General features: G+C 42.2%; 7 protein-coding genes and 1 long non-coding RNA gene across 16 annotated transcripts in view; 4 read left to right on the forward strand and 4 right to left on the reverse strand.

Moving 5' to 3' along the window:
- Positions 1–546: 546 nt before the first annotated feature.
- Positions 547–42,621, forward strand: CFAP44 (cilia and flagella associated protein 44). Of its 2 annotated transcripts, XM_028726567.2 has the most exons (35): positions 547–671; positions 1,577–1,654; positions 4,282–4,362; positions 5,201–5,378; positions 6,398–6,560; positions 7,224–7,326; positions 8,170–8,386; positions 10,238–10,352; positions 11,131–11,295; positions 13,265–13,420; positions 14,077–14,124; positions 15,360–15,459; positions 15,685–15,779; positions 16,714–16,923; positions 18,015–18,125; positions 18,610–18,762; positions 19,212–19,439; positions 20,120–20,265; positions 22,380–22,650; positions 22,932–22,987; positions 23,604–23,766; positions 25,679–25,809; positions 27,698–27,900; positions 29,441–29,633; positions 30,634–30,811; positions 32,000–32,518; positions 33,267–33,470; positions 33,953–34,148; positions 34,536–34,646; positions 35,851–35,981; positions 36,293–36,409; positions 37,554–37,755; positions 39,329–39,489; positions 41,283–41,417; positions 41,800–42,621. In XM_028726567.2, exons 1-35 carry the CDS (start codon positions 632–634, stop codon positions 41,983–41,985), a joined length of 5,544 nt encoding a protein of 1,847 aa, XP_028582400.2. In that variant the 5' UTR covers positions 547–631; the 3' UTR covers positions 41,986–42,621. The 2 variants fall into 2 exon arrangements, with proteins under 2 accessions (XP_028582400.2, XP_028582402.2); XM_028726569.2 differs by lacking the exons at positions 39,329–39,489; positions 41,800–42,621 and having other exon boundaries at positions 41,283–41,392.
- A 518-nt stretch (positions 42,622–43,139) lies between these two features.
- On the reverse strand, positions 43,140–110,835 carry BOC (BOC cell adhesion associated, oncogene regulated). 4 transcript variants are annotated; one of them, XM_028726574.2, is made up of 19 exons: positions 110,717–110,835; positions 76,063–76,243; positions 74,845–75,123; positions 62,190–62,336; positions 61,461–61,604; positions 60,746–61,039; positions 59,332–59,604; positions 57,449–57,747; positions 53,981–54,140; positions 53,614–53,724; positions 52,527–52,733; positions 51,513–51,694; positions 49,498–49,603; positions 48,356–48,478; positions 47,425–47,646; positions 46,788–47,014; positions 45,620–45,690; positions 44,667–44,857; positions 43,140–43,812 (listed from the first exon to the last, which is right to left on the reverse strand). In XM_028726574.2, the coding sequence occupies exons 2-19, from the start codon at positions 76,145–76,147 to the stop codon at positions 43,631–43,633; spliced, it is 3,303 nt and encodes a 1,100-aa protein (XP_028582407.2). In that variant the 5' UTR covers positions 76,148–76,243; positions 110,717–110,835; the 3' UTR covers positions 43,140–43,630. The 4 variants fall into 4 exon arrangements, with proteins under 4 accessions (XP_028582407.2, XP_028582406.2, XP_028582405.2 ...); XM_028726573.2 differs by lacking the exon at positions 110,717–110,835 and adding an exon at positions 103,179–103,316; XM_028726572.2 differs by lacking the exon at positions 110,717–110,835 and adding an exon at positions 102,794–103,123.
- A 58,919-nt stretch (positions 110,836–169,754) lies between these two features.
- Positions 169,755–179,989, forward strand: RMP64 (ribonuclease MRP subunit p64). The gene is made up of 9 exons (XM_028726576.2): positions 169,755–170,255; positions 172,245–172,399; positions 172,814–172,890; positions 173,368–173,499; positions 174,244–174,321; positions 175,598–175,950; positions 177,178–177,245; positions 178,169–178,425; positions 179,540–179,989. The coding sequence occupies exons 1-9, from the start codon at positions 169,871–169,873 to the stop codon at positions 179,955–179,957; spliced, it is 1,923 nt and encodes a 640-aa protein (XP_028582409.2). The 5' UTR covers positions 169,755–169,870; the 3' UTR covers positions 179,958–179,989.
- Positions 175,117–185,044, reverse strand: TAF13 (TATA-box binding protein associated factor 13). Of its 3 annotated transcripts, none has more exons than XM_028726583.2 (5): positions 184,892–185,044; positions 184,418–184,496; positions 182,503–182,600; positions 181,939–182,147; positions 175,117–175,298 (listed from the first exon to the last, which is right to left on the reverse strand). In XM_028726583.2, the coding sequence occupies exons 1-4, from the start codon at positions 184,916–184,918 to the stop codon at positions 181,977–181,979; spliced, it is 375 nt and encodes a 124-aa protein (XP_028582416.1). In that variant the 5' UTR covers positions 184,919–185,044; the 3' UTR covers positions 175,117–175,298; positions 181,939–181,976. The 3 variants fall into 3 exon arrangements, with proteins under 3 accessions (XP_028582416.1, XP_028582415.1, XP_028582414.1); XM_028726582.2 differs by lacking the exon at positions 175,117–175,298 and adding an exon at positions 181,167–181,471; XM_028726581.2 differs by lacking the exon at positions 175,117–175,298 and having other exon boundaries at positions 181,167–182,147.
- A 1,839-nt stretch (positions 185,045–186,883) lies between these two features.
- Positions 186,884–193,727, reverse strand: GTPBP8 (GTP binding protein 8). Of its 2 annotated transcripts, none has more exons than XM_028726587.2 (7): positions 193,597–193,727; positions 192,115–192,543; positions 190,490–190,588; positions 189,300–189,430; positions 188,526–188,625; positions 187,202–187,320; positions 186,884–187,099 (listed from the first exon to the last, which is right to left on the reverse strand). In XM_028726587.2, the coding sequence occupies exons 2-7, from the start codon at positions 192,448–192,450 to the stop codon at positions 187,021–187,023; spliced, it is 864 nt and encodes a 287-aa protein (XP_028582420.1). In that variant the 5' UTR covers positions 192,451–192,543; positions 193,597–193,727; the 3' UTR covers positions 186,884–187,020. The 2 variants fall into 2 exon arrangements, with proteins under 2 accessions (XP_028582420.1, XP_028582418.1); XM_028726585.2 differs by having other exon boundaries at positions 193,559–193,711.
- A 5,732-nt stretch (positions 193,728–199,459) lies between these two features.
- CD200R1 (CD200 receptor 1) lies at positions 199,460–220,314 on the forward strand. Of its 2 annotated transcripts, none has more exons than XM_077927166.1 (7): positions 199,460–202,043; positions 205,908–206,015; positions 206,800–207,108; positions 210,780–211,025; positions 214,300–214,359; positions 215,234–215,291; positions 216,320–220,314. In XM_077927166.1, exons 1-7 carry the CDS (start codon positions 201,881–201,883, stop codon positions 216,366–216,368), a joined length of 993 nt encoding a protein of 330 aa, XP_077783292.1. In that variant the 5' UTR covers positions 199,460–201,880; the 3' UTR covers positions 216,369–220,314. The 2 variants fall into 2 exon arrangements, with proteins under 2 accessions (XP_077783292.1, XP_028582422.2); XM_028726589.2 differs by having other exon boundaries at positions 199,461–202,043; positions 214,251–214,359.
- A 45,531-nt stretch (positions 220,315–265,845) lies between these two features.
- Positions 265,846–269,350, reverse strand: LOC144327377 (uncharacterized). Its single transcript, XR_013392462.1, has 2 exons — positions 268,808–269,350; positions 265,846–266,658 (listed from the first exon to the last, which is right to left on the reverse strand). It is a non-coding gene; the product is annotated as an uncharacterized LOC144327377 (long non-coding RNA).
- Positions 269,351–281,334: 11,984 nt separating this feature from the next.
- Positions 281,335–288,358, forward strand: part of CCDC80 (coiled-coil domain containing 80) — a 19,626-nt gene continuing 12,602 nt past the window's right edge. The window contains exons 1-2 of the mRNA XM_028726590.2: positions 281,335–282,107; positions 282,611–284,478. Of these exons, the coding sequence (XP_028582423.2) occupies positions 282,622–284,478 (1,857 nt within the window). The 5' untranslated portion in view covers positions 281,335–282,107; positions 282,611–282,621. The remainder of the gene's footprint in view (positions 282,108–282,610; positions 284,479–288,358) is intronic.

The following is a 288,358-nucleotide window of genomic DNA, read 5'->3' on the forward strand; positions in this document are numbered from 1 at the left end:
TAACAGGGATATTTCTCTGCTCCTCCTGGAAGATCCCCGCAGAGGAAATTCAGCAGGTGCCGTCTTTTTCCCTCGCTGTAGCCACACCGGCAGAATTTCTGCTCGGCAGACAGAAAACCTGCCAGAAAAATGTTGGCAGGCATTGTAACAATTAAAAGTTAGCAAGGAAGGCTCTCCCCCCCCCCCTTCCAGGAAGAAAAACCCCATTGCCCTGTTAATGCAGTTATTAAAGGCGCGATCCTCATTATTTTAAATGAAGCGGGCACACTTGGGAGGCAGCCCATTGAACTCAATAGGACTCCCCGATTTCACACGCACGGAGAGAAACCGATGTTACCCGTTATATACATTTGCAAATGGCAGCGACTAAAGTAAATAAATATTTCCTTCCCCCTGGAATTCCTTAAATATTTGTAGCTTTGTCTCCATTGTGCACAGCAGCGTATATTATTATATTAGAGTAATCGGACGGGGGAGGGGAGAAAAAGAGCAAGCTGCTCATCGATGTTACTTCTTACTATGCTGCTGCTGCTGCGCAGGCGCTCTGAGCCGAAGCAGGTTTTGAACTCAACTTCCCAGGGATCTTGGCGCGCCTTTCCTTCGGTTGCTTAGCAACCGGCGTACACCTGCCATGGAGCCGAAGGGGGAGCAGGAGGCGAAAGACGCAAAAGGTACCCCCATTCCCGCCCCTCTCCATTTCCCGCCATTACCCAGACTTGCCAGCATGGGGTGTTCCCCTCGAAACTACCCCTTGCTCTCAGTAACGTTGGCAACACTCCACTAGTATGGCACACTTTAAAGAAACAGCCGGGAAAATACCTTTATAGGGCGAAACTGAAGCGCCACGAAGTCGTGCGCGAGCTTTCGGGGTCACCAGGGTTCTTCAAGCTGGACACCGAAGGGTGTGGGGTGCGCGCGCGCGGGGGGGGGGGTTTAACAGACTGCAATTTCAATATGCCCCTTCATCCCCCCTCGTCTTTGCAAAGCATCATCCAGGTTGCAGAAGTGTTCTGGTGAATTTACAGGAAAGCTTGCTCACGCCGCTTTCTGGTTTCAATCCATTATTGCCAGCAGCTGTTAGCTTTCGAGTTTCCTCTCATGCAGAAACGCTGCTGCTTGAAGCAGTTCTGTTCTCGTTTTAGAGAACTTTCAAATATTCTTCCCCTCTACAGGCTGTAAGGTAAGAAAATGCAGAAGTCCAGGACAGAAGAAGAAACTGGGATAGGAGTCTCCAATAAAATACCTTTTATTTTATTTTAAATTTTATTTATGCTTTTCAAGTTTACACATTTCACTAATTTTACAATCATTTAACTTGACTTCCTTCCCCCTCTTTCTGTTGTTCCTGATATATTTTTGATATCTTCTGCATATTCAAATTAACTTAATTTGCTTATTTATTCATCTACTTTAAATATATACTCTTATAAAACTGCAATAACATAAAAACTGCTGCGACAGATGAAGCAAGCATGGCATGATTCTGCCAACTTGCATGAGAAATTTACATTTCAGTTTGCCCCAATCACTACTTCCAATTGGAAGATCCACCATACTTTATGATTTTGCTTTGCAGGCCAGAATGAACATTCAGAAGAAGGAAAGGGGTCACCTTCAGAGGAACAGAAGGAAAAAGCAAAGAAGGTAGCTGATGGTAAGTATTGCTTGCACATTCAAATTATGCTAGATAAGAATGTGTAGTGATTTCTGTGTTTGGGAGAGAAACATTTCCAGGGGGTCGTTCTGTAATTTTACTGTTCAATGTTTAGGTGTCAAAGGACAAAAATCAATAGTTTAAATCTGTCCTTATATTGTATACTTATTTAGAATCAGCCCTCAAGCCCCTGAGGGCCCCAAAATTTAACCAATAAACAAATAAAAAGTATATTACAAAACACATTGTATCATACAACATATATCTTTTTACAGTGAGAAATAAAGTTACAGTGGTACCTCGGGTTAAGTACTTAATTTGTTCCGGAGGTCCGTTCTTAACCTGAAACTGTTCTTAACCTGAAGCACCACTTCAGCTAATGGGGCCTCCCGCTGCCGCCGCGCCGCCGGAGCACGATTTCTGTTCTCATCCTGAAGCAAAGTTCTTAACCTGAGGTAATATTTCTGGGTTAGCGGAGTCTGTAACCTGAGGTACCACTGTATGCTATAACCTGTTTTACGTCTCTTCCCTCTCCCATGCTTTTTAATATATGGTGCTTTTACAGTTTATATGGATCTGGATTTTCCTGTGTTTTATTGCACCAGTATAATAAAGGGACTACATCTTTCAATAAATTGGTTATCTGATTGTCTTTCTTCTCTTATACTGATGTTTGCCGATACAGTGGTACCTCGGGTTACATACGCTTCAGGTTACATACACTTCAGGTTACAGACTCCGCTAACCCAGAAATAGTTATTTGGGTTAAGTACTTTGCTTCAGGATGAGAACAGAAATCGCGCGGCAGCAGTGGGAGGCCCCATTAGCTAAAGTGGTGCTTCAGGATAAGAACAGTTTCAGGTTAAGAAGGGACCTCCGGAAAGAATTAAGTACTTAACCAGAGGTACCACTGTATCACCATTTTGACCACTTCCCATACTCTTCTAATCCAGCCATCATGAACATCATAAGAACATTAGAATAGCCTGCTGGACTGGGCCAATGGCCCATCTGGTTCAGCATCCTGTTTTCACAGTGGCCAACCAGATGCCTGTGGGGAACCAGGGAGCAGAACATCAGCACACCAGCACTGTCCTCTCTTGTGGTTTCCAGCAACTAGTACTCAGAAGCATTGCTGCCTCCAATTGTGGAGGCAGAGCATTATCATGGCTTGTAGCCCTTAATAGCTCTCTCTTCCATGAATTCGTCCAGTCCTCTTTTAAAGCCACCCAAGTTGGTAGCCTTCACTGCCTCCTGGGGGAGTGATTTGACAATGCGCTGCTTGAAGTACTTTCTTTTATCTGTCCTAAATCTTCCAATATCCAGCTTCTCTGGATGTCCCTGAGTTCTAGTGTTATGAGAGAGGGAGAAAAGCTTTTCTCTCTTCACTTTCTCCATGCCATGCATACTTTTCTAAACCCTTTCCAGCTCTTCAATATCCTTTTTGACATGAGGCAACCAGAACTGTACATGGTACTCATTGTGTACAGATGTGGTTGCACCATCAATATCAGGCTTCCTCAACCTTGGCTCTCCAGATGTTTTGAGACTACTATTCCCATCATCCCTGACCACTGGTCCTGCTAGCTAGGGATTATGGGAGTTGTAGGCCAAAAACATCTGGAGGGCCAAGTTTGAGGAAGCCTGATCAATATGTATAGCAGCATTCATGATATTGGCAGTTTCATTTTCAATTCCTTTCCTAATGACCCCTAGCATGGAATTTGCCTTCTTTATGGCCACTGCACACTGGGTTGACATCTTCATTGAGCTATCTAATATGACCTTAAGGTCTTGGTCCTGGTCCTTTCCCTCCAATTCAGACCCTATGAGGTTGTATGTGAAATTAAGATCTTTTGTTCCAACATGCATCTAGTGTAGGAGCATCAGTTTCCCTCCAGTTGTAACTAAGGCTCTGCATACACCATACATTTAAAACCACGACTTTCCCCAAAGAATCCTGGGAACTGTAGTTTTATCCTGCCCTGCGCTACAATTCCTAGCACCCTTAACAAACTACCATTGCCTTGATTATTTGGTGGAGCTCATGTGCCTTAAACATATGGTGTGTATGCAACCTAAACTTCAGTTAATAGGTACTTTATCATTTTTCCATCTTCTGAAAGGACAGTATCTTTTATGTATCTTAAAAGTGGGTTTACTGCTAAGGCATAACCTGTTATACTCTCAGTTTCCATTAATACTGCTATCCAGAAATATCTTATTGGGCATGACCAGAATATATGCAGTATGTTAATTATCTATTCATTTATCTAATTTGAAATTATACTTTTCTTCTTTTAGGAATTTCCTCCCCAAAAAAGTTTATATTCTCCAGGTCCTAAACCTAGCAGCTGCTTGAGTAAAGCAGCTCAGCTGGTAGAGCATTTGGTTTCACAGTGTGGCACATTTTATGGGCAGCCCCTGTTGGGAGTTTGTTTTGTCACTGCTTTAGCACTTACCTGCGTTAGCATTCATTGCATCTTGTAATTTAACCTTCTGCTCCATGATACAGATGGCTCTTCTGATATCAGTTAATTATTTGATTTTAGGGAAACAGGGAAAACATTATAGCATATGTATTTAAATAAAGTAGAATGGAAAGTAACATAATTTTCTGTGTGCAGGAAAGACCCCGTCTCATGTAATTCAGGAAGAAGAAAAGCTATTTGAAGATGAAGAAGGTAGTGAAGGCTATGGCGATGAAGGCAAGTATTGTTAGCAATCTTTGGGTTTGACAGAGCATTCCTACTGCCTCCATGTTGATGGATGGGGTAGGATTAGGATGGCGCCTAGTTGCCTTCTCACCAGCCTCCATTGGCAAAGAGAAGTGTTGATGGTGATGATGATAGGTTTTTCCATGGAGTCCCAAGCTTTTCCCTAGCAAGTGGAAGGCTGCTGGTGCCAGTTCTCCCACTGGTGGGAGCCAGTGGTGAGTCTGAAATTGGGCATTTTGGTTTTTGGGCAGGAGGCTGAAGGCCTTAGATTCACTGAGTCCACAGCTCTGAGGTCCCTGATCCATGAGCTTCTCAGTTGTGTCAGCCCGCAGCTAGCACAGCTAAAAGAGAGAGAGAGAGAGAGAGAGAGAGAGAGAGAGAGAGAGAGAGAAAGAAAGAACGAAAGAAAGAAAGAGAGAGAGAGAGAGAGAGAGAGAGAAAGAAAGAAAGAAAGAAAGATTGACACACTCCCCATGCCTTCTACTCTGGCCAGTGTGAGTGATCAGATGCAGTGGTGATCAGATTAAATATAGAACTAACTTTTGGGATTTGGGCAGGATGAAATTCTTGGTTGCAAGACAGGACAGCTCAACCTCTGTGTTTAAAAACTGACCACAATGGCCATGCTAGCTCTGAGTTTGTTTGTTTATTTAATGTCCTGTCCTTCAGCCCAAAGATGTCAATCGTCACTTTATAATTGGCCACAAATGCTACTATCTTGCCTGTCTGAAAATTATACGCCTTTCTTGTTATTTTCAGGCTTTGTGGACTGAAATGTAGTGTGTGTGTGTGCATGTATAAAATTATTGTTGATGTTTTTGAAATCCAGAAGAGGAAGAGGAAGTGGAGCCAATACAACTTGAAAAGCCTCCAGAACCGGTGAAGAAGAAGAAAGTAAAGGTAGAGAAGAAAATCTCTGAAAGCTTCTACTATAACTATGAGGAGTTGTGTGCACTCCCATTTGTGACTCCAGATTCTGGCATTCCGCTTGACATGCTCAGTCTCATGTATCCACTTTTGCTAATAAAATAATAAATGGTAGGATTTTGATTATTTAGGAAATGAAGGGAGAAATACAATCTGCAGAGGAATTTGTGTACTAGCCAATGCAAAAAAACAACAATGACCTGGCCATTGTTAAGAAACAATTGAGAGTCATTGGCAATGCAAGAGAACAGTCCTTTCCTCCTGCCCTGAGGTGTGAACAGAGACTGGAGATTTGAAAGGTTGCCAGGTTAACTGGGTGTGAGGTGACAGGAAAAGACTGTTTTTAGCAAGATGTGCTAGGAAGAGAGAGAGAGAGAAAAGACAGATCCATCTTGACTGACTGAAGGCAGGCAGATAGAGAGGCCTCTGTCTCCATCATTGCACTGCTGGGGGGGGAGTGGGGGGGAACAAGACCCTCTTTAGACTGCCATGCTGTAAGATCTGGGCTACCTCCCTTTAAACTCAGGTGTAAATATGAGAATAAATCATATTTCTTAAAGCTACGACAGCCTCCACTACCTCTTCAGTTTTCCAAAGGAGCACAGACCCTGGTTGAGGGCCAAGACCTCTGGAATCCCGTGCATGGCTTGGCAGGGATTGGAGTGGCCTGTAACAATATAACAAGGCCATATTAGTGAGAAATTTTACATCCTCCTCAGTATTTCCCAACAGATTGGCAAAATAACAAAGCCTGCACTATTGCTGTGGTTTGTTCTCTCAGTTATGTAAGGGATCTTTTGCCTTTTCTTTAATAGAAAACATTTAGAAATTGCACAGTACTTGAGGGCCGCAGGGACCTACATTGGCAATATGGTTAAGCCTGAAATTTTTAAAAGGATGGGTGGGCTACATTTTTTCCTAGAGCTTCAGCTCTTTTCTCTCATTTATATAAAAAGCCCCTATTGTGTTCCCAATACAATTACAATACAGTGCATTGCACTTTTCAGGAGACCTCTGGATTTTTATTGGTGGTAGTGTTATTACATGGTCAAAATAAACCCCGTGATGGCATCACTTTTCCTTAGTGAGTGTTCTTCAGTCACTCTTTTGGCTATGACTGCACTAGACGGGCAAACATTCAGATGTTGGATAGTTACACTCTCCTCTACATAGCTGGCAACCAACTCGTACTGCTGAATTTGCTAATGAAATCTCAGAAATATCTCCGAAGCACATGCGGTGGAGGGATTGGAGTAATCACGGTATGGCATTTTTGTTTTATCTTGTAAAGTATTTTGCTTGAGATTTTCCTTGGTAGCAAAATAAACAGGGCTCTTGGATCTCTCAATCTGAGAAATATTTTGGCCGGTTCTTCACACATTAGGTAGTGCGTTTAGCTATTGCCCTTAACTCAAGACTTGAGTTAATTTAGTACTGTGTGAGATAAATATATATTTTATAATAGCAGCATGCCTACTAGGCTGTCCTATTGATATTCATTCATTTTAGGCTTCTGCTGGTTTCAAATGTTATGCAGGTAGTAACAAGGTATCTTGGATTAAAGAAAAGCTCTAACAAAGTGGACACTGTTTTCCCAAGCTCTCTCTGTCCTTAGACTTTGAAAGACTTGCAGTCTTGGTGGAACACAGTATGGGGGTTGAGGATATGCTGCCATTTCCCAGAGGGGTAGCTGCAACCATATTTGTTTCAGGCAGTGCCTCCAGATGATGGTCAACTACAACTGCCATCAGCCTCAGCTAACATGGCCAGTGGTGAAAGATGGAAGTTGTAGTCAAACAGTATCTGGAGGCCACTGCATTGGCTGTCCTGGACTGAGATGTAGGATAGAAGTCAAATGAACTAAACTAGCAAATCATTACTTTACTGGATAAATGCAGAGTGAAAAAGGTCTTTACTTCTACTAGGTACATCCTAATAAAACCTACTTTGCAGTAGGAGAAAAAGGATGGAAGCCAAACATGATTATCTATGAATACCCTTCCTTAAGGCCATACAGAGTATTACGAGGTAGGTTAAAACATAAGCCATCTCGCAATTTCAGATTCATGCAGAAGAATTAATGGTCACAGAAATAGAAGCAATTTTCTGTTTGATATTTCTTGTATGAATACATGGAGATTTGTAAGTAGTCACCCTCTTTCTTTTAAATATCTGCAAGTGATTAAGATGAATTGGCATTATTATTTGCAGAGTCATATGCTATGTTCCCTTTTTCTGTGTTCATGTTTGAGAAAAAGCAATGGATGCATGGCTAAATGGCCAAGTACTGAATGATAAAGGAATTCTATTCTTCATTACTGGTTTATTTTTTATTAGGTGGCTATCACTCTGAAACCTAAATGCAGTTCAATAGCTTTTGAGTTGAGTTTTTTTATAAAAAAAATAAAGCTGACAAATCAGTTCAGTGGTATCTCTTACATTTGATGTGATTTCAGTATCCTGGCAATGTGAAGTTACACATTGTGGGGGAAAGGAGAGGCTTATGATGCACACACACACACACACACACACACAAACAACCACAGATACTAGTACACACACACACACATAGACGTATATACTAGTATCTGGGACTCAGAGACAGAATTTCTACAAGAGCTGAAGGCTCTAGGGTAGATTATCACCTAAGCCTTTGTTTTTTCTCTCTTCATACAGACTGTCTTCATTGTTCTCTATTTTATGGTTGCTTTGTACTGTTTAAACGTACTTAAAATAGAAGCAATCTGTTTCATACTTACTTCAAAAAAATAATAATTTACAATATGTGCTAGTTGATTGGCTAGCACATTGGTATGTTCCCTTGAACATTTATATTGCATTAAGAAACCTGTGATATCACCTTATTTCCAGGTGGAACTGAAGAAGCATATGCATTTGCTGACTTTAATCGTTCGGGTACTTTGATCGCCACAGTTGGGAGCAGCCCTGACTATATGTTAACAGTTTGGGATTGGAAGCAGGAAAAGATTGTATTGAGATCGAAAGCATTTTCCCAAGATGTTTTTAGAGTGACCTTTTCTCCAGAAAATGAAGAGCAACTCACCACATCTGGTTCAGGTCACATAAAGTAAGCCAGCAAGTAGCATAGTTTTATCTCGAGGAACTAGAATGCCACAGAGGCATACATGCATGCTGACTAAAAGGAATATTTCATCAGTAAATGGATCACACTAGAAAGCTGTACCTACCTTAACTATACATGAAATTTTAATTATCTGTATTAAAACATTCCTGTTACTCAGTGAAGACCACGTTTTATTTAGCTGCCCCAAAACATTGCAAGTATGATGTGCATTTCATTTATTTATTTTAAAATCAAGCTAGCCTTCTGTATTGGCAGTGTCCTAATTTTTGTTTCATGTTGTAATATAGTTATTTATAATCTTCAGACGATTGAAATGCCATGAATATCTTCTGAAAGCAGGAAAAGAAGCAGCCATGTTGACGGGCTCCTTGTGTAATTGGCTGCCCTTGAGCGCAGCACCCTTTTCCTGGTAATCGATGGTGCTGTCGCAGTGAGCTAGGAGCACTGGAAAGTGTAGTTTTGTCAGTACTCTTACATGGTGCTCCTCACGTCTGGCTTCCTGCTGTGGAAGCACTAGGTGGAGAGAAAGAGAAGCCTTACTCTTATCCTCTTTCCCACTGCCAGAATTGAAGCAGCGGAACAGGAGACAAGCACGCAGCAGATGACCACAAAATAAACTGAGCTGTTTCCTGATGTTAGAGGGAATAACTCACCTAATTCTGTGTCATTAGAGGCAAAATGGGGTGGCTGGGCAATGGATGGCAATATCACAAATAAAATGAGCTCTGGACAATGTCAGAATTATCCTTCTTCCAACTAAAATAAACCAAAGTGTATAAAGATACATGTTGGGATTAAAAACCGCTTAAATGCCCAGATCCACTTATGTGAATAAATTACATATGTCAGAGTCCACCTGTACTATAGTTATAAGGCACAGTCTATCACACAGTTGAGACTTCTTAATTCCCACCTATTTAAACGGAAGCTGCATAAATTTGCAATAGATTGTGCCTATAATTCCCACAGGCAAATTGGTTTGGTTCACATATAACTCCAAACTGTGGTTCAGGGTTTACATGCATGATCCTTGGTGTTTGTGTTCTCCCCTTTACCCTGCTCTCTGGCATAAGAGCAAGGAGGAGATTGCAAGCTTTCATGTTCATTTTCAACTAACCAGTCGCTCATTCCATCTGAATGAAGATCAGTAGTTAGGCTTACCTGTGGTTTAGAAACAGTCCACCTTCAGACCATTCATTGCTTATAATCCTGGGTTGCATCCCTGAATTGTAATTAGCACTAACCTCATTTCAGTCGAAACAAGTAACAGCAGTGGTTAGTTGGAAACAGAAATGAGAGCTCCTCCTTGCATTTGTGCTGGAGGAGAAGAGGAAAGTGGGAGAGTATGCAGTCCCAAGGACCTCCCAGACCATGGGTAGGCAAACTAAGGCCTGGGGGCCAGATCTGGCCCAATCGCCTTCTAAATCCGGCCCGTGGACAGTCTGGGAATCAACGTGTTTTTACATGGCTAGAATGTGCCATTTTATTTAAAATGCATCTCTGGGTTATTTTGGGGCCTGCCTGGTGTTTTTACATGAGTAGAATGTGTGCTTTTATTTAAAATGCACCTCTGGTTATTTGTGGGGCATAGGAATTCATTCATTTCCACCCACAAATATAGTCCACCTCCCCACAAGGTCTGAGGGACAGTGGACCGGCCCCCTGCTGGAAAAGTTTGCTGACCCCTGTCCCAGACTCATCCTTATAGCACTAAATGGTGGTTTGCATCAAAATGCAGCCAATTAGTGCATGTGAAAGGTTGATAACAGTCTGTTTAAAGGCCAAAAGAACCCTTCAAAAACACTAATAGAGCTTTGATTTTTATGTGACCAGGTTTTGGAAGATGGCACTTACTTTCACTGGTCTGAAACTACAAGGAGCACTGGGTAGGTTTGGAAAAACAGCATTGACAGACATTGAAGGCTATGTGGAACTACCAGATGGGAAGGTGAGAAACATTTCTATCTACTCAAACTTTTCTTTTTGGTAAAATGGGCTCCTTTGTTCTCTATTCACATTTGCCCTGACCCAAATTTACAGGACATTGCTGTGCAGAAAGGCATAGCCTATCCAGTGTCTGCTGCTTCTAAAAATGATCAGGAGCTTATTCTGTTTTTAATGAAGTTTTTTAAAAAAGCAGCTGGTAAACAGTGGATACGTTTTAAGAATTGGTGGGATTTGTTCCCATAGACTGATATCGATCAATAGTTGCAGTAATTGAGATTTCTGAATTGTTTTTAAAGGCACATCCTTGTATAATGCAGTGCCCAGCCCTCTTATGGTTTGTGGCAAACCACTTAGCTGTAAACAAAATAAATAAAAGATAAAGATCATAAAGAAATACTATTGCAGCACTTAGAAAGCAGCATATGGTTGGACATTATCATTGAACTTATTGTTCCAAAACATTGCAAAAAAAAAAAAAAAAAAAACCTTAAAAAAATAAACAAACCTGGGATCTGTAGTTTACCCTTCACATAGCTACAATTCCCAGTATAGTTCCCGGGGTTCTTTGAGAGGGAAGCATGTTTCACATGTATGGTGTGCCTGCAGCCTTGGTCTTACAAACATGCCTCATTTGCCGTTTTCCTAGCAAATGTATCTGTTCTCTGTGAAAACTTGGGATGTAACTTATTTCAAATGTAATGTGTCCTTCCCTGTATCCCTTTTCAGATATACATCAATATGACTGAATACTAATGCATTTTGTTTTGTCTGCATGAAAGGTACTTTCAGGGTCAGAATGGGGCAACTTGTTGCTCTGGGAAGGGGGCCTCATAAAAGTGGAACTTTGTCGGCCTGGCCGTAAAAATTGCCACAACGGCCCAATTAATCAGTTAGTTCTGGATGAGGGAGAGGTGGTCACTGTTGGATCAGATGGATATATTAGGGTGAGTATTTTCCTAAGTCTTTCTTTGGGGGGGGGGTATGTGTTTTCTTAATATGTTTCTTCTTTATACACTTAATATTCGAATGTACCCAGGATTATTCATGGGGTGATGGTACTGTTTACTCTTCTGCACTTTGTATCAAACTATTAACAGTGGGATACGGATGGCACTGTGATCTAAACCACTGAGCCTGTTGGGCTTGCCGATCAGAAGGTCAGTGGTTCGAATCCCCACGATGGAGTGAGCTCCCATTGCTCTGTCCCAGCTCCTGCCAACCTAGTAGTTTGAAAGCACACCAGTGCAAGTAGATAAATAGGTACCACTGTGGCAGGAAGGTACACAGCATTTCCATGCGCTCTGGCTTTCGTCACAGTGTTCCGTTGTGCCAGAAGCGGTTTAGTCATGCTGGCCACGTGACCCAGAAAGCTGTCTGTGAATAAACACTGGCTTCCTTGGCCTGAAAGTGAGATGAGCGCTGCAATCCCATAGTCTCCTTTGACTGGACGTAACCATCCAGGAGTCCTTTATTTTTTTATTAACAGTAACCACTGGTTTTCACTAATGAGATTCCTGCTGGAATATTTCATTAACCTGGTGCTGAGACTGAATGAGATTTATTATAAGTGTGCTTGGGGTGGTTATTTCACAATCAGAATACCTACACAAACAGGTAGTGAGTTAAGCTTGCCCTCCTGTGCCCAAAGACAGGAAGTGCAGACAGGTCTTTGCCCTTTAGTCACCTCTCTCCTTCTTAACCTATTTCCTGTCTTGGCCTGGAGCAGACTTGTGTACTGACAAAGACCTGTTTGCATTTCCTGTCTTTGGGAAAAGAGGGCAACATAACCCATCATGTAATGTGTTCAACACCTTTGAGCATGGGTAGGCAAACTAAGGCCCAGGGGCCGGATCTGGCCCACTCTTCTTCTAAATCCAGCCCACGGACAGTCCGGGAATCAGCGTGTTTTTACATGAGTAGAAGGTGTCCTTTTATTTAAAATGCATCTCTGGGTTATTTGTGGGGCATAGGAATTGGTTCATTTCCCCCCCTTCAAAATATAGTCCAGCCCCCCACAAGATCTGAGGGACAGTGGACCGGCCCCCTGCTGAAAAAGTTTGCTGACCCCTGCCTTTGAGAAATGCCATTCATATGAGAACATTGATTCCTTCTTCATTTGCTAAGGCTTTCTTTCGAACTTAAACATATCTTATTTGATTGATGGTGCATTCTGTAACATGTTCTTGACACAATAGTAGCACATTAATGATGGTTTTACCCTTCTTGATCAATTCTGTGATGCTTCCCAAGTTGGACCACATGATGGCTGTCAGAGAGGCAGTAGCACAACAAAAGTGAGACAAGAAACCCACCAGGGCAGTTGTGAAATAGGAAGTTGCAGAAAGTGCATAGCTTGGAATTAAAGCGGTTATGGCCACCCTAAAACTTTTGCAGGCACTAGTAGCTTTGAATGCGGGATGACCTATGACTACCCCAATAGTGACATGAGCACGCATAATAAAGAATGCACAGTGAAAAGAACCCAAATAGATGTGTTGGTTAATGTGCCTGTTGTTTCTTGTGTAAATGGCAACTGTAGAGCCTGCACAGCCTCAGAAATATGGGGGAGGGAGGGGAAATTTAACTTTCTCCCTGTCACAGTCCTGACAAAAGTTGCCTCTCTGAAACTGCTTTCTGCATTTGAAGGGAAACATCAATTGACACCAGTGACATCAACTGAGGCTTCCCTTGAAATCCAGATAGCATCTTCAAGAGGCCCTTTTTTCGTAAGAAGCACGTCAGGGAGAGACAGGTTTAAACTATCCCTTCCCATCAGTTACATGTGAATGAAAAATCCTTTTGAACTGCTCCTTCCCTTAGGTTTGCTCATATTAGCCAAATTTTCACATTTAATGCATTGGTCCTGGCATTTGGCAACCATAGATAATATTTTCTTTTCCAAACTCCATGAAGGTTTGGGATTTTGAAACAATAGATACAGCTGATATTGTGGATGACACTGGACTGCTGGAGGTGGAACACATTAACGAACTTTTAGTTGGCAAAAATGTAAATCTGAACTATATGGTGAAAATTCATGAACGTGGAGAACCATTTTGGTATGCTCAGGTAAGCATTGTTTTAGTCCTCCCCTGTGGTATATAGGATTGTGTTGTTGTTGTCTTTTAGGATGCGCATTAGTCAGTAGAGAATGTGTGCCCTGATTCAGTGGTGCACACAACCCTTTTTCATGTGTAGGATGTAATGATGTCATGGTAACATTTGAAGCTAAAGCAAAAAACCAGCCACCAAACTAGGAAAGTACCACTGTCAGGCAAAACAAAAAATAAAAATGGAAGGAAGGAATAAAACTCCAGGGGCTTGAATGAATCTTATTCCAGACCTTGCAGTTTGGAGGAAGGGCAAGGCTGAGCATTCAGTTCTCACTTCCTTTCATACAGTTCCTGTTAACCCTAAGGAGGAACCTCTCATTGGCACCACTAGGATGTAAGAATAGTCACTACAGGGATGTGAATCTTGATGGTTGTTGGCAGGGAGAAAAGGCTAAGCCCCTCGCGCACCATTGTCCTAGTCGGGCCTCCTTGTGCCTGCTGTGTATGATTTCAAAGAAATTAAAAACAGTGACGTGGGACAAATTAGTTGTTGATTTGCTTGGGAAAGTGCAGTTAAATTTCTCTGAATCTAAGCCAATGTCTTTCGGAGAGGGATGTAAATACTGTTTGAAGTAATAGCCAAAAGCTAAGTGTGTTTTTCTTCTTCTCTAGGATGCCAATGGAGCCATCTGGAAGCTTGATTTGAGTTTCACAAATGTTGTAAGTTTTCCTTTCTGTTTTGTTCTCCTGCTTTCGCCCCTCAATCATTCCTCCGCTGTACTTGAGTTATAAAAAGGTAAAGGTACCCCTGCCCGTACGGGCCAGTCTTGCCAGACTCTAGGGTTGTGCGCCCATCTCACTCAAGAGGCCGGGGGCCAGCGCTGTCCGGAGACACTTCCGGGTCACGTGGCCAGTGTGACATTGCTGCTCTGGCGAGCCAGAGCCGCACACGGAAACGCCGTTTACCTTCCCGCTAGTAAGCGGTCCCTATTTATCTACTTGCACCTGGAGGTGCTTTCGAACTGCTAGGTTGGCAGGCGCTGGGACCGAGCAACGGGAGCACACCCCGCCGCGGGGATTCGAACCGCCGACCTTTCAATCGGCAAACCCTAGGCGCTGAGGCTTTTACCCACAGCGCCACCCGCGTCCCTACTTGAGTTATACCTGATAGTTAAATAGAAGCTAATATTTTATCTTTAAAAGATGTGCAGCTTCTGTAGTTTATTACTTTGAGAAAGATGGTCTCAAAAATGTCAGTACTAGTTGTTTGTGGTTCCAATGGTGCTGCTGCCTCAGTGGAAAGTATTCATGCAAGGTGAGGCACCCACTTTCCCCTCTTTTGTATTTAAAGCCCCACTCCCAGACTTTACGCTGTTTCTGTGGATGTAATTTGGCTCCAATCCAATCTGGGCTTCCCATTGGCTATTTTCAGGAACAGAAAAACATAGCGGGAGTTCCGCTCAGATCTTTCATGTCTTGTTAGCTTGGCCCTAAGCATTCAACAAACAAGGTCTACAAAAGAACAGATATAAGGCACCACTGATGCTTCCTTCTTGAAAATACAAAGTATACTGATTTTAAACCCGTGCTTTTTTCTGGGGGTACTCAAGGGTGTGTAGTACCAGCACCTCCCCCCCAAATGTTAAAAGTGTGGCACTTGCTGTAACAACTTCATGGTGAGCACCAGCAACTTTTTTTTCTAAAAAGAAAAAGAGCACTGTTTAAAACCATTAACAAATATCAGTGTTTTTTGTCGTTGTTTATCTGATCTTCAATTTGTGCCCTAGGTTGAAAACTAGGAACCCCAGTTTGAATGTCCAATGCATTTTAGAGATCAAATTTTCAGAGGGGCTTTAATGATATGTCCCTAGGTGACCCTGTTACACAAAACCTTTAAAATACTTTTACAAACAGGCCTCTGAAAAAAACCCCATTTTATTTCTTTCCCCCTGTAGACTCATGATCCAGAATGCCTCTTTACTTTTCATTCAGGAAAGATAGAAGCCATGTGTGTATCTCCAGTCACCTATATCATGGCCACCACTGGTCTTGACCGTAAGTACACAACTTTTTCCTTCTGACTCCTCCCACACTCAGTTTTCAAGGTTAAAATTAGTTACGTTAAGTAGACACGTTTGGGGAATAATCCACAGATCACTTGTAATGGTGTAGTTTCTTTGTTTTTTCAGCACCCCCATGTAAAATGTGTGGCTTAAATTTTAGAAAGCAACGGAGACCTAGCCTCCTTCTTATCCTGATCCCGTTAACCATCTAACGCAGGTTCAGTTCGTGTCTTTGATTTCATTGACAATGTGCAGTTGACTGAGATGAAGTTTAAACAGGGAGGAACAGCAATGGTCTGGGCACCAACCGTGGTAAGTAGTGCAAGATAGAAAGAGGAAGTATGTGGATGATAGTGCAAGACGGAATGGGGACATCCATGGCTGGAGCCTAGCTGTTTTAATGTACAAATGGCTTATGGTTTATATTGCCCATCTCTTAAGATGGAGCATAATGAGATTGAGGAGCAGGTTGTCTGGATTGTGTTGGCTATTTGCAGTATGGTAGCGCTGCAGAGAGCTTGCTGGGGAGATCATGCATTAAAAAGAAAAGGACTCAAAAATAACTTAAACAAGGTTTTAATAAGAAAAACAAAAACTCCATTTACACTAATACATCAACAAACCAGACCCAACCACCAACCCATCCCCCAGGGTAATGGGAGAGCTAGGTGCTGCTCCTTATATACTACACCCAAATGCTGACACACCTTAATCAAATACAACTCAGCAGCACCTGCTATGTTTCACAGCTGTAAAGCTGGGTCTCGTTAGTTTGCTCTGGCCCTTGCTCTGGCCCCTTAAAGACATACACATTGAGTGGAACAATGATGAACCTTTACATTTAAAGAAACCATTCAACAGATTGTTCTTCATTCCTGTTCCTCTAGCTTCCCAGACTGATGTCCTCCAGATGTTTTGAGCTGCAGAGGTCTGCTGGCTGGGGTGAATGCAAGTTGTAGTCCATAACATCTGAGATTTTCAGTTTTGTTTTGATGGGTTTTCATATTTATTATTTGGCAAACATTTAACTTTTACGGATTTTGTTTTTTGCGCCCCCTCCCGAGTTTTCCGGTGACAGTGAAAGAAAATAGTTTAGTATTGGTATTTGAGAAGGAAATGCTACTCGCAACATGGTTTATTTTCCCTCTGTACAAACAATAACATACTTTACATAGATTTATGAGATGATGTATAGGGCAGGGTTTAAATTAGCTCTTAATCGCAATGTTATTCTGTTTTCTTGAAGGTAAATCCCAAGAAAGGCATAATGGTTGTAGGTTTTCAAGATGGCGTTGTACGCGTTATTGAACTTTTCGATCCAAAGGGACTTCCTGTTGTATCTGGGCGGGACAAAGGAGCACCTGCAGCCTTGCGTCTGAAACAGGCGTTCAAACCTCATACAACTATAGTAACAGCTTTGGCCTATGAGCGTAATGGCGAATTGCTTGCCACAGGGGTATGTTTCAACCAAACCTAAAAACTGTTTTGTTTTGAATGTTAGTGGAAATTTACTGCTGCAAATGCTGAGATGTAGATGATCAAACTGAACTTCAGATTGTTCATTACCTAAGAATTAAGGACCAAGACCTTTTTGAAATGAGAGATTTTTGCTGATCCATACAAGTTTCAGCGTATAATGAGTCAGTTCAGAGAATTATTCAGGAGATTTTTTGACACCTCTGCTTCTCACATCATCTTAGCTTCTTCTCTGCCCCTTTGAGGCCCAGCTCAGCGAGAACATTTGGCTGAGACTTTAAAAGAAAGGCTCGTTCCTTAAGGATTCATGGAAAGGTTTTAGATTTGATTTTGCGTGTTAAAATCACCAGTGTTGTGTTTTTGTATATGTTCTGTGCTTTAAACCATGTCTTCTTCTTATGTAAGAACTGTTTGATTTTTAAAAGTTTTTAAAAGCCCTTTCTCTTAATTACAGTCATTACTGACTTTATTGTGGGTATTGGCTATAGATCGCCAAGCCAGACTGAATACTTGGATGATGATTTACTAGAGCAGATAAGAATGCTATGATTACTAAGACCCAGCATGGGTTTCTCAAAAGTCATCCCAGACCAGTCTGATTTCTTTTCTTTTCTTTTCTTTTCTTTTCTTTTCTTTTCTTTTCTTTTCTTTTCTTTTCTTTTCTTTTCTTTTCTTGAATGACACACTTGGTAGATCAGGGCAATGCTGTGGACATAGTTTATCTTGATTTCAGTAAGGCTTCTGACAAAGTCTCCCATGATATTCTCGCGAGGAAGTTGGTAAAATGTGGGCTGAACGAGGTAACTCTTAGGTGGATTTGTAGCTGGCTGACTGACCGAACCCACAGAGTACTCATTAATTGTTCCTTGACATCCTTGTAACACTAGGTGCAGCTTTTGTATATCAGGGTATATACAAGTGATACACAAAAGTAGGCTTTTGTATATCAAGGTTGATGCTAAAACAGAGGATTATGTAGTGGTGGGACTCTGTTCTTTGTAGCAGCAGACTAGCATGGCTACTCTTGTGGAATGCATGGCTTTATTCATTCTTCCGTCTTTTCCTTCCCAGAGTAATGATAAAACTGTGTTCTTCTTTAACGTTGAAGAGAAATATGAGCCAATTGGCTTCCTCTCTGTCCCAGGGCCTGTTCAGGCATTGCAGTGGTCTCCTCTTTCTCATGTGAGTAGCCGTGTTTTTCATAGTATTTGCATCTCATGATTTGTGTTGTAACACATTGCAATGCTGTGTTTATCCATTGGTGGTTATGTTGTCATCAGTAACTGGCATTTAACACCCCCCTCCCATGAAGCATTTCTGGGGCAGGGCAGGGACTGGGTCCAAGGTCCCTCTGTTCTTTGGGAATGCCCCAGTGATTCAACTCCCTTTCTATGCCAGCCTGGAGCTGGGGTAACTAATCCCCACCTCCACCCACCCCACTTTGGCAGCAATGGGTGAAATTTAGAGTATCTCAAAATCTGCATGAGAAATATATAATGCCCACTTTCTGCACCGCTCACTTTGGCCAACATGAGCCATCAGGGAAGTGGTGGGTGATTTGCCGTTTCCATTCCCTCTTGTTTACAACTAAGTTTGTGTTTCATTTTGGCAACAGTTGTCTCTGAGCTCCTGCCTGACACTTGTGTTTCATGTCCTTCTTCTGTAGCCTGAGAGCACGCTACTTATTTTCTGCAAGAACGGCATTGTTGTCCAGGTTCCTGCTCCAGACCCTGGGAATTACAACGCAGCAACCACCTATAGGATAAAAGACTTGCCTACACAATATTTTCGTTTCTGCAGCATAAAATCTCGGATTCTGGTAAAGCACCACATGCAAATAAGGAAATGCAATCCTAAGGAAAGATAGAATACTGAAGTAAGAAATGCTGAGCTCGTTAGTTATTGTGGTCCTGGATGTAAGACTGCAGCTAAGGACTTTGTAGCCCAGCAGAAACGATTTCCTAAAATATTAGGATCTGCACGTGTTGATTATGAATGTGTCTGCCTCCAGGATCAGAGAGGCCTTGCCTCTGAATGCCAACCGCTAAAGAACAATGGCAGATGTGGGCTGCTGCTCTCAATTCCCAAACAGATAAAACTAAGCAATACACACACACACACACACACACACAGTTAGTGAATGAAGTCCTATCTGTGGGCTTTGCAGACGTTGCCAGTGGGAGAAGGATGCTGGACTAGAAGGGATTTTGGTGTGATCAACACAGTAGTTTTTTAATGCTCTTTTTTTAAACTGGCTCTTTTAAAAAGCTTGAAGAGGAACTTGAACGCAGAGAAAAAGTGAGAATAGAGAAGGAGAAAGCAAAGCAGCAGTGGATAAAGCAGCAACTGGATGAGGGGAAAACAATGGAAGAAATTGAATTTCCACAGGAAGAAGCTGTGGAAGAGGAACCACTGCCTGAAATCTACATCCCAGAGACTCCAAGCCCCATCCTGTGTGGGTTTTACTCTCGGCCAGGGAAGTTTTGGTTGTCGTTGGTAAGCCAATCTTTCTTTCTTTTTCGCAGATAACAAAATGAGGAGAGTAGTTTCTCCCTTCTTTTATAGTATAATGAGAATACAGCTTAAATGGCTGAAGGAGCTGGCTTTTCACATTGTACGCTTTCACCTTGGTCTTAGTTCTATTTGAAAGCGGTTTGAGTTTTTTTGTTTCACATAGAGGGCTGCATAGCAATCTCTCAGGACTTCAATAGTGGCATCACTACCATTGTCAATTTTGATTGGCAACCTCAGTTTTGCTGCCAACCTCAGATGCAAAGTGAGATTAAAATCTAAACGGTGGAATGCAAAAGGTAAAAACCACAAGATGCAAGAATGTCATGCAGAATCTGGATGTGTCTTAAACATGCAAGTATTGTTTTCACTCTTGTTTCTTTTCATTCTAGTGCTGTTCCCCATCTTTTGTTTAATTTTTTAAGCAGAATTGCAGGCTTATTTTTCAAAGAAAGCCCTTTACCTGGAGGTAGAAATGAAGTGTGTTTGCCTATAATATGGTATGAAATACAACTGGTGATGAAACCATTTTTGGGAAAGGAGGAAGTTTTAGTCTGGAATTTTCCAAACTGTAACAGATTAATGGGGGGGGGGGGGAGAGAGAGGAGAAGGAAGGAATCAAGAAATAAAGTTAACAACTCTTCATAACTCACTGTTTCCTTTAGGGAGAGTATGATACTGGATTCCTGTTCCACTGTGCATTTTCTCATCAGCAAGGCGACAAAGAACCTGAGACTCGGAAAGATGAACCTTTTGCCTATATTCATTTAGAAGATACAGAAGACACTGCCATTAGACGGATTGTGTTTTGGTAATGCAGCTTTTACAGTATGTTGGTTGGTTTCATGGGTTGAGTTGGGTTTTTAATATAAGTGTGAAACACTTGGTATTTGTTTGTTTTTCTTTTATAGACTATATACCTGTGTATATATTTGCAGGAGCTGATCTCTTGATATAATGGCAGGCTGGTTAACACTCCATGACTGTCAACCCCTGAAAGTAGTATTTTGAGGAAATATTATGGAATACTATTAGACATACTGAGACATACTGAATTAGTTTAAGCTGTTACTTTTGCATCCTGGTCACGGCATATAGCAGGACAAGAAATAAATTTCCCCTTTTTATACCCTTCTTTATAAAAGCCCAAACATTTGGATTTTAAAAGACTGAAATGATTTCCATACATCCAGCATCAAATGTGGCTGCAGACTAGCTCGGGGGGCCCTTCCCAATGACCCAATGGTTCTCTTTTCACCCTCATAACGTATATGCTATGTATATGTATACTACATGCATGGAGATATAGAGGTGGGTTGCTGCAGCACTGGGTTAGCTGGTCCCCCACTAAATGTGTATCCTCAAGGAGGAGCTGCCTCTTCTCTGCAGAGATCAGGGTAGAGCAGGCCCCAGGTGCAAGATCCAAGATGCAAGGGTGAATGAAGTGATGGTTGGGATGACTTCAGATACCCTTTTGTAGGTATCTGTATGGAAGAGAGAGAGACAAGGGATTGAGAGGAGGGTGGGATGGTATTGCCATTGCGGTGCATTGGCCTTTGTCAGCGGTAGCCGCCCTGTTGGAAATAATGAATCCCTTGTCCATCTGTGCCAACGCCAGGGGTGAAGGAAGAGAGAGGCGGTAGCAGCGGTCCGCCCCGGGTGCCACCAGTGAGGGGGGTGATAAAATGCTGGGTGGCACTCACTGCGGGGCCTGCAGCGTGCCCAAGTCACATGTCTCTCCTGGGAGTGACATGTCGTGTCACATGTCTCTCCCAAATGGTCCGCCCGCCACCTCCCCCTCATCTGTAGGGCGGCTGAGTGGGAGGAGGCAAACAGACTCCTTGGAGGCCCCACGGTGCCAGGAGGAGCCACAAGTCAAAGTGGTGAAGATAGCAGTGAGTTTGTATGCAAGGAGTTCATAAGCATCAGTTTATGTGTAACTCGAATTGGATTTAAGAGATGTTAAAGGCTCCAGAAACCTCCAATCCACCTGTTCTGCTCAAATACCCTTTTAAGGTAAAATCCTAAAATGTGACGCAGGTCACAGTCACACCATGCATTCAAAGCACATAGATCTACCCTCCGAGAATCCTGGGAACTGTACTTTATGATGGGTGATTGGAATTGTAGCTCTGTGATGGGTGATTACAGTTCCTAGGATTATTTGGAGAAAGCCATACGCTTTTAAGTGTATAGTGTGGATGCAACCACAAATGGTTAGAATGGTTCCCTTAGTATTGAGGAAACACTGTGATTTTTTTCCAATCCATTAGTCAAAAGCTGCAGAAAAGACCTCTGCCACCATTACCTTTTTCCTCCTAGAACTTTGGATGTCTCACATTAGCCGGGCCTTCTTAGGGTTCATAGAACAATACTAAATATTGGAGCCAAGTGGAACTTACACTGCCTTCAATTGAGCTGTTCCAAACTCTCTTCGAGAGCAGAACTACTGCTGGCTCAGCTGGTGTAAGCCTGGCAGTGGAAAAACAGATCTTTGAAATAGAGCTTGACATATACTGCTCTTCATAACAGCATGAGTCCTGCCAAGTTGGCAGGTTATGTGGCTGAGCTGAATAGAAGTTAGGATTCAGGACAAGTCCCTCTGCCTGGTCCCATCCCACTACTTCCCCAGAATGCCCATTTTTCAGGGCTTACAGCCATGTAAAATTTGTCCATCTTTGCTCAGCTGACTAAATCCTGGCTGAGCTTGGATGTGAGAGTTATGCTGGCCTATCTTTGGTTGAACCAGGATTCAACCTTGCCTGGCTGTGCTAGGAATTGGTTGTCTGAGCCTGAATTTCTGGATCCTAACTTGCACATACCAGTAGATCTTGGGTTTGGATTGCTCCCTTAGATATCCATTTTGCAGGGCATTGTGGAGAAAGTAATAACCCTCAGCTGTTTATGTTTTGATTACTTCCACAGCTCCACTGGCTTGCTAATGATCTGTGGCATGCAGGATGGAGCAGTACGGATCTACGCTCTCCACGAGAAATGGCTCTCAAAAGACAATATAGCTGGATATTGGTCATACAGCATGCATGATAATAACTATGGGCAAATTCAAGGCATCTGTCCAAGTTTTGATGATCGGTTTCTTGTGACCTGTGGAGCTGATGGCAATATCTTTACTTATAACATCCTTTCAGCTGAGGAGGTTAAGAAAGTGCTAAAGGCTAAGGTGCCCTCTCCAAGGGTAAGTGACAGCCAGGAAGATAGGCCTTACTTCATATTTTAAGTGCACAATTATTGGGAAACTTCCAGCTGTTTCTCCTTGATAAACATTTTTTTTCAGTCTCCTTAGGGTTGGGCAGCGGGGAGGTTGATTACTAGAAAGACACCATTGTGTCTTTTATGTCCTGTATGAATTATAGTACTGTGCTTGTGAGGAGCTGCATGCATTTCCAACCTAACTTCAGGAACAGCCATGCCAACTGTTGACAGTGCCATCAATTGTTTGATTACATTCTTCCACAGAGAGGCCTTGAAAGAGAGAGACCACCAGAAGATATTGAGGATCCTACTGCCTACAGGTAAAGCTGCCGAAAGATAGACTTTGTTTCTGAATCCCTCATGAGGAACGGGTTTCACTAATGGCCTCTTTGAAATGGCAGTGCACCCTCATCCGGTGTGGGATATTGACAAGTCATGTTGCTAAAGCTATCTCCTCAAATATCTCTCTAACTTCTGGATTGGTGCCTGGGATGCCAGTATGAATTAAGAGGTCAGATCTAGATGACTTCTAGATAAGCACTCTCTACTCTGTTGAAACAGTTCTTTAATGCATAAAGGTTTCAAACCCACCCAGCCCACCTCCAAAGCCACTGTTGGCTTTGTCAGGATAATTGTGGTGCAGCTTCTGTCAGTTTTTTAATCATTCATTTGGTTCCGTCTAATAGTTCAGTTCTATACAAATGTATTTGTTTATACAACACTGTCTCAAAGAGCTTATTATCAAAATATAGCAAAACTGAATATTTTGGAGATTGAATCGTAGAATTGTAGAGTTGGATGGGACCCCAAGCTGTATAATTTTTGCTGTAAAAAACCTTTATTACATAATGAAATGTTATGCTTTTCTGTAGGCCCACTTCCAGAGTTTAGGTTTAAACTGCTCCATCTTCTTTCTTTATTTTCTCACATTTGTAGTATTGAAAATGCCAAGCAAAAAAAGGAACACGATTACATAATGAGGATAGCAGAACAAAAGAAATCTATTAAGAGACAAGAACTAAGCACTCTAAGGGAGGAGTTTCAGAATTTGCTCCAAATGAACCGTCAGCTGCCATCTCACATGCAACTTCACAGAGCAGTATGTATGGTTTTTCTTTCTTTAGAGGTACAAATTAATGCCTTAGTGTGGCTTGTATTTTTGTAATGGGTCAATGTTTATTTTGTTTTATTAGGATTTTTATGCTAAGGGCTCAGGTCAGTTTGCAATTTAAATAAAACAACCAGCCAAAAGTGAGTCCACTGCTTCCGTGTTCACTCCCAATAGTTGAAACAACGAAGCCTGCTATTTTCTTAAAAAGAAAAATGCCTGTTTTGCTCTTTACAGTTGTGCTTTTCATGCATTTCTTAGTTTAGCCTTGATAGTTTTCAGATTCCCAGTGTGTTTGAATTGCTTTGTCCTATAAAGGTGGTTCCAACCTTTTTTCCATGGTTAAAGTATTTAGCCCAGTACTTCCAAAGGAACAGCTTGTTGGAACACCACATACCAGTAAATTAGGAGGGTATTCATGTCATTTTACCATGCATGTAAAGTGTAAAGCAGATTAAGAACTACAAGATTTAGCTTTGGTTCCATGTATATGTAGAGATTGGGACGTGGGTGGTGCTGTGGGTAAAAGCCTCAGCGCCTAGGGCTTGCCGATCGAAAGGTTGCGGTTTGAATCCCCGCGGCGGGGTGCGCTACCGTTGCTCGGTCCCAGCGCCTGCCAACCTAGCAGTTCGAAAGCACCCCCGGGTGCAAGTAGATAAATAGGGACCGCTTACTGGCGGGAAGGTAAACGGCGTTTCCGTGTGCTGTGCTGGCTCGCCAGATGCAGCTTTGTCACGCTGGCCACATGACCCGGAAGTGTCTCCGGACAGCGCTGGCCCTCGGCCTCTTGAGTGTGATGGGCGCACAACCCTAGAGTCTGTCAAGACTGGCCCGTACGGGCAGGGGTACCTTTACCCTTTACCTTATATGTAGAGATTGACTAATACATTCAGGTGATTGCTTTGAACAGTGAATCTTACAAGTGGACATCGTTGGGAACAGTTTGGAAGTAGAGAAATGAATTACCGTATTTTTCGCTCTATAAGACACACTTTCCCCCTCCTAAAAAGTAAGGGGAAATGTGTGTGCATCTTACGGAGTGAATGCAGGCTGCGCAGCTATCGCTGAAGCCAGAGGAACGAGAGGGATCGGTGTGCACTGATCCCTCCTGCTCTCCTGGCTTCAGGGATAGCCGCGCAAAGCCACTTGAGCGCAGCTGGAGCGCTCCTGCCTCTTTGCTCAAGAGGCTTTGCGTTGCTTTCTTGTTTCTTGTGCTCCTCCTCTAAAAACTAGGTGCGTCTTATGGTCTGGTGCGTCTTATAGAGCGAAAAATACAGTAGCTGTGGTGCGACTATGACTGCTTTAAAATATTGTTAAAGTTGCTGACTGGTTGTTTCTAAATTAGGCAAATTGCTGATGTCAGTTAGGATTTCACCAGTATTTTTATTTCTTCATTCATTTTATTTAGAATACGTTTATCTCACTCTATAGCTCCAAAAGGCTCTAAAAACCAGCTTGCAAAAAGATCAAAATAACATCACAATCTATGTAGCACAGGAGCAGAAATTACATCTTGCCCTTGGTAGAACTATTCAGAAGAAGAGGTGCATTCTGGTGATGGCGAAAGAGGGGGTGGGCAACATGGTCATGGAGCAGCAGAGTCCTTTTTTGCCTCAGGTGATGAAACGGGGTGGGCCACCCCTTGTTTGTAAACAGATGATTCTGGATGCGTTTGGACTTCAGCTCCCATTATCCCATGCCATTGGCCATTCTCGATGGGGCTGACGAGAACTGGAGTCCAACAACATCTGGAGGGCCACAGTTTCCCCATCTCTGCCTTGGACCATCATGATCCATCACATCCCAGCATCCGGGAGCCCTGCTGAGAAGCAGAATAGACATCCAGCAAACAAACCGTCACTGTAACCACCATCAAATGAAATGCTCCTTTTTCAATACGCAGCAATTTGAGTTGGACCGCAGAATCCGTGCGGAGATGGACAGAAAGACCGCGCATAAGATCCGGCTCGTCCTAAAGGAATTGGCCTGGGAACAGGAGAAACATCGCATTGGGCTGCAGAAAGTAGAGAATCGGCAAGTGCCATTTCCCCTTGTCCTCAAATTTTGGGAGAGATTCTTCATTTGCTAAGATGTTATATTTAAGCAAAGTTTTTGTTTTATTCTTAAAAAGCTGGAAACTTTTCCTTGAAAACTGAAGTCTTTCTGGTATTACTCATTTTGCTTGAGAACATAAGAGAAGAACGGGGTAGGATTAGACCAGATGCCTCTTTCCCAGTGTTCTGTTCTCACAGCAGCCAAACAGATGCCCATGGGAGGCAGACCAGCAGGACCTGGGGACTCTCCTGCTCCTGTTCCCCAGCAGCTGGTATTCAGAGGTATACCGACCTTCATCCTAAAGAATAATAATAAGAATAAGAATTTATTTATACCCTGCTCATCTGGCTGGGTTTCCCCAGCCACTCTGGGCGGCTTCCAACAAAACACTAAAATACAATAACCCATTAAACATTAAAAGCTTCCCTAAACAGGGCTGCCTTCAGATGTCTTCTAAAAGTTTGGTAGTTATTTTTCTCTTTGACATCTGGTGGGAGGGCATTCCACAGGGCGGGTGCCACTACTGAGAAGGCCCTCTACCTGGTTCCCTGTAACTTGGCTTCTCGCAGCGAGGGAACCGCCAGAAGGCCCTCGGTGCTGGACCTCAGAGGCAATATATAGCCATCAAGACAGGTAGCCATTGGTAGCTTTATTCTCCATGAATTTGCCTAATCCCCTTTTAAAGACACCCAGTTTGTGCCTTTGCTACAACTTGTGGTAGCAAATTCCATTGTTTAGCTATGTTCTCTGTGAAGAAGTGCTTCCTTTTGTCTGTCCCGAATCTCCCACCATTCTGTTGGATGACCCTCACTCGGTTTTAGTGTTATGGAAGAGAAAGAAAAACTTCTCTCTGTCAACTTTCTTCACACCAGGCATAATTTTACGTGCCTCTATCAAAGGCTTCCTCAACCTCGGCCCTCCAGATGTTTTTGGCCTACAACTCCCATGATCCCTAGCTAGCAGGACCAGTGGTCAGGGATGATGGGAATTGTAGTCTCAAAACATCTGGAGGACTGAGGTTGAGGAAGCCTGCTCTATCATGTCTTCCCTTAGTTTCCTTTTTTTTCTAAACTAAGCGTCGCAACCATTTCTCATAGGACAGGTGCTGCATCCCCTTCATCATTTTGGTTGCCCTTTTTCTGACCCTCTTCCAGCTGTGCAACATCAAGAACTGTACATGGTGTTCCTAGTGCAAGGACACCCATAGATTTGTATGAAGGTAGATAGGTACCACTCCGGTGGGAAGGTAAACGGCGTTTCCCTGCGCTGCTATGGTTTCAGTGTTCTGTTGCGCCAGAAGCAGCTTAGTCATGCTGGCCACATGACCCGGAAAAACTGTCTGCAGACAAACACCGGCTCCCTTAGTCTGTAAAGTGAGATGAGCGCCACAACCCCAGAGTCGCCTGCGACTGTACTTAACTCTCAGGGATCCTTTATCTTTACCTTTATTATACAAATACCTTTTGCTTTTTATTTTCAGCCCCTTTCCTAAAGTTCCTAAAATTCACAGCTGCTTCACACCAGGTTGATACACTTGTAAGCAAGTGTAAAGTGATGGTGCACATTGGGGCAAAAATCCCTAACTTCGCATATAAACACTAAAGGGAAGGGAGTTCTTTGGGTGGCACAGAGAAAGAGAGAACTACACAATGCTGCAAACTCCATCTAATTTTAGCTTTAGCCCTTCCCAGCGGCTGCCATGTAGTCTTTGACTGATTAACCTGGAGGGAATGCTGCTTTTGACAGAAAAATGGTTTCTAGACCCTGGCATAGAGGCTGTCGCTGCTTGGCTGATCCCTGCCGAGACAACTTTATGGAGCAGGAAATGTGGCATTTAAAAAATTAGATCTTTTCTTTGATTCCTCAGGTTTCGGGCCAGTTTGGAATATGACACCATTGTGGTCTGCGCCATGAGAAGCAACCACCGAATCTCCACGTACAGGCTGTTGTCGATCTCAGAAAAATTGTACAATGTCAGTAAACAAAGTCAAGCAGCGAAAAGAAGGCAGAGCAAGTACGACCATAAAGGAAAAGACACAGACCAGAGGACAGAGACCCAAAAGGATGCCAGTAAGGGTTTGAAAACATTGTGGCAGAACTATCACAACCATAAGATAATATATTTCCCCCAGCCTTCATCTTATATGACTTGTTATGGTTCTATACCAGAGGGTTTGTCAGATGGTATCCTCGCGCTATATTTCAAAAAGCAATTCCCTAGCGCTGCTCAAAAACAGAGTTTCCCACATTGCATTGAATGTCAACAGTTTCCTCCACAAGCACAATACTTTCTTTTTCTTCTTGGTGAAATACTGTGATTTTTTAAAAAATATAGTGGAGTAGCACGTGCCTAAGCAAGTAGATCACTGGTTCTTCAGAAATATACTGGGTTTGCAGTTTATCAGAGCAGATGGTAGAGCTGCCTTTGGCTTGTCAGCTTTTAGCACTCTGATGTATAAGAAAGTGCTGTCCGGTCAAAATTGTACTGTATGTGTTTATTGAGGGCAGACTCCATGCCAATATGTGACTCTTTGTCAGCTGTGCGATCGTACCCATATTTTTTATTTAGTTTTTCTATATAGTGCTAACACATGTGGAACACTGTCATGGGATTGTATATCACAGGCTGGTAGATAATTATTATTATTAACAGGGCCTAGGAAACCTTGTTTTTATTTTTTAAGGGAAATGGCTTTTAAGTGGTCTGGAATGGCTAATGGATAGTTCCTCCATGGGAACTAGGAAATTGTTGGAGTGTTTGAATTCTGTCAGAGTTTAGAAAGTGACACACACACACCAGCTAAGATGAGGGTGCTAATGTATGTATGTTTGTCTGTGTATAGAAAAAGAAGGGCAGAGAGAAGCACAAAGTTAGCAGAAGGCTAAAAGAATATTCAGATAAAGGTTGCCTCTCTCTGGCGATGTGATGTGGGCTAGCTGATCTGCTATTTGATATGCCCAATGGCTTTGCTGCTTGCCTCCATTTAGGTGCTTTTTGTCTATTTGTTAATAAACCAAATCTATGTTGTGAGCCTCCAGTGCTCTCTCCTTCAAAGGAAGCCAGCTTATAAAGTGTTGCCCCTGGAACTCTCACCCACCAGAAAAGTGGAGAACTTGTTCCTTGTCTTGGTTGAAGGCAACCAGTAAAGGTGGTGGTGTTTTTATATAGAAGGCTTCTCTTAACATTTAAAGTAATGCTGAAATAATGTTTTAGGCATTATTTATTAGATTTATATATCGCTTTTCATCAAAAGATCTCAGGGTGGTTCACAAGATAAAATCTGGGACAAAGTCCCTCCTGTACACAGAAGCTTAAGTGGCTTTGCATTTTACAACATTGAGAGGCCATGGTGAGAATTCCTCAGATGCTAACACACTAGCCTCCGCAAAGAGCAGGAAATATCAGAAGATGTCATTTAAAACCTACTTTCATGAGGAAATCCCTTGGGGCCAGCTCCAGTTTGGTATTCAGCAAGCTGAATTTGGAAACTGTTCCCATGAAACAACATTTTTGTCAAAGTGGATGTAAATGCAGCAGTCTACTATGACAATCCTGTGAGGATGATAGGGACAGAAGCATGTTACTTTATTTTCCTTTGCATTTGTGCAGAGCCAAAATTTCCAACCCAGGCTTCTATTAGTGAAGAAGAAGTGGATTCAGAAAAGCTGCAAAAAAAGGCGCACCCGCACACGGTGGCAAGCCGCATTGTTGAAAATCGAATGGAAAAACTTAGAAAAATTATTGAAAAAGCAGACAGAGCCAAAGCTAAGATCCAACAAAGAAGGAATGAATGGGATGAACTGTGAGTCAGAGTAAAAAAAAAGAAAAGAAAATACTTTTTAAATGTTCATTGTTGATGGATGTTGTTGATAAACAAATAGTAATCATACCTGGCCCATATTACTTCAGAATGATGTGGTATAACAGTAGGATCATGTGGAGTGGTATATGGCCTCATACCTCCTCAAAGAGGAGACCCAAAGGAGTGACCTCATTGCTAGTGGTGAAGCCTGTCCTTATTATAAGGCAGGCTCTTGACCACACCCACAGCCCAGCTGTATCCACTCAGCCAGCAACCCCCCCCCCCTCCGGCAATCAGCTAGACAAACTTCTTACTTGCAGGCAGGTGGCAATTACCGTATTTTTCGCTCTATAGGACACACTTTTCCCCTTCCAAAAATGAAGGGGAAATGTGTGTGCGTCCTATGGAGCGAATGCAGGCTTTCGCTGAAGCCTGGAGAGCGAGAGGGGTCAGTGCGCACTGACCCCTCTCGCTCTCCAGGCTTCAGGAAGCTATCTGCAAGCCTTGGGAGCCGGGCGGGAGTTCCCGCCGGGCTCCCAAGGCTTGCAGATAGCAGCCTGCATTCCGAAGCCTGGGGCGCTCTGCGCAGCATGCCCCAGGCTTCGGACAGATATCCGCAAGCCTTGGGAGAGCAGACCTGGCAAGGGTCAGGCTGGTGCCAACCATCCCCTCTGGGCTTAGTCCTCTTCTAGGTCTGTTCTCCAGTAATGCCTCCATGTGAATTAGTAGGAAGGGGAGTTAGAGCATCTTACAGTCCAGCCAGATGCCTATGGAGAGCCCAGAAGCAGGAGCTCAGTACAACAGCACTCTTCCCTGTTGCCATTTGTGTTTCCTCCCTTCAGTATAAAAAGGTTTCAGTCTGTTTCCTGCTGCCTCCGCGTGAGATGAGAGCTGGGCAGTCACAGTGCCGCAGCTTCTTTGATGAATGAAACGCTATAAAGTGAGTGAGTTGATGCTGCCTGTTGGACTGATAGCTTTTATCTTCACCGACGCTTGTCAGATTCAAGAGCAAACCAAGCGACGACTATGAGGACCCCCAAGATGTAGAAAATATCAAAGAGGCCCAACAGAATATGGGGGACTTCAAATTGAAAACGGCTACTAACTACAAAATTCCTGAACACATGAGAATGAATGCTGACAAGAAAACTCATCAGTTGGCATCTTTAGAAGTGGCTGTAAGTAGATTCTGCTTCTCTCCCTCCCCCCCTCCTTTGGATTGTGTAATTCCCTCTGTGCGCTCCTAAGCATTTGCACTGGAAGGCAGAGAAACTTTTTCCCTTCATAATTTCATAAAATGTATATACCACTTGATTGTAAGAAAGAACTCAAAAGTAGTTTAAAAAACAAATAAAACCATAACATAATTAATTTTAAAAAGCTATTTAAATCATCCCATTCCTGATTTAATTTTCTGAGTGCTATTGCTTCTTTACTTCAAATTGTATCACCCATGCACAAGACAGAAGTATTAGCAGACTTGGGGCAAGCCTGAGTTCTGCAGAAGTGCAAAAAATATTTAGGGAAAAAGACTCCCCACTAAATGCTGCCTGATCATGGAGAGCATAGAAAATAGAAAACTGGATGAAGGGAGCCACAACTGGCAGGCCAAAGTCCAGGTGTGAAGTTGAGGCCTGGTTTGTTATGTAGTACTTACTTTTATTAATACTTCTAGGACTGAGCTAAAGGAGGCAGGTGAATGAGATAACAGGGCGCCCATATGAATGAATACAGGATTCCCTCCCCAGAAAAAAAAAATTCCTATATAATCCTGCCTCTGTACTATAAATAGTCATCTTTAATGCAATATCTGGAGTGGTAGCTGTATTAGTCTGCTACAGCAAAAAAACCCAACAGTCTTCCAGCACTTTATAGACTTAACAAATTTAATTATGGGATAAGCTTACATGGACTAGAGTCCACTTACTTATTCAGATCCTCTTTTGTAGCAATATATATACACATGGGGAAATAGGGAGGGGGGTGTAAGCGGTGAGATCAGATATAAATGGAATGCAAAATGTACAGATAGTGACAATTCAATTTTAGTTAGAATGTATATAAAATAAATATGGTGACATTATACAACAGCAGTTATAGATGATAAAATAATCACTCTGGCATACTGAGCAAATGAACATCTGTAGTTGGAAAGCAAACTTTTGTTTCTATTCAGATCCAAATGGCTTGAGTTGAGTGTTTTGATGAATTGCAATTCAGCAGTTTCACACTGGAGTCTCCTTTTGAAATTATTTTGCTTAGGTAGTGCTAAGAGCGGAAGCAGAGTGTCTTGGTGGACGGGTTCTCGAATATTGACGTAATGCGAGTTCCTTAATGCAAGCCTGTTCCAACCCTTCTCCTTTCAGATACACGATAAGAAGCTGGAAATGAACAAATGGATCGTGTCCCTCCGAGACCTCAAGGTGGCTATTATTGAAGAGATCCAGTGTGTGGTGCAAGAACTGAAAAAAATCCAATCATCCCTCCACCCATCCAAACATGTCCCTGTTCCTCCAATTCCCCAACTCCTTCCTGAAGAGACTCCAGAGAAACAGTTCCAGTATGACACTGAAATGCTCATGAAGTTCAAACATGACCTAGAAGAGCGGGCCAGGCTCAAGGAAATGGTGCCAGTAGCTCCTTCAGGAGAGGGTGGAGGTCTAGGGGGTTTCGGAGGAGGCTTTTATCGTGCCCCTTCAGTAAAGGACTTAGAAGCTGCCATGCGGTCAACAAGTTTGAAATCGATGAAAATAGCATCTGGAACTGCTGCGCAGGCAGTCAAATCTTTTGAGTTTGAGGCAGTGGAGCCTACAGACTTGGAACTGGAAATCGCAAAGAGGGCGGAGATTCGGAACATTTATATGCAAGAGGTTTTGGTCAAGAGGGTAAGAGAAAATATTTCAAAGCCGACTGGGCATACTCTGCTCCCAAGTGAAGTCTTTTAAATTTGTTCCTTCGTGGATCCCTTTTCCTATTGGTCTCAAGTTAATTTGCACAAACTAACTAAAAATAGCTTTTAAAATGGTACCAAAACTACATGCAATTAAATGTAGGTTTAAAAACACTACAGAATCAATGCCTTTTCACCAAGCTGGAAAAGCTTCTCAAAATAAAAATGTCCCAAATTTTTGCACACTTTGATACATCAGACAACTGGTCCACTTCTGCTAATGATAATATGAAAGCAAGGAGAATTTTGTATTTAGCCTTTATTTAGCGTATCATGATTGTAACATTCCTATCCAGTTTCTAAAGTAAAGTTGAACTATGTCAGCAATTGTGAAAAATTCTGTGGATTTTCATGTTCAAATCTCTGATTAATCCCACATCAGTGAACTGTGTGATCCTGGGAGAATTTATACTATTGACCCAGCCACCAGTCAGAATGCATGCTTCAGAAGTAGGCGAAAAACTGTATACCTAGGTTGAATACTTGCCTTTTTTTGGACAAATGTCAATTTGGAAGGAAATAGCTTCAGATTGTTGTCATTTTAGAATGACAACAATATTGCAGGAAACTCTTAATTTAGTAATGAGACACAGTTAAAACTGTTCATTTAATACAGTAGTATTGTTGACACGATCCTTCTACTCCTTTTTTGAGTGCTACTTCTGACTTAACACTCTCTCCAGGTTCATGAGCTCATGATTACCTTTGATGCTGAGCTTCGCCTTCTTCGTCACCAAAAACTGAAACTGGACATAATGATGAAAACTGCAGACCTACGCCACATCACTTGGTTTCAAGAGCTGCTTCTCCTGAAGAACTTTGAGAAACATGAGAACATTCTCCAGGAACGTGTCAACAGCCTTTCCAGTGAGGAGGAGGAAATGCAAGTATGCATGGCATATGAAAGGCTTTGTACAGTTTTGAAGTTCCTGATAAGAGACCCACCTCCGCTGGTTTTAGAGGGCCATTCTAGATGTGATAGGGACAGCCCTCATCAGTGGAGGCTTCTGCTCCCCCAAAAGTGCACAGGTGGAAGGAGTTGTAGGCAGGATAGCTTAGTTGGTAGAGCATAAGACTCTTAATCTCAGGATCATGGGTTCAAGCCCACATTGGGTGAAAGATTCCTGCACTGCAGGGGGTTTAGACTAGATGTCCTTTGTGGTCCCTTCCAACTCTACAATTCTATGATTTCCCCAGATGGCTGCCCTATAGGGAGCTGGCCGAGGAGCCTCTTCCAACAGGGAAGAAAAGTGCTTCTGTCCTCTCTTACAGATAAGTCCTCCTTGCATCCCAGTAGCTAAGCAGACTGTAATAGTTGTGTCCAGTGCTGCTCACGTGGAGTTTAAATGCTATTTTTCTTTTTTTGAAGCACAAATTAAATAGCTATCTTGCGCAAATTGAGGAAAAGAAAGCAGAGATTGCAAAGCTCCAGGAACGAGAGAAGATCCTTTATGCCACTTTCCAAGCGTCTTTGGGGGAAAACAACAAATTTGCTAATTTCCTCACTAAAGTCCTAAAGAAGAGGATCAAGCGTGTTAAGAAGAAAGAAGTGGAAGGCGAAGGAGGTTGGAAATACTGTTTCATGTCGATGTTGCCCCATATACCTTTTGACCAAATTCTAAATTGCTGTGGAGGCAGAACTAAACTATGCGTGTCCCACCTTGTGACCTCTGCTCAGTGTATTCACCCCATAATCTCAGCCTTAGCCTCAATCTAGTCCTCTCTAACAGAAGCCTATGAGTTGGCTTGGCTTTGTCGGTTCTGCAAATTGCTTTGTGCTGCCTGATCAGTGATTATCAGCGGGTATTGGACACTTCCTTCTGCCATTTTAATGGCTGCATTGTGTTCTCTGAATATTACCTTGGTGACCCCCGTGATGAAGGAGCTTGCTCTCTGGGCTGTGTTACTTCAACAGGAGTTGCCTGTGTGACAATGGCGCTTTCTTATTCCAGATGAAGATGAGGAGAGTGAGGAAGAGAGCGATGAAGAGTCTAGTTTGGAGAGTGATGAGGAAGAGTCGGGATCTGAGGATGAAGTCTTTGATGACTCTGTTTGTCCAAAAAGTAAGTCGTGTTCACCTCCTCCTGCTAAAACCAAGTTTCATTTAATCTTTGGAGATGGCTGTGTATCAGCCTTTGAAAAGAGATTATTTGCTTGAGATTTAAGGAGATGCTGCGACTGTCTGGGCCATCTCCTTCTATCTGCTTTGCTTGTATGTAAACTTTAGAATATCAAGAACAGGCCACATTCCAGAAGCTCAGCCTCCTTCATATTTATGATATATATAGTAGCTCTGGATTTTTAGGGTGGCTTTGCTAATATAGTAGCTGGTATGTTAGCAATATGAAGGAGTTAACACTAGGCAAATGCCAATTTATGTATGATATGAAGCCTTGATGTCTTTTCCCGAGAGGACAGGGAAGCCCCAGGGAAGAATTTCACACGCTTACTGAATTTTAATTTTCTAAGTGTTACTTATCTGTATAGGAATCCCTAGTGGCTCAAACTTTCGTCTAAGCCCTTTGCTGCCATCTAATGGTATGAAGCAATAATGTCCCGTTACCAGACTTTGATTTCTCAAAAATAGGTTTGTAAATCTTCACAAAAACTGCAAGTGACCTATTTTTGTTTATGCAGATTTAGGTAATTCATTATCACAAGTCCCCTATAAACAGGCCTGTTACACTGGGGCTGATGCATTCCTATTTGTCAAGAGTTGTGTTTTGTTTATCAGTTTCTGAATCAACATATTTACACATAGATATTGCTGAGCAACCTGTCTCCATGAACCTTGGAGGAGAACTTGCACTCAGAAAGCCCACCTTCTGACATTACACTGCTAATCAAATCAGCTGTTGTCAGGGAGAATTACCCTGCTCTGGTGAACTGGCACAACTGCTGATGTGTGCATCTCTCTGTGTGTGCTCTGCTTCCATTCCTGGAAAATACAGGTGGAATTGGGAATTCCCCAAGTCTATAACCCTGGAGAGCTTTTGCCAGTCAGAGCTGGTCATACTGAGCTAGGTGGACCAATGCTCTGTCTTTGTATAAGGCAGATTCTTATGTTTCCTGGGGTGGTGGTGGTTGTCCGTGCTGTACATGGGGTGTGCGTAGAATCACAGAATTGTAGAGTTGGAGGGGAGCATGAGGTCATCCACTCCAACCCCTTGCAATGCAGGAATCATTTGCCCAACCTGGAGCTTCAAACCCAAAGCGTACAAAAAATAGTCAAAGCAGTTGCTTAATCCGGACTCTTCCTCTTCTCAGATTGTGACGAGGCACTCTTTGAAAACACACTCCAGCTCCGAGAGAAGCGGCTGGACATTGAGGAGGCCTTGGTGGAGGAAAAGAAAACTGTTGAAAATGTCAGAAAAGACTATGATTTCTTGGCCAAGAAGGTACAGTGACTTCTTTCCAGTTCAACCCAATAGGAATTCTGCCATTTCTAGGTGCCTGGTTTTGCTGAGGGATGTGGCCGCAGTGGGTAACCCGTCACATGAGTCCTTTTCCAAGGGCAGAACTGCAACACTTTCTGATTCAGCCCATGGTTCTCTATCCCAAAAGGATCATGTGAAGCAACTCTTGATGAAACCATGGACGGATTGGACCCTGCAACTCTCATTCATCACACTTTCATTCTGATTTAGGACTTCATGGCAAGGTCTTGCTGCTTGAATTTGGATTTTTTATTTTTTTTATTTTTTTTAAGGTGAAAGTAGTAGCAGCCAGCCTAGATGCAGCAGACTGGGAACTGGAGGCCTATCAGCGGGAGAAACAGCAGAGACTGAATGAGCTCTATGTAGTTGTGCCTCTAAAACTTCACCAGGTAACAAATCAATCGCGGCTCCTGTTTCCGACTTTGACTTCTTGATAACCAAAATATTCTGCAATGAGTTGCAGTAGGCATTGAATTGTTTTCTATGGTCGGCAGGGAAGACCAGCAGGAAAGACTAAAAAGCAAGCCCAGAGTCTAGCTCAGGGATAGCCAACGTGGTCACCTCCAGATGCTGGACTACAACTCCCATCAGCCTCAACCAGTATAAGCCAAGGGTCTTCAGGGAAATGTAATCCAGCAGCATCTGGAAGGCACCACATTGGCTACTCCTGGTCTGTATAAAGCGTGTCTCACTCTACCCTTCTCTTTGTCTCATTGACTAGGCTCTCTCCTCAGTGTCCATCATTGCTATGGCTTCATTCATTGGATAAACACTGAAAGGTGGAAGCTGGTTTGTTGTTGTTGTTTAGTCGTTTAGTCATGTCCGACTCTTCATGACCCCATGGACCAGAGCACGCCAGGCACTCCTGTCTTCCACTGCCTCCTGCAGTTTGGTCAAACTCATTCTGGTAGCTTCGAGAACACTGTCCAACCACCTCGTCCTCTTCTCCTTGTGCCCTCAATCATTTTCAACATCAGGGCCTTTTCCAGGGAGTCTTCTCTTCTCATGAGGTGGCCAAAGTATTGGAGCCTTGGCTTCAGGATCTGTCCTTCCAGTGAGCACTCAGGGCTGATTTCCTTAAGAATGGATAGGTTTGATCTTCTTGCAGTCCATGGGACTCTCAAGAGTCTCCTCCAGCACCACAGTTCAAAAGCATCAATTCTTTGGCAATCAGCCTTCTTTATGGTCCAGCTCTCACTTCCATACATCACTACTGGTTAGTTTATCACAAAACAATTAGAATGGTGCCTGTGCATCTTGTCTCGTGTGTCAGGCTCCACAAAGGCCAGAAACTTACCCTTTCTTTTAAAAGGAAACCTGGGACTCTGGGGATTACGTTTTATCCAGTGAGGAGTTGCTGTCTGCCTATTGCTCCCCCTGCCACCATGGGCCCCTATTGCTCATAAGTAGCCTTGGAGGGTTACAGCTCATGGGCAAAGAGTGCCATGTGTACTTCTGAGGAATTTCATAGATGCAACAATGCCACACACTCTGCTCCAGAGACGTTTATAAGTCTGTGGTTATTTCTGGCAGGTGGAATATATCTCAAATGGAGAAATCCCTCCTGACCTCTCGCAGTCGTTGGTGTTTACCAACCAGTCTTTGGTGAACTTGCAGCAGAGGATCATGGTCCTGCAGGAGGAGAAACTAGAGCAGAGAGAACTCTATAAGAAGGCCCGGCAGCAGCACAAACAGCTCATTCGAGACAGGAGGGACATGATGCTTAAGATTGACCGTGAGTGTATGCTGGGTTTCCAGTTTCTTTTTATATGGTGTGTGAAGGCTTTTCCTCTCTGCATATCACACATGACTGACAATTATTGCTTGGAAGGTATACTCTAAGTGCCTTAGCTTCTTTCTACAAATGAAAGGACTGGCACAAAGCCTCAGTTTCAGAAGAAATGTGTATCTATTCCTACTTCTGAAAATGAGAGCTGAATGTTGCACAGAGACATTTGCTGTGTATCCATATTATACATGGTGAAATAGTAGCATTCTAATGTAAAACACATGTGCAATATGAATGCGTGCTACTGAGAACTCCCAGTTGACCATGCCTCCCCGTGGTGTGTGCCCATGTGAGAAAATATTTATTTTCCCCAACTTAATGTGTGAAGCAACCTAAAGGATTGCTGTGAACCTGAAATGAATCTAGGGAAGTAAAACACTTGAGAACCTTGTGGACCTCACCCTCTGTACTGTTCAACTTGCTTTGTTTCTTCCTTTATTTAAAACATTTCTAGCCTACTTTTCATTTTTTTAAAAAATGGCCTTCCAAGGCATCTTACAAATCAAGGTGGTTTTTTTTTCTTTTTGCAAAAATAAAAAAATAGTACAGCAGGTAGGATGAGCAGCTTAAAACAGAAAAATGACAGTACAGTGGTACTTAATTCATTCTGGAGGTCCGTACTTAACCTGAAACTGTTCTTAACCTGAAGCACCACTTTAGCTAATGGGGCCTCCTGCTGCCGCCGCGCTGCTAGAGCATGATTTCTGTTCTCATCCTGAAGCAAAGTTCTTAACCCAAGGTACTATTTCTGGGTTAGCGGAGTCTGTAACCTGAAGTGTATGTAACCTGATGTACCACTGTATTGCCATTTAAAATGGCCTGAGCTGATAAAAAAGTCTTTGCCCAGTGTCTTTAAAGCCAGAAAGTTTTGTGCCAGGTGATTTTCTCTGCAGAGAGCATTCTATAAGCTGGGCACCACACTTAATTTCTGGTGGGGTGTGGATACCTAAAGAAGGGCATCAGGCAGTTATATGCAAGAGAACATGACCCTTCCAAACAGTGCTTAGCTTGCTTGGCAGTGCATAGGAATAGACCCTTTCCTCAGTATGATTGTACATTATGCTGTGCCAACATTGGGACCATATGTCAGAGCCACTTCAGAGGCTATTGTCACCGCTGCTGTGCCAGTGATGGCTTATTGCTGCACAGGGTTGGGTATACAGACTTCTTGAGAGTGCAGCAGACGACCTGTGGATGGCTCTTGCGGCAAAGATCGCAACAGCTAACATTCTGGTAGGATTGAAGTATCTTATAAATCTGGTACAAAAAAGAATAACCACACCCACCTTTTCTGGTGGTATTCTGGAGATGGAAAGAAATTCTCCAAAGCCATGTCATCCATCATTTTGTTGCAATGCAAATTAATTTACCTGCACACTCCCACAGATTGTGCTACTGCGAGCTGCACTGTTTAGAATTGGATTTTTGAATATGCACAGTAGTATTCTCTGTGTGTAGGTATACATATCTTAAAAAAGGAAAATAGGGAGAACACAAAGGCCTTAAACTCATCTTGCAGGATTGGAAGAGAAATGCAATGAGCTGATGATGCTGAAATTTGGCCGATTAGTGAACTTGGAAGCCCTGCAGACTCTTTCAGTTAACACAAATCTGGAAGAACTCAAAATGAAGATGATGGAAAAAGAGCAAACTCATGCAGCAGAATTAAGAAAATGGGAGGTAAGACTTGTTCTAAATCACATTGTGATGCGGCCAGGTGGCCTGCAAGTGTGATCAGGGGGTAGGGCTGGATAATAGACATATAACATGAGGATTTCCTGTACGAAAATTGCCTTTTAGTCAGGAAAGAGCAAACGCTGGTTAGGAGGCAGGAGGCAATGTGGTAATTGCATCATCATTATTTAGAAGATACACTTGTCAAGCAAGGAGCAAGATATCCTGGACAAGTATCACACAAAGGAAGGGTATATTAGTTATCCAAATGCTCAGTCTGGAAAATCATGTATGCAGTGCTATGAAAATGTTTCCTGGCACGTCAGAACCATATAACTGCTATAATCTAATAAATCCATTATATATATATATATGCAAGGTATTACATCTCATACCCCCCCTTTTTTTACTATGTATTCCACCCATCCTAGAATTTAGGAGAACAAGAATGTGCAGTGAATTATTCTTGCTTGCTGTCCCAAAACTGTAGAACACCCTTACCCTGAAGTCTTATCAGATCATCCGTCAGAAGCTCAATTCAGGACACTCTTTCAAAAAATGGGATAGCTTTAAAGGGAGGGATCGTTTCTCTTATATTTTGGTACTGTGCCCTTTCTGTTAGGAAGCCTGTAGAATTTACTTCGGTGCGTCTGTGCAAAGACTGAGACAAAACTACCCTCTCCACACCAAACCACTTGCAATATATAATTTAGCCCACCATCTTTGGCCCCTGATAGGGGATCACAAGGGCCATAGGAAGCACTGGATCTCCTGCCCTGAAGTCGGAGAGAGCTATCCAATGTTTAATTCCCCTTTCTGCAGTCCTGGCCCCACCAGTGTCAGCTCCAAGATCAGTAGGGGTTATGTCAGGGGTGGATTGGCAGCATGCCCCGAAAAGACATGGCGAAGGCTGTGATGTGAGGTCCCCCCAAGATACCCTCATACAGAATATTGAACTAAGCCAGCTCAAGTGGATGTAGCTCAGTCCCAGTTATTTCACTCCCCTTGTTTCTGGTGAGTGGGGAGGTATTTTTTTTAAAGAACACCCAGAAAAATGAAGGACCTTTACTTCCAACCTGCTGGCAAGAGCCCAGCACAGTATTTTATTATGTATAAAAAGATTTTGGTCCTGCCTTCTGCTGCCTGTGCAACACTCAGGAGGGTAGCTGACAACAGTTTAAAATTGCAAGGTCTGTAACATGTTCATGGTGTTTGCAGAAACACATTTCCTTCTCTTTATCATATGCCAACAGGTTTTTTGTGGCATTGAATGAGGTTTGTTGGAACTAATCAGAAACCTGGTGAGTTGCTAACCCAGAACTCCTCTACTGCAGAGATTAAGAGAGACGGAGTTTATATGCAAAACTCCAAGCCCTCAAATCTAGGATTTGTAATTCGAGTGTAATCACAAGCACTTGCAAGGTTCCTTACTTATTGCTGTTATTTTCTATGCACAAGTAGAGTGTGGTAGCCCAACTAATGTCTGGAGGGCTAATAATTTATCCAGGGCAGTGAGATCCAGAGGACAGTGGGAGCCAGTTTTGCTAAGGCAATGCTTCTGTTAACTCAAAACTGCTAATGGGGATGATTTTTGTTTTCAGTTAGTAGGCAAAAAAACTGATGACAGCCAAGGTTAAACAGCTCTTCAAGCCATGTGTCCCTCTTCTCCCCATCCTCCCCCAGCTGTTCTTTGACCTGTTGGCTGCTACTACTCTGGCTCTATAGCTCCCAGACCATGGCATTCTCATAGTTCTGCTTTCATATTTTTATCACTCCAGCAAATCTTTGCTCTGTTGCAGGATAAAATTGTTGACCTGCGTCAAGAGTTGATGATGGTGACGCAAGAAAATACTGGCAAACTGAAGCAAATGAACACATTTTGTATGGAGAAGATGACACTTGAAACTAAGCTGGACGCACTACAGAATAACCTGGTATGTGCTGCTTTGATCACTTGTTCCTGACTAGCAAGCCAAATAAACTTTTTTCTCGGGCTGCTTTAGAGGTTATAACTGTAAACTGACCCTACTAGCTGCTGTCCTACCTAGGGAGGGTGTTGTTCGTGTTCAATAACCTGATCCACATTTTCTCTGTGGTTTATTCCTTGTATTGAATATGTGCCTGCATTTAAATCACATTGGGTGAGAGGAATGACACAAGCCAATCACCAGAGAAAGTAATTTGCCCAACATCCAGAAAGGAGTGAGCTCCTTGGTAGCATTACGGTCAAACGTGTTGTAAGTGTTCTGTACCTGGAGTCTATAAGTAATTGTTTCGTCTGTGATTGAGGGCAGTTTTTGGCTTCTGTTTCTTCAGGGAGCAGAATTCCAAGGGCCTCGCAAATCAGATATTGAGGAGAAGGAGAAGCTGATTGCATTGGTCCAGTTACAAGCCCAAGAAGCTGAGGTCCTGAAAGAAGAAATCACTCTCCTAAGCAGGAAGGATGGCCGCATCTTTCCACCATCTCAGCCTGGATATCCTCAAGGTGGGATGCTGGATTAAATCCTTTTCATGTCGTTCCCTTGTTCTCATTTTTTATGCATATCAGTCTTACTGCATGAGAATAATTAGCAAGCTAGCCCTTGAGATTTAAGTTTCATATAATGTGTCCTGGTCTTAAAGCGCTTCCCCTTTTGGCGGAAATTCTGGACCTTTTAATAGCATAGGCCAGGCAGAATGTTAAAACGTTTCCTTGCCTTCAGTGATTTGATACATTGATGGGAGGAAGTTGCAGCTCTTGAATTTGTCTTTCATATGGCTGTTAAAGGCACAAGAGGCACTATTAAGAAAACAGTAGCAACCCCATCTATCTCACATTTACTTAGTGTACACCATTGGCTTTGGGCACATGGGGACATGGTGTTGGTCAACCCAGGCAGCCTGGCCAAATGGTCAGGGTTGATGAAGGCCGACATCTGGAAGGCACAATTAACTATGCTGTCTTAAAGTCTTCAAATAGATGTTTTACTCCCGGATCCAAATATATGCAAGATCAGGCACAATGGATATACAGCCTTGTCCTCCTAATCGGGCAATTAGTATCTTGATGCAGATGTGTCTCCATATCTGTACTTTCAACCTGGAATTGTGTTGTTGATAAATACTTACGAGATTGACAATAAAATCTCAGTCAATATAGCAATTGTTCTGATGTCCTCATTCAGCCCTGGAGCTGTTCACCTAATACTTTGTACTGAACTCAGCATTGCTTCAAATGATGTGCTTGCTATCTGGAGAATTCTCAGCTTTTTATATATACTGGTATATATATTAAAAAACTAGCACTGATTTATTTACTTTTAAAAACATTTCTGTACCAGACTCTGACTTCAAAGGGAAGCTGTTACTTTAAAGAAACAAAAGGTCTCTGTCTGCTCCAGTAGATATTCATGATGCTTAATGAAATGGTTATAGGTAAAAACCATTTCCTAGATGACTCATTTTCCTATAGACTAGAAGCTGATCACATTAATACCCCTAAATTTGCACTGAAACCAGAAGCTTAAAATGTTTAATTTTGAGTGCTAAACTTTCTTCCTTAGTGTTATCCATTATCTTAATGAGGTGTGTGTTTGGTGAAAAATGAATGCTAAGGGGACTGTAACATGAGGAAAGAAGGCTTTACCTAAGTATAAGGAACCTAAATAAAAGTTCAGTCAAAGGGAAGAAACAGTCTTTATTTACTTGATGAAGCATGGCATTGGTTTCATTATATAGGCACACTATCACAGAATCTGTGCTTGTATATATTGCTTGTTAATGCAGATAAATATGGTACCTACTTTATATCTGTTTTCCTTTGGCATTCTGCAATGAGATTCCTCCTGCTGGGAGGCAAGTAAAGACCCTTTCCCATAATCTCACCATTTAGAGACACCTTCTTGCAGCTGGAGAATGCAGCTCTTGCCCTTGTGCTTATTCTGTCGCTGAGAGCAGGATGCTGCCCTTTCCAAGTCGTGATCTGATGGAAGCACATGCTGTTGCCTCAGTTTATCACCTCTTGCGCATGATGCCATTTCTTTCAGCGTAATTATAGAAGGCAGATACACATCTATTTACAAGTGCATAAATATATAAATAGAGATGTAATACAAAAATAAATAACCCTTTTTCTGTTTAGAATAGTCTTTGTAAGGCAATTAGTTCCCTAACTGGTGCCAGGAAGTGTCTCTAAGGGAACATGCAGTGGCAGGCTGTTCAGATGCTTCTCTGTGCTTCCGGCCAAGCAAGTGTCCACTGTGTTTGGGGGCCACACTTGTCGGTCATCTTGGCAGAAATCTGTCCTCTCTACGTCTTCAACTGGTACTAGACCAAGGCAGCAGGCAGAATCTGGGAAGACAAGGAAGGAGAATGAAAGTGCGTCCTTGGTCAGATACCACTATTCTTCAAAACACTTTGAAAGGAATTCACTATGAAAGTCCACCAAAAGAGCTTAAGTCCCTGCTCTGGAGATCTTCCAGAAGGGTTACTACAATTTGTCAGCTAGCAAGCTATGATTGTATTACTGAAAATATAAAAAAATGAAGTGACATATACTGAAATGCTAAGAGTTTCTAGTAAAAGTGATGCCAGTGGAAAATATCTGCAAATTCTGCCAATTATTGATAAATTCTCAAAAATCACCAATTAATGACAAGTTTCTACTCTGATTTATTCCATTTGCCAGCAAAAGGCATATTAGTAAATGCCAAGTAAGCCTTTGGTAATTGTTTTTGACATTTCAGACCTGAGCTACACTGTTATTTCATGCAGTCATTTCTGTGACACTAACACAAAAATGATTGTGTGAAAGAAGCCTGCATTAGTATAAAATACTTGACATTTTCCAAATCAAAATTCACTCTCTGACATTTACTGAAATTGATATAGATGCGTGCAGTTTTGGGTTGGAGGCACAGCAATGTCATTGGAAGGATGAATATGCTCCAGTTGGATCTATTGGATCTATCTTTCTAGGCCGTATATTTCAAATGCTTGAACATTAGTTTCTGTATATGCCACCATATATAACTTGCAAATAATGCAGAACCTTAACTGAATAGAAAGCCCATGCCTACCATTCTCTCTGCTTTTCACATCAAGGTCCTGCCCTAGATTTAGAAAGCAGCAACTTTCCTCCAAAGGTTAATGCATAGCAAGCAACAGCAGCAAAAATCTCCTTTTATGGTTTATGTCCCACTGACCTGTATGGAAGACAGGATCCTTCATGATTTCCTTAGTGGAGTTGCCCATTTTGCCTTGCGGCACAGAGTGACACAGGTCAAGGTATTGTTCACGATGATGGCAATTGTCATGTTGCTGAAGCAGCTGATGTGTGGAGTCATCTGGAAGCCCATAGAGAAAGGAATTCTGATCTGGTCCAGGACTAGGTGACCTAAGTTGCAGAGAAAAAGCAATTTGAGGACATCATCTTCAATTATCCTCTGATTAACTTCCTCATATACAAGTTAATTGAAGAAACAAAAAGGACACAGTTTGGCAGAGATCATACGTTCATTTCCATGCTCTTTGTTCTAGGTTCCAGTAGGATAGAATCTTACACAACAATATAGTATGCAATTTCAATTGCATTGTGATTACCGAGCATTACATTTCACAGAGGTTATCAAGAGGATGAGGTTGCCATGTATTTAGGAGCAGACAGTGACTAGGTATGATAGGTGATTATTTCGGTGGGTTAAGGTAGGGTTAACTGGGTTGGGTTAACGATCCTGAGCTATGACGAATGCAGGAGAGCAAAATTGTGGGGCTATATCTCACTAAATTGCTGAGACATGTTTGGATAATTACCTATTAGGTCATTAATCTGATTCTGAGATGTTCTTTGCAGTGAACCTATACACACACAGGCCTGCTACCGTAAGATACATTTGTTTTGTCTGCCTCAGTTTAAAACCAATTAGTGAATCAGTCCTATTGTGCCATCAGTAGTATGAAATTAAAGGACTTCCAATTTCACTTCTATAAAACTTTAAGGGAACAGATTGCTGAACAAAACGTGGTATGAGCTTTGATTTTTTTACAGCCCTAATGAAGACAATCTTGCATGACAGAAATGCTGACATAAGAGGCGTTTCCATCATTTCTGTGACATTATATTGCCATTACACATGAAGCCTGATGGCTAGAGTCATACCTCTGGTGTTCAGCTGGAATATTTCCATTTTGCAGCACCCTCCCCTGCAGAAACGCATTGGTTCCATTCTGCTGAGAATAAAAAAATAAGTTAGAAAAAGAAAAATCTAGAAGATAATTAAAGAGTCTAGATTCCAAAGTCAATGCATGGGATTATGCCAAAGGAGTTCAGCTTTAGATATTCAGAACCATTACTGCTTCTAGGATTATAAAAATTGAGCTGCTTTAGGGAACTGGACTCTACATTGACCCAAAACCATAGGATTACAGTGCTACCTCCGTTCCGGAGCCCCGTTCGCATCCTGAAGAGAACGCAACCTGTGACTGCGCGTGCTGCATTTGCACGTGCTGCATTTTGAGCGTCTGCGCATGTGCGAGCAGCAAAACCTGGAAGTAATGCGATCTGTTACTTCCGGGTCGCTGCAGAACACAACCCGAAAACGCTCAACCCGAAGCTACCTTAACCCGAGGTATGACTGTACTGCTTTCTCTGGGTCTTTCCATACAAATGGCTTCTGAAACCTGTTTCTATGGCCATGGGGAATTTATGTACTGCATTTTAAAGGATATGATGCTTTAAAATGTTCATTAATAACCAGTTAGATGCTTAAATGCTATTTATTCTGTCATATTCAGAATCTATAGGTTCAAATTTTCCGCTTGTCCAAAAGACCTAAAAACAAGACTGACCTCTCCAGGTTTACATTCTGGGAGGAAGGCTTACAACACCTTTGCATCTGCCCCCAGAGGCTGTGGTTGTAAGGAACACTGGCAACAGTGCAATGAAGAAACCGTGGCATATGAGGAACTTAACATCTGGCTGATTCAGCCGCCATTTCCAAATGTGAAGATTCAGCTGCAGAGTGGCAACTGGAACAGTGGTCGCTAGGGGAAAGCTTATATAAATAGTATAGCTGCCCTGCCATAATTTATTGCATTTTAAATATATTGCAAGTCAAGCTGAAAACTTTGGTTAGTCAGCAGGGTATATAATCGCTAAATAAATTTTAGTCTGGGAACTGAAGTTTCTGGCAAAGCATTTTCCTTCCTCTTCTGCCTCCTGAGGCAGAAACAGAACGCTAGGCATTGGGCATTGCAATGAGCCATTATTCAGGGCAAGGAGATAAAGAAGTCACTCCACACCCCCAGCTGTTGCTAAATAAATTTACCTGTTGAACCTCATCTGGGCTGTAATCCTGTGACTTTGCGTTGGGATATCCAATTGTAGCTGAGGGGTAATGGCCATTGGCTCCCTGGTGTGCTGGCAGATGCACGCCATTTGCATAACGCAGCCCATTAGCTCGAGGAGTGGAGACCCCTTGCAGGGGCACCATGGTGTACTGGCAAGAGGACACCAGCAGCCCTGCACCAGGAAAACCCAGATCTATGCTCTGCTCTGAAATGACAAAATAATATACATGTTAAAGACTGAACACAGACATAACATGAGCTGCTGCTATAACTGGAAACACCGCAGACATAGCCATTGGGGAAGAAAGAGAAAACAGGAAAAAACATTCTGAGAACAGTATAGAATATCTTTGGGCCCTGGTTATGAGTGGGCTTTTTAAGGCCACAGAGCCAATTCAGACAGTTATGTTCACGAAATGACTTTGGGAAGTCAGAATTTAATCACATGCACATGTGAAGTTATTTGAGGACGAGTTATTCATGCAACATTTCCTGTGAATAGGAATATCATGAAATTGGGTTGGTTTCCCTTATTATAGCCCATAACCTCCAGTCAAAGTTGTGTGTGTGCCCTTTGTTTCGGAGTTACAGGTACCTTTTGTTCAAGTCACTTACTCTGCTTGGACCAAGCCCTCCAAAGGCAAAATGGAATGAATGCCACAATGATGAGAACGATGGAGCCCAGCACCACCCCTACAATCAAGTATGGCAGATCACTGGAGCGAGCCACCATGGCCCCTGCCCCTAAGAAATTATGGCCACTGTTGGGTGGGGGGTGATGTATCGTAGATACTGTAGATGGTGGGAGGTGACCAGGCACTCCTGCAGATTTGCGAGCTTCAAGAGAGAGAAAATCATAGTTAAGATCTTTACACAGCCTCCATGCCCACCCCAATCTTTCAGTCTCAACATGGTTCTCTCAATGTATTATTAATTAATTAATTAATTAAATTTCTATACCATCCTTCATCCAAGGATCACATAAAAATGCATAACGTAGTAATAAACAAAATACCCCCCCCCCCAATTTAAAAAGCCATAGCCTGTTTAAGCAGTCAAAGGCCTGCGAAAAGAGAAATGTTTTTCCTAGCATCTAAAGATATGTAGTGAAGGTGCAAGGCAGCCTCCACATATTGCAGCTTCTTCATAGTTTATGAACCTAGTTTGGATTCATTGCTCAGCCCATTTTTGCCTCTTGCTCTGCCCAGTGCGGGCACTTGGCCGCCATAAGGTGGCTCAGAAGGGAATGGGAGGAAAAAGGTTCCCCACTCCTGACTTACTGCATAATATCCATTTGGGTCACTTTTTTCACCAGTGGGGGGACTTATACCTAGCCTTCAAATTCTGCAGTTAATGCATGAATTTTTATCACCAGAACTCCTTCCTTTCCTTAGTTTCATATTATTTGCTCTCCTAATCAGTTTCTCACACGTATCACCCATGGATAATATATTTCTAAACTTCCTGATCTCTTCACAAGCTTTTTCATATTGCTAAGTGGAGGAGGAGCAACTGAGACACCTGAATATAGCGTTGGACTAGTTACCTTTGGTTTCACACATCATCACATTACTGAATTCACTCTCCCCACCCTCGTTGAAGCACTGCATCTTAATGTCATATGAAGTCTCTGGCTGGAGGTGGCTGATAGAATGCCAGTACCGGTCACCTGAATAGGAAGCAACATACACACAAGTGTCACTTTCCTTTTATTCACACCTCTATCCCAATGCCATAAACGGATCACTGTATTATCACACAGCAATATAGACATGGGACAGTTAACAGCAAACACAAATTTCCCCCCACACTTGCTGGGAAATGCCTATTATTTCAATTTATACACCACCCTTTATCAAAAGATCCCAGGGTGGTGTACGACTTTAACAACACATTTCAGAGCACCAATAATAATAAAAATCATAAAAATCATAACAATAGACAGCATGATAAAGCAATCATAATAACAAGTCATAGATTATTTAATAGTCAAAGGCCTGGTTGAAGAGGAATGCTTTTGCCTGGCGCCTAAAGACATGTAATGAAGGTGCCAGGCGAGCCTCTCTGGGGAGAGCATTCCACAGTTGGGGAGCTACCACAGGAAAGGCCCGTCCTTGTGTTGCCACCCTCTGAACCTCTCGGGGAGGGGGACATAGTACTGAAAGGGCTTCTGTATCGCTGTGACTAGTCAGTAGCTGAATCTTCACACCACCCAGCCAAGAGGCCTTTCCTCTCAATGCAAATGATTTGTTTATTATAGTTACATCCTTCTGTTGTTCCAAGGAGCTCAATGGCTCCCCATCTCCATTTTATCCTCACAGCAACCCAATGAGTCACCCACACAGCTTCAACTGAGAAGCCCTTTTCATATAAACACTTTGCAGTGGGGTGCTCAGAACACTCTTTTTTTTTGTCCCAGAGGTTTCCTTGCATAAAGTTGCTCTTTAAAGTTGGAGCGCAACAAATGGCAATTTGGGTTTTACGCAGATTGGCATTTGCTCTGAATTCAGCTTTAAAGAGGGAGTTTTCATGAGGAAAGCTCCAGGGCAAAAAAGGGCACTTGGATATGGAGCTTTAAAGTGCAGACTGTGCCTGGGAAAGGGGCAGAAAAGGTAAGTGTGGATAAGCCCTCAGTAGACTATTTGGGGCAATTAACATTTGGGATCCAACCAGCTGGTGTATCCTTACCTTCTACCGTATCCCTCTTGTAATCACTGTCATTGTCACTGTCAGTTGGTCGATAATAGATGTAAAAACCATGAATTGGAGTATTGTTATTGCTGGCTGAAATGTACTATAGAAAGGAGCAAAAGGCAGAAATTAACAAAAGAAGAAGAAGAGTTTGGATTTGATATCCCGCTTTATCACTACCCGAAGGAGTCTCAAAGCGGCTAACATTCTCCTTTCCCTTTCTCCCCCACAACAAACACTCTGTGAGGTGAGTGGGGCTAAGAGACTTCAGAGAAGTGTGACTAGCCCAAGGTCACCCAGCAGCTGCATGTGGAGGAGCGGGGAATAAAACCCAGTTCACCAGATTGTGAGTCCACTGCTCTTAACCACTACACCACAAAAGTGTTGGTGTTCATCGCAGAGGCAGAGAATAAGGCAGGACTGGGCAGATTTCTGGATTGTGGGATTTATTTCAGTGTGTATTGGAACACCAAGATCTGATAACGGCAAAATAATGGTAATATGTGGAGCCAGGTGCAAAATGTATTTGTGAAGGCTTTTTAAGGAATAGGGCATTACGCAGCTTCAGTATTGCGATCCTCAGTAAAGCTGCACCCAAGGTTTAAATATTTTGCACAAGTTACACTTTGATGTTCTCTCTCATCATATGATGAATTGAACTATATATCTTGTTCTTTCAGTCCTGAACACTGTTATTTGGCAGGTGAGGAAAAGGGATTAAAAAATCCATTATGATAGCATAGGATATGATAGCACTATAATTATCACTGTGATAGAACTCCTACTTTCACCAAAAAGAGAGTTATGGCCCTAGGGACAAGTTGCTGGGTATGTCGTCTCTCTAGTGGAAGATATGGGGGGGGGGGATATCCAGCAATTTGTGCCTACAACCAATTGCTGTCTTGTTTGGTTAAAGCAGGAGTTCTCAAAACTGTAGGGCAGATACATGGTCTTAAAGCAGGCCACTACTTCTCACTGTCAATCTTCAGCTCACTACTGCATATGACCAGAGATACATCAAGCCCAGTACAGTCAATACTAATCAGCAGTATATCACTAGCAGTTTTATTTCCCAGCTCTGCGACTTGAAATCATTAGTGGATGATGTCAGGGATTTACCAAGAGACTGTCATATATGCATGCAAACTACCAGGCAAGTGTTCTACCATTAAGCTACATAGAAAAGGGGACCTCTTTCTACTCTTTCCCTTTTCTATGTATCCATCATTTGCCTACTCATTCCTTCTTCCTGCTGTTGTGTTCATATTAACCACTCAGAATCCATTGTTTGCAATGGATTTTCCCACAGGCAGGAAAATAGAGATGATTTGGGGCTGATGCATGAGACTTTACTAGCAATAAGCAGTTTGATAACTTTTTAAAGCATTTTTAACACTGACTATTCCCAGGCATAGGATATTGCAGTAGGAGAACAGGAGAAATAATGGGAAACTTTCCCACAATCACTACAAACTGGGGGGAAATGTACAAGCTATAAAGAAAGGCACATATTTGTGTTTCAGATAGTGCATTGTCTATTTTTCTTTAACTAAAGGAGACTACTCTGTAGAAGTTTGAGAACCTCTGTTTCAAAATGAATGTCAATATTAAAGCTATATGTGGACTTTGCAGAGGCTGGAAAGTGCTACATGTGATGGGTGGGTATATATGAGAGCAATAATACTCCTCATTTATGGAACTTTTAACTGAAATGCAATGAACACAAATGATCTAAGCCACAAAGTCAATAAAATCAAATGTGTGCTTGAGTGTTGAAACACAGAACAGTGACACTCTAAGTGTCCAGCACAATAGAGTAGAAGAAGGGAAGCAACAGAGAAACTTAAGGTAGTGATAATTAAAATTTGGCACTAGTTAGTATCAGCAGTGTTAACAGGAATAATGTTGTAAGAAATCCTGTGCAATTTTACTGAGCACATTTTGCTACAGATGGGAAAAAATCCTGTCCTATCTTTTGAATTCTAGTCCCAGCTCCTGCCTCCCCTGCTTACCATCCACTTCAGCATGATGGTGGTCTCATTGATGGCATCCGTGAAGGTGATGTATGGCCCTGTGACAGGGCGCTCATATACACGGTTGCTGTAGCCCGATACCACATGTGGTTTAGATGGAGCACTTGGCTCGCTCTCCCCCAGTATGTTCAATGCTCGCACTCGAAATTTGTAGGATGTGCCTAGAATATGGAATGGAGAAATGGATACAAGGACACACACAATTAACCATTTTTCTTCCTGCCATTTCTTCAAAATTGTATTTGTGAGGGTAAACAAAGGCTTGAAATCTTTCAGTGAGGAAAGATACTAGGGACGTGGGTGACTTTGTAGAGCCATAAAACTGTAGACTTGGGCATGGGCGTAGCCAGGCTTTATGTTAGGGGGGAAGAACCTCAGTTAGTTATTTCGTATTGATTTACTTGGTTTGGGGGGGGGCAGCTGCTCCTCCCTGCCCTCCTTTGGCTACACCCATGGACTAGGGATGGATCCTCTGCTTAATCTAGGACTCTTGCAACTACAGCATCTCTGTGGACACCGCCCCCACCCCCGGCAGCTTCAACTTAAATACCTCCAGCAGTGAGCCCACCATCTGCTGAGGCAATCTGTTCCACTTGAAGTGGGGAAACAGCAAGCAGGGAAAGGGTTAAGCTTCCGCTCACATGCACACACATGTTTCTGTTCCTAACTGACCCATCTGCGGTAGCTTTCCGTGTGAAAAAAGAGAATTGTTGGGCTGCCATTAGATACATTTGCAGGTAATATGTAGTTTGGCATGGATACAGTGATTCAAAGCTTTTGGTCTCCGCAGAATAATTTCAGGATTAAAGAAAGCATCTGCAGAATTTCACATTTCTCTGGAAGAGGACCATGAATTTCTAACCAACTCTGAAATGACCTTTTCTCCTTGGCATGGGTAATGGTTTCTGTGGCAGCAGGCAAGATATGAAGTCACTATTAAGTCTTTCCAAGGACCATAGGAAGCCTATATGCTGGGAACAGAAGATCTCCTACCTTTCTCTAGTCCTGCAATTTCCACAGAGAGACGAGAAGGGTGGATGTCACTTGTGGCCAGCACCCAGTCCCCCATCTTCTTCAGTTTCTTATATTCTACTCGGAATGACTGAATGGGGAAGCCTCCATTTCCACGGGGGATCCAAGTCACATAGACAGATGTCTCGGATGCCATCGAGATGGTGGGGCGATCTGGAGCCTCGGGAGCTGTAAGGAAAAGAAGAATAACCAGTTTTAGATTGGGAAAGCTGGGCTGTAGGGAACTTTCCTTGCAAGATGAAATAGTGTGCTAGAGAGAGGGAGAAAACAATTGGAGACGGGGAGAGAAAAGGTGCTCTTGCTACCATAGTATATATTTTTATATTGTAAACCACCCTATGATCCTTGGATGAAGGGCAGTATAGAAATTTAATTAATAATAATAATAAAGGTGCGCACACGGACAAGTTGGACTCGGTAAAAAGTGTCCTCTTGAAATTGCATATTTTTTCAAGGCTCCTCCCACCGCAACAATCATAATCAAATCACTATTTGTTGAAGTGTTGCATGGAGTGTGGAGCGGGCTTGTTTTCTCCTGCTCTGGCAGGAAGGACCTGAACCAATGGCTTCAAGTTACAAGGAAGGAGATTCTGACTAAACATCAGGAAGAACTTTCTGACAGAGGAACAGACTCCACCGGAAGGTGGTGGACTCTCCTTCCTTAGAGGCTTCTAAGCAGAGGCTGGATGACCATCTGTCATCAATGCTTTAGTTCAGATTCCTGCATTACAGGGGATTGTACTAGGTGACCCTCAGGATCCCTTCCAACTCTACAATTCCACGATTCTATGATTCGCTCACTATCATATTACTAGACCGTTTGCCTGATAGGTGCTTGTTGCCAGTAAAACAGACTTTGAAGAGCAACATGGCCTAATAAGGACTGGACAGAAGCAGCAGAGATAAGCAAACTCCCTTCCTGCTGCTTGTGCCAGGCTTCTCTTTTTCTCATTCACACCACCATATTTCCCAGCTCTTCTCCCCCAAGAATAATCAGACTTCTAGAGCCAGAAAACCCTTTCTGCTGCAAGTCTGAAAATGGCCTTACGGGACAGGCGAGTGTTGTCGGATTGGTTGCTGCTCCGAGAGCTGCTGCCAGGGTCATCCTTCTGAATCTGCTGCTCTTTGCTGGCTATGATATCTGGTTTGGGCCGACGTCCTAAGCAAGACAAAAACAGCAAAGATGGCATGAGATAAACATTTAGTGTCTTATTGCTCTGAATGATAAACTTCACCAACATTCTGTGGCAGCATACATTCCATGGACGTAACTGCGTCTTATTAACATTATTATTATTATTATTATTATTATTATTATTATTATTATTATTAAAAGCAAATTTCTAAATGACAAAGCCTTCAGCATCAGGACAAGGAGAGAATTTACAACTCATAGGAAAGTACTGCATCTTTACCGGTCCTGAAGGTCACCATTGCTGTCTGCCCCTCTCCAGCACAGTTGTAGGCAGACATCTCCACCTCATACAAACTTCCTGGGTCCAGTTTTATTAGAGTCAGATGATGCTGGTTGGCAGGGACATCCCTGACTGTCCAGCTGTCTGAAGAATTCATTACCTGTTGAAGGACAAGGAACAAGCACACCTATGAGTGGATTCAATTACCTTCACCTTATTATGGATAAAAGGGTTATTGAGCATTTTTAGCCAAAGCAAGATCTAAATAAACTTGTTGCTGACATCTGTCTGTCTTGAGAGACAATAGAGTGCAGGGATGAAGTCAAACTGCTGTGCTAGCAGCACCAAAGTGAACTCCCCAGGGCACAAGCAAGTACGGAGGTCCTGGGCTGTCCGGATGACAAGACCCCTGCTCTCTCAGCCTTGCTGATGTGGTCCAAAGGAAAGCAGAGCAATATGCTTGGCACCAGCTTGGCACCAGGGGTTGTCGGAAGGAGGCGTACTCCTTAACCGTTTTCTCCCAAAGATATCCCGCAAGGCAGCAGAGGTTTATGATCAGAGTTTTCCTTCTCTTAGATGGGCTACTTTTCCAGGCTGGTAAGCCCTATCTGCTCCTCACTACAGCACAAGCAGAAATGAAGCCTAAGGAAATGCAACTGAAACAAGTGCATTATTGCTTCATTTTTTTAACCCACCTCTCCTTTCCTCCCCTTCCTTTATGTTTTCCCCAGTGTAAATTTTAGATTGGCTTGTATTCTGCAAAGTGTCATGCATACTGACAAGAGCAGTTTGGATTTGAGTAGTAATGACAACAGCAAGAATGCTATGACAAGTAAATTCTCAGAAGCATTAAGCTACTTTGCAGCATGATCTTATTAAATTGATGCCACTCAGAGGAACCCCTTTACAATTCCATGTTGTAGCAGAAAGTCCTGCTAATAGCAATTGAGAATTATAAAATAAAATTGTCTAAACATGTGTGCTGCATATATAAAATAATCACTGGCAAACTGGTATGAGATAACATAGGAATAAAGTAACACAGGAAGCTGCCTGTTATCTAGCTCATAACGGTTTACACTGGTTGGCAATGGCTCTCTCCTACCAGGAGATTCTGGGAACTACAGAACCTGGAACCTTTTGCATGCAATACAAGTACTTGATTACTGAACTACAGCCCTTCTATCTGAGTAGAAGAAGATGAAGATTATTAGCTATTTCCCAGTCCAAAAATATCCATATGACAATGAAAGAAAAGTCAGCTGCAGAGCTGTATCATCAAAAATTGGGGGGGGGGGGGAATCAACACCCTTAAGGGAGAGAACTCCAATCTCTATTTAGCAGCTGCAAGCTACACAGGTTGTGCATCTGTGCATTTACCAAACAGTTACAGGTTGTATCCAACTGTGTCCCTCCACTCACTGCAGGCGTTTAGCTCCAGTGAAAGTTTCCGTGAATGTGACAAAGAGGGAGGCATTTTTTTACAAATACTATATTTTTCACCCTATAGGACGCATTTTTTCCCTCCAAAAATGAAGGGGAAATGTGTGTGCGTCCTATGGGGCGAATGCAGGCTTTCGCTGAAGCCTGGAGAGCGAGAGGGGTCAGTGCGCACCGACCCCTCTCGCTTTCCAGGCTTCAGGAGAGCCCCACCACCAGCCCCACAAGCTCGGGGGACAGCGGGGAGGCAGAACGCCGCCATCCCGCTGTCCCCCGACTTTGTTAGAAGGCTGGCGGGGGGGAGAAGCCTGCTCCTTCCCATCGCCAGCCCCGCAAACTCGGGGGACAACGGGGAGGCGCAGCACGCCATCCCGCTGTCTCCCAACCTGGCATCGCTTCGGCATCGCTCTGGGTCACGTTCTGGGGGCTGGGGGAGGGGGAAGCTCGGGCTTTCCTCTTCCCCCAGCCCCGCGCCTGGGGGGAAAATAATTTTTTCCCCCTTTATTCCCCCCCCCCCAAAATCTAGGTGCATCCTATGGGCCGGTGCGTCCTGTAGGGTGAAAAATATGGTACCCCCTTTGTCTGGAGCAGATTGGGGGGGGCACAGGGGACTGGAAAAGGATGAGGAATCGCTGAAAACTATCATCCTCACATTCCACTGGTGAAAGGCACTTATAGGCTACAGTGGCTTCTTTGAATTGGAAACAACCCTACAATTTTGTCCTAAAAAAGAAAACGGAACATCCTATTTTGCCTCCAATAGGAAAAGGAGACCATGCCATATTTATCACAGATAGTTGCAGACAAACCTGCAATCTGAAATGAGCAGAACTACTTGTCTACTGGCAAATGACTGAATTCTGGTATTTTATATCCACTGCTACTAATTGCCTCAATCAATTGACATATGAGGTAGGTACCACTTCTCCATTCACCACTATTCCCATCTCCCAAGGGCTATGTAATCACAGTGTTATAATTTGTGCTGTGGATGTACTGAACAAAGCTGCACAGGGTTATCGAGTTTTCAGTGCTATCTTTAGTTAAAAGATTTCTAAGCAGTCCAGGTTATTTAGTTAGCACATGTAGTACACACGGGCACTCCATAAACTGGATGGTATCCAATGCAGAATACATCCACTAAAATAAATTAACATTACTTAGTCTTCTCCATTGTTTTCCATAAGTCATATGTGAGTATGACTTAGCTGGATAAAACTCTCTGAAATGCACTTACACCTCAAGTAAACACATGTCGGAATAGATTTATTGAAATGAGCTACGATATAATCATGTTAATTCAGAATTTGGCTAAACCCAGCTTCTCCTTTACATAAAGCCCATTTCAGGGTGTCTGTCTGGTTACCAGCCAGGCAAATGAAAGTGATAGCAGGGTTAACAAGAACAGTTTCCTTCTGTAAAGACCTTTAAGATACAAGAAAGAATCTCCCGCTGAGAATTTGCTCTGTGCTGGAAACATATTAGTCCTAAGTGCAGTGACCCATGGTGACTCCCTCTGACCCAAGAGCCTTCCAGGTGAAGCAACTGAAAAACGAGAGACCACAACCAACGAACAAAGCAAGGAAGGTACATGCAGCAAGCTAAGATACCATGAGGGTCTGGAATCATTACTTGACTGGAATCTGTCTTATGGTAAGGATAAGTTCATCAAAAGAGGAGGGATGGTAGTGGGAGAGGGAAGAAATGCCCCAGACTAAGTAAAGCATATTCATAATCCCAGGGTTATGTACATCCTGGGTTTGCTCCTGTTCACTGATACATACATCTCTGCAGTTCTCTCTCCCATGCTGATCTCAAACTTGCACCAAAGCACCCACTTCCTTATGCCTGTTCCTTATGCTGCTATCACTCACTGAAATTCAGAGACCACACACAGGACAAATATCCTGCTCATCCAAAAGATGGGCTGCTGCTACCTAAACTGGCAAGAAAAGCTATACAGAGCTTTCCAGAGAAACTGTAATTCAGCATCATTATCAGAAATCAGTTAAAAAGGAATGTGCTAACCTTGCGATGTTTTACAACATAGTAGAGGACTGGGGCTTTGCCATCATGCCGTGGTTTCCACAACAGCTCATATGAATCCGTTTTAGTAGTCCGGGGAGAGCTAAGGATGACTGGCGCCTCAGCTGGAGACACCAACTCTTTGGTAGTACATTGAACAGGCACGGATGGTGTCGTGGGCCTGGGTCTTAGGACGTTTGCTTTGTCTTTCAGCATTTTTTCACTGTTGCTAAGCAGGGTAGGTGACAAGGCAGACTGAGGTGAATCGGCAACAGAACCTTGCTGTGGCTTCAGAGTTGTTCCTAGAAGGCAAGAGAGATGTTTTGAACAAATGCTGGAGCACTGAACACATGTCTTAAAACTGATACCCACTTACTCCCAACTATCAGGAAAAGGTGAATGTGTGTGTGTGTGTGTCTATCTAGCTTATTAGGGTTTTCTTAGCAATGCAATAGAATAACACCCATCAAGTCGGGTAAGTTTCCATTCCTGCATTGTGTCTCCCATGGCTATAAACTACTATGTGAGTCTTCAGTTGGCTTTAGGCTTCTTCCTTTTAACTTAACAAGCCTAATTTTTCCATAGGCTTTTGGCTTCTTTAGAAGATAGAAAGTCTGCTTTAGGTAGCCAGAGGGGAAGTTCTAAGCACCTGGGATCTTGGTGCACTAGGCATCAGCCTACTCTTGTCTACACAAAATCCAAATGCTGTCTCAGTGACACCAATGAGAGCATCTTGGCTGTGAGTGCTGGAAGACCTGCTCCCTGCCTTGCAGGCCTTTTCCCACTTGGCCTGGGAGGGTGAGGCCCAAACTGACTCCAGCTACAAAAGCTCTTGAGCTGGGGCACTGTTTAGGGGGGTTTATTTTGGGAGGAATTGTTGCTGTTGTTTTTTTGTATTTTTATTTTAGATCTTGTTGCAATTTCTGTGGAAACTGTTCAGTTTGGTTCTGTCTGTTTAATTTTTTTATTGTTTATGTTGTAGTTTTATATTTTGTTCATGTTGTAACCCGCCTTGAACTGTGGAAGAGTGGCATACAAATAAAGTTGTGGATGTATGTATGTATGTATGTATGTATGTATGTATGTATGTTAAATTCATTAAATTCTAGGTACATCTGACTCAGTCCCTTTACAAATTATGTTCTAGTTGGAGAATTTTAATTTGTGCAGCTTTATTTTGGCAGAGAATGGGGTTTCTAATGAACAAACAATAGAGAAAGAGTGGTGTCAGAAAAGAGACATCTGTCATGTTTGTCACAATCACCTATTTTATCACTCCAGCACTGAATTTTTACAAATATTTTGATTTTTGTAAGCTGCTTTTAGTGTTGCTATTGCAGCTGAAGTGTGGAGGGTAATTCAGACACTTAATACATATGTACATGGACAGATAAAGAATTTAAGAAGCTCAGTCCATGAAACAGAGCTATGCAGGGAAAGCAACTTTCCCCCTAAGTACTGAGGGACCCACTCAAGATACAACCTGCATGTGTTCAGGTTCATTTCTCCAATACTCTGAAAGCCACACATCTGAGAAGTAGGAATCTCAGGAAGTTCCTTTCCAGATCAGAAACTAACTTGAGCTGCATGACTTAGCATAGAGAATGAGCAGCCCCATGTATAGACAGATATACACCCCTAATACTAATAAAAATGAGATACTATTTAGGTAAGTTTTTAATGTTTAATGCTGTATTGTATTTTTAATATTCAGTTGGGAGCTGCCCAGAGTGGCTGGGGAAACCCAACCAGATGGGTGGGGTATAAATAACAACAACAACAAATTATTATTATTATTATTATACTTACTTTTGCTGTTCAAAGTGCTTTACAATTCTTCTTTCATTATCCCTATATGAACCTTTTGAACTTCACTTTGGACTTACCAGGCCCAGTAGTCCTCAGCTGAACCATAGCCTGTGCACTCCCAACTTCATTCTCTGCCATGCACTGATATATCCCTTCATCCTCAGGCCCCACACTGGAGACACGTAGGGCCTTGCGAGAGAGTTGCATTCGGTGGCTGGAGAAGAGAGGAACTGCATTACGCAGCCACACAACTGATGGCTGGGGGTTCCCCCGAACCTTGCAGGTGAACTTTGCACTTTGTCCCCATGAGATGATCTGCTGAGATAGTTCCATGACAACCTCTGGGGGTTCTGAAAAGGAAATAGAGTTACAATTCAGGTGTGAGAATGACCATTCACCTCTGAAACGGGCAGAATTGAAATATTTGTAGCTATCCTCCTACCTTGCTGTGTTATAAACAGGGTTATGAAGACAGCAATGCCCAAACCCATTTGTTCTTGTGCACAGCCATTTAGTGTCCTATACGTAGATCCTTCATGTATTTCAAAAGTTATCTTTTGGAGATCATAGAATAATAGAATCTTACGAGTTGGAAGGGACCCAAGGGTCATCTAATCCAACCCCCTGCAATGCATGAATCTCAGCTAAAGCATCCATGACAGATGGGCAATCACTATGCTCTTCTACGACCACAGGCTCTAGACCGGAAAACTAATGGACCTCTCCATTAATTAAATCTCTTCCAAGAGCTCCCTGATACAGGTTCTTGAGCAAAGGACCTAGGTAAAACCTTCATGTGTTGAATTCTGTAAATCAACTCCTTCAAGAACAATTGCCTTTGTGTATTTCTTTTATATGCATGTACACCAGGTAATCCTATCAAATTGGGCTTATTATGCAGGTAGATGAAGCAGCCTTCTTGATTGGCCAGGGATTACTTAGCCTGCATTACCTTATAGGCCAGACATTTATTTCCTTTAAAAAGGAAATGCCTCTGTCTTTTTGCTTGATCATTAAGCTTGGCGTACTATATGTTGATATCTCTTTAATTTCTTTGTGAGAGACTCAAAGGACCAAATTCACCCAAGGATCTTTAAATTACAGTTCAGCTAAAAGCACATGACTGCTTTTCACAGCACATTCCATCTAGCTTAGAACATTTTTAGTTACTGAATACAATTTTCTGTCTTTTGATTATATTTATGTGTGTGCGCCTAGAATTACTGTGCCTCAATAAATAACTCAGTTTTAATCATCTGGCTCTTTTTTGGAAACTCAAAGCTTTGGCTCTGCCCTCAAAGCTTACTTAGGCAGTTATTAGGAGTTAGGCCCCTGAGTGAAATCTAAGCTGGAGGAATTTTGCTTGTGAGCATTAAATTTCACCTCAAAAACAGTTCTGAAATATATGACCATGTGAGCAGTCTCCAGACCATGGTTATAGCTGCTGGGTCTAACAGGAGAGAAGAGGGCGGAAAATGAAGTTGTACTCACCAAACACTTGAACATTGTAGAGAATGAATGCTGCTGCAGCCTCACCCATGCCATTGTCAGCCATACAACTGTAGGTCCCTGAGTCTTCCTCACTGATTGCATCAATTAGGAGATTGCTGAGAAGGAATCGAGTCTTGTTGTAGCCAGAGACATTGGAGCCATCCTTAGCCCACGTGACACGTGGAGGTGGAATCCCACTAGCCACACATTCAAGGATTAGAGTTTGGCCCTTAGTGACAATGATGGTCTGAGCCTCTGGGGGATAAATTATGCGAGCTGCCTCAGCTGTGGAGCCTAGTGCCAAGAGAGAAATCAGTGAAACAAAAGTAAGACAGTCGTGTAGAACAGGACAAGATGCACTATGTAGGCAGAAAAGCCTATTGGGGCGAAAAAGCCACTAAACAGGCAGTTTCACCAACTGGAATTTCACCAACTCTGCCATCAACAACTTTATCACTCCATATATAATACCCAAAGCAACAGAAAATGTACAATGAAGCCTTATGCTTGTGAGATAAGCTTCTGCTACCTGCACTGCAAGAGGATACTTTGAATTTAACACTCCTGAATAGAAAGCAAGCTCTCAAATATGAAGGGCTTGTGTAAAACATGCAGCTTAAAAAAGGACTGCATTTGGTGGCACCTGCAAAATGGGACCACCACCTTAAGACAGCCTGAAGCCAGTGAACCCAAATATTTGGAAGAAGTGACTTACGTCTCACACGGAGTTTCTCGCTAGACACAGATGTTTTTACTTCCTGGGTGATAGGGTTGTAGGCTGCACATTTGTAAGTTCCCTCATCGTCTTGGCTTGCATTGACTATCTGAAGATTCCCAGATGGCATGATCAGATAGTTATCTGTTAAGATAAAGGAGCAAGAGATTCCTAAGGCAGGGAACATCTGTATTATACAATTTCTAGCATACTGTAAACACAAAAGGAACATTATTGAGTAATAATAAGAGGAGCAGAAGAAGTTTCCAGCTAAGATTGAGAGAAAGAAAATGGTGAGTGGTTGGAAAAATGGAATAAAAAGATTGAGTAAAAAAAAAAAATCAGCTTTAATTCTCATGGCAAACCTGGTATGATAATTAGGACATCATTTGGTTTTATTATTAAAATAAGGGATTCACTCATCCTCCCAGCACTTCCCAGCTTTCAGATATTTCTTTCACAGGTATATTTTTAGTGAATCAAGAAAGTTACAGGACAGTCAAGAAACTGCTCTTGGGTGAGGACCGAAATGTGGAGTCATGAAAGACTATGTCTACTATACAGAAAGCCATAGCCCTTAAGAGAACTCAGAAAAATGATTGTACAGATCAGCCCCAAAGGCACAGTCAGAAGGTGTAGGGAGGGGTAAAAACGGACTAGAAGGTAAGTGAGATATAAAGCAGACACCAACTCCAGTTTCTCTTCCTTCGTAAGTCAGTCACAACTCACCTCTGGAGACCTCCAGCCATTCATGTTTCACACTGTAGCGAACCTGGGCCTTTGGGTGGCTTTCAGGAAGATCACAGACTATTACAGCTGTATTTCCCTCATCAACTTCTATCACATGCTGGCCATCGTATTTGAAGTCTTTGAGATCTGTTTAAGAGGATAGCAACAGGATCTGTTAAAAGCTGAACTGCTGGGCTTTACACATGGGAGAAAAGTAAAAGTGGTGGACAATGTAAGTAGATTAAAAAGAATCACAAGGGAGGGGGGTGCTCAAGGATTTGCATTTATTACAAACTGAGGAAGCTTATATCCTTTCCATGAGATTATATCACAATCTCATGTACTGTTGAAAAACTCCAAGAACCATAGCATATGCAGGTGTCTGAAATATCACCATTTCTTATGCCCCAAGTGCTCATTCTTTCCTAACCTCCTGATTCTAAACCTAGAAATAAAGGACAAACTGCATGCTGGAAGGTAATATGGGGTTCTAAGCTCTCCATTTCCTTTGCAATACTGTACTATTGTGGAGTGCTCACTTGTAAGAAGTGCAGGCGGACAAGAGGAGGGTACTTAATCTTCCCTCTCTCCACTCCTACCCTCCACATTCAGTCCAGCAAATTCCCCTACAAAATGTCAAGTTTTAAATATTTTTCTTTAGCTGGGCTCCACAACAAGCCTAGGCAGGAGAAACATGGCCTGGGTGGGATGTTTTCAGGAGAGAAATTGGATGCACAGGAGGAGTTACGCCACACTGCCATCTGTCTTCCAATCTCCCCTTTGCAAATAGCTCCAATATTCTCAACACCTTGACAATATGTGGGTAGGACGACGCTTTTGCCAATGTGACACCTAGTTCACTGATATCAATAGGATTTACATGCAAGTATGCTTGAGAGTGCAGCCTTTGTGTCTCCAGGAGTCATTTGGGGAGTTTCCTGTAGGCATGGTCCTGTTTTCATGGTGTACAATGGATGTACGTATGCAGTTGCTGGGCAAAGGCAGTATGCCACTAAGCAAATCATAATGCCTCTGGATTGATTGATTGATTGATTTACTTTTAATTGAAACAGATTGAACAGCCCAACTGATTTTTTACTTGTCATCTTCTGTTTTCTTTATTCTTATAACTATCTAATTTCTCTGCCACATCAAACAGGAGTGTAGACTAGAGCTGATCTCTATTTTAAAAAGGTCAGCATAATTCTTGAAATTATCCATTATGACCATATGATTTCCAAATACACTGCTTTGCAATATATTATCTAGTGAAGCCCTTTTAGCACCCAAACACACATACACAAACAATCGATTTGGAATGGGGAGCTATGTGCTGGCAGAGTGATGCTAGTGTCACTCTATAGGTGGAGGCTGACACAGCTGTTCTGGCCTGGGCAGTGAGAGACCTCCATTCCTTACAACCTACCCCGCAACAAGGCAAATCAGGCGGTTCAATTCTGCCCTAAACTGCTAGTGTGGGAAGCAATCTAGGATATTCCAAAAAAACTTAGCCCACTACGGCAAACCCCCCGGAACAGATAATTAGTTATCAAAACAAACTGAGACTTTTATGAAGGAGGAGTCAGTTTCAAAGTGTATTACCATAACCATAATAAACAAGCTTAAAACTTCATTGTTGTTCAAAACAGAAACCCGTATCAACAGGGAACAGTTATTCAGCTTTGTATGTTTGTAATCAAATTGTAATTGTTGAGAATACTTGTCCTAATGTTCTACTGTTATGGACCATGAGAAAAAGAGAAATATAATGGGTTTTCAGATATATTTGCAAAATTAACATTAGAGAGCAAGAGAGAGAGAGAAAGGTTTCTTATTGAGGTCTACTTTGTCTGCTAAACTGGTTGGCTGCGCTATGCTCTGGGCTCTTAGGAGCAAAACAACCAACAAAGAGGTCCTTTAAAAGTGAGAATGAGTATACCAGATCAAGAGGGATGGATCAAGTTTCATCGGAGAAGGTATTTGACGTGACACCTGCCTTTGCTTGCCTGCCTGCCAGTACATTTGAGAAATCCATTAGGAGGGAATGTTTGCACAAGTTCTCACCACAACCAGCCAAAAAACCCCCAACAACCTCAGCCTTCCTTCTTCCTCTCTTCCCTGCTGTTTTCTCTATTACTGCGTCTGAACACTTCTTAACCATCTGCACAGGATTTCAAGAATCAGGTGCCCAAAACTGAAACCTCTCATGAAGTTGTCATATAATAACAACTTTCTATCTCACTGGTTCTTGCTCTAGTAAACCCCTTTCCTTATCTAGCAAAACAGAATAGTATCTCAGAGATACAATGCCATCTTTACCAAGGACTTACAATGCAAAGTTCCGTGGGGCAATGCAATGAGGGCCTGAGTGACCTACATATAATGGTTGGTGAATTACCGTATATACTCAAGTATAAGCCGACCCAAATATAAGCTGAGGCACCTAATTTTAGCACAAAAAAATTGGGAAAACTTATTGACTCGAGTATAAGCCGGTTCACCACACCACAAACCTGGTGGTGGTGGCAGCAGCAGCGGAGGAAGGACAAGAAGCCCGAAAGGTCCCTCCGCCGCCACCTCTGCTGCTCACAAGAGCAGGCATAGGAGCCACGATTGGGAGAGGCACAGCACAGTGCAATGCCTCTCCCAACCATGGCTCCTGTGCCTGCCCTTGAAAGAGGCGGGCGGCAGCAGTGGGACCAGCGGCAAGAAAGGGCTCCTTTGGGGCCACTCGTCTCTCTGCCGCTGCTGCCCACCTCACTCAAGTATAAGCCGAGGGGGCTTTTTCAGCGTAAAAAATGTGCTGAAAAAGTCAGCTTATAAGTCAAGTATATACGGTACTACCCCAGTGCAGCAGCAGGGTGTATGCACACAACTGTGGGCAAGGACCTCTCTGCACATTCATTTGAGGAATAAAGGACTGATTCTGATCTAGAGGCTGTAAGTTTGGAAGGCGATACGAATTCAAGAATTTTGAGAAACAATGTAGTAAGTAGAAAGAAACAGCTCTGTGCTGCATCATGCCCTGCTCTAAAAACACGTTTGCTAGGTCCAAAGGCTAAAAGGACTCCTTAACATCAAGAAATTAGTTAAACTGAAGCAAAAATATCACAAGATATAGATATCAAGTATTCCTTCACTGAAGCGCTGCAATAAGAAAAGCTGCACCAGTACCCCTTACTGCACCAGTTCTTAATTTAAACCTTCACCTGAAAACTACAAATAAGCCCTTCATTTTCATAAGACTGGAGTCTGGGATTTTTGCCTGCAAAGTTTGTGATTTGGTAGCCTAGGATTCCTGACTTCTTTTCATATGACCCGTGCTAGTGAGAGGGTGTGCTGTCTACAGTTGGACTGGATCAATGCAAGTATTCAGGCAGCCGGGACAGCAAAAACTAGAACAGCCTGTGAACTGAAAACTATGGCCAAGTCTCTATTGGCAGACTGGAAGAGTGGAAAAATATGTTTTCTTTCTCTGGGATTTATACCAGCTCTCCAACAGCAAAAGACAGCTCTGGCTCCAAGGTTCTCCCACCCACGCTTATGGAAAAGTGACATGAAATTTCTCAAACAGGCTAATTAAAGCAAGATTGCTTCAAAAACATTTTTAAATAAAAAACAGCTCCCTTGGCAGCACGGCAAAAAGCCTCCCCAAATGAAAAACGTATTAGCTGTCAGGAGAATATTTCCGTGCTAGTGCCTGGATTCAAGAAGGGAAGGAGGGGAGAGACTTAACAAAGACATAAAAATGATTTGCAGCAAACATGTTTAATGCTTCAGGAATGTCTTGGCATCATGCAACTAAAATAATAATAATAAAAGTAAAAAGAAGGTGTAAAGGAGTGAACTTCAGAAAAGTGATTAATTCTTTAAAGGCAGGCTGGGGAGGGAGAGCCATGTTTCCACTGGGTATTGCAGACAGATGGGAGGTTAATTCTTCACTCCCAAGATATCGATGGGACAAAAATTAAGGAGAGAGTGGTGCTGACTTTATTTTCCCATTTCTCTTTCTCATGGGACAAAATGTTAGGAGACACAGAAAACGGTGGTGGGAGAAAAGAGATTTGAAAGCTTGGCTGCTGACATCACACATTTCTCTGATCAACAAAATACAAATAGAATCATGAAAAATTAATGTGCATCCTGGTGGTCCAAATTCATCACAGCCATTTTTGAATCCCAGAGCCAAGGCAAAGGCTCCAAAATTACTGGCAAAGAATATGTATGCACAAAAGCAGATCCAGAGCTTTAAACAAAAAACAGCCAAAGTCGTCTCAGCCAATGAGCAGAGAAAGAACAGCCCAACACTTCTGCAAGCCAAGCCATTGGGGAACAACTTTCTTTGCAGATGGAATATAAAACATTGTCTGCTATTACAAGGTTTGCTTGTAGAAGAAAGAAGCAACCCAAGCTCAGTTTCACAAGGGTAAGAATGGCTTTTTCATAATAAAAAAGAACCATGACTTATCTTCTGAAATTAATTTTCATCTCTGATACCTTTTTTACTTGTCACTTTATTTTCCCCATGCCCTCAAATTCCCCAACAGGAAAACAGAGAAAATTAATCTCTGATCTATAGGAATATCCTATATCCACATCAATATTCTGTCACTTTTATTATACAGTGGTACCTCGGGTTACAGACACTTCAGGTTACAGACTCCGCTAACCCAGAAATAGTACCTCGGGTTAAGAACTTTGCTTCAGGATGAGAACAGAAATCGTGCGGCGGTGGTGCGGCGGCAGCGGGAGGCCCCATTAGCTAAAGTGGTACCTCAGATTAAGAACAGTTTCAGGTTAAGAACGGACATCTGGAACGAATTAAGTTCTTAACCTGAGGTACCACTGTATTGGTCCAACTTGGTAGAGTATGCCTGCATCTTTAAACAGTAATATGGTGTAACAGGGATATTCACACATTCAAGATTTGCCAGCTACATCATGTGCAGTTTGTAATGCACAGAAAGCTTATTTCACTTGTGGCTCTCCATACATGTGGGGGGAAATGTAGCCACCTCACTTGTCATGGGATATGTTGCTAATATTAAGTATACCGTCTAACTGCTCATCTGAAACACACGAAACAAGCACAGGTCTATGTCCTCTTGGCCTTCAACTGTCTCTTGAGAAAGCAAGTTGTAATTGTATAGGCCTGGTTCACACTTAAAACCATAGTTGAGAGAAAATTATGGCTTAATGTGTACACACAGCAACATGAATGCTGCAAGTGGACTCTGCTCTGCACACTGCAGCACAAGAGGGAAAACAAGCCACTGTCTGGCTTGTCGAAGTGGCCAAACCCAGTATCATGGTTTATATCTCCTAAACAGACTACAAGCAGTAAGTCAAGAACAAAGCTTGGTTACTATTCATAGTTTGTTTGGAGAAAAACAAAACACAAGCATGGGTTTGGACGTCACAACAAGCCAGACTCTGGCTTATTTACATACAGCACAGTAGCAGGGGAGCAGAGCAAGAACCTTCCAGCAGCGTGCACTAGCCCACTCTGCATTCATATTAAACTATACACAAAAAACAAACTATGATCTAATGTGCCGTGCAAACAGGGTCATAGTAAATTATAGCAACAGCTCCACTTTTTTTTGGAAGAGTTGTATGACAGAGTCTAGCCTTCACTGCACCTGTAATTTTAAGATAGAAAACCCCCCAAAACCCTGAGCCTTTCCCCAATACAATTCCAAACTATATAGGCTGAAGAAAAACATTTTACCTTGCATCATGGGATGTTAGGTGCTGGATAGGTGGTCTACCTATCAAAATAGTTTGTGGGGATTGGGGGAGTAGATCAATATCTTGCCCACCTGCCATATCCAGTTTCCCACACTTTAGCTAGATGATAAAACTGCCTGTAATTACTACTGCATATTGGCAAGAGACTTTATAACTCAGCTTCAGGATTTTTGTTTGGTTGTTGGAAGAAGAAGAAGAAGAAGAAGAAGAAGAAGAAGAAGAAGAAGAAGGGGGGGGGGGAGAAGCCAAAGTGAAGAAAACAGATATACAACAAAAAGGAGTAGTGTGTTATTACGAGCTTTGGAGTAAAACAGAGCAATCGTAAAGAAAAACTGCCAGCCACTACACTGATGTTGCTTGGAACTTGAAATCTGTGTTCTATATATAAGAAGCCAAGGAGCTCTTAAACTGAACTGAAATGTAAAATTAAGAACATCTGCTGTCAGTTTGCCTTCGGTCCCAGATAACATATTGCTTTAAACTGGCACTGTTCTTTACTTAGTTAGTTGCCATCCATCTTGCCCAAATTTGGTGATTTTTGCAAAGTTTGTCCCCAGTTTCTGAAGGACTCAAATCCCACGATGGATAACATTAGGCAGAAGAAAATGTACTAGACAGAAAGAAGTGCTCCTGGGGGGAAATAAATTAAAAATAATTAAAATGACCAAATCTCCAAATATATTATTACATCAAATTCAGCAAAGGATTACTGTGGAAAGATGCAAGTTCAGGAAAAGAAAATGACTAAAAGCCTCTTTTAATGCAAAGCAGAATATGATATGTTTCACTGGTAATCCACATTTAAGCTACAGGAATACAGAATGGTGGAGCACTTTGCCTGGCTTCCATTAAACTCTGGTTGCATTGCTAACTCACTTCATATACAACGTAAGCAAACCTCTTCGAGTTGAAATGGCTATAATAGCGTAGAACAAAGAATATCTGAGAGAAGAGCCACATCCTACTGCAGATGTTTAAACTGTGCAATCATGCTGGTCCTACAAGTCCATGTAGCCCAGCAGCAACCAGCACAGAGATTGGTGCCTTGAACATTAGGCGACTGAGACTCTTGATACACCCACAAAACATCATGGGCCAGATTCTGCTAAGTCATTATGCAATGGAAGTGATCACAGAGACCCTCTAGTGCAGGGCTGTCCAACAGGTTGATGGTGATCTACTGGTCGATTGTGGGATGCCCCTGGTCAATTGTGGGATCCTCCCCCGCCCCCAAAAAAGCTGAACAACCTTGGCTTCCCTAAGTTTTTTTATAGTGGTTGTAGATCGCAGTCTCTTGGAAGTTGGACAGCCCTGCTCTACTGCAACAAGACTTCCACCCCTTCTCTGAGCCCTCCTCAAATCTGTAAGAAAACTCCCAGCATGTCAGCATGTCATGAAGGAGAGGGGAGATCCTCCCATCTGGCAAACAGAAATGCTTGCACTGACGGGATGATCACCTTAGCAAGATGTTGAATTCCACCCCATGTAAGTTCACAGTTCCATTATCTCCACCTTTCTTACATACCTAAAACATATCCTCCTTCTGTTCTCAGCTTCTGTGTTCCTGTGCCACTGTCACAAATGTACTTTACGTGTACTTGTATACGTGCAGCCTCTCCCCCGCTGTCTATTGTAAACCCACATCCCCATATGCAAAGATGTGCATAGCCGCCACATCTTTCAGACATCCTTCCCTACCTTGCATATATACATATTCTATCCAGCCTTCCAAACTTGTGTATCACATATTCCATTTATCTCCTCACACATCTACTATCACCATTATATAAATCCAGGAACAGTCCTATGTTTTCATTTCCTTCTCTCCCTCGCTGTAATTCTACCCTGGAAATTCTTAGAGGGTGAAAATGGCTTTTCAACATGGAGCCAACAGCTGTATCAAGGGACTTATCAGATTAGAGGCCCTGACAGAAGCAAAATGAAAAATGAGGTTTTTTGTTGTTGAAAAGACAGCTGCCAATGCCCCCAGGTCCCCACAGGTGCCTCTGTGCAAGGGTCACTGCCCACTGCCACTTGGCAAAAAGCGAACACCCAGGTGTCCAGCTCCAGCTGAAGGCTGCTTTGATAGCTTAATATTCAGCATGGAGCACACAAATGAAAACGAAGGATGCTTCACAAAACTGTAGATTTTTTTAGGTAATACTCAAGAGAATTTTGTTTACAAAGCAGACAGCCTCTTCTTCTTCTTTGAATTCTTCATATACAATGCTAAGTTCACCTGGTGTTAATTAGAACAGCCAGCTGTTCTTGCTTGTGCTGAAACTGCCCCTCTTTCATTATATTAGCAAATATGCTAGTTACGTATTTACTGAATTCCACATTTTTTATCATCGTTTTTCTTGCCTCATCTTGCCACAATTTCAGTTTTGAGAGGTGTCTGCTGATAAGAATTATATGCTGAAATTCAATATTGTGCTGTGTTGAACGTTCCATTCACACAAACATTGCAGCTTGCCGGACCCCCCTCCCTCCCGCCATAGGCTGTTCTGGGGGTTCTCACAACTTGCCACCAGAGCCCATTCTAGAGAGCACATAGAGGAAGAGAGGGAAGCCCTACTGTGCAAGTGGAAGGCCTTGCACAGGGCTTCTGCTGACAGGGTTTGTTACGTGAATATGGCCAGTTTTAAACAGGGTTCTTCCCAATCTAGCTAGCTGGAGGCAGCAAAAGATCCATTTCAGAAGGAGGGACATTGCATTGAAAATACTGTTGGAGAGAATCCTTCTGTACTTTGGCTACAATGAACCCTTCTAGCGTTCCATTTGTGTGTTTAGTTTGGGGGTCTTTTATTCCAATTTTTGCTCAGAGGCAAAAAACAACTAGGATTCAAGCAACACTGAATACAACAAATGTAGAGTGTTGCATTAGTCAGGAGGGTACAGATTAGGTCAGTTCACTTTGGAATATGAAGCGAATGATTTCTCAAGCATCCCTAACCTTGTGCACAGGATTTCCTATGCAACCATCAGAGTCAGAAACAGGTAGTATTTATCAGAGAATGCCAGTTCACGTGCAACATTTTCCCTTCATGAATAATATAACTGCAACAAATAAAAGATGTACACTGCCATGTGTGAAGATTATTTTCCTGTATTTATCTTTGCTTGGGAGCGGCTGCATACATTCACTAGCTAATATGAGCAACTGCAACTCTATTGTTGCTTTAACAAGTCTACCATTTCCATATTTCCTTCCCTCTGTCAAGGACTATATAACAATAGTCAATTTATCTCTACGTTTAAAAAAATCTGCTAAAGGAATTAACTGCTAGTCTCAACTAGTTCTCCAAAGTAGCCTGAGCAGGGACCAGCTCAAGGGTGTCAATCAACATCTCTGCACTAAAGGCAGGCATATCCCAAGGCTAAAGTTCAGCTGCCAACATGTCAAAAATATTGGCAGGGATAATCCCATTCAGACATGGTGCCTTTGGGAAACAGGAAGGGCGATGTGTAAACCTCATAAGAAACCTTAACTGTCACCAAAGAGACAGAGATATAGTCTCTAACATACCTTCCAAGACCCAAAGGAGGAATTTTTTTTTTAAAAAAAAGGAGGGGAGGAATCCTGAATAAGGATTCTTTTGGATCCATCTTTGTTTGACAATCAGGGATGTCTGCCCACATCCCTTTTCTCTTTTTATGTGTCCCTCTGCTTCTCTCTTTCCACAATGGGCCCAGATACCTACTCTGAATACCTCTGAACAACCTCCATTGGGCTTGAATTGCAACTTCTTTCTCAGCTAAGCCCCAACAGACTCCTCAATTTTTTTGAAACTTCTCCACCACATACTGCTCTAGGGCATCCTCAGGGTTCCTACAGCGTACTGCTCTCCTTGCCTATCTTCTGCATCCAGAAGTATACTTCACCTTTCAAACTAACAGTTTCCAAGGCAGCTTGCATCAAAACCAAGCCCTTGTTGCTCTGGCCAGTGGCAGAGATAAGGGTGACTTTTCCCTCACTTGTGCAATCCCAAGGGAAATGGCAGGCTTCATTCTCCTGGTGCAGGAGAGCAGGTTCTTGCAGCTACTCATTCTCTGGTTGATGGCTGGGGCTAGGCTAGTCTTGCCCTTTCCAAGGTGTCACTTTCCTTGGAGCGCTGGGGCCAGAGGCCAGTGCTCTTTCCCTTTACACCTTTAGTCTCAATGACTCCAGCATCCTTCCCCGAAAGAACAAACACAAGAAGTTGTCTTATACCAAGTCAGATTGTTGGTCCACCTATCTCAGAATTGTCTACAGTGAAAGTGGCTCTCCAGGATTTTGACTGGATTCTTTCCAAGATACCAGGGACTGAATATGCAACCTTTTGCATGCAAAGCATGTACTTTGCCACTAAACCTTGCGTCACATAAGCCCACCTTTCTGCTGCCTACCTGTCCAGCTCTCTCAGTATCTAAGAGGCATTTTGCCTATTTGTGTTCATGGCCTTCTCTCAACAGCACGTGGAGCAAATGTTCAGCATCTAGCATACAACAGAAATTGGATGGGCATCTTTTGAACAGAGATCTTTTGAATATCTCTGTGTTTACAAATGATAAGACATAATAGATCTTCTTGCATATTATGTAGCTTATCATATTCAGTCTGTCAGTGTTCACTTCATACATGTAGGGAATAAAGTTAGCAGTTGTGCCTCTTCCTTTCATACACAAAAGAGAAAATATTGTGATTATCTTTCATTTAAGCAAATTTCGTTTTATGCAAAACAACAAATGAACAAACACTCAGGATAACAACCTGTAACATACAGAATCTTCACTAACAATTCAACATAAGCATACTGGCTATATGGTTACACAGTGAATCAACTCTTTCCTGTCAACCTGGTTTGAAATGGCACATGATCTAACAATGTGCAAATTTAAGCAGGCTGAAGGGAAGGGGGAAATCCAGTTGGCCCTACAAGTCCTCCAGCAAGTTAATGTGACTCTGTCCTTAGTGTTATTTCAGTCAGTTATCAAAGCCTCTAGCCTAATTTTAGTAGGGGTTCCTTCGGTGCCCATGTTATGATGGTGCACACTGCTGAAAAATTCTCACTCCACTCCTCTCCGGGTAGTATTGCTGCCCAACACTGGGAAACAACTAGAATATGGCTTGTGGTGATGTCTGAACCCAGGTTGTGGTTTGTTTCCCATAAGCAAACCACAAGCACCAAACCAAGAGCAAACCTTGGTTACTCCTCATGGTCTGGATTCAAATGTCATGACAAGCCAGACTCTTGAGTTGTTTCTTAGTGGTATGGTGGCAGCAAGGGAGGACTGGGGCATGAACCATTTAGCTGCATGCCTAAGCACACTGCACATTCAATCACAGCTTGTTTTTAACTATGGCTTAATGTAGCATGCAAGCAGGATTGGCGAGTCTTGGAGTTTTCCAGTAAATATGTATGGAAGTTTAGCCCGTATCAATGGGCTCAAATTCAAAGTGACTTGGTGGAAAATTTTATGTGCCTCCAATTCACATAAGCTCTAGAAAAACAGGTGCTACTTCCTCGTCTGTGTACACTGGAAACTTTGAATCTGGACATCTGACATCACGTTTTTGGTTGTTACTTTTCTCCACTTTTCTCTAATAACATACATTCCTAATTTAACTATTTCACGTGGAATCTAGGAAAATATGCGTTCTGGGTCTTTTTCCACACTATTTTCACAGTCTACATTTATTATTAGCAAAGAGCATACATTGTGCTGAAATATACCAGCCTCATTTAGTTTTTGCACACAGATTATTTAATAATCACATATTATTCCCAACTATAGCTACTTCTGAAAGTGAATATTGTAAATGGCCTTTTTGTGATGTAACATCACTACTTTGCTGTCTTCTTAATTTTAATTAAAAATGTTTTATTTCAACAGCAACAGTTTACAAAAGCAAGCTGGATCTGTGGACCAGATTTTATGGACATTCAAGGAGATTTACTAGAAGCTCTGCTGTGGAAGCCTGACTCCCCTCATTCACTGAGGCTGGAATGGATAGCCCTCAGCCAGGTAGGCTGAACAATGACCGCTTTGTCCAAATAAAAAACATTTGAGGGAACACTAGAAAGGCCCATAAGCAAAACAACTGTGCTAAGAGGCTGAGCAAGCAGCACTTTCCCAGTCCCTATTAAATGCAAACCATGCTCTGAGTAATCTCATCCACCTTTTCACTCCCCTCCTCTATGAGCCCACAAGCAAAACACAGCCCCCATTCTGCTCTGGAATGCACTCTCCGAAACTTAATCTAACTGCAGAGCTCACTCCAAATCCCCAAAAGGCTTCAACCCAATGGCAGACCCCTCCCATGGAGCCTTGGAGCTGCTGTTCCATTCTCCTTTTCTAACCCGGCCCAACCTAAACATTTCACTTCTGATTAATATCTTGATGACAAGCCAATAATTCTTGGCTTTGAAACAAAACCAGCCCCTGTTTTGCACAAATGTATCTCCTTCAATCTTTTAGAGGCATATCTCCTTTCTCTATTTCCCTCCACGCCCTGTGGTGCCCTGAAGAGGGAACCCTCCTGATACTAGTCAAGACAGGTTACTAGGCAGTTCTGTCCTATGACTCATACACATAATAGCATTTACTTTGTGGGCTTGCCATGTTAGAACTCTTGACTCTTAAACAATGCCAGCATCCCAATCTGAGTATCCTACTTAGTCCTATTTGTGGGAGTGCCTGTGTGAGGTCAGACAAGTACAAGGCGCTCTTCTTCACTCCAAAATGAGGCTTGTTGTGAAGCATATGTGTAACAGTGTTAACCCAGCATGAGGCCAGCATTCACATCCAAAATATATCCTATGTCTGAGAATGAAGGATGCTTAGATCATCTGATTAACACTGAATCAGGCAACTAAAGACAATGCGTTGTACATTGAGGAAAAGAAGCAAAGCTACTCACTAGCTAATGTTACCATGGCTGGAACACTGGCAACAACACCTTCAGGCACACGGGCTATGCACTGGTACCGGCCCACTGTGTCGTTGTTTAAGGAAGCCACGGTAAGCAATCTCTGATCAATATGGATCCCCAGGATGTCATCTGAGTGAAGCAGCTCCTTTCCGTTTAGTCTCCAGGACACATTTACAGTCAAGGGCTCGACCCCACACCTCAAGCTGACCAAGCCACCATACTTCTGGACCACAGAAGCAGGCTGCACGGTGACCTGACGAGATTGACCTGAAAAAGGAGGACAGTTGAGAAATCCTCATGAACACTGGTTTACAAAAGGGAGGTAGATCTACTAACACTGTAGGTACCAGCTATCTACATTCTAATCACATTCACATTGTTTAGGCTTGTCATGCATTAACCATTCTGAACAGAATTCAATAAAAATAGAACAAGATGATACCACAGGTTGAAGGCTATTGGCATTTGGTGGTTGGTTACTTATTAGTAAGATCATAAGAATACATCACATTCAACTGTTGAGAATTCACCTTAGGGATATAGATCTTCATTCTCAACAAGGGCACCATGCTGAGTTAATGTGGCTTTATATGTAGGTAAAGGCATGTTCCATCACACACTACTCTAGCTGCCTTCTCTCTCTCTGTCCGGCCCTCTACTTCAGGAGAGACAGTACACATAGAGAACATTTGTAATACTCTGCTTCCATAGTGAGAGAAGCAAAGTACTGTCCTATGGTGACTAAGTAAAAAAGCAGTACAAAGTGGAATGTAAGAACTGTCTTGCTGAATCAGATCAAAGGACAACATTCTGTTTTTAACAGGGATATACCGTAGCCCTGGAAATCTCATAAAGCAAGAAAGGCCTCTTCTGTTATTTTGTCCCCATCACTTCATGGTTAGAGGTATACCACTTCTGGAATTAGGTGAGTTTGCCATTTGGCTGCTCACCCACAGGCAATTGCTACTCACTCCAGGTGAGCAGCACATTTCATGACTCAGCAATGATTCTCAAATGTTGACTTGGGATTTGAAAGCAGTCGTAAGTGGCTGAAAATAACGCTACAGAAAAATATTAAAGGGAAGGCAGCATTTGAAAGTTGAGAAGTAGGACCAATCCCATAAGCAAAATGGAAATAAAGTTGAGTCCTTGAAAATGCAGCAGCTTTATTAGGGGGAAATGGGGTGTGTGGGGGGGAACACTCACCCAAATTTGCAATGCAACCAGCAGATGCCAAGAGCAAACAGATGATAGCAGTCATTGGTCTTTCCCCCTCTGATATCATGGCCATCCCATGCAGAGGAGTCTGGAGCAAAATATGCCAAGTGAAGGTCCCATAAGCTGCCCCAGAGGACTTAAGGGTGGAAATTCAGCTTCGTGAGGTGCCCTGGATGACAGGGAGATAAGAGATAAAATAGTAGGTTAGTCAAGAGTCAAGAGAATAGTTTTTTTGACACACATCAACACCCAGAGTCAACATTTAGTCCTCAGAGGATGGAATCACAAATTTAAAGGCAAACATGGATAGTTGTGCCTCTTAACCCTAATAAGTGAAGGCGGCATTCCATCTTGCCATGAAGGCAGCTTGAGGTGAAGAAACTAGGTTGTTCAGATCTTATCGCCTCTTTTGCAAGTTTACAAGAGGAAGTCATAAACATGAATGCAGCGCAATGCACATTTATCTTCTCTGATGTCGGCAAATCAATAAATGGTTCAGTACAAGATCCAGAAGGTCTCATAGCCAGAGGGTCAAGAAAACTGCCACAATTATACTGCAAATAGCAGTGTATGATAAAAATGATGAGTATTTAAACAAGTGGACTATTGGTTACTTGAAGTTAGCAGCAGTAATTGCCTCTTGGAACAGCAAATTCATGTAAACTAAGCACATAGAAGCCTATGGATTGTCAATGTGCCAAGCTGCAACTGTACTTAAGCATTCAGTGGAAGAACATAAGCACTGTTCACATTGCACTCATGGTAGTGATCAATATGACTGTTTTTCACCACCACCACACACTCTCTTGCAGTGGATCTTTCATTTGTAGTAAAATTAATATGTGAACAACACAGTCCTGCTTAGCTCCCATTGTATAAACTCTATCCACCACAAATGAAACATCGCAGTGAACTAATGTGCTATTAGGGATATTTTTAGGACATAAAATAAGAACACGTCCAATCAAGTGCAGCTTAAATAGTTTGTTTGCCAAGTTCTGTTACCTCTTTACTTGGCTGTGGTTATAAAAAATATTTTGGTTTAAACAGAAAGACAAATGAATAGATTTCCTCAGCCCCTGGGCTCTTCTTAATACAAACAGATAAAATACAGAGGGGAAAAACAGGAAAAGAAAAGCTTTTTGGGGAGAAATTATGGTAAAAAAAAAGGAGACACAGAAAATTGTCACACAAGGATACACCAGATACTATATAGACACAGTGCTCACATACCACAGTAAGGAATTTAAAAATAAAATAAAACCAGACCAATATAAATGCATCCAGACTCAGGCTAGAATCCTCACCCCACTGACTTCAAAGGCAGTGTCAAATTAGATTTAGACTTTACTTTGAGCATGGTACTGTCAAAGTAAAGCATTTTAAAGTCATTTTAACTCCAAGGGAAGAGATATAAGCCCATGCTTCACTCTTCCATTCAATCAATGGAATTCAATCAATTTAAAATTCTCAACTTTGACTGGACTGCATCCTTCATTATCCCACCAGTAAAGGTGCAACAGGGACAATGGATTAGAGGAAATGAAAAGTAAGAACTTTGTTTTTATAAATTATTTCCCTTCAGGTTAAAAACAATTTCCTGTCCGTGGACTGGGGGCATGGAAGTCACTTTCATTAAATCAACGACTACACTATTGGCAGAGATTAAGGAGGGGGAGAATCAGTTGCATGAGGTGTAAAAGCTAATATCATCAGCGTTACCTATCCCCATGCTGCTCAAAAGTGTGTATATGTGCAAAAATCTGTATACACTGCTGAGAACAAGAAGAGGGATGGAGGAAGAGACAAAGGAAGATTGAGGGAGTCCTATAATGGTAACATTGGCAGCTATAGAGGTGTTTGTTGATTAGAATCTGAAGGTTTTATTGAGGAAATGCTGCCTGCAGCTCCAGACCCCCTGCTGCTTAAATAAGGGCCAGCCAAGCAATTCTTGTTACTACCACACCATCTGAAATTTATGAGGAGGGTCCTAAATGAAAAACAGCCCGTGTTTCAGCTGCTGGGCATGAGCAAGCCTTTTGCTGCAACTTGAGGAATGGATGAAGGACAATGGGGGAAGGGAGAAGGTGTTTGGGGAAAGGAGAAATGAAAAGGGAACTCAGACAGGCAGGCAGAATTGTCAAAGCCTGTAAGGTGGTTTCCTGTCTAAGGGCAACTGCAATTCTGCCAGGTCTTCAGTCAAAGGGATTGACGTATCAAAGTTCTACAAGCTGAGTGAACTGGCCTGTGATGCTATGAGAAGTGATTTGGTAGTAATTCCCACTGAACTTATGAGTAAATAAGGATAGGATCCCACTGCATAAAACACAACCAAGAGTCTGTACTTTTCAGTTTTTGCCCCTGCTTAGTCACAGGTACAATTTAGACAGAAACAAATAGACACTTCAAGGCTACGGCATGGGGGAAGAAGAATGACTACTCCTTTTAACTGTTAATATCTTGCTCGCCTTTGCACTACTTAAGCTGAGAAAAGATGTAAGGGAAGAGTGCACGAGTTATGTATTTTATCGTGCAGGAAAATAAGCAGACATTGCAACACTTCCATTAGGAAAGTCTATGTTTTAAATGGGCTGCCAAACAAGACAGTCTTGACTCTGCCACTTTTGCTCCTGTTGTCAGGTGCCAAAGAGAATCTATTTACGAAGTTGAACTATGTTCCATACTGACCATGTATTGGGCTGGACTGATAAAAAACCCAACCAGAAATGATGTCCCATTCTTGTCATAGAGGCCAGCCAGCAGCAGGATGCTGCAGAGAAGGCATGCCCACAATTAGTCATGTGCTCTCAGCCCATTTCTGAGGGCTGAAAAACGATAGAAAAGAAAGCTTTAAAAAAAAAGTGCAGGCCAAGGATGTAAACCAATCCATTAATCTTCTCCACTTTGGTGACATTTACAGGGAATCTGAGGTGGCAGACCAGTTTATAACATCAGCCCTAGATACGCCACTCTTGAAGACTGATTTTAGAAAAAGGAAAGCCAAGCTAAATACACAATTTAAATGTTGTGAACATCAGACCTCATAAAATGGACATTTTAGGCTTCCCTCTTGATCTGAATATGGTAATCTCTAATTATTTTTTGTTTGCATGAATTAGTTTTGTCTACAGGTATACAAAACAATTAGTCTGCATCATTGCTCATGGTAATTAAGATAAGTGATTATCTGCAAGTCAAGATTTACAGTAGGTCACTTGCAAGTCAACTAAGATTACAGGCTTAATTTCATTTTTTGTTTTAATGGTTGGATCACTATTACTTTTATGCTTTCTTCTATGCTGCTTTGAGCAACTCATTTGTGAAGGGCTGGACTGGGCAATTTTTTAGAAGAACAAAATAATGTACAGTATTTGAAAAAAAAATTTAGCTCATCGATCTCAGTAACACATACATTTCCATATATGTTAAGAACAATAGGTCATGACCATAGGTCAAGTAAGCCCACACAGAATAGTGACACAAATACTTATGGAATAGCTCATTAACTGACCACATTAAGACCAGCTGTTGAATTGCTACTTATGGTTTCTCCTATAGAGGTGAGACTGTGGCTGCATACACACCATACCTTTGAAGCACATTTGCCCCCCCCCAATGAGAATCCTGAGAATTGTAGTCTTACACTACATAGAGTTATAGTTTCCAGCACCCTTAACAAATTATAGTTCCCATGATTCTTTGGGGGAGGGGAAACACGCCTTAAATGTGCTTTAAAGGCATGGTGTGTGCACAGCTTGTGAGTAGTACAATGTGAATCCTTCTTATTGAAAGCTCAAGGTTTATGACATTTAGAGAATTCCCTGAAACTTAAGCCCTATTCAGGTGTTCTCCCTTCTGCAATTACGGTACTCCTGAGTGAAAGGAAAAGTGGGACAACACTTGCTGGCCCTGCCCCTCCATCATGATCCCCTCACCACCTTCCACACTGAAGAGGGAAGGTCTGGTGTAGGGCATCTGCCCAAGCAGAGTTCTGAGTCATGGAGTGAGCCTAAACACATAGAGCAGCCTTCCCAATTCAGTTTCCCCCACCCTCCAATGTGTGGAAGGTGATGAAGGGGACACAACAGTAGGGTCAGAGCCATCTAGCATGGCCCGCTGACACTCCTCATGGAACTATAATTGCATGACGAAGAACACCCAAATAGGGCTTTTGACAACAGCTGTTTCTCAGTAAGAGATCAATGAATAGGTATTGCTGTATTCTTTCACATAACTGCCTTTGAATAAAAATATAATTTTGGGGTTTTCTATGCTTTACAGTTAAGACCACGAATGCATGCTGCTATTGTTAACAATTCTTGAATTTGGTGGGTATTGTAGGACAAAATGTAAAAAGTAACGATGAAGGAGGGGAAGAATGAGATGTGAAAGCTCAGGTGTTTAAAAAAAAAACAGGTGGAAATTCTTATTTTTCCCAGGTCTTCACACCTACTGTATTGCACAATCACAAATCAAAGACATACATTTCTATGAGAATAAACAGCCAAGAGTTTTGTAGCACTTTAAAGGCTTAACACATTTTATTAAGGCATTAGCTTTCATGATGAAGCCCACAAATGCTTATGCAATGATGACATTTGTTAGTCTTTAACATGTCACAAGGGTCTTTGTTGATTTTGCTGCAACAGATTAATGTGGCTACCCACAGCCCTGGAAATTTACAGATTAGGTTGCCCATTTGACCAAGTGATAAAAAGCAGAAAAATTCTGTTTCAATGTTAGTCAGTGGATCAGTATTAACACACATACATTCATATCATCAAATCTTCCCTAGCTCTTTTGGTAGTCTATAAGAAAATTAGACAGTTATCAATCCACTGCCACTGAAAGCATTTAGAACCATCATGCAACTCTACCACTGAGACCCTTGCTTATAGACTAAGGACTGAAGGAATTATGGCACGTGAACTCTCTCTTGCAACCCAGGAACCAATGCCACCAGCTAAAGTGACAATTGCCTATCACAATTGTGTATGATAGGGGACTTCCACTGATAATCTAATATACTTAATATCCCAGTCCCAAATTCATAGCGTTCTCAGGTACAAAGCGGCCTTAATCAAAAGCAATGCTGGCGTTCTTGCATCATGCTTCATTTCTGTTACTTCTTTCTACCCTCTTATCCAAATTGAGAACATCACAGTAAAATGGAATAGTCAGTTTACCCCTTGCGTTGCCCGCCTTCCACACACTGTGGAAACTGCCTTAGCCCTATAAAGGATAAAATCTCCTTACTAGAGTGGGAAGGGGGGGGGGAGAGATGCACTTCCTTTCTTCTATATATTTCTCCCCCCACCCAACCCCACACACTTAATTTTCACTCCTCTCCCCCCCCCCTCAATTCTGTATAAATTCAATTTGACAACCCTGCTAATTGGATAAACGTCGTTCCCTATGCTCCTTTAAAGCAGTTCTCTTTTCTTTTCTTGTTTTTGGAGGGTGATTGTGGCTGTTCTTTAACATGAATTCCATCTGCTTTATTTCTCCCCTCCCTATTCAGCATCCTTCCTGAATATTTATGAAGTGTTTTGCCATCCCCCTCCCAACCTTCCCTCCTTCCTATCTCCTTTTGCTCCCTTTTCACCTCCCTCTTTCCCTCTTTTGGCCAGCCAGCCCCACTCCCTCCCATGTTCCTTCTTCCTTCCCAGCTTGGCTCAGTTATTCCCTCTCCTATCTCTCATTGCCCCGGACAATAACCTTCCAAATGCACCCCCCCCACCCCGCTTTAGATAAACACAGGCAGTGTCAAGTGTGAGGAGAAGGGGGGAGGGAGTTCAACTGCCAGTCAAGCCTCAGGTCTTCAATGAGGCCTAGAGGCCTACGCTAATCTGCTGCATGCTTGCCATATGGGAGCTGTGTTGCCCTGGGAAACGCTAACAGGCAGAACGGAGCTTAATAGAGTCCATATTCATTGTAATGCAGTGAGATGGCTCGAGGGACTATTGCCCCTTGGGTCTGTTTTCATTCTTCTGTTCCCTCTCTTTCTTTCTTTTTCCCTCCCTTTTTTCCCTTTCTTTCCTCTTTTCAAAAGACAAGGTCCCTGGAGAGCTCTAATCTGGAGAGGCTGGGGCTCAGTGAAGGGACAGGGTTTGGCGCTTGCAGAAGGGAAGAAAGGTGGCTGGGAAGATGAGGAAGTGGAGTGGACAGTAAAGGAGCAACTAATAAGCATGCCGTGGGCCAGCTGTCAAGATGTCCACAATGTCTCCTCTTCGTGCAAATACCTGTGCGCAAAGGCGGCGGGAGTCCCTTTTCACCATAGGAATCTTTGCCCTTTGCAGGAATGTTGCAAACTTGGATGACTTGGGTGGAAGGTGAATAAAAGGTAAAGGTACCCCTGCCCGTACGGGCCAGTCTTGACAGACTCTAGGGTTGTGCGCCCATCTCACTCAAGAGGCCGGGGGCCAGCGCTGTCCGGAGACACTTCCGGGTCACGTGGCCAGCGTGACATTGCTGCTCTGGCAAGCCAGAGCCGCACACGGAAACACCGTTTACCTTCCCGCTGGAAGGTGAATACAGATTACCATTTAGCGAGTGGTAGTTTACCAAAATTAGGTACGAATCCACAGGAAATACCACAGTATCCAGTCAAATGGTGAGCAGGATTTTATCAGTTCTCTGAAGCCCTTGCTTTCTGGTGAAGCCCAAGAATGTGGTAAAACTCTCCTTGCCACATGGAAGTATGTTATAATGAGCTTGCAAATTAAGACTGTGGTATATATCCACGATAAAGGTAAACTACGCCGGGAACTAGAATGGTCAAGGAAATTACTCCAGAAGATAAAAGCTATCAGAAGCAGGCACTGCAAACCAATTCAGAGCTGAAGAAGATGGCTAACCTTTTCTCTCTCAGCTCAAAGGGGCTGGATTTGCAATAAAATGCCAAATATGTTTCTTTTTATTAATAATGCTTTCTGCAACCCAAGCACTTCCTGCCACAGCTCCATACCGCAAATGAAATCTTAACTACAATTCTTCTCTAATGGCTCTCTCACTCTTTCCACCTCTAACTAATGAACATGTTAATGACACAAGTGAGAATACATAACCCGCAAGCACTTACATAAGGGATGATAAACTAAAAATAATTACATAATGCTGTCATATCTCGTAATTCTTAGCTCTTTAACTCTTACCAGATTTCTAGCAGCAGCTTAACAAAAACTGGCCTTCTATGTCCACAATAACTTTCAACAAAACTGAGAACACTAATCCCCTAAAACAGTAAATCACTGCTTTTTTCCTATTTGCAAACTCAAGATTTTTGTTCTATTATTGTAAAGAGAGTGTTTAAATAACCAGAATATTGTAAATAAGGTAAGACAATATTCACCCTGTGTTCCAAGCATGGAATGTGTGGTATCAAGCACTAAGGGAACGCTGCGTAATATCAGTACTAATAAATTAGAAGGCCAATTCACACATCCCTTTTACCATGGTAAAATGTCAGTTCTTTCAAGCTACAATGAAGTCATTCCATAGCAACAATAACAAAAATCACGTCATTGTGCCTCCAGTGCAACATTTAGTGATCTAAAGTATACAAACAGAAGTGGATTATCAGTTTTCATAATACAATAGCATGAAAACACCTTCATTACTAGTCTTCTGTATGTTATCTTGTCCAACAAAGAAGTTTAAGTCTCATTTCTGCATATCTAGCCTGAAAGGATTTTTGTTAGCCATAAATCTAAGATGAAGGTAAAAATTTTGAGGAAAGGTGGGATTAAAATTAAATACGAGTAAGTAAATGTAGGACTTTGTAAAAAAAAAAAAAAGGTAGCATCATCTAGAAAGGAAGGAATTTAAAAGGACTTTAAACCTTTCTACATGTAAACAAACCATTCCAGCCAGGAGGACCCCTGGTGGAAAATTAAACATCTGCATCCTTCCTCTCTTTTGCTGTGTCTTCATTTCATCCCTCCAACATCCACAGATTATAGAACAACCTGGGATAGTCTAGAAATTACTTTAGCTCCCAAGACAACTAGTTTTACTATCACCAGACCTGTATCGAAGGTGGCTCAGAAAACCAAATGGGTTGTCAGATCACCATCCAAATCCCAGCATGTGTTGACTAAATATTATAAAGAGAGATACTGTATTTGTTGTAGTTTGGATGTGATTCCTGACTGCATGAAAAACTTGACCTGAAGACAGAGGTCCACAAATTTGTCCTGGCTTACTTGATGGCAATTATTTGTAGTTGCACTGAACCCTCCTGCCCCCAACCCTCTGTGCATGCCAGAGGAAGGACCAGGTCTCTCTCACTATTGTTAAGTGCAACATTAATGTTTCCATGTCTCAATGTATTTTTGGTTACAAATGCCAGCAAGTACAGTACAGTATATCTAGAAAACTTTTGTGATTGGATAGGAATCTAGGAAGTCGCCTAACACCATCAGACTGTTTGCCCATCTAGCCCAGTATGGTCTGCTCTACTAGCAGTGTCTCTTGGAGTTTAGCCTTTCCTAACACAAGGGATTGAAATAAGGGATTCTAAATACAAAGCATGTGCTCTGTCATTGAGCCATAGTCTCTCTTAGCAGGTATGACATACATATGTGTATAGTTGTGTTTGTGTGTAGATTTAGGAAAATGTTGTATGTATTAATTTAAAAATCTAATTAATTCCAAAATTTAGTACTATTCAGCATGAAAGCTGCAATCCTAAGTAAACTTACTGTGTAGTAAGTAACACTAAGTAGTAATAAGTACTACAAACTTACTAAGTAGTAAGTAGTACTAAGAAGTAAGCACCACTTATCATCATCATCACCATCACAATTTGTATACCACCCTATACCCACAGATCTCAGTGCAGTTCACAGCATAAAATTGCAATAAAAAACAAAACAAAATAAGTAATAAAAATAAAAACAGGGCTTACTTCTGATTCAGCATGCTTACGTTTTCACTGCACAATGCAAACATTATGGCCCTCAATTCACACAGCTTCAGCGCTGGAGGAACCATCGAAGCCAAATTGCAATTCTTCTGTTTCAATTTCTTCTATTGCATACTACGGTGTTTATGAGGTGATTAGAATAGCAGACAGTTCATCAAACCATGCAGATAATCAAACCATGCAGCCTAGCCTTCCCCCTTACATGCATTTTTCTAGGTACAGTGAGCTTTTACAAAGATCCCATATACATGCCACACTTGGAAGCCTGACGTGATAATGTCCAGCAAAGCTTTGCTGCTGCTGATTACATAAACTGGTAATAAAGCCTACTTGTCAACCAGGTCACTGTGTGTGGGTGTACTGGTTACTTGTTCATAAATAGCCTGCCTATATATCAGCGAGTACCAAGCTCAAGTTTATTCCTCCTTTGGCCAGTGAAGTACATGAATTCCAACACCTTAAGATTGCCATTTATGGTGCTTTTGCATTTCATGAGTTTAGCAACATATGATAGCACACCTCCTATGCTGTCCAGTCCCTACCATTGCAATCGTGTCAGCAACACGGTAGGACTTCTCTACGACGGGAATCAATCTGTTTCCTCCTTTGGGATTGTTTTGATAAGTTCAATTTTTCTTATATAATACCACCTGTCAGGAATGTTTATGTTGCTGAGACAAATACAATGCAGACAGTAGTTCTAGTTACCTTCTGTGTTTCAGCAATTAGTATCTCCTCATTTCTACAGACAATGAATATCTGTCATATTTGTAATTGCTATCTATTCTTGTTTCCTCAGTCTAGTATGTCCACCAAGGCTTTTTCACTTTCAGAAATCAACTTCTCTCCAACGTTGACCTCCTCTATCAGCTAGGAGTGGCTTACTAATAGTAACCTCTATGCGTCAGATACAAAACAAAATGGATTGTGGAAATGCAGCAAAGATGGCATTTCACAAGACAAATAGAGGTGTCATGTCCCCTTAACCTCCACTGGGGTACATGGTGCCCAAGAAACTTTCACCTGGGCAAGAGGAAGGGCTGAAAGAGATATGGGAAACACGGCCTGTCTGTTCCCAATACAGGAAGGAAGAATATTCTTTGCTCACATGGTTTGGTGGTTTTCCACAGGCATCTGGTTGGCCACTGTGAGAACAGGATATTGGACTTGACAAGCCTTTTTCTGATCCACCAGGCTCTTCTTGTGTTTGAAATGCTTCAGATAAGCCTATGCACGTTCAGAGAACAAACACTGCCAATCTTTCCATGTATAGTTGGCTGCAAGTGGGTAGATCGTGTCCATAGTTTGTTTATGCTGACATTTTCATTATTCAGTTTAGTTTTTCGTATCATGGACTTGGCACAATAGTAGCATCACTTAGCTTGGGTTATATACCGATACCCTGTATGTACTTACGGAGAACTCAATCTCTTGAGTGTGGATCTTTATGAATCCAAAATGGCATCTTCCATGTACAAGAGCGGTATCAATAGTAGTTGGAGGAAAACCTGAGGTCTGCAGAAGTATAAGGGGAAACAACCCCACAACTGCCCAATGATGGCCGAGTATGCTCAGTGGTGAGGAAATACTGAACGACTGCTGGAAACGGGATGGAAAACCAGACGGAAGGGAATGGAGTATCAGTATGACTGGAACAATGAACAGGAGTACTCCGCACTACAACAAGTTGCGGCAGATCCCACTTATGGGCAACCAAATTGTCAAAGTGATCCTTTGAATACTGAGCCATAACTTGCTAGCTAATATGGAATTATGTTGCTGTAACAAAGGATATTTTAAAAAAAATCACACGATAAATGGATCTTAAGTAATAGCCTATTCTATTTTCTCTTCATTAAATTAAAATTCCTATAACATTTGGATGAAATATTGCAGAAATTACTTCCAGCTATCTCAAGTTCCATGACTTCATTAATCCTTGGCAAAACCTCCATAACTTTAGCACACATAATGACTGCCTGGGAATTCGAACGGGCAACTGTAATTGCTATTTTTAGCATCACTAGTTTTGTGGCATTGTGAGACATCACAATATGCTCCTAAAACAAAATGTCTTTATATAAAGCAGGGGTTTTTTCATGGTTATTACATCAGGAGGAACTTTACTCTTGACATACAGTTTAAGTTATTCTTTCAAGTTATTGTAATTTCAATAGACTTTGGTGTAAGCTTTGACCATCTTGGCTGTGAGTTCTGAATGACTTGCTCCCTGCCTTGCTAGCCTTTTCCCACCTGGCCTGGGAAGGCTGGGCCCTGACTAAATCCAGCTTCGAAAACTGGGCTTGGGCATTGCTCAACAGAGGATGTTGCTGTTATTAAGCTCTTAGGATTTATGTGGAAGTTGTTCAATTTTGTGTACTTTTTGATGTGTTTTACTTATTGTCTATGGCTATTCTTTAATTATGTACCTTTTTCATATTGTAAGCCACTTTGTGCATGGTTTTAACTATGGAAAGGCCGCATACAAATAAAATGGTGATGATGAAATTAAGCACTCCCTAAAATAAAAAAAATTAAGGCACAATTACCTTCATTTTAATTATGTTAGATACTCTATAGGATTCTTCCTGCAAAGCCAATCTCAAATGCAATCTTGAGCTATAAGGCAAGTGTATTGCTTAATTATGTGCAATTGCAAGAAAGAACATGTGGGAATATCAAATTAATTGAGACTATAATTTGCAAATTAATTAAGACTGTAATCACACTAAGTGCACATTCATTTTAATGTGGGGCTTAGTTCATTGGAGTGGACAAATGTTGCTATTTATAGAAGCAGTACAACATCAGATGTTGTAGGCTTCAAACCCTGGTCTTTGGGGAACAAGCATGAGCTCTCTATTTCCTGTGCTGCCATGAAAGCTGGTTAGAGTAGGAACATACACATACTCCAATCAAACCAAAAACTGCACTTGGAGACAGAGATGCGAACATCCAGTGATCCATTGAGTTCAACAATATGCCTCTCCTCACCATTTAGCAAGTTGGATCTTCTCAGCTTTCAGTCTTGCGTGAACTTTAAACTTTGCTGAACTGAGATTCAGGCCCTCTCTGAATCCCTAACTTTTCCTGCCTGGCCTGGAAGTCTTATTGTTAATCTCCACTTAAGCATCTCTTCAATTATTGCCTTGCTTTTTGACCTGACCACCCTATGCTCCAGGATGAAATCATCTGCTTTGCTCAAATCTGTCTGAGAGCAGCCTTTCAGCCTACAAATTATGAACCTCTATGGGCCCTGGTCAGATTCAAATTTATTACTTAGCCATTGGCCATTATAATACCTAGTAATTAGATCACAGGGGATCATAGAATCATGGAACTGTAGAGTTGGAAGGGACCCCAAGGGGCATCTAATTCAACCCCCTGCAATGAAGGAATCTTTTGCCCAATGTGAGGCTCAAACCCATGACCCTGAGATTAAGAGTCTCATGCTCTACTGACTAAGCTATGTCAAGCACAACTAAACATTTTCATATACCAATGGGAAATCTTGGCTCCCTCAACATAGGACAAATAATGTTGATGTTCTATATCTACCAGCCAATCTAACTGTAATGTGAACTCCAGCTGAGGCCATAATGAATAAGAGTAAGAAAACCCCACCCTATTGAATGTGCTCCTCTGTCACAGATCTCAAGGATTTATGCGCTGGTTCCTAATTGGCTATCCCCTAAAACATAAATGTGCTACATTAGAAATATTCATTCTGGTGAGCCTAAGCCAATAATTAAGAAGCAGCCTCTGGATTTTACATTCCAAGGAACTTAAACCTGTTTTCTAGCCTCAGAAATGACACTGGGAGAGAAAGCAGCACAAACGTGATCTTAAATATTTATTCTGGATACTGTCTATTGAAGAAGTACAGCCAGTTCCCAAACCTGAGCACCATAAACAAGCTGAGTAGTTGTTTTAGCTCAGAAAACCTTAAGAGCAAGTTGGAACAGGTTGGCTCTTCTGATTCCCTGAAATCTCATAATAGCCCATAATCTCTTGGCCACTGAGCAGTGGAGACAGTTAATTTAACATTTCACCTTCTGGTGAAAGAAAACTAAATCCCCATATATTTATAGAGCATCTAGAACAAGTTAGAGCTTCTTAAGGTGACACTGTTTGTGCAATCAAAGGAGCAACTCCCCATATAACTGTGTACTTCATTAAAATAGTTTCATACAGAACAGTTTCAGAGCATGATGCTCTCTCCTTGCCATCTCCACCTATCTGTACTTCCCCACTTCCGGTTTCTCCTTCAGACTCCTCCCTCTGCTATTGCTAGCTTTACTTCCGAACTCTATACATGTATTTACATCTTTGTTAAAGCAGACAATTAACTTAATCAGTTGGTTTGGCCAACAGGTTGCTGCTAGCAAATACACCACAGTGGAAGGAGCCTTCACCATAGTCATCCAGGTGGGCTGGTTGTTGTACCAGCTTCCTGCTTCATGCCTGTGCAATTGTTCCAGGTGATACATTGTCTTTGTTTTGTGCATTGTACTTTGCTTGTTTAGCTCTTTCCTTTTGTGGAATCCAAGTGTACTGTCTCACCATTTCCCCTGGAGTTGTAGCAAATAGTCCCCCAAAGGCAGCAATGTCTCCATCCTCCTTCCCATCAGTCTTTGAACTGGGCTACTGTTCATTCCTTGCAAGGGCGTGTTTCTGTGATTCCAATCAAGCCAGGTGAGGATCCCCTGCGGTCTTGTTTGCTTTGGCTGTCTTTACTGCTGATTCTGCTTTCCCATTGTTCTGTGAGTATCCATGGAATAGTGCCTTGCGCTGGAATTCCTATTCAATGCATAACTCTGAATTCTCCTGAGGCGTATTGTGGCCCATTGTCCAAGAACAGAGTGCCGGGTATCCCATGCCTTGCAAAATGAGACTTAAGCTTTCTGATCATGTTAACATTTCTGAGCATGCACAGAAACCACTGAATGCCGAGTATCAGTTGGAAAAGAAAAACAGGAAATCGGTGTGGGTGGGTGTGCATATATGGGGAGGGGCAGGAGATGCCCTGCTTAGGCAAAATAGTTGGCTAGTACCTTAAAAAGCTGTATTGTAGGCAAGGACATCCCCACTTGTGCTATACAGTGGTACCTCAGGTTAAGTACTTAATTCGTTCCGGAGGTCTGTTCTTAACCTGAAACTGTTCTTAACCTGAAGCACCACTTAAGCTAATGCTGCCGCACCGCCGGAGCACAATTTCTGTTCTCATCCTGAAGCAAAGTTCTTAACCTGAAGCACTATTTCTGGGTTAGCGGAGTCTGTAACCTGAAGCGTATGTAACCTGAAGCGTATGTAACCTGAGGTACCACTGTATCTGAAATTTAAGATCTTTAAAAGTACTTGTCTTCATGCAGGCAACAGGAGCAGGCCCCAGCTGGAAAGTTTGCTACTGCTGACACAGTTTACATTCTCCTCTTCCCCATTCCCACCCTTCTACTTTCTCCTCACTCCAAAAGTTCTCTCAAGCAGCCTTTAAGCTTTAAACAAATATGAATTTGTAAAGCAGCAGTCTGCTCTCATGTCACTCTGCCACCCCTCCATCCTGCCTTCCTCCTCTCAACAGCCAAAGCCCAACAGAGTTGGCAAGAGCAGCACGTGTACAGAAAACAAACACGTGGAGCATAGCCAGCAATGAAGCTGGATTTGGTATGCTCTGTTTACAAAAGGAATAAGGAATAGGAAGAAAAGAGCAAGGAAGACAGTTGGAATTATACACCAGTCAGAAAAAAACATATGCATAAAATAGAAAGAACAATGCATTCAGCTCCCAATGAACTCAAATCCTTTGTCCTGCTTCCAAGTCATTTTACTGTTTCAGTTGATGCCCACATCTTAATTTAAAAACACAATTATCTACTTTTTATCTTCAAGGCCAAAATCAAGTTTTCCCAAGCAGTCAAAAGCTATTCCTCACCACAAAGGCCATTGTTGACTGCAATATTGCCTGCCTTTCCTATATGTCTGAAACATTATATATGCAGCTTTCAGAAAGAAGCACAGGAAGAAGAGTCAGAGAAGTGGTAATTCTGATCCAGAAGGGTCTCCCACCGTTAAAAAAAAAAATCTGTGTGTCAACTTGCACTCCCTCTGAACTCCACCTTCCCCCATTCCAATGTATTTTGCAAGGTTCAGGGTAGAAACATTGTGGGGTGGCTTGGTTCCATGTGGTTTCCACCCCTAACCATAATTCTGACCAATCTTCCTCAAAAGATTTGCAGATGTGTTTTCGGATAGCTGCAAAACCAGATTAGTTCTACCTAATCTTAGGCTTAGTGTAAAAAATTCTTCTCTGCTAGAACATCTACCCAAGTATTATTTTCGGGGAAATCGCCAGCATATACACCAAAACCCCTTCATGAATAGCTTCATACCTCTATGGGTTCAAAACTAGAAGTGATGTTTTAGATGAAAATAGCTGCACTGTGGATCAAGAGTGATCCAAGTCCTGGTATGATTCTGGAACCCTAAGAGTTATACTTAGTTTACAAAATAAGATTACGGTTAAGAAAGAAGAGAGTCATAATGGAAAAAAATCAACCTGGTACATTATTTCTCAGAACAGAGGAGAAGACAACCTGAGTTTCACACATAGTCTTGTTGAATTGGTGACATTAATCAGTGACAATAATTCCTACCATATCTATATCCATATCTATATCTATATTATAGTGGATGCTAACAAGCAGACTAAAGAATTAACTACTTCCGAGACAGGATGCAATCCTGTATCCCTACTTACCTGGGAGTAAGCCCCATTAAACTCAATGGGCCTTGCTTCTGAGCAGATATGTACAGGATTGTGCTGTTACAGATTTACTATTTGTAAAACACTTAATTATATTTACTCTCTCTCTCTCTCAAAAATAAAAAAAATAAAAAATAAAAAATCAACTGGCTAATCTCCAGAATTCAAAGTGTTAGCACTCTGAAGGTCCAATAGCACCAAAGAGATGGAGGACAGATCAGTTTACTTTTTACAATAGAAACAAAGCAATTTACAGTGTACACAAAATATTGTGGTTAAGGGAAGGAGCAACCATACCAAAGCAGTGTGGTAAGAGGCTGGTATAGACAAAAACAGCAGGATAATTTTACAGGGATATATCAAATAAACCACCTCAAAATCACAGACCTAAGACAAAATGTTTGTCAAACGAACAAGAGGCCTAGTTTAAATTTAAACACCATCCCTATGCACATTCACTCCATGATCATGTCCTGTTGATTTCAGTGGAATATGCTATCGAATTTGAGGATTGAGGTCTTGGCATTTATTGTGGCAGCAGGGAATCTAGTTATAGCAGTGCAACTGAACTACATATATTGTAATGAAGACCAACTGTGACATAATACTGGCATAAAATGAGCCCTCAGGCATCAGTGTTGTCTACCTACTGCAAAATAGTACAGTAATGGCAAAAAACTGGAAAAAAACAAATGGAGACAAACAAGATATCTGGTGGCCAACAAAATACAGAGCATTGTTTGTGTGATTAACTCCCATTACCTAGAAATCCTGCTGATGCGGGTGCTATAACAGTACTTAGGAGAAGCTCATGTGTCACTATGCTTGTCAAATTTGCCTTAAGCCAATGACCCAACTCAGGAGGTGGGGCTCAAAGCAAAAGCCTATCACCCAACTGCTACCACCTAGTCAATATGCATGAATTAAAACAACAATCCAGTGCTGTACTTATGCGCTTTGCCACGTTATTCCCTCAACACAATGGCCTGGGTCACATGTCACATTAAATCACTGTTAAAATAAACTATGGTTTAACATGAATGAGTTGAAATTGTAGGCACTTTGCTCCACTTTGGCTCCTGCTGCGGAAAGAAGCTATGGTCTGTCTTGTCATGTTATCTGAACCTGGGTTTGTGGTTTGTTTCTCTACAAACAAACCACTCACAGAAGCCAAGGTTTGTTTTTGGCTTACTGCTCATAGTGTGGAGAGACACAAACAAGGAGCCTGGGTTTGGACAACACAGCAAGCCAGACCATGCAGCAAGATCAGGGTGGGGAATTTCAGAAGGCCCCTAATTTCAAAAGCATGCACCAGCATACCTTTTGTTCACATTAAACCTTGGTTTATTTTAACTATGGCTTAATGTGATGTGCACACCAGGTTAATGTGAATGACTAATAAGAAATAGGCTGGCTTTGGGTAGCTCTACTAGGCCTAGAATCCAGATATGAGGCTGTCTTCCTATAGACTTTTTCCCTGAGAAAATGGATGTCCTCACCACCATCTCTTTCACCACATTCATTTTCCTCTCATCTGGAGAAAATTTATCAAGCCCTTGTGATGACTCAAAGTATACAAATTGCAAGCCATAATCCAATGCCAGCTGCTGTGATTATTCAGTTGCTGCAAGCAACAACATTTCTGTGTTAATCATCTTTCTTCCTCTTTCCTCTCACCTCACCCCCGCAGTCCCCTTTTTTCAATTAAAACAGCTACTTGGCAGTGAAAAAGCAAGGCTCTTGTCAATCCCGTTCATGTCACGGTATGAAAATATCTGTCTAAACAGCAATAGTCAGCTCAAACTTCCTACATTCTGTGAAGCAAGGCATAACATTTTCCTCATGGTACAAATGAGGAGGGTTAGAGGTATTGCAGTGAAAAGGAACTGATTTAAAAGGCGATCATAATAACATGGTGCCTGTGGTAAAGAAGGGAACATAGAGCAGATATTCCATCTCTAATTGAAGAACTCTGACTTTTTAAAGATGGTGACAATCATAACTGTTTCTCTGAAAAAGAAATGCACATTTCTCTTCAGTTGAGGGATGCCACTTGCTGTCAGTATCCTTGATGATGGCTGCTAGTTGCTAAGTACTCCTAAAGGTTTTGGCCTATCAAAATAAGTATGGCAATCTTAACTAATGTGGTACAACAGTTAAGTCAGGGTTTATTATAGGGCCCTTAGGAGGGCAGTAAGATGTCTGCTGCTCTGTCAAATGGTCCTTGTATTATGGGTGGCGAAAGAGTTAACTCCAGGATAACGTCAAAACTTTCTTTTTCCAAGTAAAACACATTTTTGGCACTGTGCCCAATCTGGGGAGGGTCATCTCTCTCTCCTCCTTTTCCTTCACCCGCCTTCTCTCCTCAAGGTTCAGAACAAATGAATCTCATTGCCCAACACACTCCACAACTAGTTTCATCTTGGTCCAAGCTCATTGTGTGTTTCAACTTCTGCCAAGAAGATTTAAAGGGAGGGAGGGGAGAAGAAGCTTGTATGAGGAGAGAAGAGAGGGGAGGGGAAACAAAGGAAGGAGAAGAGGTTACTGTATGCTGAATATCCTACAGAAAGAAGTTGGAAATAACAGAGAGGAGAGATTTTGCTCAGAAGATCTCAGATTGTCTTGAAGCCAGGATCAAAGAGGCCGCAAGAGGCCAGCCGTTGCCCATATGATCCTTCCTTCCCCTACAGCTAGAACTCAGCAGCTTACAATTCTCACTCCACCACCATCCCGCCTCTGTTCTGCTTCTCCTTATTTGCATCCTACTTCTAGCCACTGTCATCCAAGAACAGAGCAGAACTGGCACACATCCTGCCCCACACCCAAGAGCCAGGAACACAGACAACTGTCTCAGAGGATCATTCCTGTGGCTGAAAACAAGAGGGTTGAGTTTCCCACAAACCCAGGATGAATCAGGAGTCATCAGAAGAAGCCAACTCTCCGGGTACTCTTCCTCCCCTCTCCAAGCAGCAGAATTAGAGGCACTTCACAGGCAAAACATGCTGCTCGCAGGCAGAACTGTCTCTTGGCTGTCTCTTAGCGCAGGCCCAGGTCATCGAGCCTGAGCCTGAGCCTCCACAGCCGGTGGCTGCCATGAACCACCATTGGCAGGATTGGCAGTAACAGCAGCAGATATGTCCTCTGCTTAAGATAATACTCTTGCTGATAATGCTGTTTCAAATGTGCATTTTACATTTGACTTCCTTGAGTAATGTTTTATCTCGAAATGTTAAGATAATTTATTCTTGCTGCCTTAAATGCACATCCTGTGCTTGATCTTCTTTGTAATGTTTTGTTTTGAAATCTTTCAAGATAAAAGTTTAATTTCCTGTTAATTATGTTTCCTTGAATGCATTCTTTATATCTGACTTTCTTCTGCCAAGTTTTATTCTGCGTTGTTTCATTTGATGCTTTAAACCGCTTTGAGTTTTTTTCTTTAAAATATAAAGCGGTATAATAATGAAATAAATAATAATAACAAGAACAACTAAATTGAGGCAAGCCATCTACAGCCTCCATTTGCCATGTACTTTTCTTATCAATATCAGTCAAGGCTGTCCAGGTCTTTGAGAATTAGTGACGTGTGGTTGTGCATTCTCATTCCTTGAATATTCTGTACATTAGTCTTCAACTGGTTGGCATTAAGGTAAGTTGTAACAGCAGTACCACAACCTCCTTTGGATGAATCAGTGAGTGTAAGAAAGCAAGCAGCACACATGTAAACAGTCAGATAGAATAAAAGGAAGAGTAACAAACAAGATAAAACGTTAAAAGTGGACTTCATGTTACAGATTGCTGTTAGCGATGGATCCCAGGGCTAGAAAGAGTGAAAATAATCACACTAACTACAGCCTAAGGTACCACCTAGGACCTTTTCCTATATTAATAGGATGAGTGATCCATGTTCTCCATGTTGAAATTGAGAGCATTTGAACATCAAAAAAATAATTCCTACAGATTTTAAGTGAGTAAAATGCTGCATGGTTATCACCTTGTTTCTCTAATGTCAACCCTGGAGAAACAGAACGGTGAAACAGCAATTGTTTGTGATCCAGACAGCTGTTATGCACATCACACCGGGGAAAAAGGAAGTATCCAAGGAGGAGTCACTGCAAGGGGAAACACTTTGGGAGCAGCAAAGATCCCACCCAAAAAGACTGGGGAAGAAGGTCAATGGGGTCTTCTCACCATCAGTTCTGCAGAGGAGGAATCTAACTCAAATATGAAAGGTGAAACTATTCCTTTGATCGCTACAGTTCTTGCACTGGGGATTTGGTCAAGAAATTCTATCCTCCTTGAAAGATGGTTTTCATTTTTGATGTCTGCCCAAACTCCACCTTCTCTTTCCTCAAGTTTTGTTTTTTAAATCCCCCCCTTTTTTACCAAGAATTATTTACATGGGTACTTCAGTTACCTTTTCTACCCTTCTAAACTTTCGCAGCCTAAACCTGAGGTGCTTTTCATGGCCGTTAGTACCCCAAAACATAAAGCAGGGTTGACCAGCTAGGTTTTTTTTCCAATGTAACATCATTATTTGTTTTTCATTTGTAACACCCTATCTAAGCCTGCTTGCATGAGCTCCAGAACTTGGCAAGAAATAGCACTGACTTTATTATGGAATCTGACTATCCATTAAGGCGGTTGTTTGTGCACCAAACTATATATTTTTGTGCTCCACCATGGTTGCCACTCATGATGAATGGGAAAAGAGAAATTCACAACATGACACCCTCAAGTCAAACAATGAGTCTGACTTCACAATACAGTTGGGCTGTATGGACAATTTGCCACAGGTCTACTGGTCTGTGGTGCAAGTTAACATATAGACCAGTTCAAAGTGTTTTATTGTCGAGAGAGTAGGTTAAATCTATGCATTATTCATTTTGGGGTAGACACAAAGACTGCATAAATGTACAATAATTATTAATAACCCAGAGGCTTCCAACTTAGCGGGAATTGGAAAGAATCTTTGTTGCATAATTCTGCCAGAATATTCCCACTCTGATTACTCTGTAAATGAATGGCCTACATTTATTTCATCTACAGTTGGATCCTTCACACAATTTCCCCCAAAGTATGTTAAAAAACATTTTCTTTGGCAACTGTACTAAAAATTGACTAATGGATTTGATGTCATTGCTCTTTCCTGCTCCCACCCTCAAATGTTGGCATCCAAAAGCTTCTCTAAAGATAAGGCCAACTTTGCTTTTTGGAGTGGGGAATTTGAAGGAATGGTTTAACAGAGAGAAGATGTAGGAGTCAGTCTTCCGGGGTAGGGGGAAGGGGGTGATTGAAGATTACAACGGTCTCTCTGTACAGCTATTGGCTAAAAGTCTAGGTCAGTTGCCTACCTGCTCAAGATCATCAGCTGACCATCTTCAGGGCTAATTCAGCTATGCATAATCCTCTCATGCTTTAGTACAATCTCAGTTTTCAGGTGGGAAGTCACTTGTTTTATACCCACACTTGTGAAAATCACACCCCGCACACCATAATGTACCACATCTGAAAGAAGACATGAAAGCAAGTCTTCTCTTTGAAGTGATACATTTTGGCTTGTTTCAAACAAGTGGTTTCCTACATGAAAACTGAGTCCTCTGAGAAGACTATACAAACTCAGGCATTAATAGTTTGAATCTCCATTTGTCAAAGTACACGACAGAGCTGACATGCTGCCAACCCACAAAGCACAAGGACACCTTCCCAGAACACCTACAATGGCACCATCTCTCTTTCGATCATTGCCCATGAACCTAAGGCTCACACACTATTCATTCCCTCTCCTCCTCTCCACATGGGAATTACTTTTAAACAAGCAAAGAGATCCCCATTATGTTCACACTTGTGCATCTCTAGTTAGTTCAAACAAGCCAGGATTAAACTGTTGTTTAGGATCCTGGCTAGTTCACTAACCATAGTTCAAAATAACCAGAGATCCCAAAGTTCAGACATTAACAAGGAATTCTGGTAAGTTTTGAAGAAACAGGTACTTCCAATCTTCCCCTCAGAATTGCATCAGAGGAGAAGAAGGGATCATGTGAGCCCGATCATCATGCATGTAGCATGACCATACATAACACAGGGGTACCTGCTACAGGTGTTAGACTACAGTTCTCATCAGCTGCAGCCCACATGGCCAGTGGTCAGAAGGGATGATAGTTATAGTTTAAAAGCATATGGTAGCGTGCTGTTGCACTCATGCCCTGCTTGTTGGCTTGCCATAGACATCTGGTTGGTCACTGAGAGAACAACATGCTGGATTAGATTGGCTTTTGGTCTAGCCAATGGTTAGGGATAATGGGAATTGTAGTCCAGCAACATCTGCAGAATCACAGGCACTTCATCCCTGCACTAAAGACAGCTCTCTCTCTCTCTCTCTCTACACACACACACACACACACACACACACACACACACACACACAGCACAGCAACCATAGTACATTCCAATGTCACTAGGGAATGTATGCAAATAATCTAACCATATCTGTCTTCTCCATCTGACTGGCATCGCAGAAGGGGACTAAAAATGGGTTCTTAACATTAATTTACAAGCAGACTATGTTCATTTTAACCAAGATTGGGAATAATTGCATTACAGCAGGAAGGTCTGCATGGTTTTTGTGGCCTACTCTTGAATGCTTAACCATGGTTCCACTGTTATGATGGAACTGGACCTCTGCAATGTGATGCTGTGATAGAAAATAAACTCCTAATATTATTGTAAGCTGTAGATTTAAAATGTTAACTCTATACACCTTAAAACATGACTCAGTAAAATCTGCAGAAACAAACTCTATTGCCAGACTACTCTTTGCAGAAAGATGCAAGGCAACACAAAGATCTGTTCCTTTCACAGAATACAAAATTATTAAGCAAGATGAAGCTTTATTTGCTTCACGAAATTTCCCCAGTTTGCTGAATCATCACTTGCAATACCACATCATCACAGTATATGGTCATATGAATGCTATCTACTTTGGGAATTTTGGTGTTTGTAGATGGAAGCTCAATGAGTTAAAAGTTATCATTAAAGTTCTGCACCAATCTGCAGCAAAACTGGTTTTCAACATTAAGAAATCAAACAATAAGTAAAATCTATCAAAATATACACAGGCATCATCATCAGTTTTTCAACTGGAAAAGTTCAGACTAAAGCTCTTTGAAATAAAGTCTTCCTAAAAGTCAGCAAGGAAACTGAAAGATGAAATGTCATAAGCAGGAAGTTCCAACTTAGGTACCACGACTAAAAAGTTCATGGTGGGGAACCAGTGGCCCTCCAGATGTTGATGGACTTCAACTCCCATCAGCCTTAGTTAGCATGGCCAATGGTCAGAGATGATGTGAGCTGTAGGCCAGCAACATCTGTTGGGCCACAAGCTCCCCACCCATGCACCATACTGTCGTCAGAAGGTAACGTGACCAAAGCCAACACCCATACCAAGAACACAGCTAGAACACATTTAGCAATGTCTGTCACAGTGATCTCATTCAGACCTAACATTAAACATGTATTTGTATTTATACTATGAATGTATTGAATACTGGATTTTTGTCTGACCCCTTGAAAGTGTAGATAAGTTAAGCAGTCTCAGAGCTTTTCATCAGAAACAGCCAACACCTGTTGCTAAGATACGATTATTGTGCATTTAACTTTTAATGTGCTTAATTGTTTTTGTCTAGAAAGTTCCATTCCGCAACATTGCAAAGTTCAATTTACCGCCATGCAAAAGATTGATAAAGCAATCCTCCAAGATCAGATTAGCCTGTAAAATGAATATCAAGGAAGGCTATTCAGTATGAAGAACCAATCATTAAAAAGTTAGCTGAACTCATCAACACCCTCACTAACAGGGAGACTTCCAGATTCATACCAACTTACTATGACTCCTACTGAAGTCAATGGCACAAGTCTCTCATCACCTTTGGGAGCCAAAACAGGCCAAGATAATGAACTTCCCCAAGTCTACCTCCCTATATCAACAGTAGTTCTTGTGTCTTGCCTATCCATATGGCTGTTATAGGCATGGCCTTAAGCTACTCACCACAAACCAGCCCTTAAGCTATAAAGGTAGAGGGTGTTTTAAATATATATATGGGCTGTGCTTGTTTCCTTTGCCAGCCTATATAAAGAAAGTGTTTTGGTTACTCCTCCTTTCTAGGAATTAAAGATGGGTGTAAATCAATCAGAAAACTGACTCACTCTTTTGCTGTAGCTAAAATTTCAGCATCTCAATACTACTAACCTTTCTTTACCAACAGAAGCGACTGGTTTAACAACTTCTCTTTCACATGATTGTGGCTGCAGTTATTTATTATTGCAAGTTGTGATGAATGCTATAATGATTTGCATTCATGAGTTAGATATATGTTATCACAGGTTTGTGGGTTAGAAAAGAACCATAGAAGTCAGCTTGAGCAAGGAATAGACTTTCCAGATCTTGTGCTTTGTACGCAGGAATGTATACCACTCCTACCTCAAACTCCCAACTGTCTATGCCTTCCCTATACAATCTCTGGAAGAAAGAGCTAGGGTCTGTTTGAAACTGCCACATTCTCACATTGTGGACCTTCATTAGTCACTGCAGTGGAACCGCTGGACTGGAAACAAACTACAAACTGAAGACTTAAATGCAAATAGTAAAAGCTGGAACCTGCACTCTGCAGCTAGTGGAGAATTAATAGGAGCAGAATCTACATTTCTAAGTGGCAAACTTTACAGAAGACATTACAGAAAGGGTCTGGGAAGGTTTATTATTAACAGGGCGCAACATATTTTGTGTGTGTGAGAGAGGGGATTAGGATGAAAGGGAAGACATATATATATATATATATATATATATATATATCCTTCATTGGTTAAAAGTAGGTTGGGTGGTATTCTGGTATTCTTTATGGGTCAACTCTACCTTAAAAAGGGTTGTGCCTCTGAGGTTTATTCAGCTAGTATGTGCCAGTTCAACAACAGATGCAGGACCAATAAAAACTCTCTATTTTGTGACTCCCATTCTTTCAGACTAAGCCAGTAATGTTCTAAAAATCAGTTATCAACAAAGACACAGACACAGACATCAATAAAAATAGCTGGGGAAACATTTGATTATTAAAACAATGACCGAATTTTGCACAATGAACCCCAACAGAACATGTGGTGCATTGATATAGGACAGTTCAGTTCCATTACACAGCCCACAGTGAGGTAAATCCACATCTAAATAGACACAAATCTCCTAGATAGCTGTCATAATATCTGAATCCTTGTTAGAAACAGCCACATGCAATTTACACTTTACTCTTTAGCTACAAGCAAGGACGTTGTGCCTGGACATAAGCATCTTCCACAGGTTTCATTAAGAAAGTAGTTGGGAAGCCTGAAGAGCTAAACAGAGAGTGGTGAACAGCTCTTGGCTTCCAGCTATGCATCTTTCACATAAATGTTATCTTATTTTTCCTTTGCTTAAACAAACTATAATATATATATATATTTAATTTCCAAAAACTCATCGGGAGTTTTACATACATATAGGATGAGCTGCAGGTTTGTAGTCTTAAAAGTAATGGGGATGGGATTATAAAAAAACACAAGGAAGTTTTTCAAAATTAGATTTGTCATACCATAATTCACAGGAAAATCCCAGTTTACCTAGAACTTTTACAAGTTTAACATAAGCACAATATCAATATAGTTTTGCTATATACAATTACAATATATGGACATCCAATTTTTAAAAAACTAAAATGTTAGTAAGAGTTTTTAATTAACGGAAGTATTTCAGAAATGAGGGCTCTTGGAAATATTTCTCAAGAACACCCAGCCAACAGTAAGCACCTTTTTGACCTACTGAAACCAACTGGAGAATTAAGCAGGTGCAGAACTCTCTTCCAATGAAATCCCTAAATCTTAAAAGGGCTTAACGGCAGCTGGATTATGCCCAAGGTGTTTACATAAGTTTTGCTACTTGAGGATTCTCCCCACTTTATTAGCAAGTGTTAAATATCCTTTTGAAAAGCTGAACTGGGAGGTTCCTGCAAATAACTTTTACCTCTCAATCACAAGTCTCTGACAAAATCTTACAACCAAAACAAGGCATCTAAGATATAAAATCCTCTAAAATACTTTTCTACCTACTACCCCCAATTTATTTTTCATTTAAAGATGGAAACAAAAAGTTTACAAAAATAAGCAGTTGAACAGGCAAATGCAGACAACAAACTTGTTTACTCTGAGCAAATTCATTCATGCATTCTCTATGTTGCAGCAGCCTGCATTGTCACAAGCAAAAGATGCTGCAGCATTGCTCCCCCCCTCCAATCTTTTCAAGTTTCTAAAAAACTTTTAAATAAATCTACCTTACTGATGCAGGCTTGCTACAAGGCATTTCCTAGATTGCCTTACAAGCCTGAACTAAGATGATAAAGAAAGTTTAATTCTCCCCCTTTCTTTCCTTTTTTAAAAAAACAACAAACACATTGCAATCTCTGGTGAACTTTGGCAAGAGCTGGAGCTGAATTGTACAGAGCAATTGCCAGGTCCTCCATTACTGCCAAGATGATGGCAAAAAAGTGAAACAGCCCGACTGCAAATCTCACCTGCCCAGTGAAAAACAAACCTGCACAAACCAGAGAAAGTTAAAAGAACCATGCGAAAATCTTGACTTCTTATAAACTCTCAAACTCATCCTACATCTCCCCGCAAAAAAGGGGAAAAACCAAACATCCCGGTTCTGTCCTCCCAAATTCCCAACACCACAAGTTACTGTTACACGGGGAAGCCTATGACTTTATTTTGCTCCTCGGTTTTGTTTGGTTTTGTTTAAAATCAAACTTTGGGGTTGTTTTGTTGTTGTTGTTGCTGCTGCTGCTGCTTCCCCCACCCAAGATGATGCTGAAGGGAGAGCGGTTACCGAAAAAGAAAAGGGGAAAAAAGGAAAAGAAGGGAGTTTTTAAAGATAAGGAAAGAAACAGCAACAAAGAACTCCAAACCCCAAGACTGGGGAGCTCCCAGCCCGGGCAGTTCAACTAGGCACTCACCCAAATAAAGCTGATGTTGAGAATCTGGATGGAGGAGGTTTAAGGGAGAAAGGGAGGCTGTTGTACTTGGGAGCTGGCTGCTTTTAGGAAGAGTCCGCAGCTTCCCTACAAAGCTGAGCGGAAGAGGAAGAAGAAACTGCAGAGAGCCGAGAAAGCCACTGGGATCGAGGCAGCCGGAGCCTCCATATGGAAGAAGGTTTTTTGGATGACTGAACTCTCAAACAATTCCCTTCTTTTTGCTAACCCGGCTCCGAAGCCTCCCGGTCCTGCCCCGCCTCCCCGGGCGGAGGAGGAGGGGAAAAGGGAGGAGCCGCAGAAGGGGAAAGGGGGAAATGGAACTGCCAGGGGGGAAAGAAAAAGGAAAGTATACTCAAAAAAAAATCACCTTCTCTCCCCCCAGAAGAAGTCCGGAGCGGGATGAGAGCAGATCGCCTTCTTGCACCTGAGGTTTAAAGAAGGGAAGGCGATGTTTCAGGGGATCGCATAGGAAAACCGGCACCCCCCCCACCCCCGTCACGGCCTCGCCAATCCTAGAGAAGCGGAAGCTGGGAAAGTTGGGCTGAAAGTTTTGCAAAGAAAGGAGGAGGGTCTCTCCCTCCCTCCCTCCCTCTCCCTCCATACCACTCCTTTGCTTTCTGCAGTTGGTATGTGGCAGTCCTCCGTCAAAGCTCCCGATCGCCATTCATCAGTGATGGGCTGGGAGGGGGTGTAACGAGGCGAGCGGGGGAGTCAGGAGCAGCGTCTTTAACTATAGCGGAGGCTCATTTTTTAGAGCACACTAGACTGATCACAGCAGGCTGTTTAGGCAGGGATGTGGAGAGAGGGCAGATCACTCGGAACAATCTGCCGCGCTGTTGGGGGGTGGGGGGGAGAGACCCACGAGGTTGCCTAGATGCGGCTCCTACTAAACAAGTTCCCTCCCCTTGTCCTGGAAAGTTAGCACCGCTAACAGAAGCCCCCTTGGATCGCTTCCCTCGATTGCCCATAAGAAAGTTTGTAGAATGCTGGGTTGGCGGGTGTGAATTGCGTATACGAGATTGCAGAACTGAGGGCCATCGCGTCTTCCCCCAGGGCATCTTAAGTTATTTGTTTATAAATTTAAACAACGTGGTTATGGCATATTACAAGCTATGGACAGGAACAGGCAGGGTGCAGCCCGCCAACAAGAAGGGACAGGTTGCACAGGGAATTCGATAGTGTAGGCAGGTCCAAAGGACATGTGCACTGAATGAGCAGTCGACCAGTTTTGCTTGCACAAAGTTTACGCAAAGGTTAGATTACAGTGGTACCTCTGGTTGCGAACGGAATCCATTCCAGAGGCCCGTTCGCAACCTGAAAGGAACACAACCCGCGTCTGTGCATGTGCGTGTCACGATTCGCCACTTCTGCACATGTACGTGATGTCATTTTGCGCGCATGCGCGAGCGGCGAAATCCAGAAGTAACCCTTTCCGGTACTTCCGGGTCGCCTCAGGACCTGAAAACGCTCAACCTGAAGGTTGATGTATGACTGCATATTCAAACTTTCTAGCATTCACTGATTTGCTCACAGGGCCATAATGCAAGAGGAAGTTCAGCTAAGGTGAAAACATGATGGAGGGTTAGAAGTAATAATAATATTTTTATTATTTATACCCCACCCATCTAGCTGGGTTGTAAAGGGTTGATAGAGAGAATTTCTTCTTCTCCCATAAGAACTCAGGCCACTTCCACAGGACCCACTTATTATGCATTCATCCTGATTTGTTTGCACAAAGTTCACAGGGTGGTTAGACAGTGCTGACTATTCCATTCATTCTGATGTGTTTCTGGGAGGGTTATACAGCATTGTGCCAAGCAACTGTCATCCCACACTTTCCAGTGTGTTTCTCCATAATTTTTCTTCTTACAAAATATGCAATGGCAGGGGAAATGATTGTTATGCAAGAGCACCAAATGCTCTTTAATTGCCCAAGCTGCCCTTGGAGGTATGTGACTGAATCCCACTGGAAAACAGCAACTGTCCAGAAGCACTCTCAGGGTCACCCAGTGAAACTGATTGGTAGATTCAGAAGTGACAAAAGAAAGTATTTCTTAATCAGATTTCTACATCTGATATGGCAACTCATCCTGGACTTATGGAATTCATGGTCATGATGGCAATGGTCATTGGTTTAGAATGACTTTAAAAGGATACTGGACAAATTTATGGAGGTTAGTCTTATCAATGGCTATTAGGTATAAGAACCCTGCTGGATCAGGCCAAAGGCCCATCTAGGCCAACAACTTGTTCTCATAGTCACCTACCAGAAAGCCCGCAAGCAGCCTGGGTGTACAATTCCCAACAACTGGTATTCAGAGGTATACTGCTCTGAACAGAAGCTGAACATAGCCATCCTGGCTGTATGCTTCATGAATTTGTCTTACCCTCTTTTTAAGCCATCCTAGTTGGTGGCTATCACCATCTCTTGTGGGAGCAAATTCCATTGTTTACCAATGCGCTGTATGAAGTAGTATTTCCTTTTTTCTATTCTGAATCTTCCAACATTCAGCTTCATTGGATGTCCCCAAGTTCTAGAGCTATGAGAGAGAGAGAACGTCTCTTTGTCCACTTTCTGCACACAATGTATAATTGTATACACCACCATCCTGTCCCCCTTTACTCACCTTTTCTTTTAACTAAAAAGCTAAATTTGTAACCTCTCCTCATTGGGAGGTTGCTCCAACCCTTTGATCATTGGTTGCTCTTTTCTGAAACTCTTCCATCTCTACAATATCTCTTTTGAGGTGGGACAACCAGAACAATATACAATATTTCAAGTGCAGTCATACCATAGATTTGTGTAAAGCCATTATGATATTGCCACTTTTACTTCCAATCCCTTTCCTAATGTACCCTAGCATGGCATTTGTCTTCTTCATAGCTGCTGCACACTGGGTCAGCAACTTCATTGAGCTAAGACTCCAAGGTTTCGTCTGTCACTGCCAGTTCAGACTCATGCGCCTATGTGTGAAATTTGAAGTTTCCCCCCCAATGTGTATCACTTGACACTTTGATCTGAGCCAATAGAACTCTTCTTGCATTCTTACCCACTTTTGTCTTCAGATCATGAGACCTGGCCACAAAAAAATTAAATCTTGCAATTAGAAACGGGATGGGGGAACAACCTACCAAACTGCTCTGAGCTGTATGTCCATCCACCCATGCCTCCACTTCTAGTGAAGCCTCACAGGAGGTTGAAAACATGGCTAAATCTTAGGAGGGGGATTCCTTTGAGATTCTAGTAGGCTGATACTGATAGTGAAGCGCAAGACTAAAACTCATTATTCCACTATCCTGCTTAATTTATTCCAACTCACATAAAGGTTTCTAAACCCAGAATAAAATCACCAGACTTTTATGAAACTGTTTCAGACCTCAACTGGTGACATCTGGTTAAGTATGTAATTCCCTTGGTCTACAACCAAAGTCTAAGTAGTCTCAGAACTTCCAAGTATAGCTTGGTCCATGAGCTGGCCATGAGTAGAGTCAGTCACAAAACAAGGATAAGAGCTGTGTTATCCCACTAGTTGTCAAAGAGATTTTAAAGTAAAACATGGAGTAAGTTGACTCCATTTTAGAACAAAATAACTTGCCCAATAATTGATATAAATAAGAGTGGTTTTGAACGCGGAGATGGTGTATTTGTCTGAACGCAATATCTCCCTGACCACATGATCCCCATTGAGTTCCTATCTGAAAGCAGAATTTAGATCAGATGGTTTGGGGAATCCATGTTCAAATAAATGTGGCTCACAGCTTATATTAAGCGGGAAACAGGCTAGATCTTGGCCCAGTATACCTGAAGAAGTGCTCAGCCTGGGCACTGAGGTCCAGCGCCAGGGGCCTTCTGACGATTCCCTCACTGCAAGAAGTGAGGTTACAGGGAACCAGGCAGAGGGCCTTCTCGGTAGTGGCACCCGCCCTATGGCACGCCCTCCCATCAGATGTCAAGAAAATTAACAACTGCCTGACTTTTAGAAAACATCTGAAGGCAGCTCTGTTTAGGGAAGTTTTTAATGTTTGATTCTATTTTTAATATTCTGTTGGGAGATGCCCAGAGTGGCTGGGGAAACCCAGCCAGATGGAAGGGGTATAAATAATAAATTATAATGATGATGATGATGACTCAGGACTTAGCCACACCTCTGTTTGCCCTGCACTTTCCCCCCAGGAAACCCAATCTTTAGCGCTGTATCAGAACAAACTTCAATAGGGCTTCCCATGAATTGCCATTTGTTCTGATTTATTGCTAAAAAGCGGGTTTTCCAGCAAAAAGTGGCGCAAGGCAAAGGGGAAACCACTTGGACCTGCACTTTTTAGGCACAGGACAAGTGGAAGTTTGTATGAGCCCACGCTCCTAATCTAACTGTTTAGGGTGAGGGATTATAATCTGAACTTTCTTTAATGAACAAGCTTGTAGTCTATTTACCTTCCCTTATTAATGTGAGTTCCATGTGCTGACTTTGATACTGATTCAGCTTGCAAAGCTGCTTCATGCCTTTGATTCTCTAGGATGGGAGACAGAGATGTTTTTCTACATAACACCACTAGAACATTGCAAAAAAAGGCACAAGTTGTGTGCACATTAACTTGCATTACCCAAGAATCAAAACTTTGAAAAAGATCCAGGGAAAACAAATAATAAGACCTGAAGCAGTAATATTTTTTTCTGCTTTAATGTTTTCTATGGAAGGTGATAAAACAACATTTTTGTTCCCTTACTGGAGTGGAAGCTCTTTTTGATGGCAGTGGTGATTATTTTAAATAAGGTAGTTTAGGCAACACTTTTTAAATATATATAAATATGAAACACCTCAGTACGCACACAAAAAACAGACTGTATTGGTGGGAATAAAGATGAACCATGTTAGAGATTTCTCCTTCCCTGTACTGTTCACAAACACAAGAATGTGTGTACAGTATTCACATTCAGAGAAAGTCTCTTTTTATGTTGGTATTAGTTTCTATTTGCGTGAATGGACTCAAAATTTGCCACCTTATTTGTGTTGAATTTCTCAAGTGGGACAATGCTGCACCAGATGAACAATCTAGCCTAAAGTACATTTCTATGGTTTCTTCAGAGTTTCTGTTGTGTTTAAGTGATTTGCTTCAAATAGAAAAACCTCATTAAACTAACTAGTGGGGTTTCACATGTGACCATTCTTGAAAGTAGATTCACGTAAACTTTTGCACTGCTGGCTAGATTTTTGCAATCCTCTCACGGTAGGTAGCACATGGATCCCTGCTCTGTGAAACAACGTATGTTCAGAATTGTAAGTCCACAAGAGTTTGGCAGGCTTCTAAGATCAAGTCCGATAAATCTTGGTTGGTCTACAGCAGTGGTGGGGAACCAGTGGCCCTCCAGAGGTTATTGAACTATAACTCTCATCAATCTCAGCCAGTGTGGCTAAAGGTCAGTGGTGATGTGAGTTATAATACAGCAACAGATGGACAGCCACAGGTTCCCCACACTGGTCTACACTGAACATCTATTGGGACACTGTTCACATCCACACCATACATTTAAAGCACATGGCTTCACCCCAAAAAATCCTGGGAGTCATAGTTTACCCCTCACAGAGTTTACAGTTCCCAGCACCCTTAACAAACTATAGTTCATAGGATTCTTTTGAGGGAAGCTGTGTGCTTCAAGGGTGCACTTAATGTGCTTCAAATGCATGGGGTGGGTGAAGTCTCTTGTACACAGACACCTTCCTTGAGATTATTCCAGAAAATCTCCTGCTTTTTTTTTTTTTTTTTTAAATAACTATATGAACACACCCAAGTGTGGAATGAGTTCTAGGTAATGCCAAAATTTGTAACCCTCTCACCCACCGTTCAAAGTGATTTCATGTTAGAGAGCCATGCCAGTGGCCTCCTAGAAGGCCAATCAGTTTAATAGCCCAGGGCAGATATTCACACCTAGAATGTTGTCTCTACTAGTCTCTGATTTTTCTTGCCTTTCTGGTACAGTATAGCTTCCCAGGGTTCAATCCTACTGTGGGAGTGGGGATTAACTAGGATTAACAACAAAAGTAAAGAGGTAAGCTACAAGTGAATCAGCCAGGGTGTCTGACAAGTATGTACAATCTTCGTGGTGGATTCTTGGAAATGTGCTCAATATTGTGTCTCTCTTCCCCCCCCCCTTCTGTTGTAATGTGTTGTTTCTTTAAGTGGGTGAAGGGCAATGATTTTTCTGCATTCAAAACAAATTATTAAGATACCAGAGAATGTCCAATATCAGCAACTTCTGATTTCTGCAGCAACTTATAGACTACTGCAATGCGCTCTACGTGGGGCTACCTTTGAAGGTGACCCAGAAACTGCAATTAATCCAGAATGCGGCAGCCAGACTGGTGACTGGGAGTGGCCGCAGAGATCTGCATTGGCTCCCAGTACAATTCAAAGTGTTGGTGTTGACCTTTAAAGCCCTAAATGGCCTCGGGCCTATATACCTGAAGGAGTGTCTCCACTCCCATCGTTCAGCCTGGACACTGAGATCCAGCACCGAGGGCCTTCTGGCGGTTCCCTCATTGAGAGAAGTGAGGTTACAGGGAACCAGACAGAGGGCCTTCTCGTAGTGGCGCCCGCCCCGTGGAACGCCCTCCCTTCAGATGTCAAAGAGATAAACAACTACCTGACATTCAGAAGACATCTTAAGGCAGCTCTGTTCAGGGAAGTTTTTAATGTGTGACATTTTAGTGTATTTTTGGTCTCTGTGGAAGCCGCCCAGAGTGGCTGGGGAAACCCAGCCAGATGGGCGGGGTACAAATAAATTATTATTATTATTATTATTATTATTATTATTATTATTATTATTATTATTTCTGGAGTTTTCATTGTTGACACTTGCCCTGTATAAGCTCCTTGGTGGAGCTTATCCCCACAATAATTTCCAGCTTCTGACTTGGAAGACTATTCCCATGCCTTCGCTAGATGCATGGTAGAAATAAATTCAATAGGTGAAGCATCACCCACCATAACTTTGAAATGATGGGGGAAGCAACAGCTGGCAAACCTCTCTCTACCATACAGCTATTCAAGGCATAGAAGAAGTCACTGGGTCATAGAATCTAACAGCTGGAAAGAGATTGAAAGGTCCTCAAGTCCAACCCCACGCTGATGCAAGAAATTTACTACTGCAGCACCCTTGAGAGGTGTGTTATACTGTGATGTTCTTTGTGGTATTTTGGAGGTAAACACTTCCATATGTCAGCAACAGGATGAGTTAACAACAGGATGAGTTTTCCATAAAAGTTTATGTTCTTAAATGCCATTCTGACCATCTAATCTTTGTTATTTGGAGGTTTAAACTTGCATGCAAGCATTTTAACACTGACTTCTGAGCATGTGGTTTGCATCTGAAACTACAATAGTACAGACACGGCCTTGGAAGGCAAGAGTGTGTCTGAAGCATATTACATCATATGTAAAACAAGGTGGGAGCAGGAAATCTTCACATCCTGTCCACATATAGATACAAGCTTATTGTTTCTATCACTGCTAACACTTATAATGTCTAACAATGGGAATGAAGCATAATTTCTGCTATACCGATGAGAAATGAAGTCGTTATATTTCAAAATCACCTTTCATCAAAACGAATCAGATCGTCTCAGATTTTGAGCTTGGGGAATTTTGGTATGTTGGAAGGCCTGAACGTTTTCTTCTTTTGTGTTCCTTTAATTTTGTTTAGATTCGCATGCAGGATTACCATATTTTATAATCATTATTTTCCCTGGCTTGTATATTCTGTGATTTTAATTTATACTTTGTCCGTACACCTTTAAAAGGGTCGGTCGATTGAATCTTTAACAAAGGCTTCCTTTTTTTCCAGAGTGTTAACATCTATTTAACATCAGTGACTGATTAACAAAAACAGTTTTAAGATTTTCAACTCACTGCTCAAAAATGGATGGCTTCTCTCTGCTTCCCCAGTTACTTCAAAACTCTGCATCCTCAGAGCTGCCGAAACTCCAGCTGTTTGATATTGTGCTGCTGAAGGTGGGGGGCACAGGAGCACTCCAGATGAAAGATGGTGCTGAAAAGAAATTGAACAGTGGTGTTTCGATAAGATCCTTAGTGGGAAACGGGCTCCTTTAAATTTGCTCATTCAGGCTGTTGTGCCAGTGAGATTTCTCATACATCCTGCTATGGTGAATTTATTCACCCTCCCAGGCCATCTAATTCTGAATGAGCAAATAAACAGGATAGTTGAAGTGGGGAGGGAACGAGACTGCACCCCAAATCAGAAGCCCAAATCCAAATAGTCATAAACTATGACAAAGTCAGATTCTGATCTGAATTTTGTGATTTGTTTTTATCTCTAACAATGGAACTCAAATAATTGCATGCTTCCAGCTAGCAGAAGTTCAGAGGTGGAAATGTACGGTATTAATTTACCACTTTAAAAAAAAAAGCCCTCTGCAGTTTTATCAGCACTGTGGGTTGGTTTCTTTGTTTAAGGCCCAAATCGTGAATTTCACATTGTCAAAATGTTTGATTTTTAAACTATTGAAAAATAAATACTGAGTTTGGGCAACCAATAACCCAAATGAAAATAGAATCTGGGTGAGAGTTGGACAGAGAATAACAACTGTAGGGTAATGTGTATATAATGTCTACCAGTGAATACATTTTTAAGCCTTTTTAAAAAAATGTATTGTTGCCATGTTGGGGGTCTCCAGAACATGTTGGTGGTGAGATGATTAAGGAGAGCTTTTATTATTTCATTATGAAGACCAGCTAATCTGAGGGAGACAGCCTGCATTAGAAGTGATCAGAAGTCACTGCCACTGCTATAAGAGAGGCAAGGATCACTTTCAGAATGAAGTGAATAAGAAGCCCTTAGCTTAAAGACTTTAGAAGCTGGTTTCACTTTGTTTACTTTTGTTATAAGGCTATTTGTTCGTTTGATAATCCATAGGAAATGGGATAGTTTCTCTCTGGAATTAAACAAACAAACAAAACCTTGTTTGGTCAGTGAAGAGATTAGAAAAGAGTTTTAGAGAAGGGATTCAGGAATTAGACATCTTTTGACATAAAAGCAAGAGAAAATTAAACAAGAAATTAGAGAAGATAAAGACAGAGCGGGCTGTGTAAATGAAACTGTGGGAGTTTACTTACACATTGCAAAAGTGTCTTGTTGGGTTTTCAAATCCTCCATTGGTGGATTGATCCTGACTGATCTGCCTTGGTGTAAAAATCAAACAACATGGTATTTTATTGAAGACAGCAGAACAGACTTACGTAGGAACAACTAAAACAGTGTTTAAAACAGTACAAAAAAAGTTAAAGATAGGTATTTCTTACACATGGTTTTAAAACCTTTCACCCAACTGTAAATGTTTTAATATGCCTATAGGCAGCTTGAAGGGACGCGGGTGGCACTGTGGGTTAAACCACAGAGCCAAGGAAGGTCAGTGGTTTGAATCCCCGTGACGGGGTGAGCTCCCATTGCTCGGTCCCTGCTCCTGCCAACCTAGCAGTTCGAAAGCACGTCAAAGTGCAAGTAGATAAATAGGTACCGCTCCGGCGGGAAGGTAAACGGCGTTTCCGTGCGCTGCTATGGTTCGCCAGAAGTGGTTTAGTCATGCTGGCCACATGACCTGGAAGCTGTACGCCAGCTCCCTCAGCCAATAAAGCGAGATAAGCGCCATAACCCTAGAGTCAGTCATGACTGGACCTAATGATCAGGCGTCCCTTTACCTTTAGGCAGCTCAAAGGTGCTGGGAGGTTGACACAACTGCAAGCATTAACAACTCATCCATCCTGAACACTCTCTAATCTCAGGTTTGAAATCTTCTTTCTGGACAGAAGATCTATCAGAAAAAACTCCACGTGCTGCAGAAAAAGTAGGTTCTTGGATGTAGAGCTCAGCAGCCTGCCATCTGAAGGACTACAGGCTCCCCATCCCTAATATATAGCTTTCCCAAGCAGACTTCCATCCAGGCACTGACCACACAGAGAACTGTTTAGCTTCAGCAAAATGGCTGCATTATGTGCTTTTAGACCATAGATGTTCCATCATACCTGACCATTGGCCATGTTGGCTGTGCCTGATGGGAAGTAGAGTTGTGTGTCATCAGCATATTGATCACACTTTGCCCCAAAATTCTGAATAACTGCGCCCATTGGCTTGATGAAAATGTTAAACAGCACTGGGGACAAGATGGTACCCTGTGGCGCACCACAGTGAAAGGACTATGGAGCTGAAACACAGTTTCCCAATGCTACACTCTGGACATGACCTTGTAGGTAGGATTGGAACCACCAATACACATCCCACAAAGCCAATCCAAGAGGATACCATGGTCAATGGTATCAAGGGCTGCCAAGAGACTGAGAAGCAGAGTCACACCCTCTCTATATCACTCTTGATATGGGTCATGATTCAGCCCCCAAACCACACCTGACCCCAGGTAATACTGTATACATCCTCCAGGAATATATCCTTCTCTACCACCTGGTATTTGCAACCAGGTGGTAGTTGTTATAAACCATAGGATCTAGAGTGGGCTTCTTCACAAGTGTTTAATGGAAGAAGGCACCACTCTGTCACATAAAGAAACATTCACCACAGCCTGGACCCATCTGATCAACCCTTCCCAACTGGCATGCATCATTGCAAGAGTCTTGTCTGCAGCACCGAGCCTCATAAACTGAAATCAGTCCCACAGAGTATGGGAAGACACTGCATTGAACACCTCAACTAGATTCACAACATGGCTTGCAATGTGCTGCAGAGTTGAGCAACTTTGTCCTCAAAAGTGAAAACCATGAGCAGAGAGAATCTTCTGTGTGCATAGTTGTGACCATGGAGAATCTCTGCAAATGTTATAACCATGAACATAAGTTAGGGTCAGGGTCTCTCTCTCTCTTCCATGTACATTCACTAGAACATCTGAAAGCGGCTTCCAAAAGTGTGTTGTGTGGCAGGCATGGTAAGTCACAATTTGTGCTTGTAGCAAACTATTCAGATAACTTGGCCTCTGTGTAAAATACAATCTGGAAAGAAAGAAAGAAAGACAGTCCACCACAGTTAAAAATGGCCATTTTAACTGGCCCTTATCTACCATGTTCAATGACTTTGTAATGTATTTATTTGCTTCTGTTTGTCTTTGTTGCTATGATCAGTGCTCCTCCCTTTTTTTGCAGCTTAATAAACTTGAAATTTGAATGATGCAGGCTCAATGTTTCTTTGCTTCTAAAGTTTATATTTTAAAACATAAATTCCATTTTCAAGATGTGAGGTTGTTTAACTTTCCTAATCTTTTCAACTTGTCTTCCCCTCCTTCTGCTCACATCCTGGGTGTGAATCATAGTTGGATTAATCCGGCATGAAGCACATTGTGTGTGAGCAATAACAGACTTACTAAAGTGTACAGCTCTGATAAAAGGCAGCCTTGATGACTTCTGTCAGGAATCCCCCAGAAATCATGTGGGGTGGTGGTGGGGACAAATCTCCCACCAACCAACCTATGCACTGGTTACCGCACTTAGAGCTATGGGAGGCACCTCAATGAGCATGTCAGGAAATCTCCACAGTGTTTTAAGTCCCCTCAGCCCACCTCAAAGAAGAAAGAAATCTTTCTTTTTCAAAAAAACAAAACAAAAAAAACCACCTGCCTCTTTCTTTCCCTGCAACGCAAAACATTCCATGGACTGCATGGTGACCTACAAAATTGCTAGGTCAGACCAAATCCCATTGCTCCTGTCCGCCACACTGCCTCAGCAGAAGTGAACCAAATTGTCCCTTCTCTGCTTAGTTGCTAGGGAGGGGTTCATGCAAGTATGTTAATGGGTTTAGCAAACCCTCGGACTATGAGATGAAAGAGACTTGCCAGCTTCCTTAGTTCATCTTCAAGTTGACTCTCCCTTCCCCCTTTCTTTGTCTTTTCTGGCTGGTCATGTTCCCACTTCATTACATCAAGTAGGCCAGATTTTACCTACTCGTGGAAGGCTGCTTTGCATTACAGATACTTCACCGATGGAAGACATTTTATCCTTCACAACCACAAGCTCTCCCTGTAAAATACCCCTTACAGAGCAAACTTATACATCTCTACATCATAGTGAGTAAGCTCACTATGCACAGTGGGACTTCCTTAAGCAGTGCGGCTCTGAATATTGGTTGTGGTGGAAGAACACAAACAGGAGAGCGCTGTTTGTTGTGCTTGGGTCCTGCTTGTGGGTTTTTCATTGGCATCTAGTTGGCATCTGGCTGGCTATTGTATGAACAGACTGCTGGGCTAGATGGGCCTATGGTTTGATCTGGCAGGGCTCTTCTTTCGTTTGCATATTCTTAAAGTGTGTTCAGGATTTTGGCCTTAGTGGTCCTAGTATCTGTCACTATTGAAATACAGAATATTTACCTCATATCAGGCAAGACTATCTATTTAGCTCAGTTATGCTTTTTCTGACTGGCATTAGTTCTCTAGGGCCTCAGGCTGAGGCATTTCATTGATCCTTTCAACTGGAAATACCAGGGATTGCCCCTGAAATCTGTTGCACTGACAGTATGTGCTCTACCATTGAGCTATGATCCCCCCCCCCCCATTTAATGTGGGAAGTATTTACTTCATCCTGTTTTTAGCTGTTGACTCTCTTGGTTGAATCTGTCCATTTTGGTTTCTCTTGGCTTATCATTTTTCAATTTTAAGTTCAATTCTCCACATACCCATGTAAGTTTACAGGCTTTTTTAAAAAAAAAAAGTCCTTGTGAAAATTTACCAACGCTTTAGTGCAATTTCTCCTGATATACATATTTTTATATGTACTGTTGCCAAACATACACATTTTTGCAAAGCAGTTTTCCCTAATATAACACATTTTGTATGCTATTTTCACTAACAGATCTGTTTATTTGTTTCATAAAAATTTGTTTCATAAAATTTATATACGTCTTGATTGTAGAAAAAACACACCTCAAAGCAGTTTCTGCATTTTGCATTTGCCTTCATATATGCATTTCTGTAAAACTACTTAAGCAGAAAACTGCCCTGCAAAATTATGAGAAGTGAGAATTTCAATTTTCAGTTTGTGCATTGTTCCGGAAAGTGTAAATTTGATAGATGCACCCTTAAATGTGAACTGAATAAAATTTCTTCCTTGTCCCTACTTGTCCCACAGCACCGGGCTCTAAGTCAACTGTTGCTGGTGGCAACCAGCACCTCCATGTAGTATTATCTTTCTCCCCCATAACATTAGGAACACTCACTGTCCTGGCTCTTCTGGGATGAAGAAGTTAAACTTGAAATCAGTGTGGTACATAGCCAAAGAAAAGAGACAGCAGCTGGATTGCATGGCTAGGCTAGCTAAGATGTTGATCTAACATGGCCCCTGCCTGCTTGATTTAAGAGCTAAAAAAATTCCCCCTCGACATGGACAGCACCTTTCAGCAATCCTGTTAGCCAGTGCTCTTCTTCTGGGGGGCAGTGCCGGTACTGAGTACCCCCAGAAGAAAGCATTGCTGTTAGCTACAATAAAGCCTTTCGGACAGGCAGAAACATAGCTTTGAGGGGCATGTTAACAGTAACCTTTCATGAGTTTTTGGGCTAAGTCAGGCTCTCGTTCTAAATCCATATATAAAAACCACAACCACAAGAGGATGAGCAAGCCCATCAAATATAACTGCATGTCTTTTGCTTCTTAGACAGCGACAGGTAAAGTTGTTGGTTCAACAGTCTACCTATATTTTAAGGACACATGTTTTGTTACATGGGTATGAAATGAAGTAATATGTTCCTGGCTATACCACCCACTCTCTAAAGCACTATATGGGCCTCCATCTCAAAGCAAGCAGAAGAATCAAATGTCCTGCTTAAGACCTTTATATATTGCTTAAGTACATTTCTAAGCAATGTATATAAAAATAAACCCTATAGCAAATGAAATAATAAAAAGTCATACTCAAACCAAACATTACCTTAAAATGCCTGCTGGAATAAGAGTTTTTGCCATGTGCCTGAAGTTCAGCAAGAAAGGCGCCAGTCTAACGTCAGTCAGGAAGGAGATATCAGTCACAGGTTGGGGCCCACAATATTGAATGGACAGTCTTCAAAACTTTTAACAAACATTTCTTTCCTGGAGCTAATTCTAAGAAACTTCTGATATTCTGCCTACATTTTACTCTGCTTCATTTCATTTCATCTCATTTCTCCAACTTTTTACTGACCTGGACCACCCAAAACAAATGCTCTTCCTTCTTGATGTTGAGTCCAGTAGCTCAGCAACCAATGCTTATTTAGGCCATCATTCTCCTTCACAATTCTGAAGAAATTCCACTGCTGTGTACAGACTGGGATTGGCAAGAATATCTTATAAAATGAAAAAGAGAACAAGACTCCTGCTAGCATTCTTCCATAAATTAGCTCCTGCTGCAGTGTCTTAGACATCGTTCTTCAACAGCACCAAAACAATTTAAGTGACTTTGCTAACGGCATGTTCCTATGGGTCCTATAAATCAGGCATAGGCAAACTCAGTCCTCCAGATGTTTTGGGACTACAACTCCCATCATCCCTGACCACTGGTCCTGTTAGCTAGGGATCATGGGAGTTGTAGTCCCAGAACATCTGGAGGGCCAAGTTTGCCTATGCCTGCTATTAAGCTTTATCCAACACTTTAACCATCACACACCACACCAGCTCTCATGGCATTCTGGTGGCAGTTGCAATGGGTTTGTTTATCAGCAATGTGAAGCCTGACAGCTTCTAAATAAGTGGCTCCTAGCACCACTCCCTATTTGCTCTTCCTTTTTTATGATGCAAGCAGAATTGCAATCAACTTTCCACACTATTGAGAATATTGGGCTTTCTTTATGTGAACACCCCACTATGTTCTGTCCATACCAGTTACTGTTGCACAGTTGTTGTGGGTGTGCTCGTTTGAACCTCAGCACACATTCACTGTTAACTCTTGTGGTGGGGGCCATTTTATTACTCTGTTTATTTTTTTTTTTAAAGTAGTCTTTTACTTAGTGCTAAAATACTTTTTGCAGGTATAGCACATCTGGATCCCAAGGTGCTTTAAAGTGCTTTAATTGAAGTTGGACATCAATTGGAGAGGTCTGGGAGAATGGAATTATGTTAATTTACAGAAAATTCAGAGCATGCACACACAGAGAGAGTGAGAGCACTAAGTTTGTTTTCATTAATATAGATCTCACAGAGTTCTGTTGAATCAGAACTGTGTAAAAAATAATTTATTTATTTTTTAAGAACAAGCAAACTACAGTTTAATCCTGTAAGCAGGAGATGAGTACACAACATATTCAGGATATTTTCTGCAAGGCTCCACCCAGTGTTATCAACAACAAGCACTGTAATAGCAATGCATATGGTAAGTGAAAAAAACAGTAGTGGGTGGAATATCATGTGCCAATTGCACACATAAAATATCTGAACTTCTTCGTATGATAATGCCCCCATTTAGACAAATCCCGGGAGAAGAGAGGTACACTGGTGATGTTGTAGATCTTCCCTAAGCTGTGTCCATGTATGATTATTCCTCATGATTATTCCTCAAGAGCAAGTCAACACAGCAAATGCACTTTAAATGCATTGCTTTTTGAAGCTTAATTCTGAATATATCCGAAAGCAGGTCTTTGACCCCTATGGTAAACCCAGAACCTCCCCACTGAACTCTCATTTCCTGCAACCCCAACATCCATGGCAGCTGCTTCCATTTACTAGCATCACTGAGACCCACCAAAAGTGTTCCTATTTGTAGATCGCATGTGGCAGGACTGAGAAAAGATACTGATCTTCCTCTGTAGGAGAATGCAGACACTGATTACCTGTATAAGCGGCTTCAATTCCTACAAGAGTAATGGAAAAAAATCTTTTCATAAAAAAATATGTTTAAAAAGCTAAGAACCTTGCTACTGTACCACCAACACAGACAGTCCACATACACATTTCCTGTGTTGCTTGGAGCCGAAACTAGTATTCACAGCAAAGTTCTCACTGACTTGGCAAAGTTCACAATTCTGGATGGCACGCAGCTTTGCCTTCTGCAAAAATTGGTGTGATCTTGGATTAGCCTTGTGCCACCCACTGCCAATGTTTTTAATTGCAATATCTCCTGCTGGGAATGTCTGGGACTAGGTTAGCTGCGAGCCCCTTAAAATCAATATGCACCACAGAATGGGAAAACTGATTTTTCCCTGGCAGGGATGCCTCGCTTTATTAAGTTAGGGTCGTCATATTTATTCTTCCAGACAACCCCTACATGCTTCCCGATTTTGGGAATCGCTCACAGTACCGCTCTCTCTAAACCAATGTTAAGTTTTATTAAAGGTTTTGTAACTCTCAGGCTGTGGCCTCTCTCTCCTCAGTAAGGTGGCCATGAGTCCTGATTTACTGAGGACTATCCCCTATCTGAAGGAAATATCCAGTCCAAGCCTAGTTTAAAGACAAAGGAGCATAAGAAGAGAGAGATCAGGGGCCTTGAAGCGGCCCATCAACAGCACTTGGACTGAGCAAGCACTCGGGTCACCTGGTCACAATCACCTCACTACAGTGAGATGCTCTGTATTTCTATTACAGTAACACATTCTAAATTTGCAAATTTAATGCATATCTATGTCCTCTTTACGGAGGTGATGTGTTTCCTCTCTTTTTTAGCATTTAAAATAAACAGCTTATATCATATAAAGTAATACATACCACACAAGTGTCTCAGAAAAACAGGGATCTCCCACCCACACCCCGCAAGTGCACACTGGCAATTTTGGGTGTTGTGATATTGTGCGTTCAGGACTTTTTTCCAAGATCTTGTGCAGTGACCCAAAGTCATGTTTTGGGGCACCATAAGAGCATGACCCTTTAAAAAGTGCACCTTTGGGGCTCCATCATCTCATGCTGGCCATGTGACTCGCATAGAAACACAGAAAGGAAGATGCATGTCCCAGTTTTGGCTCACCATGTTGGAGGGTATGGTAATATAATACATTGCAAAGCAATCAGAAGTTACAAATGTCTTCCAATAACACTGTATTTCCTGTTAAGAATACTCTATACAGCAAGGGAGGCTAGTCCCGTGCTGCTTAAAAGGTCCAAGCCCAATTCTTACCCCCCAAAAAACCCTATAAATCAGGGCTGGGGAATCTGTAGGTCTTCTGGTGTGGGCCTACAACTCCCTTCATCCCTATTGGCCATGCTGAGTCAGGCTGATGGGAGTTGGAGTACAACAGCTTCTGGAGGGAGACAGGGTCTCCCTTGGTTGAAGGAATTGTAAGTTGTGGTGATGATGATGTGAATTGGCTTTGGATTACATGCTCCGGGACCAATTCCTTCTCTTTTATCTGTGAGAATAATGTGTCCTGACTTGTCAAGTTTACCTGCATGTTGCCTTGGAGATATTTCTCTTGTTCCTTTTGCCACAGGAGGCTGGAGCTGCGGACATTAGGGCTCAAGGATGACATTTTGGGACAAAACGGGGCTAAAATTTGCTGCTCCAAAATTGCCCTTCACAACTGTGGCTTTCATATTGCCTCATCATCAGCACCATCTTACTTCATAATGATCATTCAAAAGAGCGTGTGGGTTCTAAAGCATCTAAAAGGAGCTGGCAAGTTGGCACAACCGTTCTATCCTACCCTGCACGTTTCCATCCCTGCCTGCTTACACTGCCACCTCTATGTGCGTCACTGGCTGCAAGGAGAGTGTTTCAAAATATGATCGAAATAAGCTAGCATTTATTCAGTTTCGCATCTCCAGGCGCTCCCTCTTTTCTCTCCCCTCGCCCCTAATCCAAGCTAATGCCTTCCAGATGAGGTGCTAGCAGCTGCTAATTGCATTTGGATCCATCCTGATTTGTGCTTCAGTCAGCAAGGCACCTCACTAATGGATCTGAGATTTGGCAGTGGTCCTGGGACCAGTGTCAAAGAAAACAGATGAGAGGGGGGAAGAAAGGGGAGGGGGGGGGAGAGAGAAAGTTCAATAAAGGAAAACTATCGCAGCCAGAATCTGAATCCTGATAAGGTTTGTGGCTCTCCCAAGTTGTGGGATTTCAGACGGCACAACTTCATTCCTTTCTGCAGGCAGAAATCCGACACCTGCCCTGGCTGGCCCTCCACGGTTCTTTCCGATCACTTGGCAGGGAGTACATTGCTCTAAGGGAGGCTCATGTTCTAAGGCTGACAGCCATGCAGAGCTATAACACACCTGGGCTTTATGAACACTGGGCCCATGCAGGGCCTCTGCTGGCTTGAACTACTGGAGATAATTTTCTTGGAGCCAAGCTAAAAAAAAAAAAGAGGCCTTTTAAGGGGGGTGGAAGCAGCAAACCTGGGCCTAAAGCATTTTCTTTCTCTTTCTCTTTTTTCTTCCTTTAATCAATCACTTGCATTCATCGTTCCATTTTGCATACACGGCAGCAGAAAGGAAAGCCAAGTTGGCTGGATGGAATTCTAAATCCTTGCAAAGGCAGGAAATACAGTCAGACAAGACAGAGAAGCAACAGAGGAGACACACAGGCACAAGGGAAAGACGGAAAATGTGCTAGATTAGGAAGGGCAAAAACAGGAAAAGAGAGTGATAAGTGATGCAGGTACACTAGTAAATGTACACTGATACACTATTTCAACCAAGACATACAGCTTTCCCCTGCTGGATAAGTAGGACTTCACCCCAAGTGTCTCCTTTGTGAGGTTTTAGTTTTGTTTTACAGTGGTACCTCGGGTTACATACGCTTCAGGTTACAGACTCCGCTAACCCAGAAATAGTGCTTCAGGTTAAGAACTTTGCTTCAGGATGAGAACAGAAATCGTGCTCCAGCGGCGCGGCGGCAGCAGGAGGCCCCATTAGCTAAAGTGGTGCTTCAGGTTAAGAACAGTTTCAGGTTAAGAACAGACCTCCGGAACGAATTAAGTACTTAACCTGAGGTACCACTGTAAATGTAATTCCTCTTTTGGTGTTGTTAAGTGTTTTTAATTAACTGTAGAGTGCATCACCTTGAGACGGTAGTTTAGAAGGTGATTAATAAACCAACAAAAATATATAATATGCACTGGAGAAGAATATTTCCTACATAAAGTAAGGCAACCCGCAAACATCTTATTTAATATACAATAATGTTTACTTGAGTCTGGGCAATATCTTTCTCAATCCAGATAGATGTCTGGATTGTACAATGGAGTTTTGTGTAGTTACTAGGCAAGGTCCAGGTGCTTGAGGGCTCATGGATATCAGTTGCCACACGTTCTCCACCTCTAAAGTACCACATTGCACACCACCTTCAAGCTCATGGAAAGGGCCAAGATCCATGAGCTTTCCCCTGGGCTAGACTATGATAACACTGCATGTTCTTTCACCTGTACATGAAGGAAGGATCCCCAATCAAGCACATGAATCCTTCCTAAATGATCATGCTTGGAATTGGAAACAAATCCTACTCATGTAAAACTGCCTATTGAGGTCAAATGACTCAATATTTTGTTGTGTCGTTTCCCTACCCCCACCCCATAATGTAAACCCATTTGTTCCATAAAGGTGGTTTTCTAAGCGCTTTATCCAGATCTTTAGTTGAACGGATGTCTTCCTTCTGCACAGCACTGCATTGCTTTTCTGTTATTCTGTCATTAAGTTGCTTTGTGGTTTTATTTTATCGTTTCAATGTAAAATTTATTTGTTTTTACTTGTTACATTTTTGCAACTTGCCCTAGGGCCATTTGGTGAAGGGCGGGCTAAAAATACAAGGGCAAATACCGGTAATAAGCAAACGGTTCCCTGAATTATGGGAGACAACTAATTTTCTCTTGCTGTCTCTGCGTGTAGAATGCTAGAAACTTGTTGGTGGGACTGTGACAGGTTGCATGTGCTATGGATGCACAGCAATGCAAAGAAAATTCACGTGGAATGGAGGAAGGAAATGTTGTTGCATGCCAGAGGTGCTGTTTCCTCATGCATTCCTACCCAATCTTGCAAGGCTTCACAATGACCAAAAAGATCTAGTAGGGTCCCAGAAACCTCACTGTTAAAAATGAGGTCCCCTTCCACTCCTCTGTTTTCTGGTGCTACGGTTGCCTTTCCAGAAGACGGCCACAGAAAACATCTGAATGTTTAGGGCTACTTTCCCCTCCTTTTTGTATACAACAATTACTTAACTTGCAGAAACCGTTAGCCTTCGTACTGTAGAGAGCCAGCGTGGCATAGTGGCTGGAGTGTCAGACTAGTAGTCATGGAGGTAACTAGGTAAGGAATAGGAAGTAGAGAGTATGAATAAATGGACAAGTCTCCCAATAGAGGGATGTCAAAGTGGAGCTCCCTGGGGATTGATTGATGTTGGGACCTGTGCTTTTTATATAGATCATAAATTATCTAGAGTTGTTGTTATTTATTAAATTTATATACAGTACTGCCCTTCATCTAAAGATCACACAGCGGTTTACAACAACAACAACAACAACAACAACAACAACAACAACAACAACAGAATTAAGGGTGAGCAGGGAGGTGGTCAAGTTGCTGATGAAACCAAATTGTTCAGTAAGCTAAATAAAAAAGTGGTTGTGAAGAGCCATGAAAGGATCTTTCCAAACCAGGTGAATGGGCAGTAAAATGGCAAGGGCACTTCAATGAAAGCAAGTGTAAAGTAATTTTGAGGCCTCATTGGGCCTAAACTGGCAGTGACTTCCCCACCTTGGGGCCATAGCAGATACCTTAAGTAAGATTTTTTTAAAAATACAAATGCCACACTAGGAATCATTAGAAAAGGGACTGAAAACAAACCTGCCAATATTATATTACAATTATTCAAATCTATGGTGCAACCACACTTAGAATCCTCTGTATAGTTCTGCTCATCTCACCTCAAAAAGGATATGGTAAAGCTGTGGAAGTTTCAGAAATGGGCAAACGGATGGAGCATCTCCCAAATGAGGAAAGGTGACAACATTTGGGTTTTTTAATATAGTTCAGAGAAATGGTGAGTAAACGAATGAGGGGTATAAAATTATGCATGCTGTGAAGAAAGTGGATACGGGGAAGTTTTTTCTCTCACCTAACAGTAGAAGTTGTGCAAATCCAATGTTTGGATGTTTCCTATGAGAAGAGGTTACATTTGGGCTTTTTTAGTTTAAAGAAACGGTAAAACGAGGGGCATGACTGAAGTGAACCAAGTGACTAGATTTTTCACCCTGTCTTGCAACACTAGATGCCAGGGTCATTGAATGAAACTGAATGTTAGAGAACAAAGGGCTGACAAAATAAAATACTAGCCAGGATTGCTATGCACTATCTCCAGAATCAGAGGCAGTATGGACCTTTATATCAGATGCTGTGGAACAAAACAGAGAAACAAATGCAGCATTTTTAGAAATATCAAAGGTGCGACTACCTGGAATAACAACCAGGAGATACAAAGCTCCTGGTGACAATATTAGATACATTGGCAGGTGTCATTCTCCTTAGTAAATGCTAGCAAGCTGCACTGCCTAAACCACAACTAGATTGCTTTTGGGAATTTAAACACACTTCTCTGCAAACTGTGAAGCCATAGGCCTCAGCTCAAGAGACAGCCTTTGCCTAGAGTGGACTGAGCCAATAGAAACTCCTCAAAACTCTGGCTGAAAAATAGTTCTTTCATCAACTTTGCAATTGTTGGCAGAGCTCATAGGGAGTTTCCACTAGACTATGATTCATTTACTGAATGAAATCTGATCCTGGCCGGTGAGAAGAGGGAGACGTAAAGACAGACAGAAACACCACAGACTTTAAGATTCAGACAGGGCCAAGGAATAGAAAAACAGCAGCCAAGGATAGGCAGAAGTGCTTTAAATGTGTACTGTGAAGGAGGAGGAAATTGACAAGCTGGAACATGTGCAGAGGAGGGCAACCAAGATGATCAAGGGTCTGGAAACCAAGCCATGTGATGAACAGTTGAAGGAGCTGGGTATGATTAGCCTGGAAAAGAGAAGACTGAGAGGAGATTTGACAGCCACCTACAAATATGTAAAGGGCTGTCACATGGGGGCTAGGACCTGTACCAATAGATTCAAGTTTCAAGAAAGGAGATTCCAACTAAACATCAAGAACTTTCTGACAGTAAGCACTGTTTGGGAGTGGAACAGTCTCCCTCAGGAGGTTGTGGACTCTCCTTTTTTAGAAGCAGAGGTTGGATGGCCATGTGTCATAGATGCGTTAGCTGTGATTCCTGCATTGCAAGAGGTTGGACTAGATGACCCTCGGGGTCCCTTCCAACTCTACAATTCTATGATTCTGTTCCATTCCACCTAGTATTTCCAACTGTCTCCCACAACAGGTATTCAGCATCTGCGGCCACTGAATATTCTGTCTTCACTGAGCTATTTTGTGGCTTTTGACACACTTAGGGCTCCCCACCTAAAGATTGTGTAAACTATTTCTGAAAACTTTGGGGTTCCCCTGAACATGCCAATACCTCCTTCTTATTTCACAGAAGCCCTACAGATACTACCGATGGGTATGCAAGAATGGGTATGCAAGAATAGTCCTGCCAGGACTATTATTACTATTATAATTATTACTAAAATCTCCTAAAAGTTAATGAGGGTGACTGACACCTCTCACTAGGGAGTGCGTTACACATGGGAAACCACTACGAAGAAGGCCCTGTCATGGCTCACTGCCAACCAGGCCTCTTCTGATTATCACATGGCTCAAGGTGTTTGATAGTGGGGAAGGCGCTCTTTTAGGTACCAGGGTCCGAAGCTATACTTGGATCTCAAGATGGCAATGAGGTGGAGAAAGTCCAAGGAATGGCCTTGTACACTTGGCTTGGCACATACTCTCACACACATACCACCAGAGATGTCGAACTGCAACGTGGGGAAGCACTTAATTATTGCCATGTGTGCTTGTCTATCTGTTTGGGGCACTGATGGGGCACAGAGTACTGACTCTGTAGCAATATCCTCATTTTAAATGGAAGTAAAGATTGATGATCTACCAAAAGCCTCAGAAGGTAATTTTTTTAAAAAGAATTTAGAATTTGCTGGCATAATAAAAGTTAAATAGGTTTGCAATGCTTAAATTATTCTGAGTTTTTAAGGGGAGGGATGGAACTACAGGGCGGGGAATGTTCTGAGCCAAACAGGACTATGCAGGCTGCAGCCTTTCTGCTTTCAGAGTGATCACTCAGTTATGTTGTTCTTACGGGGTTTGAACTGAGGAACATCTGCACTAAGGCTTCCTTCACATAATTTATTTTACCTCTGAGATATCCTTCCTCCTCCTCTTCATTTTTGAGTCCTGGGGATTTGACTGTGGTGTTTGCGTAAGATTACTCCAGGTTTCTTGACAGTAAGTCCCCTTGATTTATTGTACCCCACTTCCAATAACAAAAGACTTGTGGAAAAGTCATCTACTTAAGTTGTGGGCAATGGTTTCTCTCTTTAAAACAAAAAACGGATCACACACACATTCTACTAGCTGTACAGTGCTGTGTAACAGAGAATGCTTTATAATTTGCTCCCTTCCATTTTTGCAAAATAAAATTACCCCTTTAGCCATGAGGTTACACTGCTTCATGTATTTATTGTGGAGATCTGATGTGAGCTTACACAGAACAAAAGAGAAGGGAAGGTTGGAGACTGGCAGCAGAATAGCCTACTTCACGTAGTAAAATGTTAAACTGGCTCTGACTGCATGCTGTAATCCAGGGTAGACAACCTGGTACCCTCCAAATGTTCGCTGGACTACAACTCCCATCAGCTCCAACCAGCACATCCAAACTACACTGCTATGTTTTCATCGGGGGTATTTTATTGCTTTGTTGCATTGTGTTGTAGCTTTGTTCATCATTCAACACACTGGCGGTTTCTCTGTCTAATTGCTACTATATAGTATTAGTTATTTGTAAACTGCTTAGAAACTGTCCTACGTATTAAGCAGTATATAAATATATTAAATGAATAAATGAATGAATTGATGAGCCATCAAACCCCTAACCACTCAAATTAGAACAAAAACGTAATTTATGCTAGAAGAGAGAACAGTGTGAAGCTAAAAATGGGGAAATGGCAGCTGCAAACTCCCCTGCAAATATGTTTCAGTTCAGTTCCCTTGTAGCTCAGAAGGCTGTAAATTACACTGGCAGTGTAATGTTTCTTAGTGGTGCTCCAGAGGTATATAAAAGAGCCCAGAAATTATGTGAGGCCAGTTAAGGGATAAAAGACTCCTTGTAAAGATTCGTGAAATCCTGTCCTGCTCCATAGCATCTCCCCCCACCCTGGGCACTCCCCACCCAAATAAAACAAAACTTGGCTTTTTCAGTTTGTAACTTTCTGTGCAGGTAGTATCTCTCACTACCATCCAAACAAATTAGGGAACAAAAACTTCATTCCTAGAAATGGACCCCCAAAAACATTAAATGGACCAAGAACAGGGGAAATAGTTCAGTCCCCTCTCCCTAAAACCTGCATATCCGCAGATGTTAAGTTTGGATAATTTACAATGCATGTCCACTCAGAAGCAAGGCCCACTGAATTCAACTGGGCTTACTCTCAGATTTGGGAAGTATGTATAGGACTGCTGCCTACAATGCAAATTTGTACTATGCGATGAATACTTAGCAGGAACAAACAGGTGACCCTCACCGATCCCAACTATCCAAAAAGGCTATGCTGTTTAAATAGATTCCAGAAGAAAGCATTTCGAACCAGCAGCAGTGGACAACAGCAGTAGATGGAGGCAACCACTGGAATCCAGAGATCTGTCCACATATATCAGGATTAATGTGAGCCTTTTTGTTGCTCTGTAAATTTAAGTAATAAAATTTAACCACCTCCCTTTAGACTAAGATAGTTTTTAAGCAGTAACTGAGTGTCTACCCAGATATATGGCCGTGCAGTGTGCTGCCTGTGTAACTGTGCAAGTTTTAAAGAAACGCGAATGAAAAACCATACAGGAAAGGGCTTAAAGCAGGGGTACATAGAAATTCCATCATTTCCAGTAAGACATCTTTCCTGCATAACTTGTTCCTTCAAAAACTCACACTGTATCCAAATACCAGTTTCCCTAATCAAATTAGAATGCAACCCTGTATTTATTTATTTTCCTAAAACATTTTTTACTTAGCTCTTAGGTCCAAATAAAGAGACATTCAGAACATCAGACATGATTGAAAATAATAAAATTTGCCTATGCCATGCAAGCACAGGCATAGCAAGAGAAAATCAGAAAATATTCCGCTATGCCACAGGAGCGGCAAGGATCCCAATTGCTAAAAACTGGAAAAAGAAACTGTGCCAACAAAAAAGGAATGGCAAGACAAACTGTTAGAGTATATTGAACTGGCTAGATCAACAGAGGCAATTAGAGATCACACTTGACAAGAATTTCAAAAAGCATGGGGAAAATGCAGAGAATACTTCACAAAACAGTGCCCTAAAATACATACCTGGACTTGTTTCGATTAATGTCTGCAGGAGACTTTGTAGATATTTAAGTTATAATTATAAAAATCTTAATAATTATTCATAAAGGACACAGTTTCTAAGAAGTAAATAAGGAGGCCAGATACAGGATAAAGGTTGTTTGTATTTGGTTGTTTATATTGTTGTATGTTATGTTCACTGTATGTTATGTTCACATTTAATGTGTATTGGGGTGGGGGGTTGTGTTATGTTGTAAATAAAATTCCAATAAAAATTTTAAAAACAGAAAAAAATAAAAATAAAATTCAAGTTATTAAAAGAGTGGCAGCACAACATCAGTCTTACAAAAACTGTGGGAAAGACCCATCCTAGAAAAGGCAGAAAGATCAAAAAGTTCAGTACAAATAATAATTTTTAAAAATAGTATTCTGCCTTCTTGGGGAGAATGTTCCATAAGCAGACTGTTGCCAATAGAAAAGGTCCAATCCTGAGTCACTATTGACTTAACTTCTGTGATTTGGAGAACTTGGAGAAGAGACTATTTTTCTTAATGAGAGATTATCTTAATAGTGAGGGTGGTTTTAACACAGATAGCTCCAGGGCTTTTTTTTCTAGCCGGAACTCAGTTTCAGCACCTCTTAGTTGGGCGCCATTGTCATTATAAGAGAATAATGAGGGGCATTCATGGTGAGTTCCAGCACCTCTTTTTCTACAAAAATAGCACTGGATAGCTCTGTTATGATTATGATCATTATTTAGATATCTTACCCACCCTTACCTACCCTTCACTAGAAGGTCCCAGCGTAGGTTACAGCAATAGAAAAATACCATTTAAAGCAGTTTACAATCCCAAGACTAGGATGCATCCTAAAAACACATATATCGGGTGTCAAATGCAGATAAAATGAAATATTTTATTTTAAAAAAATCTCAACAGTTGCCATTGCTGCTGAGGGATAAGAAGTGATTGCTATTTACATATTGTAATTAATTCAAATATATGTAGATTGCACAGAGCCATTTAAAATAAAATAATAATAATAATAATAATAATAATAATAATAATAATAATAATAATATCATAGCAGCTTGGATAGGGGGAAAGCAACCTGATCATGAATGTATTTCAAAATGGGCAGGTGATCACTCCAAATTCCTACCTTCTTACCTAGTTTTGATCATTATATTTTGCCCTTTCCAAGCCTACAAGGTAATCTCTACTAACCAATCACCCATCTGTTTACTTTTTTCTTAGGCTCCCTCCCATTTTTAAAAAATAAAAAGGAATTGGATTTCCAAGCTTTTCTTTCACTTTTCACCCTTTCCCCGAGTCTTTGATGTTAATTGTCTGCCATGCCAGAGCACTCCTTAGCTGATTAAGTCCAAGCTTCTTCCCTGGTTTTGTTGACCCATGAATGGGGGCCTCTCCAATGCTCACTGGAGTGCACTATCATTACCCTCCTTTACCCCCCCCCCATTTGACTTGATGGATTAATCCCACTGTATAAAGAAAAGTGGTATGGGAGGGGAAACTGAAGCAGCATGAATTGAAGGGGGGGGGGCTGAGGAAGGAGGATATCCAGCAAATGCTCGACTGCTCCTGCTTAAAATAACACCATTTATTTAGACAGGTCAAGACATGAAAAAGGCATATGAGAGGCTACTACTGAAGATCAATACTGATATGATATTTATATTTGTAAGAGGCTAGAATGGATTTTTACTAAACTCAAAAAAGTTCAACCTCACCTCCCATCCCATAAAACTTACGAGATCTGGCACCTATGCTTTTTGTTTCCTCTTCCTCCTTTCCTCACTTCTTTCTACCAAACCATACTATGTACACATGTATTTGTACACATAAAAGTTTTGATCTGGCTATTCTGGTCTTTGTCCAGGCTTTTTAGAATATAGTGTGGACTATATACTAGTGGCTACAAAAGAATGGACATTCCTTCTGGTTTATGTATGGTGAGGTAACCAGATCTGTACAGGCAGCAACTGATTCAAGCATGTCCAATTGACACTTGACCATGCATGCACATATTGCGGTAACCTGGAAGTGGCCAGAAAAAGGGGTGGAATGGAAGCGGAGGCATAATGGGGTGTAGTGCGCACTCCACCATCGCAAGTGATGATCCAGAACACAACTCCTGTGAAAATTGTGTGTTGCCTGTACACAGTTTTCTAAGAGTGGTTGCACCATAGACTTGTGCAATGGCATTCTGATATAGGCAGTTTCATTTTCAATCCGTTTCCTAATGATTCCCAGTGTGATATTTGTTTTCCACGTTTGGACAAGACTTTGGTTTGCACAGGACAGTTTCTCACCTTTAACAGCATCTTTAACTCTGCTTCTTAACCATGCAGGGTTCCTCTTGGCCCTAGTGGTACCTTTCTTCATCCATGGTATACCTTCAAGCTGAGCTTCTAATATTGTGGTTGCAAACAGCTCCCAATGATACCCTTCATGGCCAGTATCCACTAATGGCATTACCCTCAAGGAATTTGTCTAATCCTCTTTTAAAGGCATCCAAGTTGGTGACCCATCAATTTCAGGTGAAAGCTTCGAATGGACCATCTTCCTGTAGCTTTCACTGAATCTACTGGGGAGTTAAACCTCAGAGTGTCCTTTCAAAACCCACCACTAAATAATATGGGCAAAGGGACTGAAGAGAAACCAAAGCTCAGGAAGACTTCAACCAGATTCCAAGTCCTGAAAATGCATTTTTCATTTTACAGAGTTGACTTTATTTCTTATAAAGTTCCCAGTGTAGTTCAAATCAAAGCTATTGCTCCACCCACCATACTACTGTCTTCCCTTCCACACCACCACATAAAGGTAAAAAGGTAAAGGTACCCCTGCCCGTACGGGCCAGTCGTGTCCGACTCTAGGGTTGTGCTCCCCATCTCACTTAAGAGGCCGGGGGCCAGCGCTGTCCGGAGACACTTCCGGGTCACGTGGCCAGCGTGATGAAGCTGCTCTGGCGAGCCAGCACCAGCGCAGCACATGGAAACGCCTTTTACCTTCCCGCTATAAAGCGGTACCTATTTATCTACTTGCACTTGGGGGTGCTTTCGAACTGCTAGGTGGGCAGGAGCTGGGACCGAAAGATGGGAGCTCACCCCACCGTGGGGATTCGAACCGCCGACCATGCGATCAGCAAGTCCTAGGCACTGAGGTTTTACCCACAGCACCACCCGCGTCCCTTATCCACATAAAGGTAATACCACTACAATATTAGCTGGTCGCCAGTGCCCCATCTCCTTCAGCTTTATTACACAATTCCATTGGAATCCCCACTCCAGTACCATTCTCGACTACAAATGACTATCATTCCTGACCCAGAACCAAACCCAAGAGTCCCAGGGAACTTCCAGACTGTCTCTATTTTCAGGCAGGATTCAATCACATACCAGCAAATTCAGGTTGCACAATTTCAAACTGATTTGGAACTCTTGGGTAAGGTCGGGGAAGAGATTTGATTCAGATCACATTTAACGGTGAGCCTACCTAATTCACACTTGCTAAAACAATATGCAGTCTGTAGCACAGTAATCCTTTGAAAGTTGCACGTCTCTGAATTCTGCAGTGCAGTTCTCCAACCAAGTAATGTGTACAAAAATGCATATACTGGGTAAAATGTGCATTAAAATGTATCATACAAAACACATCAGAGAAAATTGCTTGCAAAAATATATGTATTGGGAGAGATTTCCATCAAATGCTGATGTATTTTCATGTGGAGTCAGAAAAAGTCACAAAACGATGTGGAAATGTGGAGAGCTGGATTTAAGAGAAATTGAAATTGACGGATTTGCCCATCTCTGCTCTTGAGCAACAAACCAGGACTTTTAGCCACAAGGAAAGTGATGGAAATGCACTGGAAAGTGTGAAATAACACTGGCTTTTTGTGATGCCATATAACCTCACCACAATAAATAGCTGGCATCATCTAACCTCCCTGCAAACTTGTGGAAAGAAAGTGGGATGAATTATCAATAAATAGGTTGCCTGGAAGTGCTCCCAGTGATCAGCAGATGTGCTGCTGTCAATTAGATAGAGGTGCTTTGCATTTGGCCACCCTCAAGTTTAATTTCAAGAGGTGGTGCTTTTCTCATTCCTGCATGACAAGCTGCACTTGTCAAAATTCTCCCTACCACACACCCAGTAAAGGTTTAAGAGGCCCCATCCTCTCTGGCATTTGGTTACCCTGCTACCAACCACATCATACAAGCATGGCAAATTTGAGTGTGGGTGGTTTTGTAGTTCTGACAGTTGCTCCATTAATACTTTCACTTATGTTGCTAAGACTGTGGTCATCAAACTACTTAACTCCAGTGATCTCTTTGGGACTATTTAAAATAAAGCGGTTTGAAGATTGCAGCTTAAATCACTTTTCCTACAGATCAGTGGTCAAACTAGTTTTCCACATTTAATTAGGTGTTTAACCTTTTCACGTATTTAGCTGCAAGCTCAAAAGAAAGAAAGAAAAAGGGATTTGGACATGCACTTCACTTGTACTGGCCTACAGTACAGTAAATTACATTTTATTTTCTACGTAAGCCTTCAGAACAACAATATCTGTGCCTGGTAAAGGTCTCACATCCAGCAGTACACATCAAGTGGTTTGTTAGAACCCTGTATGCATTTTCTGTTTTGTACTTGTGACTCAAAATCAGCAGAGAGAAATGAGCAGTTTCTCTGAGGAGACTTCTCTCTCTTTTCTCCCCCACATTCAATGACATTCGCTCTCTTTCTGGCCCCAGGGCATTCTGTTGCTGTTGGCACTGCGTGGCCTTCTTCTCGGTCCAATTATTCAGTCAAATCTGCCAGATGTTCCAGGGCCAACTGGCTCTCTGAAGCAGAGAGAGAGAGAGAGAGAGAGACTCCTTCAGAGTAAGTTGGCAGACGTTATTGTGTTTCCAAACACTGGGAGAGAGAAAATTCTGGCTTTGCAAACTAACTTTAGCTGCCACTATAATGGATACTTTGCCAAGCAAACATAAAAATAACATTTTTTGTCCTTTCACAGATATGGTACACAGAATGGGCAAGGTGAGGAAAACAAAGTACAAGGGAATTGAAGTGATTTGGGGTTCTTTTCAATCTGCTGCCATGTTCTCAGCAGACTCTGCTTTGAGCCATCTTGCAAATTTTCCCTTGGCACTATGCTTATTTTCATTAACCAGTTCCAACCAGTACATTTGGAAACCGGCATAAATTGCTTTTCTCTCAATAGAAGATTACATTCCAGACTACCTGTTTCTGCTTGTCTGTCTCCTCTGACATTGTGCTTATGTGTGTGTGCCTCAATGCATGGATATTGCTGCAAGCTCCCCAAGCTGAAGGAAGTCCAGGACCACTTTGCAGGGTCAACTTATTTGTGCATGGGTGAAGACTGGAGAATTGCAGTGTCTTTTGTAGTATAGATTGGCCAGCAGCAAACAAGCAAGCAAGCAAGCAAGCAAGCACACATGGGCAGTGCTTTCCCCAAAGCTGCATCAGTTCTGAACCAACTCAAGAATCTCGGAGAGCTTGCTTCTCCCTCTCCAATCAGCCCCCACAAACTGAATCCCCGCCAGACTGGTTTTAACTCCCCTCTAAAAAGTTGAAGCAGGAGAGACTAGCCATTGCTCAGTTCCTTATAATTCACTATATAGTGTCAGAGTATAGGAAAGCCATTTTGTATAACAAAACGCTTGGTTGTGACTGAAATGTGGCAAAGGCACTGAAACGGGATTCAAAAGATAAAGATTAAATTATTAGCTCTGGCATTATAACTTGCCTGTTTCACGCAAGTCACCTGTTCTCATCAGAATATGTCCGTTTCCTATTTTCCCACTTGTCATTCTACTTCAAAACATTGTAGTCTTGGAACAAATGTCTCCACACTGATGTCTAATAAGGGTGACTAAGGAGATCAGGGTTAGAAAGTAACTGGCTATCAATGCTGAGTGAATAAGAAGTTGGCTTCCATCACTTGGCAGGATTGTAGTCAAAGGGTGGCTCGGTTGAAGACATGCACCATATAAGTGTGCAGCAGCCAACTAGCCAGCAACACCAAGCACAGGTGTGAGCCACAATGTCACTGCTATGCATTGAGCGCTGCTGTCTAATTATGTGGTTGCACAGTACTGATCACAATTAGTATCTACGTAACAGATGTAACAAGACCTTCAGTCTCAGATGAGGCTGAAATAACAATGCTTTTTTTATTTTAAAAAAAAGCCCAAACGATTAAAGACACAATCAAAATCATATGTATAGTATTGAAAAGATTTTAAGTAATCTGCTTTAGTCTCCAACACTAAATTTAGTTTTGCTGGACTAGGCAACAGCCTTTAATTAATACTCACTGTATTAAAACAAAAAGGACACTAAAAGGTATGTATCTGGAAGGCTTTCCTGGGTTGCAAGTTTAGTTTCAGTTTCCACCTTCGCTGCTTGCTTCTGTTTGTAAGGTGTACAGTAGATCAGTGTTTCCCAACCTTGGGCCTCCAGCTGTTTTTGAACTACAATTCCCATCATCCCTGACCACTGGTCTTGCTAGCTAGGGATGATGGGAGTTGTAGTCCAAAAACAGCTGGAGGCCCAAGGTTGGGAAACACTGCAGTAGATCACATCTTACATTCAGTTGCAAGGGTTCATCAGATACATGAAAATTGCATATAGATGTCATGGATTGATTGCAGAGAAATGGTGGGAGGAGCCAGCTGGGGAACCACCAAGAAAAGGCGGCTCAGGCTCAGGGCCCATGGAGTGGTGGCAGGAGAATGAGGAGGGAGAATATTGGGGGGAGGAGGTGTTGGAAGGTGAAGGGGTAACAGGGTTTAGTGAGCAGGTAGAGGCTGTGGCAGAGAACAGTCCAGAGGCAGAGGCTGAAGCTAAAGGAGGAGAGGAGGGATGCCAAGAGGCAAAGAAGAGTCAGGCTGGTGAAGAGTCATGGGTGTCTCCCCCTCCTGCTGCAGCAAGCTCCCCTCCCCTATCTCCCAGAACCAGAAGAGGCATGAAAAGAGGGGAGGAGAGGTTGGCTGTTTAACAGACAGAGTTTCTGATTGCTTGGAAAGAAGGGAACTGGAAAGAAGGGAACTGGAAAGAAGGGAAGTTTTGACGGCTGTGAGGAGGTGGGGACTTTCAGTCTCAGTGACTGGTCCATGAGGCAACACCTCCCAGGGATGGGTTACTGTGCTCATTAGACCTGACACTCCAAGTCTGTGCAGATCATGTTCTTGCTAATAGTTAACACCAACTTGCACCATGTGATTTACTGCCAGCATTCGTAACAATAACAAAAACCTTGGGAGCTGCCCTTGCGGCTAGCAGGTGAAGGGGAGTAGGAGAGAACCCCTTGTACTTCCAGAACCAGTGTGTGTCCTCAGTAAGCAAGGCGGAGAGCTTAAAAGCTTTTTCGTTCAGGCAACCCAAACAGACCTGGTGCAAAAAGAGTTTTAAAGCTCTCTGCCTTGCTTGCTGGGTAAGACCTGCTCAGCACAAGCTCTGGGAGGCTAGGGATGCTCATGTGAGATCTCGTGGGAACTTGGATGGCCCCATTAGATCTCATACAAGCACCCCAGAACTGACATGTGGAGTAGGCTGTTCCCTTCAAGCAAGTCAGAGAGTTTTAAAGCTCTTTATGCGCCGGGTAACCCCAAGTCGACCTGGTGCAAAAAAGAGTTTTTAAGCTGTCTACCTTGCTTGGATTTAACTTGTACAATTTCAACCAGCCACGTATGGTTGAAATCATGCAATCCTACTATAATGGCTGATCATTTTAAGTAAAAGAAACCTGTGGAAACCTTACAGCCATGTCTGTCTTCCTTGGAATAAAATGAAGAATCTACTCTGCAACAGCTTCCCTTACACTACCTAAGTGCTGTAGAGAGTTTGGGCCATATAAAAGGAGATAATGATAATTAGGATCTAGGTATACACAGATACAGAACAGTAATAATCAAGGTTCATTACAAGTGCTGATGGGGAAATAAATACTGTAGTCTGCTAAAGCAAGATGAGAGCCCCCAAGCAAGTAGGTCAGGCATAGGCAAACTCGGCCCACCAGATGTTTTGGGACTACAGCTCCCATCATCCCTGACCACTGGTCCTGTTAGCTGGGGATGATGGGAGTTGTAGTCCCAAAACATCTGGTGGGCCAAGTTTGCCTATGCCTGAAGTAGGTCATGCTGTAATACAAAGTAAAAGGCACAAACCATTCTAAGCTGGAGGATAATCGCTTCCTAATGCCCACAGGCCACATTATTACATCAAATATGATTATCCAGTTTTTAGCCATTAAAACAGTGATAGGTCCTCCAAACAACAGTGGACTACAACTCCCAGTTGGGGGTGATAACATTTTGACTTAGTAGGACTTCAGTTTCTAACCATGCTGCTTTCATCACAATAGGACTTAGACTATTATTAGACATGTGCAGAGTACCATTGATACCTCACAAAAAAAAACCCCAATTATTTTCTTTACATCTATGGACAGTGGAAGAGCTTCTGTGTAAGAGGACCCAAATATAATTCTCAGACAAGATTGACTCCATACCTCTTATTTAGAAATTAAGCCATTCCACATGACATAAGCTTTTGAATTCATGTATTGTTTACACATCTGTTGCAAAAAAAACAACCCGAAATAAACATACAAAAACTTTTGAAATGTGAGGAAACCTTGCTTCTAGTTGCAGACAGTTTTCCTCCAACCAAAACTCAATTTAACGTTTCATTATCCAAAACGCTTCTCTCCCTCTCTCCCTCAAGGTCACACAAAAACCACTAAACTAAACAGAAAAAGCTCTTCAAAGTAGGAAACCTGTGAATAAAGCTGGCCTTTAGGGAAATAGCTCTGGGCATGTTCACAACCAATGTATGATTCTGATATACTCCAAGGCTATCATGAGAGGTTATTCTTGAAGCGGTCCTGACTCCTTTCATATCTGCTGCCCTGGCTGTGCTAGATAGCCCTCATAACAACAGCTGGAGTGGGAGCCCTCCTTGCAGGGCTGAAATTCAGGCAGTCCAATCAGTCGCATGGTTTTTCAGTTTAAGAGACACAGGGAAGGGACCTCTTTGCCATTTTGGATTAGGATTGGCTGAATGGTGTAGAAATCTGACTAGCCAGAGTACAGGAGATTGACAGAAATGCCTCTGTAAGTTCAAGGAAGTATAAAATGGGGGGGGGGGGGAGGGGACGGGAAAGAGTGTGGTTTTGAGATCTGAAGGAGGAAGATTTTTTAAACTCCTTGGCATTTTCAGCAGGAGAGCAGAGCCCCAGTAGCCCCACCTCCACTGACAACTCCCATTATCTCTGACCATGCTGGTCATGGCTGATGGAAGATAGAGTCTAATAGCATGTGGAGGGCCACAGGCTACCCATCTCAGTATCAAAATAAGATCATCCAGATATTCTGGTGTAGATAAAGTGCCAGTTGGTGATGTCCAACTAGTGCAAAGAGTTTTAACTGTACAATGGAACTTCCCTTCTCCCTATGCATCATCTAGCACCCCCTATATTGTTCCGGATTTCCCTGCAACCCTTCAAAGCAGATTTATAGGGAGCGCAGCAGGTGCATAGAGAGAGGAGAGACTGAGGAAGTTATTTTGCACAGCTAAAACTCCTTGTGCTATTGGAACTGTTTGGTTGGATACCACCCTGGGTTTCCATGTCTCATGCTCAGGTACCACTGAGTCTATGGAAACAAGACCCTTTGCTTCCACTGGTACAAGGTAGTGGTTAGCACCTAGTGGTCGTTTAGACTATCCTATCCAGCACATAAGTCATTTCCAGGGGACAGGACCAGAGACTGGCAGTGCAATCCTATACATATCTACTCAGAGGCTGGACCCCTTAAGTTCATTATGACTTACTGCCAGGTAAATGTGTAGGATTGTGGCTTGAGCCTGCTGCTTAATCCAGCAATGTCAAAGAGACCATTCTGTCCCTGAGAATCAGCTAAGCTCCCTTTTCATTTTATGCAGCATTCGGCCAGAATAAATGTACGGTGCTGATTTTGGAAGTGAAAAATCAGCATTCAAAACTCTTGCCTACGAAGCTCACAGGGTGGTTTTGGGCAAATCACAGTAAAAACATACTGTGGCCCAAGGCCTAATTTCAGGTGGGAGGGCAAGAGAACAGGGAGAGAACAGGCAGTGCTTCCTCCACGTTAAAAAACAAAACAGAACAAACCTCATTACAAAAGCTAACCTCAGGGAGAATGGTTCCAGTGTAGAATATTACATGTTGTGCTAGCTTTCTGACTGCATGGAGATTTTAATTCACAAGTGCATTAAAAAAAATTGACCCTCCACACTGCTATCTGAAAGGGTACAGTCCACTTATCACCTCCGCACGCTTACTACCTCATCCCACTGCGTGTGTAGACAAGGCAGACTAGAGGCAAAACCACACCCAACGGAAAGGGAGCTGTGAATGTACTGCAGTGCGCACAACAGTTGCCCTGTGTCATATTTTAGAGTTGATTTGCAGCACACTTGCCAAAAGAGGCTGGGCACCACCAATTTATTATGATGTGCATGTTTAGACTGTGCTGTTCTTGCAAACTAGCTAGCTGTGGGCAAGATTCCACACAGGCATATATGATATGATAAGCTTTTCTTCGCGGCTTTCAGCTTCTTTCCCCTTCTTCAAAGTGTCTGTCAGTTTGCCCCTTTCTACCTCTTTAAAAGTAACAGCAAATGGAATTATTCCCCTCCCCCAAGCACAAACTTGCAATGCCAAAAATTTCCTCACCACCAACAACTAGATGCTTTTTGTTTCTGTTTGCTTTACTTCCCGGTATTATTTAAAACCGTCTTGCTTTGGTTTATCAAATTAAACTTGGAACACCTTCCTACAAGACAACGCACAGCCTGTTTAACAATCTGGTTAAAGGGGCCTTCTTGCCAACAGAATATTTCTTCAAGAGCAGGTGGTGTAAATGACAAAATGGCATAACATAACTTGATGTGTTAACAACCATTGCTTTTCCTTTTTGCGAGGGAGAACAACATGAGCTTTGCAAGATCCATGTTTGGTGCTGAAAGCTTCTGCTCTTAATTTATTTAAAAGAAACGAAACCTTTGAAAATCTCAGAGAAAACAATTTCACTGCCCTTTCATCAGTACTCTCTCTCTCTCTCTCTCGCTCTCTCGCTCTTTCTCTCTCTCTGTGTGTGTGTTGAGGCTGAGGGGTGGGGTGGGGGTGTAAGAGAAACTTTGGAAAGGGCCAAATTAAAAAGGAAAGTGTTCTCTCCGTCCCATTTTCTCCAGGTTTCTTATCATTTGCTTCCTTCCGGGAAGCACACCACAAAGCTGTCCCCGCTCCAGAGTTGTAAAATAACAGGTTTTCTGTTATTGCCAAACTGCAGTGGTCTGGAGTCCTGTGAAGCGCACAGGGCAGCTTAATTAGGCCCATCCTTAATGAGCAGCCCTGAGTCCAGTAGACTTTTTAAAAAGAAAGTGTGGGTGGGGGAGAAAACCTGGCTCAGTGTGCGTAAAACAGATATTGGAACACACGTCCCTCTCAACCCTTTTCCATCCTACTCATAAACCTACCACAGCTTTGGAGCCATGTCAGGAGGGCTGCCAGAGCAACGTTTCAAAACAAAAGACCATTGAAGAACTGCAGAGTTTATTTTACGGAGCTGTTGTGTAGCGCTGAAATGAAGGTCTTTTATGGAATATCTGGTCACCCCTCGAGCCAAGCACTTCTTTTTATTTCATTGTTCTTGTTTGCTGCTGCTGCTGCTATTTAATATTTGAATTTGCACTATGGGAAAGTGCACGTTGGGGTTTCCGTTGATGTTATAGTGCGAGAATGTGTATTTGCATGTGTTTGTGATGAACTTGCCTCCCTATAATTGCTCTTTTAGCACTTGTGCGCGCCTGCGTAGGCATGTGTTTTTGTCTTTGACAAGAAATTCTGCCAAAACTTCACGTCAATGAACGTGCAGGCAGCGCTGCCAAAGTGACCAGATCAAAACCAGCCTACTCTTGTGCCTTTACTAGCAGGCTGCTCTCCAGAAGTCAGCATGTAAAGCTTTTCACAGCATGGCAATAAACATCACCTCCTGCTAATGTCTGGAGAGCAAGCTGTTGTTGAAGACGCAGCTTTGGAAAGTCACGCAGTGCAATATACCAAGGGGCTCTCAAAGTCTTGTTAGCCTTGCTCCTATGAGGCTTACTGGCTCTATGAGAAGATATGGAGGCACTCCCTTTCTCATCAGTTCATCTCCATGCTGGGGAAATGGCAGAGGTGGAACTTAAAGGGACATGCCTTCCTACTAATCTAGACTGGCATCTACCCTACTGCAAAACAACAATACTAAATGGTTCCTGTACGTCAGTACCTCTGTTAATGTATCCAGGTGGGGCAAGCCAAACCCTTGCTGGACAGCAGTGTAACATGGTGGAGCAGTGGAGCAGACCCATCTCTCATGCCTGAGTGGAAAGTGGGGGGTAAATCTCTATGCCAGTGTTTAGGCCCAGGTCAGGATTGTTGCCATCCATTCATGGCAGTGGGAATGGCTTGGGATCCATATGATCCCCGGCTAGATAATCTCCTCCCCATTTTGGAACTTTCTATGGGCTACTGTCAGAGGAAACCCCACCAGCAGTACCTCTGCCTGCTGGCACATTTAACAAATGGTATGGGAAATTCTGTGGAGGCCTGCAGAAGCCAGTAGGGCTAAATGGATGGTAGGGAGGAAGAATTCTATTCAGTTTGTAGTTACAACCTAATTTGAATTTTCTGAAATGATACACTGGCTCCTCAGTGAGCCAGGAAGCAAAGTGGGGAGGTAAAGAAACTTGATTAACTTGGGCCTAGATACACCAGATAATGGAGGTAGCTATGACCGTATCTTGGGACGCAGGTGGCGCTGTGGGTTAAACCATGGAGCCTATGACTGAGACATCACCTTACCAACAAAGGTCCGTATAGTTAAAGCCATGGTTTTCCCAGTAGTGATGTATGGAAGTGAGAGCTGGACCATAAAGAAGGCTGATCGCCGAAGAATTGATGCTTTTGAATTATGGTGCTGGAGGAGACTCTTGAGAGTCCCATGGACTGCAAGAAGATCAAACCTATCCATTCTTAAGGAAATCAGCCCTGAGTGCTCACTGGAAGGACAGATCGTGAAGCTGAGGCTCCAATACTTTGGTCACCTCATAAGAAGAGAAGACTCCCTGGGAAAGACCCTGATGCTGGGAAAGATGGAGGGCACAAGGAGAAGGGAACGACAGAGGACGAGATGGTTGGACAGTGTTCTCGAAGCTACAAACATGAGTCTGACCAAACTGCGGGAGGCAGTGGAAGACAGGAGTGCCTGGCGTGCTCTGGTCCATGGGGTCACGAAGAGTCGGACACGACTAAACGACTAAACAACATGACCGTATCTGTCTTGTGAGAGCGAAGGCACCTCTTGTTTCAGATTTAATCCAAATAATGTTGTTCCTTGTTACCCTAATCTCAAGGCTAGACTTCTGTATTGCATCCTTCTGATTTCTGTGAAGAAGTAGACCATGGCCAAGGTTCTGTGGTGAATCTGGTGTTGTTATTGCCACGGCTTTTGTTGGGGCCTACAGTACACTGACTTCTTGTTCACTCCCAGACCCAGCACAGGCTCTCTTTACCAACTTCCAGTACTGCCATTATTCGAATTTTGCACTTCACCCAAATATGCAATGCAGTTCTCCAGCCAAACAATATGCATTAAAAATGCATATATTGGGGGAAAGTGTGCACAAAAATGGATAATTATTAGAAATAGCATACAATATGCAAAATAACATACAAAATGGGAACTCGCTTTGCAAAAATGTATATATGATGGGAAATTCACACTAAAATGCTGGTGTGAATTCCACTGATGTGGAAAGGTGATGAATGGAAGAATGAGAAACTGAGAAATTGGAGATATCCCTTCTCTGCCCAGTCTAGTCCAGTCCAATTCAATCTTCCCCTCCCCCAGCTCAATACAAAGCAAGTTTGGATTGTAAGCTCAATTAGTAACCCAGAGCATGACCAGTTTGGTTGCACTGGGCACGGAGCCTTGGGAGAACTGCAGAGGTGCCACAACTATGATGTAGAATGGAAGGTGAGAGGCGGTTGAGGGAAACGAAGAAGAGAGTTGGCAACTTAAACAACAGACTTCTTTTTAAGTTTCTAAACATAGGAAATGCTAACTACGGTACATTGCATGCTGCCTTGGTTCTAAGGCCTGCACTGAGAGACACCATCCAGATCTTGAAGAAGGAAGAGGAACTAACGTTTGTGCAGGTTTATTTAAAGCTATACACTAGCTATTACCGATCTGGTGCCCTCCTGATATTTGAATTCCTATCATCTCCAGCCAGTGTGTGGTGATGCATATACAAGCGGTGGCCATTTTGGGTGGGTCCAATTGATGCGTGATCTCCAATGTGCACGTCCTTTTAGACCCAGAAGACGGCAAAATGGGGGTGGAATGGGGCACACTCTCTGCTGATGTGCGCATTGGCCAAGAACATGCCTGTGTGAAATGGTCTCCGCCTGTACATACACCAAGAACACATGGCAGGATCCTGGCCATATATCATGGCAGCAGGCCCTGCTCCCAACTTGCACATGTTCATTAGGGGAATAGAAGATCTCTCTCCCCCCACTCTCTCATATGAAATTGGGAAGCGGGGGATGCAAACAAGTGCAGTGCAGAGGTTGGTCCAACAACATCTGGAAGGTTACCAATTCCACACACCTGCCTTAACGTCAGAATTCCAAATAATAGCTCTCAATGGCAGTGAACTTTAAACAGCAGGACTGGGGAATCTTTGGTCCTTCATATGTTTTGTTGGACTTCAATTCCCATCAGCCCCAGCCAGCACAGGTTATGGTTAGGAATTATGGGAGTTGTAGTCCAGTAACAACTGGTGAGCCAAAGCTTCCCCTGCCCTGCTCTACAGGGAATTAAATCTTGTGAGCAGAAATAAGGTCAATGTAATGATGCATATTGAGTACCAAAGAGAATAGCATATGAAAAAAAATCATTTCCATCCTTAAGTGGTGGTGGCCTAAATATTTTGATACTAATACACAGTCAGAAGCCCCTTATTGAGCTAAGTTGGCCTCAACTTGGCTTGGAAAATAATGAAGTAAATATTAAGTAAATACAATTAATTAATTAAACTCCAGGCTGGTCAACAAAATATCAATACAAACTAATTCACACACAACATATAAATATGACCAATAAATAATGTTTTTTCTACCCCTTTCTTCTTTTGCCCAGAGTGAATACTCCCTCTTTTTCTGATTACTGTTAACCATGGTTTAGAATTAGACATGCAGTGACGCCATGTTTAATGCCTAGCGGTCTCATAACTATGGTTTGAAAACCTCTTTTTTGCATAAACCCTTCAAAACTTTGCATGGTAAAAGTACTTATGAAACGACCCTGAGGCCTCCCTGTTCATAGATCTAAGGAGTAGATAGAGGCTTTTTTTAAAAAAAAAAATCTTGTATCTTTCTAGTATCTATTAAGATGGGTTTCTGTCCACTTCTCTCTTTTTTGAATCATGCATCCATGCTAACGCTAGATGTCAATGACTTATGGCTGCTGCTGACCTTGGCTTGACTTTGAAACAGTAACGCAGATGTGAAAGTGCCAAATGAAAGTGGCTCTTTAATGACATGAGACTAGCTCAAACTCTGAACACTGGGTCTCGGCATTTCTATTTGTTTTCTTACTTGAGAAGCTCAAGGCTTTAAAGCCAGCCCTTGAAAGCAATGCATTTCTAATCACATAAAAGTGTCTATGAGCTGAAGAGGCAATAGGCACTTTAATCTTTGCATATCCCTTTCTTTCTTCAAGTATCTCTCCCCGCACCCCACTCACACACACACACAACTAACTTACCTCCCTCCACCTTCTATACTATAGTATAATACAAGAGAGTGCGGGGCGGGGGGGGGGGGGAGAGACAAGGAGGACTGCCTACCCGCCCCCATGCTGAGCCCAAGGAGACTTTGTGAGAAAGCTCCTCTCCATCTGCAGTCCAGCCCGGTGGGAGTCAATTAATTCTGAATAACCTAAACCGACAGAGGTATTTGCATTCACAACCTGACTGATGACCGTATAAAATTGATTTATGAATTGAAGTGCTTCCCCACCCCTTATCCTCGATTCAGGCCATAATTGATTATATGTGCTGCAGCGAAATTAAAGAAAAGGGGGGGAAATTAAATGAAAAGAAAAAAAGGAGGCCCCACAGGCACTGCTCTATATTCTCAAGGTTTCCCGGGATTAGCTGCTCCCATTCATCACTTATCATTTTTTATTTTAAAACTTGCTTCCCATCCCCAGCTCCGCAGGCCATCCTTTGCTGTTTTGGTAGTTGTTCTTCCCACTTTAAGGTGCTGCTTGGTGCAAAACAGAAAGAAGAACTAAAGGGCAGGTATAATAGAACTATCATGAGGTGTGGAATTTGGCTGGCTCATGGAATAGGAAGAGTACTAAATATTATATGCTTAGAATGCGTCGTGTGTGTGAATGTAGCAGGAAATATCCTCTATTCCTTTTACAAAAAAGTCCTACAGATCCAGCATTTATTGTTTATTGTGCTAGGGGCTGTGGGGATATGACATAGACCTAGCTCAGAGGACTACTTTTTAAATTGCTGCCAAGTTAGAGAAGCAGTTGCTGTATTTACATAGTAGTTGGATACTTCGTGTCAAGAAATTGTCTTTACTGGTATGGCTTCCTTGCCGCAACTTATTCTGCATGTCTGTCACTCTTGTTGTTGTTGTTTAGGAGAAGCTTTCATTATCTGTACTGCAACAGAATTGTACTTTTTTGCCACACTGAAGCAGTAAATCGCAGTAACTCATGCTGTCTATCTGCAGGCATGCATAGGAGCCAACTCCTAGGAGTCGAGGTCCCTTTGCCCCCCCCCCAATAAAATATTTAAGAGAGCTACTCCCCCCCCCCCGAGTTAATGGGCATTGCCATTCAAATGTGATCGATTAGGCAGGGCCCCCCATATTTTAATCAAGTTGGAACCCCTGCAGGCATGCAAAGTTTGGACACCACATACACACCAGCAAGCCAAAATAAAAATAGTATGCAATCACCTTTTATTCCAGAATGGAAGGTATAATGACAGCACAGGTCTGGTGAAGCAGGATGCCACAAGGGAACACAAATTTCACCAGCATATGGTGATCATGATGGTCAAGCTGGGGGTTAACTCAATATATCTGTTACCACACTTTCATAGAAACATTCCAAAAGAGTGTGCCTTGAATGACACACATGCACACACAGTAGCCTAGCTCAGCTATTCCTGACATGGAATGCCTTACCAGTCATCATATTGCAAGGTGAAGATGATATAGTCCTGCAATTATATAAATTGAGGTGCAACTGAAAATAATAATATGCAGCTGTGCAAATAAAGCAGTGTTCCAGATGTCATTGGACTCCAACTCCAATCATCCTTGACTATTGCCCATGCTGGCCAGGGCTGCTGGGAGTTGGAGTCCAGCAACATCAGAAGGCCTACAAGTTCCCCATCAGTTAAATAAAGTATGCAATTTGCTGTTCATCTATTCCTACATCCTGTGGTTACACGCTAAAGTAGAATGGAAATATATGGAGTTTGCCAATTACTTATTATTTTGCAACAATAGAAATGCCAGGTTTCATATTCCCCTTTTCCAGGTGATTGGAAGAAGAACTAGGAAATTATATGGCACCGGCAGACTGGATATGGTACAATAAACAGGAATGAGACAGAGTAGATTATAACAAAAGCAGAAATACAATTATATGATGGGAAGGCTATGGAATTAAGAAGCATTGGAAACAAATTCATGATATTATTACAGAGATAACAGGTTGTAATCTTCAGACAGACCCAATTACAATGCTTTTAGGACATATGAAACATCAGATTAAGAGAGAGGGGATTGTTTTAGTATTACTCATAGCTGCCTGTATTATGTTTGCAAATATCTGGAAAAGTACTGTATTTCTCCATGTATAAGACAATTTTTAAATGATAAAAAAATGTTTAAAATTGGGGATCATCTTATACATGGATAGTGCAGAGGGGGGGCGGACGATTGGTGGCAGCCGCAAGCAGGAGATTGTTAGCGGCGATTGGGCGGGTGATCGGTGGCTGCTGGTGGCCAGCGGGCAGACGATTGGTGGCAATCTCCCCCCTTTTCCTTAATTTGGGGTCCCAAAAAATAGGGGTTGTCTTATACACGGGGACGTGTTATACAGGGAAATATACGGTACTACCTACGTCTTTGAGAACTGACCAATAGCTGAGCAATATCTGAGAAAACTTGGGACATTTTGATATTCAAGGGAAGAAAGAACTCAGACAATGGAGAGCTTCCAGAAGAACTGGGCTATTCTGTGTAGATTTAGCATTTGCAAGATAACCCTTATAATTCAGGTGAACTATCTGCCCTTCATTCAGGTACTATTCAAACACTGTTTAAATAGGAGCTCACTGACAGATAAAAAATAATAACACTAAGGAATTATCTGTATATGTGAATTGTATGGTAGCCATTTTTATATTTTTAACAGCAGCAGTACAGTGGGTTGCGGATGGATCCGTTATGGAGGTCCGGTCGGATCACAAGGTTTCCGCAACCTGAGGACTGCTTCTGCGCATCTGCGCACAATGAAACCCGGTAAAATACTTCCGGGTTTGCCACATGCACATCCCGAAGTTACGTAACCAAACGGAGGTTCAACTGTATTTTGTAAAACAGTATTTCTCAGCCACCCATTTCAAAATTGCATTCATAGTTTGAAGAATCTTCAAAACATGCTAACTGGGAATAAAATGGCCAAAAAATAAAACAAAATAAATATTTGCAGTGCTGGAACAATCCACTGACATAAGAGCATGGGAAACCTGCCAGCAACCTCTGTCATCCTTCACTACCCCACCTCCCACCAGCCCAAATCTGAGTGGGGTTTTTTTTTAATGTTTGAAGAAAAAGGCATTCACCTGCAGGGGGATTTTCAACCAGTGAGGTCTGTCAGAAAAAGAGACTCAACAGGAGAGTCAGCAGAATCTCCCGTATTATAGACTGTTCTTAACAGGAGGGGGGTGAGTAAAGAATATGAGTTTGAGATGCTTTCTTCAGATTTCACTAACTTTAAATGGAAATCCCATCTGCTGCTTCATTAGGGTGCCAGGATCCCACACTGAGATACTGCAGCTGACAGACAAGAAGTGTGCATCATGCATTGTTTCGTAATTTTAGAGAAATAATGTTTCCCAGAAATCATTTTGCCTCTTAGTCGTCTCACCCCCATCTCTGTAACAAAACTTGGGGGTTGCGGGGGGAGAGTTGAGTTTAAAAGACATTCTTTATTTCTCCCACAGCTGCCCTCTGAGCCTCCCTCCCTCCTCTTTGCTACAATGCATGCTGGGTAATGCCATGTATTCTTAGACTCCCAATGGCCCCCATTACTGTCAATTAGTTACGGAATGCTACTGGGATTCATGCCTGACAGCTCCGGCAAAGCAGGAGAAATGGTCTCAGTAGGGAGCAAGGGGCCTGCCTTTTTTCTTCCACAAGAAATACCTTTCTCAGCAAGGCTTTTTAACGGCCGCCCCTGCCCCCCATCTACACACGTCCATACACATGTGTGTGTGTGCGCGCACGCATATTGTGCTCAATTGTGAGAACTCTTGGTACAGGAGCCTGCAAGAAAGCCGACTTACTGCTGAAATAAAAGTACCTTAAAGCCTCGTATTTTCCTTCACCGTGGCTAACCTAGTAAAGAGCTCTTGTCACAAACCCCCCACCCTGACCCACCTAGATATATCACGTTTCTTTCCCTCAGTTTCCAAGCTTTTTTAATCCTAAAAGCAAAGGGAAGTCAAAACTATCTGTGCCAAGTTTTAGGAGAGAGGGACAGATCACAGCAAAACAGATCACCTGCAGCTCTGCACACTTTTTAGCACCGGGGCCTTTTGTAATTTGAAAACTCCACTGAGGGAATGGCAATGTTCCTGTGATTCTACAGTCACCAGAGTAAACAGTCTTGTAAATTAATTTATTAATTGTGGCCAACTGTGGATAGTTCTAGGCTCCCCAAGCTTATCTAATCCCTGTGTAAAGCCATCTAAAGGTCAAACTAGACAAGATGTTTAAAACATCACTTGGCATTGTGTCAGTGGGTCTAGTGGGGTCTAGTCCAGACTAGAGTTGCTATGTTTTTGCTGGGACCAAATCCCTCAATGGGGCTTACTTCTGAGCAGAGCTGTACAGGAATGCACTGTCAGTTAGGTACAATTTAATAGAAGAACTAAACAGCTCCACTAGTACAAGGATTTTTAGCTGCACAATGGAATTTCTCTGCCCTCTCCTCTACCTGTGCCAGTGGCAGACTTTGGGCTTTCAAATTTCAGTGGTGTGCTGTGCAAGGCCAAAAATTGGCGCCCTCTGACTCTTGCCTTCCATTCCACATCATTGTTGCAGTGCCTCCTTTGGCACCCTCTCGTCTCAGTGCCCAGTGAGGGTGAACTGGTCATGCTCCCCTAAATATGCCTGTGCCCTCCCCAGAAGCCCACAAAATCTGCTTCAGAGGGTTGGGGGGACACACACACACAGAACAGATTCTGACGCCACACAGGGAAAAGAGAGGGCAGGTAAGGTACATTGTGCAGCTAAAAGACATTGAACTAAAAGAACTATTCAGATGGATACCGCCCTATGTTTTACAATCGGGGTGGGTGGCTGGTCATATATATACATAGTTACAGGTGCTCATTTTCCTATTTTCACTCTAAAAATATACAGTGGTACCTCGGGTTAAGTACTTAATTCGTTCTGATTAAGTACTTAATTTGTACTTAACCTGAAACTGTTCTTAACCTGAAGCACCACTTTAGCTAATGGGGCCTCCTGCTGCTGCCACACCGCCAGAGCATGATTTCTGTTCTCATCCTGAAGCAAAGTTCTTAACCCGAGGTACTATTTTTGGGTTAGCAGAGTCTGTAACCTGAAGCCTATGTAACCTGAGGTACAACTGTATTATACTTACATACAACAAAATGGTGCCACATAAATGCCACGTGTTTAGCAGCAGGGCAGCTGAAGCAAACTTTTTTATACTTTGAGTCCGTATTATTTTTCTAGAAAAAGAGGTGCTGGAACTCGCCATGAACACCTCCCTCGTTCTCTTAGAATGGCAATGGTGCCCACCTGAGAGGTGCCATAACTGAGTTCTGTCAAGTTTTTTGCAGAAAAAAAGCCCTGCTTGTAGTCATGATGGTTGAAAATGCAAAATTACACATATTCAGCAATATATATATTTTTTTAAATCAGCATTGGCATTTTTTTGCTCCAGCATAGTAGGAATGTGGAAGCTGTTTTAAAGCAAGGAATGGTAATATTATCTGTGTGCTACACAACTGATGTAATACACAAGGTCATCCAAAGGGGAGGGGCCTCGATTGCATCCAAGGTTTAAAATTATTTAGTTGCACCGCTGAAACTTTCTCCAGTATGGAACTGCAATGATGGGGAAGATTTCACATGCTGAATTTCCCCTCGCCGTGCACCAGTTAAAGGCACAAGGGCATCAATCCAGATAGTGACCTAAAGTGACCCGTTTTGAGGTTCATCTTGTCTTCCTCATTTCTGAACAATATGCAATAGACTTTGTCTACAAGCAGAAGAGGGAAGAAAGAAAGAAAAATGGCAGGGCTTTTGCACTGCAGTTTCTTGCTGGAAGAAGGGATGAGAAGATGGGAACATTTATCTCACAGCATGCTTGCAGGGAGTGAGGAGAGGGGGAATATACTAGTCACATGATTTCCAAACTGCTGGTGGGGGTGGGGAAGGAGCTGACAGGAATGTCAGGGCATGAAAAGGCAGAGTGGCCACTTTTAATTAACTCCATTTCACCAGTCTAGAACAGTACCAACCACCACTACCCTGAATCCCACCATACCTCCCCCCACTCAATACCAGAAGTTTCTTTAAAAGGGATAAGCTGAGAGACTTTTATTGCTGATTATAAATATATCACCAATGGGGGTCAAGGGCCCTTGCTCTCCCCGCTTTGGGGACAGGGGTGGGTAACTAATTGCCTGGGACTGCCGGCTGCAGAGACAGCCGGCAAATTGTAGGAGAGAGGGAGAAGGGTATGGAAGATATTATTTAGCGTGAAATGTTCCCACAGCAGCAATTTCAATTTGCCAGTGCTATTTGCACGTGACGTAGTGTGAAATGTGCAGGCAACCCATTGTGCTTTTTTCTCAAGGCGAGAGTGTAACTAACATGTGTGTCCCTATCATACATCAGGCTTTGTTTCTGTGTATGGACTAGTGCCAAGAACAGGAGGGAGCGAAGGGGGCCCAGAGAGGATGAATTTAATCTTCTAGGGAGAAATTCTCCTCCTCTTTTCAGTCCCCGTAATATTGACGCCTTTGGGACAGACTTTCAGTGTCCCTCCACAGCCATCTGTTGTAATGGCTTTTGAGGTGATAAATTAAGAGTAGACTGAAGACGGAGATCCCACAAGTTTGAGGCTGATTACAGTGACAGGTTCTATAATATGCCTTGTATGTTTTGTCCTTTGGGAAAATAATGTTTGGGCACTTCAAAAACTAGTTTTCATTGCGCTAGGTGAATATTGCTTCTGCACTTCCTCATTTTTCACTCATCTTCCTTTCTGCTATCCCTCCCAGTTGCTCATGTTTTCTACATGTCCAGCTTGTGCTTCGCCTCAACGTAAATTTGCCCTTTGGCCTTGATTAACTGTAACTGTTTTACTTCATCCCAGTGATCTCTCCTGTGTCCTTGACAAATACTGCTTGATACATAAAAGTTCATTAATAAGGTGGTCGTTTTTACTGGTAAGAGGTTTTACTGGTGGTGTAGGAGCCTGTGAGTTTTTGAGGTACACATAACTCTTCATTAAAAGGGACACAGAACTCTTTCATTTTATCAGTTGAGATGCACCTGGTGACATGGCATTAGGGTATCCATGCACAACATTACATAGGGTAGCCCTCTAGTTGAAGGACTGTCTGGTCTGAGGCTGCTTTGAAGATAAAGAACTGTAAGAAAGCAGAACTGGAATTTTGAAGTTCCACTTCAAGAATTAGCACCTGAGCAACAGACAGAGCAAGCAAACAGGTTGCCTGATCACGGTGGGTGGTATTCAGCTAACTTTTTGCACTAACGCAAGGATTAGTGCTAGTGCAAGGGGTTTCCTCCTCCCCACAGTACATGCCCAGTGCTGTCTCCAAAAGAAATTTGGTGGGGTGTGTGGGTGTGTGGGTGTGTGTGTGTAAGAGAGAGAGAGAGAGAGAGTGAGAGAGAGAGAACATTCTGACATGCAAGGGAAATTCCTTGCACTGATGGAATGTTCACCTTAGTGCTACAATGAATACAGCCACACTATGATAAAATACATTGCTATTTAAATTATAGTAATAATGTCTAAATTTGCATCTGTACATGTAAATAAGCATATTTAAATTTCATCCAAATCTGTGCCCTCTTTTGGGGTGATGCACAAATGGCCACCCTACATGACTGCAGCTATGTGCATAGATAATAGTGAGTAAGCCATTTTGAAACCTATGAGCAAACATTAATAGAATCAAGCTTCACATCTCACTGATTTCCATAGAAGAGTTGAGCAGAGGGATAACATTCTCCCACTGGTCAATGGAACTTTAAAGTATTTAACTGTGGCTGGATCAGACACTTTTAAAGTACTTTATTGTGAATTTATATTTTATCCACACGCCTGACTAGTGGAACTTACCACTATATCCCTGAATTTTCAGAAGGGCTAGAAAATTAGTGGAGGCTAGGCACGGATGCATTTATGGGATAAGTTTTTTCATAAATTGCTGAGGGCTAGGAAATACTTGCTGGGTGGGATCTTGCATGGGCAAATTGTTTGATTAAAAAACAAACTGTGCCCACAACTCCAGTCTTTGTGTGGAGTTATTTGTGCTAGATTACATCCAAGCATGCAGCACCTAAGAGATTGTGAATAGCTCCTTTGACCATGAAAATTACCTGTTGGGGAAGAGTACTAAATTCAACACTGCCATCCTCAACCAGTAGTTGGAGCACTCAAAATTATTGTGCCAATCATGTATTTGAAGTGGGTGTGCATAGTTGTACTTTCACTGAGGAGAGTCTATATGAATCAGTACTTATACACATTAAATGATTGCAGGTACAAATGCTGGAGCATGTAATCTAAATGTACCTAGGATGGAGTGCCACCTTTTCAAATACTGATGGAGAGTTTTTTCCTAATACTTTGTAGAATGCAGTGGTGGAAGTGTCATGAGCGTTGTTATACAGGGCCTGTGACATCATTGGTGATAAGCAACACAATTCTTTTCCTCCTCTCTGCTTCCTGCATCCCTTTGTGACATTTTTCTAAGCTTAGCTCTAGGCTGCATTCACACGGCAGTCTTTTTCATTTCCCTAACTGTTAGTTTCTACATTATATTTGAGTTTTCATGCAATGTAAAGGCCACTTCCAGAAAACTAATGGAATATAGTGCATGTTTAGAGCTCATTCTTAGGGAAGTTTTTAATGTTTGATGTTTTATTGTGCTTTTAATATTCTGTTGGGAGCCACCCAGAGATGGGCAGGGTATAATTATTATTATTATTATTATTATTATTATTATTCATGAAAAATTCCATTTACAGCTCCCTTAACCTGGAATATTGCAGGAATAAAGTGACAAAATTTGAGGCAGTATACCAGCATACAGTTCTTTCCTGCTGTTTTCATGGGGGGAATCATGTAGAAATATAATCATGCATGTGTGGATAGGGTGAGGGAATAGTGCCATTGCCCAATGACATTTGTTGTATCATATCACACCCACTACTGCATATCAGTCCAAAAGCCATAGTTCTATAACACAACAGGAACTGCAGTGTGACAGACAAATGGGACATAAATGCTAGCATTACAATCAGGAATACTAACACAATATTTCCCATATCTGAAGGCACCCTTAAACTTAGGTTTCTATTTCTTTAGACTTCTAAAGTATAGAGGATGGCTGAGTATTTTGACACTCAAGTGCAGGACTGCTCAGCTAACATTTAAAAAATGGCAGACACCTACAAAAACGGTAGATGTTTCCTCAATTGGAATGAATACAGTGGTGCCTCGCAAGACGAAATTAATTCGTTCCACAAGTTTTGTCGTCTTGCGATTTTTTCATCTTGCGAAGCACGGTTTTCCATAGGAATGCATTGAAAATCAATCAATGCGTTCCTATGGAAACCGCCTTCAGACCAGGTCCGGGGACAGTCTGTCCCCCGACCTCTTCTGAAGGCTGGGGGGGGGCTTTTCTTCCCACCCCCAGCATTTTAAAAAACCCCGGGACAGCAGAGGACTTCTCCGCTGTCCGAGGCGATTTTAAAATGCTGGCGGGCGGCAGCGGAGGCTTCGCTCCCGCCCGCCAGCATTTTTAGCGGGTTTTCCGTCTTGCGAGGCATTCGTCTTGCGGGGCACCACTGTATTTGGAAAATGTTTATTCAATGTCTTATCAAAACTGGTGACTGCCACTACTAGCCAGATTCCATTCTGCATTGCAGGGGGTTGGCCTATATGGCTCTTGGGGTCCCACCCAACTCTACAATTCTATGATTCTATGATCTACGAGTCAGGAGAGGACTGAGAAAAGCATTAGGAATGGAGGGGTCTGCCAGTTTTGGTTCTCTCGGTTTCTCGTTTTTCCAATCTTAAGTCCTCTACAGATTGCTTAAAAATAAAAAACCTCCTGAAAATTCACCAGCATTTTGGCATTATTTTCTCCTAATAAACACACATTTCTACACAGTTTTGACCAACATACAAATTTTGCAAGCAATTTCCCATGGCAATATCAGTGGCCCTTAATATAATGCAAGAGACAAGCACCAATCTTCATCTGGCAAATGCTAAAGATTATAGGTGATTCTAGTCTAGCATTTATTGTGAGATTGGTGCTTCTTACAGGTGCAAAGGGTTTTTTGGTTTTGTTTTTTTGCAGCGTCCACACCACATTGTTGGGATCAAAATACCAATCCATAGCCCCCATTTTATTTTATGTATTTATTTCACGATATTTGTATACCGCTTGATTGTATTAAATCTAATCCGGATTTACCCTTTCTGCAGAAAACTCAGTTAAAACCTGTTGCTAATGACCTGTTGGCAATATCTGACTCTGCAATATTAAACCCTGGCCTGGAAGCACCTTATAAAAGCCTGACACCTCCACTCCACCTACATTACCCAAGTGTAAAGTTGGTGTAAGAGAAGAGACAGTCTTGCAGCAGGTGGAAGGGAAAGTGCTGAAGAATTAAGTGCCTCTATGTGTGACAGGAAGACGGGGAGGAGGGATGTGGGTGGCAATGGCAGTGAAATAACTCTGCCACCCTTAAGTTCAATTCCATCTGATCACATTGAATAAAAAATTCGGACCAAAGAAAACACTTGTTGACTGAACTGTTCTCCAAGTTCTTTCAAGCTGGGGGTTTTTTTGGGGGGGGGTGTTAAAAATCCCTCCCAGATTTCTTATTGTAGGAAGGGGGAAAGGGATGTGGGGGAATCGGGGGGAGGGAGGGGGAAGATTGCATACTTAAAGTTGAAATAAAAAAGCTCCCTTCTATTGACTCCTGAATGGCAGAGATAAAGAGAACCACATGGGAATCATTGTTTGAAACGAGAGCTCCAGAGCCAGGCCTCCCCTTTCCCATTATTGTGCAATTCCCCCCCTTCCCCCCCAGGTCCTTACTCTTCCTCCCCATCCTCTGGGCCCTGCCAGCCCCCAGCCCCATTTTCCCTTGTAAGTCCCAGAATTCCTCTCCCCCCCCCCCCACAAACTTGCACAGCCTCAGGCCCCTCAATTTAGCTTGAAGCTCCCATTCAGAGTCACTGGATTGGGTTAAATCCCTTCTTCACCTCCCCCCCCCTCCAATTTGCCCTCGTCAGCTGAGCTTCAGTTCAGATCCCACAAAACAAAACACAACAAAAACCCAGCCGTAGAATTGATGGATCTTGCAGAAGGGGGACTCCCTCCCTCCCTCCCGGCAGCTCCTGCTGTTGCCGCTTCTATTTTCCGTCTCTTTCCTCCTTCCTCTATTTAGTGTGTGTGTGTGTGTGTGTGTGTGTGTGTGTGTGTGTGTGTTGCTCTTCAGTTAACAAGTGTGCACTCTAAATATGGTACCTCCCCCATCCTATTTATTCTTCTCTTTTACATCAGAGTTAAGACTTCTGGGGTGTGCTGTCAACTTTCTTTTTACACCTGGCTGCTTTCCATAGGCCATGGCGAATGTAGGGTGGTCGCAGTGTCAGGGATGGGAGCCAGAGTGTGTGAAACTGGACTTTTGGTGGTTGGGAGAAGAGGAGGGGCAGAGAGGAAGTTTTCTGAGGCAGTGGAAGAGATAAGAGAAATACATCAGGTGGCACAAGAGACAAAGGTCAGCTTAGTTAACAGGCTGGGTCAAAATTAAACTACATTTTGCTTTTCGCTGTGATGCATTCTGTTAGGAGCATTCTGTCTTGACTCTAATCTTAATAGATTTAGGTTTTCATTGGCTAAAACTTAGGACAGATTCTAAGACTGGCAGATTCTAGCACCACCCAGCATTTCCTTTTCCACTGTAAGTTACACATGGAACTGAAATTAACTTACCACATATGGGCAAGCAGGAGTGTATATATATATTAGTTTTTCGCATAAGTGGGTGTGTTGCAGCAGCTAAATGGGCAAGGGTTATTATTATTAGCAGACTGATTGACAATTTTTCGAAACCAATTTTTAAGATTCGCACAAAAACACTTTTTTAAAAAAGTAAGCTGTTATTGTGCAATAATTGTGCTAAAAGACCCCTCTTCAAAAAGACAAGAGCAGTACTAAGTTGATCTGCAACTGCAGAGATTGCACTGCCATTTATGAGCTCCCATAGAAGCAGAAGCAACATGGGGGGAATCAAAACAAAATAATTATTTGAAGATGACATCATGTGAATGTGGTGTAACAAGTTAATGCACAAACAATGACAATTCCAGAATAAGCACTTAGTCTGAAAGGACCCCCGGTATCTGGATTTGCTTGAAATGTTTGCTTGATGGGAGTGAATTTCACTTCCTCTTCCACACTTCAATGTGTTTCGATGTGATATGCTCACAAATGTTTTGAGGACTGGACAGTCTGGTCCACTTTAGCTGAGATTAAAAGGCCCTAAACAAAATGTAGGATTAATAAAATGACTGGAATAGTGGAATAGTGCTGTGTCAAAATACAACAGCAAAAATAATCTTCACAAAACAGAGCACATGAGCCACAAGTAACTGCACACCTGAAATCAGGGGTGACCACAAGGTAGATTGGGCCTACTGATTTATTGATTTGCAGCAGATCAGCAAGGATTTTGACTTCCAACTATTTAACAATAGGAACAGGAAAGAGGGTGTGATCTCCCGCCCCTCTACATTAGATTAAGATGAAGAGATCTTGAAATGGAAAACCAGGGCTGTGAACTCAGTTATGAGATTGAAAACAAATTCCTGGGATAACCATGTGCTCAGAGGCACCCTATTTCTTAATGCTAATAGTAAGTTGCTTCCTGCCCGAAACCTGCTGTTTTGCACCTGGCTCTGGTTGTTGGATTTCAGGGTTTGAGTAAAAAACCTGAACTAGATCCCACGAGCCCAAAGCCTGCCCACCTCTGCCCTAAATCATAAGGCTGTTGACTATTGATCAAACTACACCTTTCTCTTTCTTCCACTGACCTAGCCTTTTCCAACCTGGTGACCTCCATATATTTTGAATGCTGTTGCTGTTGTTGTAGTTTACTCGCTCTTCACCTTAAGGTTCCAGAGTGGATTGCAGCATTAAAACACAATATATAAAACCATTTAATCCAAAGCAAAACATATTCTATGTAACTAAAAACAGATACTATCTGATAAAAGATTGTCTGATAAAAGAGCCTCTTTGATGTAGCTCCACCTTGCTTCAATGCTGTTTCTGGGGCAGTTCAGTAGAGCTTCTTTGATGGAATCAGAGATATGTCCACAAAGTTCAGGCATGGCTGTTCTGGTAGTGCTGATTCATGGTCACTCTTTCTGCTTTGTGCTATAGGTCCTCTAGGGCTGGAGAAGGATCTGGCTTGCCACCAGGGTGTGATCTGTGTCACCAACGGCACTGTCGTAGTTCTGTGTGACATGAACAGAGTTCAGTGACAATCACCTGGTGACAATCAAGTCCAGCTGGTGTCAGTGGCCTGACCTTGAATGTCTCCAGGACAATTGCTGTTTTGCCTTGGTAGATAAGAATGTGTTTGTGATGCAGAAGCAGTGATATGAGTACAGTTCAGGCAGCCTGTCTGTTCTTGTTCATGCCACCGATACCAAAGTGGCCTATACAATTGCCCATGTGTGATGATCGTCCCCACCTCTGGTATTGAAATCTCTCAGCAGAAATGATGTTTGCAGGCTGGGACCATCCTGACAGCCTGGTCTAGTTCCTCAGAGAACTGGTCCTTGGTCTGAATGTCAGAGCACATAGTGTGAGTGTAGACGCTCAAGATGTTAACAGGATCGGAGCTGGTTGAAAGGTGGAAGAAAAGCACAGAAGAAAGTTCCACACTGAAACCTACACCATGAATACATGGGTTGTGTATCCACAGCAGTGACCAGAGGAGGAATGACCACAGGGAGGAGCGCAGAAAGAAGCTCCATGGCACACCTGCATTAGCACAACTGGATCCCTTCATCTGCCCCAGCTACAACAAAACATGTCTCTCTCATATTGTTCTCTACAGCTGCAGCAGGTGCTGTAACTCTCCCAACAGTTTGACTTTATCTCCAAAGACACACTGTTCCATTTTCCTCCGAGGCAGATGGATGCCAACCAACAATAAAAGAGCAGCTGTCACCGTCACGGCTTCTGCAGAGCAGTCTCAGGAAATATCTTTTAATGCAGAGATCTTTCAAGTAGAAGTCGGAGATCTAGATCAGGCACCCCCAAACTTGGCCCTCCAGTTGTTTTGGGACTACAGTTCCCATCATCCCTGACCACTGGTCCTGTTAGCTAGGGATGATGGGAGTTGTAGTCCCGAAACAGCTGGAGGGCCAAGTTTGGGGATGCCTGATCTAGATAGTTGCCAGAGTAGTTATGACCCTTTGTCATGGAGTGCCTTGAATGATCAAGTCCTTTGCAAATGTTCTACCTTCAGGGAACATTTTCTGCATCAAATCTGCTGAGGAGCCCTTCAGTACTTGCCACTGATCCCCTGTGCGTTGCATGTTCTAAGGCACACAAGCCAGTGTGCGCAATTCATTGGCCAGGGCAGCTGGGTTTCTTGTTGCCCCATGTGAACTGTGTGTGTTGTTCAAAACATACCCAATGTTTTCCTGCACTTGTCTATTGATGGGGAACATGGATATTGGTGGTCAAACCATATTTGAAGGAAGCCCTGTTAATGATCTTCTAACGAAAGAATCCATAGTAAGCTTTTAAAGAAAGCAGTTTTAAAACCACTGATCTAGGAAGCAAAGTACTAGCTTTCCCGGAGTTACAGCAACCAAGAACTGGTATTGAATAATTAAAATCTAGAGATTCATTTCTGTATAGACATGAATACAATTATAAATTTACAGTGAAATTTACTATACAGTGAATCCTTAATAAGTGCCTGATCCTTGGCTCCTGGACAGCAGGAGAAATGTCATGCGGGGAGTGGATTCTTTAATATTCTGATCTACCTGCACTTATTGTGGACCACCCCGAGATCTTATAATGAAAGGCGGTAAATATAAGTCTAACAAATAATAATAGTTGTAGTACTTCCAGAAGATAACCGCTAGGGAGTATCTCATCTCAGAGAAACCGACCATATGACAGATGCAGCCTGGCTACAAGAGAAGCAGGAAGGGCAAATGATAGATACCTAGAAAATGAGACAGAAGCAGGAAAAATGTACTAAAGGGGAGGTGGAGACAGCAGCTCTTTAGGACCGCAGTGATCCTTATTGCATGGTGTCTGAACAGCACTGATTTTACTCATTGGCTAAAACCACTGAACAACAGGAACAGCCAGGCTGACTTATTGCACGGATATTGCTTTGAAGGGTGCCTATGCATTTTGCTTCATCCCTTTTTCTCTCCAGGAGTGGTAGAGTCTGGGTGTGGATCCAATGTACAGCACCCCTGTATCTGCCCTGTGAACAGCATCTGCAGGAGCGCAATTTCCCCACCCACGTACAGTATTTGATTAAGTGTTGTGGGGAACCTCAGTTTTACTTCAGAAAAGCAATACCTCACCGGTGCTCTACTAGTGTAGAATTGATCGAAGACAGCAAAGCTTTTTAAAGAGCCTACAGGAAATCCTGTTGGGAGGATCGGGTGCTGTTATGTGTAGGTCCTGCTTTTGTGCTTCCCATTGGCCCCTGTGAGGGCAGGATGCTGGATTAGTTGGCCATTGGCCTGATCCAGCAGGCTTTTACATGAATTCTGTTTGCTCCCTCAGGATAGAGCTCACATTTGTAGAAACACCGGCCTTGTTCCAGGGGAGTAGTGCCTTCTGAGCTAGCCTGGATTGATTTCATCCCTGCCAGAGTTGCACTTCAGAATCCAGGGGACTGAGCTTTCCATCTCAGCTGACGTGAGAAGAACTTACCTGGAGAAATCTGACCTAGAAAATATCTGTCAGGCCCCATAATTTCTGTTCAGCTTCCATGAGTGCTGTTAGCTAGATCATTCACTTATGTGGATGAGAAGTCTTTGAAGAATTCCATTGCTTCAGCTACCATTTGTATAACCTCATGCCATCTTAACATTTCTCCATTACACTCAAGTTCTTTGGCTCAAAGGCGACCCCACCATCTAATCATCTCGACTCACATTAAGACTGTAACCGTACACGCTTCTTTCCTTTGGCTTGTGTGATTTTCCTGTCAACCAGCTCCAGCCGTCTGTTGACAAACTCCAAGTGCCTTGTCTGCAATCTTGGAATAAAGAGACCACTTGAATCTGGACTTTTATGCAGCCAGAGCCCTCGAAGGATTGTCTGCCGCTAATTAATTGGTGTCTCCCCATCACGGAATCCTTGCCATACATGGAGATGTGTGGAAAAACTCAGAAAGAGCTTTACTTGAAGGAACAGAAGGTTATTAAAGGCAAATGAGACACAAGCTGCAGCAAGCATTTTTTCCCTTTTGCTGCTTCTGGTTGCAGTTGCAAATTGAATAAACATCTATCTGCTTGGCTGTACTGACAGTGTTTCCATCTTGGGATCTTAACAGGCTGGAAGAGGGCTGCTTTTTAGGTGATATCTCCCAGCTTTGTTATGTATCTGTACGAGTATACATATGTGCTGCTGCACTGCTCTTATTCCAAAGTGGAATCTTTTTCATCCACTGCCAGGCAATTTCTGGACGGAGATTTCCCCCCCCCCCCCCATTCTCTCCCTCCCTCCGCACTTAATGTAAACATAGTTCTGAAAACGATCTGTATAAATAGGATTTAATGGGATTTTTGACATTGTAGGAGACAAGGAAAAAATGAGAGCATAATCCCAGTGCTTTTATCCGGCTCAACTCTTGATTAACTTGAGTTTTTAAAAAAAAATCCAAAAGAAAAATATTATTGCAAAATTTCATTTATTTTCTGGTTGCTTGGGGACTCTGCTTCATAAACTGAGATACTTTAAGATATTATTATCTTCATGAAAACACATCTACACACACACACACACACACACACACACACACACCACTCAATAGATCCATATTTACCTCTTTCAGTTTCAATAAGGGCTATAGCTTAGTGGTAGAGCATCTGGTTTGTGTGCAGAAGCTGCCAGGATCAAACACTGACATTTCTAGGTAGGGATGGAAAATATCCCTGTTTTCCTAGGTGGTAGATGAGAAGCTTGACTCTCCAAGCAGGATAGAATGCCAGCAACAACAACAACCAGAAAATTGTGCGTGCCACTTGCAAGCTTCAGCCTGGCAGGTGCTTGTTCCAAATTACAGCACAGACACTCTGGGGGACCTGCCCTTCTCCACTCCCCTCTCCCAGTTAACCTCCATCTCCAGAACCCACCCTGTGACATCACCAAGGGCCAACCCTGGTCTCAGGTTTGGGCCCTGAAATCTCTGGGTCTGGGATCTCCTGACCTGGCAAGCCTATGTTTTCTTGGTTTTGACCTTTCCATTGATACTGAAGTGACAGAGCCATGGTAGCAGTTTCAGATTACAACACCCTCAAGTGTGGCATGAAAGGCCAAACTAGCCAACATATGAAAAAGGAGGCTACAGTTGTAGCAAGAGGGGGGCATCAGGAATGTGCTGCTAGGTAGTTCAAAAGCCCCAGGGAATTGGTCTATAACAAAAATGTGCACAAGAATTACATATGCTCATTTATATTGTTACAGATTTGTGGGTGCCCCGATTCTCCTAGGTTTCTGGGTGCCCTGACTCCTCATAGATTCCTAGGTGCTGAGGTTTATTCAGTGTTTTGAGAAATAAAGTGAGATGATAGGCCTTGGATTTATCAGTGTAAATATACAGACCGTGTTTCTCTTCCAGACCAGGGCATCGCCCAAGGAGGAAGTAATTAAGGAGTACAAAGATGCTGATCAATACATCAAAGGACGATCCTTGAGTCTGGGCAAATGGGAATTGCAGTGGGCAATGACATATTCTTGGTGGGCAGTCTGAGACAGAAGGGGAGGAGTTGCTGGGCAAGGGGTTTTGTGGCAAGAAGATGGAGGAAGTAAGAGAAAGCCATGCTGGGAAGAAGAAGAAGAAGAAGAAGAAGAAGAAGAAGAAGAAGAAGAAGAAGAAGAAGGAGGAGGAGGAGGAGGAGGAGGAGGAGGAGGAGGAGGAGGAGGAGGAGGAGGCACAGGCAGCATAGCTGATTCATCTGCTTGTGGATCCGAGCTGGCTGCTCTTAGGAGGACTCACTTGTGATGTGAAATGCTAGGAACTCTCTTCACAGTAGACTCCGATGTAAATATGTATAAATAAACCATATTTCATAGAGATACTGCAGCCTCCACTGTGCCTCATTTTTCCAAAGACATGGAGGAGTAAACAGGGACTGGTGGAACATATGCTTCCAATGCTATTAATCTCAGTGCACATGCTTGATTCTCCCACTGGAAAACATCAAGACTGTTAAAGCACCCACATTTAAGATTATGTTTGCAGTATGCAATATTTCCAGTCTTGCAGTGACTCCAACTGCATTGTGGCACCCTTCCCCGCAAAGTTTAAGAGTGAAAACTTGTTTTGCAAATAGCTATATATATGGAGCAGATTGATAACTAAATGCATTTAACATTCTTCCTGTTAGAAGCACCTGCATTCCAACACAATATTTTGTGTTAATATTTTGATATGGTAGCTTTAGATTTTTCTATGGGTGGTGGGACCTAAGAAACCTATACTTCCTTTAGAAAACACTTTTTCTGCCTACTCCCCACTCCCATATTTCCATGCTTTCTTTGTAACTGGCACAATAAGTGGTTACGAGAGGAAGCCACTCACAGCTTTTAACAGCCATGGCTGTGTGTTTGATTTATCTCCATAGATTAGTTTGACAGATATTGTCTCATAAAAACTCTAAAGAACAAAAGAGCCTAGTGCCATTCTGGGGGAGCTTGTTATGAGCTAAGTAATTATGGGCAGTACGAAGATCAGGCCAGAATGTGTCCTTAGAAGCTGATAGAAGAGATATTAGCCATCAACAAAAACACTGTGCTTCTAGAGGAATGGGAAAATAGAAATTACAGCTTTGCACTAAGAGGAGGAAACTATTTCTGTAACAAAAGGATCTTATGTAGACACAAAGAGTAATTTCTTTTTTCCTGTCATCTGTCAGTACACATTGCCTATCCTCAACAACAATTTTCTTACAGTTACAGAATATACAGAGCCTAACAATCAAGAGATGTGAATATCCATTGCGATCAGGCAGGCACCAACTATGGTGGCGCTTCCGATTACAAACGAAGACACGCCACCTGTTTGTCCAGGTTCTCCCTGGCCATTAGTAGCAGTTCCTCCATGATTTTGCTTAAAGTGATCTTGATTTTCATTAGATACTGGTGTGCTTGATTATGCAATGAATGGCTTTTTGATGTTTCATGTTTGTAAACAAAAAGCAGTAAAAAATTATAATCATATTGCCGTGCTAATAAAAGCCTCCAAACCAGGAAATTGTCCCCACCCACTCAAAACCTAAGCGACTAACAAGGATATTTGAGTGTTGCATAATTACTTGACAACCCAACTTCATACAAGATTGACATGCTCCATTTTGTGCTTCCTTCTGCATGCTTTAATTCATAACACCACTGCCCCCAGTTTAACGAAGCTAATTTGGAGGATATTATTTCATACTGCAGTCCTCCCATCACTTTTGTGAAGTTATCCTATGAGCACAGATAGGGGACAACTACCCCATTTTAAGTCTTTATAGATGATCAGTTTATGGAGCAAGAAATGTCCAGATGTTTTCCATGTGTTGCAGCTCATACCAGGCATGCTCCCGCAACAGTGGGTGCCCAGGGCTTACCAACATCACTTGGTAATGTGCATGTGTGATGCTGACACACCTGGCTCCTTCATTGAAAATTTGTGGGTGCCTGGGCCCCCACGGTCCCACATAGATGGTGCCTATGGCTGATCCCAACATCTTACTTCCTTTGGGTTTCTGTTGTGGTAATAATATTTCCCCAAACATTAGAACTACGTGGTTTTTGTCACTGGGAAAATGCATTTCGTATATCCGCGCCCCCCAAAAACAGAAAGGTAGGAAAAGGATGAGCTTCAAGCTGACAAGAACAAAATTGTCACACTCCTTGAGCTAGAATAAGTATTTAGTTGGATGCTGCCCATTCTTTCTATCATCAGGCATTGGTTGAATGGAGGAAAAGGAACATGTTGCAGCCTTAAATTATGTCATACTTTCTGGGAGGATGGAGGCTTAGCAATTAATAAGCTGTATAAGGCTAAGATGAATTGATGCTTTTGAATTATGGTGCTGGAGGAGACTCTTGAGAGTCCCATGGACTGCAAGAAGATCAAGCCAATCCATTCTTAAGGAAATCAGCCCTGAGTGCTCACTGGAAGGACAGATCGTGAAGCTGAGGCTCCAATACTTTGGCCACCTCATGAGAAGAGAAGACTCCCTGGAAAAGACCCTGATGTTGGGAAAGATTGAGGACACAAGGATAAGGGGATGACAGAGGATGAGATGGTTGGACAGTGTTCTTGAAGCTACCAGCATGAGTTTGACCAAACTGTGGGAGGCAGTGGAAGACAGGAGTGCCTGGCGTGCTCTGGTCCATGGGGTCACAAAGAGTCAGACACGACTAAACAACAACAACATAAGGCTAAGTTGTGGGTGGTGCACTTCTGTCAACACCACACAAAAGGAAAATACATACTATATTTATGGGGTCACACATATATTCTATGAGCAAAAACATCATGAACTAAAATAATTTGGTTAGAGCCTTTCATTCAGTCCATGTTACTTTGTCCCCATTTTAGTTGCTACAGGAGTTCCATACACTTCTCCACTGTGGCTGCCCAGGAAAGGGCACTGGAAGAGCAAAGCCTGTTAGACTGGTGTAGCATACCCGCCAACATTTCTCTGATGGAAATAGGGATGTCCAATTCCATAATGATAATTTTACTGTTTATACCCCACACATCTTACTGGGTTGCTCCAGCCACTCTGAGCAGCTTCTAACATATATAAAAACATAACAAAACTTTAAGCATTTAAAAACTTCCCTATACAGGATTGCCTACAGATGGCTCGGCAATCAGAAAACTCCATATCCTCCAACATTTCTCCAATGAAAATAGGGATATCATAAGGAAAAGGGGGACATTCCAGGATCAAATCAGAAACCGGGACAGCTTTTGTAAATCCAGGACATCCCTGGAAAATAGGGATACTTGGAGGGTCTAGTATAGTAGAACACAAGGACTTAAATGGCTGACATAATAGTACAGTGTTTGCTGCCATCTTGTGGACAATTCATTGTGTCTGTACAGCTACCAGATAGCAAGCTCATAAATGCAGCTTTGCATGAAAGGGCACAGCCTCAGCCACGATAAGTATCGGAAGGCAAAGGCAGTTTAGAAAACAAGCTATGAAATCTTGAGGAACTGGCTCCTTTCCTATCAGAGAAATGGATTGTGCTGGACTCCTCCTCCCCACACCTAAGCAATAGTGTTAGCAAGGCTTACTTAGACTGTTGGGTAAGAATCCCTTTATTCTAGCAGCTTGGTCAGCCCAACCCTGGATAAGAACATCGGTAACCGCCTACACAAAGTCAGACCATTCAATCATTAAACTATTATTCACACTGACTGGTAGCAGCTCTCCCAGCAGGCGTCTCTCCCAGTCCTATCTGGAAATGCTAGAAACTGAACTGGGGAGCATGTGCTCTACCACAAAGCAACAGATTTCTGTCCCCCCACATATGCAACACTGGGCTGCGACAAGATATTCTACTCAACTAACTAATGGATTCCCCCCGCCTCCATGTGGAATCCAGAGAATTAAGGGGTACATGAGGTATTTAAGAAATAATCAGTCAAATCCAGAGAAGATCTGGTAATGGCAGATATGAGGGTGATAGGGAGCTATGTTCAGAGGTTTGCCTATGAATTTCTGAAAAGCAACGCTAGGAAGATAGCTATGGCCCAAATCTTGGTTGTGGGTTTCTCAGGAGGTACCTGGCTAGATCACTGCAGGGAACAGAATGCTGGCCAGCAGTTTGGTTCAGCAGAGCTCTTAATAATATAGTTCCTCTGGTTCAGGAGTCACCTTCCCTTTCATTGAGAAAGCATCAATATCATATCCTTTATCACTTTAAGAGAGCGAAAAATAACGCCAATATATTTCACATCTGGCAGCCAACATGTCCTTTTGGTTTCAGATAGTACATGGGTAGATGAGTCTAAAAAGCCTGGGACATGAATTTTCCTGGCCCTCTAGCAGCTATGGTGGCTCATTTACCAGAAGTAATATATTTACTCTGGAAGTTAATATACACCAGGAGACTTAGTTTGGTCAGAATTGAGTATATGCTTCAATATTTTGCAAGCTGACATGTGACTGTAGATCTATCAATTTTGGTTTCTTTCAGTTTCTTTCCCTTTGTTCCAGTCTTAAATTGAGTTCTCCACATTTCCACATGAATTTGTGATTTTTTTAAAGTCCTCTCAAAAATGCATTCAGTTGGCATTTGCTAGTAGTAAAGTGATTTCAAATTACTGTAAGGAGCAATTAATGGTTTTATGTATTATCAACCCAAAAGTGGAAAAAACAAACCAAGTTCAGCATTTAAATTAATCTCTTCCAAATAACTGCTTGTGGGTTGAGTTGGTTTAAGATGGAGAATGCAGGCCAAAGTGAATTTTATCAAATCCAGGCAACTACCCAACTTTGATGTTCCCCTCCAAGACATCTGTATGGGACTTTACTTGTGACTGTTTCAAGCTATTTATCTTAATGTAACATACCTAATGCATGGGTAGACATACTACGTCAGAACAGAGGTTTATACAGAGAGCACTGCATTCAGCGCCAGTCTTACCTTATCTTCCAATCTATCATTGGGTTGTTATTTTGTGTGACTATCTGGAAGAAAGAGCAAATAAAGTTTCAGCCCCTATGCTTTTAAACATTAATGCATGTTCAAGGTATGATTAATGGATAGAGCCCTAAGTTTCTTGATAAAATACAGAAATCTGAATAAGATTCCATTTTTGACACCCAAGATAGTGCAAGTCCAGTAGGCCCATCAAAATAGTGAAAGTTCAGTAGGCCCATCAAGGTATACAATATAGGACTGGAGTTGTATAAGCTTAGAACAGGGCCTGCTTTTGGGGGCTGCAGCAGAGGGTGGACAAGCACTCTCTCACACACAAAACAAGAGAGTGCTCTTACACAGGCACACAAAATGTAGATCAACTGAGGAAGAAGAATTTCCCTCCCACCTCATCAGATAAGGAATCTGATAACTGGGGAAGGGGCGATTTGCATATCATTAGGGTGCTGGGCTGGGCAGAGATATTTAAACTTCTCTGCCCATCTCAGTGCTGTGTCTAATTTTTCCCTACTTTTTTGTCATCACCGAAATTGGGGTCTGACTGCATCAGACCACGTGAAAGGCGGGATATCAAATCCAAACTCTTCTTCTTCTTCTTCTTCTTCTTCTTCTTCTTCTTCTTCTTCTGTTGTACAGCCATATGATTATAAGGGACTTCAAAAGTAATCTAGTCCAATTCCCTGCTGATACAGTTGTTTGATACTGATTAACTTCCAAAAACTAAATGATCTGCCATTGGAAGAGATATCACTGCAAGATGAAGAAACCAAAGTGAAGATCTCCACCTTCGTTCTTTTAAGCCTATCTCCTCCTGCTGTCCTTACTCAGGACTTTTATTCAACCAATAGCTAGCCTACAGATTAAACAAGAGTTAAAGAGCCTTGCATGAATTGGCCCATAGTTGCATTATAAATTACTGGCTTAGATATATGTTCACATACAAATGAAGCTTACGGCATTGTACTTGGAGGAGCTATCACCATTATTAGTTATTAAATTTATACACTGCCCTTCATCTGAAGATCACAGGGTGGTTTACAGTATAAAACATAAAATACATAGCCTATTGAATAGGCCATTCAGATCTAATTGCAAACCAATTTGCAATTAACTTTGCTCTAACTTTTATTTTAGCAGAGATTCAAATGGATTTTTGTTTCTGCAAGTTTGCATTTCTCATTTTAGTTTTGCAAAGGGAAAAGAATAAGCCAAGCTAAAATAGGCCATATTATCACAATGTTAACTCATTACAAAAAGGTACCTATCGTCCTTAGCCACGGAATCAGAGTAAATTTGCAACAATTTCTAATGATTCAGTTTTACATTCCACCTTTCCCCTTAAACTTTCTTTTGTTTTTCTTTTAAGAATAACACAACTCCTCAACTAAATATTCAGAAATCCAATTAAGGTTGATAGGATTTACTTCCAGATAAATAGGTTAAAGCTATACAATGATAGTATCATAGGCATTATGAAACCTGACAGTGTAACTGAAACAATTTTCATCTTAATTCTTACCAAATGCTGTAAAGTGAAGGAAACAGTACCATCAGAATGGATGTAGGCATTATCAATATCTAAGATTACCATTCTTAATGCAGAATCCAACCCAAGAGCCTTCATCTGTTTCATTTTATAGCAACACTGGAAACAGATAGCCTGTGCTTGTTCCTCACTTAAAGGCTGCTCATAGTATCTCCTAACTTCAGCTAATAAGACCTTAGTGAAATCTTTTGTATGTACCATTGTATTTAGTGGTTTTCTCAAAACTACCATTAAAAAAACCAACCCAACAACTTATGCTTTATAGCTAAAGAAGAAATGCTATCCTCAGAGCTCTTTTATGAGCTCACAATAAAACACCTTCAGGTGTGGCTCTTTTGGAGAAAATGGAGCTTTCCTTAAAGATAAAGTAACTGGCTGATCTCATATATTTACCCAAACTTTAATTTAAAGCCAAAGTCATTTATTGGTTATTGCACCAATTCCTTAATATATTGATCTGGACAGGAATCTATCTGTATAATTGTCAATATTGATAGAAATATATTGGCTAAATCATATTAAAATTAGATCTCAGTGAAGCAGTCCAAGATCTTTGCTTCTCCTATAGGACACCAATAAATTTATAGTGTGTCAATGATTTTATGAGCTCCTATAAACAAATGAAAAGTAATCAGTTTTCATCTTGATGTGATGGTATACCGGTAATTGAAGTCAATGTGTGGACACACACACACAACTTGCCTGCACTAACCAGTATTAGTTGATACTGCACTATTGCGGCCTGCAAGTTTTTTCAGGATCAGTTTGTAAAAATTTGATTTGGACAACAGAAGCCGATGTATCTGCTCAGTGTATGGCAAATATATTTTTGGGAGGAACAAACTGCCTCAGCCTAACCCAGCCTTTAGTTACTTTGATGCAACCTGTTCTTAGATTACAAACATGGTGAATTGTTTGTTAACAGAGGGATCTGTGCTTTTATACTGCTATGAGTTATGAAAACTTGACTTCTCTGTTTTACAGCTGGGTCACCATTGTTTTGCTTGACAAATATGATGGGAGATCAGAGATATAACAAAAAGCATGTGGAATACAACCTTCTGGGGTCTCTCATCTGCCTTGGCAATGTAACACTCATGAGGCAAAGCCTAGCCAGCAGTGGAGAAAAGGCGGGATCTGAATGTAAAAAAAACCCCAAATATTTAAAACTGCCTGCATCTTTCACTCAAGCCTAAAGACAACGGAGAGAGACATGCCCTACATTTAAAGCACATTTCTCTCCCCCGCAATGAATCATGGGAACTATCGTTATTTCCTCACGGAGCTACATTTCCCAGAAGCCTTACCAAACTACAATTCCCAGAATTCTTGGGGTTTCTACAGCCTCTGGCTAAGGCGGTGCTGCTTAAGGCACTTTTAAGAACAAAAGCTCTGCTCGATCAGATTAAAGGCGCATCTGGTTCAGCATCCTGCTCTTTAACCAAATGCCTAAAACCTGATGGCCTGCTTTTGGGTCTCTCATAGGCTGGCCGCGGATGCTGGATGAGGGGGTTCTTCGGTCTGATCGCACCAGAGCTCTTCTCAAATTTGGAACGTGTGAATCAGTCGACGCGTGTCGACGGCTGCAGCCTTACAAGCGCCCTTCGTCCTCTTCCTGGTCACCAAACGGCTCCTGCCTTCGCAGACCACCCGCCGGGCAAAGCCTCAGGGTTGGCGCGCTTTTCCTGGCGCGCCTCCCCCGCTCAGCTGCGTCCTTGCAAATATTTTGCCTCCCCGCTTGCCTGGGATTTGGTTTAGTCCAGCCCCACCTCTCGGACAAGATGGCGGCGCCCGCAGCGAGCGAGGCGGTATGGAATCGCTTGGAGGTGCCGTGGCCCGCGTGCAGCGCGACGGTCGCTGTAGCGGCGCAGCACTCGTCAGGTGAGCGGGGGGGGGGGGGAGCCTACTTATGCTCAGAGAATGTGGTTCTCAGTAGAGCTTAGCTCGCAGGCAAGTGTACCCCTTTTTGGTTTCAATAGGTGGAAGTTAAACACGTGCCTCGCTCACCTCTTTTTAAAAAGCATAGTTTTGGCTGAATTTTGCTTCTTGGGGGTCTTTTGTTTTAATCATTCCAGTGGGAGGAAGATCAAATTAGTTCACATCCATTAGTTCACATTCTTGGGTTTTGTTTTGTTTTTGATAGTGACAGGGTCTTTGCATGCTCCAACTCCGCACGTGGAGTAAAGATTAAGGTGCAGTTGTTAAACATGACACAGCGTTTGATACTTTTTCCAAAGTTCGGTTTTGCGAATCTGTTATACAGCCCACAATGTTTCATTTCAAATGTTCAAAGACATGTTCCGCCAAAGTTGCTGACAGCACATGCAACCGATAGCTAGATTCAAAATCATTCCCCATTACCTTTAACACTTTCCATTGCAATCCTCCTAATGTTGACAATTTGTTGGCTTTCTTCTCTATATCCCAAGAGTTTGCCACACCAACCCCAGTTCCAATTCCCCCCAGTATTGTATCCATGAGATCTCTTTTACTTCTTTTCCAGATTTCACTTTCCCCTTTTGAAAGTCCTATGGCATACGGGATATCACTTGTCTCTCCGGATTTTAAAAGCACAAAGTCACCACGGTTTTGTGACACAGTCCTGTGCTTAACTGAAGTCAGTGCTTTCCCGTTGAGTTGAATAGGTTGAATAGGCTTGTGGAAATTAATAATCGAATTGTAGAGTTGGAAGTGACCACAAGGGTCATCTAGTCCAACCCCATGCAATGCAGGAATCTTTTGACCAGCATGGGGCTCGAACTCAGGACCATAAGAATCTCATGCTTTACAGACTGAGCTATCAACCTAAGTTGATCCTAATAGATCAGGATTGGAAAGTAAATTTACAGTCCTATTCCACTTCCTCAGTAAAAAATTCTCCTATACTCACTAGGACCTTCTTTTTGAGTAAACATGCATAGGATTAAGCTAAAAGTTACCTCTCTCTCTCCTCCTTTTTGCCATATCTGGTATGTTGTTAAAAGTGGGTATGTTATTTCACAAGTTATGCATAGATATGTGGGGAGGAGAGTTCTGTCTTTTGTTCTAACTGTAATTTGATGAAACATGATACAGAAACTTAAATGGTAAATGTGAGTTGATAGCACAAGTAATCTGGATAACGATGGTGTGGTGTAGTGGTTAGAGTGCTGTAGGACCTGGGAGACCAGGATACCAATGGCCACTCGGGTATAAAGCTCACTGGGTGACCTTGGGCCTGTCACTCTCTCTTAGTTTAACCTACTTCACAGGGTTGTTAGGATGAAATGGGTAGAAGTGTGTATTCCACACTAAGCTGCTTAGATGTCAATGCAATAATAATGTCTACAGTTGTGGAACTACTTTTGAATAAACTCCATAAACTGCATGGTTGGCTTCATTACCCCAAGAAAGAACCTCTGGACGCTAGTTTTTCAGTGAGGTTTCGCAATTGGAGTGCAAGCAGTTGAAACAACTCCTTTCTGCTATGCTGTCTTCACAAGGCTCATGATAGGAGGCCCATTGGTTTTGTGGGCCTTGGGTGTTGCTGTCACTTTCAGAGACTGGGATGAGGGCTTATGGTGGTCTGTGCAGAATAATAATAATCATTTTATTAGTTATACCATTAAATTATTATTTATAGCATCTTGCAGTGATGTACAACAGAGTTGCTAGTTGGACTTTAAGTTCTGTAAATTGATTCGAGTCAAAATAGTGCTTGAAACTGGTGTGTTAATTTCCATGCTCAAATCAGCAAAGGGGAAAATATTACTGACTTCCATATACATATACACTTGCTAGAGTTAAGTTAGCAAGCTCTTGGGAGTTCTGAACGGTTTAGGACTTTGAAGTACACAGTTTCATATATACATGTTTGTTTGCCTATTCCAGTGAGAAGCTTTTCCGCTGTTCTGAAGGGCTGTCATGCTGTGGACATCCTTCTGAAAAACAAAGCCATGGTTGCAGAACAGAGCCTGCTGCATTCAGTCATGTATAATTTTCACTATCAGATGAGTCGTCACAGGTCATTTCGGTCCCTCAAGCAGGTAAGGTTGGGAGCCGTCCGGAAATATATTTAGACTAGGGATGCTTAAGGAATTCTTTGGAATGCAGCCATCTATAGAAATCCACTGCTTTCATTTTGTATGTGATGGTCTGATGGCTGTTTGTTTTGTTTTGTGTGTCCCCAAATAATTATTATAAAAAGGGGTAACAGCTGCTGCACTCATTGAAAATGGGGCTGTAAATGCCTCCTGGACCAATAAAGTTTTATCAATGTGCCATTACTCGCAAGGAGACTGTACATGCAGTTCCATGTTTCCAGTTCTATTACTGTACCTCCTAAAAAACCATTTCCATAGTTTAATTCAAGGTGAATACGCATGCTATGACAGATTGTTCTTCACATAATTCTACATGCTTACTACAATGAATCAAATCAACATTTCTTTCCCTTTCAGGTAGAACAGTGCTTGAAGCGTTTAAACAGAATCAATCTGGAGAAGCCAATTCAATACCTTATTCTTTTGGGCCCCACGTAAGTGGCATAAGCCAGAACATCTCACTTCTCTAGTTTAGATTCTGTAGTTTAGATTTACTTGGCTATTCAGGAAAGTACGTCAGCATATTTTAAACCTGCTGGAAACTATGGGATTCAAACCAGCTGAAATTCAAACACTTATTGGGCAACAGAGTGTCTTGTTGGATCAATCGATGCTAGTGGAAAACAGTAGAAGCTTTGAAAATAGTCTAAACTTTTCAATATAGATTGAACAGTTCTGTGTAATTCAAAAACTTATATTAATTGAAGTCAGCCCAATGGAAGGTACCATGCCTTGCCTTGTCCTTTTTATTTTTTTCCTATGTAACCAACAGCACAGTCCTAACCAAAAGAAGTAAGTCCTAGTTCCAAAGTAAGTCCTGCTGTGAGGCCTAGGACATAACCAGCATTAAATATTGTGGGGTGCCAACACTTAGCCACACAATCTTCTTCTTGTCTCTTTATTTCCAATAGAAAACAGAAACAAGAAAATCCGGAAGAGGCCTTGGTTCCCAGTCAACCTGTGCTGGAAGTGATATTAGTAAAGATTTTGGGTGGGTGCAAGCTATTGCTGCGTCTGCTTGAATGTTGTTGCACAGCTTTTCTGTATCCTTCTGAAACAGTTTGGAATCTAATTTGAAGGTTCTTGCAATTCTCATTTAGTGGTGCAGAATGTCACAGGATACACCACATATTTGATAGGGAAAACAGATTTGACGACATTTCATTTGCTTCTATTAAGAAGTCACTTTGTTATGTATTTTGTGTTGAAGCAGTCCTTTGTGATTCATCTTCAGCATGTTGGGAGAGCACGAGACTCTAAATCTCAGGGTTGTGGGTTTGAGACCCACGTTGGGCAAAAGATTTTTTGCATTGTAGACGGTTGGACTAGATCAGGCATAGGCAAACTCGGCCCTCCAGATGTTTTGAGACTACAATTCCCATCATCCCTGACCCCTGCTCCTGTTAGCTAGGGCTGATGGGAGTTGTAGTCCCAAAACATCTGGAGGGCCGAGTTTGCCTATGCCTGGACTAGATGGCCCTCATGCTCCCTTACAATTCTACAATTCTATGATTGATTTTATTGATTTTTTTATTGAGTATATGCCTCCAAAGCAGCATATAATCCTCAGTTTAAAAAAATATCTTAAGGCTCACTACTCACTGAGTTCCACTGTGTGTTCACGCATAAAGTGTTCAATAAGTTCAGTACTAAGTATATTTGATTGAAAGAAACATGCAGGAATATGTGTCTATGATTGAAAGTGTGTGTGTAATTTGGGTTTCTAGCCTCTTTCGTTAGCTGTCCAACCTTAGTTGTTATCCAACCTTAATCAATTTGCTCATCAGTTTGTCCCTTAAGCATCTGTGTTTGCAAGAGTACATACTGTTGAATACTGTGGTTTTGGGGTTGCTAAGCCGATTATGGTATGTATATCTGTAAAACATTTTAATTCTTTCACTTCTGCTTGTTCACTTCAATGTCTTTAGCAGAGCATGGTCCCTGCTAACACCAGCAGTGCACATCCTTCCCATTACTTCCCTATTGCATATGGAAGGACCTAGAACAGATGTACAATTTTTGTAGCACTAACAACAGCTCAGTAATAATTGCGAAGGTGTGTGTCTGGGAAATCCAACCGGAAGACCCAATTGTATATTAAGGAGTTAGTGATTCTAACATGGTTACCCTTCCTGCCTCTGTTCCTTCCCCCTCCCTGGCAGCTGCTAAGTTTTTGAAGGTGTGAGAACCTTCTCTGGTGTCCTAATCAGTTGGGAGGTGGTGAAGCCCCCCCCCCCCCCACAGCTGCCTTAATCAGTCAGGGAGTTTAGTGCTGGGAACCTTCTTTAGTGTTCGAAATTGTTATTGGAAAGTGAGGCATTGGGAGGAGGTGGCTATAAAATCAGATGGTTTGGGCAGAGTGATTTAGAAGCTCGTGCACAGACTGATCAGCCACAGGGCTGTGCAATCTAAGGCTACCTGGGGGAGTAACTTCACCACTTCTTGAAGGCTTCCAAGTGCCAGATAGAAGTGCATGCCTGGTATGTATATATTGCTTGCTGATTAGGAACCAAATCTTCCCCCTCCTCACTTGTGTTTTGTATTGCTTCTGAATCTCCTTGCATTTGGCAAGACAGTGTGTTCCCCTTAACTGACCCTGACCAGCTTTCTTCTAAACAAGTAAAATTTTCCAGAGCAAAGATAATCCGATAATACTAGGGTTGTGGGGTTGAAATTGGAGAAGCAGCATTTTACTTGTAAACCATTGATAAAGCAAGCAATGAAGTAGCTGTGACCGCAATCGTTTCCCTGGTTCCTCTGCCTGTCCACCTCTGCCTTTGGTTAGGTCAGGGTACATCCCTCCTTGCAGTGCACAGGGCTGGTGGCAAGTGCTACACATACACTGAAACAGAGGCACTGCCCTTAGGTTTACACACTGAAAGAGAAACTAAGGAAGAAGGTAAAACAATTGGTAGACAGTTTGATAAAGAGCAAACAGGCAACATAAGTGGTTTTTAAATCGAAGCAGGGGCAGGTTAATGGGTCTTTCCATGGTGGTGGAGGTGCAGCTAACTAGGGTCATTTAGTCCTCAGGCTGCTGTCCATTTCCTTGAATGGAATTTACACAAATAAATTCCAGATGTGGAAAGCAGGTGCTGTGTAACAGATATAAGTGTTTTCATCTCTTCTTCTTTGCCATAGGATCATTTATAGAGGTGTGTTGAAAAGCCTCGCTTCTCTATATATGAGGCTGTTTGAATTGCTTCAGGAAGTTTCAAAGACTCATCCAAGGCCTTACATTAAAGGATTTGCCTTTCCTTCCGAAATATACGAATTTCTGGGGACCACTTATTCAGAGATTGAAAAGAAAATGCCCAACAAAACATTTGTATTGAAAAAGGCTGGACCTGGATGGATGACTAGACTTTTCCCAGGAAGCAAGGCTGTATCTCAGTCTCACGCTTCGAGTGCAGCTGTGCCTACAAAAGTCAGAAAGAAGGTTTCTTCTTTCATTGATATTGGGAAGCCAATTCTGGTAAAAAGAACTAACCAAGGTAAGAGACAATGGTCTCCTTATTTATTTATATTTATTTCACAACATTTAATACACTGCTTGCTTTTAATAAAATTTTCATACGGTTCACAAAAAAGAGAGAAAACAATATTGGTAAACAATTAAAAACAAATATATTTTTTTTCTTTTTTAATGTTTAAAATCAACAATATGCTAAAACAATATTAAAACACATGGCAGCTTCTACATGTCTGGATAGGGTTGCCTAAAGAAAATCATTTTTAGTCAGGTGCCAAAAGAAGTAAAGTGAAGGTGTCTGGTGACAATAGACAGGGATTTCCTAAGTGTGTGTTGCTACACAAAAAGTTTGATTTCTTATAAGAGTGGAATACGTATTATGTGGGCATCTTGGCCAGGTGCTGCTGGGCAACAAGATGGCAATGAGGAAGAGATGAAGGTTGGGAAGCCAAGTTGGTCTCATTGTGGATTGGCCACCCTCGTGTCTGTATTATAGCACGATATGCAACTTATTGTGCTATAACACTTGCATCAAGTTGCGTGGAAGGTGTCTTCTTAATTTGTTGTTACAACTTATTGCCCACCCTTCATCTTAATTAAGGTTAAAACACAATATTACACAATATTAAAAACTGTTTAAAACTAAAATTACAGAAATAAGGGGAATCCTTAAAAATATGCATCTCAAGTGTCAAAGGTAGCAGGGTAAAGAGGTGCATCTTCAGCATAATCAGAAAGCTGTATAATGAAGGCACCAGACACACCTCTGGGAAGAAAGTTCCACAAATTAAGGGCTGCCACAGCAAATTCCCTTTCCTGGGCCGCCCTCTTCCCTGAACGAACTTCTCAGGGTGGTGGAACAACCAAGAGGGCACCTTCTGCTGATCTTAGCAGCCAAGCAGGTGTGTAGGGAAGGAGGCAGTCTTTCAGGTATTCAGCGCCTAAGTCATTTAGGGCTTTAAAGAGTAACATGAGCACCTTGAATTGGGCTGGAAATGAACTGGCAACCAGTCCATTGTGCTGCTTGTATGGAATGGGGAGATGAAATTGCCTCATGCCCCAAGTTGCTCTGGAAATAGCTGGCGACTGTAGAACTCTGATATTCCCTAGGCTTAACCTTAGTAAAATGCTTAGAATATAAATTAAGATCCACTGATTGAAGAATAATTTTGTTACAGATAACTGCTTAGAATCATATAGCCAAGCTCTTTTTTCTGTTATGACATGGCAGCTGTGCCCTTTCTTCCAGATCTTGGGAAGGAGTTTGCATTTGATGTCAAGAGCTTATGCAAGTTCCCTAAGCCTGCACCACGGGAGGTTTGTTTTTTTCATACTATGTTTGTCTGTCTTGAATATACTATGTTTCTGTGTGCTCCTTTTTTTCTCTTCTGGGCAGAAAACATTACTCTGTGAATTTCTGCCATGGCATTAATTTGCTTCAAGAGGTGCACCTTTCAATATAAGTCCTTGTCTATAAATGTAGCTTTTACATGGTGAACTTGCAGATCTGGACTGTACAGTGCTGTAAATATATACTGTACAGTGCAAAAGTATATGCAAGGTAATTCTTCGTTTTGGTATTTGCCATGAATATGTATAACTTCATTTGTCCACCTCTTTTGCAGATGGGAGAAACTAACACAGTGGTGCTATGCAAGCTTAATGAAAGCCAGTTCCACTGAAAGCTTTAGAACTTCAGCGGCTAGAATCTGAATAATTTCTCTGGGAAGGGTCATGGTTTAGTAGCTCACCATATCCTTGTAGTTGACCAGAAGTTCCAAGGTTTCTCACAGCCTCACTATTAATGATATTTTAAATTTGAAAGATCTCTGCCTGGAGCCTAGCTGAATTGTTGCTCATCAAAATAGAAAACACTGTACCAGTGTCATACATAATATGTTCTGTGAAGTTTAAGATAACAGCTTTGAACAGCAGATGCGCGAAGAAACAATTTTTGTTATGTATTGCAAGGAGCCACCGTTCAAGAAACACAATTATAAAGGCCGTGTGAGCTTGCAAAAACCTTTTTTTTTGGGGGGGGGGGGATAATCCTGTTCAGCATGTAGGGCAAAGATAACCACTGACTTAAAAGAATATTTAACATTCATTTGCTTCTATATTCTTTCTAGACAGGTTCCTTCTAGTCAAGGATACAGTATGTAATCTTAGAAATATGAGTCTCTTCATTAAAGATACCTTTTTCTCCTTTACTAATGCCCTTCCATTTTATTTTATTTCAGAATACAAAAGTCACAGTGAAGTTTCCTGGGTCAAAAAAGAGAACTACATTGGTTTCTTCTAAATCACTGAGGTCCCAGCATCTTAAATCTTTTGTCTCCAAATTTCAAGAAGCACGCACCTTCAGAGAACTGTCTGACACACTCAGAACAACGGTTCTGTGGTGCAAAAGCAATAAACTTGGGCCAGAGGCTTTTTTCTTGGGAATGAAACTTCTGAAAAGTAGGCGGTTACAGCATGTGGAAACACAGGGTTGCAGGTTTGTATAAATGGCAGTGCTGGATTTCTCTGAGGTAGCAACTGCAGAAGACTATTCTATGCTTACTATCTTCCTTCCCTGATCACGAGAAGGCTGCCATAAATGTGGGAAATTATATAAGGTGCAGGTAACTGCAGGATAGATCACTGCCACAGCATCCTGTGATTTGGCACTGTTAGAAGCATAATGCAAAGTGTGCTATGTTGCTTTCCCCTAAACTACTTGCAGTCTATGCCTACCTAGAACTATTATTCTGTTCATAGATCTGTATATTAAATAAGGTAAGACTGATGGGTTTTTATAAGAATATAACTTTACCTTGGGATTGTGGCAGTGAAGGAAGGTATATTCCTGGTCACCACCACTAGCTGTGAGACCAAGGTGGGGGGAAACTTTGACTCACAGGAGGAACATCATGCTTACTTTCCTCTTTACTTCCCATTCCTTTCTCCTTTTGTATTGGACCTATTGGATAGCCCCTACCCACAGGCGCACAAACCTACACTTTTTAAAGAATTATACACTTGTAAGTGCCTTACCTGTCCAACCTATGGACAGTAAATTTATTACTTAATAACATTCATAATGTGGTAGTTACTCTTCCTCAGTCTGATATTTAAAATAAAACTAAAGGGGCAGGTAGAAACATATTTTGGAGGGCATGGTGTCAGTCCAGGCTGTCGTTTATACAGTGGTACCTCGCAAGACGAAAGGGTTTTTGGTTTTTTGAGTTGCTTCGCAAGACGAATTTCCCTATGGGCTTGCTTCACAAGACGAAAACGTCTTGCAAGTTTGTTTTCAATGCATTCCTATGGGAAACCGTGCTTCGCAAGACGAAAAATTCGCAAGACGAAAAAACTTGCAGAACAAATTAATTTTGTCTTGCGAGGCACCACTGTATTAGATTTTGATAATGGACAAAGCTGTTCCAGATGAGCAGACTAGCTTGTGCAAAAGATACTTGGTTATGCAAAATAATCTACTTGTGCTGTAATGAAGAAAATCCCTCTTAATTGTCAGCTTACTTGGCATTAAACTTTAGGGTTATTACTTTTGAGTAGACATAGCAAGAATTTCACTGTTAAAGTTGCTAAAATTTATCTTTGCATTCCAGCTTACAACGGAAACTTGGCTGCATTAAAGCTACTCTCTGTAAATATCTTGTGCTTTCAAGCTGCAGAGTGAGACCCAGCCAAAGACTTAAAGCACATTCCCATCCACAAAGACAGATGAAACGCTCAAGGAAATCAAGATGTGTTTCAAGGAGTGCACCATCTTGTATTGTTCCCATACAAAGAGACACTTCTATCCATTTGAAGGGCAGTAGATATCTTCCTCTTCCTCAGTGCTCTAGCTCCTTGTCTCCAGTTTGGGATGCTGACAACGCTGGTACTACCTACAGTGTTGAAAAACAATCACATGGCCATCCTTCTGACCTTGTGGGGCTTGGAAGAAAGCCTTCCCATAAACAGAAAGAAGCCACAGAGAATGAAGATGATATTGATGACATTTTTAAAGTAATAGGCCTATAGCATTCTGTTCCATTAAACTAATTTAAACTGTTCACTGAGTTTGTGTTAAGAGAGGATGGGTGTTACCTACTTAAACAGAATGCATCAAAAACACTGCTTCCTGGTTTGAAGTTTTTTGCAAGCATTATCATTACATAAGGTTGACACTTTAATTGCTGTTAAGTGGCAGACTAACAGCAAAACTCAGCTTTTGTATATAAGCAGCAGCATGCATTTAGATGCTTTAATACATTTTGTACATGGACTGCACTCTCATTCCCCAGGGTGAATGTCTAGTGAAAATCAACACCTTTGGGGGGGAAACTGTAGGGTCCTACAAACCCATCCAAAATAGTACAATAGTAGGACTATGTCCACTTTGTAGCCAGAATGCTGGCTGATGGGTGGGAAGCAGAACACCAGCACAATAAGAAATGCACAGCACATGCAACCTGAGCAACATTGCACTGCAACATTTGCTTGCTTCAGCTATTTCTCAGTCTTAGCCCTCCTTAGAATATGCTGAGACAGAACTGAACCTATACTGTACTGCCTAACTCAAAACATCAGCTACATGCTATGTAAACTCAAAGCAGGTAGAAGCAAACCAATCCTCAAAACTATTTGGTAATTAGAAATTGCTGTCAACTCAGCTTCTGCTCAGGTAGTTGTGCTTAGCTACTGCAGTGCATAAAGTTAATTTTTTTAAAAAAGCAAAAGTGATGTTGGTGTACCTGCTTATTGTGAGATTTTGATCAGCTCTGGCCCATCTTGAGCTGATGCAAGCAGAGTGTAATCCCTTTGTCCGCAACGAAAGGATAAGCAGGTATCGTGCTACATGCTAATTGTTTTATTTCTCATCTATACCGAGAACACACAAACGTACATGTTGCCTCTGTGAGAGCAGAGAAGCAACTCACTCTCCAACAAAGAAATGACAGAACAGTGAAAAACAGGAAACCAGTGTACGTCACATCCAGTCTCCCATTCCCGTGGGAATCCAACAGTAACTCTGACTGTGGAATGTAAACAATGTCTTGTGACAAGCAGTTTTGCTGCTCAGTGAGGGAAATAGAAACCAACACTTATGACTACCCCACATGTGTCCAAAGGGGTTAATTCATGTTAACGTAGTCAAAAGCTGAGGCAAGCCTATTGGGCCTTGATCCCCACTGACTTAGTATCAATTGTATTGATACATAACCCTTTCAGAAAAGTATAGGAATCATCTTGGTTTCCCCATTACAAGAGATGCATGGGTGAAAGTGTTTATTCATATTCATTAAGAATTCCAAATCACTAGTATTTACTGTGAAATAACATTAATGGGAAGCAATTCATAAATTGAATCAGTTATACAAAGTGTATCTATACAGTAACTAAGCAAAACAACAACCCTCAAAAAACAAAACAATTGTTACAGTTACAAAGTTCCCCCCTGTGAATTAACATTTACAAAACAAAGTGTTGGTTTGTCTTCTAGTAGCGGCAATATCCAAACATTTTAGCACCTGTTATGGGCCTTTCTCCCTCAGCTGAAAAAAAGAGTACAAATACAGTGTTTCCTCCACTTACTCAAAAGAAACAAATAAAACTGCCTATAATATATGCCTCAACTGCCAATAGCTCTAATCTCTTGACATAATTGCCCATAGCTTTCATTCCTGTGTTTATGGAATGAGGCACCTCATTTTGGAGTAAGTTCCTGTGATGTGTACAACTAGCAAGATTGCTATTTTTTTCACAATGTTGGTATTAACCTAGAGCTATGTACAGTGGTGTGTTTTCCAATTTTCACAGAATTTAAAAGCCACTAGAATTGCCACTTAAGGTATATTTGGGAAGAGAAGGTACATCACCCACCCACCCTCAAACTGCAGAGATTTGTTCCCATTAGTAAAGTACTACTGTAATGGTCCATACTGTCATGGGGACTGCAAGAACTTCACTTTGTTTGGTGAATCCTTGAGAGGCCAACACAAGTCAGAAAAATGAAACATACCATTCTGCACATACCACCCATCTGCATCACATGATGCCTTAAGATCCATAGTTTGCTTCATCAAATGCCTTTCTGGCCCGTTTCAGTTCTTCATTCATTGTTAGCAAGTCTTTCACACGAGCAAACTTCCGTGGGTCTTTACGGATCAGGAAGACAATATCTTCAACCTGTACTCGACCTTGCCGTCCAATTGACATTGCTTTGTGGGTCTATTGGTAGGAAAGAATTGATCAGTCACATACATTCTAAGAGAGGTTCAGTACCTGTACCATAGATTTGACCATGTGTTCTCTTGAATGTTTGGATTTCTTCCCTTGCAGCAACCTGTATCATGAAATGAATTGTAGTAAACAACACTAAAACACAGCCCTCATTATGCTTGTAGCATTCTTCATGTATTCATTTAAAGTGGGCTGATCAAAAGTTGCCTGATATACGTCTTCCCTTCAAGGCTCTGCTCTCTGGTTTTCAAGTAACAAACAGCAGCACTAAAAACAGATAATATCTCACAGCATCTGCTTCACCCAATTTGTAATTTCATACAAGCAAACAAGCAAGACTTACCATTTCTGTGATGAATTCTATAACCAAGTCTTCAAGAATATCCACTGACTCTGTGTAAGGATTCTGGTCATCTCCAAATCCATACATCATACATCTTACTGTAGAATGAACAAATGCCCACAGTGAGATATGTAATGGAAGCACTCTAGAAAACTTAAGACCTATTCACTATGTTTCTCATTAAGTGTGACTCGGCAGTCATAGTCTTCCAAATTGTTCAAGCAAGCAGAAGCCTACATCTAAGCTTCTCAACTAATTTTTAAGTTGCAAATATTCCCCACTTGGAAGTATATGCTGGATGATATAGGGTTCTTAAATCAAAACACTGTCACCCTGTTGATAGCAGTATGCATACTTTTAAGACAATGCCCAATAAGGTGTTTTTTCAATGGAACTTTGATGCTAAGAACTGCAGAAAGTATGTGTAACTCCAATGAAAAGCTGCATGTCCAATTAATGATCCCAAATGAACAACACTACTCAACAGATCTCTATTGTGTTCTGGTTATATTTTAAAAAGCTTAGACTGTTTTGCCAAGTATGCTTCAGTGCAACTGGATACTGTCCAAATTACTAGTTGTGTGAATACTGCATTACTGCAGAAAAATGACGTTTCCTTGAAGGGAGTCTTCAAGGAAATGGCATCTTACTGTAGCACTGAAGTATTTAGAACCCAAATTGAGGGCATTCAGCACAAGGCCTTTCTCCCTTACCCTGAGGGAGGGGAATGATAGGCTACTGCAGGGGTGTCCAAACTTTTCTCAAAGAGGGCCAGATTTGATGAAGTGAACATGCGTGAGGGCCGACCAAAGTTGTTGACCTTTTTTTAGGATTTTCGGAGGTTTAAGCCTCCGAAAGGGACTTTGGACATGCCTGGGCTAATGTGTGCTTCCTAACAGCCACAGAATGCAGCAACAAGATCGACAAATACAGATGTATTGTAAAAAGTGGCATTCTAAATCAAAATCTGAGGGAGAGTTCATGTACATATTAAACTCTAAAAAACTTCAAGATCAAGTGGAGCATGTATGCATGAAATAATAATTTCAGATTTGTTGTTGTTGTTTAGTCATTTGGTTGTGTCCGACTCTTCGTGACCCCATGGACCAGAGCACGCCTATCTTCCACTACCTCCCGCAGTTTCGTCAGACTCATGTTTGTAGCTTCGAGAACACTGTCCAACCACCTCGTCCTCTGTTGTCCCCTTCTCCTTGTGCTCTCCATCTTTCCCAGCATCAGGGTCTTTTCCAGGGAGTCTTCTCTTCTCAAATTTCAGATTAAATACTTTTTATTCTACCTGACATAATTTCACACAATACATTTTAATGGAAATAGTTCACATATTCATCTATGAATCAAGTGACATCAAATGGCATGCAAAAATGTGTGAATCAGCCCTTAGTCTCAAGCTGGGCTTGAGGGTTTCTACTTCTATTTATCCTCCAGTCTTTTCTGGAATTTAACTGTGATATCAATATTCAAAAAGCAGTTTATGGAGGTGGGAAAGGGGTCCTTTAGAAAGTAGGAAAATGTGAAGAGGTTAAACCTTATAGAGTGGTACCTCGGGTTAAGAACTTAATTCGTTCTGGAGGTCTGTTCTTAACCTGAAACTGTTCTTAACCTGAAGCACCACTTTAGCTAATGGGGCCTCCTGCTGCTGCCGTTCCGCCGCTGCACAATTTCTGTTCTTATCCTGAAGCAAAGTTCTTAACCCAAGGTACTATTTCTGGGTTAGCGGAGTCTGTAACCTGAAGCGTATGTAATCCGAGGTAATAGCATGAAACACAGGAAGCTGCCTTATACCAAGTAAGATCTTTTAGCTCAGTATTGTCTACACCAGGGGTGAGGAACCTGTGGCCCTTCAGTTGTTGGGAGTCTAAATCCCATCAGCATGATCAGTGGAGCCCCAACTTACATTCCTTGGAGAACAGCCTTTTCCTTTTCCCCTGTGCACCATCTGGGCCTCCTCCAGCCTCCTCAGTATCTTCTTCAAACTAAAGGGGGGGGGGGGAGAATCCCAAACAAGAATGCAAGAGAATTAATTATTATTATTATTATTATTATTATTATTATTATTATTATTTATACCCCGCCCATCTGGCTGGGTTTCCCCAGCCACTCTGGGCGGCTTCCAACAGAATATTAAAATACAATAGTCTATTAAACATTAAAAGCTTCCCTAAATTATAAACTAGGCTAGAACTGAATGACAGAACAGCGAACCTCTGAACAATATCCTACAAACCCAAGAGAAAGTGGCAAGGAAGGGGAAAGTAAAGGCTAAGCGGGTATCAGATTGCAGCCGCCGCCCCCTGCCCTCCCCGCCCCCTCTTTCCCCGAAGCCAGCAAGCGCCTTCTTCCGACTCCCACCCCGGCCTTTCCTACTCACAGGAGGGTCCTCTTCTTCGTCCGCCATGACTGCAGCAGCCACCTTCCCTTCCAGGCTTCCGCCGGGATAGCAACTCGCGTTCTTATTGGTCGCGTCGACGGGCACTCTTGAGCATGCTCTCTCGGAGCTAATGAAGCTGTAGACCTTGCCCTTTTCCAGTCCCTTCTTTCCGTAGCTCTGAGGAACGCGAAATGGGAGTGGGGGGGGGGGGGGTTTACAAAGCTAGCAGCACGCGTGCGCAGTAGGAGCGACTGAAGTCCCTCGCCCTCTTTGGAAATGGACTTGCCGTAATAACCCCATTCAAAGCGCATGAGGAGTTTGGTTCCTGGGGCAAGATGGGCAGGGTGTTGGATAAAGCTGAAACATATTAAACAACCAATTCCCGCCCTTTGTGAGTGGCAACGGACGGTGCAAACAAGGAGCTTCGTGGTAGCTTAAAGATGAGCAGGTTTGCAGCAGCACAAGTTTGGAGTCCACTTCATCAGTACATTCTGTATTCAAACTCCAAATGCTACAATAAATCTGCTAGTCCTTAATGTGCCACAAGACTGTTATTTGTGGTGTCTTTGTAACTTTTGTTTGCTCTCGAATATACAGATTTGAGTAGGAAGGAATAAAAAAGGCAGTGACGGTGATAGAAGTAAAAAAAAAAACAACTGCTCGTTTTCCCTTATGGGGTACCCAAGAGCCCATATAGAGTCCTTTTGTAGGTTCTCTATCAGTAGGAGAAAACAACAGAGACCAACCAGAGAATATTGAGAAGCAAAGCAGCTAGTAAGCCTGATCTTTATTAACTGTTGCAACCGGGTCCTCACTCACTATACACAGGAGAGAGGAGGACCCAGAGCCATGCGTGCAAGCCCTTATATAAACATTTTAAATTGCCTGCCCTGGAGTCCAAGACCACCCCCAGAAACATCATACATACATCACAGAAAAGGCGGTCTACAACAGACATCTGAGTGTGTTGTTTATATCCTGTCTGACAAGTTACCTGATTGCATTATCTCGGTTTTGGCTACTCTTTTGTTATTATAACTGCTTAATTCCTGAATCTAGGTCACAGGCTCACACCCTGTTCATATCTTGAATGTGCCCTTAAGACAGGATTTATGAGGACAGGATTTGTGAGGAAATACAATGGGGAGGTTTCCCACTTTGACCTTGCAGACAAATATTTGAGGTCAATTTGTTTGGGACCTAATATTTGGGGTTTCAGACATGTGGTTTATATATACAGTTATGAATTTATATATATGATCTTAAAATTCTTATAACAGATGGTCCTGAAGCAGCTCCCCAATGCAACAGCAGCTCCTTACTGTTTCCATTCCAGGATGCTGCTTGCCAGCTAGCAAACCAACCCACAAGCATTAAGCATTTATTAGTTTGCTATAGTGTGAGAGAGATACGTGCTCAGACCTCAGTTTCTTGTTAAGCTCAAGCAGAGGGAATGGTGCCTTGCCCCACCACTGGGGCTAAATCAGCATAGCAAAAGTAGGGTGATTTATGTAAGCATTTGTCAGGAATAACTGGGGAGCAGCCACTCTGCTTGTCTTAATTTTTTATGCAAATATTTATGCCACTGGGCTCATTTCCCTCCCTCCTGCATAATCATGTACCAAAATACTTGCTAACTGAAGGTAACACTTCATGAAGGGGACGCTAGTCCGGTCAATTTAAGATTGTAATAAATCTGTGACTTAATTAAAATGCAGTGGCAGCTGGACCATTTAACATGTGGCGAGATAAAGCCACATAAATGCTTGAACAGTGTTGGCGATCAACTGCAGAGTTGAACTTGCACTCAGTTGTGAGCTGATCCATGCCTGTTAGGGTTCCATTATATGCTCTCATTAAGTTTCTCTATCTGGACTAAAGAGAAACACATATTGCTTCTAAGCATAGACCTTTGCTTCTAAAGTTCTGGTCCAATCAGTCAAGGGTGAGAAAATATGTACACTGTGAAATAATTAGCTGAAGCCGTATAAATAACTTAAATAGCATTTATTATACACAAATTATTCACAAGGCTTGGAAAAAAGAGAAGTGTATAGAGCAATAAATCTTGTCTCTTTTATTGGAAGAACAATGAAGACGAGTCATTAAGATTTGGGAATGAAGTATCATCAAGTGGACAGGGGAAGATTTCCAGTAACATGTGCTATAAAGCATCTCAGCAGATGGATTCCAAAGCAATACAAAGAACTGTAGAAACAATGAGAAAATGTTATTTGATGAGAGTGGAGCATTTGCATTACATGTGCAGTTCTATTTCTGACTGGGTAAGAACCCCTTTTCAAGTTTTACCTGACAGGAAAGAGTTGAGGAAAGCACACTTGTGTCTTTTTGTTAACAAAGTCTTGAATCTGTATCACATTTCTTGTCATCACTCCTTTTGATGCTTTGTCAATTTTAGTTAATACAATCTGCAAAAACAACAACACACACCCAATATTTTAAACATTGTAGAGCAACTCTTAAAGAAGTCTTGAATTCTTGGTAAAGTCTTTCAAATTTAGCTCTCAGATTAGGTGAGTATGCTAACATTGTTGATGAGTCTTTTTACTCTACAAATCAATTTTTAAAAAAACCCCAAATTGTGTATTTTGTTCTCTTCCAACTTTTCCTCACTCCAGTTTTATACTTATGGAGACTTCTGTGCGAGGGGGGGGGGGGGGACAGGTTTTCATATGTTCCTTAAGAAAAAGAAAAGGATGAGGCTTAGTGGGAACATTTTAAGAGTCAATGGATCAGACCAATAACTTAGTACTGTATATTTATTGATTTCAATATTTATGTCTTCTTTCAATTTCTAAATCTACAAGACAAATATATTTCATTTCTAAAGGTGAATAGAGATCTCCATATCCTGTTAATCTTCCAGTATAATGTTTTGGATTACTATTTTATGTTGGATCCAAAGGATCTATGTTAGGGCTAAGCAACCTGGTTAGGACTGAGGGCAAGGTCAGAAACCTTTATATTTTCAAATTCACCTTCACAAACATGAAAGCTAAAACAGTATACAGCATATAAATAACAGCTAGTAATCTAGGATTCTAACAAGTATCAGTGCACACATAGTGAAACTTGGGGTGTTAATAGCATAGCTTCAGTACATGATAAAGCTGCTTCAGTATTTAATCACCTATGATCATAATTCATAAAAATCTTGACTGTGTTATTATTTTTTCAACACAGGCTTTTAAAATCTCCTAGTCAAGTCTAATAGTTTCTACTTGCAAATCATTTTTCAAACCATTATTCAACTGATAATAACAAAAAAAGGACACTAATATTAACTGGACAAATGTATAACTTTGGCGGAATGGTGAATGACATGCAGTGTTGTCCATGCACCTGTACTAATGGCTTCCTCTTCCTTTCCTTCCTCCTGCAGCCTCCAAACATGCCAAAAACCTGAATTGGGGACCCTGATGAGCAGATTGGAGAAGTGTCACATGGGGCTACAGGAAAGAGGGAAAAAGAAGAGAAGCCCCATTGCACTTGCAGAAGTCTGAATACATGGCAATGAATACTTCCTCGTTTCTGCTACATGCCTTTTTAGTCCTGCTAGTTCAATATATTGACTGCTCACTGCCTTTATTTTTAAACAAAAATCACAACTCACAGCATAAGGGATCCCAAATTCTTCCAACATTTCTATAGCAACTTTGTCCATTTCCTGAATTCCGACCAGGCCGTCCACTAATAAGAATGTCCGTTTCAGACTAGAAAACATAAAACCACAGCTCACAACTGTGCTTTGCAGCAATATATATTCTTTATCTCCAAATCCTAACTCTAGCCCAGGCAACAATTATACAAGCAACAATGTGTTCATCCTTTTCTACCTGCTGGGATGATACAGATGACCACACTACCGTTGGGTGAACGAGCTTATTCTGGGGCAGTTTGGTCATTTGTATGGACTCCAATACATCCTATGCTACAAAGCAGGCAATTAGTAGTTATAACAACAATTTTGGGTGACCTGTTTTTGCACAGGGCTTTGTGGAAAGTTTTGCAAGTGCCTCCAATCAGCGGTGTATTTGGCCAAGTTGGGGGTCTAACTGCCCTACACCTGATGCATATAAAACAGCCTCGTGGGCCAAATGGGAAGGCTCAGTGGGCCTGATTAGACTTGAAGGCCAGAGGTTCCCCACCACTGCTGTAAAGAATGCTGTAAGACTATGTTAAAATAATATTTACAAGTACTGTGATTGGCTCAAGTTTAAATAGACGCTGCATTTAAAAGCTATTTCACATGCCTTAGTTAGTCTAAGACACTTCCCCATATTGTTATAAAATGGGATGTTTTTAAAACAATATTGTTTAACCTAAATTATTTCCCCACATAATCCTGTAGAAAAGACTGAAGTGAAATTTCAAGCTGTTATCTTACTTTGCACGGTGATTTAAATAAGGCTCCACCATCTCTGCAAAATCTTTGGGTGATCTGTAACCATAGCCTGGCATATCCACCAAAGTAAATAAATCCCCCACTTTGAAGAAATTCAGTTTCTTAGTGTGGCCCTGGAGAAAAAAAATGGGAGGGCTAGGGTTGTTTGGTCGTTTGTTTCATTTTATTCCAAAACTGCAAAACTGGGGTGGTTTCTCAGTGACGATGATGAAATGCCACTGCTCCTCATTTGGCCAGTCTCTGACATGAAAGCATATGTAAGTATCATCAGATGTCTGTGAAAGATTGCTGTTCATACAGAGTACCATATTTTTCGCTCTATAAGACACACTTTTCCCCCTCCAAAAATTAAGGGGAAATGTGTGTGCATCTTATGGAGTGAATGCAGGCTCCATGGCTTCAGCAAAAGCAACGCAAAGCCTCCGAAGCGCAGCACCGACCGCTCTCGCTCTCCTGGCTTCAGAGATGGCCCTCCAGAGGCTTCACGTTGATTTCGCTGAAGCCAGAAGAGCAACTCTCTCCTGGCTTCAGAGATAGCTGCCCGAAGCCTCCAGAGGCATCATGTTGCTTTCGCTGAAGCCAGGAGAGCAAGAGGGATTGGTACGCACCGATCCCTCTTGCTCTCCTGGCTTTCCCTCTCTGCGCAGCAACCCTTCAGCGAAGCAGAAGGAGAAATGGAAGGGGCTCCGTTTCTCCTGCCACTTAGCTGAAGGGGCGCTGTGCAGAGAGGGAGAGATTTCCCCCCCCCCTTGTTCTCCCCCTCTAAAACTAGGTGCGTCTTATGGTCAGGTGCGTCCTATAGAGCAAAAAATACGGTATATAGCATAATTTCTCAACACCTGATCATCCAACAAGGGAGTAGAGATCCAAGAGCATCTGGGACAGCAACCACATTTCTGGTATAGAAATACTAATTTCAAACTCACTGTGCTAGGGAAGACATGAAAGCTCCATCTGAGTATGTAACTTCTCGGTTCTCTCCTTCCAAGCTGGATCCTTTCTACCAGTTACAAACAATGTCACAATATATGTCACAGAACAGAGGGCTGTATCTGCCTAGTCCATTTATTTCAATGGGTCTGCTCTGAGATGCAACCCAGGAACAGCCTGCTTTTAGTTGGGCTCAATTAAATTCCAAAGGCAATGTAATAAAATCTCTGAATGCTACTTACTGGGTTTTTGGAAACTCTGACTTCAACATCAGGGGACAATGAAAACAGAGCCTTTATTAAGGAGGATTTTCCAACATTGCTTCTTCCTAAAAAGCAAACCTGTGGGAAGAAGTTAGTTATTTCACATTTATCTTTCTCATCCAATGACATGTATTAAAGCAAGGAGTCGTACATCTATTCTCTCTGTTGTTACCCTGACCACAGTGCCCAGTTCAACAGATAGGCCCAGTTACAGCAAATAATACATTTCTCCAGAGAATATGGATATCTTGCTACAACTCAATTCTCTTTTGGATTAAATAACTCTCAAGATCTACGAAATGTGAGGACAACTAACATAAAAGGGACTATACTTGAAAGAGACCTTTCAAGTATTACAGAGTCCTCAGTTCTTCATGGACAAGATTTTAGCAGTCCCATTTAGGAGAATTAGTATGAGGAACGCATATTCAAACTATGCCACTTTGAAAGGTTCCTTGGCTTTTCCAGAAGTTTGCATCTACAGAGGAATAATGTGGGAGAGCAACCTGAAATTCTGCTACTGGAATCATGAAATTAGGAAAGTTGCATTTATTTGGCTTGTCAACTTTACAGACCAAGTTTAAACATGCTTACTTGAAAGGAAATGCCTGAATGTATTTCTTAATAAATACACTTAGGACTGCAGCTTGTTCCCCAATTCTGAAACTAGCGGGACAATACTGAATATTCATTGATTTTGATGGTATTCACTTTCCCAAGTATGCTTAGGATTACTTAAACAGATATGATTTACATATATTTGGATGCACCTTTTATTCTGATGTGTTCCCCCTCCCCCCTTTTTAAAAATGGTACTTTTTCATTTCTTAGCACAGGCACCTTGGGGAAGCAGTGAGAGTAAGATCAATGTATGTAATGCAAAAAGATGGGGACTAAAGGATGGACCTGGGGATTACAAGAAAGAATAGGGTGCTGTATTGAGTGAAACTCCCTAATTGGAAGGGTGCTCAAATTTCCCCTAGCTTTAAGGCTAAATCCAGAAGCATGTATCTCAAGAAACACTGGTGCAGTCTATACCTGACCACAGCTTGTGCCCCTGAGTAGTTTTGTTACCCCTTCAGGTTTTGTTACAGAAAAATCATAGTCACACCCCACAGTCAAATTCAACTGGACTTAACTGTCCAGGAGTCCTTACCTTTTTACCTTTTATAGAAAAGTCAACATCCCATTTAAAAGATACTAATTCCCCACACATAGTGACTTAGCATGGCTAGACAGTTATCAGTTATATTTTGTTGGAATCTGCCCAGCGTGGCTGGGGCAACCCAGTCAGATGGGTGGCATATTATTATTATTATTATTATTGTTGCCACTGCAAACTTGCTGCTTTGAGCAAACAGCTGCATGTACGAAATTCTCCATCATAAGGACCAGAAACTTTGCTTTGACAACTGAATTCAAGGCCATATTCTGCAATCAAAGCAAAGTACATTTATACAACCCATAGCTTTAGCAACTCCCCTTCCTCTCCCCCCCACCCCATGACACTTCAAACAATGCAATTTGTTCTTCCTTTCCCATAACCACTCACATGACAACTGAAGCTGCTCCTAAGGATAAAAACTGCATTTCATTGACCTCACCTCAGGCTGTGACAATTGGGGCGCGTGATCCATCCGGACAGCTGAAGTGAAATAATCAATGGGGTGCCACCGTGTTGAAATGAAAAACGCCTCTGCTTTGTTGATTTCATTGTGGTTAGGATTGAAAATCTGGAAGGACGATGTGTCCACACTAGAGGTCAGGTATCTTGCCATTTCTTGGAGAGGGAACGCGACTCCAGTGAACTGTTTTTCGTTTAATTGCAAGACTTCTGAAAACGAAGCATACTTTATGGGGCTGCTTCTGGTTGCAAGGTGTCTCCTCAGCAGGTAGCTAATTGTTAGAAGTCTTCTTGGTTTTGCTTTCTGGAGCACCATTGTGTCTGGATTTTCAACAGCCACACAATCAACTCAGGTCCTTCATATTTTTAAAAACAAAAACTTCTGTTGTGGGTTCTTGAGTTCTGACTGCTGTTTTAAAGAGAAAGAAGAGGAGGATTTAAGTTATTGTAGCAATTGCCAAAAACACCACCAACAACATACAAACGCAAATTCATCCCTCAGTGCATTAAACCACTGCTTTCTTTCAAGACTTTCAGCACAGGTGCCAGACAGAACAATATACAGTGGTACCTCAGGTTAAGTACTTAATTCGTTCCGGAGGTCCGTTCTTTACCTGAAACTGTCCTTAACCTGAAGCACCACTTTAGCTAATGGGGCCTCTTGCTGTTGCTGCACCGCCAGAGCACGATTTCTGTTCTTATCCTGAAGCAAAGTTCTTAACCCGAGGTACTATTTCCGGGTTAGCGGAGTTTGTAACCTGAAGCGTATGTAACCTGAAGCGTATGTAACCCGAGGTACCACTGTACACATAGTGCAATCCTCCACATTTCTGCTCAAAACTAAAAATGCAGTCCTTTGTGTATGTGTTCAGAAGAAACTCCCTCCAAGTAGTAGTAGTAGTAATAATAATAATAATAGTAATAATTTATTATTTATACCCCACCCATCTGGGCAGCGTCCAACAAAATATTAAAATACAATAATCTGTTAAACATTAAAAGCTTCCCTAAACAGGGCTGCCTTCAAAAAGTCTGGTAGTTTAAGCAGAGGTTGGATAGCCATCTGCCATAGATACTTTAGTTGTAATTCCTGCAATGGACTAGATTACTCTTGGGGTCCTTTCCACCTCTACGTTTCTACTATTCCGTTTGCGCAATTAGGCAATACTGAGTACAAAATTCTGTTCAGTTAATAAATAAAAAGGGGCCTTTTCAAGCCAATGGAGAAAGGAGCCCTCGGTTGAAACCGATCATATACCCGCTGACTCCAAAGTTGGCACCCATTCGCTCCAGTGGCGCATCTTCCAAAATAAGTGCTCACCCGCCAACCCGACAGCAGCCATGGGAAGCTGAGCCCGAAGACTCAGGCTTTTTTCTCCGCACTCTGAATACCTAAAGCCACAGCTGCTGCTTCCCCCACTTACCTGGGTATGTAAGCCCCACTGCATTCAGCACGACTTACTTCCAAGCAGACATGCTTAGTTAGGGCTTGCAATCTACTCCAGGGAGCGCAGCGCATCCGCCGGGGTCTTTAACCCGGAAGCCAGGACGATCGCTCCGCCTCCTTCCCGGTCTAAAGAACCGCAGATAGTTAAGTCACTTGTAGGGTAAGCTCCTCTGAGTTGCTTGTAGGTCTCCCCTTCGTTTGCTGCTTGCAACGGGGCGAGGAGTCGATGCGCGGCTGCTTTGCAAGCGCGGCAACCAAGTCAAACGCTCAGCCTCAGGGCTGCTCCCTTCGCTTTTAGGAATAATGACTGCGGACCAGATCGGCGATCGCAAGGCAATGCGGTCGCTGCGGCTTCAAAACTCTTTTTTAAATAGCTCACCCTTTCCACAGAGTCAGCTTTTAAAAGACATGAATGCCTGCATTTGCTCCTACTTGGTGCCTGCGTGTATTGAGAAAGGGAGGGAGGCAAGACGACGCAATGCTGCCAAATCACAGTCCGGCCTGGGGGGAAAAACACCTGGATTTCCTCCATGATGGAGAGAATCGCTTTCATTCCCGCTGTTGAGAAAGAGGGGCACGTGGCGTAAAGCCGTTGTCTGTACATACAGGAATTGTACATTCCTGCCCACACAGGAATCTTACTTGTAATAGGCTTTGTTGAACACCTGAGGCTTACTTCTGAGTAAACATGCTTTGGGCTGCTCTGACTGCTAGGTCTGCAAAAGGGCCACTCAGACTAGACGTTCTCATTGGGGAGGGGGGCACCATTCTGCCCCCCTCCCGTCATTATCATGCAGCACTTAAAAGTGCCAGGCGTTTATTTTAGTTTCGGAGTGTTTCGGAGCCTGCTGCCCCATGGTGCTGGACAGGAGTGCCAGCTTTGCCCCCGGGGCCGTGGGTGCCATGCAGTGTGCATGGTCCTGTCACTGGAATTTGCGGGTGCCCAGCCCCTTCATGGGGAATTTGGTGGGTGCTTGGGCACCCAGGGCCCCAGGGAGTTGGTACCTATGGTGCTGGAGTAGTATGGAAGAAGGGCTAAGGGAAGATCTACATCAGAAACAAGGGGGGAAGAAAGCTTGACATTTATATGTTGATATTATTATTTTATAGGGACGCGGGTGGCGCTGTGGGTAAATGCCTCAGTGCCTAGGACTTGCCGATCGAAAGGTCGGTGGTTCGAATCCCCGCGGCGGGGTGCGCTCTCATTGCTCGGTCCCAGCGCCTGCCAACCTAGCAGTTCGAAAGCGCCCCCGGGTGCAAGTAGATAAATAGGGACCGCTTACCAGCGGGAAGGTAAACGGCGTTCCGTGTGCTGCGCTGGCTCGCCAGATGCAGCTTGTCACGCTGGCCACGTGACCCGGAAGTGTCTGCGGACAGCGCTGGCTCCCGGCCTATAGAGTGAGATGGGCGCACAACCCCAGAGTCTGTCAAGACTGGCCTGTACGGGCAGGGGTACCTTTACCTTTACCTATTATTATTTTATACTATTCTAATGGTTGTTGAATGTTACTTTTTTGATGTAGGTTGCCTATTTTAAAGTTATGTTTTATTATCACATTTTTGTATTGCATTAGATTGTTATAAGATGTACATTTTTTGTTTCTTCAGCTTGTAAACCGCCTTGAGTATTGTAAGATAGAAAGACAGTATGATGAAGAGATATGATGATGATCTGCTGCCTCAGTGAATCCTGCCACCTGAGGCAGGCGCCTCACCTTGCCTCATGGGTGGGCCGGCTTTGATCAGGACGGTGTTAGAAGCTGAAACGTGGGGAAATTGTAAACCGCATTGCTGCTAAGAGATGTGTTGGAGAAACCTGAGGACCATGTTTTTGAAATGGAACCCCAGCATCAATATAATTTTATAAAACCCTTCAGAGTCAGAACCCATCAGTAACTAACAAACCACAAGAAGCGTCCACTGCGTATTATTCGAGATATGTCACATTTATCTCCAAGCAATAAGGATACAACGGGCAGTTCTTGCTTTTACCGCCGGGTGGCAATAAAGGTACAAGAAGAAGCACGTTGCTATAGTCAGTCATTCAAAACTGGGAAGGGGATGAAGTTGAGGACGATATTCGGTCCTGCAACAAAATGTTTCTTGCATGTGGAGGAGGGGTGGGGAGATATTGAAAGCAAGGATCATATTGGCTGCCTCATTTCCAGCTTCCAAATCCCCAGCTTTAGCTGGGATTCCCTCATTGTAGGGGGTTGGGATAGATGACCCTTGGGTCCCTTCCAGCTCTGTGATTATATGAAAACACTACTTTCTCAGGAGTTCTCAGGCTGCCTAGAGAAAGCCACCCCACCTGAGAGTGACAGCTGTGCTTGTGCTATATCCCTCCTCCCCTTGTTTTCATGGGACTGCCTGCATTTGCCCACACATAGTTTTTCTTTCCTTTTCTTGTCCACAAAGCTTTTTTGAACTTTATGAACTTCTGCAAATCTTGGACTTGCATGCAGATACCTTGTGCATGGCTGGTGCTGTTTGGCTATGTAAGTATTGGCACTCACCCCTGAAGTTGGGAAATAGAGGAAGCAAGTAGGGCCATGCCACAGAAAATTGCTCTGGTAGCTCGAGTTTTAAAACACCAAATGTTAGTATCAAACACAGGCGTTCATCTTCTAATCGTATCATTAAAAACACACTTTTCAACTTGTTTTTTAGATACATATTTTAGATATATATTGTGTTTCCAGCATTTAAACGTGCAACCTGACTGCATGTAAGACTTCTGCATGCAACTGAGTTCCTGATATGGCATGCAAGGAGCTCTGAGAAAGAATGAGGTGGATTGACCTTTGCTGTTACCTGAGGAGTATGGCACATTTTATTTTCTACTAGGAATCCAAATGAGTGTTGGCTTCACCTCTACCCTGCGTTGTTAACATTGGACTATGTTGCAAGAATGCTATAAGCTAATATTTATCAGTGCAGCCCTCCAAGCTGCAGTAGGTCATATAACAGTGACCTACAGCCGTACTCCAAGCCTGCAGTGATGGTTCTGGGGGTCTGATGCCTCTGGACAGCGCTGCAGGGTTGTTGTATGTGGTGTAGTGGTTAAGAGTGGTGGACTCGTAATCTGGTGAACCGGGTTCGATTCCCCACTCCTCCACATGCAGCTGCTGGGTGACCTTGGGCTAGTCACACTCCTCTGAAGTCTCTCAGCCCCACTCACCTCACAGAGTGTTTGTTGTGGGGAAGGAAGGGAAAGGAGAATGTTAGTCACTTTGAGACTCCTTAGGGTAGTGATAAAGTGGGATATCAAATCCAAACTCTTCTTCTTGTTGTTTACCTGGCCTGTAATATTCAATGTGAATTATACTCTGGGCTGTAATAAGTAACTGCTGCAACTCCTTTGAATCTGCAGTATGTTTCTGCTGAATGTAGCATTTCCTTTTATAATAATAGTAATAATAAATTTTATTTATACTCCGACCTCCCCGGCCAGAGCCGGGCTCAGGGCGGCTAACACCAGTAAAATTACAGTAAAAACATAATAGGGGGGAAAAACCTTAAAATACTGCTTGTTTACATTGTTTTGCTATTTTTAGGTGTTCTACCCTGATCTTCTTAAGGGGGTAGATCAGGATACAGTATAAAGAATTCCAAATAAATACATACTGGAAGTGCGTTAAGAAGTGGTGGGATCTAACTAAAGTTTGCTGAAATGAACATTTCATTTAGGAGCCGTGATCTAGCAGATGTGCAGCAGCGATTTGAGAACAGAAACTCTTACTTGTTGGCATATATTTGTGGAAAGAGGAATTTTGTCACCAGGTCACTGTCGGCATTTATAATGTTTCTCATCGTCGGCCCACACAGCTTCTAACTATGCAGCTGAAGTCATAAGCATGACACTGCAAATATGGAAACTGAGGTTTTTAATAGGGGGGGGGACCCGCCCAGAAATAGTTTGGGAATTTAGACTTTTTCAAACACTCTCTTGTAAAAGTTCCTTCCGTAAGAGTCACACAAAAAGAAATTCTCATTGAGGCTATCAGCAGAGTGGGTGTTTCTCAGAATAAGCAATACACATTAACTTTTCAAACGCCTCTGCAAAATTTTACCTCGCACAGGAAGCCATGGTAACTGTTGTGTCATAAGCTTCTGCTCCAGTTAAGACTGGGATCTAGCTGCACAGAATTAAGGCTGTAAATTCTTTCTTTCTGCTTCTAAAACTCCTCCCTGCTGGCTTGTTGCAGCTTCATCCATTCAATCATCTGGAAGGTTATGGAGTTTTAAAAATTAAAAGCTAAGATTTCCTTCCTTGTGATTATGGATGGCAAGACATGTGTTTATTCAAATTTATTGTACCTTTCCTCCTCACTTCCCAGCCGTGGTTTGTGCCTTACTGTTCCATGTCTGAGTGCCCTTTTTTGTACTCCAGAGCTTTTCCCACAAACACTTGCTCTTTAAAACTGAATCAGAGCAAATCTGATCTGTGGGAAACCCGATTTGCCATTTGTTCCGAGTTGGCTTTAAAGAGCGAGTTTTTGCAGGGAAATGTGTGGGGGTGTGCTTGGACATGCCTGCTCTTGATGTATTTTTAATCCTTGTTGGAAGCCGCCCAGAGTGGCTGGGGAAACCCAGCCAGATGAGTGGGGTACAAATAATAAATTATTATTCTTGATGGGGTTATACTCCCTCTGAAGGAGCAAGTATGCAGGGGTACTTATGGGGGGTACTTATGGATCCTTTGCAGTCGCCTGAGGCTCAGGTGGCCTCAGTGGGACAGAGTGCCTTCCATCAGCTTCAGCTATGGCCCAGCTATGCCCCTCTCTGGATGGAGGTAGCCTAACTTCTGTTGTCTATGCTCTGGCAACCTCTAGGTTAGGTTACTACAACACATTATACGTAGAGCTGCCTCTGAAGATGGTTCGGAAACGTTAGCTGGTGCTGAATTTGGCAGCCAGCTTGCTCATCAGGGCAAGGTGGTTTGAGCATATTAAACCAATCCTGGCCCAACTGCACTGGCTGCCAATTAGTGTCCAGACCCAGTTCACAGTACTAGTGTTGACCTATAAAGCCTCAAATGGCTCAGGACTGCAATACTTCAAGGACCGCCTCCCAGACCTTGCAATCATCATCTGAGGCCCTTCTTTGTGTGCCTCCTCCATGAGTGGTCCAGAGAGTGGCAACACAAGAACGGTCCTTTTCTGCAGTGGCTCCCCATGTGTGGAATGTTCTTCCCAGGAGGATATGGCTAGTGCCTTCCTTATATACCTTTAGACACCCAGGGGAAAATGTTCCTCTTCAACCAGGCCTTGGGCTGATTAATACCCCTTTTAAATGTCTTTGTGGGAAGGACTGCAGGGAGGGGGTTATGGGTTTGTGGGTTTTTTTGTTCTTGTTTTTATAATGTATTCTGTGCTTTTACATTGTATTCTTATGACGTGAACCACCCTGAGATCTGTGACGTGAACTGCCCTGAGAGCCAGTGTGGTGTAGTGGTTAAGAGCGATAGACTCGTAATCTGGGGAACCGGGTTCACTTCCCCGCTCCTCCAGATGCAGCTCCTGGGTGACCTTAGGCTAGTCATACTTCTTTGAAGTCTCTCAGCCCCACTCACCTCACAGAGTGTTTGTTGTGGGGGAGGAAGGGAAAGGAGAATGTTAGCCGCTTTGAGACTCCTTCGGGTGGTGATAAAGCGGGATATCAAATCCAAACTCTTCTTCTTCTTCTATGGATAAAGGGTGGTATACAAATTTAATCAATAATAATAAATTTAAGTATGTGTACCTGTGCCACAAAAGGTAAGTGTGCATAAGCCCTAAGTTTCAAACCTCACCAGAAGCTTTTCTTTTAGGAATACTAGGTGCAGAGATACCCAAGGATCACAGGGAAAAACCTGTTTATGTATGCAATGACAGCTGCCCAAATGACGCTTGCTCAGAAATGGAAAGAAGATACAGTCCCAACCAAGGAAGAATGGCAGATAAAATTAATGGACTATGTTGAAATAGCAAAACTTACTGGAAGAATAAGAAACCAAAAAGAAAGAACTTTTAACAAAGATTGGGGAAAATATGTCGACTAACTGAAAAACTATAGTAAACATTTAAATTAATTAGCAGGATTAATGTAGAACAAGCAGTTAAGTAGATTTGTTAAGGAAACTTTAGATTCTAAATAATAATTTGGCGATGCAATAAGAAAATTACCACATAAGAAACCACAAAAGGTGGGGAGGGAAGTCAAGTGATGTTATTGGATAGTTTATGCAATTTTAATGATTGCTGTAAAATTGAGAATCTAAATATAACATTTGTTTTTAAAAGAGAAAAATACATTTCAAACCTCATCTGCTAGCTAGCTCTTATGCATGAATGGCACTCAGAAAACAGCTGCCATAGAAACAAGATTAGAAAGAACCACATGGTAAACATTTTAAATCTACAAACAGCATCTGTACACATAAGAGGAACCAGCCAGTATGTCCAGTATTATCATGACTCTCCTTCCTAGATCTGAGTGGTGTGTGTTAAATGCTGTGCTTGCAATTGAGGTTAATACAGCCACCATGTGGTAAGCTTTTTGTGTGTGCAACTACTGCAAAATTATTAGTCACCTATTTCCACCCACACATGCCTCATGACCTTGTAGTCTCAAACTGAAACTGGCAATTTAACTATGATCCATATGCTAAGTGACCAAATCTCAGTTCCCACTTCTGCACAATTCACTTAGGAATAGAGGAAGGTGCCTGCTTGGGGAGAGGTTCGCCTGATGTTGTATGATACCAGGTGACTGACAGGTGATTGTGATTTGCGCAAAATGATTTTGCAGGCCAAATTTAGATGTATAACAAGACCCGTGGGCCAGAGTTTCTCCACAACTGACATAAAACAAGACAGATATCTAGAAAATTGACTTTCGATTTTAAATTTTGTATTAATCAACATGCCACACACCCACAATTAAAATAGACCACAGCTGACTCCAGGGCACCCCAGAGTTATTTACATATGTCTTGGGAGACAATGGAAGAGTGTGCCTTTGGGAGTGAAGGCAAACTGTTGGAGAGTTACGGCGCCTGCTGTGGCTGCAGAGACCGGGAGAGTGCCCAGTTATAGGAAAAGTATATTAGCTCTAAAACAAAGTGTGATTACTGGTCAGAAGAGGATATTGAATGCTAATTAATTCAAACACTGAATTATTACCCAACATATGAGTTGGTGGGTGCAAGACACCCTAACTCATGGATTAGGCTCGTGTTAGAATTTAATTGAAGCTTCTGTGTTGAAGCTGTGTGTCAGACCCCATGTTAGGACCTATGTATGACCCATGTGTATTAACATGTGTGTTAGACAATTTTAATTTAGTGGAATAAGCATGTGTGAAAAAACTAATCAAGCTAGGCAAACTTCATAAACAGTGTATAAGACACTTCCAAATCCTGGAATCAACTAGTGTAAAAGCTAGTTAAGAAAAGACTGATTTCTTTTTGAGGTGATAGCCTGGGGATGAGACTCATTAAGACTCAAAGGATCAAGGGAAATCTCATCATGTGAAATCTACAGTTTATCATATGAATCTTTTTCTGTCATGCTGAAGCAAATGCTGTGTATTAACTTTAAAATAAACCTGTGGCTTCTACAGAATCTTGAGTCATTTCATCTGAAGTGAAAATGCTGTTTTTCTCTGTGTGGGCAAGTTTTGAACCTTGAACACCCACTAAAATGTGAACGGAGGAACCCACCCCTCAAATTAGCTCCATAATTTGTTCCCATATATGTACTTGTATGAAAGCCCCATTAGTGCTCATCAACCCTACCAGCAGCAAGTACCGGAGAACCTGACAGCAGAAGAAATATCACCTTTTTGTGGTGGAAACTACAATATAATTTTTTGATGCATGAGAATGTAGAAAGTGTAAATAGTGGAAGCTGCTAAATCATAATGCAGACAGCTCTTCAGCCCATGAGTTGAATTTTCTTCCGTGAAATGGTTTGGCATTATTTTTTAAGTATCATTCACCTCAAATGAAATTTCCTCTGACACGGAAGCTTGATGGAACAACCCTGTTTTTATTTTCTTGAGTTTTACCATGAGGGCTCGTCTTCCCAAAGAGAGCAGTCCTATTCCGATAACCACTGAGGAAAGTGACTTCATCTGCTTCCTCTGTGTTTGGTTTTTTGACAAGTAAGTACAGGAAACCCTGTACAAGTGGCAAGGCAGAAGGAAGAACCACTCCAACCCAAAGGAGCTAATCAGTCTGGAGCACACAGAGCTGCTGTAGAACCTAGGGATGTAGAAAGTGGAGCAGAGATGCTCGCTGAGATGAAGTGTTTGCATGAAAAGATGCTCGCTGTATTGGTGGTTAAACAGACACCAGAATGGATGTCGTGGTGATATAATTGTGTGCGCCATGGAAGCCAAATGCGGAATTAATTTTGTTCTGAAGAACTGGAGTGCCTGTGCCCTGCTCACTATCACAGTGGTGATGGCAACAATTGGTAAGTCTTACTTTTCACTGAAGGTGTTGCCTTTTCTTATAAAGTCTTCACCTTTCAGTTTCACCCACATTAAAGGATATGTAGCAAAGTGGCTAGGGAACAGGCAGCATGGACCGGATCGTTATCATCTACATATAATATTTAAACCTAAAGGGCAAATAGCGGCATACATTTATCAAACCAAATATTTTTAAAGAGAAAGAAAAACCTACTTCGAATAAGCTGGGAGTTGGCCTGAGTATAAATTCCTATCACAGTATTATTTAGCATAGGGATGGGAGACTTGTGGACCTCCAGATATTGCAGGATAATAATAATAATAATAATAATAATAATAATAATAATAATAATAATTTATTTATACCCTGCCCATCTGGCTGGGTTTCCCCAGCCACTCTGGGCGGCTTCCAACAAAACACTAAAATACAATAACCTATTAAACATTAAAAGCTTCCCTAAACAGGGCTGCCTTCAGATGTCTTCTAAAAGTTTGGTAGTTATTTTTCTCTTTGACATCTGGTGGGAGGGCGTTCCACAGGGTGGGTGCCACTACTGAGAAGGCCCTCTGACTGATTCCTTGTAACTTGGCTTCTCGCAGTGAGGGAACTGCCAGAAGGCCCTCGGCACTGGACCTCAGTGTCTGGGCAGAACGATGGAGGTGGAGACGCTCCTTCAGGTCCCATCATCTCAGACCATTGGCTATCCTGGCTGAGGCTGGCTGGGAGATGGAGCTCAACAGCATTTAGAAGGCAGCAGTTACCCCTGCTCTGCTTTAGCAGAGTATATGTCTGAATTTAATTACGCAAATATGCTCACTTTATAAACAAAGCTATAATGTCTTTCTCTTTTTGAACTCTCTTGGGATTCTCTCTATCACACCTGTTGAAAAGCTTACGACTTTTGCTGGCATCAGTTCCAGCCCATTCATCTCCAGGGCTGTAGGAAGGCTGGTCTGGTGTTTAGAAGACCACTATGTGAAATCTGGATACTTCTCCTCTGGTGAAGGAAAGCAGAAGACAGAACAACTTTGCTGGCTGGAATTGTCAAGGGTTGGTTGGGTGCAGGTAGATTGTCTTCACTAAAGTAGTGATCAGACCTGTATCCGAAACACCAGTTTTGTGCAGGGACAATCTAACAATTAGAACAGTTTCTATCCCTTCTGTTAATGTTATTATTATTATATTACCATTTATATGCTGCTTATATTTAAACACATTAAAACATAGGTTAAAACATCTCAAATAAACAGCAAATACAACATTCTAAAAAACATAATTAACAACTGAACAGCCTCCTCTAGTATCAACATAAACATTATGCATAAAAATCAGCTAGAAAAGTGCAAGGAAAATTCACAGCAAGCAACTGAACAAATTATCCTCTAAAAATCAGGAAGTAAAATATTACAAATGAAAATAAACTAAAAAGTGTCATTTATAAATAATAACTTAAAGAAAAAATATGGATTGTATGAAGGCAGAACAATTTAAAGTTTTACTTGAGGAAACCTCTTTCTTCCACCCTCTTTGGCCATCTGCAATGGAGAATAAATAGATTCCTACTGACCACAATAGTCGGAGAAGACCGTAGACGAAAGTTCAGTGAAGGTTTACTGAAAAAGGCATTGTCTCCATGGTGTTGAGATGGTGGCCTGTCAGCACATTTTGGAAAACTGCTGAAAAGTCTATTGCAAAAAGGGAATAAGCTGTAATTTTGGCACATGTCAAAGCAGTCATAAAAATCCCCAGTAAATATAATTTGTGTGTATCAACCTTTAGTTTTCAGAGGTGGACTAAAATGGTCCTTTGGGCAGAGGTCTTTCCATTCCTCAAGTAACAAAACTGTGCTTTATCCTTTTAATATATTGACTGGAATTAGTAGGTCAAACTGTATTATATACAAACACGTGTAATGATAAAGCAGAAGCTCGTTTTGTTGTTACATGACAAGCAACTTTGGGAGAGGGCAACTGGAAATGGTGATCCAGTAGGTTCTTAACCCTTACTCTACCCACAGTTCCTTGCTCCAAGTCACCTTCCAAAGAGTGTCATCCCTAATGGTCCCATTAAGCACTTGTCCCACAACTATTTTATTTTACAAAATCTATATACCACTTGGTTGTAGTAAAACCTCTGAGTAGTTTGCAATAAATATTAAGATTACCAATAAAAATAGTTTTAAAATAAGCCATTAAAAATATTTGAAAGCTAATTAAAAGTAACAGTAAAAAATTTAAACATGTCAACATCTATGTTTTATTTTGTTTTTTATATGTGCTGGAAGGTGCTCAGAGTGGCTGGGGAAATCCAGCCAGATGGGTGGAGTATGAATAAAATTATTATTATTATTATTATTATTATTATTATTATTATTATTATATGGACTTGCCTAAACAAAGATATTTCAAGCAGGTGCCAAAGGTGTATCACAAAGGTGCCTGCCTAAATGTCAACAGGCAGGAAGTTCCCAAGTGTAGGTGCTGCCACACTAAAGGATCGATTGCTTACAACTGTAAAATGAATACTGTACAACACTTATAACAGTGTCAGATCTGCAGATTTAAGTGGTTAGGTATGGGGTGAGGCAATCCTGCAAGTAACTGCTTCCAGGCCATTATATACCAATAGTAACACCTTGAACTTGACCCAGTAGCAAATGGGCAACTAGCGCAGATCTCTGAGCAGCGGTGTTATATGCAGACAGGGTCTTGTTCTTGTCAGCCACTGTGCTGCAGCATTAACTGCACTAACTACACTGTTTGGGTCAAGTGCAAGGGAGGCCCCACATAGAGTGCATTGCAGTAATCCAGTCTTGAAGTAACCAATGTCTGAAATATTGTGGCCAAGCTCTCCCAGTCCAGGAATGCCCAAAGTTGTTGTACCAGAAACAGAGGCACTTCTAGCCACCAAGGCTACCTGGACCTCTAGTGACAAAGCTACATCTAGAAGCACTTCCAGGCTGCCTATCTCCTCCTTCAGGAGGAATGCAGCCCTGCCCAGGTCAGGCAATTGACCATTTTCCTCTGATGTGGGAACCATTCACCCACAGTGCCTCCAAATTTCTTGGATTCAAGCTCAGCTTGTTTTCCCATTCCACGTTATGGATAAATTTTCCTGATTCTCTGTTCCTCATGCCTTCTGCCGAGGTGGTATTTTCAGTAAACAAAGGTCCACCAGACTGCAGTTATGTTTGCTTATAGTATGAATTGGTTCATCCCTCAAATTGCTTTCTAAAAACTCTGGTTCAACATTCACATTAATGGTTTCTCTAGAAAGCACTCATTATTCTCTCACACCCATTTTAGTCTTACAACAAGCTTGTGATGTACATTAAAGGTGATTGGCCCAAGGTAAGCTTCTCAGCTGCGTGGAGAGTTAAACCCGAGTCACCCAAGTCCTGTTCTAGCACTCGGAACCACTACACCAAGACTGGGGAACCTGTGGTCCTCCAGATGTTCTTGAAACCCAGTGCCAATCAGCCCCAGCCCCAGCATGGCCAATGGCAGGGGATGATGGGAGATGTAGTTCAACAAACCCTGGGTAACCACCCAGAGACTGCACCACACTGGCCCCATACCACTAAACACGCACAGTGCATGTATCCATTTCCAAAAGAAGATCTTGAATTATTTTGGCAGCCTCTCCAGAAGTTGAGTCTTCTCTTGTGGATAAATTTATATGGTCATTATACTAATAAATCTGGGCTATGTGCCTTGTTTAACATGTGTTGGTATCTTATTCACTGGTTTAATCTTTCCCTCGGTTTCTAATTACATGGACTGTATTTATAACATCAACAATAACAACAACCACAACAATTATATGTCATGGTCCTTTTATGGTTTTGTCTTATGACTGTTTTTAGGATCATTCCCAGCAAGAGGGTCCATTCAAAATAAGTCTGAACAGCATCATGCCAACAGTTCAGTCACAGCAATGATGGTGAACAATATTAAACCTCAGCTGGCAGAAGGTAACATTGCACACCTGTATTTATTAATTATAGTAGAGCAGATAACAATGCTATTTTACATAAGTTTAGTTGTTAAGGCCCAGAGAGATTAATGACTAAGCTTGATTTAAAAGGAGAGAGAGCTATATCTAGTATGTGAACACACTACACTACGCTACACCTATAGGGTGGATTTAGAAAAGAATTTTACCAATATTTGATTTTGTTTATCTTTTTTTAACGTTTGATGAGTGCCTAGGCAGTCTCTTAAGTTTTTATATTGCAAACTGCGCTGTGATATTCGACTGAAGGGCAGTATGAAAATGTAATAAATAATAAAATAAAATAAATTATGAAGCAGAAAAGCTGGAAACAGATGTTTGAAATAAATGAAATTAAAAATTCAGAGCGAATTTGTTCGGTTCATAATTCCCAGCATTTTATGCCAGTTTCAAAATAATTCTCCTTGTGTTTGATAAGTTTACCACTTTCTGCAGATTACAGCGACAAGATTACAGTGTAACAATGACCAGACGTATCAGAGGGTCTAACTCTCATGTTACATATCTCTGCTGTTAAGTTACCTTATAGTATATCTTATTACAAGGGTCACACCGCATCAGTGTGTTTAACAACCTTTCATGGTAGTTTCTTTCTAACACATTGGGAAACCGTGTTTTTGTGATTCCTTTTGGATTTTATTAAGGAGTATTTGAGGATTAAAAAAACAGCTTGGTCTCAAATGTAGTCCTCAGATCCAGCTAGGAAAACCTACTGATGGTACTTTTTTTATATATCCTTCCAGGCAAATCAAAAACGGATGCAGTGGTTGGCACTGAAGTTATACTGACCTGTCCCCATCAGAGACCTATGATAATGGTATCTTGGAATGCCAACTTAAAGAATGGAACAGTTTGCTATTTATCATACATCAGTGATAGAAATCAAACAGGGGGAAACTGCAGTGAGGATAGCATGTGTTGGTTATCTAGACCAGACAAGGACTCCACCCTTCAGATAAAGTCAGCACAAATATCCAGTGAAGGAATATATAAATGTTCTACAGCAACTGCTGATGGAACATTCAGCCATGAACATAATCTAACCATATTAGGTAAGAAACTCCATGTTCTTTTCCTTACCTATAAATCATAATATGAGACTGCTACATCTATTTTATTGAATCCAAACATTTAAAACTACTTTTAAGCTACTGGCAACCACTGAAAGCATTTTGCAGTAATATTTAAGCACAACAGTGATAAAAAAAATGTATGCAATAAAAAATAACCTATAAAATTGAATTAAAAACAAACTATTTCTACTTCTGCTCTTCCTTCTACAGCTGCTGTTACAACTACTACACGTTTATTAATATTTTTTAGTTGTGAACAAAGAACATAGAAATGACATAGTCTTTTCAGACATAGGACTTAAAGCTTCTTCTGTTTCAGTCTGCTTTTTCATTGCCTCTTCTCTGCTTTCTTCTCACCATGACCAAACATGAATATAAATACCAGTTCCAAAATGCTGAAGTACACAAGTTTGAAAAGGCTGACAAGGGTGTACAAAAGTGAAATGGGAGGGAGGGAATAGAGCTTGGGAAAGGAAGGTTGGATATAGCAATATACTGTGCAGAAAATGTAAATTTGTGGTGAGTGAGACTGCATTTTGTTATCCACACCATTAGCAGGATGTGTTCTGAGGGAACTACTGCTCCTAAAATGTCAGAAAATCTCCCTTCTCTCTCTCTCTCTCTCTCTCTCTCTCTCTCTCTCTCTCTCTGTGTGTGTGTGTGTGTGTGTGTGCATGTGTGTGTGTTTTCGTTAACATTCCACCCTCGGTATTTCAGAAGTCTTTGTTTTCTCAATGAAAGTATGACCCTTACTTTCTCCATGATATCCCTGGCCACTACAACTAACCCCAGAGCTTCCTTCAGTACTATCTGCCATTCTTGCTCTCCTCAGATATCCGCTAGCTCTCTCCTATCAGATTGAATTGAGGCAAAAGGGGTGTGAAACAGGCATCACTCAGGCCAATGCCCATCACTCTCAAACCTGCCACATCATACAGTGGAAGGTCACTCTGCACATTCCACACCATTGAACACATAGGGAGATCACACAGGATCTTTCTTCAAATACCTGATATTCTGCAGCAGAAGAAAAATTGGCATGGTATCTGCATTATTCCAGAATACCGGCAGAATAATGTTGACACCATGTGGAACTCTGCAGGAAAATCCAGAAAAAACATGCATTATAGTGCTTTAAAAGCCATATGCCTCAAGTGAGTCACCTCTTCACATTCAGGCTCCCTCCAACTCTCCAAGCAGTCTCTAAAAACAGCATGATGAGAACTGTAGTCTACACTAGTTCTGAGCTCCATAGACCTTGAGATGGCATCCTGCCACACGAAATCTCATATTATAAAACATGGTTTTGTGCTTATCGCACTTCTGCCTGTCTGTCCAAACTACCCATTCAGACTCTTCACGCTCGCTATGTAACCAGCATCACAAATGTCAAATGGAGAAAAATCTTTACAACTCTGTAGTTCCAGTCTGTGCACTCTGCCATTGTTGAAGGACGCTGTCCTAGGATTCCTTATGAATAGAGAGTTTGGAGGAAATGTACCTAGAGATTTGCCCCACTGGTTTGCCTAGTCTATGAGGACTTAACCCTTGTTCAGATACTGTATTTAAATTTCTCAGTTTAGAGATCGATTGGGTATCTGACTAACTTTTTATTAGAGGACAGATCCCTCTACACCTCTGAAAAAGTGGCTTGTTTTGCCTTTGGAGTGGCAATTTTACAGAGAAAAGTTTGTAGGAATGATGTCAAATTCTTCAGAGGAGCAAACTCTTATCTGACAGAATGCCTGGTTTTAATAATTATTTTAACTGTGTAATGCATTTTATTCTGTTTTATGTTTTTTTGTTTTTTGTAATGGTTTTGGCTACACAAATTTGCACTCCCTGGATGAGAGGCTGCTCCCTGGATGCCTGCAATTTAAAGTCTGTCATGATGTGCACTTGTGTGCTGGGAAGAGAGGTTGATTTTTAAGTCAGACTGGGGATGAGGGGAAGAGGGGACTCCTAACAAATTAGTTTCCAGGATTCTTCAGTGGTAGCTGTTTAAAGTGGTATGCTACAGCTTTCAATGCTTAGTGCAGATGAGACCTAATGGTGCTCTCTGCCCTGGATGAGTCAGTGGCCAGCCACGCTGAGTCAGACCACGAGTTCTTCCTGCTGTAGTGACTCTGCTCATTACATGGCATAGTGGTCAGCAATTCCTGACAGCATGTATAGGAATATGTTTATTCATCAGGTTTCGTAAGGGACTTATTTCTTCCTCAAATGTGTATTTTGGTGCAACATAAGATACCAATAGAATATCATACTCCCCAACATTTCTCTGATGAAAGCAGGGACGTCCTATTAATTTTATTATTTATACCCCACCCACCTAACTGGGTTACCCTAGCCACTCTGGGCAGCTTCCAACATATATAAAAACTGCAAGAAGATCAAACCTATCCATTCCGAAGGAAATCAGCCCTGAGTGCTCACTGGAAGGACAGATTCTGGAGCTGAGGCTCCAGTACTTTGGCCACCTCATAAGAAGAGAAGACTCCCTGGAAAAGACCCTGATGTTGGGAAAGATTGAGGGCACAAGGAGAAGGGGACGACAGAGGACGAGATGGCTGGACGGTGTTCTCGAAGCTACCAACATAAGTTTGACCAAACTGTGGGAGGCAATGGAAGACAGAGGTGCCTGGTGTGCTCTGGTCCATGGGGTCACGAAGAGTCGGACACGACTAGACGACTAAACAACAACAACAACAATACATTAATATATTTTTTTATAAAAAAACTTCCCTATAGAGGGCTGCCTTTTGATGGCTCGGGAGGCAGATAACTCCATACCCTCCAACATTTCTCCAGTGAAAATTGGGACACCCTGAAGAAAAGTGCGACATTCCAGGATCAAATCAGAAACCAGGATGGATTCTGTAAATCCAGGACTGTTCCTGGAAAATAGGGACACTTGGAGGGTCTGGAATATGCAGCTCTGCTATCTTTTATGTTCATCTTTTTATGCCAGAGGGGCACCAGATGTGCATACCCTCCAACATGCTGCAGTGGAAAATGCCCATCTTCAGGGGCCACAGGACAGGAGGGGCATGATATACGACTATCAGCTGCCTGTGTTAAGTGTGTGTGGTTGTATGTGTGGATGGGTCTGGCCCTGCTCACTGTGGGATCAAGGCACCCCCACTACTCAAATGCAGTTCCTGACAGCTTTACACTGAGTTAATGCTGCCCACAGCCGCCCAAGCACCCTCCATTTGCCGCTTCTAATCTAGAGTAGGCCTCATCCCACCACTTTGATACAGTGGTGCCTCGCAAGACGAAATTAATTCGTTCCACGAGTTTTGTCGTCTTGCGATTTTTTTCGTCTTGCGAAGCACGGTGTCGGGAAAGTTTTGGAAAAGCTTCAAAAATCACCAAAGTCTTTTAAAACCTCAAAAAAGGCTACCACACCGCATTCTATGAGTTGCTCCTCCAAGTCAAGTCGCAACTGTATTAACGGTGTTAAGAAAAAGGAAACAAACTTGCAAGACGTTTCCGTCTTGTGAAGCAAGCCCATAGGGAAAATCGTCTTGCGAAGCAACTCAAAAAACAAAAAACCCTTTCGTCTAGCGAGTTTTTTGTCTTGCGAGGCATTCGTCTTGCGAGGTACCACTGTACATTTAACTGCCTCATTTATTTGTTCCCTCCAGTACCTCCTGAGGCGTCCCTGATTCATGACGACATCAATGGAACTGCCATTTGCAAGGCAGTTGCAGGGAAACCAGCCGCACAGATCTCATGGTCCCCAGGAGGAGAGTATAACACCAAGAGTGAAAATTTGCTTAATGGCACACAGACCGTCACCAGTATATACAAGGTCAACAACTCTGAGGGGAGCAAAGTAACTTGCTTTCTCTCCCATCCTGCATGGAAGGAGTCCTTCAGGCTCTCATTAGGTAATCCTAAGAATCATTTTCTCTGTTTGTTAATTTGTGGTTTCCACTCTGATACGTTTTCCTGAGAGATCTCAGGATCACCCCCTTTTCACACATATTCTTTTGTCAACTAGGACTTCTCTTTTCTCCCATGTTTGCAACTTACCGTATATGAAATCTTGATGACTGGGTGGTTTGATGTTCTGCTGCATTTTCCAGGTTACCTCTCCCATTTATGTGCCACTGATCTAGATTCAACTTGTAATTTACCCTGTTTTATTGTTTTTTCATACACACACACTCACACATTTTTAATTGAATATTTTTGCAATGGGAACCAAAACAAAACACAGGACACAAACCAGTAGCAAATTACTAAACAAAGGTACAGGTAAGGTATGGGATACAAAGTACCTCCCCCACCTTCCTTTTTCCCTTTGTCTTTCTGTATTTTTATCAATTTTAATTTTTCACATCGCACATAAGATAACGTAACTCAATACATCAACCACTTTGATTAAAACTATCAAATCAAATTCCTACATTTCACTCCCAAAAATCTTTCCACATATTAACATGAGATCTTAAAGGTAAAGCTAAAGGTACCCCTGCCCGTACGGGCCAGTCTTGACAGACTCTGGGGTTGTGCGCCCATCTCACTTAAGAGGCCAGGGGCCAGCGTTGTCCGGAGACACTTCCGGGTCACGTGGCCAGCGTGACATCGCGGCTCTGGCGAGCCAGAGCCGCACACGGAAACGCCGTTTACCTTCCCGCTAGAAAGCGGTCCCTATTTATCTACTTGCACCCGGGGGTGCTTTCGAACTGCTAGGTTGGCAGGCGTTGGGACCGAGCAACGGAAGCGCACCCCGCCGCGGGGATTCGAACCGCCAACCTTTCGATTGGCAAGCCCTAGGCGCTGAGGCTTTTACCCACAGCGCCACCCGCGTCCCAAACATGAGATCTTAGGGGGTTATAAACAAAATCTGCTTGACACTTATAAAATCCAAAATGGGTGTCACACATTATAGAACAGATGGAGGATGGAATTCCCTTTGGTTGCATGAATCTGACACATCAGCTTTTCAGCCAAGGAGGAAAGATACCACTTATGTAAGAATTTCCAAGAAAATTCCCTTAATTGGGCCAAAAGAGTTTTAAAAGTTCCCCATTTTTCATTAGATATTATTACTTGAAGGTCCATTTCCCAGGGAATTAAAAAAAAATTAAAAAAATTATTTTTCTTTATAACATTTTGAGTGCTTTAGCCAAAAAGACAATTCATAATGTTCCTTTTCAGTATTTTTATCAATGTTCTTACGGTATACCACTCTGGATGCATTTGTGTCTAGAAAAATGGGATAAAAATAAAATGAAATAAAAATCAATTTACTAATATCCACTATTATCCTTCTTCTGGTGGTGTGTTCCAGGGATCTTGGGTTTGGGGCTCACATTTTGGCCTGTAATATTACTAAAAAGTAGAAAATTTTCCCCAAAACGATTGTAGTTCCTTTTCTGTCTAAGGGCCAGGTCTGGTGTAATGTTTTCCTTCAGAGGCAGCCTTTTGGAATTATTCCCATGGAAAATTCTGCATGGAACAGTTTAGGTCAGCAATGGACATTTAATATTTTGTTGAGAGCTGCCTAGAGTGGCTGGGACAACCTGGTCAGATGGGTGATGAATAATAATAATAATAATAATAATAATAATAATAATAATAATAATACTTATTTAATATGCTCATGTTGGACTGTTTCCAAGTCCTATTGCTTGCAGAGATTTTCTAATGTTCTCCATATCCATTGGAAATCAATCCCAAAGCACTGCCATGAAGGTAAATATTCTTCTGGAAACTGATAGTGCCTAAATGAAAAAGCTGCACGGTTTGCAACAGTGATGGAAAACTTAGGCCTTTCACATGTTTGCCTGGAGCTGATGGGAGTCAGAATTCAACATTATCTGTAGATGGCCAAAGATTCCACACCCCTGCAGCAGTATTCCAAAAACAGTATTATAATTCCGGACAAGTGTCCTTCATAAGCATCTATCCAAGAATGCTTTTCGTAGGAATTCATAAGAAGAGGGTGGCTGACAATCATGTTTCTTAACTTTAATGCATTCAGTTAATGGATGCCAAACTTTAGAAAAGTTGTCCTTGATTTTCAGATGGTGTAGGGTTCGGGTATATTTTGTTAAGTTTTTTCCATTAAAGCAATTATCTGGAGGTGCCAATAGTCTTGCAAGTCACCTGCAGATGCCTTTGGCCACCATGAGTCTGGCTGCTGCAAACAGGAATCAAAGTAGCTCTTTATGAAGAGCTTTTTTGGGCAAAGATGTTGAGCTTTTTTTTGCCCAAAGTTGTTGTCAAAATCTAAACTTCTGACACGGGGTGCCATGGATTCCAGCGATTTCCGCCCAGACACTGCTTCCAGAGGCCGAAACATTGTCCGGGAAATTCCGGACATATGGCAAGCTTAACTCAGGGCATCGCAAGGATATCTCCTGTGGATATGCTTATATGCATTCTCCCAAATGTGCACTGATGGGGTGTGAAATGGGGGTTTGTTCCACAGGCTTGCCATGCTTCTAAATCAATTGTCTTGCCTAGGTCACTTTCCCATGGTTGTCTTAAGCTACCTGTGGAACCCAGTGAGGTTTCCAAAAGAATCCTATATATACTGGAGAGTAAGCCCTTATCAGGGGATGTGGGTGGCACTGTGGGTTAAACCACAGAGCCTAGGACTTGCTGATCAGAAGGTCAGCGGTTCGAATCCCCGTGACGGGGTGAGCTCCCGTTCTTCAGTCCCAGCTCCTGCCAACCTAGCAGTTCGAAAGCACCTCAAAGTGCAAGTAGATAAATAGGTACTGCTGTGGCAGGAAGGTAAACGGCGTTTCCGTGCACTGCTCTGGTTCACCAGAAGCAGCTTAGTCGTGCTGGCCACATGATCCGGAAGCTGTGCACCGGCTCCCTCAGCCAATAAAGTGAGATGAGCGCCGCAACCCCAGAGTCAGTCACAACTGGACCTAATGGTCAGCGGTCCTTTACCTTTAAGCCCTTATCAAATACTGAGTTTTGCTTTAGCATAATTTCAAAACTAGTTAAATACCTTGTTGTTTGGGCCTGAGCTTCAGGGGGTACATACAAATTCTAATCTGCAACCATATCTTTTGTTGACTGATCTATTAATTCCATCCATTACACCCATGTCTCCTAACTGGCATTTCTTGCACTTTGCATATTTCCAGGTGAACAAAGTAAAAAAGAAGATGTAACAATCACCATTCTATTTTCCAGCCTTGCTGGTGTCTTGGGAATTCTCCTGCTTTCAGTTTTCATCTACCTCCTCTATAGAAGGTATGTATGCCAAAGTCCTAACATAAGCCAGTTCTATAGCTCTGTACAATTGTTCAGCTGCCACAATGACCATAAATTCAACTTACTACAGAAAAATAGCAAGGCATTATTTATACAGCTTTCTGCCTCTAACTAGGTTCACATTGAAATTCAAAAAACTAAATGGATTTCTCCCCAACCTAGTCGCAACTACTTTTCTTGGTTTTCTTGTCTCTGTAAGGTCTTCCTACATTCTATCCTATGAATCACCTTCTAGTTCCAGAGGCAGAAAGCTGTATAAATAATGCCTTGCTATTTTTCTGTAGTAAGTTGAATTTATGGTCATTGTGGCAGCTGACCAATTGTACAGAGCTGTAGAACTGGCTTATGTTTGCACTTCCCAAACCAATTTGTGAACCAAAATGCAGCCATCCTTAAAAATTCACACTTCTCTGATTTTTTCAATGTGTTCTCCAACCAAAACATGCATACAAAATTGCATATATTTGTGAAAATAATAAGGAAAATTAATTTGGCTGAGAGAAATTGTTTGCAAAATTACCTTAAAAATGTGTGCAAATTCTCATGCAGACTTTTTTTTTAAAAAAAAATTGCACGCTGATGTGGAAAATGCTATAATGAACTGAAAATTGAAAAACATGGGAAACTGAGATAAATGTTAATTGACAGATTAGTCGGACCCTGTTTCTAACAAAGTAGTGGTGATACTCTATATTGGCAGTGGAATGTGTATGTGTATTAGGATCAGTTGTAAGATATTTCGATGGGTACACTAGATCTGAAATTATCCTGATGACATGTTGATCCAAACCCATTTTGCATGGTATCTGGAAGAAGGAATCTGATTATATTCTCCCCTCCCTGCATATGCCAGAAAAAGAGAAGTTGCTGCACCCAAAAGTCCTGAAACAATGTCAAGACCAAGCATCCAGGTAAGACCAAGGAAATAATAAGAGATTTGCTCTGAAACAAATTTTTTGTGTTAAAAAGGGCACAATACTTTTACCATATGGTATAGACATATACAGGCTGCTAGCTATGTTGCCAATCATGCTCAAAAGCCACCAGAAGTGCATAGTCATAGTACTCAGTACACATTAAATGTTTCCTGGAAGCCACCTCACACTTGTTGTGGGCATTCCTCACCGTGTATCCACCTATTCTGAGGCTACAACAATCTGTGTGTCTTCTCACCTTCCTTCCTTCCAATCTTCTCTTTTCTGAAGACTTCTCTTCTGGGAGGGGAGATCCCCATGTATCCCCCAGGTGTTGTTAGTACCACAGTATGGTCCCTATCAGAATTGCTCCCCATCCCCTCCCTGGCTGCTTGCAATGAGAGGAAAGCTTCCATTTGGTCAATAGATTACATAGCCTGGGCTGTTTAAGATTTTTTTTTTTTTTTACAAAATTACCTGCAAAGCAGGACATTTTGTTTTCTTAATATTTAAGAAAATATTAAATATTTTCAAAAAATATTTTTGATGACTTTTCTATAACTTTTGAAAATCATGTGGCATAAGAAAGAAAGAAAGAAAGAAAGAAAGAAAGAAAGAAAGAAAGAAAGAAAGAAAGAATAAATAATACTCTGCCCATCTGACTGGGTTGCCCCAGAAACACAAGCATGAATTTATGACTAGCAGTAAATAACTTTTCAGTGCAGAAAATATCCAAACAATTGAGTCTACTGCTAATCATATTTCCATACTTTAATAACTTTGATGTTGCCACCCACAGTGTATTTCACAAAATAAAAACTCTGCAGTATAAAGGGAATCTTTTCTCATTATTTCTATTGGGGTGGTGCAAGGGGGGGAGGAGTCAGAACATTTTTCTGCATATCATGAGATGAAAGAAACAAATGGGGTTGTGGCAGCTTCCTTCATGTTTTAAAATGCTTCAGAGTTTTACTTAGGTGACAAGCCATGTTTTCTTCTCAAAGGGATGCACTTCTGTTTTGTAGGAGAGTGAGTTGGAGCCATATGCCATTTTCGTACAAGTGGAAAATGTGATCTATGAGAAAGCAGGTGACTTCCCACAGAGTGAATGACACTTCCCACCAGAGCTCTTTTCTTCAACATGAAACGGTGTCTGACTTGAACTGTGTAAGAGAAAAATACATTGGGGGGGGTCATTAGCACCTTACAGTGACCCTCCCATGGACATGGGTACATTTTGGCTTTCTGTATCTTTCCCACAAACCCAACAGCCTGTTGTCTCTCTCTGCCAATGCCCCATACTTGTCAAAAAACCAGAGTCAATTATCTTTATGTAAAAGAGGCTGAGCAATTATGCACCTTTTCTCCAGGCTCTGTGGAATTCTTCCAAGAACGCTGCTGGCCTTAAATATTCTGCTCTGCATCATAACGAACCTTCTTTTTCTCACATTGACTGTATTTTTCCAGTCTAAGCATTCAGAAAGCTGTTTCGAAAACTATGACAAGAGGTATTCTAATTAATTGTCACCATCTTTCTGCCTAATCCAAGCAGACCAATCACTTTAATATGGGGCATTAAGTACAGGTTAAGAAGATCAAACCTATCCATTCTTAAGGAAATCAGCCCTGAGTGCTCACTGGAAGGACAGATCCTGAAGCTGAGGCTCCAATACTTTGGCCACCTCATGAGAAGAGAAGACTCCCTGGAAAAGACCCTGATGTTGGGAAAGATGGAGAAGGGGACAAGGAGAAGGGGACAGCAGAGGATGAGATGGTTGGATAGTGTTCTGGAAGTTACCAGCATGAGTTTGACCAAACTGCGGGAGGCAGTGGAAGACAGGAGTGCCTGGCGTGCTCTGGTCCATGGGGTCACGAAGACTCGGACACGACTAAACGACTAAACAACGACAACAAGTACAGGTTGAACTGGGAAGGGCTCTCGGGGCCAAATTACTTTTTAAGAGCACTGTTCTAAAAAGGGGGCCATGTGTGGAGATTCCTGCAATGCAGAGGGTTGAACTAGATGACTACAATTCTATGATTCTAAGGACCATATAACCAGCATTCCAAGGAACTGTGCCACGGAAGAAAATAACTGATCTTTCTCTGACTGACAGACCTGGAAGTAAGACATGCTCCTGGAAGACCGCATCCTGCAGAAGGACAGCTTCTTCCTAAAATTCTCTGGATTATGTTCTATATGTCGGTGAGGTTAATAGGGAGAGAGCAGGTATGGTGTTGTCAACTGAGTCAGACTTCGAGAGCGAGCTAACCTACCAAATAGAATTGTTGTGAATGAGCACGTTGCCCCAAACTCCTTGGAAGAGTGGAATTAAAATATAATAACTAATAGTAATAGAACTAGGGATAGCTCAGACTCTTAATCTCGGGGATTTGGGTTCGAGCCTCACACTGGGGGAAAGATTCCAGCATTGCAGGGGTTGGATGACCATTGTGGTCCTTCTAACTCTACAATTCTATGATTCTAGAAGAGAAAAGTGCCTGTAGCCCTTTGTGAAAAAGTGCCTTATGAACCTTCTCAAAAGTTAATGGCTGTATGTTGTCTATACTTTGCCATTAGTGAACAAATAGCTCTTCACAGATCAAGAGCAGAAAGGGGTTTCTGAGGTTATGCATAGGAACCGAAGAAGAGCCCTGTGCAAAAGCCTATCTATATGGCATCCTGTTTCTCACAGTAGCCAAAAAGATTTCTATAGGAAACCTATAAGGAGGACACAAGTGCAATAGTGCTTTCCCTTTAGCAATTGGTATTGAAAAAATGTCCCCTCCAACACAGGAGATAATAACATAGCCAATATGATTAGCAGGCATTGATAACCTACTATCAATTGAATTGATCAGCTTCCTGCTGTTTAGACTCATCAGCTGAGCACGCAACAATGTTCCTTGATTCTCTGAGAGCTGGATCCAAATGTAATCAAAAGAAGGAAAAGGAACCCTACTGAATTAGAGCAATAAGGATGTGAATCAGGACTGGGCTCAGACTTGAGGGGGTCCTCTGATGAACCCCCTCCTCTGTCAGTGGGCCTTAGGAGGCTTATCCAGCTGTGGTAGCAGGTCTAAGTTGCACTGGGACACTGTGTCTAGCCAACCAGAGCAACACTAGGCTTGGGGGAATTATAGGAAATTTAAAGGAGAACTAGATACAGCCTCCAGCACAGAGGCCCAGGGCAGACATTAGGAGTCAGCCTTGATTGCTGCCCAAGGATGCAATGTACCTTGGTCTTGATATGAATATAGCTTCAACAGCAGCAACAACAAAAAAGTAATCCATAATGACCTTATATTACCTTGTCAAGAGTCACTAGGTGGACTTTCAACCTCATGGTCAGCCACGTTGTGGGAGAGAAACATTGTTGTGCACATGGCAACAGGGGTCTCTGTGCATACTTTGGGTATGGTTTCCATGGAATAAAGGTAGCCAGAGACTTGTGATGTCTTTGTGATTTCCACAGACAACAAAACAGGCCACTGGGTGTTCCCAGCTCCACCTGTGAGAAGGGAATGGCTGCTCTTCTCTCACATTAACCCCCAGCTTTGGGATGTGGGGAAGCTCAGCCCTGATTTCCAACGGTTTTCCTTCCAGAACCACCCATCTATTGACAGACATCTCCTTAACAAACCATGGTCATTTACTGCTCTGCCAGGGCCATCAGGATAATCTGCACCAATCCTGATTGCTCAATTAGCCCTCTTCTGACCAAATCTCAGCATTAGAACCTAAAATCTCAGGGCTGTTCAGATGGCATCTAGACTAGCCCCTACCCCAAAATGGACAATGTTTCTTAGGCCTCTTCCACTTGCTTTCCCATAACAGGTCTGGAAACTTCTTTATATAATTCTCAAGGAGCCTTCATTGATAAGCCAGTGTGGTGTAGTGGTTAGGGTGTTGGGTTAGGACCTGGGAAGCCAGAGTTCAAATCCCTACACTGCCATGAAGCTCACTGGATGACCTTGGCTGGATCTAGACACATCAAAAAAGCAATTCCGTTCAATGCGTTGTAAAAGTCATACAGGGAAATCCTGTTGGTAAAAGACGGGACTCCACAGTGCCATCTGGTTTCACAGTGTTATAATGCATATAAAGTGCTTTGTCGTAGCATTCGTAGCATATAAAGCTTGTGCCAGTCACAGCCTAACTTACCTTGCAAGGTTGTTGTGGGGATTAATTGAGGAGGGGAAAACCATGCATGGCACCTTGAGCTCTTTGGAGAAAAAAAGTGGGATGTAAATGCAACAAATAGTAATAATAATAATAATAATAATAATAATAATAATAATAATATTGATCCCATCCATTTTACTGAATGTGTGCAATCTAATTTGATATTTCTGCAACTGTAAATTTAGAACAAATAAAAAATATACATGAGGTTTTCCTTGAGGCCTAGACCACCATTGCCTCCTGTCAGACCATATATACCCCAGTGAAGTGTGATTACAGTGGAGCCGTGAAACAAGGTCTGGTGGTTTTTTTTTTGCATATTAGGGGAAATGAAGTAATGAAGAAATGAAGTAGAGAAATGCTGAGTGGTTTTCCTAAAGTCACACAGGATGTCTGTGGCAGAGACAAGACCCATGGGTGCAGACCTGTGAAGAGAACTTGAGAAGATGTGAGCTCTAGCTTCCTTGTCTGTTTGTTCCATCTAATAGCCAACCAGCAGAGCAATGAAATGGGGCCACCTCCAGACAACGTGAGGGTTTCTGTACGCTCATGGGATTCCCCAGATATGCAGGAAAATATTACTTAGTTAAAAAGAAATGGAGACAAAATCCCCTTCTGTGGATGCATAAAGTCCTTCCATAGGAACAAAACATTCAGAACAGCAAAGGCTGCGTACGCACACACACACACACACACACAGAGCATTTTATTCTAGAATCAATGGAGTCAGAATACTTGTTATTTCTATGTAGTCCACACCCAATCTACACCCACTGCATATTTCTGTTGCCCCTGAAAAGCACATTCTGAAAATAAAAGTTCATTGCAGGTTGATTCAACAGTCTGATGCTTTGAAAACAGATGTAGGTGGTGCCAGCAATGGAGGGTGAATCCACACCTGACCAATGATGTTGTGGGTGAGCATACACCAAGGTGGCAAATGCTACTTCAACAGCACATTTCAAAAGATGCCTGCATCCAGCACTGAAGGCATACAATAATGCAGCGTGTGCACTTCCTAAGCCACCACAAATTTACCACAGACCAAACTTTCATAATACCTCACATTGCCTCAGACACTATACTTTCCCAAGGAGTCAGTTCATACATGTATCTGAGAGTCATCAAGTACTGAGTAAGCAAGCAAATGTGAAAATGTATTTATTCAAAAGATTTTAGATAGACAGTGGTACCTCGGGTTAAGAACTTAATTCATTCCAGAGGTCTGTTCTTAACCTGAGGTACCACTTTAGCTAATGGGGCCTCCTGCTGCCGCCGGAGCACGATTTCTGTTCTCATCCTGAAGCAAAGTTCTTAACCTGAGGTACTATTTCTGGGGTAGCGGAGTCTGTAACCTGAAGCGTATGTAAGCTGAAGCGTCTTTTACCTTAGGTACCACTGTATACATTTTAGACTTCCCTACTAGGGCAGCATATAATAAGGATCATAAATCACCAGTATAAAATCATATATAAACAACTGAGCAGTCAGTGTTGTAAAAATGCACAAGTTTTGCTGTTGGTAATAGCATTTTGGAGGCCGGACTCTGCCATCAAATGGCCAACACAGGTGTTGCCAGTTGCTAACCCCTTATTTAGAGAAAGTATTGATGGAATACTTGAAACATTAAAAATAGGGTTATGGGCAATATTTTGGACAAGAATCAACATCTGAACTGAAGAAAATCTAGTGTTTGTTCTTTGACTTAATATACAGTATTGGCCTGAATATAAGTCGCACCTGAATATAAGCCGCACCTTTAAAATTGGAGGGAAGGAGACAAAAAAACAAACACAAAAAACCCTGAATATAAGCCGTTCCATTCCTCGCTGCTCCTGGCTCCATTGTGGGCAGGGGGAGCCACGCTGCACTGCTGGCAGCCTTTCCCCTTCCTCTCTCTCTCTCCCTTCCTGACCTTGGGGGAGAAGACAGGGGACTATGCGCGGGACGGGCACCACTTTGCTGCGCTCATTGCGCTGTTTGCCCCACATTCTTGGCTGCATAGTGTAAAGTCGCGAATATAAGCTGCACTTTAACTTTTCACGGTCGGAATTTGCGGGGAAAGTGCGGCTTATATTCGGGTCAATACGGTACATGTAAGTTTATACATAAGAACATAAGAAAAGCCCTGGTTAAAATGTATGTGTGAAGTGGCCCTAAAACAAGTCGTCTGGCTTTCCCCACATTGCAAAAATGTGCATCTGTGGCCTCCCCCCACCCACTTCGTATTCATAAGGATCAGATTGTTTTGCCTGATGGCAGTTTTAGCAAAGGCCAACCCAATTCCTACGCAGTCCTCTTAACAAAAACAACACCGCAAAATAATACTCCGCAGACCTCAGAGGATGTGCTTTTTTGAATAAATTGAATCTACAGCAATATGAGAATTCCAGATTCCTGTCTCACGTTTATATGGTGGTGTGCTTCGTTCTGGAGGATCCCTCCTGTTGCTCTGGAATTGCTGCATGACTTCATTCCCCACTGAAAAGCAGCCCTCTTTGCGGCTGAACACAGCCGTTGTTTAAATTGGTAAGCAACTCAAGTATTTCAGAGCAGGAAATGAAGAGCGATTATTTCAGAGTGGAGTAACAGGAGGGAATTTAGGTGGGCGAATGCCCTGCCTGCGTTTGGTCTGTGAGCTACATGTTACATCCTCAGAAAGAAAGATAGAGAGTTTTCAGTGGACCAAAGGAATTACAGTTGTCTTTTCCCTGACAGCTGCCATTTTGCATGGCTAGACCAATGCCACAGTACTCAGCTGACTCAGAGGGGAGGCAACACATGGGGCTGTTAAATGTGCTGTTTATAATTTTATAGGCTTTATTTTAAGGACTCCCACCCAAGCGTTGATTTGGCACACCAGGAACTGCAAGGATAAAATCAGACATCACCTGAGAGAAGGATAGGAGGTCAACCCCATTCTGCTTTTCAGCTGCCTCACTCATTCCATTAAGGTTGCAAACACCAGGTCACCTAGAGTCTCTCATGCACTTGCTTCGTAATTGTTAGCAGTTTGTATTTGCTGTTTTATGGCAAAGGATGAAATGAAATGACCACAAGAACAGTGAATGTTTCATTGACTCCAGCGTCCTCCTCAGCCCTGATACAGATTTCCATCCCAAACACGCTAATTTAAACTAATCTGCAAGAAGACTGAAATCATAGCAAGTTTGTTCCAACTCCTTCTGCAGGACAATAGACTGGATTTAGTACTTTTAAAAGTGTTTGCAGGTGGCTGGCAAATTTCCCCCCCTGAGGTTATTTGTCCTGTGCTGGTTTTTTGTTTTTTATAACATGAAAGCAAAGGATTGTAGTTCTGGAGAAATAAGGTTATCCGAGGTAAACCATCTACTTTCATCAGTCAGTGCTGGTGGTGCAAGGACTGGTAATAAAACAAGAGACTCTTCATGTGTTCTGGCTCATCTGTTCGTATTCATGTGTCTGGCCGTTTTGGAGAAGCTGGGATTGACCTCTGGAATGGGAAACGTCCTAGGTATTTGACAGAATTGCTCCTTGATGCAATCATGATGAGAGAGCTTCCTCTAGTTCACTTTGAAAGCATTTGGTGTTTGTTTTTTTAACTTTCTCAAATAACTTTTGAAAAAAGATAAATGCAAGTTTGTGATCCCCCCCCCCCAGAAAATGGAATTAAAGAGGGAAAAGTTTACAAACATTACCTTCGGTTTAAGGGCAAACTAATTTAGAGTTTCAGAGGCATTGCTACAAATAATGAGACAGGCTGAAAAACAATTTATAGGCATCTCTTATCAGCTACCCGTATCCTCACCTTATCTATGCCTCACGCAGTTCAGTTATCTAAAATGTTTGTCTCACATTGCTCAAACACAAAACACAATTCTAAACTGGCTACACCTCAGTTACATGAATTTTGCAAGGCATATGAGGAAAGGATTTGCTGAACTATGGACAAGGACATATTGTTCTACTACCAGCAGCTTATAAAAACAACTGCTTCTTCTTAGGAAATATCCTGAAAGTGAGATCAGCATTGATCCATTTATTGTACCTTCTCCTGGGGCCTGTTTTGTGATATTAGAAAAATAAATCACTGTTAAATAAGTTCATGTCTCAACTTACAACAGGCCAGTTATTTCCCTCCCTCCTTAGGGACTTTCCCCACCTTCCCATCATTATTTGTGAATGAATAAGCCTTAGTTATACTGAAATAGAGTAATTTGTTTTAATAGTGTCTGAGCACACACTGAGGTAATATGCGTCTGATGCCTAATCACATTTCTCAGGAAAGGAATTTGCAGTTTCAGAAGAAGGTTTATTTATCTTTAAAGGGCCATTTCGGTCAGAAATGAGCCTGGACGAACGGCATTATGAAATTCCATGCTTATTTGGTGTTATTGCGGGAAGGAGGGGGAAGTTTGCTCTATTTACTTAAAAGACCATTGGTGGTGATTCTGGCAGGCAGTTCTGAAAACATGACAGGGGCTAGCAGTAGCAAAAGAAGCTGCAGGATCTGCGTTTGAAGCGAGGTAGGATGGAGTGGGATCTCATTCCACTTATTTTCAGGCGAACTTAAAGCCACTTTTTAGCAGACACAATTGAGTCTTGCCTAACATGAAAGCAGTGGCAGAGGAACCCTCTCCAGCACCCGGGGCAGGATGAAGTGCCCGGTGACGCACATGCGACATCCGTACGGACTGCGCATTTGCAACATCCTGTACAGAGTACACATGCGCGGCAGCCCGTACAGTCACCCGTACAGTCATTGTGTGAGAGTGGCAACCCATACAGTCATCGCGTGAGTGTGGCAACCCGTATGGACGTCGTGCGACTCGGCCGCTCTACAGCTGGGGGGAGGCAGGGGCCCTCTTGACACACCCCCCCCCAGAGTGGCACCCGGGGACACCCGCCCCTGCCACCCCCCACTTTGTACGCCCCTGCATGAAAGAAAACATCCCAGTCAAGCATTGCCTAGAAACACACATTCTAGAACAGTCATGTTAGTCTGTAGTAGGATAGCTAGCTAGACAGATAGATAAAATTCAAAATTACTGCAACACTTCATTGAACATGTGGGGAAGGTAACAGGACCTCCTGCCTCTATTATGCCCTCTGGCTATAACCCCTAGCAACTGCATGTTTGGTAAAAAGAGCATGAAAGGGACTTCATCAATTGCTGTACCCAGGAGCATCCAATATACATGGGATAAAACAGTACTATGAGAGTAAAGTGCTATGGATTCTCATTCATTGTTTAAAACAGTATTGGGGCTGGTGCACCAATTCTATCCAGACTTCCATCATTTCCAGGTGGGATTCAATCACATAATGGCAAATTCAAGCAGAACAATTAAAGCTTATTTGGCGCTTTTGTGAAGCAAATCCACTTCCCCAGAATAATAGAATTCTAGAGTTGGAAGGGACCCTCAGGGTCATCTAAGCCAACCCCCTGCAATTAATACTTTTTTCCAATAAGGAAAGTATCAGGAATAATAATAATAATAATAATAATAATAATAATAATAATAATGTCAAAAGCTAAACCCAAGTTGACCTAAAAATAATCAAAATATATATAAAATAAACCGTTTACATACTCATTTTTTAAAAAATGCATTTGCCAACTTTACAAAACAAGCTTTTATTGTTTATGAACAGTTTCCTGCTGAAGATTATATCCTGTGACTTTGTTCCTTTGGGGTTTATTATATGGATTGTATCACATGCATACATGTTCTATCCAGTGCAGTTGTGGTTGTGGTCAGTGGCTAAAAGAATAAAATGTTGATTCTCCCTCCCTTTTTTTAAAGTTTCAGGAAAATGCACTGGGAATTATGAGATAACACTCAATCTTAAGGCTAAATGTTCTTAAAACAAATAATCTGAAAGCAACCTTCTTCTATGTGGCGACTGCTTTAAAATGTTCCAACTTTAAGTACTACGCAGGATTTTCAGTCCCCTCTGGCACAACCCATCTGTTCCTAGGATCCTACCCCAGATGTGGAATTTAATGGGCAATAATCTAACTGTTTAAATGAAAGGCTGCATAGAGAGTTTCCATCTCTAGGTAACACTGAGCTTCAGGCACCAGAAAATTCTTCCTAAGGAGGTGGGGAGTGGGAGTAGAAGGAAGGAAGACTGGGGTGTTGGGTAGGGGAAGTTAAGGACCTGGACCACCCACCATATTTGGTGAGCATTTAGCTAGCAAATCCATAATAAGTATTTCTGGTCATGTAGCTTTGAGGAAGTCCTTGTGGAAAGGAATGCTTGTTAGGCTAGAGACTGCTAGGTAAAAAACAAAAAAAGCAGGCATATTATATAAAATGCATAAATTAACTTCTTTTCATTTCTCAGGAACACTCTGGCAAAAACAAGATGTCCTGCCAGGGACAATATTGGTTAGTTTGCAGTCAGGTAGTTGTAAATATGCTGGTTATAATCAGAGCTCTCTGGTCTTTGCCTCATATACAAGGTTTTTCCTCACACAGTTAAGTTAAAAACTGCATCTTAAACAATTTTTTTTTTTAAACCAAACAAATATAGTTTGGTTTGCAGACTGAGGTTTGCTGTTGGGAGCGGCTTAAAATATCTCTTATGAGCGGGGCTGGTTTTTTTATTTTAAAAAATATCAGGACTCCATAGATGGGAAGTTCCTCTCACACTGCACAGTCTTGCTGAAAGCTGAATCTTTGGTCCTAATATGAAGAGCTCTGACTTGCTGGATAGGACCACTAGATGGCATTGACCACCCTACGATTGCCAGATGAAACAAAGGAACAAGGCTCCTGTGCTTTTAATGGTTATTAAGAAAGTAGCATTTTGGTAGCTGCAGCATCCTGAACAACTGTAATCCCTGGAGGAGTAATATCAGCTCCCTTCTACCTAAGCTGTTTCAAGCATAAGAGGCCTAGACTTACATTTCCTGTCAGTTGGTGTAAGATACCTGATTGAGAACAGGGATGTTCACACATTGCATTCAATGAGCGTATAATCTGTGTACAAAATACTCTATACTCATACAGTAATTCACATGTAATGTTCAACAAGTGTAAGGTAAAAGGTAACGGCAAAGGACCCCTGGATGATTAAGTCCAATCAAAGGCGACTATGAGGTGCGGCGCTCATCGCACTTGCAGGCCGAGGGAGCCAATGTTTGTCCACAGACAGTTTTCCGGGTCATGTGGCCAGCATGACTAAACAACTATTTTCCCACCACAGTCGTACCTATTTATCTACTTGCACTGATAGGCTTGCTAACTGCTAGATTGGCAGAAGCTGGGACAGAGCAATGGGAGCTCACCCCAATGAGGAGATTCGAATCCCTGACCTTCCAATTGGCAAGCCCAAGAGGCTCAGTGGTTTAGACCACAGCGCCACCCACGTCCCTTCAATGAGTGTATAGTCCATGTGCCAGTGTACACAATAGCTGAGCTGTTCATACATGGGTAGAGACAGCTTATACTTGTGTTCAGTGCAACATGTGAACAAGGCTACTGCATGTTTGCCTCTTACTTTCTGGGCTCCTTTACATATTTTGAGATAGAAGAATCCACATGACGCAACTTTCTTTTTCAACCTGCAGACACAACATTCTTTTTCAACTGCCTGAGGTATCAGAAGGCAAGCTTCCTAAAACCTTTGCAAACACACCTTGGACCAGACAGAGTTTCCTTTAACATAGTTCCTTACTCTCTTGCCCTCTCCAAAGCAAGGGTCACCACCCTTAAGGCAGGCCTCTCATGTCCAACAGTGCTTTTCAGGAGGACTACAACTCTCTTGTTGGACTAGATGATGGTCCCTTCCAACTCTATGATTCTAACCCTCTTAAAGGTAAAGGGTAAAGGGGGCCCTGACCATTAGGTCCAGTCATGACCGACTCTGGGGTTGTGGTGCTCATCTCGCTTTACTGGCCAAGGGAGCCGGCGTACAGCTTCCGGGTCATGTGGCCAGCATGACTAAGCTGCTTCTGGCGAACCAGAGCAGTGCACTGAAACGCCGTTTACCTTCCCACCAAAGCCGTACCTATTTATCTACTTGCACTTTGACGTGCTTTCGAACTGCTACGTTGGCAGGAGCTGGGACAGAGCAACGGGAGCTCACCCCTTCGCGGGGTCTAACCCTCTTAACTTCTGCCAATTACTAATGATGACATTTTTGTTCCATCTGCCTGTCAGCTCTTGCAATAATTAAGAACCATGGAAAAGTTAATTTTGGGGTAAGAAAGCACTAGAGAACCAGATTGAGAAGTAATGCAGTTTTTCACTTGGCGAACAATAGAAAACTAAACTAAGCAGAAGAAGTTACAGAAGCCCTAATAAGAAAGGCCATTTGAGCTCTGCCGCTTGAGATCCTTTTAAAGGAAGAATGCCTGGGATTGCACCTGGACTCCTGTGCATGCCAAATACTTGCTCTGCTACTGACCTACAGCCAAATGGCCTGAATACAGCAATCCAGGCACCAGGCAACTCTCCCCACTGCCAGGAGTGTTTGCTCTCTGTGGGGCACATGGGAGTCTGCAGGGGTGGAGAGGAGAGGAAGGGAAAGTCTGCCATATCAGCAGATTTCCACCTATGCAACACTGAGCATCACCCACTGGGTTTTTGGTTTGTCAGTGCATAAAGTTAATAAGCTATGGTGAAATACACTGTGTTTTATTAAGGGGAGTGCTAAGGACTTGAGATCAACACTTACTGTCAAATTTGAAACTTTAAGCAGAGATGTGTTTGCACCCCTCATATTTGACATGCATGTATATTTATTATTAAAGACCTTTCACAATTTTTGCCAGCTCATCCTCCTTGTAAACAACTGCGATTATAGAATATTTTGCTTTTCTATAATTTATTAAATGACTCTGATTTACTGCTTCCTCCCATATGAGAAAAAATTGGTTTTAAAAAGTTTGAAATATTTCTTGCTGATAGTTTCAGTATACTACAACCAGAAACATAAGACATAATCACATGTAAAAGCAATACTTGTACTATACTCTCAATTGTAATGAATCACTACCTACAACAGTAATAAACAAAATTTACAAATAGCCATATATATTGGAATACCCAATGATTATTTTGTGGTGCATGCACCCCAGGTCTTTATTTTCTTCTATGTATGTTAGCTATTGCATTACATTATATTATCTATTATCATCTGACACAAATTTAAGGATGTCGGTGCCATGGTTCATGTGATAGGTGCTGCACGAAAATGGTCAGTTGCCATTTTGAAAAATGGCTCCCACAGACTTATGGCAACCTGCACATGATGTCTAATCTATGAAGCAAAGTCATGCTAAGCAAAGGTCAGTTTCCAGCAATGCAGAGGTCAAAGTGTGAAAGGGAATTAAGAAAGTGTGTAGCACCCTGGACAGATCCAAGTGGCGCCTAGGCTCTTAAGCAACAAGGCAGACTTGAGTGAGTGCCAAAAACTAGCAAATCTAGCAGCTTCCTTTGAGCAGCTAGCTACATGCCTATTAAGTGGAGTCTGATAAAGAAGCCTAGCCTGTTTTAAGAGCTGTGGACTCCCACAGTACAAGGGAGGCTATAGTTCTACTAAGCTTCAGTCATTGGTGTCTGAAGTCAGTGATGTTGGCACTATAGACTCCTATGGTGCTTGCATTTCCTAGGAGGAAGGGGCTTCAATGATTGTGGTTTACAGCGCACATTCTCCTCCCAGTCCAAGATGTCCTATGAATATATGGGCTCTTCCCCTGAAGATGAGGATTCAAAGCCCTGGGTTATGACACCAGGCAAGTAAGAAATAGAGACTAAAGATACATTGCAACATTTTGCTCCAGTCCTCACTGATCTGTGTGCTAGTAATCCTTTTTCCTAGGCATATGTTGACCATATATGTGGAGATTCAAATGTAAGTACAAATATCTCCACAGGTACGTAGAAATTTATTTAGGTGTGTTCATCTGACACACATTCTCATGCCTAGAAATATTATACCCCTGTCCAGATAGTAATATTGAGCAAGCTGGCAACAAATCACATTCATGTTTCTTCCAGCAGCTGCTTAAGGAAATGGAGGCTCCGCAGTGAGGCCCAGCCCATGTTTCAGTAACCTAATAAACTGGATTGAATATGAAGAAGGGTGGCAGGAAAACAGATGTAAGAGGTTTTCACAGGACTAACCAGGAAAGAACTGGTGCTAATAATTTTCTTGAGCTTGAAAGGGAAACCAGAGGACTCCTGTTTTATGACTAGCACACTGCATGCTGAATTTCAGAAGGCCTTCCAGTAATGAGATCAGGCAGTTGCCAGACAGGCACTCCTACCCTGGTAGCTGGGGATTAATGGCACTTCTATATTAAGTGTTGGTAACCATAAGTTTGATGTAGAATGAAGTATTTATTATGTTATTGCAAGGGCTACATACTAAGAAACTGTGAGTTCCCATAAACATTTTTTCATTGATATGAGCAAGATGAACATTTCTTGAAAGGGAATTTGGTTTCCCCCCCTTTTTTTCCTTTCATGAGTTGAGTTTTGCCCTAACAGGTCTGGAAACTGAGGGCCTCTATTTTATACAGACAAAAAATAGAAATATTTTACATTTTATCAGGCCAGCTTTTTTTTTTGCCTAGAGTAAAACTCAGTGGAGCTTGAAAATTAAACATTTTGGCCTAGTTTGCACATTACCCTAAACCATGGTGCACAAATTGGAACAAAGCCAAAGTATTTTACTGGGTTGTTGTGCCATATGAAACACCCAATTTGTCCACTCAACAAACACTGAAAAATTATTGTGTCCCTTATAATTTGCTAAAAGGCTCATGTCCTAGGGCAGGAATAGCTAAAGAGGTTCTCTAGTTGTTGTTGAACTCCATTAGCCCCAGCCAGCACACCAAATAGTCAGGGATGATGGGAGGCATAGCCCCCAAATGTCTGGAGGGCACCATGTTGGCTAGCCGTGTTCTGAAGTTACATGAACTCTTTAAAAAGCCAGTATGGATTCTTGATTATGATGATGATGATGATAACTTGATCTATTCGCAGCTAGGCTAGAGATCTCCAGTACTGACTGTCCTTTTTTCTCTCTTTCAGACACAGGCACCTTGCTGACACCACTGCCATCAAGGGGAGGGGAAAACATCTGCCCTTCTTTCCTTCCAGAAGGGTCTTCCCCATTTCCCTAGCTTACATTACAAAGCAGATACTTAACTGACCTGGCTAAGCTATTTACATACAAAGAAACTAGTTTGACAATTTCAGCAGTCTATCTTTGTGTGGAAGCCCGTATTACAGCCAGGATTGGGGAGGGGGAACCCATTTAGTTTAACCTCAAGCTCATTGAGGTATTTTGTCTTTCTTTGCCCTTTGTAAATAAGAGCATATAAGATGGTAAAGAGAGCCCTACTGGATCCGATGAAAGTGCCATCTATTCCAGCATCATGTCCACACAGTGGTTAATCAGATGCCTGTGGGAGGCCTACAAGCAGGTCATGAGTCCTCTCCCAAGAGAGATTCCCAGTTACAAGGTAGGGAAATAAATAAATGAGACTTACTGTCATGGAACTTTGGAGTGTCAGGCATAGCCCTACTGGCTTTAGCCCAAACGTAGCAGAGTTTTCCTGCACAGCGAAGAAGCTAGTTGCGGCAGTAATGACTAGTCAGCTAGACTCAGAAGAACTATTTACAGGATTTATTAAAAGGAAAAAAATAAAACCAGCAGAGTTTCTGCATACAAATACAAAGCAAAATAAATCCTCTCTCTCTCTCTCATAACCATACACAGCACTTCTACTCCTAACAACACCTCGCTTCAAACTGAGCTAGCAATCCCTTGATAACAGAGCAGAGTGCTGGTCGTTAACCAATCAGAGTGAGTAGTTTCTAGGTCAAGCAGACCTGGGCTTTCTGCCAAGAGTAAATTGACACCAGCCTGAGTTAATTGTGTGAAGCTAGAATCTGCAAGTTTCCCACGAGAACCAATTAACAGAAACTGAAACAGAAACTGAACACCCCCTCACAGATTCTGCTGAACAATTAACATCAAATACACCTATGTAGAAGATCATTTTTCCAGCAAACCTAAACCCTTGCACATTCGCTTGTTCTTTATCTTTGCCAATGGTTTAGTTAACACATCTGCTACATTTTCTTCACTTGGTACATAAGTACAGGTGATTACATTGTCTTGTACACAGCAACGTACATTTTGGTATTTTACAGAGATATGTTTGGAACGCGATTTGAAACCCTCTGTTTTACTTAAGGTTATACAAGCTTGATTATCAATGTAAACTTGTACTGGTTCTCCACAATTTACATTTAAATCTGCTAACAAATGCTTGAAATAAATCACCTCGTTGCACAATTCACTCAATGCGGCGTACTCTGATTCCGTTGATGACACACTTACAACGTCTTGCTTGCGAGACCGCCAGCTGATTAAAGCTCCACCGACCATTATAACTAGTCCTGTGACAGATTTTCTATCCGGCAAATTTCCCCAGTCACTATCACAGTAGCAACTCAACATTTCATCCTCTGAAGAATTTAATTGTAACATATAGCCAATTGTCTGTTTGAGATACCTCAGAACTTGTTTTACCCCTTTCCAGGCATTTAGTGTGGGTTTTGAGACCAATCTACTTAATATGCCTACTGCATAGCTAATATCAGGTCTGGACCACTGTGCTAGATACAATAAACTTCCAATTACAGAGTGATATACATCAGGATGTTCAAATTCAGGACTCTCATCTACATGAAGTGTTTTTATGAAACCTGGATCCATAGGCACCACTGCCCCTTTGCAATCCTGCATCCTGTATGTAGTCAGTAGTTGTTTAATTTTGTTCTGCTGACTAATTAGGCAGCTGCCATCTTGGGCCCAGCACTCTTCCAACCCTAGATATGTCCTAACCGGGCCTAAGTCTTTCACTTTGAACTTACTGGACAATTGCTACAATCTTTGCCCCCTCAGGCGCTGCTACTGGTGTAAAAACGTGCTCATTCAAAGAGGACATCTCTTCCTCCATTGCCTGTTTCCAGCGCTCTGCCTCCTCTTTTGGTAACTTTAACACATCCTGAAAACTCTTAGGTTCTGCAATCACACTAAACACATTTGCAGTATCAGGAGAAAAACGCACTGGAGGCACTCCTTTGTTTTGTCTTTTAGATCTTCTGGGAGAAAATTTTTCTTCTGACCCACTTTCCTCCTCAGAACTACGACCTCTCTTTTGTTGCTTAGCATCTGGTCTTTGGCTAACTCCACTTTCTTGAGAGCTCTTATCTGAACTTTCCTCCCCCTCAGACTCTGACTCCCTGTGTCTACCTTCAGAGTCATGAAGCTCCTGGGAAGGTTCAAACCAAACCTCAGTATTGGCATGTAGTCTCTCCCAGCCACTATGTTCACAAAAACTGGCATTCCTGGAGATCACAATGCCATTTGTCCCTTCAGCAAAGCGGAAACCTTTTCCCAGCTCCTGGTAACCCACAAACACTAACTGTTTGGTCTTAGGATCTCCCTTCTTCCTCATTTGTTTCGGAATTAATACCCAGGCTTTTGATCCAAACACATGCAAATGGTCAATTTTGGGTTTTTTCTGAAACAATTTAAAGTACGGGGTTGTACCTATTGTTTGATGAAAGAGCCTGTTTTGGAGATAACACGCGGTGAGCATGCTCTCCCCCCAATAAGACATGGGCAAATCAGCATCGTCAAGCATGGCAAACATCATATCTTGTAAAGATCTGTTTTTCCGCTCTGCAACGCCATTCTCCTCTGGGGAAAAAACGTTCGTTTTTCTATGCCCAATGCCACGCTTTTGTAACCAATCTTTAAAGGCATTTGACATAAATTCACCACCTCTGTCCGTCTGAATCCTTTTGAGTTTAATAGACAGAAATCTTTCCACAGATGCCACCCAGCCTTTAAACTTAGTGAACACGTCACCCTTATTCTTCATGGGAAAAACCCAGGAGTAACGCGTGGCATCATCCACAATTGTTAATGAAAAGCGTGATCCACCCCTGCTTACAGCAAATGGACCAATTACGTCCATGTGAACCAGCTGTAGCGGTGCCTCACTAACTCTGTCACTTCTGGGGTAAGAGACTCTGTGGGTTTTAACCTTTTTACACACATTACAATCAAGGTACTTGTTACAACTCTTTAAATTACCCCCATCAGCCAATTCAGACATTTTTAGTACACTTTTCCAGCAAGCATGCCCCATTTTCCTATGCAATAAGTGCACACAGTTGTCATGTATAGCTTTGTTATTCACTGCAGGCTGAGATTTACTGACTACTGCTGCAACTTGAGATCCTGCTTTAAGCCAAAACAAGCCTCCCTCTGACTTAGCAGTGCCTAAAATCTCACCAGCCTTCTTAATAATGCAACTGTCTCCTTCAAAATACACTTTAAACCCAGCTTTTAGCAAACAATCTACAGACATCAGATTGCTCCTTAATGACGGCACACAAAGTACATTTTGCAGGCATTCACGAAGACAAGGAACAAAAACTGCACCCCCCGAAATCACTTCGGAAGTACTTCCGTCTGCTAGAGCCACCTGGCTGCGCTGTGCTGAGTTCTTGGAAACAAACAATTCATCTGTATTTACGATGTGGCGAGATGCTCCCGAATCGACCACCCAGACCGCTTGTTTCTCATCAGCACTCTTGACCTCGCCGGTCACCAGCTGAGCCGACTGTTTTTGTTTGAAGAATTTCTTTTTCCGCTGCTGCTGCTGATCTCGTCTCTGCTCCTGCACCGGCAACTGAGACTTGACCAACTCCGGACATTGTCGTTTTAGATGCGCTGAAGACCCACATCGGAAACAACGCCTAACAGCAAACGCTGACTTCTCACCGGCACGCTGCTCTTGCTTCACCTCTGGTACGGCATGAGAACTCCTTCCAAACCGCCCACCTGTAGAAACCTCTGCAGCCAACGACCTTTCTTGCCTCTTCTGCCATTCTTCAATCAAACGCCCAGTAACATAACTGACTGATAAATCATGCTCCTGCATGCCTTCTAGAGACAAAACTAAATTATCCCAGCTTTCCGGGAGAGAACTCAAAATAATAGCCACCTTCTCCTGCTGGTCTAACGCACAGTCTCTTTCCTGTAGCGCAACAAACTTTAACTGTAAACTGTGTAGGTGTTCCTGCATTGTAACCCCAGGCTGTAACATTGCCTTGTACAATGCCTTGCGAATGAACAGCTTGGAAACCGCTGTCTCACGCACATGGAGTTCTTTAAGTGCTTGCCACACACCTCTAGCTGTCTTGATTCCCCTCACATACGGCAACTGGGAATCTTCCAGCCCCAAGACAATTGTGGCCCTTGCTCTTTGGTCTTTATCGAGGTCTTCATCATCAGGCTTCGCAGGAAACTTACTCACCACTTGCCAGAGACGATCCCTCTGCAGCACTGCCTGCATGCGTTCCGACCACAGCAAGTAATTGGAGTCATTCAGACGCTCAAAAGCCATCTGAACTGGTTGTGAGGCCATCTTGAGAGCGATGTCCCTGGAACCCGGAACCAGCTACTCACGACCACCGAGAGAGAAAACAGGAACCACAGCACCCAGCACTCACACGCTGCAGCTGTTGTCCTTGTGTCCGCTGCGTCACCAGCTCACCACGGTCAGGAACCAGCCAGAGAACAACAACTTCTGGAACTACTGGAACCAACGCCGTTGATGCTGACACCACCGCAACTCAGGCTGGCAGCACAATGCCCATAACCTCATGGAACTTTGGAGTGTCAGGCATAGCCCTACTGGCTTTAGCCCAAACGTAGCAGAGTTTTCCTGCACAGCGAAGAAGCTAGTTGCGGCAGTAATGACTAGTCAGCTAGACTCAGAAGAACTATTTACAGGATTTATTAAAAGGAAAAAAATAAAACCAGCAGAGTTTCTGCATACAAATACAAAGCAAAATAAATCCTCTCTCTCTCTCTCATAACCATACACAGCACTTCTACTCCTAACAACACCTCGCTTCAAACTGAGCTAGCAATCCCTTGATAACAGAGCAGAGTGCTGGTCGTTAACCAATCAGAGTGAGTAGTTTCTAGGTCAAGCAGACCTGGGCTTTCTGCCAAGAGTAAATTGACACCAGCCTGAGTTAATTGTGTGAAGCTAGAATCTGCAAGTTTCCCACGAGAACCAATTAACAGAAACTGAAACAGAAACTGAACATACTGAAATTGCTGCCGGTGGGGTGGGGGGCAGGAGAACAGAAGAAATTTGGATAGAATATTAGTAGTCCTACCTCTTCTGAAATCTAACCTTAAAATTCTGGTAGCCATTTTGAAATCTGTGGTTTTTTGACAAACTTGTTTGTAAGTCGCACTTACATGAACAAATAGCATGTACTTTTGCCACATCAGCATTTCTGCAGCATTTTCGTGCCAAAACAACTTGGTTCTCATTTCGTTTCATATTTTTTTTACACAAAACCATCTGTATTTTCATATTTTAATCCATTCTTGCCAAGTCAACTTCATTCTTGTGGTCAAAACATACAGGCATGACAGCCAAACCATCCATAGTCTCATGACATTTCAGTTTTTATCTTGCCAGCCCATCTCCATTCTTGTGTGCCAAACATGCACATGTAAGAATGGTTTCAGTGCGGCTATAAGAGAAAAGCATAGGAACAAGCATAAAAATAATTTATATCTGATACTCTTCTTGGAATATTAGATTGAACTAGATGTCAGAATCTAAAAGAGTCCTAACTCACAGCTAGTGTTTAAAATAAAGGAACTCAGGTGGGTTTCTCTGTTGTCAGCTCATAGTATTTTTATAATTACAAGCCACGGAAAAAACTGCATAGCCTTTTGAGGTCGAAATCACCAGTGGCCGAAACTGGTTTGCTGTTGTTTTAAAAAAAGGGGGGGAAATGTTTTAAAAGAAAAAAATATTATGGCTGAAATTCTTGCATGTGATTCTTAAGCAGCAGAACGCTACAGAATGGAAAGGGTTGGTAGCTGCAGTTATGAAAGCTGGATGAGTCACAGTTGAGTTATTTTTTCATAAGCGTTCTCTACACAAATATAATTTTGTTTATATTCTCCTGGAGGGTTGGTAGGAGAAGAGGGTCTCATTGAGATGAATGATCTAAAAGGCCTACTGGCCTGCTTGGAATGTGCTAAAATGATACCAAATATCAGGGAGATTAGATGGTGCCAAATAAACGATACGAAATAGCAGAGAGGTTCATTCCTTACATGCCATTTCTACCTCCTCCAGCACTCAAGTTTTGCTCCTTATCCTTCTGGAAACATTCCAGGACCCAGGTAATTCAGGGATTCAAGGATTTAGACGGGTCACTGATCTTTGTTATGCCATCCTGATGTGCATGTTAAAAATCCCAATTGCAGCTGGCAACAAAGAGATGCTATAAAGCTATATTCCAGGTGGCCCAGAATTAACTGACAGGAAGAGTCCAGGGGCATGAGGTAATTTCACATTAAGAGGGCAAGGGACCTAATAATTTCATTACAGTGGTACCTCAGGTTACATACGCTTCAGGTTACATACGCTTCAGGTTACAGATTCCGCTAACCCAGAAATAGTGCTTCAGGTTAAGATCTTTGCTTCAGGATGAGAACAGAAATCGTGCCGCCGCGGTGTGGCAGCAGCAGGAGGCCCCATTAGCTAAAGTGGTGCTTCAGGTTAAGAACAGTTTCAGGTTAAGTACGGAGCTCCGGAACGAATTAAGTACTTAACCTGAGGTACAACTGTATTTGGTACTATAGACTCTAGGCAATATACAACAATTCTATCCACTCACCATCTATATCAGTGTTTCCCAACCTTGGGCCTCCAGCTGTTTTTGGACTACAACTCCCATCATCCCTAGCTAGCAAGACCAGTGGTCAGGGATGATGGGAATTGTAGTTCAAAAACAGCTGGAGGCCCAAGGTTGGGAAACACTGATCTATATCATGATAGAAACAAACACTGCTTTGACAAGGGTTTAGTACAGGAGTGGTTGACGTGGGACCCATCAGATACTGTTGGATTGCAACCTTCATCAGCCCCAGCCAATGTGACCAATGGGGAAGAATAATGGGAACTTTAGCCCAACAATACCTGGAGGACCATAGCTTGGTCACCCCTGGTTTAGAATGAGCTCATCCTCCCAAGAAGAACTTCTGCAGCCTCCTAAGGAAGACCAGCCTCCAACAGTGATAGCAGGTGGTAAGAGGGATTTCAGCAGGTCAGAAAGCAATTTTGAAGTTTGAAGTTTGTAATGATTGCATTTAATAGATATGTTGATCACAGGTAATTCACCAAGTGCATGTTTCATCTATGATATTCACTATACTATCAGCAATTCTGAGAGATTTTATAAGCTTGTAGTTGGCGATTCTCAACATATTCAGTAAATGTGGGTGCATGCCTGAATTTTACACATCCTTATATACAGTACTTGCATAAGGAATTGGGATCTGAAATTCTTTTAATCTTCTTTATGGGCATAAAGAGCTTGCTAATAAAATTCTGATTCAGGGAGAATGACAACATTTCTTGTAACTTTGTGAATAATTAGACACTGGATTTGCTTAAGATCCAGCTGTTCAAGCCATCTGGCAAACCAGTTTGAGAGAAACCATCCAAGTGTAGAAATGGAACTCAAATTAGCTATCATGGAAGTTACAGCATAAGGGTGGAGTGCTCTTGCCACGTAATACATCACAGAGGCAGAATGGCTGTTAATTAAATCGGAATAATGCACAAATTTAAAAAGTGGGGAAAGGAAGAACAGAAACAGAACTAAATAGTTCTACAGCTGTTTTGTGATGGAAACAGCAGGTTTTTTGATTGAGGAAGTACCTATTTCCACTCCTAAAATGTACGATAACAACAAATGCACTCCCCCATCCCAAACTAGCAATGTACTGGAAGAATAGTCATATATTGCATTATATGTTGTGTAATTTCAGCTTATTGTGTCATTAATCTGCCTGTTCTGGAAGAACACATTTTGTAATATGGAATTGGAAGCACGTGTTTCTGAACTATCCTCCCTGCATATACCAATTGACTAATTGTTGCCTGATGAGGCTTAAGAATCTCTAGGTGCTCTGAATATGTTCCTGTCTGATGTGGGGACACACAAAATGAGGATTTCCAAATTCCCTAATATAGCTAGAATATTTGATAGTATGCAGGCAATATAGTATGCAATATATTTCCTTTGCAAATCCATTTGTATTTCAGATAGAAAACTGTCTCCCGAAATGAAATTGTTTATTAGACTTTTCAAAATCCTGCCTCCAGAGGCATGGAGAAGGATATTCGGCCTAGCCTCTGCTACCACATAATGGACCACGGGTCCCTGAAAGATCGCACACCCACTTTTTCTGGAAGGCCAATGAAGTAACCACCTAAGAAGTGCCCCCACAAAAAAGATGAGAAAGGATATGGATCTGCAAAAATTTGCAAAAGCTAATTGATATGCATGCATACAAATTTAGATCTGTTGTAAGATACAGTTCCTTACTCACACTGGCATATATGAAAGGATTAACTCAGGTTAGCAGTGGGTGTGGCTTAGCAGGTTCTCAGCAGGTTCTCAGCAGGCTCTGTTCCCTCTTTTCTGCCTCTTTGTGCTTTCTGGAAAAAGTGAAGAAGGTCCAGTGACTCCCTGCAAGTGAAATGAATCACTTCAAAAGAGAGATTTTACAGCCTGCATCTTTGTTAACCCGAAGACTGCATAATCATTTATGTAAGGAAACAAAGTTAGTTTCTTTTAAAATCATTTGGAACTTTTTTCATCTCCATTTTACTGCCAACAGATGGAGACTTGCTTGCTGGAAACACTGTGAGTAAAGATTTTACTTATTTGGAAAGCTAAGTATCTGTGATTTATTCTAGCCTAAGTATTTTCATGGTGAACATTTGTTTAAAGGTGGATGAGGGCAGATGATTAAATCTAATGAAGTTTTAATATGACTGGAGTTATCATCATTGTGCTTAACTTTGCTATGAGAGAGTATGAGATTTCTCTTCCAATAATAATTGTAATAATAGTAATAGTAGTAGTAGTAGTAATTTTATATACTCCACCCATCTGGCTGGGTTTCGCCAGCCACTCTGGGCTCTTTGTCTAACACAGTCTTGCCAGACTATTTATTTATGTACTATGCTTAGTATACTGAACTCAAAAAAGCCAACATGAAATAAACTTAACTGTAAACCAGCAGGGTTCTTTAATCATTAATAGACTTTATTCAGCCACTGGACTGTCCTAGCCTACATACCTGCCTAGATTGTTATACATTCATAATATACAGTTGGACAATATGCTCTGGTAGTAGCTGAGAATGAGGAACAAACCATCAGTTGGTGGAGATAATTGGGTAGTAACTGCTGTTTAAGACTCTATGGTCTAGAGAAGATGAAAAGGTGAGGAAATGCTCCTCCGTAGGGTGTAGATTGGCTCATTATGTGTCACATAGAGCTGTTCTACTCTGCAGACACTTTCTGTGGGCACCTTATCTCTGCTTGGGGAACACTTTGGTCTAGACTGCCTACATTCATCTGAGGGACAGGGCGGGTGAGTGGGTTGTCTTTTGGAAATGTTTTTTACTTGGTAGCCTAGTAAACTCCTTTCCATGTGGTTGTGTATAATAATTGGGCCAGAGGTATGTGTGGGTTTTACGTAGAGGGAGACTGTTCAAGTCCTATATCTTCTGAGAAACATCAATTGCTTCTGTGTTGTAACTCACTTGATCTTCCTTTGAAATCATATCCTGAGCTGTTTCTTGCCGTGGTACACAAAGTCACCTCAGAGGTGCTAGAATGCATGACTAGCGTCTGCTGTAATTAAGATATACTGTTCCTTAGGGAAGAGGATAAAAAAAGTGAACTCACTGAGCTCTGACAGAATCTAACCTTTGTCAAATTTCTGTGGCATGATGTCATTGAACTGGACAGAGTCCTAGTGACTACAGTTCTTGTCTCTGACTAGTAAAGTCAGAAGGCACTAGTACACAGGTTTGTGTTGAGCTTATAAAAGTTTGCTGTCAGGACCAGGGTAAGGGAGGTGCACCGTGAAATAAGCAACATGGAAGAAGTCTTAGATTAATGACAGTCAATTAATTTGACAGGCTGTTCAGTTCGCCAATCTTGTGGAATTAGAAAACAAAGTTTGCCTCCCTAGCCAGAAATAACCTCAAACACAGCACTAGTTGTCTTGTCTTGTCTTTGGGGCAAAGCCAAACCCTGGCTATCAACCAGTGGGGCTTTTTGGAGTAGTAAGGACAGGGCTGCATCCGCAGCCCTACCATACATGATGGCCAGGGCAGAAGGTTTTTTGGGAGAGGAGGATTGCTGCACAAGCCTGGAGCTGGTCAGCTATTGGACCCAATACAATCACACAATTGCAGTGGGACTGAATTGGGAACTAAGGGGTCCTGGACCAGGTCAGCTGTGGGGCAATTTGGTGAGTGGCCTCCCAAAGCCTCAATTTTGACCGTTGTGAAACGTGATAGGCTGTTAATTTTTGCTTTTTGGATTTTGCACATTTTTCTTTTAAATGTGCCCATATCCAAGACAGAAAAATTAGTGCAATGTGGGAAAAGGAATGACTGAGGAGAGAGACAAAACACACACCAACTGAATACACTCTGTCAACTTCTATTAGGCATGGGTTAACCTGTAAATCTCTTAAGTTTCTCATTCTTCCAACTTTAATTTCACTTCTCTGCATCCAGCAGGCCGTTCTCATGTTCAAATACATTTGCGATCTTGTTATTTTATTTTTTTTAAGTCCTCATGAAAATACATCAGCATTTTAGTACTGTATAAATTTCTCCTAATACACATTTTGCAAAGTTTTCCTAAATATAATGCATTTTATGGTTTCATCACTAATATATGCATGCATAGGTACAGTGGTGCCCCGCAAGACGAATGCCTCGCAAGACGAAAAACCCGCTAGACGAAAGGGTTTTCCGTTTTGGAGGCGCTTCGCAAGACGAATTTCCCTATGGGCTTGCTTCGCAAGACGAAAACGTCTTGCGAGTCTCGCCATTTCCCCCCCCCGCTTCCCCCCCCTTTTTCAAAGCCGCTAAGCCGTTAATAGCCTTTTAACAGCTTAGCCGCTAAGCCTTTAATAGCTGCTAAGCCGCTAAATCGCTAATAGCGCTAATCCGCTTAGCCGCTAATGGGGTTGCTTCGCAAGACGAAAAAACCGCTAGACGAAGAGAATCGCAGAACGGATTCTTTTCGTCTTGCGAGGCACCACTGTATAGGTATTTTTGTACACATTACTTGGCTGGAGAAGTGCATTACAAAATTCAGAGACGTGAGAATTTCAAAGGATGGCTTTCTGTCAGTTCCCATAGTGCCTTGAATTAGGTAGATTCACCTTTAAATGCAAACGAAATCAAATCTCTCCTCCATCCCTACACTCCACCTGTTGATGTGGATGGCAAGTGATGGAATAGCGCTGGACAGTGTGTCTGAGGGAGTAGGAAAGGAGCGTGTAGACACTCATAGGGCAGTTGTGCAAACAAAAAAACTATATCTGAATTAGTTATTAATGAGATAACACATGTATCTGGAAGCATTCCTGGCCAGTGTGGATGAGGGCAATAGCATCACTGACAAGAACTAGGCCATAATTTTGCGAGAGAGTGTGTGTGTGTGTGTGTGTGTGTATGTGTATGTTTGTTTGTATGTATGTATGTGTGTGTGTATCAGTTCAATGAATTTAAATATATCGCATAATCTGTATTTTATGTTCTGGCTATTCACCCCCTTGGTTCCCTTCATTGAATTTCTGAATTTAGGCCTAATGAATGCTGTGGTGCTTTCAGCTGTACCTCAAGGAAGCTGCAATCCTGCCTCCATAAATACATTAGCTTCTTGCAATAAGTTCCTACAACTTTTGCCAAAGTCGACTGGAAAGGATTCTCCCTCCTCCCCCTGTAGTAGCTCAGTCTTCCAAAACAATTGCCCTGAAATGCCTGTAAGACACAAGAGACTATACAGTAGTGTAATTCCTAGTCTGTGAAGTCAGCTTGTAACCATGGCAGCAGTCGCTGCCAAAGCTGTACATTACAAAAAGACCCAGGCGGATGAAACGTAGGCCCAAGTTAATGAAAATCAAATTTGAAGTGCACTAGATATATGGAAATGGAGAAGAGGGTGATTGATAAAATATTTTGTATTTTCTCTTCCTCCCTGGCAGCCAATTGCCACAGGGGCCACAGAGCTGAAAACAGGATGGGGGTACTTTTCTTATTTGGCTGCTGCTGTGTGGGAAGGAGTCGTCCTTCTGAAGAATACATCAACAAGGCAGCACCTATTCACTGCCAGCTAATTCTGGCACAGCTGAGCAAAGTTATCTTTTAGAGGGGGTGGAAATTGTTCCAGCTTGATGTGCTCATATCATTTGACCAGCTTCTTGGTGGGGGATGAGAATAAGACAGCGTTATTTGTCTTAGTTAGTGACCCAGGGCCAAGAGCTGACAGCATTCGCCTTTTAGAGCAAGGGAGAAAATGACCATCTACCTATAAGTGTTTGAAGCCTGGAAGCATCTCAAGTTCTTCAGTTTTAAAAAAGTAAACATAGAGCTAGATTGAAATTCCTGGAATCCAAACACCCAAAAACCTGGTTTTTATCCCAGAGGATATGGAGGCTGAACACTGACCCACTAGCTAGTTGTACAAAGATTGAAGTGAAGGATTGGGTGGCATAATATTTAACCTATCCCAGACCTTTTCTAAAATATGATAATATTTAACCTATCCCAGACCTTTTCTAAAATATTTTTGAAATCTAAGATATAATGTAATTGATATAATGTGGGTAATTGACTACAATGCCCACATATGTAATATTATTTGTATGTTGTCTGCAAAATGTAAGAGGAAACCTGGATGTATGGCAATGAGATGGAAAAAGCAGCTTAAAATCACTATTTTGGGGTTGGGTTTCCCCAAAAATGTTTGCGGGTATCCGGAATTATACTTTTTGAAATATGGCAACCCTCCCTTTGCTGCTATGATATCAAATGGGACCACATTTTTGTGTGTTTTCTCTCCTCCTACTTTCTTGTGCTCATTGCTTTAGAGCAACATGGCGACTTTCTTTTTGTTAAAACCACCTGTGAGGGAAGCTAGGCTGCAATTCCCCCTGCAGGAGTTGCTTCTTTTGGCGGTTCCTTTTCCAGGGACTGAGGAGAGGATGTTTTGGCGGGAATGCCATTTTTTCCTGTCAGTGGTCCATTAACAGGGTTTCAGGGAGTGCTTGTTCTTTACAGTTTGCTCCTTCCCTCTTTTCTTTATTAGCCGTGACTCTCTGTTCCCTTTCTTAGTTGCTCACACACTTTGCAAGTGGAAATAGAGCTAGCACCCAAAAAGTTGCAGGAAGCAGAAGGAGGTGATTTCAACAGTGACCACTGCACCTTTGGTTCAATCTCCACCACCCCCTTCAGCTCAAGTGACACAAACAGACTGTGTGAAAGAGCATGATCTTCTGCAGTGGCCCAACTGTCTGGGCCACTGTCTCCAGTGGCCCGACCTGAACATACAAGAACATGCATATAATAACCCAACCATTATTGATAGTTTAGAAAATTAAATCCATAAAGTTCCTTTTCACATTTCCTGGGTGTTATATTTTCAGGAGTCTCGACTGCTGAAAGGAACACTGGCATTTCACTCTGTCACTGTTTCCACTGCAGTAATATATCATTTCAGGAGACAGATTTTTTATTTTTTATTATTTTTACAAAGTTTAGAATTTAGCTCCAGGGGCTTTATTCAATTATGAAAATCTGAAATCCGAGGATGTGGACTGTTCAGGTGCTTTCTGGTATGACTTCAAATTAAGTTTATTCTCCCCACAATATATTTCATGCCACTGGAATGCAGTGTAGTCTGGAATTGTTATACGTTTGGGATTAAGAAATTGCCAAAATGTTTTTGTGTTCGAGACAGCCTTCTGTAATGTAGATCTATTGATTCTTCCCCCACCCCCCAAAACTATTTAAATGAAACCCTTCTGGTAAGAGTGGAATAATTTAACAACAAAAAAAGGACACATGAATCAGAGCTCTGCACAGCAATGTGGAAAGTGTGCCTTCTCATACATTATATCTGTTCCTTATTTTCTTAGCCAAGTTTCTTCCATTCCTCCATCCTCACGCAAACCTATCATTTTTTTCAAGCATCTCCCATAGTCATTTGGTTGAAATAATCCAAACTATTTGAGTTGGCAAAGCCAGGCTATAAATCTGGGATATAGGTGGCCCAACCAATATCTGGATTCTTTAGCTAACCACATTTTTTGTTTCCTGTTAAATTCCAGACTACCATGACTCTTTAATTCCACACATTGGATCTATTTTACAGCTGGAGTAAATGACTAGCAGCAAACAAATAGGACTAGTTTGTATCCAGCTATGAGCCAATCCATACTAAGAGAATCCATCCTATCTCCTTCCACAGTGTCATTTCTCTAAAGAAAATGGCCTCTGTGTTTCTCGTACACACATTGGTATATAATGTATACATAGGGCCTGAGTGAAGGATAGATTTACAAAATGTTGTACATTCAGGCACATTAAGGCTGTTCAACTTTAATGTGTTCTTGTGACTGACTTCTGACTGAGTAAACATGCAAGAACTTCACTGTGCACCAGAATAGCCACACAAGGAAATGAATAAAATGGAATGTGAATCAGAATTGGAAGTTTTAACAATGGGCAGATCAATCTAAATCATTGATCCTCCATAGTAGAGGGAGTTGGATGTGGTGGTGTTCCTCCACCAGCAGTGGGCTCCACTTGCAGGGCTCTTTAATGTGCCTGCCCAAACTGTAGGTGAGCAGAAGCTCCTACTACCACGTACTGCTGAAGTCGGTTGGCTCATTAACTGAGGTCCATTAATTTCAGTGGCTCTACTCTGACTATAACTAATGCTGGATACAACCCACCATTTTCCAGACCCTCCAAGTGTCCTTCTTTTCCAGGGACATCCCTGATTTAGAGAAGCTGTCCCGGTTTCTGATTTGATCCCAGAATGTCCCACTTTTCCTTAGGATGTCCTCATTTCCATTGGAGAAATGTTGGAGGATATGGAGTTATCCAACTCCCGAGCCTTCTGTACTGTATAGTATATACCAAAAAAAAAAGTTTTATTATGTTTTTATATATGTTGGAAGCTGCCCAGAGTGGCTGGGGCAACCCAGTAAGATGTGTGGGTTATAACTAGTAAATTATCATTATGGAATGGGAAATCCCTATTTTCATCAGAGAAATGTTGGAGGGTATGCATTTTCTTCTCTTTTACACTGTGTGTGTATATGTTTATATTCAGGTGGATGTGGTCTCTGTACAAAAGCTTAAAATACCAAAACATAATCGTGGTTGCTATAACAGATTGTCATTGGTACGCCTCTGAAATTTCTTACAAAAAGTAGCTTTAATATTCACACAATGGAGGAGATGATCAACAGAGGGTTACTGAAGCATGAAGAGAGACAGGTAAAACTTGGGAAACTGGCAGAGTTGTTAAGAAAAAAATCAGTTAAATGAAAGATTTGTTGAGGCCAATTGAATTCATCTATGGTGTAAAGAGTAGAGAGAGATGAGTTGTGTTTACATAAACATAATTGACCCATAGCTACTTTGGAGGGAATGCCAAACCAACATTTCAAGAATAAAATGCTGTAGGTCAGTGGTGTGACTCTGCAGTGTAGATACTAACTGAGCTGGAGAGTTCTGAAATATCAATGGGGTCTTTTTAAAAATACAGCACATATGGCTACTTTGACATCAAGGCTTATCTCTAGGAACAGAAGTTCACAAGCACTGCAATTCTAACAAATAATTTATGGGAAGCTGTGATATTTCACATTTCAGTTGTAAGACCTAAACAGAACAGTTAACAAGGAGACTTTCTGCACAGTGTTTATCAAGTTCCTGTTCTCAAAATTATTTTTGTGCACTTCAAAAAAACGATTTAGTGTGGTTTTTGCGGCCAAGCTAAAGAGAGCCATGAATAGGATCTCCTATGTTTTTAAAAATTGTTAATAATAGAACCTAAAAATTATGAAGACTCAATCAAATTTGCCCTTGAGGTTTTTTCCCTCTGGTTAATAAAAAAAGTAGTTATTCCATCCCCCTTACTTTATGACACTGGGGGCTCAGCTATACAGCTGCAAATAAAACGTTTTAAGTGTGCTTTAAGTGCAATATACAATGTGACACTAGATGGCGATGGTGAGCGTTATGGAAAATTCAATGTTACAGGTAGGTAGCTGTGTTGGTGTGCCATAGTCGAAACAAAAAAATTAAAAAATTAAAAAATTCATTCCAGTAGCACCTTAGAGACCAACTAAGTTTGTTATTAGTATGAGCTTTCGTGTGCATGCACACTTCTTCAGATACACACTTCTTCAGTTCTTCTTCTTCAATGGATTTTTAAAAAATGCTTATTTAAAAAGCATTTTCGGAACAGTTTTCATATATGTGTAGATTTCACCTGGATTTCAAGATTGCAGTATGCTGTGATTTCTCTGTTGCAATTCTAAGCATTTTATTATGATGCCAACATTTTTTACTCTTCAGTATAGTATTGAGAAATCTATCAGAGCAAGAGACATATTATCTGATACTTGTCTCAACCAGACACTTTTAAAGTGCATAATTTAATAACTTATTTGCAAAGGGCAAGAACTCTGTCAAAACATCTTCGATGTAGTCCACAAATAAATATAAGCTTCTATATTAAAATTCTGGTTATTTGGAAACCATTTCCCAAAGCACACAAAGGGGAAAATGTGGATAATTCTGTACCAACCAAGAGGCTTTATTCCTTCCCAGGACTAGTCCTTCTGAAATCATCTTCTCATTTCCACAACTAGAGTTGTCCCATGATTGGTGGGTAGAAATAACCACCGTTATAAAAAACATAACATTAATTTTCTGTAAATGCTTATTTGAGGTGAGTAAACTTTATTCCTGCCATACTGGTGAACTTTTATTCCACGTGCATTTAGCAGCACGTGTTCTTTATTACTCCAAAATTGCAGTTCTGAACCACTTCCATTGATTCATTATAGTCAAGAATGTCCTTTTTTTCTGAAATCTCCATCTTATATTCATGTTGTTATGGCTTTGTGGGTGGGGGCAGATTCCCCTAAATTCCTAGCATCCAGACCCTCCCTACAATTGCTGAATTGAGTAAAACTTAGAATTCATCAAGGTTCAGTTAAACTTTGCCAAACATAGAAACCCCGGGATGTAGTTATGCTAATGAGCCAAGCCAGCTCAGCAGAGCTAGCTGAATGGGCCAAGGGCAAGGGACAAAAGCCAGTGATGGCCCATCAAGGAAACCATCAGAGGGCAAGACTGCCAGGCAAAGGGGAGTGGGCCTGCTTCTTTGCTAGGTGCTAGTAGCCAGAGGCAAAGGCAAGGTCTAGGGTTTCAATTTTGAATGAAGAGGAAGACAGACCTTCATAGGATGTGAATGCTCTGCAATACCTCCACCTAGGTGCAGGTTGTAGATATGTGTAAATAAAACCATATATTTGCTTTCGTAGATTTTCACGGGTACAGGAATGCAGGTTTTGGTGTCCTCGGGTGTCTTCCCGTGTAAAAGTTGGGGTGTCTAGGCGACGTTTCGACGAGGTCTCACTCGTCATCTTCAGGCTGGTGCTTTCGGCTTCTTGTTACTGGAACAGAGCAGGATCTCAGTGTTTGCTCAAACACTGAGATCCTGCTCTGTTCCAGTAACAAGAAGCCGAAAGCACCAGCCTGAAGATGACGAGTGAGACCTCGTCGAAACGTCGCCTAGACACCCCAACTTTTACACGGGAAGACACCCGAGGACACCAAAACCTGCAAAACCATATATTGTAAATACACCACAGTCTCTGCTGTGCCCAATTTCTGAAGACAGAAATTGAACCAGACAGAGGGCCTTCTCGGTAGTGGCGCCCGCCCTGTGGAACGCCCTCCCTTCAGATGTGAAGGAAATAAGCAGCTATCATCTCTTTAAAAGACATCTGAAGGCAGCCCTGTTTAGGGAAGTTTTTAATATTTAATGTTGTATTGTTTTTAACACTTGATTGGAAGCCGCCCAGAGTGGCTGGGGAAACTCAGCCAGATGGGCGGGGTATAAATTATTATTATTATTATTATTATTATTATTATTATTATTATGAAGGAAACACAAACTCTGGGAAAGCTCCTGGAACCTCTGGAGTCTCACACTGCTCAGAAATAGGGGTGGCCTGTAACAATATTCATCAGATACCTAGAATTTATTACTTTTCTATTATTTGATTGCCACTGATAAATCTCCATTCGTAGTAATTTCCAGGGGATTTTTCCCCCTTTAAATAAAGCAGAATATATCGTTATAGGGTTACTTGATCACTGGAGTATGATTGCTGATAAAATTTTGCCTTAAAACAGTACCTGACCAAAGTCTAGGACTTGACAAAGGAATGTAGAGGAGTCTGAATGGATGCTTAATGCTTTCTTATATGGAAGTCATATATAGATCTCTCTGAGTTGACATAGCTGAGGCATTTGTCTGTCCCCACCCCTCAGTTAGGATTATGTAAACTAGATCAGTGTGAGAAAAAGAACATAGGAACTACAATTTGGGGACAGGTTGAGACAGAAATGAAGAAGAGACAAATGGTATGTCTCAAGATCTGATGCAGAGCAATAGATTTGTTGTTTTGCAGGAGTGTCGTGTTACACTACACAAAACTTGTATATTTGTAAATAAATTTAAATATTAGATAAATATATTAAGTCTCTGGTGATCGCTCCTTAAAAGGCAGAGGTAAGTGCTGCCCCCGAAACCTTTCTCTGGTTTGGGAAGTGGAGAGCACATACAGTATTCTGTGCTTCAGACCACAAGCTGCTGATTGGTTTTAAGTTTTAGAAATGAAAATTTCTCACCAATAGATTGTAAGTACATCTTTAACTTATACAGTGCACAATCTTGACACAACACAGACTGCAGATTGCTCACTTCTTTGCATGTTTTGCCTTCATGATCTTGGGTTTATTTTATTAAACAGATTCCTTATCCTACAGATTGTCACTGTGTTCCCTTGATTCCTTTACGCAACCTACATAGGAGCACCCATGTTTGGTATGAAGAGCAGGCTCCCAGCCAATCACTGCCTGCCTGTGGTGAGAAGACTTATAAAATGACCCAAAGCCAGATTGTAGTTACCGGTACTTAACCAGGAAAACTACTTTGTGCAAGCTGGAAGCTGTTATTGTTTATTGCATTCCAGGGCTAAATCCTAGCATTGAACACACATAGTTTCCAGGGACGAGCCCCAGTTCAAAGCCTGACTATGTGCCTACTAAGAATTGTCTCAGGACCCTTATTGTACCAGACATCTTTTAAAAACCCCAAACTATTTATTATTACAACTCACTGGAAAAACTGGGTAGGAAAACTTCAAGTGGAAAAAATAAGTGCTATTTAACTCAGAATTAACTCTAGTTACTATTCCATCTAGGGCCCAGGATTGTTCTGGTCCGGAGGGTTAGGAGAGCATATAGGCCTAATTGAACATACAGGATTCTGCCACAAAAGCAAACCTGTTTCTTCCCGTTCACTAACATGGTCTGCTACTGCAGTGGTGGACCTTGGGGTCTCAAATTTCAGTGGAAACACCCAGTTTCAGCACCCCCTGCTCTTGCCTTCTTCATCATAGTTGTGGCACCTCTCAGTCGTGCTCCCCTAAATCCACCTCTGACTTCTGGTGCTGGGCTTTGTTACGGCTTCGAAAGCAGTGTAACCTGAGGGCTAATTTCATGAGGTCCTCAGCCTAATTTCATGCATGTGGCAAGGAGGGGTGGGAAGGGGGTGACTGTAAAAGAAAAGGGGGTACCATGCCCACATTTGGCTCTGGCCTGCTGACTGCTGCGATGTCAGATGAATAGAATTATTAGTATTACAATTATATGCTTATTTATAGGCAGTGCTTTTTTCTGTGGGGGACGCAAGGGTACACATACCCCTAAACATTTTGTGAATCTAAGTTTGGCCTCATTGAGGGGCAGTATTTCAATATAAATAGGAAAATGAGAGTACCCCTAAACATTTTTTTAAAGAAAAAAAGCACTGTTTATAGGCCCCTTTCCCAAGGTGGCTTGCCTAATCATGAGATTAAATGCATTTTAAAACAAGAAAGGCCAACTTTTTAAACACATGAATTAATTACCCTTGAGGAAATGTGGTCATCTACAGGGGAAAAAAGTTCACCACACTGTCTTAAAGAGACAGAACACAACACCCTTGTCTTCTATTCCTGCACTGTCCATACTTCATCCATTGTTTAATTTCCCCCACAATCTGTTTGCCTTTCACCAACAATCTCAAATCTCCCCTCCTAAACAGGGACATCCTAGTGCATCAGGTCAAGACATTGTTAAGTGTTTGATACGCCTCTGTATTGCCTGGGTACAGTTGGCACAACCAGACAGCCATATGATTCTATGTGTATAGTGTTCTATAAGAATCCGTATCCCTGGGGTGCAACCTTTCTCTCAAGGATTGTATAAGAGGCAGTATTCGTAGCCCATGGCTTCCACCTCCGCTCATTCTTACTCTCTGCTATTCGTAGTCAAATTCTCTAGGAAAAGCAATAGCATTTCAATTGAAAATTTAAAAAAAAATCTGTGAAAGGCCTGAGATAGCTATGGAACAGGAAGCTGTTCTGCCTCAGTTCTGACAAGAAGAGTTTTTCCAGGGTAAAGGCTAGAGGATTTTGTAAATATGTTTACAGTCCATATTTACAGTCTCCATTTCCACTGGCCCATTGTTGGTTAATAGAACCCATTGATCGCTGTGAACTGAATTCTGCTTGTTGGCTTGGCAAGCCTTTGTACAGTGGTTTGGCACTCTCAGCTGTTGCCTACTATGAATCTTCACTTCTCTCTTAGATGTTTCCAGAGGGAGTGAAGGAGGGGAAAGCTTTGCCCTTCAGTCAACTCCAAAAGCAAGCAGTCCCTGAAAAAATAAACAACGGAAGAAGTGTATCTTGTTTCAGGTTTGAAACATAACTTTGATGCTGATGTTGTGAAGTACCATGGTAATAAAGAAGGCTGCGTTAATTTAATATGGATACATTTTTAAGGGACTACAATCTTAATTCTGACAGGATCTTATAATGTTGTATGGCAGCAGTGCCAATATCTCTTTCTTTCAGCTAAGTAGCAATTGAGATTTTAAAAGTGGTCTTAAAAGTGACTGTTAAACTTTGGGAATCTATTTTGCTCTTTCTCATTTGCATCTTAAGGCAGGGATGGCTAACCTGCATCCCTCCAGATGTTGCTAAACTACAACTCCCATTTAATAGCTCGATGCAGACGCGGGTGGCGCTGTGGGTAAATCCTCAGCGCCTAGGGCTTGCTGATCGCATGGTCGGCGATTCGAATCCCCGCGGCGGGGTGAGCTCCCGTCTTTCAGTCCCAGCTCCTGCCCACCTAGCAGTTCGAAAGCACCCCTAAGTGCAAGTAGATAAATAGGTACCGCTTTCTAGCGGGAAGGTAAACGGCGTTTCCGTGTGCTGCGCTGGTGCCGGCTCGCCAGAGCAGCTTCGTCACGCTGGCCACGTGACCCGGAAGTGTCTGCGGACAGCGCTGGCTCCCAGCCTCTTAAGTGAGATGGGCGCACAACCCTAGAGTCAGACACGACTGGCCCGTACGGGCAGGGGTACCTTTACTGTGCCCAAAGTATATGACCATGCATGCAGCCTGCTCTCTCTCTCACTTTACTCCTCCTTTTGTAAGAGTAAATTCAAGAAGTACTGTGTCCAAACCACAATCTTACATCCCCAAAATGTGAATGTTTCTATTACTGTTTGATAGCTGCCTTTCGGCTCTTTGGAGAAATAGACAGGGTAGACATTTTTTAAATAAAAAATTTGCCTAGGACTTTTTATCTGAAAATAGGTTATAGGTTTTGTTACTCATTCTGCTGAATATTGCAGTTGGTTTTTAACCACTACTTTCTATTGTTTTTATCTATTTATAGAGTATTGTTTATTCTTCCTGTTTTAATTGTTATTGTAAACCGCCTTGAGAGTTAAAGCATGGTTAAAATATTTAAATAAAAAAATACATTCTGCTCTCCCATACATACATACATACATAAAAAGGTAAAGGGACCCCTGACCATTAGGTCCAGTCGTGGCCAACTCTGGGGTTGTGGTGCTCATCTCGCTTTATTGGCCGAGGGAGCCGACGTACAGCTTCTGGGTCATGTGGCCAGCATGACTAAGCCACTTCTGGAGAAACAGAGCAGCGCACGGAAACGCCGTTTACTTTCCCGCCGGAGCGGTACCTATTTATCTACTTGCACTTTGATGTGCTTTCGAACTGCTAGGTTGGCAGGAGACATACATACATACTGTACATAATAAGCCCTATTAAACATGCATAGTAAGCCTTACTTTGGAATAAACATTATAGTATTGTACTACACATCTCCTACATCCATATTTAGGGGATATTATATACACATGAAAGGAAAACATGAAAAAGCAAGATTCCAGGCAGTTGAAATCTAGTATCTAAAAAGTAAAGCACTAGGTTCAATAATGCTTTACTAAGACCCCCGGTTCAATAATGAATACCACAGGATATCCAGTCATAAAGTATGAGGCTCCTGCAAAGTGCAGCAACAAAAATTTGAGCACAGTTCAGAGTTATATCATTCCAAAGTCTGTGGTGACCTTGTGATCTTTTGTTTGAGTGCTGGTTATTACAAAGACAAAGGCAAGTTGCAAAATGGAAATGGATTTGCAAGATCAAGGTACAGTTTGGACTCAGACAATTCTTTTCTTTCTGTCCATAGAGCTTCCAATCCAAACAAATTTGTGGAAAATAACCATGAAGCCTATTACAGCATCATCTCTGAAACACAGTGAAAGAACTCTTTCACCTAAGTGAGCTGAAGATACAAGTGACAGTGCTTGCCATAAGCATCAGTTCATATGTTGAGGGATGTATGTATACCTATAGCAAACTGCTGTGGCTAACAAACTGCATGTCTCTGATTTCAAGTCCTCAACACACGCACAAAATAGCAGCAGCAATCCAACATTCCCATATAAAAAACCTTGAAAAAACAAACAAGACCTCATTTGGTTTTGAAGTCAACCAGGAACAAATTCTTCTTTAGCGTTCAGCTCTTGCCAATAGCAACAAGATGAAAATGAAGCAAGTCTTTTCTTTTTTTTTTAAGCCATCTTAGACGGGAGAAGTTCAACACACCCTCTAGCCTGTGTCCATCTGACACTTCCTCCTCCAGGTGTTTGAAAATAGACCATGAAAATCTGAAAATAGCCTGTGCATTCCAATCTAGTTTGCAAAAAAACAGAGTACAGCAGTTGGAAAAGGAATGGAAAGAAGAAAATAAATTTCAAAACACCAGCAAATAAGTCTGTTTAATAAATAGGTTTTTCATAGCTGCCACATACCAGGTTAACATCTTCATCGAGCTATCCACCACAACCCTAAGGTCTCTGAAATATACTTGGAGTCCTGTTGTGATTTCATGCTCTTTATTGCAGCTTGTAAAACAGCGATTTAATTGCCCCCCCAAACCTCAGGCTTTTATATACATTATTTACACAATGAGTCCCGTCTGATTGGCTGATTCTGCTTCCCTCCTGGAGCCTGATTGGTCTTTTCCTGCAGGCCAATCAGTTGTTGCATTCTACGATCCTACCAGCCTAATAGGTTGATTAACTTCCTCCTGGAGCCTGATTGGTCTTTTCCTGCAAGCCAATCAGTTGTTGCATTCTAGGATCCTACTTGCCTATTGTTCTAGGATCCAAGCTTAGTACATAACAGTCTCATACTATTTTTCCTAGAAAAAGAGGTGCCAGTAGTCATAATGAACACATCTCTCGTTCTCTTAGAATGACAATGGCACCCACCTGAGAGGTGCTGGAATGGAGTTCTGCCTGAAAAAAAGCCCTGGTCTCATTTCTCACTGCCACTCCAGTTCCCATGACTGTATATGCGAAAGATATTTTGCCTTAATGTGCATCACTTTACACTTGTTTACATTGAAATGCATTTGACATTTTGCCACCCATTCACTCAGTTTGGAGAGATCCTTTTGGAATCTATCACAGTCTCTTTTTCTTTTAACAACACTGAACAATTCAGTATCATCCGTAAGCTTGGCCACCTCACTGCTCATCCCTAACTCTTTAAAAGCACAACCCATTTATTCCTACTCTCTGCTTTTCGCTACTTAACCAACTCCTGATCCACAAATGAACCTCTTTTCTTATTCCATCACTGCTAAGGTTACTCTGGAGTCTTTGGAGAGGTGCCATGTTGGAAGCTTTTTAAAAGTCCAGGTTATTTCCTAGAATCCTGGATTTCATGGCATTGAAGATTTGTGATTCTGTATCTCCCTCATCTCCAAAATAGCAAAGATCAAAAAGTATTGCTGTGCTGAGTTTTTAAAAAGTTGAAACACACTTTGGGAAATACAATCAATTTTTCGTACAGTGTATTTGTACATTGAGCCAGCACAAAGAGGTATTTTTCTTGCTTGTTTGTGCAGCCGTTTGCAGAGCTGACATATTAAATCTAGAGAAGAATGAGGGCCAGACTGTTGTTCTCATTATGTTTGTAGCAAAAAGGACTCTGTTATAAAGTAATTAAGTATACTATAGCTATGTATGGAGTAAGGGTTCTTGGAGGGGGGAAATGAGTGGTGCTAGAAGAACAGCCAGAAAAAACAGCAGAAAAGCCAGCTCAGCATATAAACTTCACTAATAGGCTATTTGAAGTGAGGTGATATCAGAATTTCACAGCCCGGTACATTTTAATATGCAACAATGCACATGACTGATAAAAATGAGTGTGCTGAAAGAGTTCACGCAAATGGGTTTGAGCCATTTTTTTTCTTTTATGAAGCATATTTAGATATGTTAGCACACGTTTCTCAACTGAGCAGCTTATTTTTTACTATTAGTTATAGACATTTGTACGTACAGTGGTACCTCGGATTAAGTACTTAATTCGTTCCAGAGGTCCGTTCTTAACCTGAAACTGTTCTTAACCTGAAGCACCACTTTAGCTAATGGGGCCTCCTGCTGCCGCCGTGCCACCAGAGCACAATTTCTGTTCTCATCCTGAAGCAAAGTTCTTAACCCGAGGTACTATTTCTGGGTTAGCGGAGTCTGTAACCTGAAGCATATGTAACGTGAAGCGTATGTAACCCGAGGTACCACTGTATATTGCTCTTCAATGGAATCCCTGGGTGGTTCACATAAAGGAAAAATACCCAAAAAACAACAACCCACAAACCCACAATTAAAATGCCTAAAATACCAATCAAAACGATAGTAAAACACAAAGACTAAAATATAGCAAGATCTTAAAAAGTCAGATAAAAAAAGAATCAGGATGGCTAAGTTTAAGTCTAAAAGGCCTGTGAAATGTCTAAAGGTCTTTACCTGATGTTGAAAATACATCATAGTACATTCCAGGTTAAGTCTCCAAGGAGAAAATTCCATTATTGGGGTGCTACTCCTGAGAAGACTCATCTAAATGTCACATGCAAGCACTTGGAAAGAGACTGAGGGGTGTTGTCATACGGTTTTGGAGGGTGGGGTGGGGTTTGGTGAGGTCAAATGGGGGGGTGGGGGCAGCCGCTAGTTATTGAAAAATGATGTGACACTTGTTCCATTAGCATGACAGATCCAAAGCTCTTAGAGGATACATTTACCTATCTATCAGGGGGAAAAATGCTAGATATCCCAATCAGCCCAACAAATCAACTGTTTACTAGGTGGAAAGCTCTAAACTTCTTAGGGGATGCGTAATATATATCCATCAGGATGAAAGATTCTAACATGCTAAAGATCCATATATGCTGAAAGATCCAAATTAAGCTACGCCATTCCTCATGATGGCAAGGGATGCATTGTATGCATGATGGGAGAAACTTGTAGAGTGAATTTTAAAAGGTGACTGAATTGTGAAGTAATTTGTTCCCCCTTTTCATTTTGCAATGGTCAGGATATGGGGAGGGGGGAAGAGGAGTGGCTTGTGGCATGACAAGAAGCGATGACAACCAATTTTAACATGACTGAAAAGTGTGGGATGACAACTGAGCTCTTTTCTCACCAATATCTCAAACTTCAGTTTCCCCGTCTGTAAGGAGTGCACCGCCGGATGTGGTGACAATAAACACAACTCATGTTTAGCAGGAAGTGGATTAAAATCCCACTGCTACGGCCTTGAGGAGAAGAAAAACACCTTGCTCTGACTTCGCTAGACTAGACAGTTTCGATATTGTTATCTAAACCTCTTGTAATTGAGTTCACGTAACAGTGAATGAAGAGACAGGAAAATGTTACATCAGATGTTCAGTGAGATACAGTGGTACTTTGGGTTACAAACGCTTCAGGTTGCAAACGCTTCAGGTTACAGACTCCGCTAACCCAGAAATAGTACCTCGGGTTAAGAACTTTGCTTCAGGATGAGAACAGAAACTGCGCGGCAGCAGCAGGAGGCCCTATTAGCTAAAGTGGTACCTCAGGTTAAGAACAGTTTCAGGTTAAGAACGGACCTCCAGAACGAATTAAGTTCTTAACCAGAGGTACCACTGTACTATGTGGAGGGAAAAGATGAAGGCTGCTAAGGGTTGCATATTTGGCAACACTGCAAGAATCCTTTGTTGGTGTCTCCCCTAGAAGTGTGTTTTGTTAGCTTTGCTCCTTCTGCACCCTTCACAGCCTCCTTCTTCGCTCCCTGCTCTGGTATGGGTGCCTTTCTGCCAGCTTTGTTGAAAGATGCAAACTGTTCTGGAGTCAGCTTTGCACAGCCACCGTTCCTCCACACACCCTGCTTTCTTTTAATGAAGCTGACTCTTTTGGGGACTGACCTATGTGGTCCTTGCTATAAACACTTGACCCCCATCAGACAGCACGTGTTTTAAATTTAGAGTGTGGGGTGATGGCACATCTGGGATGAATGGGAATCATAACAACACAATTGTTTGAAGCTCCCCAGTTCAGTCCTGGGCATCTCCAGGGGGGGCTGGGAGAGACCCCTGCCTGAAATCCTGGAAAACCACTGCCAATCTGTGTAATGTAATCAGTACTGAGTTAGGTGAACCAATGGTCAGACTCAGTAGAAGGCAGCTTCCTATGCTCCTTGTAGGGAATGAACAGATACAAAAACTTCTTTTTTTTTTTTTTTAATAAATATTTATTAGGGTTTTTAGAAAGAAGAATACAATATTAATAAACATTGTTACTTTGTTTTAACAAAATTTCATAATATCCTTAAACTTCCTCACGTCTCCCGCTCCCACTTACATCATTAATAAGTTTTTGTCAAGCAAATTATAATCTTATTTCCAAATCTGTAACCACTTACTTAAATACAATAAAATAATTCTCCTGCAAATTTGTTTCTCTTAATCTCTCTTATCATCAATTCCTGATCTATTTTAGTGAAGGCCAATTATTTATAACCAAGCATCCTTCTTAACATTCCACTAAATCACAATATTTCTGTAAGTAAGTCTTGAATTTCTTCCAATCTTCTTCAATCCTTTCTTCTCCCAGGTCTCGGATTCTGCCAGTCATCTCCGCCAGTTGCATATAGTCCATCAGTTGCATCTGCCATTCTTCCTGTGTGGGTAGATCTTGAGTTTTCCAGTTCTTAGCGAGTAGTATCCTTGCTGCTGTTGTTGCATACATGAAAAATGTTCTATCTTTCTTTAACACCTTCTGGTCGACAATGCCTAAAAGAAAGGCCTCTGGTTTCTTGGTAAAGGTATACTTAAATACCTTTTTCAGCTCATTATATATCATTTCCCAAAAGGCCTTCACTTTAGGGCAAGTCCACCAGAGGTGAAAGAATGTTCCTTCATTTTCTTTACATTTCCAACATTTGTTATCAGACGAATGGTATATTTTGGCGAGTTTAACTGGGGTCATGTACCATCTGTATATCATTTTCATTACATTTTCTTTCAAAGCATTACATGCAGTAAAGTTCAACCCAGTGGTCCACAACCTTTCCCAGTCCTCAAACATAATGTTATGCCCAATATCCTGTGCCCATTTTATCATAGCCGACTTAACCATTTCGTCTTGTGTGTTCCATTTCAACAGCAAATTATACATTCTTGAAAGTACCTTAGTCTTAGGTTCTAACAGTTCTGTTTCCAACTTCGATTTCTCCACCTGGAATCCTAACTTTTTATCACTTTTAAAGATTTCCTTAATCTGAGCGTAGTGTAACCAGTCTCGCACATTGTCTTTCATTTTCTCCATACTCTGCAATTTCCAATTATCTCCATCTTTTTCTAACAGTTCCCAATATTTTGGCCAGTAGGCTTCCATATTGGGTCTTTTCCGGGCCTTAGCTTCCAAAGGTGAGAGCCACCTTGGAGTTTTGTTTTCCAATAAGTCTTTGTATTTTGTCCAGACATTAAACACTGCTTTTCTGACAATATGGTTCTTAAAAGCCTTGTTGATCTTAGCTTTGTCATACCACAAATATGCATGCCAACCAAAAGCATTGTTATAACCTTCCAAATCTAACACATCAGTGTCTTCGAGAAGTAGCCAGTCTTTTAGCCAGCAGAAAGCTGCGGCTTCATAGTACAACCTTAAGTCTGGCAGGGCAAAGCCCCCTCTTTCCTTTGCGTCTGTTAATATCTTAAACTTGATTCTGGGCTTTTTGCCCTGCCAGACAAATTTGGAAATATCTCTCTGCCACCTCCGGAAACACTCCGTTTTATCCACAATTTGCAATGTTTGAAACAAAAACAACATCTTTGGCAGCACATTCATCTTAATCGCAGCTATTCGTCCTAACAAAGAAAGCTTCAGTTTTGCCCAACTGTCCAAGTCTCTCTTAATTTCAGACCAACATTTTTCATAATTATCCTTGAATAGACTCAGATTTTTGGCTGTTATATTAACCCCTAGGTACTTTACCTTTTTCACCAATGATAATTCTGTTTCTCTCTGAAACCGTTCTGACTCTGTATCTGTCATATTTTTCCCTATCACCTTCGTTTTTTGTTTATTTAGCTTAAATCCTGCCACCTGACCAAAATCATGTATCAGTTGTAATACTCTTTTCGTACTAGGTTCTGGCTCCTGCAATGTCAAAACTAGGTCATCTGCAAAAGCTTTAAGTTTGTATTGTTTCGCTCCGACCTGGATCCCCTGCACCAACCGGTCCCCTCTAATCATGTTCAAGAGCACCTCTAGAACTGAAATAAATAACAGAGGGGAGATCGGGCAGCCTTGTCGTGTTCCTTTTTCAATTTTAAATTCTTCCGTTACCACATTGTTAACTATCAATTTAGCTTTTTGTTCTGAATATATTGCATCAATCCCATTTTGAAAACCCCGCCCCGCTCCCATTTCTTTTAAATTTCCCTTCATGAATTTCCAGGAGATGTTGTCAAAGGCCTTCTCCGCGTCTATAAAAATCAGCACTGCTTTAGTGTTTATATCTGTTTGCAAAAGTTCCAAAATGTCAATAATGTTCCTTGTGTTTGCAAACATATGTCTACCTGGGAGAAAGCCAGCCTGGTCCTTATGAATTACTTCGTTCAAAACTCTTTTAAGTCTGCCTGCTAAAACATCAGCAAATATTTTGTAATCCACATTTAAAAGGGAGATGGGGCGGTAGTTCTTAAGTTGTGTCTTTTCAGTTTCTGATTTTGGTATCAACGTGATAAAAGCTTCCTTCCACGATTCCGGCGCTTTCTTTCCCTCCAAAATTTCATTGCTGACCTCCATCAAAGGTTGAATCAGATAGTCACTCATTGTCTTGTAATACTTGGAGGTCAAGCCATCTGGTCCTGGAGATTTGCCCAGCTTCATGTTCTGAATGGCATGTTCAATTTCTTGTCGTGTTATTTGACTATTCAGGAGTAGTCTATTTTCTTGTGTAAACTTTTTAAAACTGTTTTTTTTCAAGAATTGTTCAATCTCAACCTCGTTTTGTGGCCCTTGAGTATATAGTTTCTTGAAATATTTCTGGAAAGATTTTCTGATTTCCACGGGGTTCTGAATATTTCTTCCTTCAATTTCTAAATTTGTTACTATATTTAACTTTTGTCTCTTCTTCAACTGCCAAGCCAGCAGTTTCCCACATTTATTTGCCGATTCAAACGTTTTTTGTTTCATTGACTTAATCTTCCATTCTATTTCCTGATTTATCAGTTTAGAATATTGTGCCTGATGAAGTTTAATTTCTCTTAGAATCGGCTGCGACTTCGGATTTACTCTTAGCTTCTTCTCTAATTCTTTTATTTTTTCCAGGATCTTGTCTTTCTTTTCATTTTGTTTCCTTTTCTTAATAGCATTCTGTTGTATTAGGAACCCTCTCATCACTGCTTTACTTGCGTCCCAAATTGTTCTTTTTTCCACCGTTGTGTTCAGATTTATTTCGAAATAATCTTTCAATGCTTTTTGGGCCTTTTTAATAATCTCCTGATCTCTAAATAGGTTGTCATTCATCTTCCATCGAAAGGAACCGGTTGGTAACAATGCCAAATCCATTTTCAAAGCGTTGTGGTCGGAGCAGGTCTTTGGGCAGATTTCCACTTTTCTGACCTTAGGTGCCAGACCTCTAGTAATCCAAATTTGGTCGATTCTTGTCCAGGTCAGATGGGCTTCAGAGAAGAATGTTCCTTCCTTTCCCAAGGGGTTTCTCATTCTCCAGATGTCAATCCAGTCCATATTGTCTGTCATTTCAAAAAAGGTCTTTGGTAGTCTGCCATCTTTGGTAACTTTTTGACTTTGCGACTTATCCATGTTAGTTGATACAATCCCATTCATGTCTCCCATCATGATGATGTTGTCAAAGTCCAGATATTCCAGCATGCTCTCATGCAGCTTCTTATAAAATTCCGATTTCCCTTCATTTGGTGCATAAATTCCTAATAACATAATTTTTTCTCCTTGATGCTGTATTTCAACTGCCAAAATTCTGCCGTGTTCATCTTTGAATAATAATTTGGGTGAAAGGCTCTCCTTTGCATATATCACCACCCCTCTCTTCTTTACTCTGTCCGAAGATATAAATTCCTGGCCGAGTCTTTTATTTATCAAAACTTTTCTATGGAGCTTAGTCACATGTGTTTCTTGCAAGCAAATAATGTCCAATTGTTCCTTTTTTAATATATGGAAGATTTTCTTCCTTTTTTCGGGAATATTGCAGCCATTAATGTTCCAGCTCAGAAGTTGCAGAGACATCCTGTAGATATCTGGTTATTTTTCAAGGGGTGGTACGTCATCCAAGGGTGCCGGTTCCTTTGGTGCTCCAGGCTCCGGCAGTGATCCAAGTCCTTTATGAAGGTCTTCTCCGTACTGGTTCAGAAATTTGTCTCTATCTTCCAATGTTCTGATTTTAATCTTTCTCCCTCTAAAAGTAAACGATAATCCTTGAGGAAATTCCCACCTAAAGATGATTGAGTTGCTCCTCAGTAGTTTTGCTAGTTCCAAGTATCCTGATCTCAAATCCAAAAGCTGTCTAGGAATATCCTTAAAAATTTCAATTCTTTTGTCCAAAATGTCCAGTGAGTTTTTGTAATGTAGGCCCAGAATTCTGTCCCTTTCCTCCTTTGATCTCACTGTAATCAAGCAATCTCTGGGCTTGTCTTTTCTTATCAATCTTCCCAGCCTAAAGGCTGATGTAATTTTAAAGTCTTTTTCTTCCAGTTTCCACTGCACAGAAAATATTTTAGTCAGGAACTCAGCCAGTTGATCTTCTTCTACTTCGGGTACAAATCTTATCCTTAAATTGGTCTCCCTATTTTTCAATTCAATCATCGAAAGATAGGTCTGGTGTTCACCTACTTGTTTGTTGAGTGGTCTTACCTCTTTTTCTAACTGTCCAAGTCTTTGACTAGTGTCTTCAACCAATTTCCTGTTTTCACCTGAGGCCTCCTCCAATTTTGCAATTGATTGAGTGTTCTGTGCCACTTGCCCAGTTATTCTATTTAGGCATTCTGTGTTCTGGTCTATTTTCGCAGTTTGCTCATCAGCTTTTTTGTCCAAAGATTCCACTCTCTTATCCAAAGATTCCAATTTTTCATAGATTGTTTCTAGAATGGAAGAAGCTGATCCTGAGGCCATATCCTCCAATTGTAAATCCTCTGTCTCTCCTCTCCCTGCCAATGGCAAGGAGGCAGCTTCTTCCTCAGAGTGCAAAATAGGCACAGACGATCTACGTTGCTGTAGAGTTGAGGCTAGAGTTGTTTGTCTCGTTCTTGGTCTTTGTTCTTTTTCTTTAGTCTCCTTTTTCTTTGCGCCACTCATTCCAAACTTATCTAGAAGTCAAGGTCAAGCTGAGTTGTTCCCATGGGAAAGGGACAGCCCAGATGCAACACTCAGCCAGCAGGCCAAGAAATAGAAAGTAAAGCAAAATCACTGTTGTTAAGTCCAAAAACCTCTAGGGGGAGCCTAAAATGTCTTTTAGGAAGTATTACCCCAAAATAAAAGTTAAAGTCCCAAGAACCTTCAAATGTTAAATTTTTAGCAGAGTTGGTGTTGTAGAAACACAATGTCTCAAAACAGTGCTTGCTGGTACTTCAATTGATGTTATAAAGTAACAAAATCCAAGCCTCTCAAATTTTCCCAGTTTATGTATCAAAATGCTTAAGTCTGCAAACTGATTGCTACTGTTGCCAGGCAGCTCCAGCCCTGGTTTCCTTCTTTAAATTGTAGCTTCAACAGAAGAGGATTTCAAAGTCCATGCTAACACATAAATCCATTGCTTAAACTCCTTTTCTGCCTTTAAATACAGTTCAGTGAATGCTCAGATCCAGTCAGTAAAAAATTTACTTACAGCCTCCACTCCTCCGGCTCTTTGCAATAAAGTTCAATGACAGCGGAAGACGGACTTCCTTTTTCTTTTCGTCCTCCGCTTTCTGCCAAATTCAATTACTTTGGTCTCAAATTGGTCTCCAATTGATTAAAAGTCTCTATTACTCACGGATTGCTATGTTTTAAGTGCCAAATCCAGGAAGAAAGGTCGGCGCTCACCGGCAACGGCTTCGCGGCTTCTCTCCGCCGATTGCGGAACGACCCTCAGCGCCGCTGCCTCCTCCGCGATCCGGAGCCCCTTACGGGGTCCCTTCAACGTTTCGGGGGCAGCTTCTGGCGCCCGCCGGGTCCCAAGGCTGCAGGCTTCTGCCGCCTGCAGTTTTCCGGTGTGGGTCTCCGCTTCGCCGTAGCGGACGACCCGTTCTCGGACGGAGCTCCCTTCCCGGTTAGGAAAAGGCAGCCATTACCCTTCGCGCCGCCTCCGGAAGTCAGATACAAAAACTTCTGGCCTGAGAGTAATGGTTGGTTCCATTAACTAAATATGGTGTGTGCTTCTTTGTGCTTAAGTTAATAGAATGAAGACATTTTAAAGTTGACACTTCTGACTACTTAAGAACATTTTGGGATCTTGTGTGTTCAGGGTAGTACAAGAGGAAAAAGACAGTGGACTTGGGAAGTTGTGGACATTCCTTCATTGGAGGTTTTTAAGCAGAGGGTGGATAGCCATGTGTCATGGATGTTTGAGATTCCTGCATTGTAGGGGGTGGGACTACATGACCATTGGTTTTCCAACTCTACAATTCTATCGTTCTATAGAAAAAACAAAGTGGAATGAAGTTATAGGGCTTCATGGAGTTGTTATGTGTGTCCTTGAGGACTGCTGAGAGAGGCATATAGGCTGATGTGCAGACAACAATCTATGCTGCTCCCTGCTGTGAGGGGTAGGTCTTGTTTTTGAAGTGCGCATGAGGACCACATCAATGCTTAGTACAATGCTGATTCTTCAAGTCGAAAACATGATCCGAGTGCTTCTAAAATGGCATTGAGCAGCTACCCCACCAACTGACTTTTTGCAGATAAGGCATATAGTCATACCTCATGTTACTTTTGCTTCAAGTTGCGCGTTTTCAGGTTGCATCCCGTGGCAACCTGGCAGTACAGGAAAGGGTTACTTCCAGGTTTTGCCACTCGCGCATGCGCACAAAATGACGTCACGCACATGCGCAGAAGCGACAAATCATGACCCGCGCATGCACGGACGTGGGTTGCGTTCCTTTCAGGTTGTGAACAGGGCTCCGGAATGGATCCCGTTTGGAACCAGAGGTACCACTGTATTCAGTAGACTCCACCTTAACACTGCCTCAAGTGCTGTGCTCTGCGTTAGATATGAAATTGGCTAACTGTTGCTTCTTCTAATCAGAGTTGGTTGAAATGCACCAAGACCAAACCACAGCTTCCTGAGATCATAGAACTGTAGAGTGGGAAGGGACATTGAGGGTCATCTAGCCCAACCCTCTCCAATCCAGGAATTTCAAGTAAAGCAGCCATGGCAGAATAGAATCATATTATGCTAAACTTCAGTTTGTTCTGAAATAAAACTTGCACCACCGTGCAGCACAAAGGAAGGGGAGTGCATGATCCCAAAGTTCACCCCAGCTTGTTTGTGATCACTTAATTATTTGAAGCACAGCTAAACAACAGATGGTTCATGTCTCAGGGTGGGCTTAAAAAGGGATTTGTGGAACACAATACATGCTCAAGTAGCTCCAGCACTGGACATCGCTTTGAGAGCCATAAGCATGCCCAACATCCTATTCAAAATTATACCCCTTAATGCTGTGGCAGTTTTACGTGTGTGTTGTTTGTTGATTCATGTTTACAGAATTCAGGCTCTACATATGTGCTGGTAACTTACAGTGCAGTCCTAACCATGGCTGGTATCCCGCTAAACAATTCACCACGCCTGTGTCCAACGCATGCTACACCGCAGGAGATTGTCTGGGAATGAAATTATATACAGGAACTGTCCAAGCATGGCAGCATTCTAGCAATAAACATGCAGCCGTGTAAAACCATGAAATCTGAAACACAGAAGATGCAGTTTGAGAAGAGTCCATTTATTCCCTGCTACTTGCATGCAATGTCTTGTCTCAAAATACAATAAGGGTGTTGTCATATGTAAAGCTAAAATTGGCTTTTCCTATTTTTCTTCCATGCAAACACAAACCTACGATTGTGAGAATCTGCATTCAATTTCTCTTCCATGTTCTGCCCCATACTTAATAGCACAATAGAGGTGCTTTTTATCACCATGTGTGAAATGTTCAAGCATATAATATTGTTGGATAGTTCAGGATAAATGTATGGAGAACAGGGAAGCTTGCTCGCTATTGTGCTTAGTCCTAATAAAGGTAGTGTCAGACTGGATTTTGGAAAGGTTTCTTATGGACCAACACAGTTTCCTTTTTTTGTGTGAGTCATCCAAGATCTGTAAGCTTTAACGCAGTATAATTCTTAACATTTTCTTTTTGAGCTTTAAACCCCTTAGCTATCTTTGTTGTGTGTGTGTTTTTAAGTTAAAATAAGAAGCTTTTGAAATATTAATGTCCCAGAAGAGGTCCAAAAACTGTTCTTTATGAAGGCATCTGCCCCAACCTGTTTCCCTTATAGTATACCCTATGTGTTGAATGCAACATTGTAGTCTAAAGCTTCTGAAAGGCAGTTTAGTAGGGATGGGTGAATCTGTCAGTTTTTGTTTCTTCCTGTTTCTCATTTCTCCATTTTTCTTAAATTCACATTTCCATATCAGTGTGACAAAAGTCCTCATGAAAATTCACCAGCATTTTAGTGCTATTTGTTCCTAATATGATCATGTTATCTTGCAATTTTGCCTAATACTGTATTCATATTTTTTGCAAAACATATTTTTGCACAAATTACCTGGCTGCAAGACTCAGAAGCGTGTGTATTCCAAAGAATGGTGGTTTCAATATGTTCATATTGTTTTGGAAAGTGAATTAGGTAGATTTAAATTTGAATCCAAACTGAACTGAATCCCACCCCCCACCCCCCTAGCGCTTGAGGAAATATGTTCTTGAGCATAACACTGAGAGAGGGAAACTGCAAGTTACTTCTATATTCCATGCCTGAAGAATCAGCTCATCATTTAAATTTGGAAAGTTTGGCCTGTTTCAGATTAAGAGATCAGTTTAATGCTTTATGCCTTTTAAACAAAGCAACAAGAATTAAAAACCCCAACTCCGTTCCCATTTCTTGCATAAACAATAAAACGGTGGATTTATCCCCTGCTTCAACTCCTATTGGGGGTGGGTCAAAGAGGAGAAGTGATTTTGTGCTGGTAAAGCCATTTCTTGCCAGTGTAATAGACCTAGGAGAGGAGAAGAAGTGAAATGTAAATACTTTCAGAAAGGAGTAGAATTATGTTACAATCTTGCCACAGGATATTAGGCGCTTTCCTGCTTCTGCCCAGAAATTACTGCATTTCTTTCAAACAGAAGGTTTTCATTATCCCTTTAAAAAACTCAGAAAAGTACAAGTAGACAGTGTCAAAAATGAAACATAATGGATAAATAATTCAAACCCCCCCCCCCATTTTTTAAAACAAAACAAAGGCACTGGCCTGTTTGTGTGTTCCAGAGCTGCACATTTGTGGGGAATGGGGCGGGGGGGGGGGGAGAGAGACTAAGAACATTACAAGTTTTTTTTAAAAAAACACGTTTTCTCTCCCGTTTCTGTTTTGCAAGAGAGGCATTTCGATTTTGTGCTAAATCACAAGCTTGCTAATGGTCACCTAATGGTCTTTTTGGTGGTAACTCCCACAGTTTTGCAACATTCTCTGTTGACCGACTCAGTGCCCATCGCAAATGGTACTGAAAGCACAATTGTGTGCAACTGCCAGATAACATTATGAGCACAAATCTATTAAATTTATTAGATTTAGCTGGGATTAAACCCCTTTGAATGCAAAGGGACTCACTCCTGAGTAAACATGTAGAGCCTTGTGTTTAAAACCACATAAAAATGCTTATTATTTCACAGAAAGTTGAGATTGTTTTCAGGAGAAAAGCTATATGCCAAGAGCATCCATTTTTAAAAGTGTCAACTAAAGTGATAGCAATTTAAGATATGTTTTATGCTTGCTTTACATGCTAGCCAATGGCTTCTCATGTATCCACAGCCCAGATACCAAGTTCATTGGGTTGACAAGCCTGATTTACACAAGTCTCTCTCTCTCCCAGGAGGAGAATGAATTCAGCGCTGTATGTGTATTGCCCACAAAGTTCATAATTCACAGCACCACTTCAAAACAATAAGGTGCATTGTGAAAGGAGTACATTTTAAGTTGTTCTGGTTAACCAAGGTTGTAACACTACTTACAAGTAAGTGGGGCTCCAGAGTGGAGTCTAGGCACTCATAGAGTCATGATGTTTGAGAGTTAACAACACAATACTAACCTATAACATGCCTTGACTTGGAAGTTACAGCACAATCCTAACCTAATAATTTCCACATAAACAGGGTTAGGACCGAAAGCTTACTTAACAACACCACTTTATAATGTTACTGATAATGGTTTGATCCTATCTCCAGTTTATGCTAACTGGGTATAAACTTTATCTCTCAGCCCAGCAAGGTTCTGGTTCCTATAACATGAACACCAATACAAATGCAATTTCATACCCTCCAACATTTCTCAGATGAAAATAGGGACGTCCCATTCCATAATGATAATTTTACTATTTATACCCCACACATCTTACTGGGTTGCCCCAGCCACTCTGGGCAGCTTCCAACATATATAAAACCAAAATAAAATATTAAACATTTAAAAAACTTCTCTATACAGGATTGCTTTCAGACGACTCAGGGGTCGGATAAGTACATCACCTCCAACATTTCTCTAATGAAAATAGGGACATCCTAAGGAAAAGTGGGACATTCTGGGATCAAATCAGAAACCGAGATGGCTTCTCAAATCAGGGAAAATAGGGGCACTTGAAGGGTCTGCAGTTTTCTGAGTAGAAGCTGGCAGGGTGAATCATCGGTGTAGTATCCTTTGAGTCTGGGAAGGATACTCGCTGTGTGAGGAAACATTGCAACAGGAGCAATGGCTGGGGCAAAATAGTCTTCTTTTATTCTATTTCTCTAGGGACTCAGCTATACAGCTGCAAATAAAACGTTTTAAGTGTGTTATAAAGTGCAATGTACAAATGTGACACTAGATGGCGATGGTGAGCTATGGCAAATGCAATATATTTTTCAAAACACTTTTTTAAAATAGCATTTTCACAGCGTTCTTTATATGTGCGTATATTCCACCTAGGTTTATTTTTATTAACAGCAGCAAACACTTTCTATTGTTGAAATGCACCCCAATCTGCAAGCGGTGTGAGAGTCCAGGGGTTCCAGGCGTTTACCCAGGGCTGGAATGAAGGACAGCAAAAACTGTGGGGTCTTCATGTGACATGGTTTATTTACACATATATACAACCTGAGCCTGCGATAGAGGGACTCACGGCATTAACACCCCAGAAGGTCCTTCTTCTCCCATGGTCTCAGCCTTGGATCCAAGCACAAACCAAGCATGGCTCTCCCTCTCTGGCTGCTTCTAGCTTCCAGGTTGCACACACCCAGCTCTGGCTATTGTCTTCTTCACTACCAGACAGGTGATGGAGGGGGCCCACCCATTTGCCCTCTGGCACAGAACAACTTCTTTTCTCATGCTAACAGCCCATCCTTAGGGCTATTAATCACCAAGAAGCTGGTCTGGCTACTTCAACAATGGAATTCTACATTAGATTTTAACCCTTGCTGGATCCAGGAATTAGAAAGGACTCAGGCATACAGTGGTACTTCTGGTTGCGAATGGGATCCGTTCCGGAGCCCCGTTCGCTACATGAGCAGATTGCAACTTGCATCTGCGCTTCTGCGCGTGCGCAGGTTGCGACTCACCACTTCTGCGCATGCACATGACGTCGTTTTGCGTGTCTGCTCATGCTCAAGCGGCGAAACCCGGAAGTAAGCCTTTCCGGTACTTCCGGGTCACCGTGGGACGTATCCTGAAAGAACATAACATGAAGCGGACATAACAAGAGGTATGGCTGTACAACCTAACTCCCCACCCCAGACTCACAACAATACCATAAAACAGCATATTGCAGTGTAGAATACTATGAAGTTCCATCCACATTGATGCTGAGCAGGGCTAGTAGTAATAATAGAAGCATGTGGGCTGGCTGACTTGCAAGCCACATCTGAGGATCCCTGCTCTATATGCGTCGCCTCCGTAGAGAGGCTCAGCTGTGTTTGCTTAACACTAGGGGGTGGATATGTAGGTGGCCTTGCTTTCGTGAAATTTATACTTGATGAGGCAAAGAGAGTTGGCATTTTAAAAGCGTTTCAGGGCCAAACTATATGTTACAATGAATATGCTTTAACCTAGCCACTTTCCCCCCTCTTTTTAAGAAACAGCAGCTGTAGGTCTGTGATGCAGAACGTGCTCCCATTTCAGGTCAGGGGTTTTGCTCCCAATTCCTGCTGAAAATCCTCTCTGGCTTCAGCTGCTATTTGCCCCCTAAGGTGCAAATCACCTTCAGATGGAATTGTAGCATGGGATAGATGAAGAGGATATGCATGAGGAGCAGGGAGGGAAGGCAGATGGCAGAGGCTTGGGTGACTGTCTTTCTTCTTATATGTCAAATTTGCATAGATCCTGCTTTGAAGATAAAGAGAGAGAAAAACTGAGGACTTGCAGGGAAAATGTTGCCTCCCACCAGCTATCCTGCCCAGGCATGGGAGATTGGGAGGGTTGCTAAAGCAGAACTGCATCATCTGGATGCCCCTCAAAAACTGAATAAACAGGACAGGATTATTCAGCAATAAAAGATATTTAGAAGTTTCCTATGTCCCCTACCTGGGCAAACAGGATGCATTATCAGAGTTCAAGGGCACATTTCAGCCAAATACGCAACGAGGGTGCGAAGTAGGGCTGGTGAGGACTCTGGCTCAGATGGGTGTGTTACTTGGGAAGAGGCCCAAGGGCCAGATAAAGGAAGCTAGAGGGGCTCTATTTGTCATCCCCTCCACCCTGGCCTGTGGGACATGGGCGGTGCTGTGGGTTAAACCACAGAGCCTAAGACTTGCCGATCAGAAGGTCAGTGGTTCGAATCCCCACGACGGGGTGAGCTCCCATTGCTCGGTCCCTGCTCCTGCCAACCTAGCAGTTCGAAAGCACATCAAAGTGCAAGTAGATAAATAGGTGCCGCTCTGGCGGGAAGGTAAACTGTTTCCGTGTGCTGCTCTGGTTCACCAGAAGCAGCTTGTCATGCTGGCCACATGACCCAGAAGCTGTATGCCGGCTCCCTCAGCCAATAAAGCGAGATGAGCGCTGTAACCCAGAGTCGGTCACAACTGGACCTAATGGTCAGGGGTCCCTTTACCTTTTACCACCCTGGCCAGTACATGTCTTTGCTAAGCTGTAGGTGATAGAAGTGGGGAAAGCACCTACGAGGAGGTCAACTAGACTAAGCTCCTCCATCCCAATATAGGACACACATTTGCACCTCTCATAAAGTCTGCCAATATGGTCTGTTCCATGTCTCTCGAGAAAGCTACAGCCAGGTCTGTGAGCTTTCAAGGATACGTTAGTCCCCCTAATCCTCAACGTAAGCTTGCCTTTGTTCAGTTTCTCCCTACTAACCTTTGGCTCAACCTATTTAAAAATTCCTCTACCTTCTTAGGCTTAGACCACGTCTCTCACTTACTTGTCAAGGAGCCAAACTAAGCATATTTAATTCTTTTCATCTCTCCTCATAAGTCAGTCCTCAAGTCATTTAATTATTTGTGTAGCTCTTTACCAAATAAGCCAAATACACCTCTTTAAATAGCTCTGGCTGCTGTTGTTTATAGCATCTCCCAAAGTTCCTGTCATGTTTATGATGTGGTTTGTTCCCTCATACTACACTTGAGCTTAGTGCTGCACGCCACCCTAGTCTCCGAGCTGTGCAAGATTTTTTCTTTCCTTTGGGAATGAGGCACAATGGAGACTGTGGTATCTATATGATTCATAGGGGAATCCCTGCTTATGTGAGGGTTCTGTTTCTGGCCTCCGCATGTGTCAGGGGGACTCACACAAGTCCATTCTACCAGTGGCGGAGGAAGCCGCTTGCGCACCCGGAGCGGCAAACATGACATGCACCCGAGGGCGGGGCGATCTGCCCAGGGGGGTGCCGATCATCCCGGAGGTCCCAACGCTGCCCACTGATCATGCAAATACGCCCATCAGTGGTGCACCGATACTCCCAGGGCCGACAAGCTCTCCTCGCCATGGCGCTCCAGAGCTCGCCTTCTTGTTGCAATCAGATCTTCCTCCTCCCCACCTCTTGTCAGCGCAGAAGGCCCTCCTCCTAGGGGAAGGAAGGAGGCGGAGCGAGCGAGTGAAAAGTGTAGAGAGGTGGGATCGTCCAAGGCACAAATCAGAGAGAGAGAGAGAGAAGCTACAGACTGAGCAGAAAGAGGAGCTTTCACGTCGCTTTGGGGACATGTGTGCGCCGGAGGTACACTGATGAGCTGTCATGCACGGGGTGGTGGGGCGAGCCCCCTGCGCTGTGCCTTTTTGTCACCCCCCTCAGAGATAGCACCCGGGGCGTGCCACCCCCCTTCGTACGCCCCTGCTTTCTGCCCTGCCCCCTTTCTGCGCCAAAAACAGCACACAAGTCAGTGGTCGTGTGTGCATGCTGATTGTGTGCAAGTACCGTTTATTTACACATATATACAACCTAAGCCTACAAAGGGGAGTTCACAGCATTAACACCTCAAAAAGGTCTTGTTTCCCCCACCATGGATTCAAACCAAAATGAGACATTGCTCTTGAATGTTGCTCCGAGTCTCTCCCCAGCTCACTGCTTTACTTCCAGGTTCCATCATTGCAATTCAGCACTGTGTCAAAGTTCCATAAACGTGGGTGCAAAGGTAAAGGGGTTATCCACAAGATAACTGCAAACTGCTTATTTGTGGACTTCCCCCCCCCCCCCATTGTGCAATCTTCTCCAAAGGCCTTCGGTAATGACAATGATGGGCAGCGACTGGTAGTGCAATAGGCAATGCTGCATGGACCATCATTCATCAGGACTGCCTGTTTCCTGTTTCAAGAGGAAGCGAATGCCTCCTCATTTCCTTGAGTTTTGCTGAAAGAAAAGGAAACGTTATCAGTCACTTGGAATTTCCTTCCTCTCTCCATAATATGGACTATCTCTGTTATGCAGGAGGCTGTAATTTATTTCTTTGGCAGAGAAAAGTTTGCCATTAAGCTTGAGAGGCAATGTGTGTGTTAGGAAAATATTCTGTAGCAGTATCCTCTCTTCTCCATATGCTTGAACATTGGAAATCCACCAACTCTTCTTCCATCCTTTAATTAATCGATGCACTGTGTATACCTACAGTATTTCTACAGTGGTACCTCGCTTTAAGAACAGTCCTGTTTACGAACAATTCGGTTTACAAACTCTGCAAAACTGGAAGAAGTGTTCCAGTTTGCAAACTTTACCTTGGTCTAAGAACGAAATCCGAATGGTGGAAGGGCACTGGAGGTGGGAGACCTCATTAGGGAAAGCGCGCCTCAGTTTAAGAATGGATTTGGTTTAAGAACAGACTTCAGGAACGGATTAAGTTCGTAAACCGAGGTACCACTGTATTTCTATTATTTGTATCCTTTTCCTTCCAAGGCACAAAGGCTGCATACCTGGTTCTCCCCTGCCCCATTTTATCACAACAGCCCCGTGCAGTTGGTTTGACTGGGAGATAGTGGCTGGCTCAAGGTCACCAAGTGAGCTACTTTGCTGCATGTAGATTTCAAGTCTTGCTTCCCAGGTCATAGTCCAACACAATAACAGTATGAAACGGGGTGGAAGTTAATATGCAAGTAAAGGAGGAAGGAGCAAAACCAATAAGAGGTTTGACATGGGAAAATGAAGTGGAAATTAATAAGGTCTTTGGGATGAGGTGGAAATTAATAAGAAATTAGGGGAAGGGTGGTGGTGGTGCTCAGTGGATTTAATGGGGCAAATGGATTGAATTAGGCCACACCCACTTTGACATTAAGCTCCTAGAAAGTTGGTAATGGGTCAGTGGTCTTGGGTCAGCCTGAAAAGGGTTAGTTACCCCTGTTCTAAGCACTACGAATATTGGATCTTACACTGGCCCATATCAGTATATCCTGATGCAGTAGTGATCAATGTCAGTCTTTGTTGTTGTTTTATAATGTGCACACTAGGTATCTAGCAACCATCTATGAGCAACTGCTGGTGGTGCCATCAATGGACACTGCCCAGTTGATGCTGACCTAAGAAAGGGTGGTGGTTCCCCATTTGTAGAATACCTTCCCTGTGTGGTGTGTATGACTTTCCTTACCACATTCAGAAGTTAAAACTCAGGCATTTGATGGCTGAAAGAGACTGTTCCTGGCAACCGTTACTTCGCTAACTGTGAGGGTGTGCGACTGTTTTTAAAAAATGTGTTTAGATGTTTTAAAATATGTTTTGGCTTTACTTTAATTGTATTGCTTTATTGTTTGTTTGTTTGTTTGCTGCCCTGGGCTCACTTTGGAAGAAGGACAGGAAAGAAATGCAGTTGATTGGTTGATTATAAAGCTGCAGGGACCAAGTTCACACACAGTTTCCTTTACTGGCATAGCCAATAATGAATGAATGTGTAGCTGTTTCACGTTACACATGAATGCATACCGTCTATACACATGTTGCTGATTCAGTAACCTGTGAAGCGGCCCAGAGTATTTTCACATGGGGAAGGCTCCACATCTAGTCACATCTAGCTGATTTGGGGTGCCAAATGGCCCAGTGAATGCTGCAGAGGTATTTGAAAATACAGTAGCTGAGTTGTTGTTGTTTAGTCGTTTAGTCGTGTCCGACTCTTCGTGACCCCATGGACCAGAGCACGCCAGCCACTCCTGTCTTCCACTGCCTCCCGCAGTTTGGTCAAACTCACGCTGGTAGCTTCGAGAACACTGTCCAACCATCTCGTCCTCTGTCATCCCCTTCTCCTTGTGCCCTCCATCTTTCCCAACATCAGGGTCTTTTACAGGGAGTCTTCTCTTCTCACGAGGTGGCCAAAGTATTGGAGCCTCAGCTGCATGATCTGTCCTTCCAGTGAACACTCAGGGCTGATTTCCTAAAGAATGGATTGGTTTGATCTTCTTGCTGTCCATGGGACTCTCAAGAGTCTCCTCCAGCACCATAATTCAAAAGCATCAATTCTTCGGCGATCAGCCTTCTTTATGGTCCAGCTCTCACTTCCATACATCACTACTGGGAAAACCATAGCTTTAACTATACGGACCTTTGTTGGCAAGGTGATGTATCTGCTTTTTAAGATGCTGTCTAGGTTTGTAGCTGAGTTAGTAGCAACCAAAAGCTTCAGCTACCCAAAGTCCTTCTGGGTTTACCAGAAGACAATATGTACACTGTGACGTATCTTTGAGCACCTGTAAGGAGCCAGCTGGATGATGGTATGAACAGCCAATTACAAATATATGAGTGATTTGTGCCTTCTCTCCCTTAGTGATTGCCTGTGCTCTCTGCATCTCATTTCACACTTGTCTTTGCACTACGAGGCAAGTGTTGATGGAAATAAGCCAACTGACATTTATGACAAGGCTTAACTTGCTTGCATTCTTTTATTCCTTGGGCAAGCTAGATGTCATAGAGACATGATCCATGTGTCAGAATGTAGGTCATACTTAATTGCTAAAAAGGGGTCAGATGGGGGTTGAATTAAGGTCCAGCATGGGGTTGCTGAAACCTTCCTCTGCTTGCAGTCTTTGCCCAGAACTTCACTCTCGTTATTTTTATCGCAGCGGCAATTATTTTCTTTCTCACAGGGCATACGACCTATTTGTTGAGCATTCCTCCTGATTTGCTTGGACAAAGCTTTTGTGGGGGTTAGATTGTACACAGTCTTTATTGAGCAGTCATTCTGATTTGTTTGTGAGGATATTATCTTACAATAAGCATTCATTGTGTATTCATACTGGTTTTCTGGCAGGGTGTTTACATGTCTTGCCGTTAATCATTGTTCATTCCACACTTTTCAGTTCGTTTCCCTCTTCCCTTCCTAACTGCAAAAATATCTTCCCCCCCCCCTCTTTTAAGTGGATTGGTTGTGCTAGGGCAACAGAGCGCTTTAATTCACTTTAATTGCACAAACCTACATTTCCTGGTATGCGCTTGAATCCCTCCCACAAAATATCAACAGTCTGAATTGGATGCACCCATAGCCCCACAGGGTGAAAAGCAACTGAGGAAAAGCAGAGGTTTTCTGGGGGTGGGGGGGTGGGGGGAAGCTGCAACTCAGTTCAAATACTCGGGTCTGTGTTGGTTCACTGAAAAAATATAAGCATAAAAGGAGAATTCCTGGATTCCAGCATCCAAGTTTGGGGCACCACATTGGCTGAGCCATGATTTTGGTGTTTTTGAACTAATTCCTTTCCAGTATCCCCCTCACCACGACCATAAAGTATCAATTTTGTTATACAAAATAGACTACAGCGCTTTTTCTTTGCCTCTTAGTAACAGCCCAAAGGTCTTCCGGGTCAGTGATTTTTAAAGACGTTGTAATAAAAGGGAGCTGCCACCAAGTGTGCTTTTTGAAAACATTAGATATGCATTGGGACACCTCTCCCTTCCATTAAGCCTAGCTGCAGCTGCATTTCATGGAAGGGGGCAGTTGCTTCCCCATCAAACTGCTCTGTGAAGTGCCTCCCCCACTTCCATTAAACAGCTCACCTGGGCCACCTGCCGCATTATTAGTGGCCACACAAACTGCAGAGTGATGACAGCCTTACATTTTTATGTAAGAGTACAAAAGAACACATATAGGAAGCTGCTTTATACTGAGTCAGACTATTGATCCACCCAGCTCAGTATAATCTACACTTTCTGTCAGTAGCACTCCAGGGATTCTGATAGGAATCTTTCCTAGTCCCACCTGGAGATGCCAGGAAGTGAACCTGGGACTTTCTGCATGCAAGGCAAATGTTCTACCATTGAGTTAGGGCCCTTACGTAGGAGTCAGCAGCAGTGGACACTCTGGATACTCTTTTACTCCTAAGTAAACATGGATACGATTGTATCTTAAGTCTCTTCTGCACCAGCTAAGACTTCATCACAGCGTGCTACTCCTGCCCGCTAGTTGCCAACACATGCACCAGCCATGCCTCCCTGGCCTATGCATGACCGGTATCCATCTTAAGGGGCTATGCACATATTAATGAACTATGCACACATGACTGCCTTCAGCGGACACTGTCCATTAGGATTCCTGCCATAAGAAGGTTAAGGGGTGATATGATAGCCATGTTCAAATATATAAAAGGATGTCACATAGAGGAGGGAGAAAGGTTGTTTTCTGCTGCTCCAGAGAAGCGGACACGGAGCAATGGATCCAAACTACAAGAAAGAAGATTCCACCTAAACATTAGGAAGAACTTCCTGACAGTAAGAGCTGTTTGACAGTGGAATTTGCTGCCAAGGAGTGTGGTGGAGTCTCCTTCTTTGGAGGTCTTTAAGCAGAGGCTTGACAACCATATGTCAGGAGTGCTCTGATGGTGTTTCCTGCTTGGCAGGGGGTTGGACTCGATGGCCCTTGTGGTCTCTTCCAACTCTATGATTCTATGATTCTAAGTAATGAGCCCTATATGCTTGCATTGGTGGGATGTAGTCTCCTTTCATACAGACACTGATCATGCTCCACTTGGAAGGACATGGCTGATGGGTGCAAAAGCACATCTAGGGGCAGGTCTAGCCCACTCATGCATTTATACCAAATATCTGAAGAGGGTTATAACACGTGTAGAAGAGAAGCCCTGGTATGGGTGTGGAAGGGACTCTTTGTGACTGTAGAGACAGAGGTCACAGAACAGCCCTATAAAAGAGGTTCATATCTGTGACTGCCAAATCAGTATGTCACCATAAAGAAGCATTACGGAATGAAGAAGGATTCCATGGAGTTGTATGCCATTCAGCCCAATTCATAAACCAGTTAAGTGTTTGGATTTACCTAATGTACAGCACAGTCCTCTGCATGTGCACTCGGAAGGCCTTCCTGAGTTCAAAATGGTTTGTTCCTTCTGTGTTAGATTGCTCTCTGAACTCAAGGGGACTGGGCTGTTGAAAGCCTAGGTTCCTAGATCTGAAAATTTCAGCCATGTTCCTAAAATGGAAAATGGCTCCCCCACATTGATTCACATTTTATTATGCCTTTGTGTTCTTTCCCCCTTGCACAGATAAAATATGCATACAGTTACATCTCCTTCATAGATACCATGTTCAATGTGTGGCGAACGTTCCTAACAGCCCTGGCCAAGAGACATTTTGTTCTCCTCGGCTGACGTCATGCTTCCAGATGTCAAACAGACGCCAAGGATGAATTATGTCCGTGTGCACTCATGCCAGTAAGTACAGCAACGTGGACAAAAAAGGGTGCTGAAATCGGGGCGATAGAAGAAGAAGATAGAAGAAGAGCCCTGCTGGATCCAGCCAGAGGCCCAGAGTTCAGCATCCTGTTCTCACAGTGGCCAAACAGATGCCTGTGGAAAGACCACAAACAGAACCTGAGAACAACATAAACTCTCTCCACATGTGAATCCCAGTAACCGGCCTTCAGAGGTATTCTGCCTCCAACAGTGGAGGTAGAATATAACCATTGTGTCTCATAGCCACTGATAGTTTTATCCTCCATCTCTACTTCTGGCGGGAGAGAATTCCATAGTTTAACTTTGTGCTATGTGGAAAAGGACTTTCTGTTTTGGCAAGAACATATGCCAAGAATGCCCAGGTATTTACAACAATGTGCTATGCAAGATGAATCTGCCATATTTTAGATATTATCTTGTCAAGAAAGTGAGGTTTTCTTTACAGAATATAATGTCAAAGTCCTGTATCTGAAACGGCTTATACAGCAGGCCATTGCTCTTCTTCATATATTAAATGCTGATGATTCAGTTGGGTGAGAGAATATTCCCTTTAGTAACATAAAAATATGTGGTGGAATTTGGGCAACCTGGAGGGGAGGATTCTGTTTCCTTTAAATCCAAAGGACATTCTCATTTCTTGAACACAGTGATATGAATGAGTATGTATTATTATTATTAACTGAACTGAGACAGATCTCCAACTACTTCATTTCCACAAATGAATTTGTCCCCGCTGGGTTGTTGTTGTTCAGTCGTTTAGTCAGAAGGTCCTTCTTCTCCCATGGTCTCAGCCTTGGATTCAAGCAGAAACCAAGCATGGCTCTCCCTCTCTGGCTGCTTCTAGCTTCCAGCTTGCACACACCCAGCTCTGGCTATTGTCTTCTTCAGTATCAGACAGGTGAGGGAGCGGGCCCACCCATTTGCCCTCTGGCACAGAACAACTTCTTTTCTTATGCTAACAGCCCATCCTTAGGGCTATTAATCACCAAGAAGCTGGCCTGGCTACTTCAACAATGGAATTCTACAGGAATTAGAAAGGACTGGGGCATACAGCCTAACCCCCACCCCACCCCACCCCACCCCAGACTCACAGCAATACCATAAAACAGCATGTTGTTGTTGTTTAAGGTAAAGGTAAAGGTACCCCTGCCCGTACGGGCCAGTCTTGCCAGACTCTAGGGTTGTGCGCTCATCTCACTCTATAGGCCGGGAGCCAGCGCTGTCCGCAGACACTTCCGGGTCACGTGGCCAGTGTGACAAGCTGCATCTGGCGAGCCAGAGCCGCACACGGAACGCCGTTTACCTTCCCGCTGGTAAGTGGTCCCTATTTATCTACTTGTACCCGGGGGTGCTTTCGAACTGCTAGGTTGGCAGGCGCTGGGACCGAACGACGGGAGCGCACCCCGCCGCGGGGATTCGAACCGCCGACCATGCGATCGGCAAGTCCTAGGCACTGAGGTTTTACCCACAGCGCCACCCGCGTCCCTACTTTTGTTGTGTCCAACTCTTCATAACCCCATGGATCAGAGCACGCCAGGCACTCCTGTCTTCCACTGCCTCCCGCAGTTTAGTCAAACTCATGTTGGTAGCTTCAAGAACACTGTCCAACCATCTCGTCCTCTGTCATCCCCTTCTCCTTGTGCCCTCCATTTTCCCCAGCATCAGGGTCTTTTCCAGGGAGTCTTCTCTTCTCATGAGGTGGCCAAAGTATTGGAGCCTCAGCTTCACGATCTGTCCTTCCAGTGAACACTCAGGGCTGATTTCCTTAAGAATGGATAGGTTTGATCTTCTTGCAGTCCATCCTCTCCGGGTACCATCACCCATTTATTATTTAATTTTATTCATTTACTAAATTTCTATACTGCTCTTTATTCAAGGATCTCAGGGCAGTTTACAGTCATGAGCTTTAAATGTGTAATGTGGCTGTGACATGATTTCAAAGCGAAGATGACATTTGGGTTAAAGATACTTCATTTGGGTTAAAGATACTACATTTGGGTTAAAGGTACTACAAAAGCATAACTGTCCTACTATATTTCATCAACTGGTCATAGTAAACTTCAGGAGATGCAGTGTGAGAAATGTGAGGCTATGCACTTAATGATGCCTTTGGGCCAAATTAGATAGTCACTTAATACATACCAAACAGCGTTTCCATGTGCTCTGGTTTCCGTCACGGTGTTCTGTTGCACCGGAAGCACTTTAGACATGCTGGCCACATGACCCGGAAAGCTGTCTGTGGACAAATACCAGTTCCCTCAGCCTGAAAGCAAGATGAGCGCCACAACCCCATAGCCGCCTTTGACTGGACCTAACCGTCCAGGAATCCTTTACCTTTACGTTTTACATACCATATAGTTATATATCTTCTTTTTCCTTAATTAATTTCAGGCAGGGGGAGGATTCTTACTGAGAAGGCAGCACTCAGGGAAAGGGAGCTTATCTCTTTACTTTCATACCGCAGTCAGAATGGATATTGCCACCCTATGCAACTAGGAGTCTTAGAACAAAAGTATGCCCCCAAAATGTAATGTGTGGGTGAGACTGACATTTGCATAACCTCTGAAACAGCCAGTACACATTGTATGTGCATACACTCTGTATCAAGAATGTGCATTATATGTGCAGTTTATACTTGTGTGAGCTTGTGCACATCCATAAGGGTCAAGCCAGTGACTTTGTGTCCCCCCCCCACTCTATGTGCATAACATATTGGACTGGGATCACAGAGAACCATGTTCATATCACCTAGCCATGACCATTCAGTGGTTGACCTTGGACATAACCTGCCTCACAGGGTTGTTGTGAGGGTAAAATAGAAGAAGGAGCCACGCATCCCACCTTGAGTTCTTTGAAGGACAATAAAGTGCATACTCTGACTGTGTCCATGCTCCCGTTTGCACTGGTCCCAGTGTGCTCCTGCTGCTAGTTTGGGAAGTAATGCTCGCACACTGTCAGCCACACAATACGTGCCTATCCTGTGTCAATCTTGCCATTTCTTGAGGGTTCCCCGACTTTTATTGGAATTGAATCAAATAATGATCTAGCTGCATTTTAAGCCTGTAGTGTGCGCATAGCCCATGCCTGAAATCTACAGAGTGTCATATTGAAGTATCAAAAGTTCCATGTACACAACACAGCTTTGCCTTGTAGGGTCTGCTAGCCAAACATGAGGCCTGCATTTCCACAAAACAATCTGGAAAGGGAAATTTGTTTTAAAAAAACAAACCGAGTGATTTAGTGTTACTTCTCAGGAAAAGAAAGCAATATACTTTTAAAAAAAGACATAAAGAAAGCAACGTGTTTTTGTCTTTGAAAAACTGACATTCTTTTGAACATAGGTGAGGTGAGAACAATATGTTACTTAGTTTTTTTAAGCCGTGGGTCCACTTTTCAAACATGAAAGGACAGAGGAGGGAGATTCGGCAATGGAGCCAAAAGGGCTGAAAGAGTTAAGGTCTCAACCACCCTGTTCCAAAAAGTGATTGATGATGGTGATGTGTAACATTTCAGCTGCTCCCCCACCCCACACAAAACCCTCCCTCCTCTCTCTTTCAAAATTGTGCGGAAGTGGGAAAAGGAGGCAATGTTCTGTTGATCTGTTAAACCGAAGCTCCCTCTGCCTCTCTTATTTCCAGTGGCTGAAACTGTTGTTTCAGTTTGGGTTGGAGCTGGCCTGAAGTTATCCTGACATTTCTGGGAGGAGATCCAAAAAAGTGGTTTTGGAGGTGGGGGGGGGGTAGGAGGAGGAAAAATAGAGGATAGGGAGAGGGAAGATTAGGAAAGGAGAGCAAGGTGAGGAGAAACTCTTTCCTCAGTATCACATTTGTGCGGGTGTTTGAATTTTGCCTGGAAAATCTATTAGCCTTGATGCTTTGGCTCTCTGGAGAGAGACAAAGGAGCTGCACTCCACGGAGGAGGAGGAGGAGGAGGGCATTGATGGGGAAGTTTGTGGGACTCTAAAAAGAGGGGGAAAGAGCACAAAGCTCCAGCAATAGCAGCAATTCTAACATCAGAGAAATGTGCCTCTCTGTGGCTGCCTCCTGAAAAGAAAAGGGGAAAAAAAGTCAGAACTGCGGCTAGATGGAGAAAAGCAAAGACCCTTTAGAAAAATCCCTTTCATTGCACCCAGCTTGGTGAAGAAAGTGAACAGAGAAAGAAAGGGGAAAGCAGGAGGGAAGGGAGCCATCGTGAACTGGACCTTGCCTGGAGCCCGTTTTGTGTAGCAGAAAAACTGCCGAGCTGCCTACAGCAGATCTACATGGCAAAGCCCTCAGTCTAAAGGAAGGCTCCGAGAGAATCACTTCTTGAAAGGAGAGTTTCCCGGAAGGGTAAGTTTTGACACTGCTCTGCAACTATTGAGGGACAAGCTGACATTTGTGTATGTATATGTGTATTAAATGTGTAGGCAGATGCATGTGCGGAGGCAGATGTTTGAACAGATCCCAGTTGTCCATTGCTGATTATCTCAGTCGTTTCTCAGCCTATGTTTTCTTGAAATGAAATTTCCACACTGCTGCAGTGTGAACAACATAAAGATAGCGGCAAACCGTCCTAATCTGATACACAAGCTGGCCAATCTCCCTTCTTTGAGGGAGAGAAACTAGAGAATGCTGTTCTCTATATATTCGTGCCTATGTTAAGAGTGGAGTTCCATCTAAAATGGAAAAGGGGGGCAAATTTGGAGGCTGCTGATTCTCAGAAATGTTGAAGGAAGTTCAAAGCATCTAAGAAAGATTAGGAAAATTTCTCAGGAAGGAAAGTGTTTTTGCAGCCTGTATGAATACCCAGTATGGTCATTAACACTTGTCCCCATCTTCTTTTATTTTTAAAGTCAATCCCACAATGAAGTGGGCACCGGTTGTGAGTTTAACTGTGCTGTGGGCTGCGTGGCTAGTGTGTGGCGTGGAAAAGCCCTTGAGGCAAGCTGACAGAGGGAGGCATGGAGTTAGGAGAGTGCCTCTGGCCTATAGGGGCAGTAGCAAATCAGCTGCACAGACGAGGAGAGCTGGTGTGTCCCACAGACTGTTAAGCCCTTCTGGGAGGTTTCCTCAACGTCCTCTTGTCAAAAGGGATTCTTTGGAACCAAAAAAGCCACAAGCGGCCCCGCTAGAAGATGACTCCCGTGCCCAGGTGAAGACTGGTGGGACTAAAGTACGGCTGACACAAAGACCTAAGGTGGAAATGGTTAGGGATGAAGGGCCATCTACTACGTTTCGATCGCGCACAGTGCGTTTCCCATCTGGGTCTAGTTCCCCCAACATTCTGGCTAGCTTTGCTGGGAAAAACAGAGTCTGGATTATCTCTGCTCCTCATGCCTCTGATGGCTATTACCGGCTCATGATGAGCCTTCTGAAGGATGATGTCTATTGTGAACTGGCCGAGAGGCATGTCCAGCAGATTGTCTTGTTCCATGAGGAGGGCGAAGAGGCAGGGACAGTCAGGAAGATAACCACGGAAGGGAAAATCCTGGAACAACCTCTGGATCCCAGCCTCATTTCCAAACTCATGAACTTTCTGAAGCTGGAGAAGGGCAAATTTGGCATGGTGCTGCTAAAGAAGACATTGCAAGTAGAGGAACGATACCCTTATCCAGTTAGGCTGGAGGCCATCTATGAAGTCATTGACCAGAGTCCCATCAGGAAAATTGAGAAAATAAGGCAAAAAGGCTTCATCCAGAAATGCAAAGCTGCTGGGACAGAGGGCCGGGTTGTTGAGGAAGGCAACAATGGTGCTAGTGTCACTAGGGCAACACCAGGTGGTGGACATGTCCAACCAGTATCCAGGAAAGAAGAAACAAGGAAAAGCATTGGGCAGCCAACACGGGTTAAAACTGTGAAGAAGTTTTCGACAACCACACTGTCTCCCCCTCCAACTAGGGCGCCAACTCTTCCTCCCACAACTCTCAGGCCAATCACCAGATTGATGACAATAGCAAGCAGGCCTACAACCACCACCACTACGACTGTGCCTACAACACAGAGAACGTGGACCACAAAATCACACACCTTACTCCCCACAGCTCCTGAGGTGACTGACGCTCGGGTGACAGAGAGTTTCTCCTCCCCTGTATGGAAAGAGAACCGCAGAGAAAAGAATCCAGCCCACACACAGAGGCAACAGACCACTACAAGGAGACCCAGCAAAGCCACTCATTATGACACCCATTCAGAGGTCCCAACAACCACCTCAGAGCATCCCACGAGAGCAAGTGCCGGACGATACAGAGACAATCGCACAGACCGGAAGGACTATAACAGTCGAGGTTCCAGTGTCACAGCAGGCCAGCACAAGCCTGCTAAAAGCAAACCACCTAAAAAGAAAGCCCAAGAGAAAATACTGAGCAATGAATACGAGGATAAATACGACTCAGGACAGCCTGCTGTTCCTCGCTTAGAGGAAAATGTTCCGGCGGAACATATCCCGCCAAAGAAAGGGAAAGATCCAAGGAAACATGACCGCTTAGATAAACCTGAGAAGAAGAAGAAAGAAAGATCAGAGAAGAAAAACGAGAAACAGGCCAAGAAGGACAAAGCTGAAAAGAAAAACAAGCAAGAGAAAGAGCGCAACAAGAAAAACAAGAAAGGAAGCAAAGCGGACAGCGAGGGAGTCCTGAAGTCCAATGCCAAGCCTTTCACGCAAACCCCCAGGAAATCTGTGACAACACTTTTGGATTTATTTGAAGGCAGAAGACGTCTCCTGGTAAGTAGATTATACATAGGCATGCATCACTTGAGGTCAGTTCAAGTTAGGCTGCAATCCTAACCCCACTTACCTGGGAGTAATCCCCATTGAATTACATAGGACTTACTTCTGATAACAATTGCACTGGAAGTTTCTTACTGAGGCCCTGTGTCTACCTTTATGTGTAGCAGCCAAAGCAGGCAACCATCACACACTTCTGTCTCCTGAAAGCCTTGGGTGCCCATTTTTCTTTATTTAAAACACTTCACTTGCTCTGGTGGCATCTCTTCGCCCCTAACTTCTTTCAGGGGAAAGCAGGTGATACCAGAATGAGTTGAAAAGAAATTGACAAATCCTGCTGGAAGGTAGGACTCAATGTCAGCCCAGTTTTATGCAGCCCTTGGCCTGATTTCAGGATCCCTCTGCAAGCAGTCATTTCAGACCTCTGTCAAGAGTGATCTGTTCCTCCCACACTAGAGAGAGGAAGAGAAAGAAAGACGGCGGCCCTACCCACTGTGGACTTCAACTCCTCCCACAGCAGATGTCCCATGACAGATTAACTCTGCTGGACTGTGGCCCTGAAACACTGTTCAGTATCACCATCACATGACAGTGAAGAGGAACCCATGGCTCTCCAGATGTTGTTGGACTATCTCATATCTGACCATAGCCCATGATGGATGGGACTAATGATGGAGTTTGGTGACATCTGGAGGGCCACAGTTTCCCCACCTCTGCCAAATGATCTTTAGTCTGTCCTGGGCATATTCCAAGGGCATGAAGCCTAATAATGTGATGTATGCCTTATAAGTCTCATAGGGCATATGATGCAACCTTTCTCAATCATGTGCAGAAGCTGCCAGAAACCTATAACTGGGGAGGTGAAGATGGTAGAATCTGTATTTTGCTAGTCCAGTGCTTAAAAGAAATCCAAATAAGGATGTGCTATGTTCAGCATGGTTGCGTTGTCACTGTTTTCATATATATTTGAACTCATAGCTCTTCCAGTTGACATCTGTTCACAGTAATGTTGATAACTTCTGGGTTTCAGAATCAAGCCAACTGTTTTTTGGCACTTTTCCTGGGCAGGAACATGATGCATTTGCAAACATATCCCTTACAAAGTTGTTGGTGAGATGCACAGAGTTGCCTTTCTCTCAAGTAGAACAGCTTGTGATGAGCTTCTGAACCTTAAAAGCAGCACAACATGGCTTTGCATCTCCAGAATTTAATAACTTCACATATTATTAGCCGGCTCCTCTCTGAAATCCTTTTGCAGAGGACACAAAGCAATATGCTCAGATGTTTTCCTTGGCAGGAGGAATTCAGCTTGAAGGCATAGTGTGACAATTCAGACACCCTTCATAGGCCTCATTTTTCATACACAGTAATCTCCATGAAACAAAAAGCATCTATATTACATCTCTTAAGTGTAAAATGTTTGTTTTGTTTACCACACAGTATAATGATTAGGAAACCATGCAATATAATGTGTGGCCCATAGCTTTTGGTAAAGAAAAGTTCCTTATTTTTGTGTGCGTGCCATCTTCCTCTGAATGCTTACTGAGAAGTAAATGCAACTTGGTTGCAATGTGGCTTACTTCCAGGTAAGTGTGTACATGTTTTCAGCTTTACAGCACATACCTAGGGCTTGTTGGCTGAGATGTAAATTCCACTTAGTTTGATAGGATTTACTCCAAGGGCATAGGATTGCAGCCTTAGTGTGTTTTCCTTCTGCATTTCTGCATACAGTGGTACCTCAGGTTACATACGCTTCAGGTTACATACGCTTCAGGTTACAGACTCCGCTAACCCAGAAATCATGCTTCAGGTTAAGAACTTTGCTTCAGAATGAGAACAGAAATCATGCTCCGGCGGCGTGGCGGCAGCAGGAGGCCCCATTAGCTAAAGTGGTGCTTCCGGTTAAGAACAGTTTCAGGTTAAGAACGGACCTCCAGAACGAATTAAATACTTAACCCGAGGTACCACTGTATTAACCTGCTTAGCTGTTTGGTATAAATAACTGCTTGAGTTCTTTCATTTTGAGGGTGAATGCTTCTCCCAGATCTTAATTAATTAATTGGTTGATTAATTAATTGTGATAATGATAAGAATAATGATAATGATAAGAATAATACCTGGGTTGTGCAAGGTCAGCTTTCTTTGTTGCTTGCAAAAAGGAATTAAGTAGCATGTACAAAAAATATATGTTTTAAAGCAAAGTTTACAGCAGAGCAATGGCAGGTTATGCCCTGATGAAGCATCATTTCAGGTATGAGGCATACATACAGGAGTGCTTGTGTGCCTTTAATGAGGTGCTAACTTTTATGGAAAGAAATTAGTGGCAGGACAGGGTGAGGTCAGGATGAGATCAGGATGATAGTTAACGGGGTAAGCAGAGATATAGAATTGTAGAGTTGGAAGGGACCACGAGGGTCATCTAGTCCAACCGCCTGCAATGCAGGAATCTTTTGCCCAACGTGGGGCTTGAACCTACAATCCTGATATTAAGAGTCTCATGCTTAACTGACTGAGCATATAAAAAGCAGATTGCACTGACACTATAAGTAGATGAGACGAATGCTCTCATATTGCTCTTAAGATGCCTACAGAGAAACATTGCAAAGCAGAGCCACTGTTCAGGTGGTCAAAATCAGGTACATCTACGACTATGATTTCTTAGCATGTGTTGGCTACTGGGGTCTATTCCACCGGTGAAAGCCCTGATTATTGTCCCATACATGGATTTGCCTCTTAATGAAGCATGCACCCGTGAGTGGATTTAAATTATAAGCCTTGTTTGCAAATGCAGCACCAACCATACATTTTTTATTATTATTGATTTACAGTGGTACCTCGGGTTACAGATGCTTCAGGTTACAGACTCCGCTAACCCACAAATAGTACCTCGGGTTAAGAACTTTGCTTCAGGATAAGAACAGAAATCATGCTCCGGCGGCAGCAGGAGGCCCCATTAGCTAAAGTGGTGCTTCAGGTTAAGAGCAGTTTCAGGTTAAGAACGGACCTCCAGAACGAATTAAGTACTTAACCCGAGGTACCACTGTACTTTGCAAACTGCTTAGACCACTTAAATATGAAAATATCCAAGCAACGTTTTTGGGGGTAGGTGGCTGGTGGAGAGAGCCTTGTGCCTTAAAGGTGCTTTCAATGTATTGTGAATTTACAGACAACTTTCTTTCTAGCATTGCTTCAACCAAAGCAATCAATCTTTCTTTTCAAAGTGTAGCAGATTAGAAAATGGAACCTAATCTTCATAGTTTGACCTTCATAGTGAAGTCCTAATACTTAGCAGGTTATGGTGGTTTAGATTTAGGGAAAGTCCTTGATCAAAGCAGAGAAGAGATGCCAACTGACCAGGACATAATGTCTTGGTCTGTTTGCTATGTCTTGGCCTGCTCCTGTGACGTCAACAGCAGCCAGATTGGTAGAAATCTGCAAGATAAACTTTTTAATGGTATGGAGACATTCAAGGTCCTGTTAAAGAAAAGGAAGCAAGAGCCAACTCTGAAATCTAGACTTATCACTGGCTTTGACTTCCTGACTTCCACCTACTGTTTGTGTCTGTGGTTTTGCTTCAGGCCCATCTGTTTTGGCTCAGTTATGATGCTTTTGTTTGCTACTCTGCGGTGTGGAAGCGCAGTCTGAAAACCTGAGTTCAACCCCGCAGAGGATGCAGCCAGTCTGCATGTATAACATATACTAAAATTAACCCCCTGCATGAACAGGCCTCCGCACATTTTTTAAAAAGAGTGAAATATACAAGTATTTGCTTACAAAACAGCTGCTCAAAGTGAGTAGGGGAAATTGGGATTACTATGGAGCGGGGAGCAACAGGGTGGGGGGAGCTTAACTCTCCCAGTGCTGTGGCCCTGGTATA

Source organism: Podarcis muralis, chromosome 4 (assembly GCF_964188315.1).
Source record: "Podarcis muralis chromosome 4, rPodMur119.hap1.1, whole genome shotgun sequence".
NCBI classification, from domain to species: Eukaryota; Metazoa; Chordata; class Lepidosauria; order Squamata; family Lacertidae; genus Podarcis; species Podarcis muralis.

Excerpts from the sequence above, each read along its gene's own strand:
- CFAP44 (XM_028726567.2), top strand. The coding sequence starts at position 632 with ATGGAGCCGAAGGGGGAGCAGGAGGCGAAAGACGCAAAAG. Across the intron at positions 1,655-4,281 it reads AGCAAAGAAGGTAGCTGATG|GAAAGACCCCGTCTCATGTA; the intron begins GTAAGTATTGCT and ends TTCTGTGTGCAG. Across the intron at positions 15,460-15,684 it reads GGCCACCACTGGTCTTGACC|GTTCAGTTCGTGTCTTTGAT; the intron begins GTAAGTACACAA and ends CATCTAACGCAG.
- BOC (XM_028726574.2), bottom strand. The coding sequence starts at position 76,147 with ATGGCCATGATATCAGAGGGGGAAAGACCAATGACTGCTATCATCTGT. Across the intron at positions 47,647-48,355 it reads GATGATGTGTGAAACCAAAG|CTCGCAAATCTGCAGGAGTG; the intron begins GTAACTAGTCCA and ends TCTCTCTTGAAG. Across the intron at positions 44,858-45,619 it reads ATTCCAGCTGAACACCAGAG|GTCACCTAGTCCTGGACCAG; the intron begins GTATGACTCTAG and ends TCTGCAACTTAG.
- RMP64 (XM_028726576.2), top strand. The coding sequence starts at position 169,871 with ATGCTGGATGAGGGGGTTCTTCGGTCTGATCGCACCAGAGCTCTTCTC. Across the intron at positions 172,400-172,813 it reads CATTTCGGTCCCTCAAGCAG|GTAGAACAGTGCTTGAAGCG; the intron begins GTAAGGTTGGGA and ends TTTCCCTTTCAG. Across the intron at positions 173,500-174,243 it reads TGTTGTTGCACAGCTTTTCT|TTTGTCCCTTAAGCATCTGT; the intron begins GTATCCTTCTGA and ends TTTGCTCATCAG.
- TAF13 (XM_028726583.2), bottom strand. The coding sequence starts at position 184,918 with ATGGCGGACGAAGAAGAGGACCCTCCT. Across the intron at positions 184,497-184,891 it reads ACGAAGAAGAGGACCCTCCT|TTTGAAGAAGATACTGAGGA; the intron begins GTGAGTAGGAAA and ends CCCCCCCTTTAG. Across the intron at positions 182,148-182,502 it reads TAGAATTCATCACAGAAATG|ACCCACAAAGCAATGTCAAT; the intron begins GTAAGTCTTGCT and ends TCCTACCAATAG.
- GTPBP8 (XM_028726587.2), bottom strand. The coding sequence starts at position 192,450 with ATGGTGCTCCAGAAAGCAAAACCAAGAAGACTTCTAACAATTAGCTAC. Across the intron at positions 189,431-190,489 it reads TCAGAGTTTCCAAAAACCCA|GGCCACACTAAGAAACTGAA; the intron begins GTAAGTAGCATT and ends TTTTTTCTCCAG. Across the intron at positions 188,626-189,299 it reads TATTTAAATCACCGTGCAAA|TCTGAAACGGACATTCTTAT; the intron begins GTAAGATAACAG and ends TATGTTTTCTAG.
- CD200R1 (XM_028726589.2), top strand. The coding sequence starts at position 201,881 with ATGAAAAGATGCTCGCTGTATTGGTGGTTAAACAGACACCAGAATGGA. Across the intron at positions 206,016-206,799 it reads TAAACCTCAGCTGGCAGAAG|GCAAATCAAAAACGGATGCA; the intron begins GTAACATTGCAC and ends ATATCCTTCCAG. Across the intron at positions 211,026-214,250 it reads GTCCTTCAGGCTCTCATTAG|GTGAACAAAGTAAAAAAGAA; the intron begins GTAATCCTAAGA and ends GCATATTTCCAG.